The following is a 262,172-nucleotide window of genomic DNA, read 5'->3' as shown; positions in this document are numbered from 1 at the left end:
TGCTAATAAGAGCAGCGTGAGTTCACACTGAGCCTGCACCCGCCGGAGAAAGTGCACCTCAGCCTGCATTCGGCTCGCTGGCCGGTGCAGTAGCTGAACAAGCATACCAAGGCAAGGCAATCGGCTAAGTGTACATCTAACAACGTAGTACTCACTGCAGAGACTTTTTGGGAGACAGTGCCAAACATCTGGTAAAGTGACCAAGCACCTTTAACCATCAATGGTCATCTATATCTGTGAGTAAAAGTTCCATCTGCTCACCACTTACCCTGCTTGGGAAGATTTACAAAAATTGATTACCCCAAATTGTGCCTTGGGAAACTATTCCCCATCGTGTGACTGCTACATCTGTCCAATTTGTCCAATTATAGGACTTGGTAACTATATGTTACATATTTTATTTCTATGCTAATGCATTGACATGACTTTTTAATGTAATATGGTGGTATTGCATGCATGCAATTTATTGTTTTATGTTATTTATTATTTGTTTATTAAATTACTAAATTGTTTATTAGTATACAGGAGGCGCCCACTGGTTCTTTTTTTCTTGTATCTCACACCAGCACCTGACTACTCCTCATGCCAGCAGCCCGTCTGTTCCTCCTGCTTCCCCAGTTGCTGCCTCTTATGGAGTGTGTCATTCCTTCTCACAATGGTGCAGAGACAGGGAAGCCGGCATGTGGGAGTAAGAGTTGGTGCTGCACTGGTTGTGAGAGGGAACTGCAATGCATATTGCAGGCCCAAGTATCTTGGACTCCTCCAATGATGCCAACTCTTCACAATGGTGAGTTGCTGAAATTCTTATGTCTAGCCCGTTCTGCCCTGCACTCCCCCAGGTACAGGGGATGTGAATAACAGTCACCACTGTGTGATGTAGCTTTGATAAGGAACACTATTGTGGGATATAATGTGAATTTATTTAAGTAATTTGATTGAGGATACTATTGTGTGGCAATACCTCTGCCCAGCAAGAACACACTGTTTTTGGACCAGCGTGTCTTAGGCATGCTCTGTACCCTGTTTAAAATATGGGGGTGCAGAAGACAAAGTAACCAAAATGAGGATTGCTATGGGTCAGGAGTGATGAGTGTTGCTGGCTGCTGCTGTCATCTGTGCTGCTGGGTGATGAGCGTTGTGCGAGATTCAGAGGCAGAACTATCATCAGTGCTGGGGGGCACCAGAAAAAATCTTGCCTAGGGCATCAAATTGGTTAGGGCCGGCTCTGCATATATGTATGATACACACGTATATGTATTTATGATACACACATATGTACAGGGGCGTAACTATAGCACTGCAGCCCCCGTGGTCGCAGGGGGGGGGCGCTGTGCATGTGGTTGCGCTGGGGGGCTGCGGTGCTATAGTAATGCCCCCGCCCCCATCCCCCGCAGGCTTACCTGTCTGCGCGTCCCGGCTCCCCTCCTGGCTTCAATCAATTCTATGGAGACGGACCACGATAAAATGGCCACCCCATAAAGCAGACAGTTCTCTGAAACTGTCTGCGGTATGGGGGCGGCCATTTGATCGTGGTCCGTCTGCATAGAATTATTAATTGAAGCCAGGAGGGGAGCTGGGACGCGCAGACAGGTAAGCCTGTGGGGGATGGGGGGGAGGCGCCCCCCCATTAACGGCGGGGAAGCGCCCCAAACCAAGCTACGCCACTGCATATGTATGATACATGTAATGGATGTATGTATGTATGTATGATACACACTTATATGTATGATACATGTGATGTATGTGTGATACACACATATATGTATGTATGATACACATATGTATGTATGATACACATATATGTATGTATGATACACATATATGTATGATCATAGTTGCCGACCCTCCCGCATTTAGCGGGAGAGTCCCGCTTTTTATGTCTTCCTCCCGGTCTCCCGAGAATAGCCTGGATCCTCCCGGTTTTTCAGACTGGAAGGAGAAAATCTGTGAGTGCGCATGCGCTAGTTACGAGTGCCGGGTCTCATGACATCGCTGGTATCATATTAAATACCGGCCGATGCAGGGTTCTGTGGGACATATAGTTACATGGTTGCAGTGCGCAGCACAGCACACGGAGCGCCCTCGGGAGTGGGACTCAGAGCAGCCTCAGGAGCAGCAGAGGGCAGTGCCGCAATGTAAATGGTTGTGAGTAAGCGGCTGACTGCTTCTATACCTCTGCTCCCCGCTGTTTTTATGTTTTGTTTAAGGGTTTCTCAGGCTCCGAATTCCCCCTACAGCAGGCATGCCCAAAGTCAGGCCCGGGGGCCAATTGCGGCCCGTGCTGTCATTTCAAGTGGCCAGCAGCCTCCAGCTGGAAGCAGGCAGAGCATCAGATGTGGGAAGCACAGCACAGGACACTAAAGGTGGGGCCCCGGCGAGCGCGCCTTTACCTTGCTGTCTGCTGCAGTGAGGAGGTTCCGGCCGCCACAGTCAGATGTGTTTGGCGTCCTACCCTTGCTGCTGCAATCGTATATCACCCTACTCCACAATCACAGTGAGAGCAGTGTTTGGGGAGGGGGGCAGCAAGGGGGAAGCTTGCTCCCGTAACATTCAGAGTGCCTCTCCTTCCTCTGGCTTACACAAGGGGCTGGGAAACATACATAGAAGGAGGGTCAGGCTGGGGGACATACAGTGAATGGGGGCAGAGTGGGGTACATAGTGAATGGGGGTCATACAGTGAATGAGAGTCCTACAGTGAAGGAGGGTTAGGCTTAGGGACATACAATGAATGGAGGCACTGATGAACATTAAGAGAAGGGGGGCAGGCTGTGGGACAGAGTGAATGGGTGCAGAGTGGGTAACATACAGTGAAGGAGGGGCATGCTGGGGGACATACAGTGAATGGGGGCAGGCTGGGGGACAGAATGAATGGGTTCAGAGTGGGAAACATACAGTGAATGGGGGACATACAGTTAAGGAGGGGCAGGCTGGGGGACTTAAAGTGAGTGGGGGACCATTCTGATGTGATTAATGATTCAAAGAATTTCAGGCTGAATGGTCGGCCCCCCACATTTTCACCTCACCAAATCTGGCCCCCATCGCAAAAAGTTTGGACACCCCTGCCCTACAGGAATCCATTAAAATGGTGACTCTCCCCCATCTTTATACAAATTATATGATGCAGTAGGGACGGGGAGAGGAACTTTATTGAAGCTGTGGGCGTAGGGAGAGTGCAGGAGGAGAGGATCAATTCTATTTATAAATCTGCAGCAGTGTGGAGAGAGAGAGGAAGGATTTTAAGTGTAGTGGCTACTAGGTCCCCAAATGTAATTTGAGTATCCCCGCCCATGTTCCCGCCCCTTTAACATACCAGGCTCTGGCCCCACCCCCTATTTCCTGTAGCTGGCTGCCCTCTCCCGGAAAGGGTAGCTGAGAAGTCGGCAACCCTGTGTATGATACACATGATGTATGTTTGTATGATACACACATATATGTATGATACACATGTATATGTATGTATGATACACGTGATGTATGTATAATACACATGATGTATTTGTGATACACACATATATGTATGTATAATGCACGTGGTATGATGCACATGCTGTATGTATGAAACACACATGTATGTATGTATGATACACACATATATGTATGTATGATACACACATATATGTATGTATGTATGATACACATATATATGTATGTAATGATACACACATATGTATGATACATGTGATGTATGTATGTATGTATGTATGTATGATACACCCATATATGTATGTATGATACACACGTATATGTATGAATCACATGATGTATGTATGATACACACATATATGTATGTATGTATGATACACATGATCTATTTTTGATACACATATATGTATGATGCACACGTATATGTATTTATGATACACACATATGTATGATACATGTGATGTATTTGTGATACACACATATATGTATGTATGATACACACGTGTGTGTATATATATATATATATATATATATATATATATATATATATATATTAGATACAGGGTACCCCAACCGCGCCTTTATCGGTTAAGGCAGCAACTCTGAGGGGTCCCCTGTTAGACAGGACCCAGGGAAATAGAGATGCAAAAGTAGAGGTTCAGAGTGTGCCTAAGCAGCCACAGTGTAATCAATAAATACAACTTTAAAATTCAATGAATAAATTTTTTTTTAATAGAAGTGTCTTCTGCACTGATGTAGATAGTCCAACGCGTTTCGTCAATATCTTGACTTCCTCAGGGGCGTTTATAGCAGTAAAGTACAGAGCATTTTCATACATTAACGATTCAATATAATGGTAAACATCATTGAACAGGTATTGCAGTAATGTCCCAAGTTGAAAATGTTTAGAGAAATAATATCTCAAACAGGCACCAGGAATAACTTAAATAGGCACCAGGGATAACTCCAGCTTGGTTAGGTGCTAAACAGGATGTAGATTCCAGGATGCCAGAGTGCAGAATGATCATCCAATCCCCGCAGGCTCTTCGCCACCTTCAACTCCTTGCCCTCCCCCCCTCCTCCAGCTCTTCCGTCCTCCATCGTAGCCGCTGATTTTGCTACCTACTTTTCAACCAAAATCTCCTCTCTCAGGACTGCCATCACTGCTGCCATGACCTCACCCTCTCCTTCCTCCCCTCCTACATCTCCACTCCCCTCCTTCCAACCCCTGTCCTCATTTTACCCCACCACTGCTGCTGAAGTCCACTCTATCCCTTAATCCGCTTCTCCCTCCACCTGCCCGCTCGATCCTATCCCCTCCAATATTATCCGTCGTCTCAGTCCGTCAGTCTGCTCTCACCTGGCTCACCTCTTTAATCTTTCCCTATCATCTGGGATCTTCCCTTCCTCTTGTCACGCTCTTGTCTCCCCAATTCTCAAAAAAACAAATCTGGACCCCAACTCTCCATCCAACTACAGGCCCATCTCCCTCCTCCCTTTTGCCTCCAAGCTCCTAGAACGTCTGACCTATAATCGTCTCCTAAGCCACCTTACTACTAACTCCATTCTAGACCCCCTCCAATCCGGGTTCCACCCTTTACATTCCACTGAAACTGCCCTGACCAAGGTCACTAACGATTTACTATCGGCTAAATCCAAAGGCCTCTTCTCTATCCTCATCCAGCTTGATCTGTCGGCTGCCTTTGACACTGTTGACCACCCTCTCCTGCTCAACACCCTCCGCTCCTTTGGCATCACTGGCACGGTCTTCTCCTGGTTCACCTCATACCTCTCCAATCGCTCCTTCTCCGTCTCCTTTCCGAGCTCCTCCTCTCCTACTACCCCGCAGCCAGTCGGTGTTCCCCAAGGGTCAGTCCTTGGCCCTCTCCTCTTCTCCCTCTACACCACCTCTCTGGGCACCCTCATCAGCTCCTATGGTTTTCATTACCACCTTTATGCTGATGATACCCTAATCTATCTCTCCTCCCCCGACCTATCCCCATGTCTCCTGTCCAAGGTCTCCGAATGCCTCACGGCCATCTCAGCCTGGATGACCCAACGCTTCCTGAAACTAAACATGGCTAAAACTGAACTTCTAATCTTCCATCCCCCGAACATCCCCTCTTCTCCCACTATCTCCATCAGCATTGGTGAAACCGAGATCACCTCCACCGACCAAACGCGCTGCCTCGGTGTCATCATTGACTCCTCCCTCTCTTTCACCCCCCCACATTCGTGCTCTCTCACAGTCTTGCCGCTTTCACCTACGCAACATCTCATGCATCAGACCATTCCTCTCCACTGACGCGACCAAAATTCTCATTCACTCTCTTGTCATCTCCCGCCTTGACTACTGCAACATCCTTCTCTCTGGGCTACCTCTCACCCGCCTCGCACCTCTCCAAACCATTCTTAACGCTGCTGCTAGGCTCATCTTCCTCTCCCGCCGCTCTACCTCCGCCTCCCCCCTCTGTCTATCTCTTCACTGGCTCCCCATTCCTTTCCGAGTTCTCTTTAAACTCCTCACCACCACCTACAAGGCTCTCTCCTCCTCCACCGCTCCTTACCTCTCTTCACTGATCTCTATCCACACTCCCTCCCGTCCTCTTCACTCCATCGCTGACCTCTCACCTAATAACCTAATTTGATTGAGGATACTATTGTGTGGCAATACCTCTGCCCAGCAAGAACACACTGTTTTTGGACCAGCGTGTCTTAGGCATGCTCTGTACCCTGTTTAAAATATCGGGGTGCAGAAGACAAAGTAACCAAAATGAGGATTGCTATGGGTCAGGAGTGATGAGTGTTGCTGGCTGCTGCTGTCATCTGTGCTGCTGGGTGATGAGCGTTGTGCGAGATTCAGAGGCAGAACTATCATCAGTGCTGGGGGGCACCAGAAAAAATCTTGCCTAGGGCATCAAATTGGTTAGGGCCGGCTCTGCATATATGTATGATACACACGTATATGTATTTATGATACACACATATGTACAGGGGCGTAACTATAGCACTGCAGCCCCCGTGGTCGCAGGGGGGGGGGCGCTGTACATGTCTGGGCGCTGGGGGGCTGCGGTGCTATAGTAATGCCCCCGCCCCCATCCCCCGCAGGCTTACCTGTCTGCGCGTCCCGGCTCCCCTCCTGGCTTCAATCAATTCTATGGAGACGGACCACGATAAAATGGCCACCCCATAAAGCAGACAGTTCTCTGAAACTGTCTGCGATATGGGGGCGGCCATTTGATCGTGGTCCGTCTGCATAGAATTATTAATTGAAGCCAGGAGGGGAGCTGGGACGCGCAGACAGGTAAGCCTGTGGGGGATGGGGGGGAGGCGCCCCCCCATTAACGGCGGGGGAGCGCCCCAAACCAAGCTACGCCACTGCATATGTATGATACATGTAATGGATGTATGTATGTATGATACACACTTATATGTATGATACATGTGATGTATGTGTGATACACACATATATGTATGTATGATACACATATGTATGTATGATACACATATATGTATGTATGATACACATATATGTATGATCATAGTTGCCGACCCTCCCGCATTTAGCGGGAGAGTCCCGCTTTTTATGTCTTCCTCCCGGTCTCCCGAGAATAGCCTGGATCCTCCCGGTTTTTCAGACTGGAAGCAGTGGCGTAAGTTCGTTCCAGTTGCCCGGAGGCAATATATATATTGGTGCCCCCCCACACACACACACCACACACACATACAACCCTATATAACCCTATATAAAATATATATTTCTGTATATATAGATATATAGATATATAGATACAAGGTAGATAGATAGATAGATAGATAGATAGATAGATAGATAGATAGATAGATAGAAATATAGATAGAGAACACATATATATTTCAGAACTCAGCCATAGAAGCAATATATTGTTGGCTTTTAAATAACTGATTTAAACTTCCAGTAGGTGGAGAGGAGCCCCCTTGGGAGCAGGAGCCCGGCGGCAAACGACTCCATTGCCTCCCAGAGTTCTGCCTCTGACTGGAAGGAGAAAATCTGTGAGTGCGCATGCGCTAGTTACGAGTGCCGGGTCTCATGACATCGCTGGTATCATATTAAATACCGGCCGATGCAGGGTTCTGTGGGACATATAGTTACATGGTTGCAGTGCGCAGCACAGCACACGGAGCGCCCTCGGGAGTGGGACTCAGAGCAGCCTCAGGAGCAGCAGAGGGCAGTGCCGCAATGTAAATGGTTGTGAGTAAGCGGCTGACTGCTTCTATACCTCTGCTCCCCGCTGTTTTTATGTTTTGTTTAAGGGTTTCTCAGGCTCCGAATTCCCCCTACAGCAGGCATGCCCAAAGTCAGGCCCGGGGGCCAATTGCGGCCCGTGCTGTCATTTCAAGTGGCCAGCAGCCTCCAGCTGGAAGCAGGCAGAGCATCAGATGTGGGAAGCACGGCACAGGACACTAAAGGTGGGGCCCCGGCGAGCGCGCCTTTACCTTGCTGTCTGCTGCAGTGAGGAGGTTCCGGCCGCCACAGTCAGATGTGTTTGGCGTCCTACCCCTGCTGCTGCAATCGTATATCACCCTACTCCACAATCACAGTGACAGCAGTGTTTGGGGAGGGGGGCAGCAAGGGGGAAGCTTGCTCCCGTAACATTCAGAGTGCCTCTCCTTCCTCTGGCTTACACAAGGGGCTGGGAAACATACAGAGAAGGAGGGTCAGGCTGGGGGACATACAGTGAATGGGGGCAGAGTGGGGTACATAGTGAATGGGGGTCATACAGTGAATGAGAGTCATACAGTGAAGGATGGTTAGGCTTAGGGACATACAATGAATGGAGGCACTGATGAACATTAAGAGAAGGGGGGCAGGCTGTGGGACAGAGTGAATGGGTGCAGAGTGGGGAACATACAGTGAAGGAGGGGCATGCTGGGGGACATACAGTGAATGGGGGCAGGCTGGGGGACAGAATGAATGGGTTCAGAGTGGGAAACATACAGTGAATGGGGGACATACAGTTAAGGAGGGGCAGGCTGGGGGACTTAAAGTGAGTGGGGGACCATTCTGATGTGATTAATGATTCAAAGAATTTCAGGCTGAATGGTCGGCCCCCCACATTTTCACCTCACCAAATCTGGCCCCCATCGCAAAAAGTTTGGACACCCCTGCCCCACAGGAATCCATTAAAATGGTGACTCTCCCCCATCTTTATACAAATTATATGATGCAGTAGGGACGGGGAGAGGAACTTTATTGAAGCTGTGGGCGTAGGGAGAGTGCAGGAGGAGAGGATCAATTCTATTTATAAATCTGCAGCAGTGTGGAGAGAGAGAGGAAGGATTTTAAGTGTAGTGGCTACTAGGTCCCCAAATGTAATTTGAGTATCCCCGCCCATGTTCCCGCCCCTTTAACATACCAGGCTCTGGCCCCACCCCCTATTTCCTGTAGCTGGCTGCCCTCTCCCGGAAAGGGTAGCTGAGAAGTCGGCAACCCTGTGTATGATACACATGATGTATGTTTGTATGATACACACCTATATGTATGATACACATGTATATGTATGTATGATACACGTGATGTATGTATAATACACATGATGTATTTGTGATACACACATATATGTATGTATAATGCACGTGGTATGATGCACATGCTGTATGTATGATACACACATGTATGTATGTATGATACACACATATATGTATGTATGATACACATATATATGTATGTATGTATGATACACATATATATGTATGTAATGATACACACATATGTATGATACATGTGATGTATGTATGTATGTATGATACACCCATATATGTATGTATGATACACACGTATATGTATGAATCACATGATGTATGTATGATACACACATATATGTATGTATGTATGTATGATACACATGATCTATTTTTGATACACATATATGTATGATGCACACGTATATGTATTTATGATACACACATATGTATGATACATGTGATGTATTTGTGATACACACATATATGTATGTATGATACACATGTGTGTATATATATATATATATATATATATTAGATACAGGGTACCCCAACCGCGCCTTTATCGGTTAAGGCAGCAACTCTGAGGGGTCCCCTGTTAGACAGGACCCAGGGAAATAGAGATGCAAAAGTAGAGGTTCAGAGTGTGCCTAAGCAGCCACAGTGTAATCAATAAATACAACTTTAAAATTCAATGAATAAAATTTTTTTTAATAGAAGTGTCTTCTGCACTGATGTAGATAGCCCAACGCGTTTCGTCAATATCTTGACTTCCTCAGGGGCGTTTATAGCAGTAAAGTACAGAGCATTTTCATACATTGACGATTCAATATAATGGTAAACATCATTGAACAGGTATTGCAGTAATGTCCCAAGTTGAAAATGTTTAGAGAAATAATATCTCAAACAGGCACCAGGAATAACTTAAATAGGCACCAGGGATAACTCCAGCTTGGTTAGGTGCTAAACAGGATGTAGATTCCAGGATGCCAGAGTGCAGAATGATCATCCAATCCCCGCAGGCTCTTCGCCACCTTCAACTCCTTGCCCTCCCCCCCTCCTCCAGCTCTTCCGTCCTCCATCGTAGCCGCTGATTTTGCTACCTACTTTTCAACCAAAATCTCCTCTCTCAGGACTGCCATCACTGCTGTCATGACCTCACCCTCTCCTTCCTCCCCTCCTACATCTCCACTCCCCTCCTTCCAACCCCTGTCCTCATTTTACCCCACCACTGCTGCTGAAGTCCACTCTATCCTTCAATCCGCTTCTCCCTCCACCTGCCCGCTCGATCCTATCCCCTCCAATATTATCCGTCGTCTCAGTCCGTCAGTCTGCTCTCACCTGGCTCACCTCTTTAATCTTTCCCTATCATCTGGGATCTTCCTTTCCTCCTTCAAACACGCTCTTGTCTCCCCAATTCTCAAAAAAACAAATCTGGACCCCAACTCTCCATCCAACTACAGGCCCATCTCCCTCCTCCCTTTTGCCTCCAAGCTCCTAGAACGTCTGACCTATAATCGTCTCCTAAGCCACCTTACTACTAACTCCATTCTAGACCCCCTCCAATCCGCGTTCCACCCTTTACATTCCACTGAAACTCCCTGACCAAAGTCACTAACGATTTACTATCGGCTAAATCCAAAGGCCTCTTCTCTATCCTCATCCAGCTTGATCTGTCGGCTGCCTTTGACACTGTTGACCACCCTCTCCTGCTCAACACCCTCCGCTCCTTTGGCATCACTGGCACGGTCTTCTCCTGGTTCACCTCATACCTCTCCAATCGCTCCTTCTCCGCCTCCTTTCCGAGCTCCTCCTCTCCTACTACCCCGCAGCCAGTCGGTGTTCCCCAAGGGTCAGTCCTTGGCCCTCTCCTCTTCTCCCTCTACACCACCTCTCTGGGCACCCTCATCAGCTCCTATGGTTTTCATTACCACCTTTATGCTGATGATACCCTAATCTATCTCTCCTCCCCCGACCTATCCCCATCTCTCCTGTCCAAGGTCTCCGAATGCCTCACGGCCATCTCAGCCTGGATGACCCAACGCTTCCTGAAACTAAACATGGCTAAAACTGAACTTCTAATCTTCCATCCCCCGAACATCCCCTCTTCTCCCACTATCTCCATCAGCATTGGTGAAACCGAGATCACCTCCACCGACCAAACGCGCTGCCTCGGTGTCATCATTGACTCCTCCCTCTCTTTCACCCCCCCACATTCGTGCTCTCTCACAGTCTTGCCGCTTTCACCTACGCAACATCTCATGCATCAGACCATTCCTCTCCACTGACGCGACCAAAATTCTTATTCACTCTCTTGTCATCTCCCTCCTTGACTACTGCAACATCCTTCTCTCTGGGCTACCTCTCACCCGCCTCGCACCTCTCCAAACCATTCTTAACGCTGCTGCTAGGCTCATCTTCCTCTCCCGCCGCTCTACCTCCGCCTCCCCCCTCTGTCTATCTCTTCAATGGCTCCCCATTCCTTTCCGAGTTCTCTTTAAACTCCTCACCACCACCTACAAGGCTCTCTCCTCCTCCACCGCTCCTTACCTCTCTTCACTGATCTCTATCCACACTCCCTCCCGTCCTCTTCACTCCATCGCTGACCTCTCACCTAATAACCTTCTCCCACTCCCGTGTCCAAGACTTCTCTCGCGCTGCCCCCTTGCACTGGAACAACCTCCCGCCACCCATCAGGCTTTCTGATTCCCTTACCTCCTTCAAGCGCTCCCTCAAAACCCACTTTTTTCGACTAGCCTATCCCTCCTCCGAACCTCTTTTGATCCTCCTATCCTGCCTCCGTTCCCCTCCGTTTCTACTTATCCTGTTGTTTTTCGTTCGTCCACCCACCTATTTTTAGTATGTTAACTCTTATGAGTAGGGTCCTCCTGCCTCACGTACTCACCCTACCTTTTTACCTCACCTGTCCTGTTCTTCCCTTCCTCTACTTCATCTTCAGTCTCCTCGACAATTTTGACACCTACTTCTGAACTGATGCTGATTTTATTTCTACCAGCTATACCCCTATTTATACTGTATTTTTCAACACACCCTGTACGTTACCTTGTCATTTGTTTTTTGTTTGCTATGTACGGCGCTGCGGACACTTTGCGGCGCCTTATAAATAAACGTACTACTACTACTATCAGTCATTTAATGCATCCCAACAAGAGAATATGCAATATACAGTATATAAAATGCATTTAATTGTAGGCAGGTATACAATATATATACATATGGATATACATACAGAGAGATAACAAGGCTGGGCACATACACAGGCAGTTCCATCCAGGTTTAGCTATATACACGCAATGCCAAACTGGACCGATCTGGGCTGAATTAATTGGAATTAATTGGATCCAATCATCGTACCAACGTGCTTTTCACCAATCCTGAGTGACATCTGATCAGATATTGATTTAGATTGGGCAGTCCTCTTGGGGTGATTTCTGGTTTACCGGGGATGTCCAGATTAGCTCTTGTAGCTTAATGACCTCTCCTTATTCTCATTGTACTCTGATATCTTCTGATCATTAGCAATTATTCGTGTACATGCTACAAGGGGGATGAGGCTCATTACGTTGTGCTAGAACTAATTAATTTACTTGAAGTCCACTAGAATTTGCAAAGCGTCTTTCAACAGTCCTAAAGTAAAGTAGAGTAGTCCACACGGCCAGCACCGCTAAACGAGCCGGTGTCATACCGGCCAAAGGCTGAACTCTCTCCATGGTCTGTCAGAGAAATTGGTCCTATACGATGGCATGGTACAAGGCCAGGGTTGCAGAGGAAGGACACATCTAACACATGACAGGACTGTATGGCTCTCTGAGGTCACATGGCATTTACAATATGTACAATGTTGGTTCTATCCGGCAGTTATACTCCATAGGTCCCTTTCCAACTGTCTATATAACAATCATCCGTCTGTTAGCTTCTATATCTGTCCTTGCGGCTTTGATTATTCCGGAGGAACTACCTCCATCAGCATCTGTACATACATGGTAATTGGCTCTGAAATGAAAAAAAAAAATCACATTAGTTTTGGAACAGTGGATGGAGTAACGTAGGCTGTGACCAGATAGTGTTGTCTATATGTAACTACGGAATATTTCCGGATCACCAGCAAACGGGTCAGAATACCAACATCGGCATCCCACTAGAGGGAATCCCAACAGGGGTCAGGTACATTGGCGGAACAGTGGCACTGCAGCCCAAGCAGTGGTTTAGGGGAGCCGGTGTTTTGGTGGTGCATGGTTTCTGAAGATTGCAATGGGTCTGGCCATATACGAAAATGTCCCTCCAAAAATGTCCGCTGCCTTGGAGGAGTCAGATGCTAGAGGTCATACTACCCAGAAGTTATGGATTTCGAGTAGCAGGAACCTTGTGTACTGTCTCCATTATTTGAAATCCATTTACCAAGACCGGAGTGACGCTGATCCAAGATTTGTATGATAGCACGCTTTTGCGTGTTAAATTTAGAAGGCACCCGGCAATTCATCATTTGGACTTTCAGAGTGCCATATATATATATATATATATATATATATATATATATATATATATATAGCCCCTGGCAATAAGCATGTAACCACCTGGCAACAAGAAAAAAAACCCTGACGGTGAGCCTGTAACCCCCTGGCAGTGAGCCTGTAACCCATGGCAATACGCATAAAACCCCTGGTAACAAGCATAAAACAACTGGCAACGAGCATAAAACCCCAGGGAGCAAGCATGAAACCCCTGGCAGCAAGCATGTAACCCATGGCAGCAAGCATGTAACCCCTGACAATGAGCATGTAACCCCTGGCAAAGAGCATACATCCCTAGCAATGAGCATGTACTGCTGGCAGCAAGCATGAAACCCCTGGCAGCAAGAATGAAATCCCTGGCAATGAGCATGAAACCCCTGACAGCAAGCATGAAACCCCTGGCAATGAGCATGTAACCCCTGGCAATGAACATGTAACCCCTGGCAACGAGTATGTAACCCCTGGCAACAAGCATGCATCCCTAGCAATGAGCATGTAACCCCTGGCAACGAGCATGTAACCCCTGGCAATGAGCATGCATCCCTAACAATGAGCATTTAAGGAGGGCACAATATTTCTAGTTATTCCACTGGTCCAGTAAGTATACTTACCTAGTTCCACCTGCCCCCTCCTAACCCTCCCCGCTAGTGCCTAACCCCCGTACCCCTAACTTCTGCTTCTAGGTGCCATCCCCCCCCCCCCCCTGCAGCCTTTCCCCCTAACCTGCTCTTCTAAGTGGCTCCCTCCGCGCGCAGCCTAACCCTAGCCCCCCCCCCCCCCAGTGTCTAACCATAAATCCTGCCCCTAAATGCCTTCCCTCCCCCCCCCCCCCTCAGCCTAACCCTAACCTTTATTTATTTATTTTAAACCAAAGTTTTTGTTTGGAAAGTTATTTTTTTAAACTCCATTTTTAGTTTTTTGAAAAGTGATCAGTCAGGTATTTTTGCGCTGCAATTGTGAATCTTATTAAATCTGCTTACACAGCAAATAATCGCTGTTGTAATAACAGCTCTGCTGCTCGCCAGGCGTCCTGGATTGTTCAACATGTAATTATACAGCTATTATCATCTCAGAGACATTTTCCCATTCTTTGATTTTTACAGAATACTTGCCATAGTTGTCCAACTATATATAACAACCTGGTATAACTACTCTATCACAAACCATTGGCTATTAAAGTGTTGCACCCAGGGCCGGCGCTACCACTACACAGCTTTAGGCAGCTGCCTAGGGCGCCGGCCACTGGAAGGCACCTCTTCAGCCCAACAATTCGATATAATGGGTCCTGGCAGGGGAGACACTTGTGCAGCGGGTTGTATCCACCGTCACCATGGAGAGCATCACCGGAACCAGGTGGCGTCTGCTGCACTGCTTCTGGGGCCAGCCTGTCAGCAGCTGCTTGGGGCTGAGGGTGGCCGGGCGCAGCAAATGGTTGGGCCGAAGGATATCGGCAGCCAGGGGAGTCCTCCTGCCTTCTACCGCTGCGTGGAAGACCTGACCGAGGAAGGGGAAGAAGCAGAGGAGGAGGCCAGGGACGGGAGATCAATGGTGACCTGGGCTACCTGCCCCAACCCGCCCTTAAACTGCCCAATGGCATAGAGATTCCGGCCTGCGCCTGTCACCTGTAGTGCTGCTCTGCTGTGCATAGGCTGGAACCCCCGGACACATCCCCGGCCGCCACTCCCTTGGACAGCTCGTGCAGCTCCGATTCCTCCCCGGCGGGCATCCTGGATGTTACCAGTTGCCGCAACACGTTCGAGATGAGCCGGCAGAGCATGGGGGGGTGGGGGGTGAAGTGGCGCACAGAAGTTTTGCCTAGGGTGCCAGAAACCCTTGCACCGGCCCTGGTTGCACCCCTATTTTCTGATAATCGGACCTGCTGCAACCAGAATCATTGGACACGTGAGTAACGGGACCCAGGAACCCGGGAAATCAGCACGTGTACTTACTTGTTATCTTCTGCGCCCATTTGACTTTAAAGTGCACGAAGGGAAAGTAAAACAGTAGCCCGCTGAAGATGAAGATCACGCAGTAGAGGTACGCCCACTCTGGCTCATCGATGATCGGCGTTACCACCAGGTAGATGGAGACCAGCACCATCAGAATAGGAATGACAATGGGAATCTGCAAAGAGAAAACCGATACAGTCTTACACGCCCCATTACCTATGTCAGCTCGTCTTGTAGCGCCCTGGTCTCTACTAGCTATGCTGCCATCAACAGGTAGATTCCCATGTGTGAGGAGATATGGAAAACATGCACTGCTGGGTATACCCAGGACTAGGCTTGGAAAACACTGACTTGGCTCTCATTTTCTTATCATCAGCAAACTATATGTTGGCATTAACAGGATCTGGGGTGACATCGGACACTCTACGCGGGTAATAAGGGAAGTTCATATCTTGGAACTAGTTAAGGCAGGTGCAAATGCATTACCGTTCTCTCAACCAGGCCCCAAATTATGTTAATAAAGACAATTTGCAAATAGATAAGGTGGGAAGGGGACGTAGCCTCCTGTGTCTTACATGACATTTAAAGAGCAATAAGGAGAATATACTTCACTGTAATGGGACTTGCAAATGCTACTGTATGAAGCGTGTCTCATTAGCGTGTAATAAGGTTCTCTTTGGCATTATTACATCTCAATACCCAGCTCGTCCCCTTAATCGTGAATCTCTATACCACCAATTAGGCCGCATAGACGTCCATAGCTTCCAGCCTGCACCGGGACAAAGAACCTGGCATTGGAAATGTACCTTGATCGGCCTCTTCATATCTTTCTTGGTAAATCTCATCACCACAAGCCCAGCGATGGTTAGTCCGTAAAAGATCCACACGGCAAAGCTGAAGTAGTTGATGAGGGTGTTAATATCAGCAGGGATAATGTAGATCATTCCGATTATACCCTGAGGAGAGGAGGGAAGAGGAGCCCGGATTACACTGAGGCCTAATTATCCTGTGTATGCTTCTCCGCATTGCTGGCTGATTACCTCTCATTATCTAGTAACCGCTTATTTGTTGTGGTGATTTAAAATAGGCTTTGTTATTTTGCAAGTACACTCATTACTAGCAGTAGTGTCACCTCCTGGTCCTTGGCACTGGTGCTGGGGTATTAGAATGTGGGAATGCAGACACACAGGTGAGCTCAGGGTCGTAACTCCAAGAGGCAATGGACACTCCTGCCTCCAGGCTCCAAGCCCTAAATAGGCACCTGTTGGTTCACAGTGAGATCCAAGTGTGACTGCTGCTCCTCCAATGGAGCTTTGTGGTGCACCCACTACTTCTGCAGAGTTAATAAGCTCTGTCCCTGGAGCCCTGCTATCACCTGCAATAGAGGAAAGGACGGCTCCTGCCTGGTACCGCTCAGCCTGCACTGCTGCACGCAACCTACCGCTGCTGCTGCAATTTGAGTTATATTAGTAGAGTATCGTGGCGCGTACTGATAGGATCTGCCTGGTTTATACCTATAGGGTTTCCCAAGGTTACCCTAGAGTAGACTGTAATATGGAATTGTGGGTGGTATAAACACTTTGGCGCTCCCTTTATGTTTGAACTGATGTGAGGAATAAAAACAAAACAAAAATAAAAATAAAACAAAACAAAAGCAAAAATAAAAAAATATATAAAATAAAAAAATAAAATAAAAATAAATAATAAAAAATGAAAATAAAAATGGAACTCTCCTTGTTGTCTTTTCTGTTGTCCCTTTATTCTCCTTTTATGTTTCCTTGGCTTGATATTTCTCAGGAGTTGGAAGAGAGAAACTCCTTCAGGGAGTCCAGCTGCTGCTGGACTGTGAGATGTGAGCCAACAGTGAAAGGCTGATTCATGCGGCAGACTGTTGAATCTTGTCAGTCTGACCCACCAGCCATTGTCACACAATTTTTTTTAACAGGAGGAGGGCACCAAATATCAACTCTCCCGTGGTCAACTTACCCATCTGGGTCAGCGCCCACCGCCTTGTCCTTGGCGGCGGACCCAAGGGATCAAGCTGTGGGTATGCAGACACACTGGTGAGTGCTCAGCTCCTGGTCCTTTGCACTGGGGCTGGGGGACACAGAACATTGCATACAGAGCAGAGGGATCCAAAGTGCATTCTCTGATCATTTTAGGACCCCTGCTTTGTTTATTTATTTATTATTTATTAACAGTTTCTTATATAGCACATACATATTCCTCAGCGCTTTACAGAGTATAATTGTACATTCACATCAGTCCCTGCCCCAGTGGAGCTTACAATCTATATTCCCTACCACATGTACACATGCACACAGACATTCTAGGGTTAATTTTTGTTGGAAGCCAATTGACCTACCAGTATATGTTTGGATTGTGGGAGGAAACCAGAGTACCTGGAGTAAACCCACGCAACCACAGGGAGAATATACAAACTCCGCATGGTGGGAATCGAACCCATGACCTCAGTGCTGTGAGGCAGTAATGCTAACCATTACACCAACTGTGATGCTTTGTTTAGTATGGACCACCTCTTAGAGAGAGCTGTATCAGACCTAAAGAAAATAAGTGTCGGGGTGTTGACAATAGTAACAAATAAGCCTCTATACTGTATATAGAATACATACTATACAAGGACATTTGTCTCCAGCTGACCCAGACCCTGCTCTTCTGTGGTGGGAGTTAGCACCACCAATTATTTGACTAACGCCTAATTTTCTATATTGTATTATATTGTACTGTTAGGTTACTCTGCATGTCCAATACCTGTGATATTATGTATTACCAGTAACTTACATAGGACACAATGGCTGGCAGTGGAGTCAGACGCTTCACACTGATATAAGACAAAAACTTCAACATGTGACCTTCGCGCCCGGCCACGTACGTCAGCCTGTAGGGAGAGAGAACCCAACATTTCATTCAGTGTTCCAACACTTTTCATTACAAGCAACTGTTTACTTTGCATTTTCTCTTATTATTAGTATAAATGATTTCCACCCTCCCCTATATTTTATACATGTGTGTACACTTGTAGGAAGGGATTCATGAAGCCTGGACTAGCATCTTAGGAATGTTTGGAACCCATATGGGTTGAAACCATTTGCCAAAGGCTGGAGATTTTCGATACCATGATCCTACTAAGAATATCTTGGCCGACCAGTTACTAAGAGGACTAGGGGTCCTTTACTCCCTTGTATCTCAATGGTTTTACTATAACTCAAGAGAAAGACTTGTAATATCCTGTCTTGATTGGCTACAGACAGTGTATTGTTAGACTAAGGTACGGTACAATCAGAGGCACAGTGGGCTGTAATGTCACAGACATACCTGCCCGCTGTAAAACAACTCCCATTTGCAGATCCAATGGTAGAAAATGCCACAAACAATGGGACCAACCAGGACGCCGGGTAAAGGACTCGGTCTCCAAAGGTCTGAAAGAAACCAGATAAATGACTTTATAGAAACACATCTCACACTAACACCAGATTGAGGTGTGAGTGCGGTTGCTCCTCACCTTCCTCTGGCCACAGCTCCCTAAACTAGCCACATATCAACATACAATACTATTACATCCACATTAAATATAATCATTGTAACTTGGGGCTTCAATGGGAATTATACCTACCACAGCAACAGCCGGGGACTGCAGGAGCTCTGTAGGAGTCATCACCGTGAAATAAGCAATATTCACAAGAAGATAACAGACCATGACCAATGGGATCCCAAACATGATGGATAAAGGAAGATTTCTTTGGGAGGAAAAATAAAATTTAGTGCTCATATCAGGGGTGTAACTCTGAGAGGCAATGGAGTCATATGCCGTCGGGCTCCTGCTCCCAAGGGGGCACCTCTCCTCCCCTGCTGAGTCGGGGGTGTGGATGGACCCACCCCCCCATAGCAGGACCATAGACATACCACTCTCTTTATTCTAAACACGTTTTGCAAGTGTCACACCCAGTATTAGAACCTATGACCTGTTCCACTAGAGGCAGACACCTTACTTCTATCTATATGAAGTTACTGTACTACATAGCTCTGCCTAATAGTAATCATTTTAACTTAACAATTATACATAGTCAGAATATGCAAATTTACAGTGCAGGAGTAAATAGCTCTATCAGTAAGGTGTCTGCCTCCAGTGAGACAGGTCACAGGTTCTAATTATGTGTATGTGTGGGGGCACCACTATTTATCTCATTGTTGCCTACCTGAGCCTCTCCTTCAGTGAGAAAATGCTCTGCTCCTGGACTTCCCTGGTAATGTATGATTGCCATCACCTGTGGTAACCAGAGGCGTAGGGAGGGCGGAGCCACCGGAGCTCATGCTCTGGGCGCCGATTGGTCGAATGGCGCCGCCGGCCCGCTCCCCCTCCGCAAATGATACCTGGCACCTGCAGTTCAAGTATAATGACGGGAAGCATGCGCCGGCGGCTGCTCTGCTGCCCTACCCGGCGTGAGTCTGTGCAGAGAGTCACCCACCTGCACCCTGTCACACCTGAGCAGCGGACAGCGCGGCACTTACAGCCAGGACCGTGGAGGAGTTTTGGACAGGGAGACACCCACCGGTCCGCTCTCCCCATGCAGCACGAGGAACGATCACACTGCAAGTATGAAACGGCAACCAGCAGGGAAGGAGGACCCGGGCCACCTAGAGGAGCTGGACGGGTGAGTGGAACAGGGGAGCAGAGGAAGTCTGGGGCGAGAGAGGTCGGAGTAGGGTGGAAGTGTCAGGGATCAGAAATACTATGGCCGCAGCAGCATTGATGGGACTCCATCGCACAGTGTTAGAGGCCCCATCCACTGAATGCAACCTGCAGTGGACAGGTCCCACTCAGCACTGGTGTCCTGTCTGTGCTGCTGCTGTCCTGGTATTGCCGCCCGTGCCCCCCTGTTATCCCATTATTGAAGGTGGATTTTTATTTTATACAGCTAATTAATGTTGTTAAAAAATAAACATAGTAATAAACTTGGGGTTTGAGGGATTCGTGTGCTGTATATATCTTTATTCTTTATCTGTATATATATTTATTACAGCTGTCAGCATCTTATGTCAGCATCTTATGTCAATCTTACGCAGCAGATTCCGTCAGTGTCTTATATAGCGCAACAGATTCCGTTATAGTGTCTTATATAGCGCAGCAGATTCCGTTACAGCGTCTTATATAGCGCAGCAGATTCCGTTACAGCGTCTTATATAGCGCAGCAGTTTCCTTTACAGTGTCTTATATAGCGCAGCAGATTCCGTTACAGTGTCTTATATAGCGCAGCAGATTCCGTTACAGTGTCTTATATAGCGCAGCAGATTCCGTTACAGCGTCTTATATAGCGCAGCAGATTCCGTTACAGTGTCTTATATAGCGCCAGTGGCGGATTCAGGGGGGGGCACCCGGGCACGTGCCCCCCCTGTCATTTATTTTGTAGCTGAGGACCAGGGCTTTCCAACGAGCCCAGCCCCGTGTGTTTAGCCCCTCGGGAACCGGAGATATCGCCTGGCAAACCTGTAATGTTTTTTCCCCCATAGGATAATATGGGACCCGTCAATTCCGACCCCTACCCGGTTCCGACGGCTGCCAGTTCCCGCCCTGGCATCACAAAAGCTTGTGGTTGATTTAATTCAATTCCAAATCGCTGGGCCTTCAATAGGATACCAGGCTGGTCCAAATCAGTCAATCGGTTCCAGAGATATTGCGTGTAAACCGATTTTTTTATTTTTTAAATGTAATTTCATGGCTGTTCATGTTCTTTGAGGGCAGATTACTCTGGAACCAAACGTTCCAGTTTCACTGGACCAAAATCATTCAAAGCCCACTCAAAAGTTTTTCAATATAATACTTGTCTCATGTAAATGGGTCAGTTGGTTCCGAAGATATAGCCGGTTAAATGAGATAACTGGTTAAAGGGGGAGGGGTGGTTTTCTCTCCCCCTCACACCAGAAAATGCAGGGACTAGGCTGGTGTAAAAGGTGCCAACCTGGGAATGCATTTTCTGGTGTGAAAGGGGTATTATTTCAAATAGCCGGGACCTGCAGTGCTCTGAATACAGCCAGGCTCTGCCACTGTCAGTGGCTATCACTTCTGCCTGGCGGCGGCTGTCCCCCATTTACCACGAGCATGTATTCCCCCTTGGCAATGAGCATGGAACCTATGACAATGAGCATGGAACCCTTGGCAATGAGCATGTAGAGAAGCAGCACTTATGTAGCATAATTTTTAATAGGCATTATGGTGTTTGGCATAACACATAATGGCATGTAACTTAACGTGTAATGGACATTGTGGTGTAAATGTTTAATGCAAGCCTTTGGTGGACAATGTCCCTGTTTATGAAGTGTATTGTGAATTTTGGCTTAATCTGTGTGGCATTATGTGAATTCTGGCTCAATCCATGTGGCATTATGTGAATTTTGTCTCAATCCGTGTGGCATTATGTCAATGTTGGCTCAATCCATGTGGCATTATGGGAATTTTGGCTCAATCCGTGTGGCATTATGTGAATTTTTCCCAATCCGTGTGGCATTATGTGCATTTTGGCTCAATCCGTGTGGCATTATGTGAATTTTGGCTCAATCCATGTGGCATTATGTGAATTTTGGCTCAATCCGTATGGCATTTTATGCATTTGGCTCAATCCGTGTGGCATTATGTGAATTTTGACACAATCCATTTGGCATTATGTGAATTTTGGCTCAATCCGTGTGTGTTATTATGTAAATTTTTGCTCAATCCATGTGGCATTATGTGAATTTTGAGACAATCCATGTTGTATTATTTGAATTTTGGCTCAATCCATGTGGCATTATGTCAATTTTGTCTCATTCCATTTGGCATCATGTGTAAGGGGCAAGTATAATGGGGTCTAGTATTTTGTTGCATAATGTGTAGAAGTTGTATATGGTGTTGTACACTACACTCCAGGACACGCCCCCTGTTGAGTGGCCACACACCCTTTTCCGGAGCGCGCCTTTGGCGTGTGCACAACTACATCCTTCACTTTTGTCGCCATGGTGGTCCTGCGTACTTTAAATGCCAGGGCCTATTTTTAATTCCATTCCCACCCTCTCCTGCCGCTCTCTTAGCATGTACACTGGCACCACTAACATCGCCCCTCCCCCACCCAAACCCTTTTTTATCATGGTGCCCCCCCTGTCATTTTATCCTGGATCCGCCCCTGTATAGCGCAGCAGATTCCGTTACAGTGTCTTATATAGCGCAGCAGATTCTGTTACAGCGTCTTATATAGCGCAGCAGATTCCGTTACAGCGTCTTATATAGCGCAGCAGATTCCGTTACAGCGTCTTATATAGCGCAGCAGATTCCTTTACAGCGTCTTATATAGCGCAGCAGATTCCGTCAGTGTCTTATATAGTGCAGCAGATTCCGTTACAGGTTGTTATATAGTGCCTACGGGGGGTACCTGCGGCGCTGTGTGATCTGGCGGCGGGGTCCCTGCAGTGATGCGTGCTATCCGGCAGCCAGGCGGTGGCGCAGGAAGCACTGCTGATGGGTTTGAAAACTCGCCGCACGCTGATTGGCTGAATCTCAGCCAATCAGCATGCGGAATGTTTTCAAACCCAGCAGCGCTTCTAGCGTCGCCGCCTGGCTGCCGGATAGCACGCATCACTGCAGGGACCCCGCCGCCAGATCACACAGCGCCGCAGGTACCTGGCACGGACACCCCTGCAGCCTCCATGCGAGAGGCGAGGGGCGAAGTGCCGCCCTCCAGTGGCTGGCGCCCTAGGCAAATGCCTAGATTTGCCTAGTGGTGGCGCTGGCCCTGCCTAGCTCCCCACAGGAGATAGCAATCATACATTACCAGGGAAGTTCAGGAGTAGAGCATTTTCTCCCTGAAGGAGAGGGTCAGGGAGGCAACCATGATTTATCTTGCCTCCAGGCAACTAGGACAAATTTACGCCTCTGGTTCATATGTGATTGTGTAATACCGGAGATGGTCACTAGGCGGCAGCAATCTCACACCACTTCTTTAATCTACATTTTTCTCTTAACCCTTAATTTGATGCTGCCTCTCACATCTCAACAGTCAGATGAAGGGAACAGGAGCAAGAAACTTTTTTTTAATCTATTTTTTATCTTGCTCTATAAACATTAACCTTTTGGTTAATGTTACATTTTTTCCTAGAAGACTATATGACTGGGGATCAGCTGTTTCTGTTATTGCAATAAAACAATGAAAAAGGGAGATAAATAGTGTTCAGATGAGATTATTTTCTAGATAAAGGACTCCTCATATGGGACATAAGTAGGGTTCTGTCAAGTAATGTTTGTGGTAAAGTCTCTGGAAGCAAGGCTGGTTCTGGTTAATACATCTACAGTGTCGGATTGTCAATAGGTCTACCCCAAAAAGTTGACATGCAATAGGGTCAAAATGTCGACAGGGTCAACAACGTTCCCGAAGAATAGCAAGCAAAGCAAGAGTTGTCAACAGTGACAACCAAAATATGTGAAAGCCTCAAGTCAACCTTTCCATGTGTCCACCTTGTTCATGTCAACATTTTGACCCTGTGAACCTTTTCCATGTTGACCCTGTCAACCTTTTGACCTTGTCGACCTCCTGCATGTTGACTGTCTATGTAATAATCCACACACCAGCAAGGCTAAGGGACACTGGGCCGTGGGATTGTAGGTTGAGGCAGGAGTTTAACAGTACCTGCAAAACATAAGCTCCTCCCCCTGTGCCCCCGTGATGTCAGTCTTTTTTAGGAGCCTTGTGGCATTGGGCACATTTTGGGACCTTAGTTGTACTGTAGCTTAGCTTTCATGATTTTGTTGCTGGTGAATCCCACTTTGGGCGTACAGTTCTTCGGCAGCCAGGGACGGATTATAATGGAGGCACAAGGGGTCAGTGCCCCTGGGCCCCCCTCTAGCTAGGGGCCCCCTGTGTTGGCATGTATTTTTCCCCCCCAAAAAAAATATTTTTATTTTTTTTAGCTAAAGGTTTTGTGCATGGGTGGGGTAGTGCTGCAGCTTCACCTATCTGCCAATGTGACAATGATTAATGGTGCTGAGCATCAGGCGCCAAAGCACACTGATTGCACAAGTGTGCTATGCATTACTGGGAGTTGACTAAGTCCCATGGGGATGCGGTCATTTGGTCTACTGCATTATGGTCGACAGTCATTAGGTCGAATCCATTAGGTCGACATGCTAAAAGGTCGACATGACTCTAGGTCGACATGGGAAAAGGTCGACATGATTCTAGTTCGAAAGGTCATTAGTTCGACAGGTCATTAGTTCGACAAGGTCATTAGTTCGACATTGTCTATGTCGACATTCACAAGGTCGACATGGAGTTTTTCACTGTTTTTTGAGCCAACATGTGCCGACAGGCGGTATTTCATGCCCTACCATCCACTAGGGCGTGGTGGGAGAATAAAATAGTGTGCCGAGCATAGCGAGGCACCGTGCCCGACGCATCGCGAGCGCAGCGAGCGATGCGAGGGGATGCAGTGCACTTTAAACTGTGTCCATGTCGACTGTGTTGACATTCAGGTAAAAAAACAGTGAAAAAACCCATGTCGACCTTGTGAATGTCGACATAGACAATGTCGAACTAATGACCTTGTCGAACTAATGACCTGTCGAACTAATGACCTTTCGACCTAGAATCATGTCGACCTTTTCCCATGTCGACCTAGAGTCATGTCGACCTTTTAGCATGTCGACCTAATGGATTCGACCTAATGACTTTCGACCATAATGCAATAGACCAAATGATCCCAACCTGTCCCATGACACTTTGCACCAGAGGGCAGAGGCTGAGAGGTTTGTGCTGAGCTCTGATTGGTGGAGCTCATTACATGCTTCTCAGGCCCATGGAGAACAGCAGCAGCAGCTTAGTCATGGGAGGGTTTTTAATCAGAGGCAGCACTAGGACTGTGAGGTCTCCTACAGAGTAAGGTGCAGAGGGACAAACACAGGCTTTTCATGTGGTAAGTATGTATGTGTACTGTATGTGTGTGTGTGTGTGTGTGTGTGTGTGTGTGTGTGTAATATCCCCTGCAGTTACCCATTGACCAAGTTTATTCTGCCTTTACTCTGTGTTTTGACAGTGTAATATTCTCCCATGCAGTTTGCGGCCAGTAATGACAAGTGCAAGGGGGCCCCCCTGTCTAAAGTACCCCGGGCCCCCCGAAGGTTTAATCTGGCACTGCAAGAGCGTTTCCCTTCCCTAGGCGGAGGCCGACATACGTCCATGGTACAGTGTCCCGCCAGCCTTGCGGTCCGTGAACAAAGGATCTTTGGTCACTTTAGCTGGGTTCACACTAGGGGTTGTCTGTACCCAGCGAGGGTATCATTCCACGATGCCGGCAGTTACAGAGCGGCATTTGGCCGCATGGCCCTAGCTAGCAATGGCATCCATCGGCCCTGCTGACAACGTGTGGGAGGCGCAGCACATATCGGCAGCAGCATAGCGGGAATGTCTGGATCAGACCTCATATCTTCTAGTGTGTATCCAGCTTTACCGTTGAATACTTTCCTCGTAAGCAGACTGGGGGACACTGGGTTCCCTCCCCCACGCTCAGTCGTGCAGGCATTTGTTGGAATTGGAATCCAGGGAATATATAATAATGGTTAGGTCTAAATTGTAGTGGGCTAAAGGACCTCAGGGAGGAGAGGGGGGCGGAGAGATGAGGAGCAAGGTCGGAAGAAGCTCAGGGGCTCACTTCGGGCACGGTGGCTCACTTCGCTCGCCACCTGGTTACTAAAGGCAACCAGTGGTGGCGTGGATAGTGAAGGAGCAAGCCCCACGGCCTTGCTCCTCCCCCTGGGCGTGGAAGGTCCTTTAGCCCACTACAATTTAGCGAAATATAGCATTGATTGCCTTGCTAGAAGGCTGCATATTCGTGGAGGCGTGCTCTAGTGAGAAGGGGTGTGTCTTCACATGAAAAGGGGGTGGGGTACTTGTGAGTTATCCGGGCGTCCGATTTTTTGATTGTATGCCTTAAGTTAAGGCATACAATCAGATGCGATGCGATGCGATATCGCATCGCATCGCATGCGACCATCGGATGCGATGACCCGATTTTTCCATAGGAATCAATGTTAAAATGATTCCTATGGAAAAAGGGGTCCTTTTCATACCCCTACTATCCAAGTGGGCATGGAGTTGGATATAAACCTGTGGCGAGCGTAGCGAGCCACCGAGCCCGAAGCGTGGCGAGCGAAGCGAGCCCCGCGAGGGGACGGTATTCTGTGTCCCCTCGCGGGGCTCGCTACGCTCGCCACGCTTCGGGCTCGGTGGCTCGCTACGCTCGCCACAGGTTTATATCCAACTCCATGCCCACTTGGATAGTAGGGGTATGAAAAGGACCCTTTTTCCCATTGAATTCCATGTTAAAATGGACTCAGTCCATTTTAACATTGATTCCTATGGAAAAATCGGGTCATCGCATCGCATCGCATCGCATCCGATGGTCGCATGCGATGCGATGCGATGTCCCGATCCGACCCGATTTAAAAATCGGACGCCCGGATAACTCACAAGTACCGGGGGTGGCCTTGATGCCTTCTAGATTAAATGGTCAATGTGAATGAGCCCTCCTAGGACAAAGGGTTGTACATACTGGCATTTCTGTACAGACCTCCGTTGTCACTTTCCAAACACCATGGTGACGGGAGTGCGCGCTCACGCATTTCTCCAAAATCAATATGTAAATATCTGCTGTAATAAATCACATCACGCCAATGTCCTACCTGTATGGATTCTTCAGCTCCTCCGTAATATAATTGAGCTGGTTCCTAGAAGGAGGGAAATAATTCAGGTGTCAGATTAATCCCAGTGAGACCGTATTACAGAATCTGTATACAGAGCGAGCGGCCGAAGGCAGAGGGATAATTACATTCACACGGAATAAAGAACGTTCTAAGAAAGCTGCACATGCAGAGACCATGTTGTACTGCGCTGCAGCCACGGGGGGAAACAAACAGCGTAATGACACAGGAAGCTTCTGGGAGGGTAGTAAGGAGTATATTTACCACAGCTTATAACAATGAAAAGAGGTGATGTTGCCCATAGCAACCAATCAGATTCTGTCTATCATTTTCTAGGATGCAATAGAGCTGCCCCTCTGCCATCTCCTTCTGGATGTCTGACCTCTTCCCCTCTGTTCTCTCCCCCTCTGCCCTCTCCCGGGTATCCAGCTGCCTCTCTTCCATCTCCTTCTGGAGGTCTTACCTCTCCCCCTCTGTTCTCTTCCCCTTTGCCCTCTCCCGGGTATCCAGCTGCCCCTCTGCCATCTCCTTCTGGATGTCTGACCTCTCCCCCTTTGTTCTCTCCCGGGTATCCAGCTGCCTCTCTTCCATCTCCTTCTGGAGGTCTTACCTCTCCCCCTCTGTTCTCTTCCCCTTTGCCCTCTCCCGGGTATCCAGCTGCCCCTCTGCCATCTCCTTCTGGATGTCTGACCTCTCCCCCTTTGTTCTCTCCCGGGTATCCAGCTGCCTCTCTTCCATCTCCTTCTGGAGGTCTTACCTCTCCCCCTCTGTTCTCTTCCCCTTTGCCCTCTCCCGGGTATCCAGCTGCCCCTCTGCCATCTCCTTCTGGATGTCTGACCTCTCCCCCTTTGTTCTCTCCCGGGTATCCAGCTGCCTCTCTTCCATCTCCTTCTGGATGTCTGACCTCTCCCCCTCTGTTCTCTTCCCCTCTGCCCTCTCCCGGGTATCCAGCTGCCCCTCTGCCATCTCCTTCTGGATGTCTGACCTCTCCCCCTCTGCCCTCTCCCGGGTATCCAGCTGCCCCTCTGCCATCTCCTTCTGGATGTCTGACCTCTCCCCCTTTGTTCTCTCCCGGGTATCCAGCTGCCTCTCTTCCATCTCCTTCTGGATGTCTAACCTCTCCCCCTCTGTTCTCTCCCCCTCTACCCTCTCCCAGGTATCCAGCTGCCCCTCTGCCATCTCCTTCTGGATGTCTGACCTCTCCCCCTCTGCCCTCTCTCGGGTATCCAGCTGCCCCTCTGCCATCTCCTTCTGAAGATGTCTGACCGCTCCCCAGTATCCAGCTGCCCCTCTGCCATCTCCTCCTGGATATCTGACCTCTCCCCCTCTGTGCTCTCCTCTCCTGACCTCTCCCCCGTGTCCTCTCCCAAGAATTCAGCTGCCCCTCTGCCATCTCCTCCTGGATATCTGACCTCTCCCCCTCTGTGCTGTGCTCTCCTCTCCTGACCTCTCCCCCGTGTCCTCTCCCAAGAATTCAGCTGCCCCTCTGCCATCTCCTCCTGGAAGGGCTGGCCTCTGCCCCTCTCCCCAGTATCCAGCTGCCCCTCTGCCATCTCCTCCTGGATGTCTGACCTCTCCTGAGTATACAGCGGCCCCTCTGCCATCTCCTCCTGGAAGTCTGACCTCTCCCCCTCTGTGCTCTCCTTTCTTGACCTCCCCCCCCTCCATCCTTCCTCTCCCAAGAATTCAGCTGCCCCTCTGCCATCTCCTCCTGGAAGTCTGGCCTCTGCCCCTCTCCCCAGTATCCAGCTGCCCCTCTGCCATCTCCTCCTGGATGTCTGACCTCTCCTGAGTATACAGCGGCCCCTCTGCCATCTCCTCCTGGAAGTCTGACCTCTCCCCCTCTGTGCTCTCCTTTCCTGACCTCCCCCCCTCCATCCTTCCTCTCCCCAGAATCCAGCTGCCTCTCTGCCATCTCCTCCTGGATGCCTGAACTCTCCCTCCCTCTGACCTCTCCCTCTCTCCTCTCCTTACCCCTCCCCCCCCCCATTACCCGTCCTCTCCCGGGTATCCAGCTGCCTCTCTGCCATCTCCTCCTGAATGTCTGAGCGATCTCTGAAGCACAACATGGACAAAGCCAAACTCATAATTTCCTCCATCCATTGCCCCCCCCCCCCCTCCCCCGATATCTCCATCCTCGTCCATAACACCATAATTTCCCCCATTCCCCAACTCCACTGCCTGGGTATCACTCTGGACCCCCACCTCTTCTACGTCCAATCCCTGGCTCAATCCTGTGGGTTCCAACTACGTAACATTGCTAAAATCAGGCTGTTTAACTCCACTGTTCCCTACATCTCTAGCCTCATCTCCCTTCTACATTGTCAAAATCACTTAGAATGTTTCCCTGTATCGCCCCGGGCCGTGTGTACACAGCGGGCGATAGCAATGCGTGGCCCTGCAGTGTCGCCATCCCCTGGCCAAATAGACACTGCAGTTAAGGATATTTTGACTAGGCGCCATAGGTGCCGATTCTGTGGGTCCGAGTCCTGCTGCTGGGCCGCCATATTAACTTGCTAATTTGCGGCTGCAGTACCCGCATCGCCGGACCTGCCACCTGGCAATAGTATGCCAGGATGGCGGGAAGAGTGTATTCCGTCCGTGGAGTAATATGCGGACGTGGTCCGGCCAGCATGTGCATGCTCTGGGCACGCTGTGCGGCTGAGTAGCATTTATGTACCTGCACTGAGGGGGGGGGGGGGGGGGGGGGGCATTTATGTATTTGGCACTGTGGGAGCATTTATGTATTTGGCATTGTGGGGGCATTTATGTATTTGGCCGTAATATGTAAAAAGGGGGACTCTGCTGCCGCAATTTGAATATTGGAGACAACTGTGCTGTGTAATATAAATTGGTATTATTTTAAGGCCATGCCCCTTTCCCATGAAGCCACTCCCCTATATTTTTGGCTTAAGCACCCAACAGCAAAAAAATAAATCGGCACCTATGCTAGGCGCTGCCGTAATTTGGACGTACACGGGGGTTGATGCTGGGGATGGCCATCAGCTTATCTCCGGCAGCAACATCGCGATCTTGACTAAGCAAAATCGCTTAGTCAAAATTGCCCAGCGACCAGCCTGTGTGTACACCCCTTAAGACGTGTGCTGCTAATTGTTACCTGAGCTCTGTTGTAGTTTCTCAGTTTCTGTAATGTTTTGTCCTGTGCACCCTGTATTGTTCTAATGTGTGCCCTATGTACGGCGCTGCCAATCACTTGTGGCACCTTATAAATAAAATGTAATAATAATAGTAATCAGCACCCTCCAGTATAACAGCATTACTGTGTTGGGATGCATCAGTTCTGGGTTGTCAGCCATTGTGTTCTGTATGTGTAATGTATAATTGGTTAGTACTGAGGTCTCTGCAGTGTGTAATAAACGTTATGGGTGATAGAATGAATGCAGCACAAATGTACAGTGATAGGGTCAGCGTTCTTACCATCCGTCATATGCCCAGAGACCATTGTATAGCGCCAAACTTATGCCCCCGGCTGTGATTTGAGAGCGTTCAAAACTGTTTGAAAAGTTTCCTGTGTTTCCTGAAGAAAAGACAGAATTACAGACATCAGTACATAGGCCCTTATTCTAGTTCACTCTTTCGGATGCGCGTTCGTTCGGAAATAACCGAACGCAACGCACATCGAACCGTCAAAGAACACACGCCTACATGACGCCCGCATCCGTTCGGACGGACTTTCAACGAAGAGGGAGTGTCTTCGGACTGCATCCACAGGTCCGTGTGTGGTCGGAACTCAAAGAATCTGCACGGTCCTACTGTGTCCGAACGGACAGGAAGCTGACCGTACGCACCGAGTTGGCGTTTTTGCGCAAACCTCACAAATCTATTCGGAAATCATGCTTCACCCACATTACATTACACACTTATCCAATTAGGCTACCTCGTAACATATATATTAATTTTAATTGTAATCAATTACTTCCTAATTGTTACTTAAACATATTACTTCCAATTGAGATTAACCCTTACATCATGTTAAGTTGTATTATTTCATTGTTGCACCTTTACCTGTCTTAATGGTTCCAATTGAACCTGTGGAAAGTGTTTAATGAATCACTAATGACCAGAGGACTGGATTGTATTGTGCTCAGCTGCGAGTATTTAAGGTGCAGGCGTACTAATTGGGCGATCCGAATACCTAGCACATGAACCGTTGCCTTCCGAGAAGTGAAAACTGCTTGTTGTCACCGAAGATTTCTGCCGTGTTGGTTCGCTTGCGCTCAGTGTCCGGTCCGAATGCACGCCTACCCCTGTTCGTGCACTCCCACGTCTACGCCCACATTAACGCCCAGTTTCGCCCACTTTGAAACCGCGCCCTTATACACGCCCACATGACGCCCATATTACGTCCATATTTCCCGAGAGTGTTCGGTGGACATTATTAGACTGTATTGTTGAGAACAAGTGCAGAGACACAGCGTTGCACATGCGCATTGCGTTGCTTACGCATGCGCAGTTAGCTAAAAGTCGCCGTCCGAAAGAATTCGGAAAGGACCGCCTCAACCAGACTAAGGCCCATAGAGACCTAAAGATCCGGTTATGGTATAAAACATAGACCGACTCATGATAGACAGTCACATGGTCGACAGGGTCTATAGGTCAACAGGTAAAAGGTCGACATGGTCAAAAGGTCGACAGACAAAAGGTCGACATGGGAAAAGGTCGACCTGGGAAAAGGTCCACATGGGTTCTTAATTTTTTTTAGGGTGCCTATGTTGACATAGGTCGATATGGACACTGTCTAAAGTGTACCACGTCCCCTCACTGCGCTCGCCATGCTTTGGGCTCGGTGGCAGGGCATGAAATACAGCCTGTCGGCACATGTCGGCTGAATATTTTGTAAAAAATTGCATTTCTACCTTTTTCATGTAGACCTTTTGACCATGTTGACCTTTAGACCCTGTTGACCTATTGTGTGTCGAAATTTAAACACTGTCGACCTTTTGACTGTCCACCTTTTGACCCTGTTGACCATTAGTGGTCGACCATATGACTGTCTATCATGAGTCAGTCTATGATCAATCCGGATACCAAAGACCCATACCCCTCCCTTACATGGCACATGGTGACCTCTGGCACATACCTTGTATCAGCAGGACGATTCCGCTGACGATGATGACCACAATGATGATCATCTTGGCCACAGTGAAGAAATTCTGCACGTAACTGGCCAGTCTCACACTCATGCTGTTGACGATGGTGATGGTCACTGCAGGGTGAAGCACAAAATTCAGTGTAGATATCGGTCTAACCAGGGGTACAGGAGAATTATGGGTCCGAGTTATTGCTGCACGCTACACCAATGTTTTACTGCCACTCTGGGCATGCACTATGGTACCATGGCGATGCCACTTTCCATGACGATTGGTTTGCAAAGTGAATGACAGGGACAGTTTGTTACAGGAAGTGGGGCACGGGCCTATCTCAGGCTGCAACTCATATGCAGATAACATGGCAGCAGCCATTTTGTATGATGTTGCTCAGTGTCAATGTTGCTTAGCTGCGATGGCTCCAGCGGGCGTCCCAATGGGCTCTGGTGACCATATCAGCATTGAACATCCTCAATAATTGCATCTGCGGCAACATTAGCGTACAACCATGAATCAGACCAAGTGTCTAAACCAGTGGTAGCCAACCCTAGCCCTCGAGAGCTACCAACAGTTCACATTTTCCAGACAACCTAGCTGCTGCCCAGCTGCACTCATTAATCACTGACACATTTTAAAAGATACACAGAGGGAGCTAATTAGCTCACTTGTGATTCTACCCCAGCTCTAAACTATTGCTAATTGTTTCATTAATGAGCGCTGACCTAGAGTCATTTACCATCCCGATATTAACGAATACCAATAAAGTCACCGATGTTTTCTTGGTTTTAATAAGGCGACAGAAGGGAACAAATAGCAAAAATAAACAGAATCAGTGTGAAAGTGTCCTCGCACATGGGTGGAGAAGCCATATGCATGGGACTGTATTACAATGAAAATTATGCCATAAAATGCCACCCCTCACCCCCCAAAACTCTGGTAAAAGATGCTATACGTACAGATGGCAGCAGCTGCCAGGCATTTGATGACCACGGCTGGTGGCTCGCAGCCGGGGTAAAATGGCGCAGATGCATACTCAGCAAAGCTGAGGCATATGATTGCAAACGACGAGGGTTTCATCACGATGACGCTAGCCCAGGAAAAGAGGAATGCTGGGATTGGACCAAAGGCCTCCATAAGGTAGGGATATTCTCCTCCAGACTTTGTTATCATTGTGCCGAGTTCCGCAAAGCACAGGGCACCTGGGAATACACAACACTAACGTGACATAGTGCTTCACAATGCATTCATATATAGTCCTCACCCTCCCCTACAGAGCCACCACCTTCTACCTCCTACATCTCTCCGAAGTCCCCTCCACACAACCTCTGGCCCTTTATGTCCTGTCCATCAGTCTCGCCCTACATCCAAAAACGCTCCCTTAAAAATCCTTATTTATCCTAGCCTATCAGATGTGTCTGGTCCGGCCTTCCCCACTAAATCCTCACCTCTTTGTATCACATCTATACCCCCAGCTACTTCCCCTTTCTTTATCGACTATCAATGCAGGACCCTGTTAGTCTATATAGCATCTATTCATTGCAGAGAGGGCTGGGTGCATGGCCAGCAACATCAACGGAAATTGGGTTTGTGGCCTCATGGAAGTGTCGCGGACATAGGTCAAGCCCCCTGACCTGAGGCCACACCCAGTAATTTCCGGTGTGTGGCTGTGGTACATGCTTGTGTCCCTCCTTCCCAATGTTGGAAGGTATGTGAACTACTTTGTGCTGATGGGGACCCTGCACCTCCCAATATATGCCTGTCAGTCTGTGACTTCCTGCTGCCTCCATTCCCCTCCTCACATCATGTCACTGTGACTGTCCTTGTCACATGCAGCCCTGTCCTCACTGACACATCATTCATCTCCTGATATACTCTGTGCTGCTGGGGACTCTGCTCCTCCTACTATATAACGCTCAGTCTGTGGCTCTGTGCTGCCTCTATTTCCTCCTCACATCATGTCACTGCCCCTGTCACATGCAGCCCTGTCCTCACACCAGTTATCTCCTGATATACTCTGTGCTGTTGGGGACCCTGCCCCTCCAACTAAATGGGGGAAGTTTAATAGGATGCGAGAATAAGAAAGTGAGAGATTTGGTAAGAAATCTCCAGGTTTTTTAAAAGTGGCAATAATTTACACTGTAAAACCAGTGTGATTTTGAAGTGTAAATGATCGGCACTTAAAAAAAAAACCTGGTGATTTTTTACCAAATCTCTCACTTTCTGAATATCTCGCCCTATGGGGGAGATTTTCTAAGCTAAAAATGTGGTAAAAACCCCGTTATCGGGGTTTTTACCGCATTTTGGGATGCTGTAAGCATCCCCCGCCGGGTTAACGCGGCGGGGGGCATCGCCAGAAAAATCTGGCGATGCCCCATAGAAGCCAAAGAGCTGCTACCGCAACCCTCTGCCGCCCCGCGCCAAACCCCCGCTGCCCCGCATCGCCCCCTCACCTGTGTCCAGGCAGCACAGAGCTGTGCTGCCCAGACCTGTGACCTCCTCCCTGCACTGATCCTCTTCCGGGTGCAGGGAGGAGGAGAGCCCGGCGCAGCAGCAGCAGCGCCGGGTGTGGGAGGGAGGGGGGAGCCGCCAGGACCTGCTGGGACCCGGCGGCTCTCACCGCAAAGGACAGCTCTTAACGCAGGAGCTGTCCTTTGCTATAATTATCGCATATGTTACAACATATGCGATAATTATAAATGCGATGGGCGGCGAAGGGGGGCGGAGATTCTTAGAGAATCTCCCCCTATGTCATTTCACCATATAACTCTTAAGGTCCATACACACACTGGGCGACTATGCCCAGCATGTATGGACAGTGATGACCGCTGTCATCACTGGGGGGAAAGCCGCTCAGTGCATACACACTGAGTGGCTTTCCCCCTGCCTGGCGCCGACAGGGGGGACAGCCATCCACAAAGCCGCTCATCTGCTGGTAATACCAGCAGATGAGCGGCCTTCCCGGCGATGATGTGAGAGCGCATATAACCGCTCATCGCCGGACCGTACACACTGGTCGACTTTGAGCTGAAAGCTACTCAAAGTGGGCCTTTAGTCTGTAGCTTCTTACTGCCTCCATTCCATTGCATACTGCCTATCCTGCCCCCATCTCGGCGTGGTAGACCCAATATGAGGGTATTGGTACATTTGTACCACTACAATGTGTACAGTGCTTTACTTTCTTCTAATTTACCTAAAATACTAATGATCCCACACACTGTCCAGATGATTAGACATGGTCCCACGTCTCCCGTGTTCCTTAGGACTGATTTCGGAGATATAAAAATCCCGGATCCAATAATAGTTCCAACAATAAGGCTGATCCCACTGAACAGGCCGATCTGTGGATGAAGAAGAGGAAGTAATACAACAGGTTCTACATCTATAATAAATCTACACGTTTCACAGAGGCAGCACCTGGTCATAGCGAGCGGAACCATGTACCACAGTGAGCGGAACCATGTACCACACATCACTATGGCAGCTTCCGTTACCACAGGAGACTGCACTGCCTCATCTGCTTTTCACAGTCACAGTGTCCTTATATCATCAGGAGGAGTTGTTTAATTCAGTGGTGTAGGTTCAGAATATAAAGCTGTGGGTAACTTGGCATCCAATGTACACATCAATGTTGTCAAACCTCAGGGCAGCAACAATGTCTCTCCCTAATACTTCACAAACATGACTGAAAAGCACAGACCAGGATCACAAAGCTACTTGTTTGGACAGAAGTTCCTGATGCTATGTTCAATCTAAAATATGAATTTTCTATCTTAAACTGTACACATTATATCCCTTTCACACAAGAGAATTCAGGGACTTACACGGGAATACGGTCTCTGGATCATGCAGTAACATTCCCGGGTTGCCTATTAGTCACAGGGTGGCTTTCCCCAGCGGCAGGAGGGGCGGGAGACCACAGTAGATGCGTGATGTTACTGCAGGCAGCAGCTCAGTCCTACAGACTGTAGGCCCGGCAATGCGCTCTCCACCAACAGCTACAGGTCGGACCCCCCTGACCGGAACCAGTCTCCCACAGGCCTGACCTCCTGAACTGGCACCCGCATTACCTCCATACGGACGGGATCCCCCAGGTCTGGCATCCTGGCTGCGACCGTCTCCCAGACTCCACAGACCGACTCCGGTAAGTAGAAGCAAGGTCAGTAGCTTTCACACCAGCCAGTAACCCGTTAAGGTCCCGGGAACAACCCTGATAGACAGCAGGGTTGAAAGATTTCGGCCAGGAGCCTTTCACACCAGCACTAGTGCCGGGTTGTTCCCGGGTCCAACCAGGGTATTTTGGCTGGTTTGAAAGGGGTATTAGACTCCTCATTAACATAGAATTTTACGGCAGATAAGAACCACTTGGCCCATCTAGTCTGCCCCTTTTTTTAAACATGTTACCTCAAACCATATTTGATCCTTATTTTTTTGTAAGGATATCAATATGCTTATCCCAAGCATGTTTAACCCCTTCCCGACATTTGACGTATATATACGTCATGGCCGGGATGTACTTCCCGACACATGACGTATATATACGTCATGGCTTTAAACTGTCCCCGCGTCTATAGACGCGGTGACAGTTTGGAAATGTCTGCTGTCCCTGACAGCAGACATCCCCCCTCGCTGCCCAGGGGGGGCAGGGATGCCCCCCCCGGTCGGCGATCGCTGTGATTGGCTGTTCAAATGTGAACAGTCAATCACAGCGTTTCCTGTGTTACCGGCGGCTAAGCCGCTCGGTAACACAGTGATCGGTGGTGATCGGTGGTGATCGGTGCTGTTAAGTACAGCACCGATCACCACCGATCGCCAACCCCCCCTCCCTCCCACCCGGCAGCTCACCCGGGAGCTCACCCGGCAGTCCCTGCAGTCCCTCCTTCCGGCAGCCGCAGCGCACGCAGCGCTCCCCCCCTCCCACCCCCCCGCCAGCCGCAGCACAAATAAAATAAATAAAATAACATGTAATGTACTGAATTATATATATATATATATATATATATATATATATATATATGTGTGTATATATGTATATATATATATATATATATATATATAGAGGTGAAGGAAGAATGGGCGGCACTCACGGATTTGAGATCAAAAAACAACTTTAGTGCAGGTGTCACAAATACCGACGTTTCGAGGCTACTTTGCCTCTTTTTCAACCTTGAAAAAGAGGCAAAGTAGCCTCGAAACGTCGGTATTTGTGACACCTGCACTAAAGTTGTTTTTTGATCTCAAATCCGTGAGTGCCGCCCATTCTTCCTTCACCTCAATACCTAACCCTCATAGGGAAGGCAACACGGTCCTTCGCAGCAGCAATCCAGAGTGCCGACCGACCTCCGTTTGTATATATATATATATATATATATAGACAGATAGATAGAAAGATATTCCCGACATATGACGTATATATATGTCATGGTCGGGAGGTACTTCCCGACTGAAGACATATATAAACGTCATGGTTTTAAACTGTCAACGCGTCTATAGACGCGGTGACAGTTTGGAGATGTCTGCTGTCCCTGACAGCAGACATCCCCCCTCGCGGCGATCGCTGCGATTGGCTGTTCATATGTGAACAGCCAATTGCAGCGTTTTCTGTGTTACCGACGGCTAAGCCGCTCGGTAACACAGTGATCGGTGGTGATCGGTGCTGTTAAGTACAGCACCGATCACCACCGATCGCCAGCCCCCTCCTCCCACCCGGCAGCCCCCCCTCCCTCCCACCCACCCGGCTGCCGCAGCGTCAGCACCCCTCCCACCCCCCCACCAGCCGCAGCGCCAGCCCCCCTCCCAAAGCTGGTGAGCAAAATGGGGTCACATGTGGGGGGGTTCCACTGTATTGGTGCTTCGGGGGTCTTGCTAATGCGACATAGCACCCACCATTCATTCCACCACCAAATATCACTCCTTCCCTTCTGAGTCCTGCCATGCACCCAAATGGTATTTTTTGGTCACATATGAGGCATTGCCGTACTCGGGAGAAATTGGGGCACAGATTTTGGGGTGCTTTGTCTCCTTCATTCCTTGTGAAAATGAAACATTTTGAGCCAGAACTGCATTTTTGTGTAAAAAATTACATTTTTTTACACAAAAATGCAGATCTGGCTCAAAATTTTTCATTTTCACAAGGAATGAAGGAGACAAAGCACCCCAAAATCTGTGCCCCAATTTCTCCCGAGTATGGCAATGCCTCACATGTGACCAAAAAATACCAGTTGGGTGCATGGCAGGACTCAGAAGGGAAGGAGTGATATTTGGATTTTGCAGCACAGATTCTGGTTGAATGACCCCTGAAGCACCCATACAGTGGAACCCCCCCACAAGTGACCCCATTTTGCAAACTACACCCTTTAGGGAATTCATCTAGGGGTATAGTGTACATTTCAAACCCCCAGGGGTTTCACCAATTTTGATACAACTGAGCTGTGAAAATGAAAAATTAAATTTTTTCATTTTCACAGCCCAGTTGTATCAAAATTGGTGAAACCCCTGGGGGTTTGAAATGTACACTATACCCCTAGATGAATTCCCTGAAGGGTGTAGTTTGCAAAATGGGGTCACTTGTGGGGGAGGTTCCTAACTTTTAGCATCTTATGGTGCCTAGAAACCTACATGGTGCCTAAAAAATATTCTCATAAAAAGGAGGCTCCAAAATCAAGTAGGTGCTCCTTCTATTATGAAGCCTGTGGTTTGGTCAACGTGCACACTAGGGCCACATATAGGATATTTATGAAAACAAAAGAATTGGGGGAATCAATTTTTAGTCACATTTCTCTAGTAAAATCTACTGTGTTCCTTAGAAAAATGTATTAAAATTGAAAATCTGCAAAAAAAATGAAGTTTTGAAATTTCACCTACACTTTGTTTTAATTCCTGTGAAACACCTAAAGGGTAAACAAACTTCCAAAATGCTGTTTTGAATACTGTGAGGGGTGCAGTTTTTGAAATGGCATAATTTATGGGGGTGTCTCACATACAAGTCCCTCAAAGTCACATCAGAACTGAACTGGTCCCTAAAAAAATCAGTGTTTGAAATTTTCTTGAAAATTTGAGAATTTGCTATTCATATTTTAAGCCTCCTAGTGTCCAAAAAAATGAAAATGAGGTTGAAATAATGATGGCAACATAAAGTATACATATGGTCTATGTTAGTTATTAACTATTTTGAGTGGTAAGATTATTTGTCTCACAAGCAGAAAATTTAACTTTTTGCAAATTGCTAAATTTTCCATTTTTTTACGACATTTTGGTATTTTTCACAAAAAAACACAGACTGTATCGACGAAAATTTACCACTAACTTGAAGTACAATCTCAAAATCACTGGGATAAGTAAAAGCAAAAAAAAGTTATCCCCACTTAAGTGATACATGTCAGATTTGAAAAAAAAGGGCTCTGTCAGGAAGGCAAAAACTGGCTGTGTCAGGAAGGGGTTAAAATGTACTACTGTATTTGCGTCTACCACCTCATTGGCTGATTGACAGTCCCAGCTCTGTTTCCCACTTGTGCTGGAACTGTCAATCAGCCAATGAGGAGACTCTAGGGTGCCGTAGATTCCGTTAGCACAGAGCCGGCCCTAGGCATAGGCAAACTAGGCAAATGCCTAGGGCGTTTGGAATGCCTAGGGGCACCAGCAGCTTCTGCTGATTAAAATGATATGCAGCATGCCTATATTCTGTGTGTGAGTGGGGCTGTATCTGCATATGAAATAGTGTATTCATGGAATTCACTGTAACATAGCATTCCGTATGCAGATACAGCCACAGTCGCACATAGAATATAGCCATGCCACATATCATTTTAATCATCGGAAGCTCCTTGTGTGTCCTGGTCACATAACAATGCAAATAAGATGAATTTTCAGCAAAAAAGACACCCGTTAGCAGAACTGGCCAGGAGCTGCAGTGCCTATGCAGTGCAGAGCTCCAAGATGTATGAGGAAACATCTGTATCCAAGCAGAGGTCACAGTGTTAGCGGCTGTGCGACTGCTGTCTGCGGGTGGGTTGGTTGCGCAATAGTGTTCGGCATATGTGTAAGGGGCATTCAGTGTGTCATGTAAAAATGCATTAATAATGTGCAACATATGTGTAACAGGCATTATGTGTGTCATGTGTATAAGGGCATTAATAATGTGCAACATATGTGTAAAGGGCATTATGTGTGTCATTATGTGTATGAAGGGCATTAATAAAGGTTGACATAATGTGTAAGGGGCATTATGTTTATAAGGACATTAATAATTTGTGTCATGTGTAAGGGGCATTACTGTGTGGTATTATCAGGGGTGCCGAGAGAAAGGGGTAGGGGGTACAAACTACCCAGGCCAAAGTCTGATGGTAGGGCCCAGTGGGGGCCCCCGGCCCCCTCCCCTTAAGTGACAGCAGCAGCTGCGGCTCTTCTCCTCTGCCCAGCACACACTGCTTTGTGCTGGGTTGCAGTGTGGCCATGGAGGGGCTTAAAATACAATATTTTCTCAGGCATTTTTTCTAAGGGTATAATGTGAATAATGTGAGGAATAATGTACATAAGGTAAAGTGGTACTACAGTGTGATGTAAATAAGGGACACCATCGCATGATATAATGTGAATAAAGTTGCACTACTGTGTGGCATAATTTGAATTGGGGGTACAATTGTGTGGCCATGCCCCTTCCCAGCAAGAACACACCCCTGTTTGGGCTGCGCACCGAATGTGTGCACTGTTTCTATTTAAAATATTGCGGGTAGGAGCACCAAAATGATGACTGCTATGATGATGGTGATGGGAAAGGGGAGTGGGGTCAGAGGCCAAACTAGTGGCGGTGCTAAGGGGCAACAGCCAAAATCTTGCCTAGGGCATCATTTAGGCTAGGGCCGGCTGTGCGTTAGCAGGACGCAGCAAGACTTTGTACCTCACAATAAATAAGAGAATTTCACCTCATTTACACTTACTGGCTAATTACAGGATCCTTTTATGGGCCCTCACCAGCAATTTCTGTAACACGTTAAAACACAATAAAATATGAACCGCATCACTGCAGGGAATGATTTACCCTGAATACGTATAGGAGATAAATGCAGATTGAAGATTCGTTGACCTTGAAACCTGACGTTCAAAGGGGCAGATTCAGGTCTGTAAGTGAAGCAAAGAAAAAAGTAACTGGGTAACACCGCAGAGGTAACACCATGCTGCGCTTCAGGTGGGGCAGATGTCACATGAGCAGAGAGAACCAGGTAACACCATGCTGCGCTGCAGGTGGGGCAGATGTAACATGGGCAGAGAGACCCAGGAAACACCATGCTGCGCTGCAGGTGGGGCAGATGTAACATGGCCAGAGAGACAGAAGTACGCCATGCTGCGCTGCAGGTGGGGCAGATGTAACATGGGCAGAGAGACAGAAGTAACGCCATGCTGTGCTGCAGGTGGAGCAGATGTAACATGGGCAGAGAGACCCAGGTAATACCATGCTGTTCTGCAGGTGGGGCAGGTGTAACATGGGCAGTGCTGCGCTGCAGGTGGGGCACCTGTAACATGGGCAGAGAGACAGAGCTAACGCTATGCTGCGCTGCAGGTGGCGCAGATGTTACATTGGAAGGGAGACAGAGCTAACACCATGCTGTACGGCAGAGAGAGTAAGATTTGGGTGGGGTGTGTTCAAGCGGTGTTTGAGGGATACGTCACAGATTCCTCCCAGCATGCCTTGCGACCAGCGCTGTCACTTTGCACATCTGCAGAGGGACTCCTGGGTCTCAGTCACACAAGTCCAGCACCGGAGCCACTTTGCAAAGGACGGCTGTACATGGAACCTCTCAGGCCAGGAATAGACATATTGCGTTTTGCACCATTTATCGTTCCAATACGGCAAATCATGTCGATATTGGCCTATGATTATAACACAGGGTCTCCTACGTCGGCAGATCACCAACGTGACGTTTGCGCAGTTGGTGGTAACTGTAACATTGAGGCTACAGATAAGAGGTAATATTGGGAGTACATGTAATTGCTGCTGGCCCCATCAGCTGGGAGCTTGCATTCACTGATAACAAAGTAAATATAAAACACTGACAGGCTGCCATTGTAAATAGTTTAGCGATGTTATCTTCCACTAATCTGTATTTAACAACATATCTCCAGGTCATTTTCAGATAGACATTAACAGCAGAGTGTATTCATTAACCCACGGGCATCACTGTGGACTGCATGGACTGCAGCATAACACGGGAAATGGGGGGGGGGGGGGGGTTACTGAGGCCTTACACCTCAGCCAGCTCATGGGGGGGGGGGGGGGGGGGGATGGCAGGAGCGAGGAACTATTCCCACAACAATACATAGTTGCCGAGTTTATTTTGCTTTTCAGGAGGGAAAACCTTGAGGGAAATGTGATAGGATGACCAGTGAGAAGCGTTGCGGCCCACGGTAATTAGGGGGAATCCACATAATGTCATCCACTAACGCTATTCTACTGCGGGAAGATAGGGAGACGTTATAGTGGCATGGTGCAAGAAGAGTGCGTTAGTGATGTAGCTCTACATAGAATATAGCTGTACTGTGTCCTGTGATCCATGCAGTATATATCTGTTTTGAGTACTGTGCAGCCAAGCAGTATATATTGTAGGAGCCAAGCAAGATGATGGGGTGGTGTGGCGCAACCCTCTTAAAGAATGTTTTGGGACAAATAATTCTTACTTTAAAAGAATTTTTATTTTTAAGCAAAAAAGACATTGGTAGGGCAGAGGAATCAGTAATAGCAGCAGCAACGCGTTTCGGAGGACTTTCTGTCTCCTTTGTCAAGTTGAGTATAGTTCATGCGCATTGGTCTCCCTTTTATACCCATTTCCTGGGTTCCTAACCAATTGGTTAGGAAGGCACATGCACTATACTCAGCTTGACAAAGGAGGCAGAAGGTCCTCCGAAATGCATTGCTGCTGCTGCTATTACTGATGCCTCTGCACTACTGAACTTTTGAGCACCTTGGCACTTCATCACTTTATTGGATGCACTTTATCGTGGATGCACTGGGCACTTTATCCTTTGGGGGACACTACAGCACAAAGCTCACTGCGGTGGTGCCACAGTCTTTACTCCCTAAAAGCATAGCCCACCGCGGTGGACATAGATGGTGAGATAACCTATTTGTTTTTCATTTGCTGTTCCCCAATTGAAGTGTACAAAGGAGTGCATTCCACTCATGTAAATCATTATTCATTTGTTCAATGTTATTGTCTGATTGTCTTTTTTGCTTAAAAATAAAAATTCTTTTAAAGTAAGAATTATTTGTCCCAAAACATCCTTTAAGAGGGTTGCGCCACACCACCCCATCATCTTGCTTGGCTATTTGTTCTATTGGGGATGGTGTACCCCATTCCTTTGGTGTGGTGGGCAGCACCCTGTTAATTTATTGCGCTCACACCTACACAGACCTTGTGATTATCGAAAGTATATATTGTAGTGAAACAGGGTTAGTATCACCAGAGAGTGGTATTTTCCTCTGGTCACAACTGCCCTTTAAAGGGTTAAGGGTCCAGCCTCAGAGGGAGTGTTTTGCAGCCAGGTAACAGAACCTGGTTCACTGCAAAGCCAGTAATGAGTCTCTGAGGTGTGCTCGAGGGAAGATGGGTGGGCTCTCAAGCATACGGTTCCGGTCCAGGTTTTCAAACCTGCACAGCCACAGGTGGGAACTTTTCTAACTGAATTCGAAGGGATAAAAATCTTACTGTGTTTGCTGTTCTTTGCGCTGATGCCTGGTAGGGCCAGTTAGTAGGCCTAAATTAGTGGCGTAGCTACCTAAGTGGCAGACCCTGCGGTGGCTTGGGGGAGCGGTGCCAGTTGGGACTGTGGTGGGCGCCGCTGGCTGAACTGAAGGACGACTGAGGCAGCAGTGTGCACTGAGCTGGTCCTGCTCTGTGCATATCTAATGAGCATGGACCCAGCGCAGTGTATATTTAATGAGCAGGTCCCTGCCCCGTGCATGTGCTCGCCTCACCCCTTCTTGGGGGGGGGGGGGGGCACCGGAATTTTTTGGCAGGGGGGAGGAAAATTTCTAGCTACGCCACTGGCCTAAATATTATAGTGCCAGGGACTTGGAATGCCAGTGCCCGGAGGCAGTGAGGAGTGCTGCATGGACAAACATCTTTCTTTGTCTATATGAAGCTTAGTTTGCTGTATTTCATTAACTACATAATGGAACATACACACAATAACATACTGTGCATACATACAGTGAGGTAGCCGGCACTCCACGGCTCAGTGTAGAAGTAGCAGCACCAGGTGCCTTCCCTTGGCAGACCAAAGTCCCCAAAATATATTGTAGTGGTAAGGCGGCACTCCGGCGACTTTAAAATAAAGGGGACGCCTTACCACTATATATATATATATATATATATATATATATATATATATATATATATATATATATATATATAGAATGAAAAATCAGCGGCACTCGGAGACTGAAGAATCAGGTGAATGAATCTGGAATATTTATTCCATGTGCAGTAGAAAACGTTTCGGAGCTCGCGGGCTCCGTCGTCAGTTCAAAGTAAGCACTTATGCTTACTTTGAACTGACGACGGAGCCCGCGAGCTCCGAAACGTTTTCTACTGCACATGGAATAAATATTCCAGATTCATTCACCTGATTCTTCAGTCTCCGAGTGCCGCTGATTTTTTCATTCTATACATACCCTGAGGACCCTTCCCCTCTGGCTAAGAGGGCACCGGAGCAAGTACCCACGGGCATCTACCTCTAAGACCTGAGTGCCGGCCTCTCTTTGGACTATATATATATATATATATATATATATATATACATATATACAATATACATATTATACACATAATAGTACTGTGTTCTATATTAATGCTGGAATATGAATCCTATTTCTGAACCATAATGTTTCCACCTCAGGAGCCAGAATGAGATTATTATTACTGACTGAGTCATCAGATGAGAAGATCTTTGGGCTGATTGGAGCCGGGCTATATTTACACCCAGAGCAGTGATCAATAGGGAGCTGTCTACAGACTGAGTTATTGGTCTATTCCTGGGCTGGCTGCATCCTCGCTGCTGTGATATGATCTCGCCCTGTATGTGGCTTTATGGTGCTCACGCTGCGTAAATCATTGTAGTCCAGTTCATGTAGTAAGTACTGTGATACACTGTGATACCAGAGAGGACAAACATGAAACAAACGGCCTCTTACAGAGCACCGGTCACAGAGGCCTTCAATTCACTAGGAACCAATGACATCACAGAGGCATGAGACACCACGTGCCTCCTGGAGAGGTATCAGCCCCAATTTGTGATTTGTGTTCTGAGCTGTGACGGTGGGACAAATGTGCCAAGCTTAATAAAGCAGAGCATAATAGACATCCAGCTTATAACTGCCATTTGTCAAACTCAGTCTGTAACATGGCAGTTAGGAGTGGATTGGCTGGTTGTTTATCACTTGATACATCTGGCCCTATGCGTGGAGGACAGAAGACAGAAGCCTTGCACTTGTCAGGCAGATCATCAAACCATGTTCCTTCTCTCTGACAGACAGGTCTGTCATACCGTATCTGAGAACCCTCTGTACAAAATATAAGGGAAGTAATTGGTAATATCAGAGAGACCCAACCAGTGACCATTTCCTCCACAGACACTGGGCCTCATGTACAGTTGTATAGAAGGTTATTTATTTTGAAAATGTGTTGAGTTTGTATGTTCCCCCCATGTTTGGGTGGGTTTCCTTCTGGTGCTCCAATTACCTCAAAAACATACTGGCAGATTAATTCTACTCGGACTAAAAACACAGGTGTGTGTGTGATAGAACTATAGATTGCAAGCAGGGCCGGTGTAAGGCTTTGTGGTCCTCCCAGCCCCCCCGGAGGCCCTCTGCACCCTCCCCTTTGCCACCCAGAGTACAAGGAGGAGGGGGCAGCAATGTAGGGAAGTATGTCTCAAGGCAAAGTATGGAGGTAAGGTCTTAGTTCCACAGTCGCCACCTGCATTAAGTACAAAGAGGATCCTCAAAAAGGACATCCTTGATGTTTTTGATTCGCAGACTTGGTGGCGCCCCCCCAGATCCAGTCGACCTAGGCAGATGCCTAAAGCTGCCTAATGGTAGAGCCGGCCCAGATTACAAGTTCCACTGGGGCAGGGACTGGTGTTCAATCAGTCTAATCGCAGCAGTATACAGCGCAGGGCTGGCACAGGATGAAACCTGTTGTGGTGCCTTGTACCACCTACCCCATTCCATAATAGCAAACCAATGGCAAGGCATGATGTGACGTGTAGTTTCACAACAGCTGGAGAGCCACAGGTTGGCTAGGCCTGACCTACCCGAACTCCTACTCCACATGTGTGTAGGATGGATAGGGGCTGCGCAGCCGCACAGATACGGCCAACTTGGAGTACTGGGTAGGGATGGCCATCAGTGCAGTCATGGATGGTTGAAGCATGGATGGCGATACTGCAAACAGCCATTGCTGGTAGTAAAATATGTGATGGAAGACCATTGATAGTTTTAACTATCGATGGTCATCCCTCTTCTTTGACTGACTGACCGACCTGTGGGCCAATTAGAATGTGGGTTTTTGGGGTGGAGCTATGCTCCATGCCCCCGTACCTTTAAAAAAAAAATCATCGGTTCTGCTGTGCCATCGATGGAGGGAAACCATCTGGTTCTTCCCCATTGATGGCAAAAGTATTTGACATCGTCCATAAAACCATCGATGATTTTGAATCATTGATGGTTGATGGCCATCGCTATTATGGGCAGGCAACGTGGATGCTCTCAGGCGCGATGCGAGTTGCAATGTTAAACAGTATAAATTGTTATCTTTAAATATAATTTATCACATTTTAGACACAGTGCTCCAAATTGTGACCAAACCCCTTCTTTAGATGGGTTGGGTACAAAATTCTAGCAGTTGGAATCCCAACAGCCGGAAGGACGACAGTAGATTCCCGATGGATCCCAGTAAGTAATTTAACCCTTACCTTATCGGGACAAACCCAAGTGTCTCAGGTAATAGTCTTGTATACACACTCACGCAATATGCAGCAACACACATCACAAGCCGGACTACTTGCCTGTTTCTTGAGCTGCATGGCAACGGACACCTTGCTGTGGACCGACTGTGTGTCGGCAGTATCGCGTACTCCATCATCCTGATTGTCTTTCCGCTTTCTCAGGCTCCCTTCATCCATTCTGCAGCCTGCGGCATAATAAGGTGTGTCACATATTACACAAATCATTTATTAGGAACAGGAAACTTATTCCACAATAATCCCCCCCCCCCCCCCATAAAATACCAATGGGACTTTCCATTACCGTAATTAGGCAACTGTCCAAAAACTCGGGTGATATTACTTTGCGATTGGTTGGCATTGGTACCGTTATTTTTGTACTATTATATTTTATGGCCTTACATCTAGAATAAATATTACAACATGTGTACTTTGCTGTGAGTCATACGCTGGCCTATTTTCTACGCGTTTCCTGGGTCAGACCATGAGATCACAGAGTATGAATGCCCTAGTGACCAGCCAGTGACATCACTGAGGTGTAAGTCTTACAAATGGCCACCATGTATGAGAGTACAACCAATACGTGCTATGTCATCGATTGGTACGTTTCAGGGGCGGATTGGCCCGGTTTCCGGTGGGCCGGTCCAGATTTGCCCACCTTCCCCCCTGGCTGGGCCGCGGACCACAGAGGTTAGCGGCTGCAGCGTCCAACTCATGGCTGCCCAAAGCAAATATGGCCGCGGCCGGCCGCAGCTTTAACCGCTGGGAAGCTGGCCGCGGGTCGCTCTTGGGTGAAGTCACCACATCACCCGGGACTGGTCGGCTTCAGCGTGGCAGTGGGCGGAAGCGGCTTGAAGCAGCCCGCCACCCCCAGCCTGCTTCAAGATTTTTCCCGGGCTGGATTTACTTACCAATCCTCCCCTGGTACGTATCCTGTATATACTTTATTTACTTGCAGCAAAGGCGGAAAACTAAGGAGCCTGTTTCTGAATGTTACATGTTATCGCAGATTTCTGTACGTCAAGGGGTTACCAGTCAATACCAATGGGTTATTACAACACCTGCTTGGTTGCACTCATACCATTACCAGGGTCTAACGCCGCCCCTATGGCGCTGCCCTATTTACATTCTTTTCGGCCTAAAGCAGATTACATAGTGGATCTGTTTGACCTCACAAGCAATAAGCAACATTTTGAATCAGTTAACTGTTTGTTCCCCAATCACCACAATAAATGTTTTCCAGGTAAACGCAGGGATCCACCCAAACGGCGGAAACATCATAAAATGATTGATCCATTTTCTTCATGAGTTGATCTATCAGGTCAGGATACATCATACCTAAAAATGCAGCCCAACCTCCAAAAATGCAGTTTTGGAGGTTTAGCTACATAACGCATATGCACCAAGCCCCTGAATGCAATACATTACTGAGATTGGATGCAGTGGGCAATGTCATCTTTAGATGGCATTACCCTATAGCATACTTGCCTACTTTTGAAAACTAGTTTCAGGGAGATTATAGTTGGAAATAGAATTTTGCACAGCGCCCCATTGAGGGGGTGTGTCATGCTCCACTCAAAGGGCGTGTCTAGTTCCATATATGGAGAGATTGTGAAAAGACATTGTGAATGTGGCACCTAGAAGCGTGGGTGTGTTCTGCTACATCTGAGAGGAATCTTTTATAATGACTTATATCCAAATGTAGATGAGGCCAAAGCAGTTAGACTAGACTCACTAAAGTGCTGGGAAATAGTGCTGATGAATCAATGTAAATGTATCTAGATCTCATTCCTTTCTTCCCCCAAAATGTAACAGTGTAATGTGGGCTAGGTGACATGAGGGAGATTGCTAGACTTATGAGGGAGATAGGGAGATTGCTGCTGGTTCAGGGAGTCTCCTGCAGATTGCAGGAGAGTAGGCAGCTATGCTCGATAGAAGCCCATGGATTCTCTTCATCTTCCCTCCATGAGATGGTTTCATTTGGACTCCTCCCAGCACCACCTGCAGTGTGACCTGGATGGACCCAGACGGACTCCGAGTCTTAATCCTGTAAGTCCCCAAACTGCAAAGGACAGCTTTAAAAAAAAGGCAGTATGCATGCGATGATTGGCACATCACATTGCAATGCACCATGCTACCCACCACTGATCATAAATGAAATGATAAAGTAATAATAATAATAATAATAATAATAAAGAAAGGCTAATGAGATTTGCACATTTGGCAGCTATAATCAAGTGTATAACTAAAGGAGATTCGGCCACTGGGTCTACAAGCATTAGGTCGACACCACTACGTCGACATGCATGAAGGTTGACATGCAGGAAGGTCGACATGACTGAAGGATGAAAGGGCCATTATCTCAACACAAGCACTAGGTCAACATGGGGAAGGTCGACAGTCAAAAGGTCGACATGGGGTTTTTCCACTTTTTTTGAGCTGACATGTGCCGACAGGTGGTATTTCATGCCCTACCATCCACTAGGGTGTGGTGGGAGAATAAAATAGTGTGCAGAGTGTAGAGAGCCATGCAAGGGTTAATTCTGGCTTTATTACCAACAACCGGCATGTTCGGCGGGTCCCGGGGATGTCACGGAACGATACTGTGTATGGGGATTTATTCTTCTAGATCTCTGCTGCATGTGACTCTGTGACCATCTCTGCTCATACACACACTACAATGTCTCCAATGCACAGCCCCAACTTGGTTCTCATCCTATCGATCTAACCGCTGAGTGTCCGCTTCTCTGATTGCACCTCCTCTTCTCTACCTATCTGTTGGAGCACCTCATTGTTGCCTTCTCCGATGAGTCACATTTCTGCTTCATCGAGCAAATGGACATTAGTGGATCAGGTGAGAAACATTAGAGGACAAACACCCTGCAAGCATTATTGGAAGAATACAAGCTGGTGGCGGCAGCGTTATGGTCTGGGGAATGTTTGCGCTGCCCTCTCTGGGCCCACTCCCCCATGTGGAAGGCACACCTGACTCATGTGGTTATGAATCCATCCTTGCAGACCATGTATCATCCATAAATGCTAATTGTCTACTGTTGAGCGGATGGGATCGACCAGCAGGAGAATGCGACCTGTCACAGGGCTAGAAATGTCCGACACTGGTTGGATGAGCATGACCAAGACTTGCGAGTGCTTCCCTGGCCCTGGACTTGATAATTGAGCATCTGTGGGAAGGTCGACACGCAGGAAGGTAGATATGGGTTAGGATGACAGGGTCATTAGGTCGGCACAAGCATTAGGTCAATCAACATGGGGAAGGTCAACATGAGGCTTTTTACTTTTTTTGGAACCCACAAGTGCCGACAGGCAGTAAACGCCCTACCATCTACTAGGGCGTGATGGGAGAATAAATGAGTGTGCCGAGTGCAGCGAGCCATGCGAGGGGGTGCGGTGCTAGGTTTCAGTGTCGGGACAAAAAAACTTGAAAAACCCCATGTCGACCTTTTGACTGTCGACCTTCCAGGTCAACATAATGCTTGTGTCGACCTAATGACCCTGTTGACATAACCCATGTTGACCTTCCTGCATGTCGATCTTCAGTCATGTCAACCTAGTGGTGTTGACCTAGTTGCTGTCTATCCAATGATCCATATCCTGACTGAGTGACTGCCAGCCGGTCCAGCTGCTGTCTCTGCTGCAAAGGCCGGGTACTCTGGCTATTAGCTGCTGGTCATAATAATGTGACCCTCCCCTGCACAATAAGACTGGCCTCTAGTCTCCAAACACAAATAGATTGCTATGTTACAAAACCTTCATATACCTTTCCTGTCCAATCCCATCCCCCACTGTACATTTCTCACATATCCTCACTTACCATCCTCCTGACCAACATACTGTGTAGCTGGGTCACAGTATCATCCAGCCACCAAGAGCCTCTGCAATTGGATGACCATCATGCAATAGATATCACCTATCCTTGTGTATCAGTGCCTACAGACGGAGCCACTGCCATCCTTGGCCGGCGCTCGCCAGATCCCTTTCACTGGCGAGCGCCGGCCATAGAGACTGGGACGCGCGTGCGTCTCACACGCGTCCAAGTATCACGGCGGCTGAGCAGCGTCTCCCTGCCCGTCTCCGCTTCAGGGAGACGCTGCCCAGTTCGGGGGGGGGGGGGGTGTCGGGTCGGGCGGCGAGGGGGACCGGCGGCTAGGGCGGGGGAAGCAGCGGGTACCCCCGCCAAGCTCCGTTGCCACGGTGAGCAGCTATGCAACTTAACAATGTAAAAATGCATTTATTAGGTTTGCATTTACAACTGGACTATGGGAAAGGGTTATATGACAGTGTTATTACGAAATAGTCACAAGGGTCTATGTACTAAGCCGTGGAGAAATATAGTACCAGACAATCAACTCCTAACTGCCATATTACAGGCTGTGTTTTAAAAATGACAGAAGCTGATCGGCAGGTAATTTATCAATCTTCTTGTTATCACTCTTCAAGACTTAGTACATCTGCTGCACTTGAGAATCTAATTTAAGGGATGTACACACAGGTAGACTTTGGCTAATGGACAATTTTGTCTAAGCAATTTTGAGAGAGGTTTTGGCTAGATGCAGTGGAGATTTGGACTAAGCAATTTTGTCTAAAGGCTCCCATACATGCTGCGACGAGATGCGATCCGCAGGCAGTACAAAAAGTACGGTGCAGCACATACTTTTTGTATTGTGTGATACGATGACCGCGGGAGCGCGCAGGGCGCGCTGCTACCGCATCGTGTATCGGGGCCTTCAGTAGTGATAGTCTATCATCTAGTCAAAATTGCCTTGCCTGCACAGTCAATCTATGCTAAGCAATCTATTCTAGACAATATTGACTAAGTAGGAGAAAAACAAGGAGATTTTGACTAACCTTGTAGGAGATTTTGACTATCTAGTCAAAATCTCCTGCCAAAATCTCACCGTGTGTACAGCTCTTTAAAAATAAACATGATATAAATGCGTACAATATATTTCAGTTGTGAATTATGGTGAGTGACAATACAGATTAAGATCGAGTACATTTATGGTAACGGGAACCGCAGCTGCCAGCGGGAGCTTCCAGTTTTGGGCAGCGTGAGGTGGAAATACACCAGGACCTATTAGACCTGGCACATGAAGGGGTACATTTACTAAGATGGAAGTTCTATTGAAGATGGGATGTGGATCATAGCAACCAATCAGATTATATCTATTATCTTCTAGAATATGCTTAAACAATAAGTAGTATTTGATTGGTTGCCCATAGCAACATCAGTAGCGCACGCAGGGGGGGTTTCTGAGTACCCAGAAACCCCCCAGGAGTCTAAGGACCCTATGCTTAAAGCTGAGGGTCCCCTCTTTCCATGGGTACAAGAATTTTAAAAATTGGCCCTTGGGAACCGGAGATATCTGACTTCAAAGCAGTGGTCCCCATCCAAGCCTGTTAATTGCTCTTCCCAGTCAGATATTTCAGGTTCTGTCTGTCTTAGAGTTTTTCTGAGGGTATATTTCAAAAGCTGGGCCTCTCCCCCTTTAACATACACTAATAGCTTGTCTCTACTGTTCCCAGAACCAGAGATATCAGCCTTCCAGCAGCTGGTTACTGCTCCAGCTCCACACACCTGATATGTAGTTTTATATACTCGTTGGTAGATTGCTCTGCCTCCTGAACTCTGATCCCCTCGTCCCCAGTACCATTTGGTAGGTGGGATTATCTAGTTTTTAATTCCATTAAAATCTAAGAAATCTATTTCTGGGAACTGGAGATATCTGCAGTCAAGCAAGCTGTCCTCCCACCAGAGAATTATGAATAATAAGCCCACTCCACTATGCACCCCTCCTCTGCATATTAAACATCCTCTACCACCCTGGAAGTTATGTATCAGGACCCCTTCATTCAGCCCAATGCCCCCTTCTCCCACCATCTGTGCAGTAATAGGGTAATTAGTGGAAATTACTGATCCAGGCCCTACATGCTGAGCGGTTGATATAATACCCCCTACCACCCGCGGGACATCAAAGCTTCCCCCACCCCTACCGCTGGAGGATCGGTAGATGCCCCAATACATTGCTATGCCCAGGGGTCTACACTGCTGTTGACGCCCCTGTATGTATATGTATATATATATATATATGTATGTATATATATATTTTTTCATTATTATTATTATTATTTATATACATTTGGTCTATTTATAATACTTTAACTGACCCGGCATATACTGGGTCACCTGTGTCCATCTCCGTGCTTTGCTCCGCCCCTCTGGAAACCCCCTTCTGAAAATCCTGCGTTTGCCACTGAACATCCCATCTTCAATAGATCTCCCATCTTAGTAAATTTACCCCGAAGACCTACATTATAAACAGGGTAACCTACCTCTCCTTGACTCATTCAAGACATGGTAGGGAGCATCTGTCAGCGATTTGCCCAGCTCTTGCCCCAGTTACCCAGTCTGTCGGATGTTACACAGGTTTGGCACCTATGGTATTTGCCTGTGCTATGGCACGCTGCTGTGTACCACACTTATCCCCAGATACACAGATGCGTGTACAGACAGTGCTGTGTACAATTTCTGGTGCCTTTCAAATTAACAATGAACACAAACAAATGGAACTAGTACCAGCCCAAGCGCCCAGACATCTACCTGCCTCCTGTACGTACAGCCAACACTTACCGGTGCTGGATAAAGAAATACACCAAAGGGTCTTCTCTCTTATATCCTGATCCACGTGATTCAGAACAATTGTGATAATGAATATTAAGTTGAGGAAGTTGTTGGCATTATGTAAATGATTTGGGAGTAGCGACAATTGCACAACTCCAAATTAAATGCAATTATTATGGGCTGAGATTGTGGGTGCACTGCAAGCAATAATTCCTGGACAGAAAGAAATCAGGCGAATGAAGATTTACCTGTGAGAGGTCCTGTTGTGGTCCCAGTTGTGGATGACAGGCGATCTCTGGTCTCTGCAGGGTGTATCTGGGAGTTTTATGCAGTGCAGGTACAGTACATGTGAAAGTCCCTGGAGGATGGAACAGTGCAGAGGTCACTAATTATTTCTTAGGAGAAAGCAGGGCTATAAATGCTTCTTGCACAACACCCGGAGTATGTCTAACAGCTCCTCGCACTGTGTACAATGCACAAGGGTTGCAACACTAGTGTCCCTGTGACACACACAATGGCCGACCAGACAAAGTGGTCTTGTTCTCACACACCTACACAAAAACACTCAGGGATCTGCGTGTGCCTGCTGGGTTTATCTTGTGCAAAAGATACAAGATGCACATTATAAGGTGTGGAATATACAGGCTAGTATCCTTCATAAAGATCATTACCGCACACAAGATATTTCCAGCCACATAAGGGCAGAGAAAACAAACTGTTGTATAAGACGGGAGACTCGGAAAGCAGCATCTTCTCTGTACCTACAGTCATACGACGAGTGGGAGCTGCCAGCTCTGTCTAGAGGGGGGACTATTTAAGAGTTCACAGTGTCTAGGTCAACACCAAATAGTCAACATTGGCAAAAGATTGACAGAAGCAAAACATTTGACATTAAAATGGTCAACACATGAACATGTCGACATGGGTTTTTCACGTTTTTGGTGTCGATGTCGATACTTGAGCACGAGGACTCACAATAAGTCCTACCTGTCAGCAGTTGCTGCTTTCCCCAACTAGCAGACACTGCTGTGGGCTGTAGTGGGTGCAGGGGGGCAGTCTGACTTCTGCCTGTGCGGCGGTTAGCAATCACACTGATCATGCATGATGTCAACCCCTCGTACTGCGCTCAGCAACACTTTGCAGCACTGAAAAGGCCTCTTATGCCACAGATTTGTATAAGGGGGTGGGGCCATGCCTACTGCAAATAGGCCACACCCCCTGAGAAGTACCTTGGCCCGCTATGCCCCTGCATAGAGGCACAGGGGTATATTTTCAAAGATGTGGGTTTTTAGAAGTGATGTTGTCCATAGCAACCAATCAGATTCTACTTATTTATCTAGCACCTTCGAGAACAGGGGTGGGCAAACTACGGCCCGTGACCCGATCCAGACTGGGCCGCTGCCCTCCACCTGTGCTCAAGCCTCACCTGCCTCTCCTGATGGTGCCTGCTTGGAAGCCCAGAGAGAGACGCCACTGTGTAGACTCGAGTGTGTACTGTACGTAGTGCAAGTATAGTCGTGACGTGCGGAGGGCAGGCGGCTTTGGCTAGGGGCTCCTGTGTGTGTGCGCACGCGCGGCACAGTCCTGCGGAGCTGCCACCCATGATCAGCCTGTGCATAGCAGGCGCATGCGCAAAAGTCTCTCACGGACAATGGCAGGCTGGCAGTGCCACTGTCCATTGTCCCAGGGACAGCGCAGCACTGTAGAAGCGAAGCGATAGTCCGGACTCCAGCTGGTCATGCCTTGGTCTCCCCTCCTACTCTGTTCTGGGGCTCAACGTCACTTTCCAGTGACCAGCCCCAGCGCATCCTTTAATAGCGCCTGTGCACTGCACTGTATTTGGCTGTGTGGAGAGACCGGCACGATGATGTGATCGGGAGACCCAGTGCATGTGCAGTTTCCGGCACTGGTGTGTGATGTGGAGACCAGGCGCTGCGGTGAGGACTCGGGAGTCCCAGTACTTATGCAGCTTCCAGCGTAGCGGAGATTAAGTGGTGTGCTGTGGAGCGCCTACGGAGCGGAGACCCGGCAGGGTGAAGACTCATTGGAGAGGACACACACCGTGGTGCCAGAGGTAGCGTCATCTGTCCTGGGAGGGTACACAGCGGCACCTTTACTGGGTATGGGGGGGGGGTGTAATTAAAAGGTACACAGAGGCACCTGTAAGTAATGGGGGTAAAGTAGCAGGTACACAGCACCATCTATATGCTCTCTCTCCTGTGCTCTCTCCCTCTCTTTCTTCCCTGCTCTCTTTCCTCCTGCACATCTTACTATCAGCCCAATCTCTCACTCCCACACACTGCTCCTGAGGAAGGTGCCATTTGGGTGCCGAAACGCGTTGAGCTATTTCTTCATCTCAGTTCTGGACCAGCACTTCACCAACAGTACAGGACCCTGCCGTCTCCACTTTTGCCAGCGAAGTGCCATTCGCACACTGTGGACCATCGCAGACGGACTGCACATTGACTGACCAAGGTAACCTATTCCTAAAGCTGGGTAATATTCCGGAACTTTCTTTTATCCTACACTCCAAGTTTTTGTGATGAACTTTACTTACCAATAAGTGATTGGAGACTCTAAAGGCCTCTTTGGAGATCAGATTCTTTGCGGAGAAATTCTCCTCTGTCCTCAAATATGCAGGATTAAATGGTTGCAACCTTGACCTATTTTATTGATTTTATGTGGCATCCCAGAACTTGGGAGTGCCCCTTTTGAACCCAGCCAGGGGTTTGCCTTACGAACATTGGTGGGCAGTGGTGCCCTTAACTAAAATGGCGGACGGCCATCCTAACATGGGGTTGCCAAGCAACCAAACCGCCCGGAGCCGCAGATGTCAGGGACCAGGAGGGACTGACCCTGGAACCCTGCTGGGATTGGCAGTGGGAGAGCGGGAACGGAGAGGGGTGGAGGGTGCCTCTGGCGCGAAAGCAGAGAGGAAGACGCCCCGTGTGAGCAGAGTGGAGAGCGGACAGCAGAGCGTGAGGCAGAGTCGTCCCTACCCGGAGCGCAGGGAAGCTGAAGCAGGACGGCTGGCCGGCAACACAGGGAGGAGAGAGAAGAGGACGCGTCGGGACGGAGTGCGAGGCTGCTCGGCGGTGATTGACAGCGGCAACGAGAGCCGGCGGCTGTGGAGAGAAGAGACGCGCTCCCCCCCCCGGCGGTGACTGACAGCGGGGACCAGCAGCGCCGCAGAGACCCGGCAGCACAGCGACAGCCGCAGCCCAGCGCGACCACCTGCCCCTGCCCTGGACGGAGGGCTAGAGAAGGGGAGGCAGCTCACCCAGCTTAAAGGGGGAGCCACAGGCGGTGACTCCCTGAAGACTCCTAAGCGTGACTGGCAGGAGCCGGCAACTGGTTGCTGCCCACAGGTACTCTGCACCCCTGTGCCTCACCCCTCAGTGATATTTACACCCTTGGCCTGCGCCCACTCAGAGAGCCACTAAAAACTTCCCCTGCCTACCCTGGGAATCACCCCCACTGCGCCCACAGGGGGTACCACCAACCTCTATCCCAGCCAGGGCCCGTTTCACGCCCAGCGCACTGACACCTACCCTCTGGGTCAGCTCAGCCACTGATTGCCTTACAGCCCCTAGGCTAGTTCCACCTCCTGAGGAACTTTGTCTGGAGTGACTTTACCGTCCTGGCCTTGAGTCAGAAACTACCCCTACCCTTGTGCCTCAGGAATACCACTCCCTCGTTAGTTGTTCAAGGAACACGGTGCACCTAGGCCAGAACAGGTACCTAATAGTTATAGAACTGCGCAGTTCAGGGACTTACAGGACTTATTGTGTACCCGGACATTTATTGTTATTTGTATTAAGTGTAAATTGATGCCTATTTCTGTTGTTCACTCAGAGAATCATTTGCTAACCTTTTGATGTTTTGAACCTTTGGTATCATCGAACTGTGGATCGATTGTGTGGTGGTACCGTAGCTCGGATATATCGTGCGAATTGCGGCCTACGGGTGTTACCGGTGGCCCCATCGCGCACGATATCTTTTGCTGCGAGATGTCCTTTCATATTCTTGCGGCTTCATGTTAAGTTAATGTCAACACTGTGTTTAGCACTCTCCTCGGGGTGCTGTGCGGGGTGCGGCCTACCAGTCCCACGGTGACCTCGCCGCGCACGGTATTTCTGGGACAGGACATTTTCTCTTATTTTTGTAGTCTCTGCCAAAAAGTGATTGTCCAGATTGTATACCTATTATTGATTACCAGTTTACTGTTATTACATTGATTGAGAAATTTCGGTTATAGCGGTGATCTTCGACTTTTGACTCAGCTTAATAAAATATTCTGTTCACCGCCCTAACGAGTGCTGGCCGATTTGTGGGGTTGTCTTGAGGTATTGTTTTCCCCGGGGAACTTTGTCCCTCCACCCTCCGAACTGCAGGCGAGTGAAGCCGGCAAGATCCAGCAGAGCAGTGCCAGAAGAGGAGTCCGGAGTCTCAGGTACCAGCCACCTACACCTACACGTGATTAGGATTTATCACATTTATTTATTCTGTTTTTTTATATATATTTTTTTGGTACTTGTTTCCTAGCACGGCACCCAATTTTTTCATCTTATTGCATCTTATGCCATCGCATCGCATGCCATATAGCCGCATAGCCGTGGCAAGCGCAGCGAGCCCCGCGAGGGGACGCGTATTACTTTACATGTATTTCGCGTCCGCTCACCACACTATATAACATCAACTCCACGCCGACATGGATAGTGGGGGTATGAAAAGGTCGGAGGACGCATACCGCCGCCGCTCGCCACGCTTTGGGTTGGCGTTGATAGTGGGGGGCATTTAACATTGTAAGGACCCATCTGGGTGGTTGTACAATAAAAAATCTTATACCATCACATTGTATGCCATTGTATGGCATACAATTTTTTATTGTACAACATCGCGCAGCATCGCATCGCATACCATATTTATGGTATACAATGCGATGGGTGCCGTGCTAGGAAACAAGTATTTTATTTATTAACAGTTTCTTATATAGCGCATACAGATTCCGCAGCGCTTTACAGAGTATAGTTGCTCATTCACATCAGTCCCTGCCCCAGTGGAGCTTACAATCTATATTCCCTACCACATGTACACACACACGCAGACATTTTTTTTATATCTTGTTTGTATTTGTATACACAATAACTTTTTCAATTTTACAATCGTGATTCTCTCAGTGAAGCCCAGCGTTGCTCAAAACCCATCCAATCTCTCACTCCACCTGTCTCTTTGCCCCTAGTCTTTCTCCTCTCTTCTCCCCACTTCTTTTGCCACGCTTTCTCCCTCACTCTTTCCTCCATATCACTCTCTGACAGTCTTTCTCCCCAACTCTACTCGGCACGGTTTCTCTCCCGACACCATTTGTCTCTTACACTCTCAATCTTTTTCTTTTGGCACCTACCCCCATGGGCATTGTAGCGACAATGGGTGGCCCCGTCCAAGATTTTGCTTGTTATGCCTCTGGAACCGGCTAAAATGGCCTTTCAAAAATGTCCGCTACCTTATTGAAGACAGATGATAGAGGTGCTAGTAAAACCTCTACCACCTGTCAGGGAAGCACAGCGTGTACATCGCTACCTAGAAGTGCCTGACGAGCATGAAACCCCTGCCAACGAGCGTGATAATTAATGTTTGGGCAGGGGGCAGACATTTTTGTACCTACACCACTGTGCATTGGCAAACACAGGCACTAGCCTCGTCAATCCCAGAAAACAGGGCCGACGTCAATGTTCCCTCTAATTTTACAAAGGCTGTGTGCGGCAAAAAATTTTGGCTGTGCAATTTTGGAAGGAAATTAAAAATTTTGTGCGTCACTTATATAACTGGAAAATGACGTTCAGCATTTGTGTTAACTTTACTTTAATTATATTAAACATTTAAACATTCAGTAGTTAATGGGTGAAACACACATTAATTGAGTCTAGAACTGCAACAAGGGACCACTGCTGCTTTGTGCGCTCTATTGTAATGTCTGTGCGCACGCTCGTCGAGTTGTGTGCGCGCGCATGTGCGCACAGCTTAGAGGGAACACTGGCCGACGTCCCTATTTTCTGGAAACACAGGCAACCATGCTGTGGCTTGGGGAACATGACAGCGATCTCGGCGGAGGACACCTGTATATATGCGCACTGAGGAATTTGCACAGATCTCCATACGTAAACCATACGGCCGGATCTACCTGCTCACTTCAATGTACTGACTCTAGTCACACCTTAAAGACTAACCTAGGTGTAGATCCATTATAGCACCGGCCATGACCCCTGACCTGCCGACACGCTACGCTGACCGGCTTCACGGTTCCCAGGTGCCAGCTTTCTGTTCTGCAATCAGGGAATAAAGGTCACATTTGTGCTTAAAATATAATTTGTATTCCATGTGCTAAACTGCCAGGGAAGAATGCTGTGAGTGTGCAACAAATGTGGCATCTGGGAAAAGGACACGGTGTACTTTGTACTCACAAGCGTGCACACACATAGCACCAATGTGATAAATCTAGTGTGATACAGAGCGACACTAGGGGCTGGCCAATGGGATGGATGCTTCGGGGACAAGAGATATTGGGGGGGAACAGCTCAATGAATGAATTTACTCTTATCCTGCAGGGTCCTGGGTGTCCCAATATCCTTATACTATATTGTCAGCCAATTACAAGAGTGTGGTACAGGTCATTTACCGAGCCGCAAAAACGCGAAATAATGCTGCAAGATATACTGTGAGAAAGTGTGAACCCGCTGCGAGCAAACAGGACAGGAATTGCAGGATTGCCTATTAGCAATGTTAGGAACGGACTGAAATGGGGTGGACTGTCAATGCTGAATGTGACCTAGGCCCTTGATGGCTAACCTTGACACTCCAGCTGTTGTTGAACTACACATCCCAGCATGCTCTGCTTCAGATTTAACATGTCTAAATTAAGGGGCATACACACGTAGAGATCTGTGCTTAGCAATTTTGCTGGTGTCAAGATCTCCCATGGAGAGCATACACACACACGCAGAGATTTGTGCTAAGCAATTTTGCTTAAGCAAAAAAAAAAGTCCGGGTAGTGGTTCAGAATGAGAGATTGCTATCAGTATCTCTCATCTGTACACACAGAGAGATTTGCAGTCATTTGCTAAGCAATATACTAGATTTTTGACTGCATGCACTGACTTAGTAAGAGATAATAATCTCTAGGAGCATACACACAGAGATCTGTGCATACTTTCTAAGCAATCTAGTCAGATTGCTTAGAAAATAGCACAAATTTGCTCCATGTGTATGCCCCTTAAGTCAGTGCATGCAGTCAAAATCTAGTCAAATTACTTACAAGTGAGTGCAAATCTCTCTGTGTACAGAATGAGAGATTCTGATCGCAATCTCTCATTCTGAACTTCCTGGCCCTTTTCTTGCTTAAGCAAAATTGCTTAGCACAAATCTTTGCATGTGTATGTGCTCCCCATGGGAGATCTGTACACCAGGAAATCGCCTACCCTAAAAGTGGGCTATCTGCTGGTTTTACCAGCATGTCTGGCGATGATGGCTCATATTTGAGCCATCATCGCCAGGTGTGTACGGCAGCCGGGCTGAAGAATCAGAGACTTTCAGCTCGACTGACCGCCTCCTCCCTCCCCCTGCTCCCTCCCCCTTCTCCCCGGCGCTGGAGCATACTCACCACCTCGGTGACTCTGCCGCTCCCTCCCCCTGCTCCACGCGCGTAGTCACACCGCTGCGCCACTCTGCTTCATACATACTGGTCCCTGCCCATAGCACAGCCTGTCATACGCCCTGCCCCCTGCCGCCGTGCTCCACACACTGCCACCAATGAATTTGTTTTTATCCAGTAATATATACATAGCTGGCACATGCCAGCAATGTATATATTACTGCCACCATTGCCACCAATGAATTTGTTTTTTATCCAGTAATATATACATTGCTGCCACATGCCAGCAATGTATATATTACTGCCACCAGTGCCACCAATGAGTTACAGTAGTTATTAGCCAGTAATTTATTCATAGCTGGCACATGCCAGCAGTGTATATATTACTGGCACCACTGCCACCAATGAATTCGTTTTTATCCAGTAATACTGTATATACATAGCTGGCATATGCCAGCTATGTATATATTACTGCCACCACTGCTCACCAGTGATGATTTATTAGCCAGTAATATATACGTTGCTGGCACAGGCCAGCAACGTATATATTACTGGCATTACTGCCTACCATGGGTTAAATTGAGCCGGCACGGGGCATAACTGCGTTCCGTCAGTTAATTGTGGAGGCGGAACCTCCGCTCACCTTGCCCTGCTGTCTGTCCCTGCCTGCATCGTTAAAGGAGACAGCCGGCAGAGCAGTGTTAAACCCGGCTGTCTCAGCCGCAAAGCAGATGGTTGGGCCTGCTCTATTTCAAATGGCACGCCGGCTTGGAATTTGCGAGCCACCGTTGCCTGATTGGCTGCGAGTCTCGGACAGATGGACCTGCTCTGAGACAGTCGGATTTCCCCACCGTTCTGCTCGGCGGTCTACTTTAGTGATGCAGGCAGGGACAGACAGCAGGGCACGGTGAGCGTAGGGAGGCAGAACCGCACAGTGCAGTGCACATAGCATGTTACCCCTGGCACAGTGCATGAAAACCCTAGCAATGAGCACTGTAGGTAAACGGCAATTATGTGGCATTATATATAATGGGCATTACGGTGTGTTGCATATGTGTAATGGGCATTACGGTGTGCATAGTCCCCTGACCCACAAAGCCATGCCTTAAATTTTTTGCAGGCCAGCAATGTATATGTTATCCCCCCCCCCCCCCCCCCGAATGTATATTTTGTTATGGCGTAAAATATACATTGCTGTCGCAAGTGAATGGATTTCTCCCTACATGCACAGCTGCAAATGAAACGTTTGCAGTGCACATGGGTGGGATTTTCCCCGGTCAGGGCGGCATGGGGTGGAGTTTACCTGATTGCTGGGCTCCACATATACGCAGCCCAGCAATCCGTTCTGAATCAGGCACCAAGAACAGAAATGCACTGAATAAAATGGCCGCTGCTCCCACCCTTGGAATACAAACCCAGCCTATTATGTAAATCGCCTTTTATATGAAAGATTTTCAGCAAAGTCTTTCGTCTCCTGAAAATCTCTTACTCTTTGGGGAAAATAACTCAGTGTGTACGCACTACTTTGGGGAAAGATAAATCTATCAAAGATTTTGGCAAAGTCTTTTGAAATGAAAGTCTACAAGTGTGTATGGGCCTTAAGGGTCAGTTATGTGGTAAAGGGCAGAATTTGCTTCTGTTTGTACATATTTTATGATTGGCAGCCACCAGCACTGGTTTGGCCCATAAATAATTAACCATAAATAAATTGAATTGGTCCTGGACCACCAACCCAGGGCACCCCTGTAAGTGTCCCGAGGCACCCCAGGGAGCCACGGCACACAGTTTGGGAACCACTGAGTTACAAGAAAAGAGTTAAGACCCCCACTAGTCCGATTTGACCCAATTACGACGGATCGGGACAAGAAATCAGATGCATCCAGGTCCAACCCTCGACTCATAGGATAGGATACATTGCAGTAGTGTATGGACAGAATACACATACAGGTAAGCAAAGGGTAAGAAAACATATAGGTAACTTACAGCCGGAACGTGCAGGCAGGCCTGTCCACAGGGTAACGGGGATAAATGTACAGTATGTAAAGACTACAGGTGAAAGCCTGTGTTATACACCTTCAGGTTTCATCCTAGAACAATGGGTCATCGCCCTTTACCTCCCCCCAGGGTCTCCCACCCAGGTGATGGGCGGATTCCAGTGGTGTAACCTGATACCTCCCAGGACAGGCTCTACTGATTTATGGGTGGTTTCACACTGTCCGGCTCCTGCCGGACGGTGAAATCCTGCATGGCTTAAAAGCCGTGCCGTCCCTGCAGTGTGTAATGGACTGCTATGTGTCCATTCACACAGGACGGCCACGGCACGGCTACCGGGTAGCAGCCGGATCTTTCCACTGCAGTGTCCGGCTGCCGTGCCGTGGCCGTCCCGTCCTCACAGGTCAGTGTGTGCTGAGGGCGATGGGGGCCTTTCACACACACCGGTCATTTGGTGTCCGGTTTTAGCTCTCCACCGCCCCCAAACTGACGTCACTTCAGTTTTTACCCTCAAATTTACATAGCACCGGCTCACTGAGCCGGTGCATGTGAAAGAGACAACTGTCAGGCAAAAAGCCGGACAAAATGTGTCCGGCTTTTTGCCTTCCGGACAAAACCGGAGTGTGTGAAACCAGCCTATAAGTCCCCTTCACATATTGGGGCATAACTTTCTTGCTTCTGTTGTGAGTGGCAGAATTCACTGAAGAGACAAACTACCATTGTCCAGCAGACTGGGTGATCTGGTTAGTACGGTGACAGTCTGATGTTAATCTGATTGCCAGCTCCTGGCTCATCCTATATCCCAATTACCAATTCTTAAAATTAAACTATGTCCATAAATGAATTGAACAAACAATCCAGGAGACAGTGACTTACAGGTAAATACAATAGAGCAGCGGTTCTCAAACTATGCGTCCTGACCCCAAAGTGGGTCCCGACCTTCTCAGCATGGGGTCGCGACTCCATGTTGCTGACCATCAGGCTGATGACTTTTCTAATCTCAGTCAATGATTCAAGGATTCTGAAAGATCTGTTGAATTGTCTGTTACTTCAGACTCCTCCCATCACTCTGTGCCTCCACAATGCTGCCATGTATGTGATGTCTGCTGACTACACATGTGATGTGATGACCTTCTGCAGTAACTTGCTGGGGTCCTGTCATTATTTTTATTGTCTGATGGGGTCCCAGAGCAAAATAGTTTGAGGACCCCTGCAATAGAGGACAGGTACAGGACACATCCATAGCTGCATCAGCAGAGGACACTGACATAAGTATCAGGGGGCAGAGAACAAGGGATCCGCAGTGCCCCATTACAGATTATATAACACCCAGGAGACAGTGACTTACAGCTGAATACAATTGAGGACAAGTACAGGGCACATAACCATAGGGAGGGAGGGGGAGCCGCCGGACCCTCTGCACATCGCCGGCTAACCGCAAAGACAGCTCTTAACGCATCTGCAGATGTATGGCCAGCTCTCAGATGCCCCATGTTCATGCAGCTGATGTGATACTGGGTCCATGGATGCTGTTTCAGCCTCGGGATCCCTAGCAAGGTTTACACGGTACAGCAACTCCGCAGCCCCCCACCCCAGCACATTAGAGTGTAGTGTATCCCAGTCACAGAGACTCATCACAACAGTGCCATGCTGCACTGCATCCTCTTCCAGCATAAATTCTTTCCTTTGTGCATTTGTCACTCCGTATCTCTTCAGATGCCATTAAGCAAGCAATTATCTGCTATATAACCTACTCTACCTCCAGTATATTGCAGCTATTACCAGCCACTGGATAAGCTTTATGTTTATTACTATATAGCAGTGCTAATGACTAATGTGTACATGTGGAGGAACATGGGGACTATGTAAAAACCGGACCGGACTAGACTCCGGACAGGACATCAAAATCTGCAGTCCGGAGCTTATAGGGTCCGGTCCGGGGGGCGTCCTGTTGGGGGGTGTCTTGTCCAGCGGGGTCCCTGTGATAGCTATCATTAGGGACATGGGGAAGGGGAGATTACAGCCTCCCCCTGTGGTCCGGACCGTCCGGTTTTTGTTACATGCCCGGACCATAAAGGGAGACTTTATTCCACCCCTCCTCCTCTACCTGGTGACAGGTGTCACAGGCAGCCCCCCAGGACAGGACACCCCCGGACAGGACACCTCCCGGACCGGACGCTACAAGCTCCAAAATGCAGAGTTTGATGTCTGGTCCGGCGGTCCGGGGGTTTTGTCCTGGTCCGGTTTTTACCCATACCCAGGAACATGCAGCCGTCCCGGCATTCAGTATGTAGGACTTTGGCAGCTGCAGTTACTGGATTATGTATAAACCGGCTGAACACAAGTAATGCTCATAATTATCTCACCGGAGTATGTAAGTAGTCCCCACGGAATAGGTGGGAGTGGGGGGTTTGTTTAGGACTCTCTCACACTTTTGACGTGGTCAAAAGATCGACATGATAAAGGTTGACACAGCATATGGTCAACATGAGTATAAGGGACCCTGGACTCCGCTCTTGAAATTGCCTGCTTAGTAATTGGGTCTGGCCTAAAAAGGGGGACTCATCAGTACCTCACTCCCGTCAGTGCCTCGCTTCTCCTCAATTGCAGCCTTGGCAAACTTTTCTCCTCCCTTACAGCCTTACCTTAGGTCGACAATGACAGAAGGTTGACACAAGCTTACGGTCGACATAGACATGGTCAAAACTTAATAGGTCGACATGAGTTTTTCGCGGGTTTATGTCCGGATGCCGGATTTGGCCGCTGATTGTTACTCACCCGGCCGGCGTGGGGACGGGATGAGTGCAGTGGTGGAAGGTGGCACGATTGCACAGGAGGCAGCGCGAGCTGGGACAGGGCTGGGTGAGCTGCTCTCACTTAGCCCGGCGGCGGGACAGGTGTGTGTAAGGCGGGTACGGGAGGCAGCAGATAGGATGATGGCACCGTGTAAGCTACTGCTGCTCACCCGGCGCCTTCTTCCCTTCCTCAATCCGACATCTTTTCATGTTGGATTGAGATTGCCAGAAACATGGCGTTTCCGTCAAAAGCAGGTGGATTCTGTCAATCCACCTGGTTTTTGGCATGTTGAAACATTCCGACATACCGAAAAAACCAGCCAGCACTGAATAGGTCGGAACCCCTTCAGTATAGCTCTACTTACAAAGCTTAAAAGGAAATTGAAAAGGACAGGAGCAACAAAAGGGGTGAAGCGGAGTATCGGTCAGCATTACCCTAAATGTCTGCACAGTAATGACATCACCAACAGGGAACGCTATGCTTACAGACGCAGGAACAGCACTGACTGCAATCTGCTTTGCCTGGTGCGAGGGGGTCTGTTTATGCGCAGTTAGCACTAACTGCCGGTACTGCGGTCTGTAGCCCCCCCCCAAACGGGTTCTGCAAACATTATATGATAAATGGGTCCCTTGGTGAATTGAGAAACGGTCATTGGGTCACCAGCATGTTGGTCGACAGTCATTAGAGCGACATGCATCTAGGTCGACATGGGGGTAGGTCGACGGTCAAAGGTCGACATGGGGTTTTTCTTTTTTGGGGGGGCCGACACCTGGTATTTCATGCCCTACTATCCACTAGAGCATGGAGGGAGAATTAAATAGTGTGCTGAGCGCAGCGAGCCAAGTGTGGGGACGCGGTGCTCCGTCTGTGTCGACCTGACCCCATTTCGACCTTATGCTTGTGTCAACCTTATGACCCTGTTGACCTAACCCATGTTGACCTTCGTGCATGTCGACCTAATGACTTTTGACCAACATGCTGGTGACTGAATGATCCATACCCCAGAGAATTGGGCATTACTTTTTGGAGAATTTGTTGGTAATCTATGGCTCCCCCTAGTGATGGAAGTGAGGATATGCATCTGCTGGGAGCCTCCTTTAAAGCTCAGATTTGTATGAACAGGACAATACAATAATCCTTCCTCTAATCCCAAACCAATTTGAACCACAGCACCCCTAGGTCAAAAGTTTCTTGTGAATAAATGTACAAAAAATATTAAATGAAGTAAATTGTATTGATGTGTTAGTGTCAGTTAGTGTTAGTGATGTGTTAGTGTCAGTTAGTATCAGCTATGTAGCGAGGAACCAGATTTGCTTTTATTTGCCCACATATTTCATGATTGGCGGCCACCAACTCTGGCTTTGCCTAATGCTTTGTCCATAACTATTATGAATTTGTTCTAGACCACAAATCCAAGGCACACCTGTAAGTGTGCCGATGCACCCCTGTATGTGTCCTGAGGCACCCCTGTATGTGTCCTGAGGCACCCCTGTATGTGTCCTGAGGCACACCCCAGGGAAAGGTCTAACAAGATTGACTATGTCTGTATAACATAACTTCATAGATGATATGTGCTGCTGAATGCGGGGGAGAGACCGGCTGCACCTACCACCGGTACGGGGGACGTTCCATATCATGCAGTTCCCTCATTCCCAGCGGACACAGACCAGTTACATACATGATGACTGTGGACAGGTTATCCATGGTCTCTGGATTCAGTGCGATCAATACAAGTTCTGATTATTATTGGTATAAAGGACAGAAATCAGACTTACCGAGCACAGGACACAGGAATTCCGATGGAGACAGATGGAGGAGGATTATGTGATGCGCAATCCAGGTATCAGGACAAAGACGCTCTGTTACAGGACAGCTCAGATTTCACATCAGCTGTACGGGCTGCAGGTGTACTCTGTGCAAGTTACATTGGCTGTTCTGGCCACCAGTGTACTGTGCCATTCACATGGGCTGTACTAGCCACCAGTGTACTCTGTGCGATACATATCAGGTGTACGGGCTGCAGGTGTACTCTGCGCCATTCACATCGGCTGTACTGGCTGCCGCTGTACTCTGTCATACACATCAGGTGTACGGGCTGCAGGTGTACTCTGCGCCATTCACATCGGCTGTACTGGCTGCCGCTGTACTCTGTCATACACATCAGGTGTACTGGCTGCGGGTGTTCTCTGCGCCATTCTCATGGGGTGTACTGGCTGCGGGTGTTCTCTGTGCCATCCTCATGGGGTGTACTGGCTGCAGGTGTACTCTGTGCCATCCTCATGGGGTGTACTCTGTGCCATTCTCATGGGGTGTACTGGCTGCGGGTGTACTCTGTGCCATTCTCATGGGGTGTACTGGCTGCGGGTGTACTCTGCGCCATTCTCATGGGGTGTACTGGCTTCGGGTTTACTCTGCGCCATTCTCATGGGGTGTACTGGCTACAGGTGCACTCTGTGCCATACACATCAGGTGTACTGGCTGCTGGTGTACTCTGTGCCATTATTATGAGGTTTACTGGCTGTAGGTGTACTCTGTGCTATTCTCATGGGGTGTACTGGCTGCAGGTGTACTCTGTGCTATTCTCATGGGGTGTACTGGCTGCAGGTGTACTCTGTGCCATTATTATGGGGTGTACTGGCTGTAGGTGTACTCTGTGCTATTCTCATGGGGTGCACTGGCTGCTGGTGTACTCTGTGCCATTCTCATGGGGTGTTACTGGCTGTAGGTGTACTCTGTGCCATTCTCATGGGGTGTACTGGCTGCGGGTGTACTCTGTGCCATTCTCATGGGGTGTACTGGCATCACTCCAGTGTGCCAGCTCTGACCTTCAATATCATTTGTAGATCTCATTTTCTCCAGACGCCTATTACTGACCATGCTGTAACCCTGGATATTAGTCATACACACATTCGGGTCGATTCAGAGCAGTACGTTTGGGGCTGAATTAGTCTCCGTCCCCGATATTCACACTTGCGGAGGGAGAGTTGGTCAAAAACATATACAAGTGCAACATGTTGATTTTAATTAAAAGTAATTTAAAACTGCTCCATTAGATTTGCATTGTTTTATGTGTGTCAGAAATGATCTGCAGCAATAGAATTAGCATTCATAGGGTTTCTGGAATCAACAGTCATCCCAAATCACGGACACAATACTAGATCACATCATTATTGCACGGACCGATCATCCATCTTTGTATATTTTAGATGAAAAAATTGGACTTTAGCATAAAAAATACATATACAGGTATTTCATTAACATAAGAAAATATAGCCTATTATATAACGTCCATAAAATTATATCATTGCTCTGCAGGTTATACTGTATGAGCCACTAGGTGCCCAGCCGCTAAGTATAAATATATTACCAGTATATAGTATATTTGTTTCCCTTTTCTTGATAATTATTACTGCATGGGATGTGCTATTGCAATACGGTTCTGCTGGCTCAATAGAAGCGTCGTACCCTTGTAAGTAACACAGCCACTGCCCAAGCCTTATATAAGTGAGGAGCTACATAAATCTGTCTTGTGTCTACTTGAATTGAGAATAGACTGATAATCTGCAGCCTTCTGGATGGAAATCCTACAGACGTTCCGAGCTCGTCACCATCTCATTGGCTGACGAAATCATGAGGTGGTCAGCGGTTTCGCAGACAACTGCGCCATTGTTTCACCTAAAATAAACACCAATAGTAATCCTGTAATGGCTAGGGAGGAGAGAGATCCCGTCTCATGTAACACAGGTCATTTTAAAAACCTGGTCCATGAGTAGATAGGGTAGAATCTAATTATTTTATACTCCCAGCAATAAGCAACAGGGAGGTTAATGAGAACATCAAGGTCAGTGTATTATTATTGATTGGTAATTAATTCTGCTTAAATATAGTATACCTTGGAATATAAATGACAGACGGAGATGGCCGGTCACATACAGTGATTTCCGGTGGCGGAATGAGGGGCTGCGCCAGACCTGACAATAAGGCTATGAGTGCTGTGGTAAGCCCGGAAACTGGTCTTCCCTATGTATTTTATCAGAGACATTACACACTCTCTATCAGGCGCCCGGCCTCGCCGGCTCGTCTCTGCGTGGCGAGGAATTCACATTGCAGTAACTGAAATCGCACAGGATGACAGAATCGCCGCGCTGTAAGGAAGAGTCGCCGTCGTCTGGCCTCCTCTGCTTCAAAGCGCTATGTAGAAGAGCCTTCAGCTGCTTGTTCTCATTGGACACCGATTCCCACATGACTTCAAGGTCTCCTTCCACTTGCCTGAAAGAAGAATTTCAGAGAATTGATTCAGAAAGCAAAAAGGGCTGAAATTACAACCAGGCCTCTTCCGCCTTATCCCTATTTATAGCTCTTTACAAGAGGCCTCATGAGATTTAGGAGAATCGTTTTGTCCAATGCTGACAGACAGGGCCGGTGCTAGGGTGTCCGGCGCCCTCCTGCAAACCATAAATTTTGCGCCCTTTCACATTGCCATTGCAACAAGCTGCAGCCCGATTGTGGGAGCGTATGCAACATGCAATCCTATGGAGGATCTCGGGTACATGTATGCATACACCATCTCAGTGCTGTGTCCGCAAAATGTTGCTGGCACTAAAGGTGCCCATACGCGCTGCGAGAATCACATACGTTATGGGCTAGATCGCATCGCACGACATGCATGCAATGTGTGCGCAATGCGATCCGAAAGCAGTACTCGTGACTGAGGGGGAAAGAAGGAGATGGAAGAAGAGGGGAGGAGATAGAGGGGGCGGAGTGTTGAGTACTGGCAGTGGCACTGGCACAGCACACTGAGAAGAGGGAAGGAAGGGGAGGCGGCGCTGCTGCCTGTTCGTCATTTGATTGACAGTTGACTGGCGCAGGGAGCAATGGGTAGGGGGTGGATCCGGACATGACATGTCATCCAGGCATTCACAGACATCGCTACATTCCTCAGCGCAAGTGTCCGTGAGGAAGAGGAGGCAGGTCACAGGAGGAGGACAGTGTGTGCGCGGTGCAGGGAGCTGCTCAGCCTCTCCATACTGCCGCCCGCTGTCAGACATGCACTGCGGGCGGCATGCAGGCTGTGTGCACTCGCGGTGCAGGGAGCAAATCTTTATACTGCCGCCCGCCCGTGGGCGGCGTGCAGGAGGCAGTGACAGTGAGGGCTGAGGCAGCTTTAGCAGAGCAGGGAGGGAGACAGCGCCTTTCCAGCATGGCGCCTCCCTGCTTTGCAGGAGCTGCTGAGTGGGTAGCGCCGGCCCTGCTGACAGATAAGAGGTCTGTATATGGGTCTGCGTGTATAAGGGTTGTCTGTCAGGTACACGCGGTATTGTGTAAGGGTACGTACCAATCGGATATTATAACTAAAGAATGCTGCCTCCATCTAGCAAAGCGTGCAGGAGAATCAGAACATATACCAATGTATGGAAATATCTCTGTATAAGAAATATTATGTACAGTATACACCGTATATCTAAATGACACGGTGTCCTAGTCATGAAGGAACTGAATAATAGATGACACTCAGGGACTTGAATGATAAAATGACAAAAAGAGACTTCATATTCAATAATAAATCACAAATGCACGTTTCACCGACATTTCAGTGGGACTTTCCTCATGGTGCAGTCCCACTGAAATGCTGGTGAAACGTGCATAGTCTGTCTCCTCAATGTGTGCGCAGTGCAATCCTGTGTGCGCCCACCCCAGCGGCTCCCACTGCGAGGAAGATTGGACAGACTTGGGACAGGAGAACCGGCTGTCATGGTAAATTTGGGATGGGGTGATGAGGAGCGGGACAGAGCTGAAGAGATGCAATGGAGCTTGTAGGGGGCAGGGCCGGTCAGAGATAATGGGCCCCACTCCCGTCACCTGACCAACAACACTGAATAACTGTAGAAGTAAAAGAGGAAAGACACATTGTGGGGGTGAATCTGGTTGGTTTGCAAAAGCAGACTCCTTTAATGGACAAAACCATGCTGCACTGCAGGTGGGGCAGATGTAACATGTATAGAGAGAGAGTTAGATTTGGGTGAGTTATTTTGTTTATGTGCAGGGTAAATACAGGCTGCTTTATTATTACACTGCAATTTAGATTTCAGTTTGAACACCCCCCACCCACATCTAACTCTCTCTATACATGTTACATCGGCCCCACCTGCAGTGCACATGGTTTTGTCCATTAAAGACGTTTGTTTTTGCAAACAAACTAGAATGAGGCCCAGCGTGCCGTCAGCTGGAAGTGTAAATACATGCAGGGATGGGAGATGGGTGACTATATAGCAGCTGACAGAACGTCATGTCTCTGACGCTTAATCTGCAGGATACTAAACAAGGACAGTTATTATATCATTACTTTGTAACTGTATCATGAAGCAGTAACTTCCACCCTCCTACACACAAAGCAATTTCTAAATAAACAGATTCCCATGGCGATGGGGGAAACTGTGTCATCCCCACCACCATTCAACCCCTCTGACCTCCACCCCAAGCTCCTGTCTTTGGCCCTCTCACTCCTTCCTGTATAAATCACAGGGCTAGTCTGCGTCACTGGCCTGCAATACCACTTATCACTTTCTCACTCACTTTAGTGACTGTTATGTCGGCGGCACATGCACACTTATTACTATGTACCAACGCATCAACCGGCCGCATCTTCCAGCGTAACCCTTGTGCACATAGGAAATAATGTCAGCACTCCACTCAGGGTAACCACTGGTGAGGGACACTCAGCTTATAACACGACTTAACCCATGTCAACCTACAGTCATGTCGACCTAATGACCCATACCCGCAGTGACACAATAATCCCAGATACCAAGACTCGCATTCAGCATTGAAACAAGAGTAGTACTGTGCAGTGACACAATAATCCCAGATACCAAGATTCGCATTCATCATAGAAACAAGATAATACTGGGCAGTAACACAATAATCCCAGATCCCAAGATTCGCATTCAGCATAGAAACAAGAGAAGTAGTACTGGGCAGTGACACAATAATCCCAGATCCCAAGACTCACATTCAGCATAGAAACAAAAGAAGTAGTACTGGGCAGTGACAAAATAATCCCAGATCCCAAGACTCACATCCAGCATAGAAACAAGAGAAGTGGTACTGTGCAGTGACACAATAATCCCAGATCCCAAGACTCACATTCAGCATAGAAACAAGAGAAGTGGTACTGTGCAGTGACACAATAATCCCAGATACCAAGACTCACATTCAGCATAGAAACAATAGAAGTGGTACTGTGCAGTGACACAATAATCCTAGATACCAAGACTCACATTCAGCATAGAAACAAGAGAAGTAGTACTGTGCAGTGACACAATAATCCCAGATACCAAGACTCACATTCATCATAGAAACAAGATAATTAATACTGGGCAGTGACACAATAATCCCAGATCCCAAGACTTGCATTCAGCATAGAAACAAGAGTAGTACTGGGCAGTGACACAATAATCCCAGATCCTAAAACTCACATTCAGTATAGAAACAAGATAGGTGGTACTGTGCAGTGACACAATAATCCCAGATGCCAAGACTTGCATTCATCATAGAAACAAAATAAGTAGTACTGGGCAGTGACACAATAATCCCAGATCCCAAGACTCACATTCAGCATAGAAACAAGAGAAGTGGTACTGTGCAGTGACACAATAATCACAGGAACCAAGACTCGCATTCAGCATAGAAACAAGAGAAGTAGTACTGTGCAGTGACACAATTATCCCAGATCCCAAGACTCACATTCAGTATAGAAACAATAGAAGTGGTACTGTGCAGTGACACAATAATCAAAGATACCAAGACTCGCATTCAGCATAGAAACAAGAGAAGTAGTACTGTGCAGTGACACAATAATCCCAGATACCAAGACTAGCTTTCATCATAGAAACAAGATAATTACTACTGGGCAGTGACACAATAATCCCAGATCCCAAGACTCACATTCAGCATAGAAACAAGAGTAGTAGTACTGGGCAGTGACACAATAATCCCAGATCCCAAGACTCACATTTAGCATAGAAACAAGAGTAGTAGTACTGGGCAGTGACAAAATAATCCCAGATCCCAAGACTCACAATCAGCATAGAAACAAGAGTAGTGGTACTGTGCAGTGACACAATTATCGCAGATACCAAGAGTCACATTCAGTATAGAAACAATAGAATTACTGTCCAGTGACACAATAATCCCAGATACCAAGACTTGCATTCATCATAGAAACAAAATAAGTAATACTGGGCAGTGACACAATAATCCCAGATCCCAAGACTCACATTCAGCACAGAAACAAGAGAAGTAGTACTGTGCAGTGACACAATAATCCCAGATCCCAAAACTCGCATTCAGCATAGAAACAAGAGAAGTAGTACTGGGCAGTGACAAAATAATCCCAGGTACCAAGACTCACATTCAGCATAGAAACAAGAGAAGTAGTACTGTGCAGTGACACAATAATCCCAGATACCAAGACTCGCATTCATCATAGAAACAAGATGATTAATACTGGGCAGTGACACAATAATCCCAGATCCCAAAACTTGCATTCATCATAGAAACAAGAGAAGTAGTACTGGGCAGTGACACAATAATGCCAGGACTCACATTCAGCATAGAAACAAGAGAAGTAGTACTGGGCAGTGACAAAATAATCCCAGATCCCAAGACTCACATTCATCATAGAAACAAGAGAAGTAGTACTGGGCAGTGACAAAATAATCCCAGATCCCAAGACTCACATTCAGCATAGAAACAAGAGAAGTGGTACTGTGCAGTGACACAATTATCCCAGATACCAAGAGTCACATTCAGTATAGAAACAATAGAAGTGGTACTGTGCAGTGACACAATAATCCCAGATACCAAGACTTGCATTCATCATAGAAACAAAATAAGTAATACTGGGCAGTGACACAATAATCCCAGATCCCAAGACTCACATTCAGCACAGAAACAAGAGAAGTGGTACTGTGCAGTGACACAATAATCACAGGTACCAAGACTCGCATTCAGCATAGAAACAATAGAAGTGGTACTGTGCAGTGATACAATAATCCTAGATACCAAGACTCACATTCAGCATAGAAACAAGAGTAGTACTGGGCAGTGACACAATAATCCCAGGTACCAAGACTCACATTCAGCATAGAAACAAGAGAAGTAGTACTGTGCAGTGACACAATAATCACAGGTACCAAGACTTACATTCAGCATAAAAACAATAGAAGTAGTACTGTGCAGTGACACAATAATCCCAGATACCAAGACTCACATTCAGCATAGAAACAAGAGAAGTGGTACTGTGCAGTGACACAATAATCACAGGTACCAAGACTCGCATTCAGCATAGAAACAAGAGAAGTAGTACTGGGCAGTGACACAATAATCACAGGTACCAAGACTTGCATTCAGCATAGAAACAAGAGAAGTAGTACTGTGCAGTGACACAATAATCACAGGTACCAAGACATGCGTTCAGCATAGAAACAAGAGAAGTAGTACTGTGCAGTGACACAATTATCCTAGATACCAGTACACCTTTCACACAGAAAATGAGAATCCCAGGTGAAGCAGTTCCACCCGGGAATTTCATGAAATACACAGGTCCTTTTTCTGTGTGAAAGGGTCGATCCGGATCTTAAACTCTGTGTCTCCAACCCTGTAAAAGACCAGGGTCGGAGACCTGGTGCTCAAGATCCGGATCGACCCACAGAAGAAAACATTGTGCAATAGAGCAAATATCAGGTTTCTTAAATATAAGACCCGGAGATTTGCTCTCCTGTGTGAAGAGGGGTCTGACAGCAATTGCCAAATAACCTGGCGTTTCAAAAGCCAGGTAATTGCCGCTAAATAACGGATTATTCGGGCGCTGCTGTCTGCACATGTGCTGGGTGCGTGCGTCCACGGCGAACAGATCGTTAGCTGGTTGCACGCACCTAGCATTGTGGGCGGTGGACTGGGTACTCACCCATGGGAATGCCCAGCGTTTCATGGCCCTTCCCATGAACACGCTGGGCGTTCCCATGGTAATCGCCCGTTGACGTGGGCACCGGGGGCAAGCAGCTGCCCGCCCACTTCCTCCCAAAATGTGCACACATATATAAGTGACCCGAGAGTCACTTATATGCGTGCACGCACCCCATCTTTCGATGGTTGGCAGCCATCGAAAGTTGTGGGAGTTTCCCCTCGGCCTGGGAATGGATGTTTATGTAAAACATCCATTTGCAGGCCATGCGAACATGCACTGTGTGTGAATGGGGGGCAGGCGGACTGTCATTCGCAGGGTGGGTTCTGGTGGACTTGCAAGGGTGCGAATTTGCCTCCGAGTGAGTAGACCAGAATACCCCCCTGAGTGTACGCACTGAACGATACCAGTAAACAATATCGTTCAGTGATGTCGCTGGGACCAGATAACATGTGCAGTAACACGATAAGCAATAAGCCCAGATGCCAAGCTATAAATGTAAAGCTTCTAAAAATGGCTACTTAGGCATTTGGAAGTTGTGCATTAGCTTCATTGGCCCAATAGTTACATGTCATTTTTCGAGTAAAAAAAAATGTCCTCAGATTATCTCAAAACCTATTTGTTAGATTACGCACCCCAAATGTAATGAGAGCATTTATTTCAGCTAAATATAGACATTTGTAGCTGGTTGGAGAATCCCCAGGTGCACGCATGTGCGGAATCTTCAGGAGTCACGGACTTGCACCTAATTAGAGTGACCCCGTAGTGTCCTCTGTGCGCACTGTCAGCTTGTCTGATCCCCCATCTCTCCACCTGCTCTTCATATGCCTGCCCATCGTGACTCCACCTACCATCTGCTCTCTTTGCCTCACTGATTCCACCTGCCATATATCTATATATTAATAGTGACATATTTCCATGATGCTGGTGCTTGAGCAAGGCACATATACCAAATGAAGGGTATTGGTCTGTAGATTTGCAGACAAATATTGGTGCTGCAATTGGTCGGTTTGTTACAGAGCATTTGCCTGCCATTTTCAATGCATCACCATTGTGCTCTGGAGAATGCGACAATTCGTAAAATCTCCCTGGGTGACCTGGAACATGTAACCTGACGGGTGGTCTGGAAACTGTGACGGTTATTTGCAGCGACCCAGCAAACCTGTTGGTTGACCTGGAACAAGGGAGCTGCTGGGTGGTCTGGGAACCGTGACAGTTATTTGCATCAACAAAGCAAACTTTTGGTCGGGGTGAAACGGGGCACAACAGCTAGTGGAGTCTGATTCTGAGCCAAAATGACAACGCATTTAACAATTTTTGTCAAACTTCACACACGCCAAACCATGCATACCCTCCTTACCTGTCACAGGGCATCCAGTTCACAGAATCAGGAGGACTGCTTATTGTGCGGTTCCCCCCACTACCCTCCCATCCTACAGATATACTGCTGGTCTAGCTGCTAATGCATCCCGATTGCTTAATGTTTGCAATAAGGACACAGAGACCCCACGGTCTAGGACTTCCTGCAGCCGCCTCTTCTTGCTCAAATGCCAACCAACCATGTAGTGAGGGATTGGCATTAGGAATGCTAAACAATAGGGGAGTTCTTGGCCTCTCTGCAGTTGCAGTTTATGGGTGCCATTACCAGATGCATTTGGCTATCTGGAACTGGCGATTAACTTCCGGAAGGTTCAGTAATGTTGACGTTGCTTTGCTTTGATTACAGCTTCAGAGATGGATTGCTCTTATCTGAATTCACAATGCTTTACTTCCTTTATAGAGATAATAGGAAATGATGTACATAAAGCAGCTTCCAGAGAGACAGAAATATCCCCATTGCCAGTCACTGGCAGCTGCCTTTATCTCCAGTAGGAAAAGAACATAGAAACAATTGTTAAGCTATCCAGTTCTGTACACATCATATTTTATTCCTATGAAGACATTGGGTGTAGGGGTGTATGGGATCTGGCCGGGTGGACGGATAACAAACTCCTGTCCTTCAAGTAAGGGAAATTATTCACTTTATCTCTGGCTTTGAGGAGCTGATGGACGACACCTTTGTTATAAGGGACCCAACCCTATTTTCTATTATATTTGTCTAATGCAAATACTTAGGGATGAGTAAATAAACACGGTTTTAAATCTTTACTAAGCTATTATGACTGTGCTAATCATTTATTCTTTAGTACAGTGCCACTGTTTGTCTTCCCCCACCCCACCGTGTACACTTATACTATAGTGGCCGCCCACTACATACACTTACACTGCACTGCCTCCCCCCCACATGTACACTTACACCGCACTGCCTCCCCCCCACATGTACCCTTACACCACACTGCCTCCCCCCCACATGTACACTTACACCAACACTGCCTCCACACCACGTACACTTGCACTACACTGCCCCCCCCACCCCGACACACGTACAATTACAATACACTGCCCCCCCCCACCACGTATACTTGCACCCCAATGGTCCCCCCACTACGTACACTTACACCCCATTGGTCCCCCCACTACGTACACTTGCACTGCACTACCCCCCCACTACGTACACTTGCACTACAGTGCCCCTTACCCACCACAGATACTAAAGTTGGGCACACACCTAAAGATTTATCTGTCCAATCTGTCTAATGGGAACAAAAGTCTGGTAATGTATTGTAGCACCCGTTTGCTTCCAAACCCTGGTGGAAAAGGACCTTTAGTGGAGGATGGGGGGAGGGTTAGGATCAGACTGCGAGCCAGGGCGGTTGGCTTTTGGCTGTGCAGAGGGGCGGGGGGGGGGGGATGTTTAGGGTTATGCTGTGGAGGGTGGGAGATTAGGGTTAGACTGAGGAGGGCAGGCTGCAGGTAGGGTGTTGTGTTCAGGCTAGCGTTAGACTGTGTGTGTGTGTGTGGGGGGGGGGGGGGGTAAGACATAGCATGCAGTTTAGCGGAAGGGATGGTTAGCATCAGGCTACAAAGCAGGGGGAGGGATTAAGGTTAGGCTGTGGTGTGGGGGGAATGTTAGGGTTAGGCTGCATGGGAGGGTTAAGCAGTGGGGTGGTTAGTTAAACTCCTTGGGTGGGGGTTAGAGATAGGCTGTAGGGGGAGGTGGGGGTGTAGCTAGGTTACTGGAGGGGATGGTTATGCTCCAGGAGGGCATGGGTACGGTTAGAATAGGTACCGGGAGCTGTTGTCAATCTGATGATCAGATTAGTGATTGTCGTGATTTTGATACGAACTCGACTGGAACATACAAGGATTGCCGAGTGGGGACTAGCCTCATCAATCGAGCACTTCTCAGAACCCACTCACGGGATGTTCTTTCCTTACAATAAATGACAGGAGCTAAAAAGTCCACAATAAAAACATGGAGGATTTACCACTGCTCCTATCTGCTAACCTCCGCAGACCTCATCTGGGGGCAGAACTTGTACAGTAATGAGAAAAATCAATATTGCGTTTGCTAATTGCAACTCACACACTTCAGCGCACAGCGCCGCGGCCTAGTCTGTAACGCAGACATAAATAAGTGATCTAACCAGGGAGCTCCCGGTGTCCTCAGTAAGCGTCAGGAACCTACTGACACGTCTCCCTGATGAAAGCAGCGACGGAAGAATTCCAAACAACTGTTTATTAATTCCCAGGAGAGACAAATGCAGCGTTCTGTTCCCAGCGCCGCCGTCACCAATGACTTATTACACCAAAGCCAGGGTTATGCCACACAAGGCAGCGAGTCCTGCTGCACACATAAGCAATGCATGAATGCAATCAATCCCCCCCACTACTCGATCTCTAGATCAGACGCCGTCACAACTAACATGCACAGAGTAACATGTACGGCCAGTCACTGAGATGCATGTCCCAGCCAGGGCTCAGCTTCCGCAGCCGCTACTTGATCCTTATCTTTTGGAAGCAGAATTTCTTTTGGGAGGTGGGGGATGAAATCCACCATTTTCTGCATGAATAAGACTCAGAATGTAAGGAGGGAGTGAGCAAATCCCCAGCAGATGGGACTTGGATGAGAAGAATGCCCAAAGCACCGCAGCTGCCCTCCTCCTACCAGTCACATCTAATTGGCTTGCTTTTGTTTTGTCACAGACTTTACCTTTTCTGCTGCAAGACGCCGTCCAGGGTTTCCTGCCTGTCTCGCAGAAGCCAGTGGAGGTGCTTCATTTCACGCTGGTACCGGGCAGCCTTGCCAACAAAGTCTTCCTCCTGCTCCGTCAGCTTGTGAGCGATGCCTTTCACCGCGCTCGCAGCCTTCTGCTTGTACACCTGGAAGCGGTGAGGAGTGACAGTTATATACTGCAGGCGGCAGTTCTCAGGATGATACAGAAGCACAGCACCGTCCAGCTCCTACTGACACCCTAAGACAGGTAAGTCTGCTGTACCCCACCCCCAAACTGTCCCTTTCTGCAACACCCCTTGCTAAATGCTCGCTGCCTGCAATCTATGTACTAAATAGATGCAGGGTCGTTAGCGCAGGCTGCTTTCTTAAAAGACATTTGCATGAATTGTAAAAAATTGAGCATTTACCGATAACCAGTTTAGGCTGAGAGAAGCTCTCTCCTGAGATACGGTACAGAGGCTTTAAGTTTGCGACCTACATATAAAATCCACAGCGATATTTTATTAATGACGGCAAAGCCTGCAGCATTTAACAGTTGGCTCACTAGTGGAGTGCATGCTACAAGTAGGATGTGATGGAACAGGCAGCGCTCAGACTGCAGACAGAGCAGTCCCTGGTGCCAGGGGGATGAGTGGCAAGGTGCATTTTTCAGGTTATAACCACCCTGTCCGACAAAGAGCCCCCCGGAGGCACTTTTGTACTAAAAATAGTTTTACATGTAATACTGACAGTGATCTCTGATTTATAGATCACTAAACATGTAATTAAATCACTAAGCATCAGAACTTGGCACAGGAGTGACATCACCAATGCCCAGCATAAGGCTGACCTACACATGTCATATAATTACGCCAGCAGGGGGTCATGAAAGCGCTTTTAGAGGTCTGACAATAAGAGAAAGCGATACATTATACATATCATTATGTTCTCTTAACCAGTCTGCAATACGCGTGCATTGTTTAATGTTTGCTCCTAGATAAATTTTCTCTATTAATACCAACGTATTGCCTTGCCCCCTTAGTCGTGCATGCCAGTCTGTGCCCCAGCAGGTCCACATTCTCTACCACACAGACACACTGGGCCAGTTCTGTTCTAAAGCCAATTACCTGCAGATATGTAGAACACTGGAGCAAACCACATGAAAATGGGAAGAACATACAAACTCCACACAGATGGTGTGCACTGTTTGGAACTGAACCCACGGTTCCTGCACTGTTCCACAACTTTACGTCTGGGGATCAGAGGCCATAACGGGATGCGTTCAACATTCTGGCAAATAGGATGCCGGCAGTCACAATACAGAGGCCAGCATCGTGAGCACAGACAGGAGACTGGTGTGGAAAGCCGACATTAGTGAGGATGTGTGTGCCCAGGGGGGGGGGGCAACTTAGGGTTAGGCTGCATAATGGGGGAGGTAAGGTGGTGGGGTATGGCGAGGGATAGGCACTATGGGGAAAGGGTTAGGGTGGGGTGGAAGGGTTAGGCCATGGGAAAAAGGAGGGTTAGGCTGCGGAGAGGGAGGGTTAGGTTGCAGGGAGGGTTAGGCTGCTTGGAGGGAGGGTTAGGCTGCAGGGATGGGGAGGGTTAGGCTGCAGGGATGGGGAGGGTTAGATTGCATGGATGGGGAGGGTTAGGCTGCAGGGATGGGGAGGGTTAGGCTGCAGGGATGGGGAGGGTTAGGCTGCAGGGATGGGGAGGGTTAGGCTGCAGGGATGGGGAGGGTTAGGCTGCAGGGATGGGGAGGGTTAGGCTGAAGGGATGGGGAGGGTTAGGCTGAAGGGATGGGGAGGGTTAGGTTGCAGGGATGGGGAGGGTTAGGTTGCAGGGATGGGGAGGGTTAGGCTGCAGGGATGGGGCGGGTTAGGCTGCAGGAATGGGGAGGGATAGGCTGCAGAGGGGAGGGTTAGGCTGCGGAAGGGGAGAATTAGGCTACAGAGGGGGAGAATTAGGCTGCGGGGAGGGTTAGCGTTAGGCTGTGGGGAGGTTTAGGGTTAGTCTATGGGGAGGGAGATTTAAGCTACAGGGTGGGAGGGTTGGGCTGCGGGGAGGGAGGGTTGGGCTGCGGGGAGGGAGGGATAGGGGGGTGCAAGGGGCAGGTAAGTATACTTACTTGACCCCAGTTGGGATTCCCCCAGTTGGCATGACTGTGTCAGTATTACACTGCCAGCATTCCCACCGCCTGTTATCTGTATGAATCCCTTAAATAATAGTACTTCCTCATCTTCGCTCGCCATACTTAAGGTTCGGTGGCATGCTCCGCTCTGCTCACCACAACTTTACTAAAGGTAATAGATGGTGGCGTGGACACAGGAGGGTGGCATGGACAAAGTATCTAAGTTCCGTAGCGTAAGCGGTGGCCGCTAAGATGAGGAAGTAGCAAAAAACTTTATCAAAGTGGAGAGAGATAAAGTACCAAAAACAGACGCTCCTGATTTTATCAAACGCGGGGCCAGATGTACTAAGCCTTAACAGGTGATAAAGTGGAGAGTGATAAAGTACCAGCCAATTCACTAACTGCCATGTTACAGGCTGGGTTTGAGAAATGACAGGAGCTGATTGGTGAGTACTTTATCACTCTCCAATTTATCTCTTGTTAAGGCTTAATACTTCTGTCCCGATGTCTGTAAAAATGACAGTTAGAAGCAGGCAGCTACCAGGCAGGTAGGTAATTTATCTCTCTCCAAGCTGTGATAAATCTCCCCATAATGGTGTGACCATTATACACAGGAGAACCTCCCCGCAGTTATTATTATGAGGAGGATGCTATGATGTCACATAGATGATAACTGCGAGCATTACTCTGTACAGACCTCAGACTGGCTGGATCTGGGGATGACTGCAGCACGGTCCGCATAGGTCACCAGACGCCTAGCCCCGGTGCTACTAATGATCTGCGCTCGCTCTGCCGCGTCCTCACCAGCAGCTTTAATTACCCGACATTGATACTATTTAGCCATAGCCGGCGCTGATAATAGCAGTCTGTCACCAGGCGCAGATGTGCGAGGACAAATGATAACGCTAATCTAGTCTCCTGTGAAGAACATTTGTCAGACAGCTAATGCGCTCTAACACTCTCCCCCTGTATTCATAATGGAGGAATCATGGTCAGATATTCTAATAGCTGAAATTAATATTAATGAGGTCTTTAGAAAGCCGCACCCGTGACGGCTTGTTACACGAGGGCTCCCCTAGGAATCAAATCAGTGATCTGTCAGGTTCCATCCCACGCCGACACCTTTACTGAGATGACTGTTGTGTGTGATAATCACTGGGTAAGAGTGCCGGTGATACAGGGTGTCATTGTGCAATAACTCAGCAGTATACACACACAGGAATACTTATGGAAACGCTTCCAGACTGTACACGCGTTTGTGTAGTGTAAATGGGCCAACTGGAATATCCTGGGCATGGCCGCAGAACAGGCCGCGCTGACCGGAGGGGTTGTAGTATGTGCAGGGCTGGGCAACATTGGCCCTCCAGATGTTAATGAACTACACATCCCAGGATGCTTTGCATTAGTTTTGCTATGTGGCCATGCTGAAACTGATGCAAGGCATGCTGGGATGTGTAGTTCATCAACATCTGGAGGGCCGGTGTTGCCAAGCCCTGTCCTATGTGGTCATTGGGTCGACAGTCAAGCAAAAGGTTAACATAAAAAAGGTTGCCATGTGGGGGCGCTGTGCACTTATACGGTGTCCATGCTGACCTTATTCTTGTCAACCTAATGATCCACCTGCCAAGGGGGCTACTTGCTTGATTTGGGAGGAGGGATTATGGGCCAATTCAGACCTGACCGCAGGGCAAATTTGTACTCAAAATGGGTAAAACCATGGGTTAATGGTCGTTAGGTTGGCACTTTTAAGGTCAAAATACATTAGGTCGACCACTGAAGGTCGCCAGGCCTTAGGTCGACACAGACAAAAGGTTGACATGGTCAAAAGGTCAACACAAGCATGAGGCTGACATTGACATGGGTTTTTCACTTTTTTTGTTGAGCCGGCATGTGCGGACAGGCGGTATTTTATGCCCTACCATCCACTAGACCGCGGAGGGAGAATATAATAGTGTGCTGAGCTCAGCAAGGCACCCAGCCTGAAGCATGGTGCGTTGCAGGTGGGGCAGATGTAACATGTGCAGAGAGAGTTAGCTTTGTGTGGGGGTGTTCAAACTGACATCTATATTGCAGTGTAAAAATAAAGCAGCCAGTATTTACCCTGCTTAGAAACAAAATAACTCCCCCAAATCTAACTCTCTCTGCACATGTTACATCTGCTACCCCTGTCTGAATTAGGCCCCATGTGCAGTTTCTGGATGATAAGTCGACAGGGATGCTAATATTGCACTAGCCACCTAGGCTGGGGGTATTACACTATGGCTGGGGGCTGCTGAACACATGCAATGTAGGTGGCTACAGACAAGCTGGATGAGCTGGCCTGCTACAGTATGTACTAAATTACCCTCATATCTACCCCAATAATATCCTACCCTGCTCTGAGCCAGGTCACACATCTGCCAGAGTTGCACTGTCAGGGGCAATAGGATGGACTGGAAAGCTCTAGCACAGGTATATGGGGAAGAGAACACAAGTAATGGCACCTGTACTGCATGCGGACCTCTGTAATAAACTAACCAACACTATTATAGAATCTAGGTAATATCATACAGCAGTCTGTACCGTTAAACCGCCATCACTGTGATTTAGACGGTATATTAAGCAAACCGACAACACAAATGTGCAGACTCGTAGACATGTTGCTCTACCACAGTCTGCTGCATCCCTGCTGCTATAATAATAATTATTATAAGGATGTTCTATAAAAGAAACATATCAAGCAGTGGTACCCATACCCGTAACCCATAGCAACGAATCAGCTTCTAGTTATAATTTCACACAATTAACTTGACACAGGTTTCCTCGCAGCTGATTGGTTTCCTTCCCTGCTTGATACATTAATCCCATAGATTTAATCAGAAAAGGCAGCAACATGCCTCCATTTTGGGAAACTGAAGCCAACATTGACCCCCTCCCTGCACCCAAAAGGCTGCAGACTGTGGCCTACTGACAGCTAATAGGAGATGACGTTTCAGCCGGTCTGGTACACAAGCAGCGGCAGATGCTGCTGACCATTACAGCCACAGTATATTCCTAGTAATCTGTAAATACAGCCATTAATGAGCATTCTATAGATTGTGGTGTGCACCCAGCTGGCCTGCCGCACCCCACCCCATCGCCTGCAGGGCGGCTTCCATGAATTATTCAGAATGTAAAAATCACACAGCAAGACGCAGGACGTGATTGCAGGCAGCGGGATCATTACTGTGACAGTCCTGCGGATTCCTAGTGACAGGCCGCGAGTGCCCTTCTGCCACTGTGTCCGCCCAAGGGGCGCAGGCTTTTGCAGAATGTTTGAGTTTGTTGGCACAGATAAAAAATAAGAATTGAAGACACTGCTGAACCCATTACAGCTTTATTGGCACAGGGAAAACAGCAGCTAATGTGCAATTTACATGGAAGGAGGAAAAACAGCTAATTACATTTACCAGTAATTCCCTTTCCTTGCAGTAATTGAGCAGCCATTATTATGGGGGGAGTAGAGTCACTTCCAGGTTACATAGGGACAGGCTTCACTTCACTGACATTATGTCGACAAGCAATTGACAACGCCATGAAGTCGACAAGCAAAATGTCAATAGACTTGTGGATATGATAAAAATGTTGACATGATCATGTCGACATTTAACCATAAACACAAAAATGTACTGTCTATAGACAACGGATGTCACACACACCCTCCCCTAAAACACTTGGGCACGCCTGTGTTTTCCCCCACGCTCCCATGAAACGGGCAGTTACCACCAACAGACGCCGGCATTTAGCCAGTCACCAAGCAAAGGAAGAAAAAGTAGCAGGATTTCATCGCTGGACGGATGTATTGCAGCCCAGACACAGTGTATCGGTAATTGACCACTGTATAAAAAACTCAATGGCAAAACTTCAGCTTGCTGCTCCCACCAGTACCGCACACCAATGCCGACTTTCCAGAGCCTCAGGTGAACGTGTGGAGTTCAGCACCTGTCACTTGCATTATGTTCAACAAGGATGACGCACCAGCCAATCAACTTGGTCATATTTGAAAAATTGCTGATTGGCTGGTGCGTTAATACCTTCTACTTTATATCAATCTGCCTCAATGTAATCCTTACTTTTGTGATAGACTCAGGGGCACCCCAGATTCTGTAGCCACTAGCAGGCCCTAAACCACTACTGTGATTTATTGCCTTTGCACTAGAGTTATCAATTCAGGCTTAGGCCCATCGAGAGGCGAACGTTATGTGTGCACAGAGCATAGAAACTATTGGCTAATAAGGTGACATAACTGGTAATTAGTAGGTAAGGTGCTTTAGGCCAGAAAACTGCTCACCACGTCACCACAGCTCAGTGATTTCGTAGGCTGGATACTGCATTAATCACCCACACTGACTACCGCTGCTGTAGCACATGGTAAATCCGATTGGTGTAACACCCATTTTATTTTCCAGCTGCCCGCCGAATGGAAAAGATGAGCGCAGGGGAACCAGCGCCGACGGACGAGCTGGAGTGTAAGATATGTTACCAGAAGTACAACAGTCACAGCCGCAAGCCTAAGATCCTAGACTGCCTTCACCGCGTCTGTGAGAAATGTCTATCCAAGATCCTCACTATAGCAGGTGGGCCTTCGTGCATCAGCTGCCCCTTCTGTCGCAATGAGACTGAACTACAGGAGGATGAGGTATCGGGGCTCCCGGATGACACCAACATCTTGTCCAAGCTGGCAGAGAGGGCGCTTTGCAATTCGGACAGCAACGAAGTGGTCTTAACACCCAAAACTCTGTCCTCTCCTAGCCCCTCTCACGGATCTTCCAACTGCCTTGTGATCACAATAATGGAAGTACAAAGGGACTCCACTAGGACTACAAGTCAGAATACCATCTCTGACTACTACACGGAGCACAGCTTGGACTCGGCTTCTGTAAGCTCACATGGCCAAACGGACTACGACCTTTTCTCCAAGCTCTGCAACCACGTCCCGCGGATACTCGTCTGGCTCCTAGGCTTTTTTTACTTTGGATCTTTGCCCCTTGGGATTTATCTGCTTGTGATACAGAAAGTGACGCTTGGGATCGTGTGCGTCAGCCTTGTCCCGTCCAGTCTGACGGTCTGTTTGGTCTATGGCTTCTGCCAGTGCTTGTGCCAAGGTATCTGCGACTGCTCTGCCAGAAGTTGACAAATGTTGCAAGAAAATAATTTGAAAAAGGCCCTGAAAGTACTTGAAAACCAAAATCTCTGGGGAAAGGTAGCCAGCCGGGATATTAATGGGAGCGCTTTTGTTACTCACCAACCTATTAGATGTATATATAATGTATAATGAAGTCTACAAGAACTTAAAATCAAGTTACATCACAGTAAACGTTTGTCTTCTTGTCATGTGGAGATTGTTTGTTTCCAGACAGTCGAGAGTTTGTAAGTGATTCCGTAGGGGGGAAAGTACTCTCCATTTAAGAACTACTTGAGCAGTACTTTCATCAATGTTTCACAATAACCTCATTTCAACATCTGATACTCCGGAACAGAGGGGCCACAGAAGTCATACCAGGGTAGAATACTAATGTCACATGACTGCACAGGTATAGGTGCTCACCAGGGCAGTCAGTATGAGGGCACCAGGAGCTCCTCCCTCCTGTAGTACATTCATGTGATTGTTAATGCTGAATTAGGCCCATCGAGAAGCGATCACAAGGGGAGGGGGTGCTGTCCACAGGGGGGAAGAGGGGGTGCTGTCCACAGGGGCGAGGGAGTGCTGTCCACAGGGGGGAAGAGGGGGTGCTGTCCACAGGGGGGAAGAGGGGGTGCTGTCCACAGGGGGGAAGAGGGGGTGCTGTCCACAGGGGGGAAGAGGGGGTGCTGTCCACAGGGGGGGAAGAGGGGGTGCTGTCCACAGGGGGGGAAGAGGGGGTGCTGTCCACAGGGGGGAAGAGGGGGTGCTGTCCACAGGGGGGAAGAGGGAGTGCTGTCGACAGGGGGGAAGAGGGAGTGCTGTCCACAGGGGGGAAGAGGGAGTGCTGTCCACAGGGGGGAAGAGGGGGTGCTGTCCACAGGGGGGAAGAGGGGGTGCTGTCCACAGGGGGGAAGAGGGGGTGCTGTCCACAGGGGGGAAGAGGGGGTGCTGTCCACAGGGGGGAAGAGGGGGTGCTGTCCACAGGGGGGAAGAGGGGGTGCTGTCCACAGGGGGGAAGAGGGGGTGCTGTACACAGGGGGGAAGAGGGGGTGCTGTCCACAGGGGGGAAGAGGGGGTGCTGTCCACAGGGGGGAAGAGGGGGTGCTGTCCACAGGGGGGAAGAGGGGGTGCTGTCCACAGGGGGGAAGAGGGGGTGCTGTCCACAGGGGGGAAGAGGGGGTGCTGTCCACAGGGGCGAGGGGGTGCTGTCCACAGGGGCGAGGGGGTGCTGTCCACAGGGAAGAGGGAGTGCTGTCCACAGGGAAGAGGGGGAGCTGTCCACAGGGAAGAGGGGGAGCTGTCCACAGGGAAGAGGGGGAGCTGTCCACAGGGAAGAGGGGGAGCTGTCCACAGGGGCGAGGGAGTGCTGTCCACAGGGAAGAGGGTGCTGTTCCTCAGGGGGGGGGGGGGAGGGTGCTGTCCAAAGGGTCAAGGGTGCTGAAATTACTGAGTTAGCAGCAGAAAGCACTGGCCGTAGGTGCTGAAAGTGTCACGTTGTAGAACTGCGCCAATTCCTCAGTAGTTTCCAAAGTTGCTCGGCATTACCATCTAAATCCATCATCTGAATCGTCAATAGAGAACATCTCTGAATGCTGCTCCAAAGAATTAGCTTATGTTTATAAAATTATAAAATATCCATTTCCCTTTGATCCAGTCTAGACTAAAAAGAGCCTGTAATGAGTTTCCATTTTCATCGTCCCGCTCTGCCATTATCATCTTTTGTTGCAATTTTCATAATATTGGGACATTTCCTTTGCAGTCTAATCTTGAACCGTTACAATGTTTCCATTTACCGCTGATAGACATTGTAAGTTGAGCTGGGTACATAATGTAATGAGGTTAGGAACGTGCATTCCCTGACACTGAGGAGGACAGCTACATTAATAATACTGAAGCGTGTGTCTATAGGTGACGGAGGGTTAGAGAAGTGTGTTCTAGTCAGCCCCGTAGGTGACATAACACTGAGCTGCAGGCTTACTGGCAGGAAAGAAATAACAGGGACGCAGACACCTCAATAATGAATGTCAGTAAGTGTGGCCGTTCTGCAGAAGACAGGCACCAGCAGGGGCTGGCTGGCAACTTTTAGCCTAGGGGGCAAGTCCAGAGCACTGGCCCATACCCCCCATCTCTCTGAAAGACTGAATGTTTGGCGTGTGGCCTATCATAAGGGGACGTGCCCTGTACCTTGATTGTATTGTGTACCTGCAGATTGCACATTGTGATGCTAATTACACATTATGCCCCACACCGTAATGCCCATTACGCCCCATACCATGATGCCCATTACACCGCACAATGTGATGTCCACAGTGCCATATTTGCCCCCACAGTGCCAGATATTCCGCCACAGTGCCAAATACACATATGCCCCCACAGTGCCAGATATGCCCCCACAGTGCCAGAGACACATATGCCCCCACAGTGCCAGATATTCCCCCCACAGTGCCAGATACACATATGCCCCCACAGTGCCAGATATGCCCCCACAGTGACAAATACACATATGCCCCCCACAGTGCCAGATATTCCCCCACAGTGACAAATACACATATGCCCCCCACAGTGCCAGATATTCCCCCACAGTGCCAGAGACACATATGCCCCCACAGTGCCAAATACACATATGCCCCCACAGTGCCAGAAATGCCCCCACAGTGCCAGAAACGCATATGCCCCACAGTGCCAGAATTTCCCACCAGCAACTCACCATTGTTCCTATCTCCATCTGCTGCTGCTGCTGGGCGGGGGGGGGTCCGACAGCCCTCCTGCTCCTCTAGGCCGCTTAGCCAGTCACTGGCTGCGGGCCGCGCTGGATCACCGTCCACCTCCTCCAGGAAGCCCTCCTGTGCTGGCCATGGCTTCCAGAACACGGCCGCGGCTACAGGAAAATGGCCGCCGGCCTCCTGCACTGAGGACATAGTGCAGGAGGCCGGCGGCCATTTTCCTGTAGCCGCGGCCGTGTTCTGGAAGCCGCGGCCAGCGCAGAAGGGCTGCCTGGAGGAGGTGGGTGGTGATCCAGCGCGGCCCGCAGCCAGTGACTGGCTAAGCGGCCCGGGGGGCACATGGCACCCTACCCCCGGCCCAGCCCGCCCCTGGGCACCAGTGTTAGGGAGTAGGGGATATGGTCACTAGGTCAACATGCATTGCGTCGACCACTGAAGGCCGACAGGGCTTAGGCCGACACCTGAAATAGGTCGACATGGCTAAGGTCAACATGGTTGGATGGTCGACACAAGCATTAGGTCGATAATGGGAAGTTCGACAGTCAAAAGGTTGACATGAGGGTTTTTTTAGCCAACATGTGCCGACAGGTGGTATTTCATACCCTACCATCCACTACAGCATGGTGTCGACTATGTTGACACTCGGGACAAAGAAAAAGTGAAAAACTCATGTCGACCTAATGCTTTTGCCAACCTTTCAACCCTCTTGACCTTAGCCATGTTAACCTATTTTATGTGTCAACCTAAGCCATGTCTACATTCGGTGGTCGGCACGTTGACCTAATATGGGTGGACTCAATGACCCATACCCGGGAGTAGGAGCGCCAGGAATGTTGCTGGATCAGAGGACCCAGAAGATATGGCTGTACCCCCAGGTAGTCAGGATGTGGTCCTCTGCTGTCCTGTAGCTGGGAACGGCCTTGGCTGTGGCTCTCTCCTGGCTCAGCATCTGCTACAGCAATGGTCTAATCTATGCTGTAACATGATAATATGGTATATCTGATGATCACACCATCCATACTGAGGGATCGCTTCTATAAACATGTACAGATGGACTAAGCACATGATTCCTCCAGACTTAGGTATACAGTAGGGGGAGAGGATTAGGGGGCAGACAGAGACCCTTTTTTAGATTCTCTGGAAGAAATTGACTGAGATGTGAGCTCTATTTCAGAAGGGATGTTGCTATGGGCAACTAATCAGATACTATCTTCGAGAAGGTGATAAATAAATAAGAAGTAGGTTCTGATTGGTTGCCTAGCAACATCTTGAGTGACATAGAACTCCCGTCTTAGTAAATTTCCCCCTCTGTATCGAGATGCTGCGGTCGGCCTTTTGACCTCTGGGATATCGTACTGTATCTATCCCCAATCAGAATATACCACTTCAGTAACATATGTACATTTCATTATGGTATTACGTTGGTCTCTGCTGCAACGGATATATAATCCATTTAGCCTGTTATGTGCCCGCTACAAAGTAGCATTTTATTTCCTCTATAGTATACCTTGGAACATCAAACAACAGATAGAAGCCGTACGATCACCCTGGGCGACATGACTTAAAGCCCATACACACAGTGCGATTTTAGCGCTAAGCGACCATATCCCCGTGTGTACAGGATGAAGGTCATCGGGAGCGCACTCCGGCGACCAGCCCTGGGATGGTCGCATGCTCCTGTGATCAGGACTTCCCCTGGCAGTCAGGCATTTCTCTGCCTCTTCCACCGACTGTCTCATTTTCAACAGCAACCATCTCTGGTCACTGATGAAAACGAGACACTGAGCAATATATTGCACCGTGTGTACGGAGCTTTAGTGCACTGATATATGTCATTCTGAGATTGCAGCCTCTGGTTATTACACAGATGTCACTGCTGCAGTCATATAAAACAGCCCATCTAGTCGCACTTACTATGCAATCTTAATTGCATGCTCTCCTGGTTAAATAATGTAACATTTACATTTTATATACAGACACAGCTACAAATCATACACAAAATACACATTCCGCATAGTCAGCACATGAGGGGAGAGGGCCCTGCTCGTAAGAGCTTACAATAGCCCTGTCTTACACCATTTACATGATTACAGATGAAATAGCTGCGCTCCTGCAATAAGGCCCCATGCAGCCAAAAACTCTTTAAAAGACTACATGTCCCAGCAGCCCTTACTGTCTGGAACAGACTAAACTAAACAATGCCTGCAGCTGCTCAGGACGGGAGGAGTTCGGCTGGTAAATGGCATTAGGGATGGCCATCAGTGTAGTCACCATCGATGCAGTATACGATTCTGCTATCAATGGTAATCTATTCTCTCTCACTGACCCATATGCCAATCAGAATGTGGGGGTGGGGCTTCTGGGCTGTCGGGGGTGGAGCTATGCTTTGTGGCCCGGCACCTTGAAAAATAATTAAAAAAAATAAACATTGTTTCTATTGTGCCATCGATGTAGGGAAACCACCTGGTTCTCACCATCGATGGCAAAAGTTATTAGACATCGCCCATAAACCATCGATGATTTCAAATCATCAATGGTCGATGGCCACCCCTAAATGGCATGCTGCATGCAAGGAGAAGGACCCAGCAAGCAGATGGGCGATCATGCCTATTTGCCAGTCCCGGGTCTTGTGGCAGTCCTGTGCATAGTGGTGCAAAGATGCCAAATTTTCAGGGGAAAAAATAAAGGATGCTTGCCGCTGGCGGCTCTCCTGCGCCCTGTGTGCCGTGACTCATTACGCAGAGAGGCTACATGAAGAAGGACGCATCTGTAGGGGATTGTCCTCTTTATATGCATCAGTAGGTTGATGCATCTTACTTTGTAAAGTCCTCTGTAGAGGGCAAAGCGATCACATCCAAGACAAGCGTCTGCGGCCTGCTGCAATGTTTCTACTCTACATGACTCATCGTCCGAGTCCCCTGGCATGCACAGCTCCTGGGTCGCAGCCACTTTGGAAGCTGAGCCAGAAAATGTGCTCTAAAGGGTTTTAGACATGTGTCCATTTTCCTTTTCAGGGTACCGAGGAATCGGTAAGTATGTTCAGCCCATTATAGCGCTGGAGCAGTTCTGTGTGCAGAGCTTAGTTTGGACTGAGATGCAAATCATTAGGATTGACAAGCATAAAGGTGGACACATGAAGGTGGTCGACATGGGAAAAGGTCAACCAGAATTTTTAAGGTTTTTGGGTGTCTGTGTCGACATAGACGTATTATAGGCTCCCTGACACAGCCTATTAGTGTCTGAATTGTCAAAAGAACCTGACAGTTTTCACGTATGAGATATAGTAACTGTGAGGCCACGATTCACAACACAAACATCTCTGTAGGAGTTCACCCAAAGATCTGTGCAATCTGTCTCCCATTAGTCCAGCACCGATCAGAGTCTGGTTGGGTGAGTCACTGTACAATGCCTCCCATTAGTCCAGCACCGATCAGAGTCAGGTTGGATGAGTCACTGTACAATGTGTTCCGTTAGTCCAGCACCGATCAGAGTAGGGTTGGGTGAGCCACTGTACAAAGCGTCTCATTAGTCCAGCCCCAGTCAGAGTAGGGTTGGGTGAGTCACTATACAATGTGTTCCGTTAGTCCAGCACCAATCAGAGTCCGGTTGGGTGAGTCACTATACAATGTGTCCACAACCGATCAGAGTCCGGTTGGGTGAGTCATTGTACAATTTGTCCAGCACCGATCAGAGTCGGGTTGGGTGAGTCACTGTACAATGTGTCCTATTAATCCAGCACCGATCAAAGTCCGGTTGGATGAGTCACTGTACAATGTCTCCCATTAATCCAGCACTGATCAGAGTCAGGTTGGGTGAGTCACTGTACAATGTGTTCCGTTAGTCCAGCACCGATCAGAGTAGGGTTGGGTGAGCCACTGTACAAAGTGTCCCATTAGTCCAGCCCCGGTCAGAGTAGGGTTTGGTGAGTCAATATACAATGTGTTCCGTTAGTCCAGCACCGATCAGAGTAGGGTTGGGTGAGCCACTGTACAAAGCGTCTCATTAGTCCAGCCCCAGTCAGAGTAGGGTTGGGTGAATCACTATACAATGTGTTCCGTTAGTCCAGCACCAATCAGAGTCCGGTTGGGTGAGTCACTATACAATTTGTCCAGCACCGATCAGAGTCCGGTTGGGTGAGTCACTGTACAATGTGTCCTGTTAGCCCATCACTGATCAGAGTCCAGTTGGGTGAGTCACTGTACAATGTGTCCAGCACCGATCAGAGTCCAGTTGGGCGAGTCACTGTTGGGTGAGTCACTGTACAATGTGTCCAGCACCGATCAGAGTCTGGGTGAGTGAGTCACTGTACAATGTGTCCCATTAGTCCAGCACCAATCAGAGTCCGGTTGGGTGAGTCACTGTACAATGTATCTCATTAGTCCAGCATCGGTCAGAGTCAGGTTGGGTAAGTCACTGTACAATTTGGAACTCTCCGAGCGGCAGTCACTGCGTGGGTGCTGCACTATGGGAGTGTGACGCAATCCAGCTATTTTCCTCTCTCTTCATTAATGTCACTATCAGCTTATTATTCTGGGAGGACGCGATGCGGCAGAACAGGCTGTTTTGCTGGAAGCAACATGAGTAAGTGGATTATAGAAATACTCAGCAGCCTACACGGATTCAACGTTTTTGTTTTGGTTGCGCATTTTTCAGTCTAATGGGTTATTTAAAGTGAAAAACCAGATCCCAATAGACCAGTGGTAGCCAACCCTAGCCCTCGAGAGCTACCAACAGTTCACATTTTCCAGACAACCTAGCTGCTGCACAGCTGCACTCATTAATCACTGACACATTTTAAAAGATACACAGATGGAGCTAATTAGCTCACTTGTGATTCTGTGAGGAGACCTGCAAAACATGCACTGTTGGTAGCTCTCGAGGACCAGGGTTGGCTACCCCTGCAATAGACTAATTACAGTTCCCTTCTGCACCGTTAGTAGATAATATTTATTTATTACCAGTTATTTATATAGCGAACACTTATTCCGCAGCGCTGTACAGAGAATATATGAACATTCAGTCCCTGCCCCAGTGGAGCTTACAATCTATATTCCCTACCACATGTACACGCACACACAGACATTCTAGGGTTAACTGGGTTGGGGGAATTAGCCGGTACTTATGTAATATCTGGGCTCCCGTTTTTCTTATGAGACCGCGTCCGCTCGCCACGCTTCGGGCACGGTGGCTCGCTGCGCTCGCCACACTATATAAAATCAACTCCATGCGTAGTTGGATAGTAGGGGTATGAAAAAATGGGGTGCATTTAACATGGGAGCCCAGATAATACATAAGTACCAATTAGCCTACCAGTATATTTTTGGATTGTGGTAGGAAACCAGAGTACCCAGAGGAAACCCACGCAAGTACGGGGAGAATATACAAACTCCACACAGTTAGAGCCATGGTGGGAATCAAACCCATGACTTCAGTGCTGTGAGGCAGTGATGCTAACCATTATACCATCCGTGCTGCCCTATTATTATTTATAGACAGTTATAGCACCACTGCCACCTGCAGGCTACCTAAGGCCTTATAACCAAGGTCACGTCTTTTACAAATGTTACCATTAAGAAACAATGCAACGCTGCAGCACTGGGCGGAAATGGAGTAACTGGAATAGATGGTTTACACCTTCAGCCCCATTTACATGTAGAACACACAAAATCAGTTTTAGATCAAAGATATAGGGTGAGATTTAATAGGATGAGAGATTCAGAAAGTGAGAGATTTGGGAAGAAATCTCCAGTTTTTTTAAAGCGGCAATCATTTACACTGCAAAACCAGTTTGATTTTGCAGTGTAAATGACTGCCGCTTTAAAAAAACTGGAGATTTCTTCCCAAATCTCTCACTTTCTGAATCTCTCATCCTATTAAATCTCACCCATAGACTACACTCTGAATGAAAGGAATATGATTCTGTATAGTAATTAGCTTACCAACAATGTTATGTTTTATGCCGTATCACCCCATTAACACGGATAGTAAGCATTATTCATTATACAGTATAGAGTAGTTTCTGGTATATTCTGATCATCTTGTCAACCCAATATTATTATATTATAATTACATACAACAATACAGGATACACAGAACTAAACATAACAGTAACAGAGACATTACAACAGAGCGCAGGTAACAATTAGCAGCATGTGATCAGCCAGAGCCAATGAGCTGGAAGCAGCCAGGCCTCCCACGGCATGATATCGGATAAGATGGTTAGCCTGCTCCTTCCAGTACACAGGGTGTTCCCGATATCACTATTACCCAGAAGACAGCATGAAAATGTAAAGCTATAAGAGAAAATTATGTAAAAAACAAAACAGGGGTTCACGGAGACTGGGCTGGCCACCACTCTGACCATTTTCCAGGTGCACAGGTGTAGTCATTACGGTGACTTTATAAAAGATGTTCTGCACTCATTCCGAACTGACGCATTCCACCGATCTACAGGTGGTCTAGAAAACAACGAGACCATTAATAATTTCCCAGGCATTTCCAATGCTTCAATCCCAAATAGACGTGTCTAAGAATGGCAGAAAGCGGTGGCACATTATCCTAAATATGGAGAAAGAAGAACTCCATATTCCATATAAAAACCATAATCGGACGTATGACCACCAATTAACCTCCAGTACCTGCTTGTTACACAAAAGGATTAAACTCTCGTTACCTTCACCGTCTCTTCCAGTCTTCCCAAACGCACACTTCCCTCCACCATCTTAGCCAAGGCTCCATGCCGTTCTGCTTCCAGTCCTTTGGCCTGAAAGGGAAAAATATCCAGCTCAAACTAGAACCGTATACACGCCTTTGATAAAGCCACCTGGAGTGGCGAAACGCGTCAGGTAGCTGTTTGGATAACCCCATTTACTGACCCATACCGGATAGAAGTCTGAACCAACCTCTGGGTCCCTTCCAATAAATTTGAAGGACCTTTTGCAATGCATTACATCCATTGCAGTTGTCATCTGCTAAACCATCTTTGCATCCACGGACCCGTGGACTGAACTCACTTACCCCCTCACAGCCATCGGTGATTTGTGCCATCTTGGACCGAGTAAGGACTGTTGGAGGACTTCTGTACCCTCTAAAAGGGTGGTAATTATCTTTTCCAATACTTTATCCCAGAGGTATATTAGGAACAGACTCTCCGGTGCCCAATACACTATCTTGGGGTGTTCATGTATGTTTAATCAAATTCTTTTATGATATATGTAATTTTTAACCTATAATTAATTGTTAATAAATCTATTTATTTAAGATCATCCAATCTGTAATCATTTTTCATTTTACTTTCAAAGCTGTGCGCTGCTACACTTGTTTACTTGCATTTCTTTTTCTACGGGACTAACTATCCCTACCACCAAGCAGCTGCAGGAAATTGCACTCTAGGTGAGCGCCCCCCAGCTCTGTCCCCCAGGGCCAGTTCTAAATAAATTTTTCTCTACACGCCGTATATACGCTGCTACAGAAAATGGTTTCATTATTATCTACAATGATATGATAGGATAGAATAATACCACATAAACATTCAATGCTTTAATAAGGACCTTATTCTGCTCCGTTCGCTTCGGCCCCTTCGTTCGCACGGGGGCTTCAGCCTTGCGAATCAACCAGAATAACCCCCTAAGTCCTTGCTCCAAATCCCCCACACCCTATTGAACCAGGCCGAGTCTTATGTAGACTAATCAAATTAAACTAACTTTATTTCATACAGGAGAGTGTTTGACACCACAAACTTCTTATGCTTCCCATACACTTATGGGATCAGATTCGATGCGACATCGAAGTGCCCACTAGTGCTACTGCATACCGCTACGCTACTTTCAATGGACTCAGCCAGCGCTCCCTCTGGCCCCCTCTTCCCGAACAGACAACGCTGAAAACTTTCTCTCCGACCCTCACCTGTGGATTGCATTCGAGCGATCGCCCGTGGTTAAAAACTACATGCGATCACTCAATTCGATATATATTATGTGACGCACATACTATCTACGGACTAGAGATTTCACTGCGGGCCCGCGTATCTCATCATATGGTCCCTAAAATATGCATACAATCATTTGATTTATCGAACAGTTGTGGTCGAAATCAAACGATTGCATGCAATATCTCACAAGTGTATGGGTAGCATAACATCCACATGATACGAAGGCCAGAGACCATGCTCCAATCACTACATGACACTCATTGGCTTATCCACGAACCACCGCTGGCCGCCTCACATCATAACTGCACCCTTCTGCTCCCACTATAGAACTCTCAGGCTGTGGCTTCCTGCTGCCTCCATTCCCCTCCTCACATTATGTCACTGCCCCTGTCACATGCAGTCCTGTCCTCACTGACACATCCTTCATCTCCTGATATACTGTGTGCTGCTGGGGACCCTGCTCCTCTCACTATAGAACTCTCAGTCTGTGGCTAACTGCTGCCTCCATTTCCCTCCTCACATCATGTCACTGCCCCCTGTCACATGCAGCCCTGCCCTCACTGACACATCCTTCATCTCCTGATATACTGTGTGCTGCTGGGGACCCTGCTCCTCTCACTATATAAATCTCAGCCTGTGGCTTCCTGCTGCCTCCATTCCCCTCCTCACATCATGTCACTGCCCCTGTCACATGCAGCCTGGTTTACTCTGACACATCCTTCGTCTCCTGATATACTTTGTGCTGCTGGGGACCCTGCTCCTCCCACTATATAAATCTCAGTCTGTGGCTTCCTGCTGCCTCCATTCCCCTCCTCACATCATGTCACTGCCCCTGCCACATGCAGCCTGGTCCTCACTGACACATCCTTCGTCTCCTGATATACTTTGTGCTGCTGGGGACCCTGCTCCTCCCACTATATAAACCTCAGTCTATGGCTTCCTGCTACCTCCATTCCCCTCCTCAAATCATGTCACTGCCCCATCACATGCAGCCCTGTGCTTACTGACACATCACTCATCTCCTGATATACTTTGTGCTGGGAACCCTGCTCCTCCCATTATATAACCCTCAGTCTGTGGCTTCCTGCTGCCCCATTCCAATCCTCATATCATGTATCTGCCCCTTTTACATGCAGCCCTGTCCTCACTGACACATCACTTATTTCCTGATATATTCTGTGCTGCTGGGGACCCTGCTCCTCACACTATATAACTCTCAGGGCAGTATTCAATGAGAAAAATTCTCCGTGCATGGCGAGAGATTTTTTCTCTCGCCATGCACTCGCCCTGTTCCGGAGGGCTCGCTGCCACTCCTGCTCCCACTTTTCAATGTGGTTAAGACTCGCCGCCACTACCGGCGAGTCTTAACCCCTGCAGCGGACGAGCGTCCGCGGCAGGGAGCTGGCAGGGAGCCGGGGGACGGTGGCAGCCAGTGAGATTAAAGTCTCCCTGGCTGCCCCAGAACATATGTGGAGGGGAGGAGGGCTCCCCGGGACCCAGGCAGCAAAAGCTGCCCCCCCCCCCCCCCTATAGCCAGCGGGGGACCTGGAAAGTTCACATTCCAGTTCTCCATGAAAAGATGGAGAATTGCTACACGGAGAGACACGGCGAAAATCACTTAAAAAGACGGCGAAAATATCACATTGAATAAGATGGTTCACTTTTGGAGAGCAAAATGCTCTTTCCAACGCGAAAATAGCACAAACTCGCCATAAAACACGGCAAATTTTTCTCATTGAATACTGCCCTCAGTCTGTGGTTTCCTGCATCCTACAAGACCAGAGAACTCCTCTCCTCACCCAATCCGTGCTTTCATCCCTGCACAGTTCAAAACTGGGTATACACAGAGGAATTATGATAGGAGACCTAGCGAGACTTTCCATTATATAATTTGTTTCAGGAAAGTATCCATAATTATTTCCCCCCGGTTACTTAGAAAGAATTAGAACATTTCTTATATTGCTATGATCAGAGAAGCTGCCATAATGAGCATCAGCAGGATATCCAGTGAAGGACGTCTGACGCATAACCCATAGATCTCAGTGGTTATAAGAGTCAGAAGTGCTTTGATGTTCCAGCATCAATGCCACGGATAGAAAAGTCAGACAAAGTAAATAATTAACTAATATTTCAATGAGGAACATCTTTGTCGGGAAGCTAATGACACCGATAGAACATTTTATAAAAAGGTTACAAAGTATCTGTATTCATCAGGTTTGCTCAGTGCGCGCTTGGCCAAAGTCATGGGCAACCTGATTGAACAAGGTCTCGAGAAGAGCGGCTGGTTCTATGGTCCAAAGGTGATCACTCGTACAGGATAAAGAATGGATCTACGAGAACAGCCAATGACCATACAGAGGATTCTGATTCAATCAATAGGACTGCAGTTGTGTTAGGGACAACCCTGGGTCAATTCTCTGATATTGTGGCAGTGGGTGTGTGGCGGGCTTTACAGCATCATTGCCAATCAGTGTATCACCCATCTGGTCACAACCCATTTGTATACTATTGGACCCTCCCACCTAGTAGTTTTAAGACTTACCTGGCCCCTAACTTTCTTTGCACTGTTTTACATTGCACACACTCACTGGCCCTACCTCTTTTGAGATACGCTCTATAACCTCTTCCGCCCCATTCATCTTCTGTCCCACTCAACAGCACGTCTGGTTTCTCCCATCACTTTTTAGATAACTTTTACGCCTAACTTCTCTCATCTCCTTCCAACTTTACTCTCTTATGCTGGGTGACTTCAGTATCCTGCTGAGCAATCCCATAGATGTCGCTTCTCCTAAACTGCTCTCCCCCCACCTTTCAACGGTTCATCCCTTCCTCTTACAATGTACGCTCTTACAGACAGGGCCCTCCTCCCCATGTTCTTCCACAGTCCATGTTACCTAGTGTTCTGCACCCTTGTCTCCGTCTGCTTGTCCATACATTGGGATCACCAAGTGTAGAATGGATACCCACCCGGGACTCCTATTTACTGTACTATGGACTTAATTCTAGTGTAGGTCATTGCGTACTGTACCAAGGCTCTGATACCCTGTTACTATGAAATGTTTTCTAGATTTACCATGTATGCCTCTGTGTACACTATGTTGGAGTCTTAAAATGTTCTAAGAATACATTTACTCCCCGAAAACAAATACAGCGATTCACCGAACCTGTCAAGTGCTGACGATTTCATTAGGTCAGCCCAAATAATTTGTGTTCTGCGCTTTTCTTTATATTGCAGCAGCCTGAGAACATCGCAGACGGATAGCAGAGAAGATGAGAGACGGGGAAACAGGAAAATTACAGTCATCAAGAAAGGACAGAATTAGGGCGGCAATTACTGTTTTACGGACAAAGGAGAGGGGCGTCCTTGTAACGTCTCAGAGAAAAATGGGAATCATTTTGTGAATGTGAACGGTGATAACACCCAGGCGATACACCCGGGAGAGCGGAACAGAATGGAGATGGTGTCAATGAACGGTTAATGGAACTACAGGGTACGGGGGACAGATTTAGACACCGATTGATTTTATTCATGCTGAGCGGTGTGTGTGTGTGCGTGTGTGTGTGCGTGTGCGTGTTTGTTCTAAAAGGATTTAGAAAAGCAAATCCAGAAACAATGTACAAAAGGAACCGGACAAGGGATTTCCAGGCCTTAACAGCTACAACCAGAAGGAAACGGCGGCTAGGTTGACACTATGAAGGTTGACATACATGAAGTTGACCACCAAATGTCGACAGGGCTTAGGTCGGCACATCAAATAGGTTGACATGCCTAAGGCCGACAGGGTCGGAATGCCGACAAAAGCATTAGGTTCACAGTCAAAAGTTTAATCGTTTTTTCGAGCCGACATGTGCCGACATGTGCCGACAGGCAGTATTTCATTACCTACCATCCACTGGGGTGTAGAGGGAGAATATAAAAGTGTGCCGAGTGCAGTGAGCCATGCAAGGGGACGAAATACCGCCACTCTGTCCAGGTCGATTTACGTCGAAATTTGTGACAACAAAATCCTCTGAAAAACTCATGTCGACCTTTTGACTGTCAAACTTTCCATAGTCGACCTAATGCTTGTGTCGACCTTTTGACCTTAGCTACAGCAAACTATTTCATGTGTCGAACTCAGCCTCGTCGACCTTCATAGTGTTGACACTATGACCCATACTCAGTAGTGATTAAGGACATAGACTTGGAGAAGATGAAGAGAGATGGTGTGACATGCCGCTCATAGGCCCCAGGTAATGAGTATGATGTGTTTCTCTTTAGCTTTATCCATTAGAGATCCTGAAGGTAACAGCTACAAACTCTCCAGAGGAACATTCAGCAGCGTCTTATGCACAGGACAAATGAATGAGATCAGCAGCGATTCCCGCAGCAGCACATATCGATATCACTGTCTTATACGCCGACAGCAGAAATATTCTGAGGGATGGAAACAAGGACTCCCCACCTCTGTATTGGAGAAACAAGCACTTCTTTGTTCTCTTTGGGTCAGCCCGTGAGTGAGGCACTACGTCCATACAAAGTCCTGCCGGTCTCACAAGCAGTTCATTCTGGGCACATACGCAGGGGAACCATCAGGCACACGTATGGCAGTGCTGCGTAGTGTTGGCCATCCACTATGGATGATTCAAAATCAATAATCTATGACCAATGTTGAATACTTTTGCCATCGATGGGGGAGAACCAGATGGTTTCCCACCATCAATCATGCACAAGCAACAAATATACATATACTGTATAGATTATTTTTTACAAATTGCTGGGACATGGCACTCAGCTCCGCCCCCAACACTCCCATGAAGTGCTGCCCCCATGCTCTCATTGGTCCACAGCCTTCTGAATAATAAAGCAGGGGTTACCATTGTTGGGTGAAACCGTTGATGGTTCTATTGCAGATGATTTCACACCATCGATGTTACCTATGAAACGAACACCCAGATTATGTCATTTTATGTGAGAAATAAAACATAAAAGGAAATGTGCAATGGGGAAGGATAAGAACAGGTTGGAACCTAAGAATCCTGGATTTAATTATTGATGGTATATATATTTACACTCAGTGATTTATTTCACAGTACAGATTACAGATGGCCATTACTGTACAATAGGAAATACTTATGAGCGCTGGATTGGCCGCCGCCGCTTGTTAAGATTTCCCCCGGGAGAATGTTTTAGCTTCTAGGTAACCTTAAAATAGCTATGAAGCGGAGACATCAGAACACATCAGAATAGATTGCTGCTGCTCAGGGCAGGGAGTAACACCACAACACACTGGTTCTGTTCTGCAATGTATCAAGGACACGGCCTGTAACAGCCACGTCTTCCGGGTCCACAAAGAAACCGAATTGGGGTGCTATCACACACACACACACACACACACAACTGACCATAGTAAATAGACATTTGGCCACATTCCCAAAATCTGGGAGTGAATTGCAAAGTCCTAGCTATTCATCTGCAAATCCATACGCGATTCACTCACCATGGAATGAATTTCCCAGTCTTAGCAAATATAAATAACTCTGAACCTTCCACCTGATTGAGTGCTGCGCTGATGTCACAGATCCTCCCTGGATACTCCTGGGCCCACCTGTATTTCTCCTGACACTTGGGCCGGTCACCTCCCCAAACGCCGGCTTCCTGTCAGTCAACTTGCGAGGGGATTGCGATTCGATCTATACGCTATTTGGGCTCGCGCAGGACGATCCATACACATGCACAGTCTTTTGATAAATCTATAGGATTGCGAATTTGCACAACAGCGATCAACTCTGAATTGAGCCCATACTTACTGAATTGAGCCCACTCCTGAATTGAGCCTATTCCTTGTAGACAATTCAGCTTAGTAATACGTAGGCTGTGGTATATTAATACCAATGTGTAGTCTAGTATCAGTAAGCTCTTTGGTGCATGTACATACCTGCACCACTTATCTGCAGATAATTGTATTAGCACCATTGGAAATGATACGGCACAACGCCAGTACTGGCTGCAGAGAGGAGGCTGAACGCCTGTCACTCACCATGTGAATGAGTTGGTCCCGTTCCCCCGCAATGCTCTCCGAGAGGGTTATCAGATTGGCCAGGTACTGGTGAGCCGACACCTCCTTCTCCATTGCATCCTCCAAGTGCTGCTTGAGCTGGCCGATCCTCCTCTGCAACTTCCTGGAACACAAAAGCACAGCCATTAAGTCTGTGGCAGCAATACTCAGTAATGCCAGCTTTGGGATGCATGCCATGCTCACGCTATTGCATTATTCATTTGTCAGACTCTTAATTACATATTGCAATTGATGCTGAAAGAAAGTTGCATATAAAATGCTGAGTGTGCACATTATTAGATTTGAAATTGTAATATGGACTATGAAGGTGCATTAAAGGATAGCTGTGGAATACCCTAAGTCAGGGGTGGCCAAATCGGTCCTCGAGATCTACCCACAATCCATGTTTTCCAGGACACCCATGGATCTGTAGAAGTGTCGGTTAGGAATGAATGCACCACATGTTTAAAAATGTGACAGTTTGTAATGACTGCACCTGTGCACCAGCTAGGTGGTCTTGGAAATGTGACAGTTAGTAATGACTGCACCTGTGCACTAGCTGGTGGTCTTGGAAATGTGACAGTTAGTAATGACTATACCTGTGCACCAGCTTGTGGGCTGGGAAATGTGAGTTAGCAATGACTGCACCTGTGCACCAGCTAGGTGGTCTTGGACACGTGACAGTTAGTGATGACTGCACCTGTGCACCAGCTAGGTAGTCTGGTAATGGGACAGTTAGTAATGACTGCACCTGTGCACCAGCTAGGTGGTCTGGGAAATGTGACAGTAATTACTTCACCTGTGCACCAGCTGGTGGTCTGGGAAATGTGACAGTTAGTAATAATGACTGCACCTGTGCACCAGCTAGGTGTTCTGGGAACGTGGACTGTTGGTAGATCTCGGGGACCAGTTTGGCCAGCCCAGCAATTAAGAACATCAGGGAGGTCATAGGTAAACAATGCAGATTAGACTATAGGAGGACTATAGGGGAAAAAAAGTACAGTAATTTCAGTGCAGTTGATCTTCCAAATATACAGTTTTTCTCCTGTGGAACAATTCTTAGAATCGTGCAACATAATGCTCTTTTATCTATAATATAATGTCTACGGTGTCTGTCAAGTACAGGCGTGCGGGACATCATACATGTGCATGCACCCTGCTGCCAGCTACACACTGGTGACCTGCCATCTGCCAGTAATGAGAAGGGACTCACTTGAGGATGCGGCAGAGAAACAGGAGTCGTGCAGAAAGTTTTCTAATGTTTCAGCGATTAGTGAGTGGTGCTCTCAAAGAGGTTCAGCGCTATAACCAAAAAGGTAAGACACACAGATGACCAAGGAAGAACACAGAGGGGGGAATTTACTAAGAATACGATTTTTCATATTCGTATTCTTAATACGAATGAATACGAATGCATACGACTGTTTTAGCAGTATGCAAAGTATTGGCAGTCTGCACAGATCAATCAGATCAGTGCAGGCTTCAGTGTGTAAAAAATAGAGAAAAATAAATAAATAAATAAAACAGCCCCCCCCCCCCCCCCCTACGGTCGTAACCAGAACCAGGCTCAGAGAGCCGGGGCTGGTTTTAAAAAATCAGGGAAAAAATTAGATTGGGCTGATTTTTTAAAACCAGCTCCAGGGCCGGGTCTGGTTCCCAAAATACGGGGGACAAAATTAATACGGGTCTCCTGTAATTTAAGAACCATCCCCAGGCCAAACCAGCCAGCAGGGTAAAGCCACAGCCGGGGGAGACTTTTTATACAAGTCCCCCCCGGCCAAAGCATTCATCCTACCGACCAGTCAGCCTGGGCAGGGGTCCTGGGGGAGTGGGGACCACCCCAACGAAGGGGTCCCCTCCCTCCAGAACTTACCTGCCCAGGCTGAAGCCTGGTGCTGTCCCCGGTACCCCTGGGCTGTGGGTACCGGGCTGATTAAAGGTGTAAAAAATAGAATTATAAACTATTGTCTAATACTGTGGAACTATGAGTCCCAGCAAGCCTCCCCGGCATGCTGGGACTTGGAGAACCACAAGTCCAAGCATGAGGGGCATTAAAGGGCCCGCTGGAACTTGTAGTTCCACAGTAATAGAAATAGTTAAAAAAGCACACATGAAAAATAAAACTTTAATACATCCAAAGCCCACACATTTTGATACTTACCTTTCTTGAGCCCCAGGTAGGCCCCGTTTCCTGATTTTTTAAAACCAGCCCCAGCTCTTTGAGCCTGGTGCTGGATACGGACGTGGGGGGGACCCCACACTGTTTTTATTATTTATTTATTTATTTTTTAACCCTTTTTTTTTTTTTTTTACACTGAAGCCTGCACGGATCTGACTGATCCGTGCAGGCTTCTGCCAAACACGCCAGGAAAATGAAGTCTATTTTTCTGGCGTATTTGGCCGGCAATTACCAGCAGTTTGTCGATAATTAGCGGGCGTATTTTAATACGACCGCTTAGTAAATTAGAAATCACCTTTCTTTTGAATGGTGATTCCTATTCGTATTTCCGAATGGCGTATACATTCGTATTTGTAAACACAAATACGAATATGCCATAAATACGAATAATGGTTATTTTAGCGGATGATAATAAAAGTACATTTTTACTTAACGCACATATCCATTATTTTTCAAGTGTGCGCCAAAAACACTCTGTGTGCTTCCTTGGTCATCTTTGTGACTCACCTTTTTAGAATCACCTCCAATCAGTCTCCTGGCAACCAGGCAGTTGTGCAGACTAGGTCTCATAGCACTGGATTTATTCCTGAGCCATAATGGCTAAGCTAGAGTTCAAGTCCCGGCTACTGCTTTTTACAGCTCTTATAGGGGAATCTCCCAGGTCACTCTATTGTGGATTATAACTAATCTGTAGACACACACGGGAGAGAAATACACAGTGCAGGCCACAATGGAACCAAAATATTAATTAACCAGTAATCACATTGATATGTATATCAAGGTTTGTGCACAGTATTACATGATCTTCCCTGGGAATAACTTATTTCACACTCATGTTTTGTTGCTAATGGCTACTGCACATGTTTTACTTGCAACTTCTTCTTACTTTATTGTTACTTTGTTTTCTGGGACAACACCAACCTGTTTGATTTTTTGACTTTCTCCACCTCGGCCTCCAGGACCTTGTTGTCCTCTGAAAAATCGTTCCTCTGAAAGAGTAGAGCTTTCTTCTCTGCCTGCAGAGCGGAGATCTTGGCCATCAGATCCCGGACTTCGCGCTCGCTATCGTCCTGCTGGCGCTGAAGCCGGCTGTAGGAAATAAGCACAGTAAACACAAATGTGTTCTATAACAGAAACGCTCAGTACCCTGCGAGCAGTTCAGTCCTGTGCTATGTTTGCTTGATGGGAAGAGAGAGAGAGAGAGAGAGAGAGAGAGAGAAAGAGAGAGAAAGAGAGAGAGGCAGACATATTACTCCGCTATGGTACTGCAGTGACAGGCGGCTCTCTGCGCCAGCTATCGGGACTGCCGACGGGCAGTAACATTCTGTTGGCCTCAGATTGACATTATTATTGGAGAGATTAAATCTGGCCATGCGTCTTACATAGGAGTACAGGCCGGGTAACTCGAAATGGAGCACGGCAGAGATTGCTGCCTACCTCTAGGCTATTAATTCCAGAGAGGCTATGAAACAGATAACTGCTCAGTGGTAATGTAGCAAGTCAGCCCTTATACAGCTCATATATTGATAAGGAGCAATGGTTGCCTAGCAACTAAAAACATCAATGAGACACAAATCCAGTTGCAAAGCTGTCTGTGGACACATTTATGATCGGTCAGCGGTCCCAGTCAGCACTTTTGTATATGTATGCGCCCTCTGCACTGACAGTCCTTTTCCCCCGGTTGCCTGCATTCTTGCTGTATGGCCGCTGGCGCTACAGGTGGGCAAGTCATTTATACATTAGCTCCCTGAGTTATGAAAGCCGCTCTGAGAGGAAAAGAGCACTGAGCGATGCCATTCATCACTGCTGCCACCCCAGAAAAGAACATCAGAACTGTAATAAAACATAGAGGTCTCCCATTCAGGGAGGATACAATACAGGATTCACATTTACACAGGAATCAGAGCACGAAGCCATGTAAATCATCACACTAATCACCTGTCAGAAGAGATGAGGACAGATGTGCGTACAAGTGATAGAAGTGAGTTTGTTTTATAAAAGAGACACCAGAAGGACACACGGTGGCTGGAGGTGGGGGCCTGTGGCAAGAAGGACACACGATGGCTGGGGGGGGGGTGTCTCCGTCAGAAGAACACACAGTAGCTGGGGAGGCAGCATCAGGAGGGCACAAAGTAGCTGGGGCGGGGGCATCTGTGTCAGATGGGCACAAAGTGGCTGGGGGAGCATGCGTCAGATGGACAGAGTGGCTGGGGGGGCTGCGTCAGGAGAACATACAGTGGCTGGGGGGGGGGGGCTGCGTATCAGGAGAACACACAGTGGCTGGGGGGGGTTGCATCAGAGGGACACATAGTGGCTGGGGGGGGCTGAGTCAGAAGGGCACACAGCGGCTGGGGGGGCTGAGTCAGAAGGCACACAGTGGCTGGGGGCTGAGTCAGATGGGCACACAGTGGCTGGGGGCTGAGTCAGAAGGGCACACAGTGGCTGGGGGGGCTGAGTCAGAAGGACACACAGCGGCTGGGGGGGGGCTGCGTCAGAAGGACACACAGTGGGGCTGGGTGGAGGGGCTGTGTTAGGAGGACACACAGTGGCTGGACGTGGGCTACATCAGAAGGACACACAGTGGCTGGGGGGGCTGAGTCAGAAGGACACACAGTGGCTGGGGGGGCTGAGTCAGAAGGACACACAGTGGCTGGGGGGGCTGAGTCAGAAGGACACACAGTGGCTGGGGGGCTGAGTCAGAAGGACACACAGCGGCTGGGGGGCTGAGTCAGAAGGACACACAGCGGCTGGGGGGGGGCTGTGTTAGGAGGGCACACAGTGGGGCTGGATGGAGAGACTGTGTTAGGAGAACACACAGTGGTTGGGGGTGGGATGCGTCAGAAGGACACATAGGGGGAAAATTACCGTATATACTCGAGTATAAGTCGACCCAATCCTAATTTTACAACGAAAAACTGGGAAAATTTATTGACTCAAGTGGGACTCTCACTCAAGTATAAGCCAAGGGGGGGCTTTTTCAGCATAAAAAAATGTTCTGAAAAAGTAGGCTTATACTCGAGTATATCTGGTAACTAAGATGTGTATTCTACTTCACATGTGATGCTGCTATGGGCAACCAATCAGAATCTACTTCTTATTTATTTAGCACCCTCTAGGAACAGGGATGGGGAACCTTTAGCCCCCCAGCTGTTGTTGAACTACACATCCCAGCATGCCCTGCTACAGTTTTTCTATTTGTCCATACTAAAACTGTTGCAGAGCATGCTGGGATGTGTAGTTTGACAACAGCTGGAGGGCCAAAGGTTCCCCACTAGAAGATAGTAGACAGGATCTGATTGGTCGCCCATAGTAACATCCCCTCTGAAGCAGAATTCACATCTTAGTAAATGTACCCCACAGTGTCAGATTATTAGGGACATCAGCTATATGTCTCAGATGTTAAAGCAAAGCCGACCTGCTGGTGACACGCTCCAACATATTCGCCGGCACCAGTCCCATCCCATCCCCCCATCCCCAACCTGTAACTCCAAGCCAAGTAGCAGAGCTATGTCGCACAAGTATGAAGTAGATGATGTTGCTATTGGTTACTACACAGGGTGAGGTGCTGTACCTTTTTAAGTCGTTGACCACGGCAACGTGTTCCTCAGCAGCGACGCTGCCTTCCATGTTCGCTTTCAGCTGGTTGTACTTGGAGCGTAAAACTTCCTGCTGTTCCTGAGATCCTAACAGCGCTTCCTCCTGGCTCCGCTTTGTAGCTTCTAAACTCATTAGCTGCTTTGTTAATTGGGAGACTGCGAGCAAGAAAAACGTTTATGTTAATCTGCGGCAAGTGCGGCGTTCTACGCAACAAGGTCACTGAGCTGTGAAATCTCCCTTATGTATTCCTAATGAGCAACCCGTTCCTGCAATGCCAATGATCCCATCCCTGAGATGGGTGCCATAATAAGCACTAGGTAGAGAATGATACGGCTGTTATAGTAACCTGGACACACATCCCTACGAGCTGTGCGTTCGCTTACACCATCATCATCATCACACAGCCTGACATCGCTATTCTGCTGGTCAGTAAATGAAATAGAAAGTCTTAAAAGGAAACGTGTTGCAACTAGGATGCACCAGGAGACTGCATGGATTAATTTAATGCGCTGCACTTGTACATCTCTGAGCGAGTCTGAATCTGCATACAAAGTGCTACAGTGCAGCAGCCGCACACAGCTCTGCAAGTGATGCATATCAAATAAAGCAGCGTAGTCTCCTAGTGAGTCCAAGTCACAGCGCTTTGCGACTAAGATGCATTTCTGGGTGGCAAAGATGTTGGACGCTAGCAGAGTTGCACGGGATCTGGCGGCTCACTCACGCCAGGTGTCTCTTGCCCTGTGGTTAGGTGTATCAAGTCCTATCCATACCTTATGGGGGCAGGACAATTAAATGTGAAGCCACCATGGGATTGTTACCGGTACTGAACATAGATTATTATCATCTATATATTAATAGCAGAAGGACAACCTTTATAAGTGACATATCTCTATGTTGTCGTTGCCTGAGCAGGGCACATCATATATCAAATACAGCTATTAGTCTGTATATGCGCAAATTTTTCCAGATCCTACTCCGCCCTGAAAACGTCTGGCCGGTTGAAACTGGGCACATCAGCTAGCTATTAATAATATCATCTGCAAAACTGAGAAAAGTGGGTAAAAGTACATAGCGCGTGGTAACCTGTTAATCGAGCGCAGAGATGTGTCTGTCTAGCTTATGCTGCGCTCCGAAATTCTGAAGCCTTCTGGCCTTGGGGAAAAACTAATGATGCCATAACATAACCCCTAATACCCCTTTTACACCAGAGTTTGGACCCGGGATATTGCCGCTCCAGTCCGGGGCAGGGCATGGTGTAAATGGGCTTAAAAAAAAATAACACGGGTACTGTTCCCCGGGAATCTGACCCGGCAAATGTTCAGGGTCGGATACGGGGCTTATCCGGGGCTCAGGGTAGTGTAAATGGCCATTATCCGGGTTATTTGGTGGGTAGAGGGTGCGAAGAGCTGATTGGAGCTTCTGCGGCTCTGGCAGATGATGTCATCTGCTGGAGACCCGCACAGGGCGCATGTAGCAGCGCAGCAGCAGCGTTACCATGCTCTCTCCTTCGGCACAAATATTGGAGTCGAGATCTAGACCTCTCAGCCAAGAATTGTGCTCTCCTACTCCAAGTGTGAAGCAAGTAGCACAGGGTGAGAAGCTGCTTCAAACTCTCAATTGCTGAAAAGTACAGCACAAACTGCAACACAGCTACTCCGTCTGCCATCTTTGCTGCAATGCTGGGAGCAGAACCCACCCCCTCCCTTTTCCCTTTCTTGTGACCTCATCTCAAACAGCCCAAAGGTCCATTTTTAATGACACCAGCAAGGAAAGACAGGGCTGATCCGTTTTCAGTGTGAAAGGGCCTTACCCGGGAATAACCCGGATTGAAGTGCAGTGTAAATGGGGTCTGAGGCAGGGCATGCCCTGGCAATTTCCCGTGTTCGATTTCCCGGGTCCTATCCGGTATTCTGGTGTAAAAGTGGTATAAGGTGCCAGTCTTGCCCACTGCTGCGGTGTATAATTACACACAAGGCCAGATGTCTCCTTACTGTATTATTACCACACTCTAGCAGCATGCACAAACAGACACGAGGCAGGCATAGAGAGTATAACAAAGAAAAAAGGGTAGGCCACCAAGGTGACCTTAGAGAGCGCCTGGGAGGAGTGTGTTAAGCCGAAGCAGCGGTTTCTGAATTGGGATGTCAGTCCCAAACAATAAACAACAGAAAAAAGAAAAGGGTGAAACCGCGCTTATCTAAAGACATGCAACAGGTGTTGGTAAAAGTAAGCAAGTATTTAATAAAAATAAATGTAATAAAATTGAAGCATCATGTATCATGTATCCTTCAATTTTATTACATTTATTTTTATTAAATACTTGCTTACTTTTACCAACACCTGTTGCATGTCTTTAGATAAGCGCGGTTTCACCCTTTTCTTTTTTTCTGTTGTTTATTGTTTGGGACTGACATCCCAATTCAGAAACCGCTGCTTCGGCTTAACACACTCCTCCCAGGCGCTCTCTAAGGTCACCTTGGTGGCCTACCCTTTTTTCTTTGTTATATTCTCTATGCCTGCCTCGTGTCTGTTTGTGCATGCTGTTAGAGTGTGGTAATAATACAGTAAGGAGACATCTGGCCTTGTGTGTAGTGGGCAAGACTGGCACCTTAGATAAGCGAGGTTTCACCCTTTTCTTTTTTCTATAGAGAGTATAACGCATGCGGTCATTATTCTCACCCTCCTGGATGTGATCTCCGTGAGTCTCCCGGCTCTTCCCACTGAGCACCTCTAGCCGCTGGCTCAGGACACTGTTTTCCTCTATGAGGAGCTTGTTTTGAGCTTGCAGCAGCTCCCTGCATGAGGAGGCACAATAATAATGGGGGATTTATCCCAGCACTATTAGGGAAACACAGAAAGGTGATTTACATATTCCTAACCTACTGACGGCTGCAGAGTGTAATCAAAGTTCAATATTTCCAATAACAATAAGTGTCCAGACAGGATATATGGGAGGGGCATCATCACAGGGTCCTCCCACTCTGCAGCCATCCAGAGCTCGGAAGACCCCGGAGAGTCTCCAGTTGTAGATATATAATGTACTGCATATATTATTTATTAATCCATAAAAAATCATTAATCCATTATTGGCTGCACCAGGGTGGTTGCAAAGTAACCTAATCAGGCCTGGATGCCCACCCCATAAGTCTTTACAGACCATAACACTGTGCATTGAGCATCTAGAAATCTTCACATAATACAAGATTCATACACCCCCCCCCCACACACACACACACACACACGAGCACACCTCCATTTGGCCTGTAGCCCAAATAAATAACATGGTCCAACATTCAAACCTGGTACCGGCCATCCAAAAGACACCTCCCACTTTCTCTGGCAATTCTTGTCAAACTAGGTGATTCATCGTGCCCTCCGGGCGCTCTTCACACCATCGTAAGGGGCTACGCCCGCACACACCCCCCCCCCCCCCCCCGGAGCATCGGGTCTGGCCACAACACACCCCCCCCCTCCGAAGCAGCGGGTCTGCCCCCCCCCCCCCCAGAGCAGCGGGTATGCCCTCCCTCCCCCAGAGCGGCGGGTCTGCACGCACCGCCTCGCTGGAGCAGCGGTTATGCCTGCAACTCCCCGAAGCAGCGGGTATACCTGCACCCCCCTCTCTGCTGGATCAGCGGCGTCAGCAGACCCTCCGCTGCTTGACGGGGCATACCCATTACTGCAGCGGGTGGGTTGCAGGCAGACCCGCTGCTCTGGGGGTAGGGTGCGGGCAGACCCGCTGATGCAGAACCCGAACGCAAGGGGGGGGGACCCGCTGCTCACCTGTTGGCTGTGGTGTATAATGGTGGATGGTGGGTGGTGCTGTAGCCCTGGCTGGGCGGGGGAGGTGTTTTCCAAGGGGGTGGGGATGTGTATAACACTGGTCTATCCCTAGGGGGGGCGGGTTTGTGTATAACGCTGGGCGGGGGGGGGGGGGGGTGTCCTAAGGCAGAAACTATGTGTGTATAACGCTGTCAATCACTCTTGTAACCCCGCCCAGCGTTATACACACAGGGGATGAGTGACAGATCTGGCTAAATAATATATAAGAGCTGGAGAATGGAAAGGAACCCTCAACAGATGCAATTAAATGCCCAGAACACCCCAGAATATTTACCATTCTTTATTAGTTACAGGTCTGTCCTGAGCCAAAAGTTGGTGCAAGTTCTCATTTTCTTCTATGATCTCATTAACGCGGACTTTGAAATTCTTTATTTCCTCCTATATTTATAGAAACAACAAGTAATAAAAATTAAAAAGTAACAAACAAAGAAAAGATGTAATCACTGCCAACAGGATAATAGAAATGAAAGAATATACAACGTAAAACTCTGTCCTGGCCTCCAAGTAAAATACACCATATAATCGGCACAAAATGTTCTGAAATTCCGCTTCTGCATACTGTGAAATGTACATAGGCCTCTATATTGTGCATTTACATCTAAGGCTTCCAGATTTATTAGAATGCCCTTTAAAACAGATTCAGGTGAGAAGAACTAACAGAGTAACGTCACGCTAGCAATTTTACAGCTGCAATTTTCTGTGGCAGAAAACCACTTAACTCCATGAATTTCTGCTGCGGAGAATCATTACTCTTAATATTGTAGGTTTTCTCTGCAATTTTGTGGTTTGGAACCAAGATGGAATGGCAGGTTCATTTTCCAGCTTAATAGCGGTAAGTCTGTTGTTTGTATCATCGCATTCACAGAGCCGCATGTTTTATCGGTATATAAAATGTTACACACAACAGCCAGGGGACCCCATGCGTTCCAGCCCTGGTGCGGCATCCTCCAATGACATCTAATGGACAATCTACGGGGATGCGTTAAATGTGATTTTTTGAATGATCATTGCTGAAAACTCGCCACTTGGAGTTGCCCGATTAATTCAGACAACCTCCCCATGCCAAAACTCAAAATCAATGCGCTATTATTACGTGTTATAAAGGAACGCGATTACATAAATGAATATCAGTCAGGGAAAACATTTCTAAAATAAACTACAAACAAACAGAAAAACTAAGGCGGGGAGACGGATATTGCCAACTTGCTGACTACAGGAGAACAGACAACGAGTTGGGCACTCTGGGTGCAGGATGTAAGGAATCAGGTGTTTGTAGCACGGCAAGATTTTGCCAGCCACAGCAGAACTAGAAATTCTTAGGTGAAGCACATTTTACGACTGGTCCAAATAAATCAAATGTATTGGGTTGATCCTAAAACCTATGTAGATATTTTAATAATATATACATACAAAACACATAAAAAATGATGGAAGTGATAGGAGACGCTACTAATGCTGCTTTCACATCGCAAGATGAAGGTTCGCACTGGGACTATGAAGCGGGTCAGTCCCGGAGCGAACCTTCATTTTGGGATGTGCACATCCCCACAGCAATCCGGGAATAATGCCGGTTCGCTGACGTCATCCACGGAGTGGCATGCGCCCCAGTCACCATTTATGGAGTGGCAAACGTCCCTGTCACTGGAGTGGCATACACCCCCTTCACCACACAAGGAGTGGTATGCACCCCTGTCACCATCACGGAGTGGCATACGCACCAAATGTAGAAGCGCCGCACTACATCTCATCTAATAGATACAGACTACTTATTTATTTAGTATTGTCTAGGAGATACTAGATATAACCTGATTGGTTGTTATGGGCAACATCCCATCTTCAATACATCTCCCATCTTAGTAAATTCACCCCATAATGTGCTATTTCCAACAACAATTTGTGTAATAAAATCAGTGGTGAATAATACTGTCTCTCTGTGGTTATTTCCTCAATTGGAGCATCTCCATGCTGGGTGATTGCTTGGGGGCTACAGTGTCAGAATATGTCAAATAAAACGTGTACATTTACTTTTTAAAATAGGTCTACACACATCTCAAAGGGTTCCTTGGTCTATGAGGAGACATGGCCATTACCCATGATTCTCTTGTCTACACACATCCCAAAGGGTTCCTTGGTCTATGAGGAGACATGGCCATTACCCATGATTCTCTTGTCTACACACATCTCAGATGGTTCCTTGGTCTATGAGGAGACATGGCCATTACCCATGATTCTCCTGTCTACACACATCTCAGATGGTTCCTTAGTCTATGAGGAGACATGGCCATTACCCGATTATTGTACTATCTTTTTTTTTTTTATTCAATATTTTTTATCGATTTTTTGCATAAGAAGACATAAAAGAAAAACAAAAAACAAAACACCAAGTATACAGCACACCACAAGGTACTAAATCATATCATGATAGGTAAAATTGGTATATACAGTATCAGGAGTGTTAGCACAGTTGCAAAGCGGAATAAAAGAAAGTGTATGAAGGAGATACATCATAGATATAAGGATGAGAGGATTCATAAAATAACAGTATAGCCTCACAGGTTCCCGTAGACGCCATACGGGCACCAAGAGACCCACACATCTGAATAAATGGATCAAACACAGGACAAATTCCACCGTACCCAACTAAAGCCTTGGTAACTAAATAGGTGCCCAGAATAAAATAAAATATATATCAAACTCAACACAAAAGAGAAATCCCAAAGCAACCCTCCCTATATAATCTATCCCCAACTGAGGAATACTTGGATCCCTAAACTTACTATATACCTTCCCCACTACCTAACTAACCTAACCACTCCCATCCCTCCCCCCCCTCCTCCTAGTGTGAGGCAAAAAAACGAATGACCCTGTGTCAGGATACGCCTAGCTCTCCCACAAAATACTAATTAAAGCAGCCCCCCCCCCCTCCATAGAAGGGTCAGAATAGACAAGCAGGATGTCTCAAAGACAAGCAGGATAAATGACAACACTAGACAGGTAGTAGAAATTGGAAACACAAGCAGGATATATGGTTACATATCAGCTAACGGGCAATTATTCATCAACATAAACATTGACATGCAGGTAAATAAAAATAATACACTTGGTGGGAAATGGCAGCATCATGAGTACAGAGTTGAAAAGTGTCAGTCCGGCCAGCTCTCGACATCCCAACCTAAGATGGAGAAAGTACCAAATTTGCTCCAGGGCCCCCCAGAACCAGAATAAGAAGTGTACCATACCGTAGGCATAAATATCAAGTCCTAACATCCAAAGGCATCCAGCAAGAGCACAGGAGAAGTCTTTGAGGAGTCCGCGGCATCTTCACAGTAGCTAGATACAGTATGCAGTGACTAGAATCTGCACTGTTAGGCAGTAGCGTGTCCAGGATAGAATCAGCTACAGTTATAGGCCCAGATGTATCAAGCTTCAAAAAGTGATAAAATGGTGAGTAATAAACAGCCAGCCAATCAGCTTATACCTGACATGTTACAGGCTGGGTTTGAAAAATAACAGGAAGGAGCTGATTGGCTGGTTGTTTATCACTCTCCATTTTATCACTTTTGAAGCTTGATATATCTGGCCGATTGTGAGAATGGAAGGCTCACAAGATATAGGTATATCTATTTTAAACTCCGCCGCAGGGGTGTAAGAGGAGGAAGAGTTATCCACTGTATGTTCACCAAATATTTTGAGCAACCTGTGAGTAGAGGCATGTCTATCCTCAAGAAGATGGTGTATATAGTGAGGCATGATGTATGTGAATGATACATAGGAGATTTCCCGCACAATAACGAGGCCAAGCAACCCTTTCAGGAATTACCCACAGGAAGTTGACGGTGGCTAGCACACCGCCCAGCATAGTAGGATATCCAATAAGTGTGAAGTTGCAGGCCATAGGGTAACGGAGTACCTCATTCCACGAAGGTCCAAGATGGCAGCGGTCACACCCCAGACACGGAGACGCAGCAGGCAGGCACCGGAGCATCAACCAGGGTAAACCACCTCTAGACACCAAGGTGCTTGCCCCGGGTCACCTAACAAAGACAGGACTCGTCTATCACAGCAGCCGACAGGAGCCCCACGTTGGAGGACCCCGCCGCCAGGATCACCCTGCAGCAGCGAGAGCACACAGTGAGCACAGTCAGGACAGAGAGTCGACCGTGCAGGAGAGAATCCCACCGCTGTGTTCAAGAAGGAGAGGGGTACTGCCGTATAAAAAGGACAGTTATGCAGGATTTTGTGTGGGAGAGCAGGCAGCCACGTCTTCCTCCTAGCTACTCCAGGCCACGCCCCTGATTATTCTCCTATCTACACACACCTCTTTATGCCCTGGTTGACAGTCAAATTAGACGTTGGTAAAGGCCTTGAACAAATTCAACAAGGCGTAGGACGTGTGTAGCGCAGCCGTAATTCTCTGCTGAATCAAGCGGGGTGTCGCCGATGATCTAAGGGATTATAGGGGCTTCTTAAAGACTTAAAGTATATACTCGCGCGCAGGTTAGACGCACCTGTCACTTAAGCGGGGGGCAGGGGTAGGACATTGGTAGGCTGGGAGGCATTACAGAACCATCGGGACAGAAGTATTCTGGAATGCCGTGAGCTCTGGAGTACCAGCATTTCTACTGCATTCAGCGCTTTGACCATGAGAGAAATGATAGCTTATGTCTTCTATGTGCTATATAAAAACACATGGGATTTTGGCTTCTGCAGACTGTGCTTGGGTGGATCAGTCAGGTCATCCCAAGGGGGGTGATACAAACACGGTCGCTATGGTCCGGACTCGCCACCGAAGGTCGGGGTTTGCTCATGCGTAAGATGAGAGAAGGCCCTGCTCGTGAGCGCTTACATTTTAAAAGATAGTGACACAGTCAGGCATGAGTGACACAGATGGGGGAAGACAGTGGCCCTTATTCAGACCTGATCGCAGTACAAATTTGTTCCCAACACGGGCAAAACCATGTGCACGGCAGGTGGGGCAGATGTAACATGTATAGTTAGCAATCTAACAATATTGCATAGAGGGGAGTCAGTATAACCAATCAGCCTTCGGCAGCTTTCTATCCTATGGCTTACAGGTAACTCCACTATTGAGCCCTTCTGTGTAGGCCACACACACAGTAACCTATCACTGTTACCATAACAACACAGGCGTTCCGCCAATGCGCATTTCACTTTAATGGCTTTATCAAGGTCGCACATGACCAGTAGCGGTGCCCGAACTGCCCTTCTGAGAGCACAGAGGCTGAAGCAGCACTGACAGACCCCTACCCAAACTTTAGTATGGTACTTGGCAAGGCCTGATCCCCTTCACAACATTAAGACATGTTACATTGGTATAAAAAAAACTGCCCCAATCTGTATAGCTCCACCCAGTTTGGTAATAATTTTGACCCTTTCATGGTTGTAAATTAAGGCAGGTAGGAGATATGCTATTCTGCCCTTGCTTATACATACACACAGTCTAATACTTTATTTTATACATATATTTGCCTGTATGGCTGCTGCTAATACCTGTGTGATGACATCACAATGGCCCTGTGATGACATCACAGTGGTTTTATGATGTCACAATGCCTGGTGAGCCAGGACGGAACACTAGGAGTCATTCTGTTGCCTGGTCCCGACTTGTGCAGTCAGAGCTTTTGAATGTGGCTGAGTTTTCAGCATTTTCAATTCTTATATTGATTTTGGAGAGGAGCAAGGAGAGAGAGAAGGAAGGAGGAGACAAACGGGAGCAGCCGTGCGCTGCGTCCCGTTCTATAGTGGCAAGGTAAGTAAGTGTGCTCTTATTTCTATTCGTACTTTGATGTTTGAGCAATTAGGGTTCTTCATGGATTTCTTAAGGGGCGAGGCTCACCTGAAAGTGAGGTAAACTCCAGCCCACCAAAGGCACGCCCACCCCGCCACCCAAATACCCACACTATGCTGGGACGTGTACGCCCGCACACTGGAAAGATCGTTCGATGGTTACTCACCATTGACTGATTTTTCCTCTGTTCACTGTGAAAAGTCAGGATTTACTTTTCAGATGAACGCTTTCATTTGGGGGCAGGCGCTGACATCAAGTGACCTCATACGCCCGTCCCGAACACTCAGGGTCATGACTGCGTGTGGTGGTCTCTACCCAGCATTTCTAATGGTCGCACTACAAATGGGAAACCAATTCAGTAGCACCTTTTGGGCGCCATCTACTGTGCCGGCACTGAAAACAACTAGATTCCGTCCATTATGACTAGAAGGAATATTTGTATATAGCTTATTTGTTATTTACTATTTTTATTTAATCTTTAATTAAGGTGATGCAGAGTGTGTCCAAACTACCACTAGAGAGGAAAATGGCCCAATTAACATCAATGGGCCAAGCCAAGCAAGAGCCCCGGGAGAGGCAGACGCCCCCGGCACCGCGGGTAAGACAGGCTCCACCGCCTCCCCGCGAGAGAAAGGCCCCACCACCTCCCCGCGAGAGAAAGGACACGCCGACTCCTCGCGAAAGACAGGCCCCACCGGCCCCGCGGGAGAGACAGGCCCCACCGGCACCGCGGGAGAGACAGGCCCCACCGCCTCCCCGCGCGAGAAAAACTCCCTCACCATTGAGGAATTCGCCGCCGTCAACATCCACGGAAAGGCAAGAGCCCCCGTTACCAACCACGGAAAGGCAAGAACCACCGTTACCAACCACAGAGTGGTGGTCACCCCCGTTATCAACCACGGAGCGGGAAGAGATCCCATTTTTAACCATGGAATGGCAAGAGTCCACGTTACCAACCACGGAGTGGCAAGAGCACCTGTTACCAACTAACGAGTGGTGGTCACCCCCGTTATTAACCACGGAGCGGGAAGAGATCCCATTTTCAACCATGGAATGGGAAGAGTCCACGTTACCAACCACAGAGTGGCAAGTGGACGAGTTACCAACAACCGAGTGGCAAGAGGACGTGTTATCAACCACGGATCGGTATTCACCCCCGTCAACATCTACCGAGTGGGAAGAGTCCCATTCAACGTCCACGGAGTGGCAAGAGTCCCCGTCAACATCCACGGAGTGGTATATGCCCCCCGTCACCACCCACAGAGTGGTATACACCCCCGTCACCACCCACGGAGTGGCATGCGCCCCAGTCACCATCCACGGAGTTGCATGCACTCCCGTCACCATTTACGGAGTGGCAAGCGTCCCTGTCACTGGAGTGGCATACACCCCCTTCACCACCCAAGGAGTGGTATGCACCCCTGTCACCATCACGGAGTGGCATACGCACCAAATGTAGAGGCGTCGCACTACATCTCATCTAATAGATACAGACTACTTATTTATTTAGTATTGTCTAGGAGATACTAGATATAACCTGATTGGTTGTTATGGGCAACATCCCATCTTCAATACATCTCCCATCTTAGTAAATTCACCCCATAATGTGTTATTTCCAACAACAATTTGTGTAATAAAATGAGTGGTGAATAATACTGTCTCTCTGTGGTTATTTCCTCAATTGGAGCATCTCCATGCTGGGTGATTGCTTGGGGGCTACAGTGTCAGAATATGTCAAATAAAACGTGTACATTTACTTTTTAAAATAGGTCTACACACATCTCAAAGGGTTCCTTGGTCTATGAGGAGACATGGCCATTACCTATGATTCTCCTGTCTACACACATCTCAGATGGTTCCTTAGTCTATGAGGAGACATGGCCATTACCCGATTATTGTACTATCTTTTTTTTTTTTTATTCAATATTTTTTATTGATTTTTTGCATAAGAAGACATAAAAGAAAAACAAAAAACAAAACACCAAGTATACAACATACCACAAGGTACTAAATCATATCATGATAGGCAAAATTGGTATAGATCAGGAGTGTTAGCACAGTTGCAAAGCGGAAGAAAAGAAAGTGTATGAAGGAGATACATCATAGATATAAGGATGAGAGGATTCATAAAATAACAGTATAGCCTCACAGGTTCCCGTAGACGCCATACGGGCACCAAGAGACACACACATCTGAATAAATGGATCAAACACAGGACAAATTCCGCCGTACCCAACTAAAGCCTTGGTAACTAAATAGGTGCCCAGAATAAAATAAAATATGGTACTTGTTTCCTAGCACGGCCACACCGATTTACATGGGGGTGGTCGTGTCGGAAAAATCGGGTCGATCGCATCGCATGCGATTTGGTCGCATGCGATGCGATCGACGCGACCGACCGATTTTGGACCCGATTTTTTTTTTCAATGAAATGTAAATCGGGTGGATTGGATTCAATGTAAAATATTCCCAACCCCCCCAAATGTCACGGCGTACACCCCACCCCACGATAGAGCGCAGCGAGCCCGCGAGGGGCGGCGGTGCGCGTCCTCCGACCTTTTCATTCCCCTACTATCCACGTCGGCGTGGAGTTGAGAATAGAATAGTGTGGCGAGCGCAGCGAGCCACCGAGCCCGAAGCATGGCGTGCGCAGCGAGCCCCGTGAGGGGACGCGTATACCTGTGAAGTTATACGCGTGCGCTCGCCACGCTTCGGGCTCGGTGGCTCGCTGCGCTCGCCACACTATTCTATTCTCAACTCCACGCCGACGTGGATAGTAGGGGAATGAAAAGGTCGGAGGACGCGCACCGCCGCCCCTCGCGGGCTCGCTGCGCTCGCCACGCTTCGGGTTGGCGTCTATCGTGGGGTGACGACGGGGACATCTATAATGTGAAATGGGTCATATTGGCCCATTTCACATTTTTTCAGGATTTCAATGTTAAAAAATCTTTTAACATTGAAGCCTATGGAAAAATCGGGGGCATCGCGTCGGGACCTATGTTAATGGTCCCGACCGACGCGATGCCCCCGATATTTTACCTTTCCCGACACGATTTCAATGTTAAAATATTTTTAAACATTGAAGCCTATGGGGAAATCGCGGGCATCGCGTCGGTCGCGTCAGGACCATTGTTAACGGTCCCGACCGACGCGATGCCCCCGATATTTTGTCCTAGCCGGCCAAATGGACCTGATTTCAAAGGAAATCGGGTCCATCGTATGGATCGTGTACCTTAACTTAAAGGTACACGATCCATACGATTGTGGCCGTGCTAGGAAACAAGTACATAAAATATATATCAAACTCAACACAAAAGAGAAATCCCAAAGCAACCCTCCCTGTATAATCGATCCCCAACTCAGGCATACTTGGATCCCTAAACTAACTATATACCTTCCCCACTACCTAACTAACCTAACCACTCCCATCCCCCCCCCCCCACAGCGGGGAGTCGGCGCGTCATTGGGGGAGGAGGCAGCGCTTAGAGCTGGCGCTGCACCAAGAGCTGCCTCCTCCATAGAGTGAACAGGAAATGGGTCACTCGACCCGTTTAGACAGTTCACATCGCCAAGCAACACGGCAACGAACCGGTAAGAACTCTGCATTCTTACCGGTTTAAATTGCCGTGTTGCTACCCATTTTTGGGACACGGTAACCCCTTTCACATCGCACTAATTACCAGGTCAAAAACGGCTTGTACCCGGTAATTAGTTGCGATGCGAAAGACACATACCTATTCAATCTTCATCAATCTGCAAGTCTTTTTGACATGCAGATTCCACTTTGTAAGAAAAGTTGAATCTGCATTGTCAAAAACGGAAGCTAAATCGATAAAATATAAGTGGGTCGGCAAGTTATCTCTCGATCCAAGTGCTTTCTGACCCTCTGAATATTTCGGACAGTCGGAGATCAAATAGCTTTTGTCTAATTAAATACCCCCCTTACAGGAATTCCTTTTAGACTTCCTAATGATCTTACTAGTAGATCAGACTTTAAAATGAAAATGAATATGTATTCGTAATCCTGGTCAACCTGTTCGTTTTGATAATACGTTAACATGAAAAAAGGAAAGTTGAGTTGTATATATTTATGTTGGCAACAAAATACACAGAAGGAGATACTTTTCTTACATGGGTCTACGGAAGATATTCAATCCAGGATTCCGGGCCATTTTCCGACACTAACTCGACAGTCGGAATTCAAGTTCCAACTGTCGGGGGTCGGAAAGTCCTTGCATTGTCAAAAACAGCCATGGATTGTCAAAAACTATCTGTGAATTCAACAATCCGCAGCCGTTTCCGACAAAAGAGATCAGACTATAAAAAAGTCAGATCTGACACCCTTGACTGCGGTCGTTAACGTCAGCATTGAATAGGGGAGTGGCGATATTTCCAGTTGGGAAATATCAGCACAGATTGAATAACCCCCTATCTCACCTTCTGCCGAACTATGTTCATTATCGCTTGCCTATCATCTGTACACAATGGGCAGTATAACAGGAATGTGGCCTATGTACCCTACTGCATGTATCTGACCATCGGTTATTGCTATTCAATTTACAGCAAAGTCTTGTTTGTCCACCGAGCGGTTTTGTGTCAGAGGGACAGTTTCCGGCACACCAAGCTGAGCCAGGATGAGATGGATTGTGGAGGAAAAAACCCCCAGAAAGATAAACCAAAGTTAAAGTTGCAGGGGTGTACATATTAATCAATAAACTTGTAACTAGCCCTCCAAAATGACAGATCATCATAACCGTAATGTCCATTTCGGTGGCTGTCCGCGGCCGAACGGCACAACACATGAATTTCTCAGTTAGTCGTCAATAAGTGGCGCACAATGCTTGAATTCCCCCATAGAGGTGAGGAGCAGAATTAGCATTTTCATTGATATCCAGACGATAGGTCGAGACACGCTGGGTCGACAGTGACAAAATGTCAACACAAGCAAAAGGTTGACAAGGCAATGGTCGACACATCGAAAACGAGATTTATGTCTTACCTGGTAAATCTTTTTCTTCGAGGACGTCAGGGGCCACAGGCTTTACAATGGATAGTGGAGTGGAAGAAGAGAGGGTTTCAGAAGAGAGGGTGGCCTGCCACTAACCAAACTATTCGCTCGGTCATCAGGCAGGCATACTTGGGCACCTCCCTCCCGGGATACGGGCACATTCCCCTAGGTCTGTGGGGGCGTCTTGGGCTGTTAGGGGCGGTGCAACAGCTGAGCAAATTTGCAAGGCGGCGACTTGGTCGTCTGCCAATAATTCTTGCACTTTTATGCTTTTGATATGTTTGCCTCCCAGGACTCGGCCTTCGGCCAGAGTGTGTTGGCTGTGGCACAGGACGTCCTATTGTAAAGCCTGTGGCCCCTAACATCTCCTGGAGGACGTCAGGGGCCACAGGGATCCCTCCCTGCCGCGCCTGCTTTACTTTTATTACAGTTAAGTTATGATTGGGTTATATTGTTCCTCTGTTGAGGGTACTAACATGTTCAGAATGTGTTCTGTGTGGTGTTTCTCTTCCTTCTCTCGTCTCCTGCCTTGGCTTGTTAAAAAAATTGAGTTCCTAGGCCTGGACGCGGGGTAGAGGAGGTGAGGAGCCTGACTGCCTGGGAGGCAGTTGAAGTTTAACCTCTAGAGTGCTGGTGGTCTCTCCCACTCCACTACCCATTGTAAAGCCTGTGGCCCCTGACGTCTCCCGAAGTATAAATTCGTTTTTCATTACTTTTAATTTACTTTTTTATGGTTTACAATCCACTACAATTGGGAATGGTAAAGGGTCTGGAGCACATTGAGGTACCTGCGCAGAGCATGCGAGGGGACGCGCTACACTGATTGGGGGGGGGTCTATGTCGACAGGTGTCAACATTGACACAAAAAAACCGTGAAAAACTCATATCAACTTTTTCATGTGTGGACCTTTTCTCTGTCGACCTTGTGCTTGTGGGCCTTTTGGTGTTGATGTAGACCATGTCGGCTCTCTGGACCACACCCCCTCTCATTACACAGTATATGAACGTTACGCTTACAGGTCTTACTGCCGACCGCATGTAACACCTTGCGCCTCACCTCGACTCGTGCCTCACCTCAAATGTCAGAATCAGATGGTCCTTCTCCTTCATGCGGTCTTCATATGCGATCAGCAATGGCGATAGGTATTTCATATCCAGCTGCACAGAAAAAAAAATCATTCAAACGTGTACTTTAAGCAAATATATGGCATAAAATCAGCAAAACTAGAACAGAATCATAGATTTTGGAATTTTTTCAATGTGAGAAATTAGATGAAAATCAGCTGTTCACATCTGCGGCCATATCGTCCTCTATCTCGTTGATGAAAGGCGGACAGAGGTTACGGGTCCTGGACATGTACAGCGCGATTGTGGTCAAGAATATGAATGGTTGCTAGTGGTAATGGGAATGTGACTCGTACAAGGGATAAACGTTTTGTAGATGAAACAGACAAATGCAGGACTCCGGTTTCGTGTCTTTTATAGGAAATAACATTGTGCGAGGTGCTAGGGCCCTGTCTGCTTAATCCTGGTTCTATCTGCCTCTTCCATCCTGACATGTATAGCCAGCCCTGGCAAATACTGTCCCGTTCAGCAGATTCTACCCAGCAGAGCCAAACCTGCTGCACTGATTCTGTCCCAGAGAGCCAAACCTGCTGCACTAATCCTGTCCTCCAGAGCCAAACCTGCTGCACTCATCCTGTTCTGCAGAGCCAAACCTGCCGCTGTTCCCGCCTCACAGAGCCAAACCTGCTGCATTGATCCTGTCCCGCACAGCCAAACCTGCCACTGTTCCCACCTCACAGAGCCAAACATGACGCACTGATCCTGTCTCGCAGAGCCAAACCTGTAGCTGTTCCCGCCTTGCATAGCCAAACATGATGCACTGATCCTTTCCTGCAGAGCCAAGCCTGCTGCACTGATCCCGCCTCCCAGAGCCAAACATGATGCACTGATCCTTTTCCGCAGAGCCAAACATGACGCACTGATCCTGTCCTGCAGATCCAAACCTGCTGCTGATCCCGCCTCGCAGAGCCAAACATGACGCACTGATCCTGCCTCGCAGAGTAAACCTGCTGCTGATTCTGCCTCACAGAGCCAAACATGACGCACTGATCCCGTCTCGCAGAGCCACATCTGCTGCACTGATTCTGTCCTGCAGAACCAACCCTGCTGCACTGATCCTTTCCCGCAGAGCCAAACCTGCTGCACGGATCCTGTCCCGCAGAGCCAAACCTGCTGCACTGATCCTGTCCCGCAGAGCCAAACCTGCTGCACTGATCCTGTCCCGCAGAGACAAACCTGTTCCCGCCTCGCAGAGCCAAACCTGGTGCACTGATCCTGTCCCACAGAGCCAAACCTGCCGCTGTTCCCACCTCGCAGAGCCAAACCTGCTGCACTGATCCTGTCCCGCAGAGCCAAACCTGTAGTTGTTCCCGACTTGCATAGCCAAACATGGCGCACTGATCCTGCCTCGCAGAGCCAAACATGACGCACTGATCCTTTCCCGCAAAGCCAAACATGACACACTGATCCGGTCCTGCAGAGCCAAACCTGCTGCTGATCCAGCCTTGCAGAGCCAAACCTGCTGCTGATCCCGCCTCGCAGAGCCAAACCTGCTGCACTGATCCTGTCCCGCAGAGCCAAACCTGCTGCACTGATCCTGTCCCGCAGAGACAAACCTGTTCCCGCCTCGCAGAGCCAAACCTGCTGCTGTTCCCACCTTGCAGAACCAAGCCTGCGCAAAGTGGATAAACTCAACTCCAAAAAACAAAAGTTAAAAAGAAAAACAAAACCAATAGGCTGTGCCATTCACCAAATCTACAGATATTGCTGTAACTGTGTCTTACACCTCTGCTACGGAGATGCTAAAGCCCATTTCACCTAAACATGTCATTCACATAAAAGGGCCACTAACCCAACATTCCATGCATCTGGCTATGGAAATATTTATTCCTAAGCAAGAAAGCACAGATGGACTCTGTGACTGTGCCCCAATACCAGAGTCCTCAGTATCCCTCTGGGCTTTCTTGTTTATGTAGAACTGTGTTCCGACTCTCGGGTGCACCACCAATGCTAGTGATTCTCTCTAAGCATACAGATCGATTTACCTATGTCGGGTTCTTTTTGATTTTGATTAAAAATGTAATTTCAATTCGGATTTAAATTTCAGAGCAAAATTTCTGATTAAATTCATGATACGCAATTATTCTAACAAACTCTGGGGGCGCTGTTGCTGAATCAGAAAGGCCACAATACTATGGTAATATGTAATCATGAATAATAGAGAATTTACGAGGGGGCGCGGTACACTTGGACGACGTCCATGTCAACTCTTGTCGACATTTTGTCAAACTAATGTTTGCGTCGACCTTCCAATCCTGTGTTGACCTTAGCCATGTCAACCTTCTGTGGTTGACCTAATATGGGTCAACCCAATGACCCATACCCTCATGGAGATAAGTCTTGGTTGTCCAATACACTGGGACTCGGAATATGTGTTTTACTGCTCTGAATGAGACAACATTTAAAATGACAGATAATTCAAATGATGCGCAAGTCGTTTGTTCACCGAAAGATGGCGCTAGAAATGTTCAACAGGTTTATACATTGTAATGTCCAATAACCCGCACATAAATGGTTAATATGCGTGCTCAATATTGGTTTTATTTAGCAAATGACTAGAACATCAGCAGAATTATCTGTAGTTTACCATTTCCCAGAGCAGTAGAACGCACTCCAGAGCCCTCTGAAGTGGGGCATTAATTTTCCGCTAACCCTGTATAGATCTCTAAAAAATATCTTTATTATTATTGTTACATAACCCATGTTCATATATATAACGGATATCTATCGATTGTAAGCTTGCGAGCAGGGCCCTCCTACCTTTTGACTGTCTGTAAATACCCTGTTTGTTGTATCATTGTCTCCTTTGTAAAGCGCAACGGAATATGCTGCGCTATATAAGAAACTGTTAATAAATAAATAAATATCACTGAGTAATACAGGCAGGACATTATAACAAATAGAGGATATATACTGTATATCTACACTGCATATAGATAATAGGAACACAGCCCTGCTGGGAGAAATCAGGTATTTCATGCTAATAGTCAATGCTCCTCTATGTAGTAAGAACATCGGCCCAGTGACTGGTGGGTGACCACTTAATTTCTATATATGGAAAACATTCCATGTAGAAGAGGACATAAAATGCAGAACATACTGGCAGACACTTGTAACTTACCAGCCAGGGTGGAGGGGGTCCCCGGGAAGGTAACCCGCCGATCTTCACACTCTGGGGCAAACACAGAGAAACAGAACACAATAAAACAAGGATATGTACAGAGAATGTACAGTACATCATGCCGCTGCTGTAGGACACATTAGAGGGTTATTTATCAGCAGAAGCAAGCAACACACATGAAACACTGGGTAAAGCGGATTGTATTAGGCCTTAAAAAGAGATGTTACTTGTGTATTATCACGCCGCCCATCGCATCGCAGACCATAAGGCATGCGATGCGATGTCGCGCGATGTTTCCCAATGTCATACGATGCGATTATAAATTGTATAAGCACCCTAATGGGTGCTTACAATGTTAAATGCACCCCCACTATGAACGTGAACCCGAAGCGTGGCGAGCAAAGCGAGCCCGCGAGGGGCGGCGGTACGTGTCCTCCGACTTTTTCATACCCCCACTATCCACGTCGGCGTGGAGTTGATTTTATATAGTGTGGCGAGCGCAGCGAGCCCCGCGAGGGGACGCGCATTACTTCACAGGTATATGCGTTCCCCTCGCGGGGCTCGCCATGCTTCGGGCTCGCCACACTATATAAAGTCGACTCCTATAAAGTCAAAGTGCAGTGAGTCTGGGGTGAGATTAGGCCGATGTGGTTGCAGATATGCATAGGCCATTGCAGCGACAACTCAATCTCTTTGTCCCTAACTGAACTGACAGTTATTTATCAAGGCAACCAATCATGTTTATGATAATCTATATATTAATAGCAGGAGGACTTGTTTCTATAATGGTAATATTGACAAAAATATTGGTGTTGTAAGTGGTTCCATTGTTTCGGAGTTACGTGGCAAAAAGCAAATCGGACATTTACTATGCATCACCATTGTTTTCTGGAAAATATGACAGGTGGTGAACTCTGTCTGTGCACCTGCTGGGTACCCGGGAACATGTGATCTGCTGGGTGGTCTGGAAACTGTGACAATTATTTGCAGCATCCCACTAAACAGGGATTTTTTTTTTATTCGACTCCTAAATGAGTAAAAAGGGGTAAAAGGCTGAAAACGGGCACATCAGCTAATTAGATTAATTTATGACATTCTGAAACATTCAGATGGGGAAAAAAAATATGACATTGTTCTTGTGGAGAATGACCAACTCTAACAGAAAAACACACATCTGATATTACAAACGAGACCAATTAGACTAATGGGCAGGTTCCTCGGTAATTACACAACCTGTGGCTTCATACATCAGGGAGAACAAAGATGAGAGACAAGAGCGAAACGTGTTACAGAACATTAACAGACTGGAGGCACATTGCCAGATAACTTCAAAGGCGGCAGTCACACACATGAAGAGCATCTGTAAGATCCCAATGAGGACTCTGATATAAACATTAGTGCATCAGCCACTTACACGTCTCATGCTGCAGGATGAGTGCTGGATTTCCAATATGCTCCCATTATCCCCACTGCTCATTTACACACTGGAGATAGAGCAGAACTTAGCCATGTACCTAGCAATACTCAGGGGTAAATTTACTAAACTGGGAGTTCTATTACACATGTGATGTTGCTATGGGCAACCAATCAGATGCTATCTATTATCTTCTAGAAGGTGGTAAATAAATAAGTAGATTCTGATTGGTTGCCCACAGCAACATCCCATGTGATATAGAACTTCCCTCTTACCCCTTTCACAGCGCAAAAATAACCCGGGTCGACACGATTTTGAAAATGCCTTTTTGTATTTCCCGGGTCCAGCAACCCGGCATTCTGACCTAGGTTTAAAGGGTTATAGGGTTAATCCCTCTTCTAGCACAGAGTGGTCTGTATTCCAGCACATCTAAACAGACCACACTGTGCTAGAAGCATTACAGCAAAGAGCGACAGCCCCTGGCAGGGAAGGGGAACTGCATGAGTGTTGGAAGATGTGGGATGCTAGAATGATCACTACTTCAGACACAAACTGCTATTACCCAGCACAGACACAAAGGAACCAATTGTACAGTCACTCATTGCCGAGATATATTGGGGGAAATTCACTAAGATGAGAGTTCTGTTGAAGATGGGATGTTGTCCATAGCAACCAATCAAATTCTACTTATTTATTTAGCACCTTCTAGAAGATAACAAATAGAATCTGATTGGTTGCTATGGGCAACATCCCATCTTAGTAGGTTTACCCCCATTGACTTTTTTTTTCATTGCACGCAAATCTCCCAGAACACCTATGGTTCTACTTCCAGCAATGACTAATATGGGTTCCCACAAATATTAACATAAAAATACAACTTCTAATCCTGTTGCAGTCTCGATTCCTGACTTGTTCTATTAGTGAGAAGGAAAATGGACTCTGAACCCCTCCGATTCTGCAGCAGCATCCCACGGGGAGCCGGCTGTGGGATCTGCTGTCAGAGAGAATTAGAAGGTGGCGTGGTGACTGAACTGCAGAACCCTGCTGTAAACAGCTCACAGAAAGCAAAGTCTCACGGTTCAGCAAGCTTTAATGTTCTGCAGAAGACGGGAAGAGAGCTGCAGTACAAGAATGCTCCGCTGCCGAGCGACTTAAAGAAGAACTGCAGCCAAATAGGTTTATTTATTTATAAAAAATCCCCTAGTGCCACTCTAAAAACACGCAGGAGCGGCTTATCAAAATGCAGATGTTCGCCGCGCAATCTGCGTTCTTCATATACGTGTGATGCTCACGGTGGAGCAGATTTATCAACGAGCGATATTCTTATTATGACTCGTTATGAATGATAACTGTTGTTCCAGCCAATCAGCTTCTAATTGGCATTCGTCAAACACAACAGGAGCTGATTGGCTGAAGTATCATTATCACTGTAACGAGTGATAACATAAATATCACTTGTTGATAAATCTACCCCAGTGTGTTGTCTAGGATGCTGGTCTCTAAAGAGTCTGCCAAGGCTACCAGCCACCCATAATAACACACACACAACACACACACACACACACACTGAATATCTAATTGGTCATTCTGATCACCATATAGCAGATTTATTCCCCAGTGACTAGTGGCAGTGACATCTGATATATGTATCCTTCCTCCGCGAACATGTCGGCGCCAGGATATTATGTAACATTTCTCTGATAGAGACCTAAGCCTCAGGAGCTGGTACATTTACTAACCCCCCCCCCTCCCTCCCCCCTTCACCACCTAACTTTCTACGGACTAAAAGAAAGTGGGTATAAACCAACTAACTTTCTCCTTTGCAAATAGTGGAAGCAGCCATTTTGCAGATACACTTTCTAAATACTCATCATGGCTAATCAGAATTATAACACATTTTGAACCAGAATAAGAGACTAAGGGGCCAGATGCACTAAGTTTCAAAAGTGATAAAATGGAGAGCGATAAACAGGCAACCAATCAGCTCCTACCTGTAAAGTCACAGACTGTGTTTGAAAAATGTCAGGCAGGAGCTGATTGGTTGGTTGTTTATCACTCTCCATTTTATCACTTTTGAAGCTTAGTGCATCTGGCCCCATAGCTGAGAGGTTATAGTATGATGCTCCAAGGCAGTCACACCACAAACCTGCAACATCTATACTTTTATTCAGCACTTAGCATTCATAGGGGGGGAATTCAACTGTTTAATCACCCTCTGATCTCCCGTCTAAAGTGACAGGAAATTGCAGGGCGTTATTCAATTGATGCTGCTGATCTTGCTCATTATGGTCAAGGTTAGCCGTGTAAAGTCACTAAACCAACTACAGCGAAGCGAAAACTCCACTGAGCGCTGAAATGAATCACTTGTTGTTTATTTCCGCTCGCCACCTCCATGGGATGTGATTTGGAATCATGCCTGAACGGAACAACACTTGAAATGCTCTGTTGGGCCCTCATGTTCTGGCAGCCAGTGTTCTAACAATTGAATTTCCCCCATTGTGCCTTTTCCAGTATGCACAGTAGTCTGCAAATGTCAAGAGACCAATTCTAATTAAAAACACCCATGGGCAGGTATAGGGGGGATGCCTTTGGGTGGTTGACTTGTGCTGGGTTGGGGGGGGGGGCCGTGCCCTGGATTTAAACCTTAGTGTTAGGGATAAGTTTACCTAGTTGCGGTTTGTGGGTCAAAATGACACTAAGCAAGCACCTCAAGTTACTTATATAGCATCATTTGTATAATTACTCTGATTAGCTGTGTTTAGTACTTAAAGTTTATACCTTCATCATCACCTCATCAATAGAGGTCACCGACAAAATGGCTGCCTCAAGTCTCTGTTAGGTCATGGATCACTGGCAATTTGATAGGCTGCCTTCACTAAAATATTGGTTGGGATCACACATTTGCTGCCGACGCTGTGTCGGCTAACGACGTGCTTTATCCACAACAAAATGATGGTATTTTGTTCCCCAGCTACCTATAATTGTATTATTATGTCCCAGTTCTTGACTAGATATTGTGTTTATAAAAACTCCTAAAATGAATCTGTAAGTGCGAGTGTGTGGTTCAGCCACGCTCGCGCCTCCTTGTTCCTGTAAGGTGTAAATGACATGACGTTCACAGCAGAGAAAATATTCTGCATTATTTATCACTATAAACCACTGCACCAGCTGCCTGGCAAGTGCGAACATCCAGTCACTCCGCAATCAATAGTCCGCAGTGTGGGGGGGGGGGGGGACCAAACACTCGGCTGATCTGAGGAACATGCAAGAAATGAAATGTCATCAAAGAGCAGATAACATGGAATAGGGTGGAGAACCTGGTGGTTTTGCTGTCTATGTGGATGTCCCAGTTATAGCCAGGTGGCCCTGAAGCAAATACCCCACCTATATCCTTGGCTTGAACAGGATATTGTACTTACCAGACACATCCAGACGTGTGACCCTAACAGAATACATAAGCTAAATGATTTGATGTGGCGAAAACAGACAGTACCTCCTCCTTGGACAAAGGCCGATACTTGGTCTGGTAGCGGCTCAGCTCCACGTTCAGCCGGTGGATTGTCATATTTAAAGCATCGTTATCGTCCACCAGTTCTTGTGCCTGCTCCCTCAGGGAGAACAGTTCCGCTGCCTGCACTGAGAGCCAGGAACAACAGTTCATCAGAGGTTTCCATAACATATTATATACAGTTTCACTACGCACCATTCCATATAACATTCTGTGCTCCCTGACATCGACTGACCCTCTAGCCTCCTACCACCCATAGCCCCATGTTTTCCCGGGTAATGTATACTCAGGGCGATGTGACAGCTGAGACAGTTGTACGTGGTTTTCAGCAGATGTACTGGAACCACAGGCTGTGTGAAAGTCTCATCCCATGGCAGGATGTAAGGATGTGAGCACCCACCACTGCTGCAGTATATAGAGGGATGTATATGTCACCGGCTCTCATATACAGGTCTCTCATTGTGTGACGTTTCCTGTTGTACTGGCTGCCCGCTACTATGACATTGTATATTGGATGTGTGTTTCACATTTTCCAAGTACAGCACCATGGACATAGAGGCATAATATAAATAATAATTCAAATGATAATTACAATATTTAAGGCCAGGTTCCGCAAGACCTAGGGGTCGATCCTTTTAACCCGGATGTGCGCGGATGATTCACCGAGTGCGAAGCATCACGACACGGGGCGCACTTTACGGCAGGCCGAATTCGCTGAAAAATGCTTGCACTTCCATTGCAAGCAAATTTCAGCCAATTCGGCCCTGCGAAGGCTGCCAGTTAGGGTTAATTCGGCAAAATGGCAACTCGCACCCTTCGGGGTTAATAGGATCGACCCCCTAGTGTGATACTGTGATACTGTTCTGGGGAGAGGGGGGGACGACGACGGACACACAGGAAGCAGCTGCATCACAGAAAGAAGGGAGTCAGCAGGTTACTGGAGGTCTGTCCCCTTACACTGCACCCATACAACCTACAACTGGGCATTCTGATGCCAACAACAGCCCAATCTACAGTCATCCCAACATGCCAGCGTGCCAGTTACCTTCTCCTTGTGATGTCCGGCAGATCTCTTCCAGACCCTTCTTTTCATTTTTCAAGTTCTTTATCGTCACCCTCATGGCCTTCATCCTCTCCCTTATGGCCTCCACCTGACCACTCAGCTCCTGATTTTGTTTGCCTAGTTGCAGATTCGCCGCCCTCAGATGTTGGTCCTCATCCCGCTTGGTTACGGATGGGCTTGGCATCACAGTCTCGGGTGCACCTGTTATAATATATAGCTCAGGTGTCAGTGATCGCTGTACAGAGCTAACTCCGTAATAATCCTTCCATGGGATCACATACTCCCAATGCAGCGGCCTTACTGTGTACACTAAAGGTGCCCACACACTAGAATCTGCGATCGTAAGATGTGCGCATAAATTAGCCTTGAAATCTTTTTTCCCGTCCTGGACAAAAGATTTCAGGCAAGCGCACATCTTTACCAAAGATTTTTCTTAAGATCCCCTGTGCATTCCTATGGATCTTTTGTTAAATCTTCTGATCTTTTGTGCAGCACGTAAGATCAGAAGATTCAGCTAAAGATCCACGGGAGCGCACATCGGACCAAAATCGGCCGATTTTCGACCGATTATCGGTAAACATCGGCCGATTTATCGGAAATTGGCCAATCGGCCCAAAAATCGTTCGAGTGTGTGGGCACCTTAATGTAGGGTACACACCACAACGACCCGCTCACGATGCACATTGTGAGCGGGTCGTCACTGTTTCTTCAGACCCGCTCACGATGATGCGGGGGGCCACGTCCCGCTCACGATGTGCACCGTGAGCGGATCCGATCCAATATGGCGACCCGCACCCGGCAGTATGGTCGTTATTCAGATCCTACCTGCAGCAGGTAGGATCTGAATAACGACCGACCGACCCGCGGGACCGCGCATTGGATCGGTATCGGTCCACACCAGGACAGAAAAGGGCCCAATCACCACACAATCTACATCCAATTGGTCGGAATTGGATCTAGATTGAGGGGATCGGGCACTAGTCGTCCTGGTGTGTACCAGGCATTAGACTGCAGGTGGGACGCCGCTGCCATGACTAATAGGCATGATACAAAAACTACTCATAGGAGACTATGCAAGGCGTAGGCAGAACAGTGCTGCAACATTCTCCAGACTACCGAAACGGTGTGACAACCGGATAGGCTTAGGAAACTTTTCATTCCTCACCGTTTAATGGCCTTTGAGGCGTATTAGAATTTATTGGGCAAGTAACCTAATCAAGGAACAAATGCAATATCAAGAAGCACCATGTAGTAACAAACGAAATCCCCAGAAATTTTTAAAACCAGCACCAGGCTCAAGGGCCGGTCCTGGTTCCCAAAATACAGGGGACAAAACGAGTAGGGGCCCCCTGTATTTTGAAAACCAGCACCAGGCCCAACAATCAGCAGGGTAATGCCAAAGCAGGGGGGGGGGGAGGCTATTTTACAAGTCCCCCCAGTCTAAGCATTTACCCCCTGACTGGTCAGCCTGGGCGGGGATACTGGGGAAGTGGGGACCCCCCCCCCCCCCAATAAAGGGGTCCCCACCTCCAGAATTTACCTTCCCAGGCTGAAGCCTGGGGCTGTCCCTGGTTCCACTGGGCTGATGGTGTTGTAAAAAAATAGAATAAACTATTGTGTTCCAGGACCTGCTGGAACTTGTAGTTCCACAACAGTACAAATAGTAAAATAAACACACACTGACACAATGAAAGTAAAGATTTTATTACATACAGAGTCCATACATACAGATACTTACCTACCTTGACACATCGGTAGGTATCCATCTGTCCACTGGTCCATACTCACCAGGGTCCTCTTGCGTGGATCATGTCTTCTTCATTCCATGTAGGCATCCCAGGTACTTGGCAAAATAAAAAACCGACAGGTCGCGCTCTCTTTATGAATTGAGTAGAGCCGCAGAAAGCTTTGTTTACTTTTGGCCGCCCTGTGGCCAATCAGGAGGCTCTAGGCGGCCAATAACGTTTAGTAAATTTCCCCCTCCCCCTTGTCACCACCTGGTTGTTATACCTATTAAAGCGGAGGCCTCTAAGAAAAACGGTGCATTAAATATTATGGTTCCCAGACAGCAAGAACTGATACACACCCCGGTAACGGGAGATAGTGCTGCTCTAACCGTAGCAAGAAGCGAGTAGCCAGAATTATCTGCAGAATCTACATTACCTGATGTGACCAATTCTGCCACCTGCTTCCGGACGCTCTCTGGGCCAGGAATCGGAGACTCTGTCCCTCCATCAGCGCTGGATTCTGAGGACACAGACACATAACTGTCACTACATTAAATGATCCAATCCCAGCACACCAAGTGGTTATATAATGGGACAATAAGTCCTCATTAACGTGCAGCCGTTAGTGTAAGGAAATGCAACACTGCAAATATTATCACAGAAAGGTCCATCGGCAAATAAGCTGCAATATACAGATATATATATATATATATATATATATATATATATATATATATATATGACAATGATGCAGCACTCCAGTCTTGTGAAACAGTGGTTTTAATAGAATTAGCTTTCAGCTGAGAGCTAATTCTATTAAAACCACTGTTTCACAATGCTGGAATGCTGCATCATTGTCTCCTATATACGCTGTTCCAGTAGTGGATGCGGGCACCCGCCGAGAAATTTTATATATATATATCAGTCTAGGCAGGCACACCCAAAGTAGCAAACTATGAGCACAATAATCCGGTGCCCTCCAGAGTGGGGATCCACTGGCGTGGTCCGCAGCATGTAGTGGCAATGGGGGGATGGCGGCACTCGGCAATGAAGAAATAAATTCACCCGCACACAGGCAATGAGAGCCAACGTTTCAAAGCCTAGTCTGCTTTTTTATCAAGGCAAATACAGAGAACCCATACAGAATACAGATTCTCTGTATTTGCCTTGATAAAAAAGCCGAGGAGGCTTTGAAACGTTGGCTCTAACTGCATATGCATATATATATATATATATATATATATATATATATATATATATATATATATATATATATATATATATATATATATATATATATATATATATATATATATATAATTTTTTATTTTTTTCAAGTAAAGCATTTCCATTGACGGGGCGTCTCCATATAGGATTCTGGGTCCCAAAGTGAGTGCCCTCGGTTTCTCCTTGATTTGCGCTTTGTGTAGGATGCAAAGGACTCCTGTAACTGCTGCACCTAGACTATGGCTGCATCCAATTAATGTGGCGGGTGCTCTTTAATCCCATAATCAAACATATGATGCTGTAGAACCACATTATTTGTACAACAATCTGTCTAACAAATCATCAATGACAGACAGAACCCTGAGACATAAGTAACAAGTGTAACTTGCTATGACGCCTCCCTGTAATCTTCTGATGAATTGGTCTCGGAAAAACACATAAATCCCCTTTCCTGGCAGATTTATAGAAGCAGGACCCTGCGCCGACTGTTTGGTACTAAAAACAAACATTACTCTGCGTTCTCTTATCCAATCACAGTGCTCTGCTAATGCGTATATCAGGAGCGTGGTCACTGAGTAACACTCTGCTGTATGTAACGCAGGTGTCATCCGTCTCTGGAGGGGAATAATTACTAAATAATAATGAGGGGCTGCTGGTAATGGGACTTACAGCTAGCAACAGAACCATAGTGCAAAAAGAAGTGGGACCAGCTTATATACACTGAGGAGCATAAATATACAACTATATATCCATACAGTATATATTGAGTATCACAAAATATCTTTATACACAAAGTATAGGGACTGATAATATCCTCATCTTTCTTATACGATCATAAATCACAAATCTTCCTGGTCCAAACACTAAATTCCTGATTCTCCCAATTTGTCCCTGCACCAGGAAGTACTGGGAGTACACAATATGGCGGCTTCCACATGTGCAGACACATATATGGTACACTTCAACCCTTGTGCTGATTTTTGGCACTTTTTGGGCTGCTCAGTGCATTAAAGCCTATATTTATTTATGCCATACCCTCGCCAATCATACCTTATTTTAGTCATTTCCTGAAAATTGCATTAGTTTGCTTATTTCTCCTCAGAAATCAAAATGCACCCTACCAGATATGACCAAAACACCCTGTCCTTCCTAGATATCACCGATAAATGTATAGATATGGGGTTCTAACATCCTGATGAAGCCTTCTATGCATTACTTAACGCAATCTACGGCGCGTAGGGCAGTGGTTCCTAAACTGTGGGCCTTGGGCTGGTGGTCCAGGACCAAATAAAATTATTAATGGTTAATTATGAGAAAAACCAGTGCTGGTGGCTGCCAATCATAAAATGTGTACAAACAGAAGCAAATCATGTCCTTTACCACATAACTGACCCTAAGAATCGCATATAAACCCAATCGAATTCATTTTTTGGGGCCTAGGGGTGCCATGAAAAAATTCTGATACTCCAGGGTGCCGTGAATCAAAAAAGATTGGGAATCCCTGGTGTAGGGAGTTGTCACCAGCAAGTAACTAATAAGGTCCAAATCTGGCCGATGGCTATGCCAACCTAATAAAAGATTGGTATGTGCATGTATGCGATGTGTCATTCCAGACGTCACAACCAGGCGGTCATTTAAGTGTGCTCGCCCAGTTGAGAGGTCTTTCCCAAGAGTGTAGGCGGATGACAAACCAACAGTAGACACACAGACAGATGTGCCAACATATCAGCAACAGCTGTGCTGCAGGGCCAACGTCGTCCACAGACATATCACTGGTATGCCACCGCAGATGCATTACTGATATATCGCCCAGTCAATGGAACATGCGGGCCATCACTCTCTGGTGATCATACAATAATAACAGGTCATATCGGGACAGATTCAGTAAAACAAAAAAGGAAGTAATTTTGTGTCTGGAACAAACCATTTTGCTATACAGGGGGATCAAATTAATTTATATTGTTTCTGTTCAAGTTAAATACTGGCTGCTTTTGCATGTACACCACAGAGGTAAGACAGCTTTATTTTTACACTGCAATATAGACTTCAGTTTGAGCATACCCCACCCAAATCTAACTCTCTGTGGACATGTTACTGTACATCTGCCCCCCCTGTAGTGCAGCATGGTTTTGCCCATTTTCTTGCTTTGCTAACAAAGCTGGAGCAGGCCCATTATTTGAATAAAGGGGGAGATATCCCTGGACTTCACGATTTCTGAACTGCATGGGGTGTTCACTGCTGGTCACCCGAGAAGAACTTCTTAGGGTCACATCAATTGCAACAATGCTTATATCACAGGTTCTCAAACTCGGTCCTCAGGACCCCCACACAGTGCATGTTTTGCATGTCTCCACACAGAATCACAAGTGAAATAATTAGCTCCACCTGTGGTCTTTAAAAATGTGTCAATGAGGAATGAGTGCACCTGTCAGGTGACCTGGGAAATGTGAACTGTGTGGGGTCTTGAGGACCGAGTTTGAGAACCCCTGGCTTAAATCTATGGTTGCCAGTATAGGGTCAGAGACTTAAGCTGTGTACACATGGTGCAATATCGCTGGCAATATGGTCGCTGAGCGACCATATTGCCAGTGATTTGTATGTGCTGCAGCAATAAATCGCCAGGTGCACGCTCCCGTGTTCAGTCCCGTAGTACTTCTTTCACGCCAGCCTAACTTCCCTGTTGGGCCCGGGAACAACCCTCGACTAGCGCTGGTGTGTAAGATTCCCGGGCCAAAATCCCGGGAACATTTCCCGGGATTTCAACCCTGGAGCAGGGTTGTTCCCCGAGTTAGACCCGGGGGCGTGGTATATGGTCCCGACAGTCATTAGCCCGACTGGCCGGACTCAGACAGCGGGGCAAGCGCAACAAAGCCCCTTGCGGGCTCGCTGCGCTCGTCATGCTGCGATCGCCACCTTATATATTCTCCCTCTATGGGGGTCGTGGACCCCCACGAGGGAGAATAGCCGGTGGCCGTCGGGACCCTGAGTGTCGGGGAACTGTCCGGCACCCGACCCGGGGACCTGGCTGGTGTGAAAGGGATAGATTGCCGGTCCCTGGTGTGCTGTCAGGCTGGGGATCCACACCAGGTAGCAGGCGCAGATGACAGGACAGGTGGCGTACAAGTGAGTACTTGCCACCATCAAGCCGCCTGAGGGCCTCCGTCCGCCCCCTTCACACACCAGAAAATGCAGGGACTTTTCTTGTGTGAAAGTGGCCAACCCGGGAATGGCCCGGCATGATCCCTGGGCCATATTCCCGGGTGGGTCCCTGCATTTTCTGGTGTGAAAGGGGTATAATGGTTGCTGGTCGCAGGAGCTTGCCATCAACGGCTCCCCCGGCAGAGTCTCCTTGTCATCAGCGACCATATTGCACTGTGTGTACACAGCTTGAGAAGTGCCCTATCCTGTATTTTTTTTATTATTATTATTTTTATTAATTCTAAAACACAGTAAAATTAAATAAAAGTGACAGCAATAAAAGGTAAAAAAATATACAGCCAAGGCAACAAAATAGGCAGACACTATTTCTATAGTAGTGTACCTTCTGTGTGAGGGTGGTCGGTCACTGCTGGGTGACTGTCGTCTTCAGGGGACGATGTACCATTGCCATCAACTTCATCCATTCCTCTAGAAGCTCTGCTCTTCTGCCAGGACATAAGACCAAAACGTACAGTTACTGTAGTAATATATGGTATATGCAGATACCCGTCACAAGGTCCAGCATTAGATTTTTGGGTACTTGTGTATTATCACGGCGCCCATCGCATCGCATACCACTAATTAAGGTATGCGATGGCATGCGATAGACCCGATTTCAGCCTTTTCCTGGGCTGAGAATACAATTTTAAAATCGGGTCACATCGCATGTCATTACAATGACATGCGATGCGATGCAACGCAATTTCCCATTGAGTCCCATGTCAAATGGCACCCCCAGACCCGTTTTTTTAATTGTATACCCACCCTGATGGGTAATAAATATGTAAAATGCCCCCACATTGTTAATGGCCCCCCACTATCAACGGCAACCCGAAGCGTGGAGAGCGCAGCGAGCCCGCGAGTGGCGGTGGTACGCGTCCTCCGACCTTTTCATACCCCCACTATCCACGTCGGCATGGAATTTTATAAAAAGTGTGGCGAGCGCAGCGAGCCACCGAGCCCGAAGCGTGGCGAGCCTCGCAAGGGGAGGCGCATTACTTCACAGGTATACAGGTCCCCTCGCCACGCTTCGGGCTCGCCACACTTTATAAAATCATCTCCACGCCGACGTGGATAGTGGGAGTATGAAAAGGTCGGAGAACGCATACCGCCGCCCCTCGCGGGCTCGCTGTGCTCGCCACGCTTCGGGTTGGCGTTCATAGTGGGGTGGCGTTAACAATGGGGGGGCATTTCACATACTCATTAACCCATGAGGGTGGGTATACAATTAAAAATCAGGTCTGGGGGGGGCATTTAACATGGCTATAATGCATCTGGGTGCCTGTACAATTAGAAATCAGGTAAAATTGCGTCGAATCGCATCGCATGCGATCATATCGTATGCGATCATATCGTATGCGATCATATCGCATGCGATACGATGCGATTTTTCATCGTACAATGCCCTGCGATGGAAATCGGGGGCGCCATGATAATACACAATTACCGATTTTTGTTTGTCAATGTCCTTCTGCCGTATGTACTAAGCAAAAATCCTAAGCACACAGCAATCAGGGCTCTTCCCGTCCCAAAGTTTCCCCACATTTCCCGGCAGAAATTGTGTATTATTATTACTGAAAATAGAAATATAGCATTTATATTTATTTACTAGTTACGGGCCGTCATAATGACAACATAACAATAATATCAGTGCACTCCCGAATTTCTCGGTCTGGTCGCAAAACGGCGAGAAGCCTTTTATTATATAGGATTTTTTTTTTTATATACTACGGGGGGGTATTCAATGTGCTGCCGCTATTTCCGATGGGGGAAATAGTGGCGGCTCCCTATTCAATGCTGTCTTTAGCAACAGCATTGAAGCGGGATCACGGCAGAACTGGCCTGACTTTAGAAGCTGTCGGGCCCGTTCTGCCGATAACGGCCGTGGATTGTTGGGATACCGGCCAAAGAACGACAATCCATGGCTGTTTTCGCGGCCACGCCCCCTTTGCGCCGATCGGCAGGCGGGACATTGAACCCCGCCTGTCGTTCAGCTGTCGGGCTGACCGCAAATGGGCCAGGATCACGGCTGTCGGCAGGGTTGATTGATTTCCCCCTAAATTCAGAATATACATTGTAAGCTCCACTGGGGCAGGGACTAATGTGAGTGTTAAAATATTCTCTGTACAGCGCTGCAGAACATGTGTGCTCTATATACATACCTGGTAATATATAAAGTACAATATTTAGAAACACAGCTCTATCTGCTGGTAAAACTCTGAATTACACCTTCCTCATAATGACTTCATAACAATGCAAAGAGGAGACTGCAGGCTTATGCGAAGTGTGTGTTTATGTAGCACTAGTACTCATGTAAAGATAAACATTCCCATATAGTGACAGGAAAAATGAACCTGACCCCATAAAGGGGCATATGTACTAACGATTGGATCTTAGACCCTGACAATAATAATTCATACACAGCTATAATGTATTACATAATACCAGCACGCATCATCACACACATGTAGGGAGACATAACTTCAATGTGTAACAGTAAAGGGATTGGTTTACAACTGCGGCTACCTCAGTCCTGCAGGGACTACTCATGCAGGACTGGGATCCTATGGGATATTTCACACTGTCCGGCTCCTGCCGGACGGCGAAATCCCGCACTGCTTAAAAGCCGTGCCGTCCCTGCAGTGTGTAATGGACTGCTGTGTGTCCATTCACACAGGACGGTCACGGCACGGCTGCTGGGTAGCAGCCGGATCTTACCACTGCAGTGTCCGGCTGCCATGCCGTGGCCGTCCCATCCTCACAGGTCAGTGTGTGCTGAGGGCGATGGGGGCCTTTCACACACACACACCGGTCATTTGGTGTCCGGTTTTAGCTCTCCACAACCACCAAACTGACGTCACTTCAGTTTCTAACCTCAAATTTAGGCCGGTTTCACACACTCGGGCTCCTGCCGGACGGTGAAATCCTGCACGGCCAGGGAGCCGTGCCGCACACAGTAGTTTATCATGGAGGGGATGGCCACAGCCCGGCAGCCGTCCCTTCCAGTGGCGGGATCCGGCTGCAGCCGTGCGGCCGGGATGGCCATGTCCAGTGTGAATGGACACAATAGTGTCCATTCACAACTAATGTGTGCGGCACGGCTCCCTGGCCGCGCGGGATTTCACCGTCCCGCAGGAGCCGGAGTGTGTGAAGCCAGCCTTAGGGTGGTTTCACACTGTCCGGCTCCTGCCGGACGGTGAAATCCCGCATGGCTTAAAAGCCGTGCCGTCCCTGCAGTGTGTAATGGACAGCTATGTGTCCATTCACACAGGACGGCCATGGCATGGCTACCGGGTAGCAGCCGGATCTTTCCACTGCAGTGTCCGGCTGCCGTGCCGTGGCCGTCCCGTCCTCACAGGTCAGTGTGTGCTGAGGGCGATGGGGGCCTTTCACACACACCGGTCATTTGGTGTCCGGTTTTAGCTCTCCACCGCCCCCAAACTGACGTCACTTCAGTTTTTACCCTCAAATTTACATAGCACCGGCTCACTGAGCCGGTGCATGTGAAAGAGACAACTGTCAGGCAAAAAGCCGGACAAAGTGTGTCCGGCTATTTGCCTTCCGGACAAAACCGGAGTGTGTGAAACTAGCCTATGGATCCCCATTCCGGTACTATTTGTGCAAGGTAGCCTATAAGTGTTAGCTATTGGGGTTAAGATCTGCAGGGCTTTGCATTCCAGTGTTTGGTAACTTATTCCAGAGCCGATCACTATAGCGGGTGAATTTGCAAGGTGATCGATTATCGAATAACTGCGCATGCTTGCGGGTTGTAGTGACAACAATCAGCTTGACTGACAGGAAATAACTGTTTCTGGGTGGTAACCGGCTGTTATTCGCGAGTGTCAGCAGAAACACAGGCGTGCCCAGGCATTTTCAGGGAGGGTGTGTGATGTCAGTGCTGGCATCGCTCAGCTTCGGTCGCAGAGTTGTGGAAGGGTCAGAGTTGCTCACACTGGGAAAATCATTAGATGGGGAGCAAATTGGCGGGTTTTTTTGCAAGTCATTCACAGACTTGCACAGGGAGGGACTTTGCTCTGTCTGGGCGTTGGCTATCTGATCGTAGGGCTCTACAAATTCATACAGCAGTGATCAGGTCTGAATCAGGCCCCTAGCCAGGAAAGCAGCCCCCTATAGGTTTGGCAGTAGAAAATGGCTATAACTCTGAATCCTGCTGCGGCCCCCATAGATACATATGAGGGCATAATAATTATGTGCGGGCATTCACCAAAAATGTGTAACAGATGCACCTGTTACATCTGAGCCACCTGCAGTGTAGCTTGATTTTATCTATTTGCAAAAAAAAAAAAAAAAAAGCATCTTTGCGATCAGGTCTGAATAACCCCCAATGTTTTCTGCATATAAATGCCAGAACTATTGGAAATACACAAGACAGACAGCCTGTGACCACAGAAACATCACACACACAGTTATTTGAACACCTTCCATACACACATATAATGAATCACCTACTGTCGCTTTCTAGCATGTGTGTAACACAATGACATGTCCTAGGAGAAGACACTGCAATTCAAAACAATGCAAATCTCCGATCTCTAGCCCACTCATCCGCTCCTCATCCTCACTTCATGTAATACTCAAGGATACGCTTTGTGTAACTGAAAGTAGAGCTCACATTTTAAATGATTGCTCCCCCGTCTCTTTTCTTACCTGTCCCTGACATAGAGTATTGCTTTTATACATTACTTTTGTATTATCGTATTCATTGTTTAATCGTAGCCCGATGAGAGCTTGGTATACTGTTTCCAGCTATTGATAGCATTTGAGCGAAACACAAGAAAAAAAGTAATCAGGGCAGGTCGAGAACACTCTGTAATAGCCCTTTGTGTGCCAACATCTCTGTGAGAGCTGTGCAAAAGATCCACAAAAATGCCAGCGTCGCTCACATTCGTTATATAAATTCAAATATAAAAAGTTGTGAAAAAAAAAAAAAAAAGATTAGATTTCCTATATAAAGATAAACATTACAGGTCATTATGATGAATACAAAGGTTTGCTTAGAAATGTTCACGCCAATTTTGACAAAGGGTTAAATACTCTTTCCAGATTGAACATGATCGCAGCGCAACTATGGGCCCGATTCAGGCCCCTTCACCGATGTTTGGGAAAGATAAACATTTACCTGTGAGAATAGGAAGAGTAGAGAAGGAATAAGTGAAGGATAGTGGGGGTGGGGATGGGGAAGACCTGCAATCAAGAGCGGAATGTCTGCCGATTGAGCCCCTTGCCTGCCTGTTAAGATCTAGGCTATATAGTCAGGACCCGACAAGAGAGAACAGATATAATCTCGTCTCACTTTATGCAAACGACTTGTTGGTCGGATTGGCGGATCCAGAGCAAGATCTCCCAGTAGTAGTGGCACAACTCAACTTATTTGGGAAATTCTCAGGATTAACAGTAAACTGGGATAAATCCCACTTACTAACACTGGGAAAAGATTCACAGGAGGTAGGGCAGAGATATGATCCACTAGTAAAAACACAGGGGTTTAAATACCTGGGGGTAGTGGTCACGGGGAAAACAGAAGGATACCTTAGGGATAATATCTACCCTGCTATCCAGGAGGTAAGATCTACTCCCTAAAATATTGTATCTTCTACAGCACTCCCCTATCTATATAAAAGATGAGTACTTTAGAAATCTTAACAGCACACTATCCGCTTTCATATGGGGCAATAAACGACCCAGGGTTAAGCTGGCCACCCTCTGGAGAAGTCGAGAGAAGGGGGGACTGGCACTGCCTAACTTCAAAAGGTATTATATGGCGGCTCAATTAGTGCATCTTAGCTCCTGGATACAGGAAGATGAATACACACCAGATCTATATAGAATTTTAAAGTGTATAGACCCATATATAACTCCTCTCCAGACATTGCTTCTGGGCAATGTTCGGAAAAAATACCCGGGAATTATTATCCAGGCTATCAAAATATGGAATATGGTTGAAAAAATGGGTAATTATGAAGGGGTGGATCCAGACATATCGGGGGAAATTTACCAATATGAAAAACCTAGTTTTTCGTATTGGTATTTCCCCTACGGCTGCATACGACTGTTTGAGTCGTATGCAAAGTCGTGTTCCGGAGGGGAAATTACAAAGCAGTCATATACGACTGCTTTGTAACCCTCCGATGGTGTAACAATTCGTATTAGCTGGCCATATATACGGCCGCTAATACGAATTTTTCTAGCAGTCTGCACGGATCAGTCAGATCCGTGCAGGCTGCAATGTGTAAAAAAAATAGAAAAATAAATAAATTAAAATAAAAATCGGCGTGGGGTCCCCCCCACAGCTGTAACCAGCACCAGGCTGAAGGAGCCGGGGCCGGTAATTAAAAATCAGGGAACCCGACAAATAGGGGTTCCCCGATTTTTAACAACCAGCCCCAGGCTCCAGGTCCGGGGCTGGTTCCCAAAATACGGGGGACAAAATGACTAGGGGTCCCCCATATTTCAAGAACCAGTCCCAGGCACAACCAGCCAGCAGGGTAATGTCACAGCCGGGGGACACTTATGATATAAGGTCCCGCGGCCAAAACATTAACCCTACCGACCAGTCAGCCTGGCCAGGGGCCCTGGGGGAGTGGGGACCCCCCCAATGAAGGGGTCCCCCCCCTCCAGGACTTACCTGACCAGGCTGAAGCCTGGTACTGTCCCTGATGCCCCTGGGCGGTGGGCATCGGGCTGATTATGGTGTAAAAAAAAAAGATTAAACTATTGTTTTTTACTGTGGCACTACAAGTGCCAGCAAGCCTCCCCAGCAAGCTGGGACTTGGAGAACCACAAGTCCCAGCCTGCTGGGCATTAAAGGGCCCGCTGGCACTTGTAGTTCCACAGTTAAAAAAATAGTACACAAAACACACTGACACACTTTTAAAATAAAACTTTAATACATACAAAGCCCACACATACTAATACTTACCTATCTTCTTTCCATAGGTAGCCCTGGTCCTGTGTCGTCTTCTGGTCCTGTGTCGGCGGTCTTCTGGATCCATGTCGACGTCCTTCTTCAAGTCGACGTCGCTGTCGGCGATGGCGTCCGGATTCGACGAAATCCATGGAGGAAGCTGTGGAAGGAAACCATACTCACCTGTCCCAGCGCGACGTAGTCCAGGTAAGGGTCTTGGCAAAAAAACAAACCGAACACCCCGAAACCAGACCGGACTGAGGGAGCCGCACGGTGTTTGTTTACATCGTGTGGCTCCGCCTCCCGAATGCCGCTATTGGCCTCCTTGCGGCTCCTGATTGGCCGCTAGGCTGCAAGGCGGCCAATAGCAGCATTCGGGAGGCGGAGCCGCACAATGTTAACAAACACCGTGCGGCTCCCTCAGTCCGGTCTGGTTTCGGGGTGTTCGGTTTGTTTTTTTGCCAAGACACTTACCTGGACTACGTCGCGCTGGGACAGGTGAGTATGGTTTCCTTTCACAGCTTCCTCCATGGATTTCGTTGGATCCGGACGCCATCGCCGACAGCGACGTCGACTTGAAGAAGGACGTCGACATGGATCCAGAAGACCGCCGACACAGGACCAGAAGATGACACAGGACCAGGGCTACCTACGGAAAGAAGATAGGTAAGTATTAGTATGTGTGGGCTTTGTATGTATTAAAGTTTTATTTTAAAAGTGTGTCAGTGTGTTTTGTGTACTATTTTTTTAACTGTGGAACTACAAGTGCCAGCGGGCCCTTTAATGCCCAGCAGGCTGGGACTTGTGGTTCTCCAAGTCCCAGCTTGCTGGCACTTGTAGTGCCACAGTAAAAAACAATATTTTAATCTTTTTTTTTACACCATAATCAGCCCGATGCCCACCGCCCAGGGGCATCGGGGATAGTACCAGGCTTCAGCCTGGTCAGGTAAGTCCTGGAGGGGGGCGACCCCTTCATTGGGGGGGTCCCCACTCCCCCAGGGCCCCTGGCCAGGCTGACTGGTCGGTAGGGTTAATGTTTTGGCCGCGGGACCTTATATCATAAGTGTCCCCCGGCTGTGACATTACCCTGCTGACTGGTTGTGCCTGGGACTGGTTCTTGAAATACGGGGGACCCCTAGTCATTTTGTCCCCCGTATTTTGGGAACCAGCCCCGGACCTGGAGCCTGGGGCTGGTTGTTAAAAATCGGGGAACCCCTATTTGTCGGGTTCTTTGATTTTTAATTACCGGCCCCGGCTCCTTCAGCCTGGTGCTGGTTACAGCTGTGGGGGGGACCCCACGCCGTTTTTTTATTTATTTATTTAATTTTTCTATTTTTTTTACACTGAAGCCTGCACGGATCTGACTGATCCGCGCAGGCTAAAACGCAAATAGAACAGGAAAATGGTGTTCTATTTTTCTGTCGTATTTGCGTGGGTGTTTTACACCACTTAGCAGCCGTATTATCAGTACGGCTGCTTAGTACATCAGGAACCACCATTCTTTTGAATGGTGATTTCTGTCGTATTCTATCGATGGTGTAGGACATTCGTATTTGTAAATACAAATACGAATGTTCCATCTTTAGGAATACGAATTGTTGTATTTTTGGGATTGTAAATCCCGAAAATACAAATTCGTAAAAAAAAGGTGTATTTCTCCCTACGAATACACCTTTTTTCTACGAATCCATTTTGGTAAATGTCCCCCATCGTTTCTCCTGTTGCCAACAGCCAAGGAGGTTTACAAACAGCAAGGTGGAAAACTATGGTCCCAATATGGGATCACTACCCTGGGCCAACTCTTTCAAAATATCAATATGAAGTCTTATGATCAACTACGGTGCGAGTACTCGCTCCCATTACACGGTGGGACAGGGGGAGGGTCAAATGGTTACAGGATACCCCGGTCAAATTGTTTTTGAAAAACTTCACCCCGAAAAAACGGATATCAAAAATTATTAAGTTCCTGCTCACAATTGAACAGGAAGAGGGGATACCTCAGCTAAGGCAGAAATGGGCCAGGGACCTCCCGTCTTTGACGGATAGACAGTGGCAGGAAGCGTTGGCTGCTCCAAAATGGGCAACAAGGTCGATCCGCATTCAACAGGGCTGAAAGACTTCCAGAGGGATGGGATTATTGCCCTGGCAGCATTAGCTATGTCTTATTAACAAGGTTTTGTGTTACCCAATGGTAATTTTCGAGTAGTTTATCAACCAGAAGGCTTGATCAGAAGGAACTGGGACACTACAAATGGATTGGCTCTGAAACGGGTAGGACACTGCTTTTAACCCGATTTAGATTACAGGTATTTTTAAAACGGTAAATTGTCTCTGGACCTTTCACATTACAGCTAGAAACGTTTTAAAACCATTTAAAATCTGCATTTTACCGTGTTTTAGCTGTAATGTGAAAGGGGTATTAATATCTCTTGTGAGGTATCCATAACGTCGGGCCCAGAAGGGTTTCAGTAGGGGACAATCCCACCATACATGAAGCATAGAGCCTGTGGCTCTTCCGCATCTCCAGCATGAGGATGGTATAAAGGGTGACATTATGTGAAGCACAGAAGGGCACATGTACCATCTTGTTAACACTTTATATTGTGTCTCCCTTAGCTTCGAATCTATTAACTTTGTGGAAGGTTATTTATAATATTATTATTATTTAAAAAAATGCAACAAACGAGTCTGCTTCCGTTTTCCCTGATTCACGGGATTTCCAACTGTCGGATAGATTAAATGGGTCAAAAAGTGCAGATATTTCTGCCTGTTGGAAATATCCACACACATTGAATACGACCCTAAATCTGTTTATAACAATACACATAAGTTCTCATACATTTTTTCCCAAACAGCCCCACATAGGACACAAGTTAGCGTAACAATCTTCTAGCATCAAGGTTTTGTGGGTTTTTTTGCAGAAAATTGAGGTGTTGCAACCTGATGTGGCCAGGACACACGAGGAGACTGCGCTGTATATGACACCTGTATACTGTGTGTGGCTGAGTCTCTGATCTGTACACGAAGTGCTACGACTGAGCATCTGTGACTTTTTACCAACAGAAGTTCCGTTCTGCTCTGTATACAGACTAGGGGGTAGATGTATGAAGCGGTGATAAGAGAGGAGAAGTGATAAAAGGCCCGGTACTTTATCAACGGCCAATCAGCTCCTGGCTGTTAAGTAAAAGGCTGGGTTTAAAAAGGGACAGTTAGGAGCTGATTGGCCGGTGATAAAGTACCAGGCACGTTATCACTTCTCCTCCCTTATCACTGCTTCATACATCCACCCCTCAGGCACACAAAGTATACAAGCGGCATATCACACTACTTAGCACAGTCTCCTGCGTCCTACGCACATTGCACGCACAGCACCTGGATGCTCGCTCACACCACACTTCCCTTGCTGCATGGCGTATTGGAGCTGGACGTATAAGGACACATTTGTAGGTATGTATAACATGCACTATACACAAAACACACAGTATTGTGCAGAACATGGGGGGTAATCAGAACTGAACGCAAGGCTGCAAATTCCCAGGCCGGGCGATAATTAATAGACTGCGCATGTGTACGGCCCATAGTACGCATGCGCGAGGCCATTCGGCTATAAATTCCTGATAATTTTTTATTGCTGGCCACGTGCAAGGTGACTGACAGGAAGTAGCCGGCGTTTGGAGGGTGGTAACTGGACATTTACTGGGAGCGTCAGGGAAAATGTAGGCGTGCCCAGGTGTTTAAACGGAAGCCATGTGACTGATTCTATAGCAGCCGCCGAGTAAGTGGTGGGCTCCGCACAGACTGAACACACTGGAAAAGTCATTCGATGGTGATCGGCTTGAGAATGGATTTGGAACTCATAGCATGGCTCCAAAATTTGTGTAGGCTTATCTCAGGCTTGCACAGGGAGGGATTTCACTCTGGCTGGGCGGCGTCTACCTGACCGCAGGGCTCTGCAAAGTAGCAGTCGTGGGATCTGGTCTGAATAACCCCCATAGTTTCTACATGCTAAAACAGAGCCCCGCGGGGAAATGTAATAGGGTCTGAGGTCACCAGCCGATCGTAGGACTTTTTGTTTTCATTAATGAACAGAGCATAGTTTTGCAGCGCAGCGAGATCGGCCGAAACACCCCATCTTCAGTTCATTAGAACCCTATTATATTTTCCTGAAGATCGGAAGAGCTCTAGACTCACCATCCTCCCTCTATGTGGAACAGCATAAATTGGTTCGTTTGATGACCGTTCCGTATTCCGCTCAGACAGTAGTTTTGTGTGTTCTCTCTCAATGTCCGACATCTGCTCCTCTGTGTCCTCGTCCTCAAACTCGAAAGACATGACAGGGGAGCTCACGTTCCTCCGAGTCGCATAGGCTTTCCAGTTCGCTCTGAAATCAGACGCAGCCGTTACCTTCCACATGACATGACACGGCCAGCCAAGCTGTTCCACAACATGTTCTGTACTATATCATCTACAAGACCCCGAGTACATCAGTCAATTCTTCGACATGGTCAATATGAACAAGACAGGCATGTAGACCAGCTGTTTTGAAACTACCAGTCCCATCATGCTTTGTCACAGTTTTGCTATTAGGGAATGTTAAAACTATGGAAAGGCATTCTGGGTTGTGTAGTTGCACAACAGCTGGAGGGCCGCAGTAGACATGCCTGATGTAGACCCTACTTACTCCAATCCTAGATCTCTGGCGGTAGCATAGGGCTCAATGGCTTCTTCCACACGTGTGCTATCATTTTCAGAATAGGATCTTTGGCGAGGCTGAGGCATAGCAACTGTCCGTCCCGTCAGAGAGGTCATCAAAATGGCAGCAGCAAGAGCGGATCTAGAGAGGATTGTAATACAAAGTTTTACACTCCTACCAGGACAATACACACACAAACACACATCGTATCGAATGGGGGGGGGGGGTTAAACGGTTTTGCATGCTGGCAGCCACTAGATGGCACTTCACAGAGAAGTACAAGTGTTGTTCCATTCAGGGTGTGCAAAGCTGCAGGCACCGACATTACGGTTATGTTATCCCATCATTCTGTACATCTGGTAAACGGTCATTGGGTCGACACATATCAGTTCAATAGAGATTTCAAGTTTTTTGAGCCGACATGTCTCGACAGGCGGTATTTTATGCCCTACTATCCACTAGGGTGTGGAGGGAAAATAGAATAGTCTCGAGGCACCATGGCCGAAGCTTGGAGAGTACAGTAAGCCATGCGAGGGGACGCAGTACCCTGATACAATAGCCATGTTGACATTCAGGACAAAAAAAATAATATGAGAAACCCATGTTGACCTTTTTGACTGTCGACCTAGCCATTGTCAACCTATTTCATGTGTTGATCTTCAGTGGTCGACCTAATATTGGTAGACCCAATGCCCCATACCCAGTATATCTATATTTTGCTGTGAGTTGCTCCTCCTACAGCTCATCGGAGAACGTATAGAACATATAGTCAGATAGTACTGCTGCTGGTATGTATTGTGGAAGAAACAGACTGCAAGAGCACATACATAAGCCTACACACATAGCGGGGTGTAGATATGACGGGGGGGTCAGTCCAAGAAGAAAGCTTCAGTATAATTATCTGCAAAACACATTTATTGTAAATAAAAGCGCACCTACCTGGGTCTCTCTGGAGAAGGATTGGGGCTACGTGGGGGAGGGGTGCGAGGAACAGCAGACCGGGGAGCTACGGTAGCGGCAGGGATGAGGCCATGAGCTATGTGTTTCTAAACAAGTAACAAAACAAGCACCGAATTGCAACATTAAACATTACGGTCTATTAATTCATCACATCATTAATTACAGAACTTTTATGTCTATAGCACACAAAGGAATAGTAGTCAAGATCGTGGTTAGGTCAGGACAGTGTACAGTACAATATACTAAAACTATACAAGATGTCGGGCACAGGGAGTAGTGATCACATGAGAGAATGAGGACATGTGACATGTCGGGGTACAGGGAGAAGTGATCATATGAGAGAACGAGGACATGTGACATGTCGGGCACAGGGAGAAGTGATCACATGAGAGAACGAGGACATGTGACATGTCGGGGTACAGGGAGAAGTGATCACATGAGAGAACGAGGACATGTGACATGTCGGGCACAGGGAGAAGTGATCACATGAGAGAACGAGGACATGTGACATGTCGGGGTACAGGGGGGAAGTGATCGCATGACAGAACGAGGACATGTGACAAGTCGGGGGCACAGGGAGTAGTGATCGCATGAGAGAACGAGGACATGTGACATGTCAGGGCACAGGGGGGAAGTGATCACATGAGAGAACGAGGACATGTGACATGTTGGGGCACAGGGGGGAAGTGATCGCATGAGAGAACGAGGACATGTGACATGTCGGGGCACAGGGAGAAGTGATCATATGAGAGAATGAGGACATGTCGGGGCACAGGGGGGGAAGTGATCACATGAGAGAACGAGGACATGTGACATGTCGGGGCACAGGGAGAAGCGATCACATGATAGAACGAGGACACGTGACATGTCGGGGCACAGGGAGAAGTGATCACATGAGAGAACGAGGACATGTGACATGTCAGGGCACAGGGAGAAGGAATCACATGATAGAACGAGGACACATGACATGTCAGAAAACAGGGAGAATACAGGGCATTATGAAATAGTGTATATCAGAGGTTCCCAAACTCCTCCACTACAGTCCAGATTTTAAGGACATCCATGCTTAAGCACAAGTGACTTCATTAGGACCTCTGTCACCTTATTTAACCATCATAGATAACCTTAAATCCTGGACTGTAATGATGGAGTTTGGGTACCTTTAGCATTTATAACCAGTATAAGAGGAGTACAGAATGATTATAGGCAGTTTGTGAGTTACGTGCTCCCAATGACATCCACTGTACTCACATACTGGTTGGCGTCTCTCCTCCAAAATGGGAAGGACATGTTGCCTCCTCTCTCTGGGAACCACTCAGCTCCTCTGTTACCTTTTCAGCGTTGCCAAATCTATAATATAATAGCAGCAACTATGAATGATAAACCAAGTCTAAAACCCCTTAGACCCATATCCTCAAAGCAAGCCCAACCCAGCCCATTCCATTCCCCAGGCGGACCCAAACCAAGCCCAGCCAATTCCCCAGGCAGAGCCAAAGTGAGGCCAGCCCATTCCGCAGGCAGAGCCAAAGCAAGGCCAGCCCATTCCCCAGGCAGAACCTTAGCAAGGCCAGCCATTCCCCAGGCAGAGCCAAAGCAAGGCCAGCCCATTCCCCAGGCAGAGCCAAAGCAAGGCCAGCCCATTCCCCAGGCAGAGCCAAAGCAAGGCCAGCCCATTCTCCAGGCAGACCCAAAGCAAGGCCAGCCCATTCCCCAGGCAGACCCAGAGCCAAAGCAAGGCCAGCCCATTGCCAGAGACAGGGCCAAAGCAATGCCAGCCCATTCCCCAGGCGGACCTAAAGCAAGGCCAGCCCATTCCCCAGGCGGACCCAAAGCAAGGCCAGCCCATTCCCCAGGCGGACCCAAAGCAAGGCCAGCCCATTCCCCAGGCGGACCCAAAGCAAGGCCAGCCCATTCCCCAGGCGGACCTAAAGCAAGACCAGCCCATTCCCCAGGCGGACCCAAAGCAAGGCCAGCCCATTCCCCAGGCACAGCCAAAGCATTGCCAGGCCATTCCACAGGCAAAGCCAAAGCAAGGCCAGCCCATTCCCTAGGCAGAGCCAAAGGAAGGTCAGCCCATTTTCCAGGCAGAGCCAAAGAAAGCCCAGACCATTCCCCAGGCAGAGCCAAAGCAAGCCCAGACCATTCCCCAGGCGGAGAATGTTAAGGCCCACATACACTACATACTTGAACTTCCCAACATGACCCTCTCCAGGAGGGACACATTGCTCTGCTCCTGCACTTCCCTCTTGATGTATGATTACCATCACCTGTGTTGAAACACCTTTCTCATCAATTAACCTGTTGAACACAGGTGTTGGCAATCATACATTAAAGGGGAACGTACAGGAACAGAGCATTGTGTCCCTCTTGTAGAGGGTGATGTTGGGAGGTATGCACTATGCGGCGTCTCCCCTCTGAGAAGTTGCATCCAACCCATCCCTCCTCCAGCCGCCGGGTATTTCTGTACCCTAACCCCACCATACAGATTTATTGATTGTATGCCATAGTTGCCTACCTGACCCTCTCCCTAGTCTCCGCTCTCACCCGCTGCGCCAACCGACCACAGCAGCCTTTCTTTCTACCACCAACGGACCCTTCTTCCGGGATTATCACATGACCAGAACCGCAGCCTCCCACTGGCCATCGCCCCGGCTCGCTTGACTTTTCGTTGTCCCGGCAACGTGGAGCGTGGCTTGCAGCAGCAGCGTAATACAGAGTAATTATAAAATACAGAGTACAGTACTCCAAATGTCACAAACAGCAGAGTAATACAGAGTAATTATACAATACAGAGTAACCATACAGTACTCCAAATGTAGCAGCACTGAAAACTAGAAGAATTGAATTATACAGAATGGTGGACTATGTTATCCTAAAAATGGTTTACATGCATAAAACTTAATAGGGGTAGTGGCTCTTCCTAAAGGTGGCATGCAGGTTAAGCAGCATGTGACATTTTTTTTGCAGATGGACAAAACCATGCTGCACTGCAGGTGGGGCAGATGTAACACGTGTAGAGAGTTAGATTTGGGTGAGTTATTTTGTTTCTGTGCAGGGTAAATACTGGCTACTTTATTCTTACACTGCAATTAGGTTTCAGTTTGAACACACCCCACCCAATTCTAAAGGCTCCCTCCCATTAGTGGGAGGTATTGCATACGCTACCTTGCATGCAATACCCCCACCAACTCATGATATATCATCCGCGGTACTTTTTCATACAATTATGTATCGTATATGATCCCAGCAAAGGCTATGGGCTGCGATAAATATTCATGGCAGCCTGCCTGATCTGCTTTGCGAGGCGCCCGGACCGGGAGCACGCCTTGCATCACATTTGCCGGAAAAGCACCTGCGACATGACACTTTTCATGCAATCCATCGCAACAATGTGTCGGATTCACATGAAAAGTGCCCATAATGCATTAGTGCATGGGGTCTTAAATCTCTTTGCGCCTGTTACACCTGCCCCACCTGTAGTGTAGCATTGTTTTCTCCATCTGCAAAAATTGCAGCCTTGCTAACCGATCTGAATTAGACCCTTTATTCCACCAGCATGTATAACATAGAAACCACTTGGTAAAGCTAGTCTGAACTTTTTTTATCTTTTATGTAAAATCACAAACTTTTTTGATCCTTAAGGTCCATACACATTGGGTGATTATGCATTGTATGTATGTATGATTGCTATCATCACTGGGGGGGAAAGACGCTCAGTGCATACACACTGAGCCGCTGTCCCCCTGCCCGGCGCCTTCAACGGGGGTAGGACAGCTTTGCATAGAGCAGCGCTATGTAAAGCCGTCCTCAAAGCCGCTCATCTGCTGGTAATACCAGCAGATGAGCGGCTTTCCCAGAGATGATACGGAAGCGCGCAGCAGCATTCACCGCTCATCACCGGGGCATACACACTGGGCGGCTTTGAGCTGAAAGCTGCTAAATCTTGCTGTTTTCAGTGGCTTTCGGCTCAAAGTCGCCCAGTGTGTATGGGCCATTAATTTTTGTTAAGGATATCCTTGTGTCTATCCCATGCATATAAAATGCTCTACACAGTTTAAGGGGCCCATTTATCAAACCATATTTGCGGGGTTTAGCTGCAAATATTAAGTATCTCCTAAATGTATCAAAGGAGGACCGCAGCAGGGATCTCTGATCCCTGCTGCGATCCCCCCTGTACCGCCGCCGGCCGCATCCCCCAGAGGTTTCTATGGGGGATGCGAAGCTGCCCGATGTATTAACATCGGGCAGCCCGGCTTCGCATCCCTGGGCTATCGCCATTCTGATATGGCGATAGCCCATTGCAGCCTATGGCTGCGGGATCGCACTGCCGAGCGGGGCAGTGTGGTCGGCAGGGGTCAGCGCATAACGCAGACCCCCCCGGCTTCCGGCTCTGGGTATCGCAGGGACAGGCTCCTTTCGGAGCCCTGTCCCTGCGTCCCCATAATGATACATCCCGGCGGTATTAAAAGCAACCGCAATGCGATGCCCGGCGATGTCACCACGCCGGCATCGCACATGAATGATAAATGGCCACTACCATTTCTGCCAAGTCATTTTCCCTCAGATTTCCCCTGAACCTACCTCCTTCCAGTGTCAGTGCATGTTCTGTGTTCTAAATCTTTTCGTCCTATGAAAAATATTTCCCTCATAGACCTTGGACCTTTGAAAGTATCTATCATTTCACCCCTTTCCTTTCTCTCTTGTAGACCATGCACCATTTTATTTGTCGCTCAGGACCTGGCGCCTGTAGAATGCAGTGACAGGCACCGGGTCCATTGCATGCGTAGTATTGGCAAAGGTACTGCGCATGCACACACACCCTGCTTTTATGGGTTGCATGGCTGCAGCCCAAAGAAGCCAGCTAGGGCTGCACGGCAAGGCAGACAGCCGCTTCCTACAAGAAGCCAGCTCCCTACCTATCACAGCCCGGAATGGCAGTCTTGGAGGGAGCACTTCCTAATGGGACTGCCTGCTGACTGGCAGGTCAAACTTCCTATAGGACAGTGATGGCTAACCTTGACACTCCAGCTGTTGTTGAACTACACATCCCAGCATGCCCTGCATCAGTTTTAGCATGGCCAAATAGTAAAACTGTAGCAGGGCATGCTGGGATGTGTAGTTCAACAACAGCTGGAGTGTCAAGGTTAGCCATCACTGCTATAGGAAGTCACTGCCAGTCACAGTGAAGCCAGTGCAGTCTCACAGACTGATTCTGGCTTCACTAGGGCTGAGCACAGTGGCAGATTTTACCTGGGGGCTGCATTCCTGCAGCCCATAGGTAAAAACCGCCACTGTATGTATATAATATATGGTATACAATTTAAAGTGATTGGTATTTGACTGCAAGTTAATTAAAAAAAAATGTCAGTTTGATATTGCCAGGACTCAAAGACACCAACTGGCAGCCAATTGATGAAATTCATTGGGTTTCTGAGACAGTGGCAGATAGGACCAGCTGTTCCTGACCCTGGCGTGCAGCTCTACACAGCATCACATGGTCACATTGCACAGCATCCCCGCACCCATCTGCAACGCTGCATCATGCTGCTCCACGCAGCACCCCCGCACCGCCCACCAGTAGCGCACGCAGGGGGGGTTTCTGAGTACCCAGAACCCCCCCCCATGAGTCTAAGGGCCCTAGGCTGAAAGCTGAGGATCCCCTCTTTCCATGGGTACAAGAATTTTAAAAATCGTCCCTTGGGAACTGGAGATATCTGACTTCAAAGCAGTGGTCCCCATCCAAGCCTGTTAATTGCTTTCCCAGTCAGATATTTCAGGTTCTTTGTGACTAAAGGCCCCCATACACTAGCCGATTTTGGTCAGATTTCAGCCAGATCAGTCGGATCTGGCCGAAATCGGACCAAAATCGGCTAGTTTTGATGTCCCCTCAGATCCGATGCGCGGTCCCGTGCGCATCGGATCTGCGTCGGGTGGTCGGACCTGCTGCACGTCCGACCACCCGACTTGGGACCTAGTGGGGCGGTGGAGGGAGCAGGGGGGGCTGGGGACGCTGCGGGGGACACGTCTGTGTCCCCCGCTGCTGGGGACAGCGTCTGTGCGGCGAGAAGGTAGAGGGAGCAGGGGGGGCTGGAGACGCTGCGGGGGACACAGGCTGCATAGAGCCGGGCAGGGGGAGCCGGCCGGGAGCTGTCAGTAATGAATAAAAAAAAAGCCCATACAATGAATGGGCGGCCTGTGATTGGCTGAGCGCTCTCTCAGCCAGTCAGCAATTGGCTGAGAGAGCGCTCAGCAGCCAATCACAGGCTGCCCATTCATTGTATGGGCTTTTTTTTTTATTCATTACTGACAGCTCCCGGCCGGCTCCCCCTGCCCGGCTCTATGCAGCCTGTGTCCCCCGCAGCGTCTCCAGCCCCCCCTGCTCCCTCTACCTTCTCGCCGCACAGACGCTGCCCCCCCTGCTCCCCGGGTTTTTTACATGTGATAAATCGAGACGATTTATCACATGTACAAAATGGCACATCAAGTGCCAATCTAATCAAGCTCCCCCGGGGAGCAGCCGGGGAAGCTCAGGGGGAAGTCGGGGGCGACTTGTCCTAAGGACAAGTCGCCCTAGTGTATGGGGGCCTTTAGAGTTTTTCTGAGGATATATTCCAAAAGCTGGGACTCTCCCCCTTTGATGGACACTAGTAGCTTGTCTCTACTGTTCCCAGAACCAGAGATATCAGCCTTCCAGCAGCTGGTTACTGCTCCAGCTCCACACACCTGGTATGTAGTTTTATATACTCGTTGGAAAATTGCTCTGCCTCCAGAACTCTGATCCCCTAGTCCCCAATACCATTTGGTAGGTGGGATTCTCTAGTTTTTAACTCCATTAAAATCTAAGAAATATATATCTGGGAACTGGAGATATCTGCAGTCAAGCAAGCTGTCCTCCCACCAGAAAATTATGAATAATAAGCCCACTCCACTATACACCCCTCCTCTGCATATTAAACATCCTCTACCACCCTGGAAGTTATGCATCAGTGCCCCTTCATTCAGCCCAATGCCCCCTTCTCCCACCCATCTCCCACCATCTGTGCAATAAAGGGGTAATTAGTGGAAATTACTGATCCAGGCCCTACATGCTGGGCAGTTGATATAATACCCCCTACCACACGCGGGACATCAAAGCTTCCCCCACCCCTACCACTGGTGGATCGATAGGGGCCCCAATACATTTCTATGCCCAGGGCTCTACACTGCTGTTGACGCCCCTGTATGTATGTGTATATATATATATATATATATATATATATATTTTTTTTTTTTGTTATTATTATTATTTATATACATTTGGTCTATCTATAATACTTTAACTGACCCGGCATATACTGGGTCACCTAAGTGGCCATCTCCGTGCTTTGCTCCGCCCCTCTGGAAACCCCCTTCTGAAAATCCTGCGTTTGCCCCTGCCGCCCACCCATGTAAGTAAATGTGCGGGGCAGACTGTTTGGGTGGGCAGGGTTTTTTTTTCATTATGGAGGCCAATCCCAGGATTGAGCATTTTTCAATCCTGATTCTCGGGATTGTAAAAAATGTCCTGGGATTGGCCTCCCTTATGGCTTCAACTGTGCTGTCTCAAGGCACCACAATGTAACATGTCAGCACTTTATATTTTATCTAGGTAACGTTTTCACACCTTTTCACCCCTGTAACATTCCTTATATATATAGTAGCTACTCTCACTAATCGAACACTTTAACATTGGGTATGGGTCGGCACATTAAAAATTTCAACATGCCTAAGGTCATCAGGGTCAAAAGGTCGACAAGCATTAGGTCGGCATTGAGAAGGTCGATAGTCAATGCCGACACAGTACACTGAAAAAGTGCACCGCGTGGTAGGATGGTAGGGTATGAAATACCATCTGTCGGCATGTCAGCTAGAACAAAAAAACCCTGAAAAACCCATGTTGACCTTTTGACTTTCGACCTTCCCAATGTCGACCTAATGCTCATGTCAACTTTTTGACCCTGTCGACCTTAGGCCTGTAAACCTTTTTCATGTGTCCACTTAAGACTGTCAACCTTAAGTGGTTAACCCAGTGTATACAGCAGGGATGGGGAACCTTCGGCCCTCCAGCTGTTGAACTACACATTCCAACATGCCCTGCAATAGTTTTAGCGTGGTCAAATAGCAAAAATGTAGCAGGGCATGCTGGGATGTGTAGTTCAAAAACAGCTCTGCTATACAGTAACACTTTATTTGCTATCACTCACCAGTAGTGCCTTGGGGTGGTTTGTTACGCACACACTGCATCTAGTTTTGATGCTTACCCCTTCGGAGTCCCACAATGAACACAGCAGCGCTACCGGAACCGTCGGGAAAAAAATGGTTGCGGTGCGCAGTACAGTCTGAACCCTCTAGAGCTCAGACTCTGCTGCACTGTGCACTAGTGCATCCGGGAGAGAAGGGGGGGGGGGGGATGGAAGAGGCTGCACACGAGCCTCCACCTGTCTTAAAGTGCATAGGACTCACCCTATGATGAGCTTACCTGGATGTAGGGGGTAAGCTTATAATTTTGGCCAAGAATAAACGGCACTTGTTTCCTAGCAGGGCGCCCACTAAGCTATTTGCTTAGTGGGTTATTCTGCATAGGGAAATCACATCGCACAGCATGGCTTTTTGTGACATGAGATGCGTGCGATGCGATCTCAATAGTTAATTTAGTTAATTTATTCACTGCACCCTGAGTGAAATCGCACATCGCATCGCATTGCCCTTTTTTGTGGTGTGAGATGTGATCTCAGTAGTTCATATGGTAAAACACCACCACTGTCCACGTCACCCCGAAGCATGGCAAGTGGCGTCGGAACGCGTCCTCCGACCTTTTCGTACCCCCACTATCCACGTCGGCGTGGAGTTGATCTTATATAGTGTGGCTAGCCACCGAGCCCAAAGCGTTGTGAGCGTACGCGGATTACTTTACATGTATTCCGCGTCCGCTCGCCATGCTTCGGGCTCGCCACACTATATAAAATCAACTCCTCGCCGACGTGGATAGTGGGGGGTAGAAAAAGGTCGGAGGAGAGTGGTGATGTTTTAGGGCGACGGCGATACACGTGACAAGCCAGTCTAGTGTATAGAGCCTTGATGGATAACCTTGAAACTCCAGCTGTTGTTGAACTACACATCCCAGCATGCTCTGCATCAGATTTAGCATGACCAAAATAGCAAAACTGAAGCAGAGCATGCTGGTATGTGTAGTTTAAAAACATCTGCAGTGTCAAGGTTAGCCATCAAGGGTATAGGGCCTTTACCTATAAACCCCAAATGAAACCAGCACACATTACATTATTTGGTAACAATTGTTCATTTATTAGATTTTGACATGTCATTGACATTGTGCAAACATTGCTCCAATAAGTGGATAACAACCTTATGTACTAAGTGTTCTTCTGAACCGTAAGGTGTAACCGAGTAGGCACTGGGGGTGTCCTTTCACTGTGGCCAACTTCATTTTTTGTGGCACGTCTCTTAGATTGGTGAGCAGGAATAGTTCCCTGCTGGATTACTATACATTTTATTCTTAAATACACTTTAAATATATACAAATGTATGTAAATCAGTAATAAAACAAACATGCAAATAATCTGTATTTTAACAAACAGTTACTAATGGTTCCGATATCCCTTACACTAGAGGAGTCTGTCATTTCTCTAATAACATTTACAAAATAATTATACCCTTCTAGTTTGCTGTGGCATCTTGTGTGCCTGTATAGTTTATTATATTATATACATACACCAGGAAGTGGAGTGAAGATGATGGCACGTAATTAATTTTAGGAGGGAGAGTCTAGAACTTGCAGCCACGATTGGACTGCTGCTTCCAGTGCAGACTAGTATTAAAGGCTCTCACCACTAGATGGCTCCTCGACGTCAGCAAATCAAAATTGTTTTGCCATTTGGGTGCGATCACAGCCCCAGCTGCCAACCCATTAGCATTTCCCTCAAATCCCGCCTACAAGCCGTACCTATAATATCCCCACCTGCAGGCTGTACCCTCAAGCAAGCCATATCCCAGTCTGCAGGCCGTCCCTACAAAATCCCAATTTACAGGCCATAATCCCTGTCTGCAGGCTGTACCCTCTGAATCACAACCCGTAGGCTATCTTCTGGAAATTCCCACCTGCTAGCTGTACCCAGTGGCGAATTCAGGGGGAGGGGCACACCGAGGCAGATGCCCCCCTGTCATTTAGACATTTTCTTTTCAATCACAATTAACGTGGGAGCCAGGGGCTGCTGCCTCTTGCAGGAGCTGGGGACGCCTGTACCCCAAAAATATCCACCTGCATTCTGCCCCTTCTATATCCCTGCCTATAAGTGGTCCATACCAAATTCACAACCACTCTAAATGTTCTGCCATCCTTGCCCACAGACTGTTCTCTCCGCTCCACAGGCCACCACACAAATCACCAAATTGTTACCTGTCAGCAAATGCAGGTAAGTGAACCTTTACATAAACATGAACTAGAGAAAATCCCAAAGACAAACAAACATACAGAACCAATGTTTCCAGAAGCAGGTAGCCTATCTCAGCTCCCCTGTTAAGCAAAAACACTACATACTTAGGCGTGCGCACATTGAGTGTTAAGGGTGCACAGGCACCCCCTAATGCTGTGCCCCCATCCCCACACTTATTGCTGCTAGTAATAGCAGCAATACCTTTTACCAAAGACTTTTGCTTTTTAGACCTGTATTCCATTCAAATAAGCGCCCATCAATCAATTATGTGTATGTGTTTTGCATTATTATTTGTATTACACCATTGTCATATAACTACATATCTGTGTCATCCAGATATGATTTGGACTTTATTTGCACATACTGTTACACAGAGTAATTAGAAGATTAAAACTGAAATAGGCAGGATATAATGGTGTGGCTGAGAGACGTTTTATACTGTAGTGCAGGCATGTCCAACGTTGGCCCTCCAGATGTTGTGAAACTACACATCCCAGCATGCTTTGCCACTGTTTTGCTATTAGAGAATGCTAAAACTATTGCAAAGCATGCTGGGATGTGTAGTTTCAAAACATCTGGAGGGCCAACGTTGGACATGCCTGCTGTAGTGAGTGCACGCCTGATTGGCGGTGTTAGACAGACCCAATGGCGGTGTTAGACATGCCCAATAGGTGGTGCTAGGCGTGCCGCTTTGACAGTGCACCCCCTAATAAAATGTGCTGCGCACGCCTATGACTACATATAACAACATATAAAAGCAAAAACACTACATATAACAACATATAAATACAAGTGACATTATTAAAAATAAGTCCAGCATTACACAAAATAGTGGTCAATGTCGCAGACATCTGAAATCTTCTCAATGACTATGGGCGAGGTCACATGGTCACATGGTCTGACGCCACCCATACACCGGCGCGGTAACTGTAGCAGTGACAGAATAATCTATAGCAGCATATGGTAGAATGTGAGAGTAGTCTGTCTATTCCTCCTTCCCTTCTTTTCATATCGAACCTAAAGTCTTCAGCCCACCTGTAAAATATGGGCCGAACGCCTGAGTACATTAGCAAGTCTAAAAATCATTATCCTAAAAAAATATGGATTATTCCTACTGTTTAGATATTATAAAAACGGAGAACGGACTATTGTTTGGATGCAAACATTGTATTTAGCGATCATTTCTGAAATGCAGTACCTCCCCAATGCCTGCAGGTGGCAATGTGTTCTTACTGTAAGAAGCTTTATTGATGCAACAGGAATGTATTGTGATCCTGCAACTATAGGGTGTATATTTACACACAGTGGTTATGATTGTCTTCCCTTTCTCTCGGACCCTGAGCTAAATTCTACATTGAAGCCCAATCCACTTCCTACGTTAGCATCCGACCGTTACATTTGACAAGTTAAGTACCATAGTAAAACGCCAGTGTAACTGAGTCCTTATACAACAGCGATCATTACACTACAATGAATAATTGATGAAAGTTAATCAGCCGTAGTTTCATTTCAGTAGTGTAAGGGAACAGTCAATAGATTCCAAAAACATGTCCCCAGTTTATGACAATTTTCCAGGTCAGGGAAAATAATCCTGATTAAGGAAAATAAATGTTTATAAAGGGACAACAGTCACAGCTGTGGTGGGCTCAGAGGATCGTCACAGTAGTCTCTAACACTTTCATAGTCTTTCCATGGAGTGGGACATCCAACCCCTGCGCTCAGTACATGGCGCTGTCACATTCCCTGGATTCGTACGGTGAGAGGAACAGTCTGCTGGACTGCGGCTTTGGAGCGCTGGCAGAGGGGAGACAGAGGGTGCTTGCAGCTTTTTGGGGGTTTCTGAATCCCCAGCTGAGGAACGATAACTTCTTAGATGCCTTTTGGGTTTTGGGGTTCTTGTCTTCGTCCATGGTTAGACAGACCAGAGAGTACGTCTTCTGCATCCCAGCTGAGTATGTGGCGCTTTTATTATGCTATTTGGAGACATAAAAGAGAAACATTGTATTATCAGATGGACACAGACATGGAAAGTATTGTGCAGAAGGTCTATTAGGGATCTGGTTGAAACCCCTTACACACTGCATGTAAATACCGGGTCTCAAGCAGGTTTGCGGTTGGAGAACAGGACACAAAAAAGCTATGAGACAGGCTGCTGGTGTCACCACGGTTAGGCTGAGAGGAGCGCAATAGATACAGCAGACAGGAAGCAGCATCCCTGGCATGGCTACAGGCAGGTGGCAATACCTACACGCTGCCCTGCTCACTATAGATCCCTGATGCACTTATCCCGCTCCGTGCATATGTAATGAGCGGGTCCTGCTCAATAAATATGCACTGTGCTGGGTCCCCGCTAATTAAATATGGATGGAGCGGGACCAATAGTGCTCATTGCTGCCTGGGTACCGTTTCAGACCCGTTCAGACTGCAAAAAAAAAAACAGGTCTGAAACGGGTAGGACCCTGCTTTTTTACCGTTTTAAAATACCGGGTTTTTTTAAACGGTGAATTCACTCTGGACCATTCAGACCGCACATATTACCGTTTTGAAACTGTAAAAAAAACGGCAAAATACCGGGTAATAAGTGAGGTCCGAAAGGGGCATAAATTGGGTCGGTTTTGTGTATTTCTGTGCCGATACCATATGGTGCGCACAGCTATATTTACACCGGTTTACTGGACTTGTTGAAGCTGAAGTTCTGATGTCTGCAGAGAAGAGATCTCACTAGGGGCGAGTTGTACTATGCCATGAAAAGTGATAAAATGGAGAGAGTGATAAACTTCCAACCAATCAGCTCCTACCTGTAATTTTTCAAACTCAGCCTGTGACATGGCAATTAGGTGCTGATTGGCTGGTTGTTTATCACTTTACATTTTATCACTTTTCAAGCTTAGTACATCTGGCCCTAGATGAGACGTAACTGCTGTGCATGACTCTTGTACGCACAGCGCAATCTGCAAACACAGCAGTCGCTCAGTCTATAGATTAAGCTACACAAAAGACAAAAATCATGCTTGTCCCCTATTCTATGCTCAGGTTCCAAAGAGTAAATATATTCTCCATAATTTCCGACTACCCGGACCGCTGCATGTATAATCTGGAGACTACATTGTAGAGCTGTGAGGCTTAAATTCAATAAACAGGATGAGTTGTGGGAAAGAGTAACCCAGTATGGGATCAATGGCCCTGAATGATAAGACCTGCAAACTGATTTGCCATTTATTTTAGAGAAGCAAAGTAATTGCAGGCAGCATGTGAAATATGCGGCATCCTTATTGTTTCCATAATGTACATAAATATATAGAAAAATATAGAGCTGCGCACCCGACTTATGTGAAAATATAACAATTTATTACAATTGCATACATATAATACAAAATTAGGAATAAAAAGAATTAATAATAAAAATTATATAGTAAAAACACACACAAAATATGAAAAATTGGGGGAAGATGGATTATATAACCGGTTATATTCACTGTAATCCAGTCCTGGTATTATTAGGTAAAGTCAGGTTAGTACTGTTAAAAATTGCAGTGTTAGTGACAGTCACTATGCATTCCTGGGTTTTGCATAATAATGTTAGATTTTTGTTAGACTGCAGTATACTAGTAATTAGATGGAGTTTTACTCGCTTGATATGTCTGGCCAGACAGTATGGGTACCTTACAGGCGACCTGGTGCTGCTTTCTCCTGTTCTCCCAGTTGATGGCGCTGATTAGCCAGAGTTACAACTTTATCCGGAGTAAGATTAATTTCAGGTAAGCTGGTCACAATATATTCAATGGTATCCCGTCTCTTAAGTGTATTGCCAGTATCCTTGTACTAGAGTACAAGGATACTGGCAATACACTTAAGAGACGGGATACCATTGAATATATTGTGACCAGCTTACCTGAAATTAATCTTACTCCGGATAAAGTTGTAACTCTGGCTAATCAGCGCCATCAACTGGGAGAACAGGAGAAAGCAGCACCAGGTCGCCTGTAAGGTACCCATACTGTCTGGCCAGACATATCAAGCGAGTAAAACTCCATCTAATTACTAGTATACTGCAGTCTAACAAAAATCTAACATTATTATGCAAAACCCAGGAATGCATAGTGACTGTCACTAACACTGCAATTTTTAACAGTACTAACCTGACTTTACCTAATAATACCAGGACTGGATTACAGTGAATATAACCGGTTATATAATCCATCTTCCCCCAATTTTTCATATTTTGTGTGTGTTTTTACTATATAATTTTTATTATTAATTCTTTTTATTCCTAATTTTGTATTATATGTATGCAATTGTAATAAATTGTTATATTTTCACATAAGTCGGGTGCGCAGCTCTATATTTTTCTATGTTTTCTTCTTTTCTTTTGGGACTATGAGCAATCCCAAATAGAGCAGCAGTACCCAACTGTGAGATAATTCTGGCCGACTTAGAATACTAATAATAAAAATAACATCTATCGATATATGGTCAATTTGGTGGTGCGCAGGACTTTTTTTCTCTGTACATAAATATATGTTTGAAATGACGATGAGTTCAAAATGTCCTCCGCAGTGAGCCCTGTCTCTGGCCCCACTTTCAACACTTAATATAGATAAGTACACAAAATTCGATATTGAAATAACAATGATGTGGTCAAATTACTCTGCACACACTTCGGTGGGACTTTTTGAAGTCCTTGTACAAAACACACAAATCCCGGTGGTGATAGATGAGATACCAGAGGACTTTTCCTACAATATCCCCGTTGCATGAGAGCAGCTGGATCTATATGTAGATTGGACATTGGATAGCACTGTGTAACCAAAGCCTTACCCATGTACCTACCATACTCGATGTCTGATCCTGGATGCTGATCACTTTGATTTCTTTGTCTTGTTCTTCAATTCCCTTCAGTAGGTCCATGATCTCGTTTATGGAGGACCACTTACAGTCCTTGCCTTCCACAGACACAATATAATCTCCTTCTTTCACGCCGGCTGTCTGTAACATAAAGAGAGTTAGGGATACTGGATGTAAGGACTGGGCCATACACAGGGACTAATGTGTAAGTCGCGGTCTCGGTAACCGTACACCACACAGGCCTATGTTGTACAACTGCTCCCTACATCCTGATATTACCTGGACAAAGACCTATCGGTATATTAGGACAATAAATAATAATAGTCATTTCTCTACATCAGTGGTAGCCAACTCCAGTCCTCGAGAGCTACCAACAGTTCACATTTTCCAGACCACCCAGCAGGTACACAGGTGCACTCATTACTCACTGGTACATTTTAAAAGATCCACTGTTGGTAGCTCTTGAGGGCTGTAGTTGGCTACCCCTGCTCTACATCCTGCTGAATAATATGGTCCCAGACATGTTCCTCCTTAGGTGTATATAGTGCTAAAACCCCTGTAATTAGAATGATCTATCTCCTGTTGTCTTTGGGCAGAATTTAAATGTTACCCATATCATGTGACCCGCCGGTTGTATGGGCTACTGTACTGTATCTCACCCCACAGATGTACAACGCTTTGTATTAAGTTTTGATAAGAACAATAAAACTGAAATAATTCATCTGAAAATAAATGAACTTACTGACGCGGGGCACAGAGGATCCAGCGAGGTGATTTGTACAGGACAGTCACCTTTTAAGATGAACCCCAAATCCCCATCGTCAAGAGTAAGCCGTACCCTCCTTGGGGCGGTCCACCTCTGCTTTGCTGAGAATATCGACATTGGACCCTAAAGAATCAGAGACACAATATATTGTATCAATCAACTTGTTAGGTCTCTGAAACATTATCGTAAACTCTCCAACAGCGCATTACTATACATTAACCTGGTGAGAACACACTAGGAGAAGTAAAAACTACCAACGCTACCTTATATTGGTCAGGACAATGCTGCTAACTTGTACAACCATGAAGCAAGCGGCTCTGGCAATATGGTGACACCACTCACATAGACCAATGGCACAGATCCGGGTACACCGGATAGATCAAACCAATAAACACAGTCATTGGGCTGCTACAGGATCCTCAAGGCCCATTAAATGCCAATCCAATCTGATCTAAGAGATCTCTTAGATCTGACAGATGATTTTGGATCCAATTTTCTGGTGAATTTGTTGTCCCACTTGGCCAATAATATTGTACAGCATGTAAGGAACTTAGCCACCTCATCTGGTTACGGCAAGATCCCATGTGTAATATCGCTTGCACCACTGTATTGCCTCTGTGTTACACACTACAAGCTGGCTCTATAGCGCATAGTCAATACCGCAGCTAATTATCTTCTCAGACCTACTCAGGTCTGTTATCACTGTGCATCAAGTAGCCTCAGATACTACCAGGAAAGATCAATGTTACTATGCACCCACTCTCCGGTGTTGTATTATCCTGCAGAGCCCATGGCAAATTAATTAGCATTTTTCTTTGCTAGATTGGCCCCTCCCTTACATGTACTTGTTGTATGCAAATACAATCAGAAATGTGTATATTACTGGGAACTAGAGCATTACTATAGGGCATATAATGAACTGAAACCAGGGCACTGCTACAGGACATTAAATAAAATATGGTACTATTATGGGGCATTCAAAAAAACTAGGGCACTACTATGGTGCATAAAAAAAAAACAGTGATCTACTGAGGAACATTAAATAAACTAAAGCAATACTACTGGACATTAATAAACTAGGGCACTAGTACACAGCATTAAATACAATATGGTACTACTATGGGGCATTAAATAAAACTAGTAAGATTTATCTTCAGATCTGGCTGGTTGGAACAAAAACATGGTTATGGATGAGTGACAGTTTGTCAGTTTTGCAGTATTTCCAAGCAAATGGTCAACGGTCATTTGCTCTCATCCATAACCATGTTTTTGTTCCAACCAGACAGATCTGAAGATAAATCTGCATGTGTATGGCCACCTTTAGGCATTACATTAATTAAATAAAATTAATTCTGATAACGAGGATGTGAAAAAATCAGATAGTCCAGTGCAAGATCAGACCATAATGGGTGACAGTTTGGGTTCCGTTGGGGGTGTTGACCGGTGGTGACCCCACTGTGTTCAATGCATGTTCATTAGACTGAGAGTCAGTCGGCAGGCGCTAAGGGCTGTGCTAATTGGGAACAGGACAGGACAGTTTGTGTTGTTCACGATCTTTATCTGCAGTATTGGTATACATAGAAGACAGTCACACAGTCTGTTCATATCGCTGTTCTACGAACCAGGCGTTGGAAGAAGTCAATCACTTTCACTCTGGAGAGTGGGGGCGGGATCATTTCTGCCTTGTAATCCGTCTTACCTGCAGGAGGGGACACGGAAGACAATTCTGTAAATGTATTTCAAATATCGGTTTGCAATGAAACTAGATTAATAATAAATAAATAAATTACTAAATTATTTTGACAATCTTAAAATACATAGAAAAGGACAGGAACCAAGCGCTGATCTTGTTCTCATTCAATGGGAGTATGTTCAGGTATAGCCTCTTCTTGAACCGCCCACAGAATCTGTTTTTTCTAACTGGAGCGACCTAATGGACCACACTGACCTTAGTGATGGTCCCTATGTGCATATAGCATTTTCTTTACTCTCTTGTTCAAAGGTCATCAATCGCTCCAACGGCCAAAGGTTAGTGTACTGACCTGGGTACTGGTCCCTATGTTCACGTAATGGTTTCTTTCGGAGCCCAGGTTCCCCCGGATCAGAATGCCAATAACGATAGTGGTTTTCTCCAGAAGTTTTATTTCCACAAATATAAAAAATGTCCAAACAGGATAAAATAGTAAAAGAACAGGAGCCTTCACCAGGTGGAACCAACAGAAAACATTATTATCCCCCTCACCCGGGATGAGTATGGGATGAAATGTCTGCTAAGATGGAAAAAGCACCAGTTGGTCCTCCCTGGTTCTGGCCTCCTGATTACACCAACGCGTTTCTGACAGCAGGGTCCTTCCTCAAGGTGTCTGCGCCCTGAGGAAGGACCCTGCTGTCAGAAACGCGTTGGTGTAATCAGGAGGCCAGAACCAGGGAGGACCAACTGGTGCTTTTTCCATCTTAGCAGACATTTCATCCCATACTCATCCCGGGTGAGGGTGATAATAATGTTTTCTGTTGGTTCCACCTGGTGAAGGCTCCTGTTCTTTTACTATTTTATCCTGTTTGGACATTTTTTATATTTGTGGAAATAAAACTTCTGGAGAAAACCACTATCGTTATTGGCATTCTGATCCGGGGGAACCTGGGCTCCGAAAGAAACCATTACGTGAACATAGGGACCAGTACCCAGGTCAGTACACTAACCTTTGGCCGTTGGAGCGATTGATGACCTTTGAACAAGAGAGTAAAGAAAATGCTATATGCACATAGGGACCATCACTAAGGTCAGTGTGGTCCATTAGGTCGCTCCAGTTAGAAAAAACTGATTCTGTGGGCGGTTCAGGAAGAGGCTATACCTGAACATACTCCCATTTAATGAGAACAAGATCAGCGCTTGGTTCCTGTCCTTTTCTTTGTATATTTGTACTTTGTTGTTGAGGAGTGGTGCTCCTGTGACAGTAACCGAGCAGCAGATCTAGAGGCGCGGTGGAGTTGGGAATCTTTGTCATTTTAGTAATCTTAAAATACATGTTTATCATTTCAGATTTGAACTTTTACTGTGTCAGTATATAAGTAATTGTCAGCAATCAACATAGCACTACAGAAGATTAAGTGGCTGAATCTGGGGTGGGAGCAAAGCACAAAAGGTCCAGGTAACTTCACACCTGGGGAACAACATGCTGCGCTGCAGATGGGGGAGATGAAAGAGGCGCAGAGAGGTGTGGATCTGGGGGTGGCATGTCCTAGCTCAGTGATGGCTAACCTTGACACTCCAGCTGTTGTTGAACTACACATCCCAGCATGCCCTGCACCAGTTTTAGCATGGCCAAATAGTAAAACTGAAGCAGGGCATGCTGGGATGTGTAGTTCAATAACAGCTGGTGTGTCAAGGTTAGCCATCACTGTCCTAGGTCAATTCTAAATTGTGGTCTAATGCTGAGTACACACTGCAGAAATTCCCCTGGCTGCCGATGTAGTTAACTATATCGGCGGTACCGCGGGAGTACAATATAAATTGCTTAGAGTTGAGGAAGCAAAGAGATAAATCAGATTGACGACAGGGCTCCTGCACCGCGGATAGGGGCGGTACATATGCATGCTGAGATGGGATATATATATAAATGCCAGCGATTAAAAGACCAACACCAGCTTCCCGATGCATCCCTCCCTGCAGCCACACACTCGATCCTTTTAAGGATTAACAGACTGTCCTTACTGATAATTTCGGGGGCCACCAGTAGACTGAGGAAGTCGTCTCCTTTCTGGTGCTGAGAGTATTTCAGCAGCGCCCTCTTGTGGAAAGCAGACAATATGTCCTGCAGCACGTCGATCTGCTTCAGTTTGCTGCACAGACTGGATAACCTCAGGGATTCTTCGTGACATGCAATCGCTTTGGATAAATGAGCCTTTCCTATACACAGGTCATAAACAAAGATGTGACAAGACTGTATACACAACACAATTGTTTTTTCCAACTCAAAAGTTTTAATGAAAGCTACGTGAGGATTAGCAAACAGGCATTCATTGGTTGACCAGTTTACAGTGATTTTTCAATTGTTCTAGAACAAACAGGAATGTGAACTATGCTCCGAGTGATAGGGTGCGGTGTGGCGCATAAGCACGGTGTTATATCAGGAGGTATGGCAACATAAGAGCTTAGGGAACACGGAGATTACTCTATCAACCGAAGCAGCGACTGGATATTACTTAGTACACTGCAACATTCGCTTCTCAGCTGGATAGGGCAGAATGTCATCTACTTCTGTGCTGGTGGATTTATTAGAGTGACGTTTCATCTGTAAGCCCTTTCATCGCTCAGATCCCACCACCACCACCAACAGGCACTAACACCCCACCCAAGTTAGGAAGGTGGGAGGTGGAACGTATGAAGGGTGCATTCTGATGAGTCTTTGGCAGTATGGGTCATTGGGTCGACCTTTAGTGGTCTTTGGTGTGTCGACCCAATGATGTATACCATCTCTGTACTCCCTCCAGGTTAGGTCTGATATTCTAGCAGTTTAAGAGCGGGATGCACTATCCTCCGCAACCAGTTACCACCCCCCTCCGCCGGCTATCGCAGCGATACTAATCGCATATACTCTAACCCAGTCATGTCCAAACTATGGCCCTCCAGCTGTTGGGAAACTACAAGTCCCATCATGCCTTGCCACAGTTTTGCTATTAGGGAATGTTAAAACTATGGCAAGGCATGCTGGGATGTGTAGTTTCACAACAGCTGGAGGGCCATAGTTTGGACATGCCTGCTCGAACATATGCGATTAGTATGACAACGGGCAGCTTAAGAGTTGCCCTCTGCGAAGCAGCCGGCGGAGGGTGATCGGCTCCCCCCTCTTCCTACCCAGCTGCTGGCTACTGCTGCTACAGGACGGGCTCCGGTGCGGAGGACCCACCGTCCTAACCCTTCCGGGGGTTGAGGAAAAAGGGTCTCTCTAAGCTCCGGCGAAGAGGACCCACCAATCCCTTTTTTCCCCTTCTTTGGCATTATGGCTGAGAGGGGTTAGGGGAGTAACGGGGCCCTTCTCCTTTGAGAGCGGGTCCACTGAAACGCATGACCCCCTATGCACGATTTAGGTCACTGCACTGGTGGTAGGAGCACACATTGGGTTCCCTGAGTTTCTTCAAACTCCGCCTCCTCCTCCCTACACCCGGAAGGGGGTGTGCAGTCCTAGGGAGGAAGAGGTCACTGGTCCGTGCAGCAAAGCCTTGTGCTGCCTAGGGATGACCATCATTGTCATCGATGGCAATATTGCAACTGGCCATCGATAGTGCCAAACTATGCAATGGATGATCATCAATATTTTTACCTATCGATGGTCATCCATTTGGTTTGACTTATTGGCCTGTGGTCCAATCATAAAACATGGGGGCAGGGCTTCATGCACGTCGGGGGCGGGGCTATTCGCCGTGTCCTGGCACTTTGAAAGAAAAAAATACGCAAACCATTGGTTTTTCCTTGCTATTGCTTTGCCATCTAGTTCTCCTCCATCGATGGCAAAAATATTCAACATTGGCCATAAACCATAAATGATTTTTAATCATCGATGGCTTCCCTAGTGCTGCCCGGACACAGGAGAGGGGAAGGTCGTCGGGGGTCCGTGCAGGGCGGCGGAGGTCCATATAGGGTAGTGGGGGCCACGGTAAGAAGCCCATCAAAACTGGCGATACCCCCCCTCAGCGAAAACCCGGAATAAAGGGGTTTTTACCACATTTTTCCTTTAGTGCATCCCGCCCTAAATCCCTCACACTACAATAGCAGGCGCTGAAAATGTCCTCTTTATCAGAGTATGCTATGCTGTGTTTACCTAGCTGTGTCCGCTGCAATAATTCCTTTAGTATCTTCATAGCGGTCAGTCCATCGGGGATGTGGTCATATAGCTGAGACAAAGCCTTCTCCTGCTTATCTTCATCATCACGCAGGGTCACTGCGAAGAAAAGTCCCAACACCGGTGTTAGTATATACTTATCTTAAATACATTTCTGTATTTGATACCATTTGCTGTCTTTATCAGCTACACTGTACATTATATTGTGATCTTCAACAAAAAAAATGAAACTTGTAATTCATACTGGCCGTTCTTACCGATTAACGGGATGCAATATTTATCGATTGCTTTGTTATTTTTTATTTCATTTTAGTTATTATCTAAGAATGTATCCAAGTCTGTTTTTATAAAATATATAGATCTGCATAATACTTAAAGTAATAGATTGCTTTAGTGTGGTTTAGTTATACTATTGATTATATTCTTAGACTTCTAGTTATTATTTATTACCAGTTATTTATATAGCGCCCACATATTCCGCAGCGCTGTACAGAGTATAGTTTAACACTCACATCAGTCCTTGCCCCAGTGGAGCTTACAATCTATATTCCCTACCACATGTACACGCACACACATTCATTCTAGGGTACATTTTGTTGGGAGCGAGTTCACCTACCAGTATATTTTTGGGTTGTGAGAGAGAAACGGAGCACACGGAGAAAAATCACGCAAGCCAGAGGAGAACATACAAACTCTGCACAGTTAGGGCCATGGTGAATGGAACCCATGACCAGTGCTGTAAGGGAGTAACACTAACCACTACACCCTCCGTGCTGCCCAACCACAACCAGAGATGAACAGGTTTCTAGAAGTTTGGAAAAGTCAATGACCTATTACAGTGACCACCAGTCATTTGTAACCCAGTGTGAGAGGAGGAGTCAGGTTGTGAGAGGAGGAGTCAGGTTGTTAGAGGAGGAGTCAGGTTGTTAGAGGAGGAGTCAGGTATGTACTTACACTGGTGATCGAGGAGTATGATTGCCACAAAGTAGTGAGCCAGGGCTTTGTAATGTTCGGATTTTACTTGTACCATAACAGTCCATGAATATGGGATATTCTCTTTGATGGGGGGTTGGTTCATAGCATTGAAGACCTGTAAGTAAACCTCACTGACCTGTAAGTAAAAACAAGTAAAGGCATCACTATCAACATGTAATCTAAATACAGAAATAATACAACAAAGCCGGAAATTGGGTCAAAGCTTTAAATCCTCACAGACCAAGTCACATTGATTTTAAATCGATCACAAAAAAAAAAGAACCATCATTTATTCCCTCACTGCCGCCATTCTATAGAACCTATGCAGTTATTGGGAGCAACAGGTAAATATTGGTGCAACAGACATAAACTAGGAATCAGACGGAGCTATTTGGGAGAGGGGCATGGAACCCTGATCAATCACTGCTAAAGCAGCACAATCCTTATCTTCAGCTGCAAAGACATGAATCACTAGAGAAAGCAAATAGAAGATTACTTCTACGTGTGCACAAACAGGAATCTGGTGTCGGTTGCCGGGATACCTGAAAACATTGCGTCAGCTCTAACCTTACAGTGCCAGAAAATCTCTACCCAGACAACAAATACCTTTGCTGCCTCCTGCGCCACCTTCACCAAGGTGCAGAATTCATTCTGGACTCCTGACAGGATCAGTTTCTCAAAGTAACACTCGTGGGCTTCTGCCATCAGCATTTTAATGAGAGCTCCAAGCATGGCTGGGCTCATGTCGTAGCTTGGGGTGTGGGTGAATGTTTCCTTCAGATAGCTGAGAACACCTGGAAGAAGGAGGGATAGCGTTTACAGCCCGAGAAAAAGCCAAACTACAATGTACATTAAATAACATGAATACCATGATATCAGGTAGCTGGAATGATATAAGAGGGTGGTGGGATTATATAGGAGGGAGCTGGAATGAGATAAGAGGGTGGTGGAATGATTTAAGAGGGAGATGGGATCATCTAAGCGGGAGATGGGCTGATCTAAGAGGAAGATGGGATGATCTAAGAGGAGGAGGAATGATCTAAGAGGGAGAGGAATGATCTAAGAGGGAGAGGAATGATCTAAGAGGGAGAGGAATGATCTAAGAGGGAGAGGAATGATCTAAGAGGGAGAGAAATGATCTAAGAGGGAGAGAAATGATCTAAGAGGGAGATGGAATGATCTAAGAGGAAGATGGGATGATCTAAGAGGAAGATGGGATGATCTAAGAGGAAGATGGGATGATCTAAGAGGAAGATGGGATGATCTAAGAGGAAGATGGGATGATCTAAGAGGAAGATGGGATGATCTCAGAGGGAGAGGAATGATCTAAGAGGGAGAGGAATGATCTAAGAGGGAGAGGAATGATCTAAGAGGGAGAGAAATGATCTAAGAGGGAGATGGAATGATCTTAGGAGGGAGATGGGATGATATAACAGGAAGATGGAATATTCTAAGAGGAAGATGGGATGATCTAAGAGGAAGATGGAATGATCTAATAGGAAGATGGAATGATATAACAGGAAGATTGAATGATCTAAAAGGAAGATGGGATGATATAACAGGAAGATTGAATGATCTAAAAGGAAGATGGGATGATATAACAGGAAGATTGAATGATCTTAGAGGGAGATGGGATGATCTTAGAGGGAGGCGGGATGATAGAAGAGGGAGAGGGAATGATAGAAGAGGGAGATGGGATCATATAAGGGGAGAGGGAATGATAGAAGAGGGAGATGGGATGATAGAAGTGGAGAAGGTAGTTCGTTAGCTGCTGACCACACATGAAAATCTTTGTGTTGCCATTAGCAACTAGCCATTTTCTTTCTGTAATTTCTTTGATGCAGTTTAGGAAACGAAAACCATCATTTGGTTGCTGTAAGCAAACACCACAGTTTTCCTGTGCACTAGTTTTCCCAATTTATGGGATTAATCAGCTGTTATTAGAGTGTGCCCCCACTTCCCATAGTAAATACTCCCTGTGACACTGCGGTTGTCCCTGTCTGTGACTGCACAGAACACTGTACTTTACACCATAGAAACCAAACCTCATATATTCTCTGAGTCCGCATACTCTAATAACAGGGCCAGTTATCTCATGTACTCTGTGTAAACACCAGTGTGTAGTTCCAGGAGATTACTGTAACCGCTCAGACAAGATGCATGAAATCTGCAAGTGACAGACCATTCAGCCCTGACTCTGGGCCTGCCAGGAGAGGGGCAGATGTATTAAGCCTTAACAAGAGATAAATGCAAGGGTGATAGAGAGATAAACGTCCAGCCAATCACCTCCTAACTGCCATGTTACAGGCTGTGTGAATAAAGTCAGTAAGGAGCTGATTGGCTGGACGTTTATCTCTCTTTGGTGTAGATTTATTAAGCTTGGTGAAGTGATATAGTGTCTGGTTTTTATCACCGGCCAATCAGCTACTACCTGTCATTTTTCAAACCAAGCCTGTAACTTTACAGTTAGAAGCTGATTGGCCGGTGATAAAAATCAGACACTTTATCACTTCACCGAGTTTAATAAATCTACCCCTTTATCACCCATGCATTTATCTCTTGTTAAGGCTTAATGCATCTGCCCCATAGATTGAGAGTTGCGGAGGCGCGCTGCAAGAGTTGCGCGGACGCGGTCCAAGAATTGCGGGGGCGCACTGCAAGAGCTGCTGGGGGCGCGCTGCAAGAGCTGCTGGGGGCGCGCTGCAAGAGCTGCTGGGGGCGCGCTGCAAGAGCTGCTGGGGGCGCGCTGCAAGAGCTGCTGGGGGCGCGCTGCAAGAGCTGCTGGGGGCGCGCTGCAAGAGTTGCTGGGGGCGCGCTGCAAGAGTTGCTGGGGGCGCGCTGCAAGAGTTGCCGCAGCGCGCTGAAAGAATGATTTACCTCATTTGGACGATCCTGTACACACTAGAACAACCTTCATGCCGTTCCCAAAAACAGAATAGTATGAAGATGGTTCTAGTGTGCACAGAAGGTGACGTCAAATTGATCTAACATAACGTTTTGTCGTCCGGAATGCAGTACAGTGCACGACCCGATATCGCTGGGTTTGATGTGCAGCACAACAATCCTGACATCATTGCGATGTTGGTAATATGTCGGTCCGACCAGCTCGACTGGACAGTATATCCCTCAGTGTACACCCAGCATAAGTGAGGCTCAGTGTACCCTTCAGTTTAGTAGAGCTGGAAGCAGGAGGGCAGACTGAAGGTGTAAAGGTCAGACACACAATCATTAACCAGCAGGACAGAAGCAAACACAGAGCTGCAGAGCTGATAAGAATGGATTGTCTGTGTTCTGGTGATTAGCATGGAGCTGTATTGTGCTACTAATATCTGCATTCCCTATTACTTCTGCATTAGCTCCATCTAAGCCAGGTAAACACCTGCATCCACCTGCCCTGCAACGCTACAATATCTCACAGAGAAACAAGTATAAACCAGCCTGCAATGTCTTCTTCCCCTACGGGAAAGTGCGGGACGGGCTGTGACAGGTCATTACCACGCATCACTCACTTATTAGTTACATAACGTGCTGATCATCTCAGACAATGCATGGATAGAAGACAGTGATTTGCTTTTGTGGCGTATTACTTCTCTGAGGTACAATAATCCCCCTACGCAGATCATGTGCTCTCGTTCCACACGCTAACAATGGACATACTGCTGTACGAGGGGGTCATATTACCTATGCAGACTGACCTGACCAATACACTGCTTGTTTATCACCCAGTCCTGTATTTTACTGGGTATGTTGGCTCTATATAAATAAATAAGGGGGGCCTAGAACAAAACCCGGTACTTCCTCATCTTTGTGGCCACCGCTTACACTACAGAACTTACGCAAGCAAAATTGTTCAATCGCTACGCTGCGGGCTCGGTGGCTTGCTGTACTCCGCTCACCACAATTTTACTACAGGTAATAGATGGTGGCGTGGACACAGAAGGGTGACATCGTCACAAGAGGGTGTTGTGAAAGTACCTTTAGTTGTTCGCCAAAAATCCTTACATAGGGCTAACGTAACTGACATAGCGGTGGCCGCATGAGGAAGTACCCAAAACCCAAAGCTGGCTGAGAATAAATCTACATTGCTATGTAACATAAACCCCCTATTTAATGTAATGGCTGCTGTGCAATCACTAACAGTGAACATTTAAAAGTTGAACTTTCGTCAAAGGAAATCCCCCATTGGTTAAAATAGGTCACTGCGCATGTTTGTGTTTTAATATACTGTTATTAAATAAGAGATTAAGGGGCAGATTTATTAAACTCGGTGAAGTGATAAACTGTCTGGTTTTTATCACCGGCCAATCAGCTCCTACCTGTGAAGTTACAGGCTTGGTTTGAAAAATGACAGGTAGGAACTGATTGGCCGGTGATAAAAACCAGACAGTTTATCAATTCACCGAGCTTAATAAATCTACCCCTTATTCATATCGCCCCGACGGAACAGGCTGTCCTTACTAGGCGGATCTCACACGGGTATTTCAGTCACTCTGTATAGAGGATGGATTCAATCTGGAGAATAATCTAGAGAACAGGACATTAATCATTAACTTAAATCAGAAAACCCAAACAGCAATGTGATAGGGTTTCCTGACCACAGCGTGCTGCAGGGGAAGGGCAGTTATTCATTTGCTCAGTAGAATCTGTAATGCTGCTTTGCTGGAGGAACAAAATCACACCGGTGTCCCTGATCCTTAAATATTTGTTCTACAGAGAGCATGGGGTACATGTAGCAGCCTGCAAATGCCAGGCATTGGCGGCTTACCGGCGACTCTAACCGATGTTTTAAACTATCGATATATACTGCTGCATTCCAGGCAAGTCTCTGTTCTGGGAGTTGATGTTTTTTATGCTCCGCCCCTGCGGAGGAAGCTTACAAATGCTGATATTCTATTAGCCCCCCAACATTTTTGGGAGTGACAAAAAAAAATGGGCTGATATCATGATTATAGCCCAATGTTGAGTATCAGGCTACCCAGTTACAGACAAAATCCTCATAATTTTTTTTGTACATAGGTAACCAAGCACCAAACCCAACTGTGAAAGGTAGTTGCACATTTATGCCATCCCCTTACAATGCGGTCACATTACATCTAAACGCCAGCCGCCATTACCTGCAGCTTTCTGAAACATGGTTACGGCCTCCTCCAGACCACTTTTTGTCTGTCGGTTGCAGCGAGTCCCAATCTGCGTGTACAGGGCACTGATGTTAAATAAAATGCTGGCCTTCTCCAGGGAGATGTTGGGCTGGCTGACAGGAACACCAGTAAAGGAGTCGTACCTAAAATAAAAGAAGATCATTGCTTAATGTGACACTAGGCTGCATCAAACTGCAAAAGAAAAAGCAACATACTCAAGCCATGAGAAATGGCGGACATTTTGCGCTTTGAACCAATAACCATGACCACCAATATCAGCCCACTTGGAACCAGTACATGGACCGCAAACCACAGTGAGATCATGGATTCCAGTAACTGAATAAGGGGCAGTGTCACAAACATTCAGTTCCATGGTACACAGAGGCTGCAATGCCTCATGCCTCAGTAAGGTCCTAGGGACTTATAGGCTGCACTTTCGCAACCATTGCTTCATCCATAATTGCTGCCTCTACTGTAGCTCAGATATACTAAATTGTGAGGGGACAAAATGGCTGCACTCCGCTGTATGCAGGTAACAGGTCATGTATTTTCCATAAGTAATACAATAAGACATAATCACCCCACCCAATCCATTCATCTCAAAATGTATCCTGGCGTGTTGTCCTACCTAGAGCTTACAAAAGTATCTTTACCTCAGGATATACCATTAATCCTTTTCATTTGATTGCTCAACAGAACCATTGAAATGGATGAGTGGAGACGAAATGCCTTACAGCAAAAGAAAAGCCACTGGATGATACGAATAAGTAGCAATGGATGTGTATTCGTCAACTGAATAATATGCATGAAATAAACTCAGTGTGTATACTGCAGTATATGTCCACCATGCTGTCTAGCACTCCTCTGCGGAAGCCCGCCATGTTGGAGGGCAGAGCTTCACTAACAGGGCAGACACAGAGTGACTGACCACTAGACAGACTTGTTCTGTGTGAATTGGTGGGATCCATACACAGGGGCAGGGTCAGGGATATCACAGCAAATCAGATAACTGCATTCTCAGTTTGTATGACCGGCATCATTTGCAATCGGGAGACTGCAGGCAACACTTACCATGTGAACAGGATGCCCATGTGTCTGCTAGATGGGAAGAAGCGGTTCTCCACAAACCCGAGTTGTTGGAAATAACTCACCAGCAACTCAATCCCATCTTCATCTCTACTGGGGGTACGGCAGGCCTGCAGGCAGAGACACCACAAGGATTAGCACTTCCAAACTCATTGGAACATTGAACAATGGCTAAAAGAAATGGCGCTGCGCAGACCTGGCGAGCAGTGTATCCTGAAGTGTACAATTCCCCAGATGGATAAGAGCTCTGTGTTCCCTTTAGCTCTGAATTATATATTACAGTTAATGTGACCAAGAATTTCAGTTGTTCTCAGTGGTTACATTCTAGAAAAAAAAAGATTTACATTCAAAGTGTATATTTTAATTATTGTACTAGTGTTCAGTGCTATTAATCAGAACGTTAGAAAACACTGTACAGCTAAAGAGTTGTGGGGGAGATGTACCAAGCCTTGGAAAAGTGATAAAGTGTCAGCCAATCAGCTCCTAACTGCCATGATGCAGGTTGTGTTTGGAAAAAGGTCAGGAGCTGATTTGTTGATACTTTGGGCCAAATGAACTAGGATGCGAGAATCAGAAACAGAGATTTTGGGAGCAAAGGGGCCTTGGGGGTAAGTGGGGGGGGGGGGGGTGGCTGACTGCTGCCCAACACTGATCTAATGGTGCCCATACACTTATGCGATGGGATTTGATGCAAAACTGAAGTACGGTGTCCATCGAATCCGATCACATTTTTGGGTGCAAAAGTCAGCACCCGATGTCGCATGTCATCTTCCGATGGCACATCGGGTGCTGGAAGAGGACGGGCAGGGGGCGGCAAGTAGTGTATGCTAGCAGTAGCGTTTGCGGGCGGCGGGAGTCAGCGGTGGCGGAAGATTTGCTTAAAACACTGGGCTGCCCTGTGATTGGCCGAGCTCTCTTAACCAATCACAGGGCAGCCCAGTATTTTAAACAATTCTCCCGCCACCACTGACTCCCGCCGCTCGCAAGCGCTACTGCTAGCGCTACACTACTCCGCCGCCCCCTGATACGAGACGCAGGTAAGCCGCCAGCGGTCCCTAGGGCCCCCTCTCCCCAAACCCCACACCGCTGAATGCGTCCCCTCCGCCCCCCACCCCCGGATTGCATTCGAGCGATCGCATGTGGTTAAAAACCACATGCGACTGTTCCTACAATTTGAAAGAGATTATGTGCAGCACAAAATATCTATCAACGCGACATTCGACGGCATGCCTGTGCTTCGCGTCGAAAAGTCCCTTAAAAAGGCATACAATCATGCGATTTATCGGCCAGAATTTTGACTTCCTGCCAGATTTTCTAACTGCTACTGTTACTGTACAGCTAAGAAATTCCATCTGTCACCTTACAAATACTACAAGAAGAAGAAAGAGAATATTTCTGAGCTGCAGCCTGTATATTAGAGGCCAGTGGTCCTGCCTAAGCTTTTCCCATTTATAAAACGAAAGTTTACAAAACCAGAGTTTCTACTGGAGACGTCTTTATCCAGCGGAAATACCTGTATCTGAGACTAATAAACATAGGGTGTAGTTCTATGGGAGGTCATTAACTAACCCCTTAGCTGCCTGATATGAATTAGGCTTCTGTATATTAATGCTGCCCTTTCTCTTATCCAATCACGGCACCCAAAGATGCAACTCCCACCAATTTGTAGTACCACTGTTTCTCCTACGTCACCACTGACTGCAGCATTTTCCACAGCTCACCCCTTGCGGTGTACTGGGCGATGGGCCAGCAGGCTGAAGGAGAGGCCGGCCAGCCTGCAGGTTATGCATTGTTCAGGGAATTTACACAACCCACACAACCGGCCTGGCCACTACCTGCAGCACAGAATCCCTGCGGTCCGGCTCATGGAAAGGATTTGCAAAGTTTAGTGGTGCATGCAAGATATATTTATAGTTTAGTGTTCACTGCTGGAAGAAAGCAATGTACAGAAGTGTGTGTGTGTGTGTGTGTGTGTGTGTGTGTGTGTGTGTGTGTGTGTGTGTGTGTGTGTGTGTCTTCGTAACAGAGACTAAAAGGTGAGTACACACCAAAATGGTATATTTAACACTATGCACGATAACAAACATAGTAAATAGTATTTCCGTGCATATCTTTTAATGCGTACGCAGTATATCATTATGATGCACGCTCTCGCTGGTTGTTAGCGGCGTCCTCCGTCATCTGTACATGCAGGACGACACAAACCAAATCCCATCATTGCCCTCCCCATTATAACTACCTGTCTGAGGTCCATCAGATCGGCCAGCTCGTTCTCATAATCCGCTCCGTCCTCGCTGTAATGTTCCAGTATAAAGTCCTGTAAAGGCAACAGAGAATAGATCAGATATACAAATAAAAGATGATTATGACATGTTGGGATACTTTCTTTTAACATGTATAAAAAAACCACAATCTGATTGGCCGCCAGACGGCACAATGTATCCTCCAGACGCTGGTGTACAAGCTTGTCATAAGGTTCTACTTGACGCTTTGCAGGGTAATTAATGTATCAGAAATATGTTACATTAAATAGCAGGTATGCTGATTTATATTTTGGGTACTTGTGGAGTATCACGGCTCCCATCGTATGGCATCGTATGCCATATGTAGTGACATACGATGGCATACGATGCAATGCTATTTTTACCGATTTTTCAGCATTTTTGGTCAAAAATCGTATGCGATCGCATCGGATGCCATGCGATGCGATGGCATACGTTTTTGATCTTAAATGCATCCAAATGCATAAAAATTAGTGTGAAACATGTTAATTGGCCCCCAACTGTCATTTTCACTGTTTACCACCCCCAATATCAACGCCAACCCGAAGCGTGGCGAGCGCAGCGAGCCCGCGAGGGGCGGCGGTACGCGTCCTACGACCTTTTCATACCCCCACGGTTGCGTGGAATTGAGAATAGAAAGTGTGGCTAGCGCAGCGAGCCCCGCGTGGGGACGCGGATACCTGTGAAGCCAGCGAGGGGACGCGTATAGCTGTGAAGGTATCCGCGTCCGCTCGCCACGCTTCGGGCTCGCCACACTTTCTATTCTCAACTCCACACCGACGTGGATAGTGGGGGTATGAAAAGGTCGTAGGACGCGTACCGCCGCCGCTCGCCACGCTTCGGGTTGGCGTTGATAGTGGGGGTGGTACACTATGAAAAATGGCATTTGGGGCATTTCACATATTTACTACACATTTCAATGCATTTTGATGCATTTCAGTGCAAAATCGGGTGCGATCGCATCGCATGCGATTTGATCGTATGCGATGTGATGCAATTTTTTATCATACGATCAGCATACGATCAAGGTCGTGGGAGCTGTGATACTCCACAAGTACCATATTTTGTAACTGCGCTGTTTGAGGAAAGGATTAAGCCACATCAAATTTTTAACAATTTATTGGTTCAATAAACAAAATAAAACTACGGTATTATAAACATACTTCATGTATACATAAAATAGCACTAAATGCCACTAAGTGGCAAGCAGTTGGTGCAAATTGCATGAAATCTCCACTTTGATTGTGGGCAATTATTCAGATGTGGCACCCCACTGATCCTTTTATTAAGTGGATCCTGTTGTTATTGGGCTCCACGGATGGTAGTGGTGGGGGTAGAGAGAAACAGTCAATGTCACTCACAGCGTTTCGCTGGGGGGCTCCCAGCTTTTTCAAACGCGTTAGGCTTCTGCACACCCATTTCCTTTTCCATTATGGACTGTGGATTACAAATTGGGTAACCATACCCTAAAGTTGGGACTCTAAAGTGGACAACACTTTCCATTGGGGACATCCAAAGGAGACCAGAGGACAGCATAACCACCTCAAGGGGCCACCTCAACTACAGCTTGGAGGAGCGGGAGTTTTCCCAGATGTGTGAGTGACATTGACTGTTTCTCTCTACCCCCACCACTACCGTCCGTGGAGCCCAATAACAACAGGATCCACTTAATAAAAGGATCAGTGGGGTGCCACATCTGAATAATTGCCCACAATCAAAGTGGAGATTTCATGCAATTTGCACCAATTGCTTGCCATTTAGTGGCATTTAGTGCTATTTTATGTATACATGAAGTATGTTTATAATAGTTTTATTTTGTTTATTGAACCAATAAATTGTTAAAAATTTGATGTGTTTAAATCCTTTCCTCAAACAGCGCAGTTACAAAACTTTTTTCTTTTTGTATGCATCAGGGGCTGACTATCCCTAATTAGAACTGCAGCTTGATTTGAATAAAGGATCCTGTGCAGCGCCTGGTAATTACCCTAGTGGTAATATACAACATATTTTTTTCCTATGCTGATTTATATGTACATTCCGCACTTACAAATAAGACTTTCTTAATCTTTTATATTAAAAAATGAAATAAAATGATTTTCTATCACGACATAGTAACTGTTCCAGATAACTAAGGCTGGGCACACACCAGACACACAGAACGGCCTATTCAGGTTACACACTTACCCAAGGGCGGATCCAGGATAAAATGACAGGGGGGGCACCATGATAAAAGACGGTTTAGGTGGGGGAGGGCCAGTGTTAGTGGTGCCAGTGTACATGCTAAGAGAGCGGCAGAGAGAGGGTGGCAATAGGATTAAAAATAGGCCCTGGCATTTAAAGTGCACAGGCCCACCATGGCAACAAAAGTGAAGGATGTAGTTGTGCGCGCGCCGAAGGCGCGCTCTGGAAAAGGGGGTGTGGCCACTCAACAGGGGGCATGTCCTTGAGTGTAGTGTACAACACCATATGCAACTTCTACACATTATGCAACAAAATACTAGACCCCATTATACTTGCCCCTTACACATGATGCCAAATGGAATGAGCCAAAATTCAAACAATGCCAAATGGATTGTGTCAAAATTCACATAATGCCACACGGATTGAGCCAAAATTTACATAATAACACACGGATTGAGCCAAAATTCACATAATGCCAAATGGATTGAGCCAAAATTCACATAATGCCAAATGGATTGAGCCAAAATTCACATAATGCCACATGGATTGAGCCAAAATTCACATAATGCCACATGGATTGAGCCAAAATTCACATAATGCCACATGGATTGAGCCAAAATTCACATGATGCCACAAGGATTGAAACAAAATTCACATAATGCCACATGGATTGAGCCAGAATTCACATAATGCCACACAGATGAAGTCAAAATTCACAATACGCTTCATAAACAGGGACATTGTCCACCAAAGGCGCGCATTAAACATTTACACCATAATGTCCATTGCACGTTAAGTTACACGGCATGATGCCTATTATGTATTATGCCAAACACCATAATGCCTATTAAAAATTATGCTACATACAGTAAGTGCTGCTTATCTACATGCTCATTGCCAAGGGTTCCATGCTCATTGCCAGAGGTTCCATGCTCGTTGCCATGTGGGATTACATGCTCATTGCCAACGGGGAATACATGCTCGTGGTAAATGGGGGACAGCCGCCACCAGGCAGAAGTGATAGCCACTGACAGTGGCAGAGCCTGGCTGTATTCCGAGCACTGCAGGTCCCAGCTATTTGAAATAATACCCATTTCACACCAGAAAATGCGTTCCCAGGTTGGCCCCTTTTACACCAGCCTAGTCCCTGCATTTTCTGGTGTGAGGGGGAGAGAAAACCACCCCTCCCCCCTTTAACCAGTTATCTCATTTAACCGGCTATATCTTCGGAACGAACTGACCCATTTACATGAGACAAGTATCATATTGAAGAACTTTTGAATGGGCTTTGAATGATTTTGGTCCAGTGAAACTGGAACGTTTGGTTCCAGAGTAATCTGCCCTCAAAGAACATGAACAGCCATGAAATTACATTTCAATAATAAAAAAAATCGATTTACATGCTATATCTCTGAAACCGATTGACCGAAATGGACCATCCTGGTATCATATTGAAGGCCCAGCGATTTGGAAGTGAATGACTTCAACCACAAGCTCCTGTGATGCCAGGGGAGGAACTGGCAGCCGTCGGAACCGGGTGGGGGTCGGAATTGAGGGGTCCCATATTATCCTATGGGGAAAAAATGTTACAGCTTTGCCAGGCGATATCTCCGGTTCCCGGGGGGCTAGTGACATGGGGCTGGGCTCGTTGGAAAGCTCTGGTCCTCATCTACAAAATGAATGACAGGGGGGGCACGTGCCCAGGTGCCCCCCCCCTGAATCCGCCACTGCACTTACCGAATGGCCGCTCGTTGAGTCAATCAGGACACCCAGCTGGGCGGGCATTTGAATTTAGCTGCCCGGCTATGAAGACAGTCCCTGCAGGGGGCCTGATTCAGACATGATCAAACGACGGATGATTATCAATACACTGCGCTTGCGTACAGTTCGCATAACGCATACGCGAGGACGTGTTGCAATGAAATCCTGCTACAATTTCTATTCTTACGCTATTCGCAAGGCGATTGAGAAGGAAGTAGGCGTCTGGTGGGTGAAAACTCAAGCAGGGCGTTGTCTTACGGGCCCCATACATCAGCAATTAATTGTGACAATCCTCCGTTCTGGAGACGATTGTCACAATTAATCTTTAATGTGTGGGCTCCCCCTGTTGGCGGTCCCAATCAAAAATGAATAGGGATCGCCAATCGATTGCTGAATCAGATTTTTAAACATATTTAAAAATCTGGTTTTATTGTATGTATGGGCATTTTAACAGGAAAAATCTGCCGATCACTGAAACAAATCTGTAATGTGTGGGCAAGTCAAATAGATTGAAGAAACCATTTATCTGGACAAAAAAAATCACTGGATCTGAGAAACAATTAATTGTGATTGCTGATGTATGGGGGCCATTAGCAGACAAATCGAGGGTTCCGACTTCAGCCCGCCTCGAGATACTGTGTATCGGGAATTGGCTTGATCAGCAGATATATCGCCCAGTGAGTACCCAGTTTTACACGTTCTGGCTGCCTGACAAGTTCTATGGTAACGATAGCTGCGATACATACTTGGTGACACGAATTACATGCGCCGTCTGGTCACAAACAGACCATTCGACTTGCAGGCATCGGCGAGATAACACGGAGTCTGGATAATGTTTTAAAGCGGCAATCATTTACAAAGGCAAAACCACCTTATCACATACTTATTTTGCAGAGACAAAGTTCTATACGAGGCCAGGTTACAGCTTAGAGGGAATAGAGGCAATGATACAAATGTCACAGAGGTGTCCTTACATTACACATAAAGTCAGATAAATGTGATTTCTAGCATCTCCATGCATTCAGGCACCGCCGGGATATAGAGTGCTGCATTAGTCAGAGCTAGAGCTTTCTGTCCTGCGTGAATAATTCCAGCTGATAATGGGAGGGAAGATTATAGGCGAGGTCCGCTGAGGATTCGTTCTGACGCGGCTGCTGTGACTCAGATCATGATAACACCACAATCCGTGATACCCTGGTGTCTCGTGAGCTTATTCACTGAATGAGGGAACATGAAGGCTTCTAAATATAGACCGCTCGTTCTTCTAAATATAGATCCACTGATGTAGTAACGCTCAGACCAATGTGTAACCCCAGCGTGTACCACACTTCCAAATAGAACATTGGTTCTTTATCACATAACAGTATAGAGCCCCCGGATTTACTAAGCGGTGGGTTTGTAACCTGCCACATAACTGCCGAAGGACCACCATCAAGCCAGCCCCCAAAAAATGAGGTGCCCGACCCATTTTTTGGGGAGGATCCTACTTTGGATGCGTTCGGCATCCAGGTGGATAGGATACCGGCAATCACAATATCGATGCCGGCATCCCAACTACCACCAGGAGACCCAGGATGCAGACCCAGGATGCAGAGAGCAATAGCGAGGATTAGGCTGTGGGGGGGGGGGGGGGGGGTAGGATTACCGGATGACCAATGGAGAGTGATAAACAGGCAGCCAATCAGCTCCTACCTGCCATGTAACAGGCTGTGTTTAAAAAATGTCAGGCAGGAGCTAATTGGTTGGTGGTTTATCACTCTCCATTTTATCACTTTTGAAGCTTAGTGCATCTGGCCCACTATCTATTATCGTAGAAGGTGCTAAATTAATAAAAAGTAGATTCTGATTGGTTGCCCATAGCAACATCCCATTCACGTTAGTGAATTTCCCCCTGTGAGTCTCCCTGCTATAGTACATACCACCAACCTGAGCTGATTCTGCCTAGTAATGGTTATTGTCCTGAGGTGTTTTATCATTAACATAAGGCTGCACATAACTGTGAATCAACTCCATTTCCCCTATAATGATCCTCCTCTGATTGGATCTCTCCAATGTCAGTATGGATGGATGATGTCATTGGAAGATAACTGCATGAAGACCAATCAGAGCCATGGATGGCCAAACGGTACTGTGGTTGTGTACATATTTATTTCTTTATTTACAGTGTCTTATATAGCGAAGCAGATTCTGTTGCCGCAAGAGTAGACAGTGATAAAACAAACTGGGTAACAACAGACAGACTTGGAGGTAGGAGAGCCCTGCTGTAAGCTTACATATCAAACATCTCAGATTCTATCAATGTATGAAAGCCTGCACATAGGCATTTTTAACAATGACAAAACATCTTGTTATTTAGAACATTTTTCCACATTTGTGTTTGAAATACATTTTTCAGCGTGTAACTGGGAAAGTGATACCCGGCGGAAACTGAGAGCCGGCTCCTGGGGCCTCACTATCTCCTGTAATTCGAACACATCAGACACAGACAGCACACAGGACATTTCCTACACCGTGGCCGGTACAATGGGAATATTCTCTGTTACCTTGAATGCAGTGGTGAAGTCAACATCCTTTGTCTCTTTGAGGCCCAGGGGAATGAGCGGGATGCTGTAGCTCTGCCTAAAATACATAATGCATTGGAGTCCGTCAAGGAGGGCACATGGTACGGCACTAACAGGCAGTCCCTGAATGAGTGCAATGCAGTCCTGTGTGTGCAAAGCATTATGGGTAGCAATAGAGGCCTGAACAGGAGAAGAGTGTCATAATGGGTTATGGCATATTAGGTCTACAGTAATATGGTGGACCACTAATGGTCGACAGGGTCAAAAGGTCGACAGTGAAAAAAGGTCAACTTAAGGTTTTTTATGTTTTTTTTGGTTGTCTATGTCGACATAAGTGTCTATGTCGACATAAGTGTACCGTGTCCCCTCGCATGACTCGCTACACTCGCCATGTTTCGGGTCGTAGTGGATGGTAGGGTATGAAATACCGCCTGTCAGCACGTCAGCTTAAAATTTTGTTAAAAAATGCATGTTGACCCTTTTCATTTCGACCTTTTCAATGTTGACATTTTGACCGTATCGACCTTTGGACCCTGTCGACATTTTGACTCTCGACCTTTGGACTATCGACCTAGAGTCAATCTATCATGAGTCTGGATACCTTATAATGTTATCCAGAATACATATGCATGACTGGTGGTTGGGATGCCAGAGGACAGGAGACCGATGCTGAGGATCCTGCCAAATGCCCTGTAAGTACCCCGACCCTCTCATCCTACTCCCTTAACCCTCCCTGAATGCAACCTAACCCTCCCCACCGCCGCAGCCTAAACCTATCCTTCCCCCTTAGTGCCTAACCCTCGCTCACCCCAGCTTAACCCCCCCTTAGTGCCTAAACCTAACCCTCCCCACCCCCACAGCCTAAACCTACCCCTCCCCCTTAGTGCCTAACCCTAATCCCCCTTGTTAGTGCCTAACCCTCGCTTACCCCAGCTTAAACCCCCCCCCCCTTACCCCTTAGTGCCTAAACCTAACACTCTCTCCCCCCCCCCCCCCCCCCAACCCGATCTTCCACACTTCCGTAGTGCCTAAACCTAACCCCCATTCTGGCGGACTGCACCGCCATTATGCCTAGGCTAACACATTGCACAGGGCTTCCACATCTCAAGCTGCTGTGGAACTACATCTCCAAGGATGCCCAGGCAGTCATATTAATAGTAAGAAGCGGTTGTGGCAGCATTATCAACAATAATGTTATCTAAGGCAAAGTGCAGAGACGGCACACTGTGACAGAGATGGCACACTGTGACAGAGACGGCTGTCGGGTGTCCTGAGACTGCAGAGTACGGCATTGCCTAATGGGTTTACATATTTCCAGCAGGAGTAATAGAGGGAGTGTTCAGCAATAGGAGATTACGGGAGCGAGCGGTTCTAGTAAGAGCAGGTCAGGTGTTATCAGTCAGCTATTACCTCAGCGATACGCTACACACCCAGTAATCAGGATCCAGGTCTGCATTCTGTACATATTACTAACACACTCACAGGCACAGAACCTTCCAAACAGCAGCAATCCCTTTCCTGCTATATACCTGCCACAAATAAATCACACAGTCATATACACCGTGACACGGTAACACTGGCTATAACCCAACGAGAACCACAATAACTAGCATAGAACAAATCTGGAACATGTAATAATGGAAGGAATGCAAAGTAACACGTTATCAGTGATTGGTCATTTTGGTGGTTAAATGAAGGATGGGCAGAGGGGTAAGAATGAGGGGGGGGGGGGGCACCATACACAAGAACAGAATAATAATGAAACAATACTGGGGTTCCCAAATTTGACAGAATGATTCACATGTTGTTTTTAACAAAACAGATCATGTACAATATATATCAGGTGTTTCCCCTCTACTGAGCACAGTCTGTAAAGTGGGGTACACTACATTAAGTGGGGGACTACATACAGGAGGGCACTACATAAAGTGGGGGATTACATAAAGTGTGAGAACTACATAAAGTGGAGGCAGTACATAAAGAGGGGCACTACATAAAGGAAGGCACTACATAAAGAAGGGCACTTGATAAAAAGGTGGTACTCCATAAAGAGGGGCACTACATAAAGGAAGGCATTACATAAAGAGGGGGCACTAGATAAAAGGAGGTACTACATAAAGGAAGGCACTACATAAAGAAGGGCACTAGATAAAAAGGAGGTACTACATAAAGAGGGGCACTACATAAAGGAAGGCACTACATAAAGTGGGGCACTACATAAAGAGGGGGCACTACATAAAGTGGAGCACCACATAAAGATGGAGCACTACATAAAGAGGGAGCACTACATAAAGAGGGAGCACTACATAAAGAGGGCGCACTACATAAAGAGGGAGCACTACATAAAGAGGGAGCACTACATAAAGGATGATAGTACATAAAATGGGCGACTACATAAAGAGGGGTCAGCCAATATGTGGGCGTAAACAAAACATTCCACAGTATGCAACATGTAGACCATAAAGTATGACCTTTAATGTGAGCAAGTGTGACACAATTGAGGTGTGAGGTACAAAGAGCTTCGTGCCACAGTGTGGTCACTACTTCCTATTCTTGTGGATGTTGGCTCACCCCGTAGTATAAAAGCACATATGGCCCAGTAAATGTGTAGTCATCTGAGCGATTATGCAGCACCATTCCCTCAAAGATTGATCAAACCCATCGTTCAGGCGGCTGCTTTGCCATGTTATGGGAATGGCCAGCTTTAGAACCTTGGGGGGGAGGGGAGGCTATCGCAAGGTGCCACTTTGATATGTCTTGCAGCTCACGTATCCATCTGGCACCATTCCATGTGGATATGTATTATAGGAGAAGCTTAATGATTTATTAGAGATAAATTTGCCCAGTAAGTGCCCTCGGCCTTATCAGCGCAGACATTCCGATGCTCCTGAGAGGTATGGCGCTAGGAGGGCCACAGAGGACAGATATCAGGACTACTACCAGCAGGGAAAGATTTGCTTTAGTAAACAAAGGTAGGGTTGGAATGAGGCAGCGTCCATCCTTTTCGTGGAATCCTTGCTGCCCCATTCCTCCTTATCTCTGTAACAAGGTTCAGGCTGTGCAGATAGGCACACTGACAGGGCTTACTCTGTGTGCTGGTACACCTCCACCGACATGTGCAGCGATTCCAGCTCCTCCTTCAGCACCTGCAGGTTGGAGTTCACGTAACTCAGTTCCAGCAGAACCTGCTCTCGCACCTTGTTGTTCGTGGTAACTCTGCAGAGAGAGAGGAAATAATCAGTACGTAGGTCCGGGGTCCCCACACGCAGTCTCCAATCTGTGACATCCCCTGTATATGTACCCTGTATTATTACAGCTGAGAACGGTAAGGCTGACAAAAAGATCAAATAAGTGGGATAAGGGATACATACAAAATCCCAGCGGTGAGGATGCCGGCTGTCAAAAGACCAAACCGCCACCCCGATAAGGAGAATCCCGTCAGGCGCTCTGTACCCTCCAAACCCTAGCTCTCCCTGTTAACAACCAAACACTAACACCCCCCCCCCGGTCATTTTTTTTGCACTAAGGACTTCTTATTTCTGTGGACAGATGGAACAGAAGGATACTTGTGAGTGCACGCAGAGATCAGTGTGTGGTGGCTACGATGGAATGAGGGGGGGGGGGGGGGCTGCAGTACCATGTCAACCATTTTACCATGTCGACCGTTCACCCACATTGGTCATATGGTGTCAACCTATGATCCGGATCCCCCTATATGGTGCTACAGTTATACACAGTTGCACCTACTTAATGAACTCTTATGACCCACATACCTCAAATTTAGACCAAACAGAAGGCGGCTACAACTAAATCAGTCAACATAACTGATAAAAGCCGCCTCTCTCTTTCCATTTAGCCTGCTCCAGCCAATCAGGAGAGACTTCTGGTGAAAAAACACCCCTATAGTAACCATGTTATTTATACTGTCCCACAATTAGCCATATTAACTCGGAACATTAGAGAGGGAAGTGTTAACGAGGGAGCACAGAAGTGCTGCATGCGGGGGGGCAGCAGCCGCCCCCCTCCCTCTGCTGTGACCTGAATAACTCTCACTTCTGTGCCTGCAGCATGTTCCTGTACCCTGAGAGCTGGATGTACTCAGCTTCACAAAGTGATGAAGCGGAGAGAGATAAAGTACCAGCTCCTAACTGCCGTGTTACAAGCTGTGGGGTCTATTTACTAACATTGCAGAGATATAATGTAGTGGGGAGGATGCTTTAACATCCGCCGCGCCACATCCCCGGTATTTGCCGCACTAGCATATGCGATTATTAACAGAAAGGACAGCTGTACCGATAAGAGCTGTCATTTGCGAAGCGGCTCCGGACTCCCTCGGTGGATGCGCACAGTGACAGCGCTGTCCGCGGAGCATGCGGAGAGGGATCTGTGACTGATCCCTCAACCACCGCGGCAGAGAGAAGCCCATAGGCTTCTATAGATTAATGCCAACTTTATCTGGCATTACTCTATATTGCAAAACCCAGCGAGCGGGTTTTAGTGAATGTGGACCTGTGGTAAAAACCCAGATAAACAGGGTTTTTACCACATTCTCCCTTTAGTTCACCTCCCCTAGAGAGAGATAAAGTATCAACCAACCAGCTTGTGACTGTCATGTCACAGACTGTTTGAAAAATGGCAGTTATGAGCTGGTAGGTTGGTACTTTCTCTCTCTCCACTTTATTATTTTTGAATCTTAGTACACACATGGCCCTGAGACCTCGGAACACCAACGCCTTAAGGCACTTTTACACGCATGTGTGTCTGTGTGTGTGTGTATATAGCCCACACATACATTACACAGGTTCCCTGTCTAGCTGTCTGCACGTCTGCATTTCACCTGCTGATTATCAGCCACAGAACCTGTGTAATCCATGGGTCCCTGATGAAGGGGATGTTATAGCAACCCACGGCATGTTTATTTGGTACACGTGTCTGTAGATTTGGTGCCATAAGGCGCAGGCTGCACCCCCAGCAGACAATAAGAGGTGACGGGGTACATGGAGCTCCCTGGCGCGGTGCACAGTGCAGCCCAGACTGGGGAGGGAGAGCCATGGTAACCTGCGCATGAACTGTTGTCACAATCACAGCACTGTCTCCAACGTTCATTAGTCTCCTGCATCTGTTGGGAATCAGCTCTGGGAATCTCAGATCACCGGAGCCCACAGAACAAAGGCCTCATTTTCTAGCTGGGCGCAGAGAGAGGGGATGAATGGATGGGAACATACCGCAGGAGATTCTCAGCCCCGGCTCTCATCCGCATGGCTTTCAGGATCTGATTGTTCAATCCCGCCCTCTGATTCTGCAGTTTGCTGCGACCGGTCTGTGCGATGGATTTACCCTGTAGTCAATACAGAAAAACTTTTATTTTTTTGCAGTTATTTTATATAGCGCACACATATTCCGCAGCGCTGTACAGATATTATCTGACCATTCACATCAGTCTCTGCCCCAGTGGAGCTTACAATCTATATTCCCTACCACATGTACACACAGACATTCTAGGGTTAGTTTGTTGAGCTGGTATAAGTGACAGGATGAGATGACAGGAAGCTTTCTGGCTGTTACTGTGCCAGTGTACGGGATGGCAGCTCCCACAACTTCTAGCGAGTCAGTTTGCCACCAGGTGGGATATGATTTGATCACTATGGGCGCTGTACCATTGGCACCTATGACATATACTCACCAGTTATATATACCACAGGCAGCGTCGGACTGGCCCTCAGAGGTACAGGCTATCAGCTCACCATAACCAATGCTTTTAGTGACAGTGTCTAAAAAGAAGTTTAATTGAATTCAAGCCTTCATTTGTAACCAAATCAACCTAAAATATGAATTTACTGGGCCTACCTTCAGCTTTGCGCCCTGGGTGGCTGCCCCTCTAGCACAGCCCTAGACGCAAGGCCATGATGGCGCTGTATATTGCACTTATGTAAGGAAGTTGTGCATTAACGACGTGACTCATGTCGTCTCAGCCTAGAAAGGCGAACAGGACAGTAACCCCGGTTATGGGTTTTGAGAGTTGGATGCGGAGTTGGCAGAAAAATAAAATGTAATAAAATAAAACATCATACATGTAATTCCCATGTGCCCTGGGTATCTGGGCCTATAGACATCGCCTTGCGTTGCCCTAGTTACCTCGTTTACAGATCATCCGTGTCCTTGGTGAAAAGTGTCCTCTGAGGTGATATTTGTCACCGAGGGAAATGATGTCCCCACATAAAGGGGTGACCGTGTGGGGCGAGACACAGCCCATTGTCCCCTGATGGCCATGCCAGGCGGGGAACATCCTGCATTCAGCTTTTATTGCAGTGAGCAGTAAACACGGCTGTAAAAGGGGATTTATCTGAGAAGAGTCAGACGTCCCGACAAGACTGCGTCGTATTTAACGTGGTCTGAAAATGAGCAGGTACTTGAGAACGAACAGAGACAACAATGGTGGAGTTGAAATCTAGTATCCTTATAAACCCTTTGATGGCGGTTGTCAGACTGGAGATTGAGTAGAAGCACTGACAACTTTCAGTAAATGTACGGACATTGGACTGATTCAGATTTGTAAGCATAGCAAGAAAGCACACGACTGGGCAAAACCATGCTGCGTTGCAGGTGGGGCAGATGCAACATGTGCAGAGAGAGTTCGATTTGGGTGGTGTGTGGTCCAACTGAAATAAATTGCAGCATAATAATACATGGGCTACATGCAAAAGCATACAGTATTTACCATGCACATTTTTTTATTTGCAGAATAGCCTCGCTCATGCATGCTACGATCCGTACGCATGCGCAGTCATCTGATAATAGTCCGCTGTGCAAAATTGCAACCCGGTGATGAGGTCTGAATAACCCCCTACACTGTAATCAAGTGGCAGTGAAATTCAGATGGAGTGGAATTGCCAATATAAACAGTATACACAATAACAAGAAGGCATGTCCAAACTATGGCCCTCCAGCTGTTGTGAAACTACAAGTTCCATCATGCCTTGCCACAGTTTTGCTATTAGGGAATGCTAAAACTATGGCTAAAACTATGGGATGTGTAGTTTCACAACAGCTGGAGGGCCACAGTTTGGATATGCCTGCTATAGAGCACGGTCAGCAATAGCCGAGGCCTCCATAGTACATAGCAGGGGCTGTGGATGTGAGACGCTGGGTGTGGGAGTGCAGAATACACAAAGTCCTGGTTTGTGTGTCAGCAATATGAGCATTACTCACTGCCAGGGCTTGCCATGTATGGTACATGGATGCCCTCTTTCAGCTGGCACAGATCACAGTGGGCAGCGATAAAACCTTTAATGAGTATCTCAGCCAGAGACAACAGATCTGTTCTGTGTCAGCTTCTGTACCAATGGAGGAAACACCAACCACTCGCTCTGCCCACAACTATATGTGGAATAATTATATACGTATGTGGAATAATTATATGTTTTTCTATCTCTAAGCTGGAAATTATATGCATACATGACAAGTAAATAAATCTACCAGTTACTCCAAATCGCTGTACGATGGTTTGGGTTTTAGCAGAGACACGCTGCACCCAAGATTCCCTTACAGACTTATCGCACCAAGGAAGGGGATTCAAAGATGGCCGCTGTGGTGCCTGCTCTAGCGCTGCTCATTGGTATAGTGGTGGGAGCAATAATATGCAAATGCTAGTTTTAGCCTCTTCCTTGTGCCAAAGTTTTTAGCTGGAGAATGAGCCCTGAGATGCCCATTTTATATGCCCTTGTACGCTAAAGACCACCATTGGTGCACCATCTCATCCGCCATGGATACTTGCACCATCCATGACTCTCCCACATGCATCCCTGGGCCTTTGGGCCACCTCCCTGGACCGCGCAGCTCATGACCTCTCTGATTCAGATACCAGCGTTTACATGCGCAGTGGCACCTATGTGCTTACACTTAGGTTTACGCATGCGCTATAGTGTGCACAGAACAAGCAATCGCTCAACTGCGCCAACATCAGCACAGCGGGCAGTTAGGGTGCACCCTGAATCAGGCCCTAAGGGGTTTTAGTAGGACAATTAGCTGCCCAGAAGCTGATCCTGGTTCCCCTGCAGAGTAACTCATTGGATGACAGATGTCAGTTCTGTGCTTGATGCAGCTCCTCTAATACTTGTGCTACCGCCACCACTAAGTATGCCAATGTATGGCGACACTTTCAGTTAGATGGTGGTGCTGCTGGGCTGGTAACCCCATCACCCCTAGTAATTATAAGATGTTTGCTCATATGCACAGTTATCGCCCTCAGGAGCTAGGATTACAAGTACAATTGTCACCAGTTTCCCTCTCTCCCCCTCATTCTCTATCCTCTCACACTCTCTCCATCCTTTTGCACTCTCTCCATCCTCTCACACTCTCTCCATCCTCTCGCACTCTCTCCATCCTCTCACACAATCTATCCTCTTGATTTCTCTCTCTCCCTCTTTTCTGCTCTCTCTATCCTCTCTCTCTCCCTTTCTCTCATTGTCTCCATCTGCTCTCCCTTTCTCCCCATCTCTCTCTCTCTCTCTAAGTGGCACAAGCAGTTTCACAAAGCCTCCAGTGTAATCAGCGTTTCGGGTAATGGCGTCCTGAGTGTGACACATCTGACATCACGCACCTGGTTAATAGAGAATAGATCTTTTCCTGGGGCAATGTTCCGGAGATGTCATGTATTTTAGTTCCTGCATATTTAATACCATTTCAGGTTTCCGTTTGGAGGAAAGAGGAGGGGTGTGGGGGAGTCGTACTTATGGGTGTAACATTAAACACAGACTACCGTTATTTAGCATAAATACCTGTTACCCGTTTCATTCTGGTATGATCAGAGAATGTTCAAGCATCTTGTCTGACTGATGATATGGGTATATATAGATAGATAGATAGAGAGAGATAGAGAGAGAGAGAGACCGGCACTTAACTCCTTACATCAAGTATAATGGCCCTGTGCCTTCAGTAAGAGCCCCGACTGCGTGGTGGGGGGTTGATGCATATACCAATGACGCGCGGCACTCGGGACTTGTAAAATTAATAGACCAATAGCCAATATGGTGGTTGTCGTTTCAAAGCTGTTTATGTCAGCAGAAGCTGAAACGTCAACCACCATATTGGCTATTGGTCTATTCATTTTACTTCAAGTCCCGAGTGCCGTGGCGTCATTGGTAATATACGGTATATCAATTGTGACAAACAAGCAGCGGCACTCAATAGGTTTTTTCAAAAACGTGTATTTAAAACTATAATATATATATATATATATATATATATATAGAGAGAGAAATTGTATGTATGAGCAGCGCTATGAAACAATAAAGTCCACAATTGGTCCAGCAGAGTAGAATAACCTTGTACCAAGGTATCTTTCAAAGTCACCAGAGTCTGTTGTTAAAAGACTGCAGCTCCCTTTAGGCACAGAGACAGCATCCAGGGTCAGGATGAATTGGACATCTAAAATACACAGAGGAGAAAAAGGGGCGCTCTATGGTGCATGTAAACGATATTTTATTTTGAGGAAAGCACTCAAATATCAGATAAAAGCTAGTGCTCGTACCAAGATAAAAACGGCTGTGGGCTGGTTACCACAAGATACAATCATAAATACCCGGGGCACACCGCTCCTGGAGTGAAGTCCGCTTGCACAGGGATGAGGAGAACCGAGGGCGCTGGATTGCACCGCCGGGAAACCAAACCAGGGCTTGGGAAGATGCACGCCAGTCGGGGCAGCCGGGATCAGCAAGACGCCCTCTGACGAAGTCTCTGACGAAACGCGTTAGGGCGTGGCCTGTGATACCCGCGTCTTGCTGATCCCGGCTGCCCCGACTGGCGTGCATCTTCCCAAGCCCTGGTTTGGTTTCCCGGCGGTGCAATCCAGCGCCCTCGGTTCTCCTCATCCCTGTGCAAGCGGACTTCACTCCAGGAGCGGTGTGCCCCGGGTATTTATGATTGTATCTTGTGGTAACCAGCCCACAGCCGTTTTTATCTTGGTACGAGCACTAGCTTTTATCTGATATTTGAGTGCTTTCCTCAAAATAAAATATCGTTTACATGCACCATAGAGCGCCCCTTTTTCTCCTCTGTGTATTTTAGATATATATATATATATATATATATATATATATATATATAGGTTTTCAAGGTGCGCTAAAGACCTTATATGATTGGATTGAACTGTACAATTCAAATGGCAGTAAAAAAACAATTTATTAAAAAGTTGCTCACAGGAGCGTAGCAGTATATAAGCAAGGTCCAATTACAGTTGCTGTGAACTGATGGTATAACAACAAATTGTACAATTAAACAGTAGACGGATGTCCATAAACGCCAGTTAAGCCCAACGCGTTTCGTTGTACACACGACTTCCTCAGGGGCATGGTACAATACAATGGTCAAACAAAAAATGGTCGAACGCTAGGAAACTCCTAGGAGGCACAATATTTTGGCTGTAGAGACTCGATGGGTTTACAGAAATGGACGTGGTGTCCACCAGCCGTAGTACATATGAGTATGGAAATAGATTTCTTGATGTGCAAAAGGTATTTAGTCTTCCAGTCAATGTAGAGTGTACTGCTAGGCTCCACACAAGTGAATCTATCTATCTATCTATCTATCTATATATATATATATATATATATATATATTGTGAGCTTCTGAGTATCATTGTCGCCATATTGGTAAATCTCTTGTTTGTTAGATCTGGACTAGAGATGGGTCGTGCACGAACGAACCGGATCTTTTGAACGGATCCCATTCAAGAACGAATGAGCCGCCGATCCCAAAAAGGTGATCTGTTTCAGTTTACAATGCATTTTCCTGATCTCAGTGCTGTCACCTGTGGCAGCTGAGATGTACTACCTCTGTAGACTGAGTACAGTGCTGTGACTAGTGATAGAAAGATTAGCTGCTGCTGCCAGGGATGGCCATCGGTGCAGACACCATCAATGGTTGCCATCGATGGTGGTTCTGCACCCAGCCATCGATCAGTGTTTTTACTCGGTCATGTATATTCCGCCCCCCCCTTTTTTTCTTAAGTGAGCCGAGGACCCGTCTAAAAGATCCGCATTTGCTTCACCGAGAGATCCGGCAGGTCCCGGCTCAGCTTAATGATCCGTCTTGCCAATCTCTAATCTGGACACATCTTGCAGTAGCTCGGGTAATGCTGCGACTGGTGTACTGGGAAGCCACGTGACTGGTGTACTGGGACAGTGTACTGGGATTACAGGGCATAAAGCAGGGTTGCCGACTTATAATTCTCCTCTCTGGGAGAAGCCCGGAGAGGAGAGTTCCAGCAGCCGCTCAGGGGGTGGGGCTTAAGTGTGACGTCACTAAGCCCCGCCCATGATGGCAAACTGCCGAATTCACGGATCTCCGTGGAGGGGGCGGGGCTAAAATTATGAGATTGTGTCATTTTAGCTCCTCTCCCTACTCTGAGACCCGAGGATTGCGGCATTTTAATGCCTCGATCCGGGGCACAGGGGGGTCCCCCCTGAATCCGGGAGGGTTGCCCACCCTTCCAGGGGGCCGGGAGGGGGTCCCGATTTTCGGGAGACTCCCGGCCATTCCGGGAGAGTCGGCACTCCTGGCATAAAGTGGTCATGCAGAGGTGGGGGAGCTCATTTCTCTATGCCACCTAATTAAACCCCCTCCCCTACTCCCATTAGACAGAGACAGGGCCAGGGCCAGAGGTAGGCTTTTTGGCATCCCCCTGCAAACTAGAATGGTTTTCTGTGAGAATTACTGTTCAGGGCCAATGTGGAGGTTAAAATGTTCCACCTCACCATTAGAGGTGGTGGAACTCAGTTCCACCCCGTTCCCCCTCACTTTAACCCCTGACTGGTGTACTGAGACAGTGTACTGGGAAGCCACATGACCGATGTACTGGGAAGCCACAGAGCTGGATAACCCCCATGTGAATCCTGTAATTACGTCCAGTCTGAGGACGGCTGCTCTCTAATGACATGTTCCAAACCTTGTATTTTCTCTTGGTGACGTCCCCGTGATGCGATGTAACCGTGGAAGTTTGTACGTTAACTGTTCTTATTCTTATTCAGAAACAATCTATCCTGGGGTTTAATGGCAGACGCACGCTCTCTGGGCCAGATGTACCAAGCTTCAAAATGTCCTAACTGCCATGTTACAGACCGTGTTGAAAAATGACAGTTGTGGGCTGACTGGGTGAAGGGGGGCAGGATAAAAGGGGTTTACTGGGGCATTTACTAATAGTAGATGGCTTTCAACTAAATGCTTTTTCAATTATTTTCCCAGTTCCACACCGTGGGGCTGGGTTAGGGTCAGATATAACTGTTGCCCAGCGCAATTCTTGCACCCAATGCCACATGCAGGGCAAATACTGTGACTGTATTTGCTGCCCTGATGTGACGGACTTACCACTAACTGTAATGAGCCCCTAAGTCCCTCGCTGTGAGGGATGAGACATCAGAAGCGTTAGGTGTGACAGGGGCTGGTTACAGCGCTATGACAGGGACCTGTAACTGTAGCTGGAACCGCCCTATAATAACCAGGCCTTGTGTGACAAAGTCTCACATGGTTCCCAGATTAGTGCAACAGCTATGGAGCAATAATGCGGAGGTGAGGAAATCTCACCTTCCTTATATACCGGACTCTATAGAGGCAACTGGAGATGATGCCAAGCTGAGTATAAGCTTGTACGTGCGTCTGCAGAGGCTGGAAGAGATGGCGGCATCATATCATAATGTTATACTAAGAATGTTGTCCACCTTCCAATAACTTTAGCTTATTTGCACATGTACTACTGCAGCTATTACTGAACACACCACTTCATCTATAATTATGCATTTAGGTGTCTGTTATATAATATGATACGACACAGAGCTGCTCCTTGGAGACATTTTGCCGACACAAAGCGTTGTCCCAACTCTGACTGGGTGATAAACACTTTGCTGATTTACACAGAAGGGATCCAGACTGAAAACATAATCCATTTAGTGTACAGACCAATAAAGTGGCGAAGGTAGTGGGGCCCTGGGGCTGCCATCTTTATGAGGTTCCAGCTCCTCAGGTAACTCCGGGTCAAAGTTCACCGTCTTACCGATATCGCTGTACATTCCACACAATTACAGACTCACCGATAGTCACGTCCGGAACACTTCCCATTGTCACCTGCTCATTACTCAATGCATATAGATGCACTATACAATAAAAATTGGGGGTTAAGGTACAAATAATTTGGGGGGGGGGGGGGGGGTACTGTTAGGGAAGACCTTTTAAAGTAGGATTGTACTCTCCCAAACCAAAAAGTAAAAATACATATACAAATGAGTACATCGCCCTTGCCTGTAAGATAAATCTACAACAGACTTCCACAGACATACTGTATAATATAAATTCCTTGGCACAAATTACTGTAAAAGGTTTATAGACTGAAGTAACCTGACGGATGTCTGCAGTGATTAGAACATGAGACGAACCATAAATATAGGGAAATAGGTACATGCCGTCCCCAGCTGTATACATGCAAATATAAGAGTACAGGTAAATAATACATGACAGAGGTGATGCGCCCCTTCATTTGCAAAGAGATTTGAATTTTGCACCAGCCGTGAGTTGGCCGCCGCTGGGTTTTGTCCTAAATGGGGTAAATCTTGCCCCTTGGAGTAGCGCTGCAGCAGTGGGGCGCATATCTAGGCGCAGTATACCTAATGCCAGATAAATCATCACTTGCTAAATTGCACAAGTAAAAAATACCAGTCCAATCAGGGCCGTCGTGAGCTCCGGGCCGGAGTCTTTGTAGTTTCAGAAACAGGTAATCAGTGAAATCATTTCAGAAATGGATATAATCATTTATGTATTGCCAGGCGCTGTGGAACCCTTGTGGCGCCATATAAATAAACAATAATAATAATAAGCCCCTGTACCCGTGTGTGGAATAGAAAACAAGAGCGCTGGACTTTATATGTTCTGATCTTTGCCCGTTGTGTTCGCCCGGGCACATGTCTAGTTTATGGAGGGTATGTGTGGTCAGGGTCTAAGTGTTGTACTGCACGTCTGTGGCGTATTGTCAATAAGATGCTCAGTAGAACACACCCGGGCAATATATGGTTTCCATCTGTTGCTGAGCACCAAATGCCAGCATGTCATACCAGCCAATGGGATCAGTGCCACAACAGCTGGTGACACAGGGTCTGCCCACCTTGGCTCTGGACGCTTGGCAGCGCTTTGAGGCAACAAGAGCTCTTCACCCATCAAGCATGGGTGGATAATTAACAGGGAGGGGGTTTCTTTCAATCACAGTCGGCAACTGAAAAGCTTGGCAGATATTTGTACTTGGTAACCGGTCCAGAACAGCTCTGCTTCCTGTCTGGGAAAGGCTTGTGAAGGTCGGGATCAGTAACCAAGCCGCACTGGGTGCTCACATTACAGGAGTGCCCTCTGGGGCTCAAAGGAAAAGCAACCACTTAAGTGCCTCTCAATCAGTCGCGCTTAGCACTCCAAAAAAGCAAAGCAAAAAAATCCATAGTAATTGTAAAAATATATGAAGGAATGATGGCATTTAAAAATAAGAGGGATCACGCAACTGTCCAACTTTACACCATATCGGCGGCCATTTTTATTGTACATCCATCTGAACTCACACTCAGTAAATGTACCCCATAGACTGCGATTAGTGTTGGGTTTAGGCCCCCCATACACTACGGGAGAAGTCGCATTGAATCCCCCGCCCAGGCAGCAGGATCACATGCGGTACTTCTGCATGTGATCACCTTTTCCCGCCGCTGGGGAGGGGGTCCGACAAGCATGTATGATCTCCGGTATGATGCATGCAGGACCGCGCATCGGATGTCACACACATGCTATTTGGGATGATTTCACCCGATCCGCCAGAATCTTGGCCAAAACGCATAGTGTACGGGGGCCATTAGGCTGAGGTTAGTGTTGGCATTAGGTTTTGTGTTAGGCTGCAAATAACAATGGAAAAATGTACCGTCGACATGCCAATTGTCTACATTCTTGCAATATCGACATTTGTGTGTGCAGAGATTTCATCTGACAATACGCCGGCCTCGCTGACCTTCAGATTATGTTGATATTCTGGTGCTGACATTGTGAATGTTACATTTGTATACCACATTGTGTGGGACTACAACTCCCAGCATCTGGTGAGATCGGCAGACAGGTGCTGTCGGGGGATGTTTGATGCCGAGTAACAGGCATACTGTAAGTGAGCCATTGGCTAATTAGATGATACCGCAGAGTGTAAACTAGGTGGATCATTGCTAGATAAAATGGCAGTTCCTCCCACGCTAATCTCCCCGCTCGTAAATCCTCATTATAAACAAGTTTTATACACATGAAAAGAGCTATTTTTATACAACACTCACCTCTCAATTAACTCTTTCCTTAACTGAAAGACACATAAGGATAAAGCTTCCGTACAAACGGTGTAGTGGTTAGCATTGCTGCCTCTCAGCACTGAGGTCATGGGCCGAACTGTGCGGAGTTTGTGTGGGTTTCTGTTTGTTGTTAATTTGACACTAAATCCATCTGGTACCACGGATCCTCAGATCCTGCTCACCTATATTATAACCCACTAGTTAAAAAAGCCTGACAAAATGATGTTTTCTGCACTGTAAATTTACTTTGAGCTGTGACAGTTTTAACTTTCACTTTGAGCTGTGACATCTTTTAGCCCACAAACTCTCTACCATACCCTTCAGTCCCTATCTGCTCCTAACTCCAATCTGTCTTCACAGCCTCCACTCTCCATATCCAGCAAGTTTGAAACAGACCAGTGTCCCTGCAAAAATGGCTTTCACTTTCTGTTATGACATTTTTTTCCAATTATTATTGCGACTTGGCGCTGTATTGCAGCGGACGTGGCTTGTAAAACTGATTTTATCAGCTGAAAACTTCAAAGGAACAGTGCCCCCTATGGCCAAGATATATAGCCCTTATGCGGGTACACACCAGAACGACCCTCTCACGATACACATCGTGAGCGGGTTGTCAGTGTCTCGTCCGACCCGCTCACGATCATGCGGAGCACACGACCCGCTCACGATGTGTACCATCAGCGGGTTCCAATCCGATGTCGACCCGCACCAGGGTGTATGCCCGTTTCCAGATCCTACCTGCTGCAGGTAGGATCTGAATAACGACGACCGACCCGTGGGGCCACGCATCCGAAAAGGGCCCAATCACCACACAATCTACATCCAATTGGTCAGAATTGGATCTAGATTGATGGGTTCAGACCCTCGTCATCCTGGTGTGTACCCAGCATCAGAAGCAGCATAAATCTCTGTTATGTATGTAGTGTGAAAGGGTGACTAACCCATGGAAGTCATCACCAAGAAATGTTTTCTTCAATGAGATGTCTGATCTCTAGAAGTGTTCCAATTATACTAGTAGCATTACACTACCCCCACCCCTGGCACACGTCTTGTATCACCCATGTTATCTGACGTGTAACCCGTCATTAAGGCCCAGCCTGTGGGGGCTGCTCATTCTGCAGTAGTCACAGAGGCAAGTGCTCGTGAATGTGTCAGTATGACATAAACTAGCAGCGAGAACAATGCATCTGAGTGGGGTCAGCCGGCATCACACCTGGTACCTGGCTGTCAGCTTGGGATTATTACAGAGACCCCAGACACTTTCTGTATTTACAGGAAGGAATGTCTATAGCACATGACCTGTTTCAGGTGTATACGTGCTCTCGGTTCCACAGATCTGTAAGCAGCACAGCCAACTCTAGAACTCAGACATGCAATGTTCTGCAGCGAGCATGGGGTGGCCCCATTCCCCCCCAGTTCCTGGGCCCCTGACTAATTGCTGCAGATTCTTTGAGCCACGGGATTTATCAGGGTCACCGCAAATTTGACATTATTTCTGCAGATTCCAGGGTAATTTAATTATCAAGGGCATGTTGTTCCTGTAGATCCAGTAATGAGCACGTATACAATCCTAGGGGAACCTTAACTGCTTGTGTGGCAACGGTGCTGCGAGATCAGCAGTGTGGAGTAGTGTCCGTATTATACAGACTGTGGGGCTTATTCTGGTTCACTCCTTCTGGCAAATTCCTTCTCAAATGGCCAAATCCATGTGCACTGCAGGTGGGGCAGATGTTACTTGTGCAGAGAGTTAGATTTGGGTGGGGTTTTACTTCAAAGTAAGATCTATATTGCAGTGTAAAAATAAAGCAGTCAGTATTTTTCCTGCACAGAAACAAAATAACTCCCCCATATCTAACTCTCTCTGCACATGTTACATCTGCCCCCCTGCAGTGCACATGGTTTTGTCCATTTAAGAAGGAATTTGCCAGAAGGAGTGAACCAGAATAACCCCCTGTATAAATAAAGCCCAGTCACTGTATAATACAAGATCCAATACAGAAAGACATCTGGTGACGCAGACAGGTATCTCCCATGTCGGGACAGGACATTAATGCACACTAACCCTATATATGTTTTAGTATTCTTCCATAAGGTCCCTAATAAAGTCATGGTGACATTTATATGACAATTTTTAATATTCTGGCTGTGTGTGAGTGTGTGTAATAAGTGTGAGCAAAGGTAAAAGTAACACAGAAAAGACGTTTGACCCACGGCCATTGTTATGGGTGTGAGTACATATGGGTGTGGGTTCACGGTTCAGAACCCATGCGTCCTCCTTAGGCCTTCCCTTCCTAGAAGCTGATAATACACCTGAAGGCCAATTCAGACCTGTTCATAACGGGCCAAATTCGTCCCTGCGAGCAAAAGGCTTGGATGAGTTTAACATGCACCTAACCATTCGCTCCATAGTAGTGTAATGGGGGTGGGGGATGGCGGCAATGCGTCTTAACAAGAATCACCCCCATATTCCGCAGAACTGTACAGAGAATATTTAAATACTCACATCAGTCCCTGCCTAAGTGGAGTTTACACTCTATATTCCCTACCACATGTACACGCACACACATTCATTCTAGGTTTACTTTTTGTTAGGAGCAAATTAATCTACCAGTATATGTTTGGAATGTGGGAGGAAACCGGAGTACCCGGAGGAAACCCACAGAAGCATGGGGAGAATATACAAACTCCACACAGTTATGGCCATATCCAAATGGACATAGAGGGAGAATATAATAGTGTGCTGAGCGACGTGATACACTTATAGGTAAGTCGACATAGACACCAAAAATGTATAAAAATTCATGTCGACCTTTTCCATGTCAACAAAACTTCTTGTGTCTACCTTTTGACCCTGTCAACTTAAGCCATGTCAACCTTTTTATGTGTCAACATATGGCCTGTTGACCAATAGAAGTCATCCTTAATATAAATGGCCCTATGAACCATACCCACCTTCTAACTGGCAGCATTGAATGAACTGAAGTAAATGATTATTTTATGCTATGTGGCTCCTAATTCCTATTGCAGGAATCAGGGCTGACGTAGAAACAACAAGGGTGTGGAGTGGATGCTCAACCAAGCAAAGACAAAATATACGAGTAGTATTAAGTGAAGCTAACAAATTACCCCTTCACTATTCACAGCAGGCAGGGTATACTCACACATATTCACTAATGGATGAAGAAAATAACAACAAAGACTGTTCGGAGCTCAGAGGGAAGAATTAAAGCCTCTCTGCTCACTAGATCAGTTGCCATGTAAATGTGGGAAATAAGCCACAAGTATTTAATGATACAGATGGCCTCTTACGGAGCCCAAACAAAAAACACCAAAAAGAAAGGAAAGCGGCAATAAGATTATCTTTCCACTTTCCATTGTTATCCTGGCCCTGCCAGGGAAGAGGATAACGTTAGAGGTGCTTTGTACAGAGAATGTAGACTCCACATTTAAAGGACACAGCAGGGTGTTCCCTGGGTCTAAACTGTATTTAAATGTCCCAGATAAAGTTCCTTAAAGTTCCTTTGTTCAGTATTAAGTAAGGATCTGAGTGTTTGCTCCTATCACCTGAGGAGTATCAGGTAAACCAAAGGGGATTACAGCAATTTCCTTATGGTGTGAGCACAGCAAAACCAATTAAGACCACTTTCCAAAAACAATTGGTGACCAGTAATATAACATCATTATCTTGTTAGCTGCGAGACCTCTGTTTGTGGAACAATGAACTATAGTCTGGTGATTATACAATGCCTCGTCGTATAGGTGCCAGCGCTGTGGGAGCTATATGTAGGAATGTACTGATCAGTTATTTCGGAGGGGGTGATAACATGAGCACCCCCCCAAAACATGTATGACTGTCACGGTATTATGCCCTGTGAAGCAGCCTGAGGTGCTGTGAACTAAACACAATACAATGTGCGCTGTTATACTGTATATACCACCTTAAGTGCACACCCTGGGATATTTAACATCACTCTCATTTTAGGCGAAACAGACTTTATTCACATATAGGGCCTGATTCTGTTCAGGCGACTGATGTTTACTTCCTGCGCATGCGCATAATCTAGGGTTACCACCTAGTCCCTTTAATTCCGGACACATGTTAATTACACAGGTTCTGTGGCAGTTTAAAATCAGGTGAAGTGGAGTCTTGAAGTCAGCCAGCCACAGAACCTGTGTAATTAATATGTGTCCGGAATTAAAGGGACTAGGTGGTATCCCTAGCATAATCGCTTATGTGCATGTCCTCACCTCAGACACCCTCGGAGACTTGCATAGTCTTGGTGGCGCTCCCAGCAGGGGGGCGGGTAGGGGGCGTTTGTGTGTCCTGGGTGTACCCCGAAAAATGCTGGGTGCGCCCAGAAAACCGCTGGGCATCCCCATGCAAGCAGGGACAGCTACCAGCCTTCCATGGGCGGGCAGCTGATGTCACCGGATGTCGGCTGCCCGCCCTGTTCACGGAGCAGGGCGCCGCTAATCTAAGGCACTGGGGAGCGCTCCAGAAATCATTCGATGGTTGGCGACCATCGAATGATTTCGGGCATCATTGCAAGGCTACGAATAGATGTATATGTAAATCATCCATTGGCAGCGCTGCAGGGTAAGTCGGTGAATAGTGGGGGGTGGGCGTTCGGCCGCGGGTGGCGCTACAAGGCTCACAAAGCATTGAACTAACACTGCTTTGCGAGACAACCAGAATGAGGGCCATAATGCAATAGTTAAATATTTAGGAAGGATGCAGAAAAAAAAAAAACATTTTGTCCATAGGCCTTGCAGCAATTAACCCCTTACATTCAGCACTGCTGGCGGAGTGGGTTAAGCCTCGCTTCCAGCTGTAATGGAGAAGTCTGCACAGGAGTAACTACAGTAATGTGAACAAGGACTGGTTATTCCAGAAATGTAACCCTGACACAAAGGAGAAAGATCTAAGATAACAGCAAAAATTCTTCTTTTGATTTCTGCGCTCAGCGTGGGGGGCAGACCTGTGATCTTACCATAGCCTTTCCTTCCATGTGCTCTTAATATGTGTAGTGGGGCTCATCCACATGAAGGACTGAAGTCAGTCCGAGTGCCAACAGTGGCAGACTTGTGAGGAGCGATGGTGCCTTCTGAGGGGGGTGAAAAAGCTTATGTGAACCCCGCAGCCATTTTGTGCGTACCGGGCTAGAACTTGTCGGCGGAATGTTTCATACGTTCTAAACTTAACCTGCATTTAATGAGGGCAAGGAAAACATTTCCGATGAGCAGCTTCACAGCACTTTGGAGATGCGCACTGTGTTGTCTAGGGTAATAGAATATTGGGGGCAGAGAGAAAGATATAAAGTGGAGAGTGGTGAAGTATCATACAAGCAGCTCTGAACTGTCATTTTTCACAACCAGCCTGTAACACGGCAGTTTGTAACTGATTGGCCGGCATTTTATCTCTCTTCACTTTAAAGCTGGGTACCTCTGATATCATTGAATGATACAGGGCATACACACTGACCGATATCATTAACGATATTATTTAGTGATGTCACAGTCATTAGGTCGACATGCATTTAGGTCGACATGTGTCTAGGTCGACATGCATCTAGGTTTACAGGGTCGTTATGTCGACATGGGTTAGGTTGACAGTCAAAAGGTCGACATGGGATTTTTCCCATTTTTTTTTGGAGCCGAAATATGCCGCCAAGCAGTATTTCATGCCCTACCATCCACTAGGGCGTGGTGGGAGAATAAAATAGTGTGCCCGAAGCATGGCGAGCGAAGCGGTGCTATGTTTCAGTGTCCATGTCGACTGTGTCAACATTTGGGGGGAAATGTAAAAAAAAAAAAAAAACCATGTCGACCTTTTGACTGTCGACCTACCCCCATGTCGACCCAATGACTGTCGACCATCATGCTGGTGACCTAATGATCCATACCCCTCTGGACTATTATTTCTTGACTCCTGCACTGATTCAGAGACAGCAGAATGTATTGTCCTGCCGGCAGCCCGTCACTGTCCAGCTCTGACCCTTGTTATGAAGTGGTTCTCGGGCCATCGAAGGCCATATATCTGCAATATATAAAGATGTCGCGTTCTCTCACCATTACCAGTGTCACCCACCCAGCCCATTATGTGAAGAGCTTCAGAACTAAATGACCCGGAATGGAAAACTAACACTAATTGTGTTCATTGAAAGTTCTACTATTGTCATGTGAATAGAAGGGAGAAGTGGGTGGGGGGGGGGGGGGGGGTGGTCTATTCACAACCCCTCAATGGGGCAGATTTATTAAGCCCGGTGAAATGATAAATTGTCCAGTGATAACGCAGCAGCCAATCAGCTCCTACCTATCAAGTTACTGGTTGGGTTTGAAAAAAAATGACAGGAGTTGATTGGCTGTTGCATTATCACCGGGCTTAGTAAATTTGCCCCTCAATGAGAGAGTATGACAGTGCAGACTGTCAGATGTATATATAGTAGGAAGTTATTATAGATCACCTGGGTGGACTTATCAGGGCTAGGCAAGACAGCTGCTGTGGAACTGCAAGTCACAGCATTCCCTGACAGCACGAGGGACTTGTGGTTCCAGAACAGCTGGAGATTCGCAGGTTCCCCGCTGGAATAAAATATTGTAAATAATAGTTATAACTCCACCAGCTGTTGGAGCCACGGTTACCCACCACCAGTTACTAACAGCAACACTGGCTCTACCTGTCCTTACCAACACCTCTGGCCTTCCTGTTATTATTACTGACAGATTGCAGTAAAAGCATTTCCTGCACAATATACAGTGAGTTCCAGGTGTATGACACATGACATAAGTGACCACTCATACAGGGAGCAGCTCACACCCCTCTATAATAAACTTTCCAAGTGATCAATACAATTAGTTCCACCCTATGACATATCCAAGGGCAGCGCCAAACCCAAACAACAGCGACAAGAGCCGGGCATAGAAGTCACCCTGATACTGGTGATAGGAGCCTGAGTCACCACACAAAGGGGTGCCCACACTGTGCCAGGCAATAGACGCAGCCACAGACCGCCAGGGAGAACGTCTGTGCCATGTACACATACATTATCAATATCATTATTACAGGACAACAGGCTTAGTGATCACATAAGCACCTTTCATAACCACAGAATGCTGGGACTTGTAGTTCCACAACAGCTGGAGAGCCACAAGTGTGTCCCAGGCAGTGCTGTTACCCAGCCTCACCTGTATACGCCATGCAGAGCAGGTGACTGCCAGTCCCCCAGGAGCACTGGAACAGCGAAGGTTGTCTTACCTTTCGGAAGTAGCTCTGATCTGGCAGCATATTCCCCTTCAGGCTCCCTGGTAGTAGAGTGTCAGTCATGTCTGGGGTAGGGGGGTGCAGGGGTCCCTCCTGCTGTGTATGGGGGGGCTGTACTGTATACTCTGGGATACAGACTCTGTGGCTCAGGTGTCTGAACTGACTGCAGTCTTCTCTTTACTGCTCAGCAGCAGCCAGAGTCTGGGACTGTCTCACTGCCTGGGGCGGGGCTAAGCATAACCCCGCCCATCGGTGACATGTCAGACACACCCCTGGCTCTGTACTTTGCCCCAGCTGTCTGATAACAATGTGTCATGTTCTGCATGTACATACATTATTACACAGAGGCGCTCAGCCCTTCAGTCCTGATGCTACTGTGTGTACTATAGACAGACATTGCTGTGGATTGGTGTGAATGTGATTAATAAGGACTATTGTAGATTGTAAGCTCCATGGGGCAGCCCCTGGGTAGCAGTGCTGATCATGTAGTGCAGATTGGGCTGCTTACACGGGATATGGTCATATTGTCTACAGCATTCAGGTCTACAAGCATTAGGTCTACACCACTAGGTCGACCTGCATTTAGGTAGACATGCAGTTAGGTTGACATGACTGAAGGTCGACATGACTTATGTCGTCAGGGTCATTAGGTCGACGGGGTCATTAGGTCGACTTTTATGAGGTCGACAGGGTCATTAGGTCGACATGGGGAAGGTCGACAGGCAAAATGTTGACATGGGGTAATTTGACTGTTTTATGAGTCGACATGTGCCGAGCGTCGACCTAATGACTCTGTCGACCTTATACCTGTCGACCTAATGACCCTGTCGACCTAACACCTGTCAACCTAACACATGTCGACCTAATGACCCTGTCGACCTAATGACCCTGTCGACCTAACCCATGTCGACCTTCAGTCGGGTCAACCTAAATGCAAGTAGACCTAATGGTGTAGACCTAATGCTTGTAGACCTAAATGCAGTCTGACAAATGATCCCATTCCGCTTACACATATAAACATACATGTGATCATGTGCTGGATGGTCCCCCCTCTGTACATAGGTCATAGGTCAGTATAGTAGTTCACACTAGGGATGCCCATCGACCATCGATGATTCATACTCATTGATGTTTTATGAACGATGTATAATACTTTTGCCATTGACACATGAAATAGGTGGATGTGGCTATGATGGCAGGGTCGGAAGGTCGTCACAGGTATTAGGTCGACAATGGGAAGGTCGACAGTCAAAAGGTTGACATGAGTTTTTCACATTTTTTCATGGGTCCACCTAAACCATGTCCACCTCTAGTGGTCGTCCCAATGAATGTCGACTTAATATGCGTCGACCTAATGACTGTATAGCATACCTCCCAACTGTCACGATTACAGCGGGACAGTCCCGATTTTCGGGTCCTGTCCCGCTGTCCCACCCGCGGCAGGCATTGTCCTGCTGCGGGGGGTGGCAGTTGGGAGACCCCCCAATCTAATAGAATAGATGCTGTGCGCATGCGCACAGCGTCTATTCTCGTATGAAAATGAGGTTGCGACTAATTAGCATAAGCCACGCCCTTATTTGCATACGTCCGCCCCCTTTTCGGGCGCTCCCTTTTTCCTCAACACAGAAGTTGGGAGGTATGGTATACCTATCTTTCTATGTTGAAAACAGAAGTAAAGCATTCATGCAAAAAGTAACACAGACATAGTCACACAATGCTGGAACTAAATAAACACAGATTACATTACATACAATGCTTCCTAGATTCTGTGACAAATATACATCTGTTTACTTTACAATGAACAAATATGATGCAGAAATATGTACACAATCCAAGTATTACAACAACAACAACATGAAATGAACAATAAACAATAAAGATCTATTGAAATAAATATTTACTGATTATAGGGAAGGGAGATGGAGTGACATGGATTGTGGAATCAGTACTGTTCATCAGAACCTCAATGCAGGGGGTGACGGACGGGGTCCCGACAGGCATTTATCTGACGTCGGGATCCCGACTGTCAAAACACCAACAGCCAGGTTCCCGACGGCCGTCGGCTATTTTCCCTCGTGGGGGTCCATGACCCCCATAGAGGGAGAATAGAATAGGTGTCTCGCGTAGCGAGCCACCGTGCCCACAAGGGGCTTTGTTGCGCTCACCATGCTGTCTGGGTCTGGCCAGTAGGGATCGTGACGTCGGGCTAATGACTGTCGGGATCCCGACTGTTGGACCCCTGTACCACACCCAATGCAGGGAGTGATAACATGATCCCTGAGCCTCCGCAGATAGGAGATGGACAAAGTATCAGTACAACACTCAGGAATATAGGGTTGGATCGCAACAGGACAAATTTGTCCCTGTTCCAATTGGGGGGGGGGGGCCGCATGTGCATATTTCCACATGTGCAGACGATGGGAGCAAATGGCTTTGGTGAAATTCACACTCCCAGAGCCATTCGCTCCAAAGGGGGATGGTGAGGCCGAATATTAGGCCAGAGCAGGGAAACGCCCAGCCTTTTATGGGCATCCGCATTAATCGGGGGGCGCTGATGTCACATAACATCAGCGCCCACCCCCTCTTCGCCGGTTGGCGGAGGAAATACAAGACTAAAGGTGGCCATACACATGCAGATTTATCTTCAGATCTGTCTGGTTGGAACAAAAACATGGTTATGGATGAGAGCAAATGACAGTTGAAGATTTGCTTGGAAATGCTGGAAAACTGTCACTCATCCATAACCATGTTTTTGTTCCAACCAGACAGATCTGAAGATAAATCTTACTAGTGTATGGGCACCTTAAGACTAAGTTTAGACTAAGTTTAGACTAAGGGTCCATACACACTTGGCGATTCTCGACCATTTTAGCGATTTTCCTGAGGGTGGACGACTTTGCATAGCAGGACGCTATGGAGAGCCGTCCACCCCATCAATCATCTGCTGGTAATACTCTCGCTGCCAGCATGCGATTACACACACACATGGGCATATACATACACACACACCTAGAAAGGAATGCCACTCTCGCTGCCAGCATGTGATTATGCACACTCTCACTCACGGGCGCACACACACACACACACATACACACACACACACACATACACATACATACATACATACAGCTATTGAGAGAGGAATGCCACTCTCGCTGCCAGCATGTGATTATGCACACTCTCACTCACGGGCACACACACACACACATACATACATACATACAGCTATTGAGAGAGGAATGCCACTCTCGCTGCCAGCATGTGATTATGCACACTCTCACTCACGGGCACACACACACATACATACATACATACATACAGCTATTGAGAGAGGAATGCCACTCTCGCTGCCAGCATGTGATTATGCACACTCTCACTCACGGGCACACACACACACACACACACCCACACACACATACATACAGCTATTGAGAGAGGAATGCCACTCTCACTGCCAGCATGTGATTATGCACACTCTCACTCACGGGCACACACACACACACACACATACATACATACAGCTATTGAGAGAGGAATGCCACTCTCCCTGCCAGCAAGTGATTACACAGCAGGAGTGGTGACCACTTCTCACACACAGCAGGAGTTATGACCACTTCTCACACTGGCAATAAAGGCGGCTCCTGGCTGTGACATCACTGAGCCCGAGCAATTCCCTAAGCACAGCTCACCCACAGCTCTGGCATCACACACCTGGAGCACAGCTCACCCACAGCTCTGGCATCACACACCTGGAGCACAGCTCACACACAGCTCTGACATCACACACCTGGAGCACAGCTCACACACAGCTCTGACGTCACACACCTGGAGCACGGCTCACACACAGCTCTGACGTCACACACCTTCGAACGCGGCGGCCACAGGTGAAGCCTAGCACACACAGCTCTGACATCATACACCTGGAGCTCGGCTCACACACAGTTCTGACGTCGTACACCTGAAGTACAGCTCACACACAGCTCTGACGTCACACGCCTAGACCTTGGCTCACACACAGCTCTGACGTCACACACCTTGAGCACAGTTCTTGGCTCACACACAGCTCTGACGTCACACACCTGGAGCACGGCTCACACACAGCTCTGACGTCACACACCTGGAGCACAGCTCTGATGTCACACACTTGGAGCACAGCTCACACACAGCTCTGACGGCACACACTGAAGTACAGCTCACACACAGCTCTGACGTCACACACCAAGACCTTGGCTCACACAAAGCTCTGACATCATACACCTGGAGCTCGGCTCACACACAGTTCTGACGTCGTACACCTGAAGTACAGCTCACACACAGCTCTGACGTCACACACCTGGAGCACAGCTCTGATGTCACACACTTGGAGCACAGCTCACACACAGCTCTGACGGCACACACCTGAAGTACAGCTCACACACAGCTCTGACGTCACACACCAAGACCTTGGCTCACACACAGCTCTGACATCATACACCTGGATCTCGGCTCACACACAGTTCTGACGTCGTACACCTGAAGTACAGCTCACACACAGCTCTGACGTCACACGCCTAGACCTTGGCTCACACACAGCTCTGACGTCGTACACCTGAAGCACGGCACACACACACAGCTCTGACGTCACACACTTGGAGTACAGCTCACACACAGCTCTGGCGTCACACACCTGGAGCACAGCTCACACACAGCTCTGACGTCACACACCTTGAGCACAGCTATGGCGTCACACACCTGGAGCACGGCTCACACACAGCTCTGACGTCACACACCTGGAGCACAGCTCACACACAGCTCTGACGTCACACACCTGGAGCTCGGCTCACACACAGCTCTGACGTCACACACCTGGAGCACGGCTCACACACAGCTCTGACGTCACACACTTGGAGTACAGCTCACACACAGCTCTGGCGTCACACACCTTGAGCTCGGCTCACACACAGCTCTGATGTCACACACCTGGAGTACAGCTCACACACAGCTCTGACGTCACACACCTGGGGCTTGGCTCCCACACAGCTCTGACGTCTTACACCTGGAGCACAGCTCACACACAGCTCTGACATCACACACCAGGGGTGAAATGTAATAGGATGAGAGATTCAGAAAGTGAGAGATTTGGTAAGAAATCTCCAGTTTTTTTAAAGTGGCAATCATTTACACAGCAAAACCAGTGTGATTTTGCTGTGTCAATGGTTGCCACTTTAAAAAAACTGGAGATTTCTTACCAAATCTCTCACTTTCTGAATCTCTCATCCTATTACATTTCACCCTTGGAGTACAGCTCATGCAAAGCTCTGTCCTCACACACCAGTGTGACAGCGCTCCCAGTGGACAAATCTATGCTGACAAGATATAATAATGCATTATATTGGCAAGTGATGACTGCTGCACAGAGCATCTTTGTGACAATGTAACTGTGATGTCTGTGTTTTCTTGGCATGAAAAGCATTACTAACAATATGTCTAGCTTCAGGGTGTAGCATAATAATAACATGAGATTATTGACATGCTTGTAATGTCGACATTCAGCATGTCAATCAACCGGTTGGATATGTCAATATTGACCAAGTTGCCAAAATGGGGCTGTACCTGGTACAGTGGGTTGGGCCGCTCTAATGGTGTTTTCTGAGCCTGAGTCTACCGCCTAATCAGACCCTTTATCTTTTCTCAAGGCTAAATACATCTCACCCAAAATGTAGCAATTAAATTAAATTTTAAGTATTTAGGGAGACATTGGAACATATAGTGAAAGTGTTGTACACGCCCACAAAAACACTGCACTGGCCACACCCATACATCACCCACACCTAGGCGTGTACCAACCTTCCAAATGTTCCAATTACAGCAGATACACACCCACAGTTGGGAGAAATAAGTGATCACTCAATGGATGCCATGTGCATGAGAGTCGGGCAGAGGCGCTTTAAGAGAGGAGGAGGCCCCGTGTGCAGCCTCCTCCTCCTCTCCCCGCAGCACTGCCCTAGTGCACAGCGGAGTAGAGTTTGAGCTCTAGAAGCCACAGACTCTACTGCGCATGCCCAGCACTATGAAAAAGTTTTTTCTGCCATTCCGGCAGAGCCGCTGCCTTCATCACGGGACTCCGAAGGGGCAATGTGTGCAGTGTGGGCCCCCCTGGGACTCAGGAGCCATGTGCACCATGCACATTGCACCCATTATAAATATGCCACTGGGTCTGGGGTATGCCGAGCTGCTCTGGCAACAGGGCACAATGTTTTGTCATAGAGATGTGGGTGCTATGTTCTGGCATAGAGAAGGGGGCACTATGTTCGGGTGGAGGGAAGGGGGCACTATGTACTGGTGCAGGGAAGGATGCTCTATGTTGTGGCATAGAGATGGGACCGTGATATGTTCCAGAGAAGGGGGCGCTATGTTATGGCCCCAGAACAAATAGCCCCCCTCTCTATGCCAGAACATAGCATCCCTTCTCTGAACCCGAACATAGCGCCCCCTTCCTTGCAGGGAAGGGGGCGCTATGTTCTGCGGCAGCTGAGCGAACACATCCAGGCATGGGTGTGGTAATATGAAGCTCATGGACATTAGGAGTAAATCTATGGGTAATTACACAGCTATGTCACTCCAGGGAGCAGTAAGTGACTTATGTATTTATGGGTGACATCAGAGTGTGACAAGTGAAAGTTCCTTTCCGAACATATTACTATTATTACACTGAACGTCATCCAGCGACTGAGGGCATCCATCCGTATTGGGAGATCGTTTTATATACAGCCTTGTCCTGGGATAAATAGAACAAGGCCCTGCCCCGCGCTCCCACTGTCCAGGCGGAGCAATAATTGTCCTGTCATCTGTACAACCAAATGGTTTTGCTCCATAGATAGTACAGCATAGACAAATAGTCCCCCCCCCCAGGTTCTGATTGACTCACATGCCAGTCAGTCAACAAAAAGGGATGACCATTGATAGGCAAATCGAGGGTTATACACCAAATAGTATGCCACCATCGATGACCATTTGCACTATAAACATCAAAGGCAACCATCAATGATGATCACACCGATGGCCATACCTAGTTTATGGGATGGATACCATGTTCCCAGAGACCAGCATGTGTACAGGAGACACTGGCACAGCCTACGGTGTAACTGTGATGGTAGAAGCGAGGACCAGCATGGAGAATGCAGGCCCTTCCTATATTACTAATGGGGGGTAGTTGGTAACAGGTTATCAAAGGTGTCACACCTTGATAAAGCTAGGCTACTGGCGAAACGTGTTGACCCAAAGGGCAAACCACATCCAGTCTCATCCACCTTGAAATGACCCCATACATTTGGGTCCAGACTAGCCTCATCAGTCGCCCCACTCACTGAGTCTCTTGACCAGTGGGCACCAATTGGTTCGAGTCATCAGGGCAGCTACACGCCCCAACCCGGACGGAGGTTTCATACAAGCTTTAGAGTATTACTCCACCTAAAGAAACCTACCGCGGGCCCCCACTTTTGGATGTTTTGGATACAAATAATACCGATATCAACTGCTGTACTATACTTAGCCGATTCGGCTTCATTTTAATAAAGAGGCATTATAGGTACGGACCAAGTGATCAGTGGATTCTCAAAAATACGGTACAGTATTGACTGGACTTACCCATTATTCCCTCTGCCATAGTGCTAATATATTTTTAATTATAGTATGTCATGCTGAAATGTTATATATATTTTAATAAATGTCATTTTATTCCCAAATGCCCCCCCCCCCTTCTTTAAAATCCCAATTAAGGAATTGATTTCTTCAATATTTTATATTGTTTAGCGCAGTGTACCCCCTTGTTTTTCCTTCCTATATTACATTGCCCCTGATAGGCTGCATTCTGTATACATTTTTGTTTGTAAAATGTGTTATTCGTTTCTGTGTAGGAGACAGCTACAGGAACGCCAAATCTATTTTCAATGCCATTGTGATGTTCTAGCCCCCAACCTTTTTGATGATGTCATAAAAAAAAAAATTAAGAAACATTATAAATCTTTAGCAAAAAAAAAAATAGAATAATAAAAATGGGGATAATTGGAGACCGGGTTGAATTACAGCTCATTTGCTTGTTTGCAATGGAAATGTAAATCTCTCAATTCCAATACAATGTTTTCTGACTTTTTTTACCCAACATTTCCCAAGTTAATTTGACACTTCTATCCTTGTGCCCTGAGGCACTGGCCTGGAATCACTGCTGGAATTATTAGGCAAGGCATGCTGGGACTTGTAGTATACTGGTTGCCCCCTTCTGCCTTAATCAAGCCATTTTTTTTAACAATAGAGAGAATAGTAATTGAGGTCTGTTTCCTTGGATACTGTGAGCATTATGACCCAGTGAAGTGGTCTTCGCCAGCCCCCTGCCTGTGTATAATGTATATTCAGCCTTGCTGAGCATCGCTCCTGTCATCCCTGCTAATTACCCCTATTCATGGCAGACACTTGCATCGTGCAACACCCCACCCCCTCATAACACATAATTATGCCGTGAGGAGACCCAGAGGCAATCAGGAGACAGGGTCAAGATGTGTACAATGAGTGTTCGGAACGTCTGGCTGCTATAAATACTGTGTACGCAGTAATAGGACATTACTTTCTTACCGCTGGCCTGTAAATCTCGCTGGGTGGCTAGGCCCGCTCCGCTTTTATTACCCAGCGCTGACGTCTGTTCTCTATTGTCCAGAATTCCCTATTGCCTTCCTGGTTCTGAAAATGGACACGCACATCTTTTCTTCATGTCTCCTAAAGGATGATGACATCAATGCGGAATTTGTGGCCGCAAGTAACAGTCTGATTGTATTTAACACTAGTATTCGTAATCAGATTGTAAAAAAGAAAGAGAACAGGACGAGCAATAGGAGAAGGTTTGCTCTGCGCTAAGATTGCAGGAATCGCTGTGATCGCAGCTATTAGGGTCAATCCGAGCCTGCGAAGCCAGACTGCGTAGGCAGGTGCACCGCCATCATCTTTCCATTATCATCGTCAGGACCAATCTCCAAAAATGCAGCATCACCGACTTCTGCATCCAATGCTGATTAAAGTGCCTAGGCCGGGATGTTATAACATCCGCCGCCCCTTCCTTCCACACATTGCCGGCTGCCGCATCCATAACATATGCGATTCGTAATGCAAAGGACAGCTCTAGCAATAAGAGCTGTCTATTGCGATGCGGCCGCAGGAAATGCTGTATAGATGTGCCTAGAAATCTTACCTGTCACTGGATAAGGGTAAAACCCGGACCCGGACAAGACCCCGGAATGGTGTCCTCTCTGCAGGGCAGCCGATAGGGGGGTGCTGGTGTCCCAGGCCCTGGCCTCTGAAAGGGCCCGGCAAGATAATTTTGCCCAAACACCCCCCCCCCCCCCCCCCCGACTGCGCCTGTCAGCACTGAGCCTGTCAATGCTCTACAAGGGAGTTAGGTACAGAGGGACAGGCAGAGGCTTTCTATGTGGTATTTTAGTTATTTATTTTATACCCCTTTCACATCGCACTTTTAAAACGGTATATTGCCGTTTTTTTCCCTTTTTAAAACGTTTAAGGGTGCACTGTGAATGCACCACAGGCAATTTACCGTTTTAAGTTAACTGGCATTTTGAACCGTGTAAAAAGCAGAGTCCTACACGGTTCCTTGCCGTTTTTTGTGCAATGTGAATGTGTACAGTTTGCCTGAAACGGTATTTCAGGCAAACAACACAAGCACAAGCACAATCCCACTGCTATACAATAGGTGCGCGCCAGTGGTGTCCAGGTGTGCACCACTGGCGCAGCACCTCTACGGGACACCCCCGTGACCACCTTCTGTCCCCCCAGTCATTGTCCCCCCCCCCCTGTACCTGTGCTCCGGCGATCGGTACGCCGGAGCTTCTCTGACCCGCCCGCCAGCCAGCCCAGCCCGTCCGACAGCCTGTCACTCATTTTACAGTGACGTCGGCGGCAGGCTCGGGTATGGTCGGCCAGGCTCGGGGGGACTCGGAGTCCTTCCGAGCAGCGAACATCCCCCAGCCTGCCGCCGACGTCACTGCTAAATATGACAGGCGCCGCGGCTTAGGCAGGGGGGACTCGGGGAGAGAGGCAGCAAGGAAGCTCCGGCGTACTAACGCCGGAGCGGAGGCGAGGGGGGCGGGCTGCTTCTGGCTTTCTGTGGTGGGTTTTGCTGGGGCAGGATAAACCTGCCCTGGTAGGTTTGTCCTGCCCCAGTAAAACCCACCACTCAAGGGGTTAAAGGACGCCTGTACCCCAAATTCTTAGCACAGGCAAAAGGCACACATAGCACTTGAAACGTGTTCTGGATGAAACGTTTCAAGTGCTATGTGAATGACACGTAACCGGTATTTAAAACGGTAATCTGGGTCACTGTTAAGGCTCTGACCCGTTTTAATTACCGTTTTAAAATACCGGTTTTTAAACCGTGTCTGCGATGTGAAAGGGGTATTAGTTATTTATATATATTTATATCAACCTGCAGTTGACCATTGACCAAGTTTATACTGCAGTTACACTGAGTTTTGACAGTGTAATATTCTACCATGCATTTTGCGGCCAGTAATGCCAAGTAGGAGGGGGCCCCCTTCTAAAGTGCCCCGGGCCCCCGAAGGCTTAATCCGGCTCTGTCGACACCACAAGGTTGACATGACTGAAGGTCAACATGTGGTTAGGTCGACAGGGTCATTAGGTTGAAATTGGGTTTTTCACTTTTTTTTGAGTGTTGACCTAGTGACTGTCGACTTATTGATTGTCTGTCCAATTATCCCATTCCCTTAGCGAATTACCCAACAAACACGTTCCAAAATGCATGTAAGGAATGTTACATTTCATGAGGATACATCTAATATTGTTAAATAGGCCCATTTGTATCTTTGAAGTCCATAGGAATAATTAATCATGGGGTGCACAGTGGTTTCATTATTTTGTTATTAATGCTGTGCACATTGGGCCTTGCGTTAGCACCTGTAGGACCCATGTTGAGGGGACAGTGGTATGGTTGTGTTGTTATAAACAAGGGTATGTCATCCCCCCTTTACTTATTTAAGGAGGGAGGAGCCAAGGGTCTGCATGTTACCTGGTTTTGGTAACCTCTGTGCATGTGATGCCGCAATGTTGGATCCCAGCTTGTGACATCAGTCACAGTGTTGGGATCACACAGCTAAATGCAGAATAGAGAGCGGACAGGAACTCAGTGCTGCTTGGATGTAGCATGGAATTGCTGTCCATCTATGAGTCAAGCCCAGTATATGGCTTGCTGCTGTGCATGCGCAATGTGGAAATAGCCATGATGCATAGCGGCCCAACTGGGGCCCACCGGAGAAGTTTTCCAAAATCCCTCTCCATTGGGGTACCTTTATAAATGGAGGCTTACGGGAACAGCAGTTTCTGCATTTGTAAGAAAAGAATAGAATAATGAATAGGCCCGTCTATAAGATAGATACAGTATGACGCAGTGTGGAGACGAGAGTGCAGAACACGGCAGAACCACTTGCATACAGTGCTAGATTTATAATGGGTGCAGAGCAAACCAAGGTGGCCCGTGCTCTTCGCTTCAGCCCCCATTGCGCTAATTTCCCTGGCGTCAGCCCATGTCGCACAATATTATTCTGGCGATTTGTTCTGAATAACTCCAGCACAGTATGAGGCTCTTTATCATATAATTCTGTAAATGTAGTAATAGCTCTTGCAGTGATGAATGTGTTCTGCCTACAGAAATCCCCTCTCTAGGTGACAGTAGCAGCACCCACACACGTCTTATTTCCATACATGACGACACCTCTCCTATAACAGATGTTCTGCCACAAACACCTCTTCATTGACACGACCTTCCGTATTAAATATGTATGAGGCTCAATTGTCCCTTTGTGTGTTACAACTTGAATCCATTACAAGGACACACATGGGAGAGAGTTAAATAAGCACAAACAGTCCGAGGTGCTGAGGATCATATACAGACAAAGACGACACAAGCTAAACGCCAATGTTTTATTCACAAGGACGGGCTGGTTCCCAGCAGACGCGATTGGTTCTAGTTATACACTTACATGGAAAGGAGAGGTTATTTGAGCCGCCCAATTACATGTGTACAGGAGGATACACTGCAGTGGCCGGCCAGGGGGGAGAGGAGCACAATTTACAGAATAAAAAGCTGCACCGTTTTCTAAGTCGCATAATTGCGCTCAGTGGGCCTGATTCCAAGCTGATCGCTGTTGTGCAAATTTGCAATCTGTTCAATTATCGATTGACTGTGCATGCATACAGATAGTAGCGGGCATCCTTGGCCTAAATAGCAACAGAAATAGGCCTCTCAGTAGCTGTAATAGACCCCTAAGCCTCTCAGTAGCTGTAATAGACCCCTAGGCCTCTCAGTAGCTGTAATAGACCCCTAGGCCTCTCATTAGCTGTAATAGACCCCTAGGCCTCTCAGTAGCTGTAATAGACCCCTAGGCCTCTCAGTAGCTGTAATAGACCCCTAGGCCTCTCAGTAGCTGTATTAGACCCCTAGGCCTCTCAGTAGCTGTAATAGACCCCTAGGCCTCTCAGTAGCTGTAATAGACCCCTAGGCCTCTCAGTAGCTGTAATAGACCCCTAGGCCTCTCAGTAGCTGTAATAGACCCCTAGGCCTCTCAGTAGCTGTAATAGACCCCTAGGCCTCTCAGTAGCTGTAATAGACCCCTAGGCCTCTCAGTAGCTGTAATAGACCCCTAGGCCTCTCAGTAGCTGTAATAGACCCCTAGGCCTCTCAGTAGCTGTAATAGACCCCTAGGCCTCTCAGTAGCTGTAATAGACCCCCTAGGCCTCTCAGTAGCTGTAATAGACCCCCTAGGCCTCTCAGTAGCTGTAATAGACCCCTAGGCCTCTCAGTAGCTGTAATAGACCCCTAGGCCTCCCAGTAGCTGTAATAGACCCCTAGGCCTCCCAGTAGCTGTAATAGACCCCTAGGCCTCCCAGTAGCTGTAATAGACCCCTAGGCCTCTCAGTAGCTGTAATAAACCCCTAGGCCTCTCAGTAGCTGTAATAGACCCCTAGGCCTCTCAGTAGCTGTAATAGACCCCTAGGCCTCTCAGTAGCTGTAATAGACCCCTAGGCCTCTCAGTAGCTGTAATAGACCCCTAGGCCTCTCAGTAGCTGTAATAGACCCCTAGGCCTCTCAGTTGCTGTAATAGACCCCTAGGCCTCTCAGTAGCTCTATGCCAGCTACTACTACCATATCTGGGACTACCAGCAGTTCTATTCTAGGTGGAAGTGTGGAAGCCACTTTCTGGAACTCATCACATTAAAGGTCTGTTATCCTGTATGACCACTGAACTGGGATTAGTGACCTGAACCTGCTCCAACATAATCTGGATTCTAATGATCTGACTTGTGTCCATCATCACGTCACTCAAATAATGCATTAGAAAAGCACGAAGGCAGCTGGTGCCCCCGTCCCATCTCTGACACTGAGTTTTGTTACCCACTGAGATCTATTCCCATGTTAGCGCAGTACACAGGGAGCGATTGGTCGCTGAGCATGTTTATGCAGGGGCATGTTTATTAAGCTCAGTGAAGTGATCAAGTGCCTGTTTTTATCACTGGCCAATCAGCTTGTAACTGTGAAGTCACAGGCTTGGTTTGAAAAATGACAGGTAGGAGCTGATACGGCCGCTAATACAAATGTTTCTGGCAGTCTGCACGGATCTGACTGATCCGTGCAGGCTGCAAGGTGTAAAAAAAAAAACAGAAAAAAAAAACAAGTGTGGGGTCCCCCCCACAGCTGTAACCAGCTCCAGGCTGAAGGGGCCGGTAATTAAAAATCAGGGAACCCGACAAATAGGGGTTCCCCGATTTTTAACAACCAGCCCCAGGCTCCAGGTCCGGGGCTGGTTCCCAAAATTCGGGGGACAAAATGACTAGGGGGTCCCCCGTATTTTAAGGACCAGCCCCAGGCCAAACCAGCCAGCAGGGTAATGTCACAGCCGGGGGACACTTATGATATAAGGTCCCGCGGCCAAAACATTAACCCCCTGACCGGTCAGCCTGGCCAGGGGCCCTGGGGGAGTGGGGACCCCCCCAATGAAGGGGTCCCCCCCCCTCCAGGACTTACCTGACCAGGCTGAAGCCTGGTGCTGTCCCCGGTGACCCTGGGCTGTGGTCACCGGGCTGATGGCAGTGTAAAAAAAAGAATAAACTATTGTTTAATACTGGTGAACTATGAGTCCCAGCAAGCCTCCCCTGCAAGCTGGGACTTGGAGAACCACAAGTCCCAGCCTGCGGGGCATTAAAGGGCCCGCTGGATCTTGTAGTTCCACAGTATTAAAAATAGTAAAATAAAACACACTGACACACACTTAAAATAAAACTTTAATACATCCAAAGCCCACACATACTAATACTTACCTATCTTCATCCCGTAGGTAGCCCTGGTCCTGATGTCCTGGTCTTGTGGTCCTGTGTCGTCTTCTGGCTCCATGTCGACCGTCGCTGTCCATGTCGTCGTCGCTGTCAGTGTCCGGGTCCGATGAAATCCATGGAGGAAGCTGTGGAAGGAAACTATACTCACCTGTCCCAGGGCGACGTAGTCCAGGGAAGGGGTCTTTGCAAAGAAGCAAACCGAGAACGCGAACCAGACGAACAGCTGAGCCGCACGGTACTCTGTGTACATCGTGCGGCTCCACCGCCAAATGCTGCTATTGGCTGCCTCAGCCCGGTGACCACAGCCCAGGGTCACCGGGGACAGCACCAGGCTTCAGCCTGGTCAGGTAAGTCCTGGAGGGGGGGGGACCCCTTCATTGGGGGGGTCCCCACTCTGCCAGGGCCCCTGGCCAGGCTGACCGGTCAGGGGGTTAATGTTTTGGTCGCGGGACCTTATATAATAAGTGTCCCCCGGCTGTGACATTACCCTGCTGGCTGGTTTGGCCTGGGGCTGGTTCTTAAAATACGGGGGACCCCTAGTCATTTTGTCCCCTGTATTTTGGGAACCAGCCCTGGACCTGGAGCCTGGGGCTGGTTGTTAAAAACCGGGGAACCCTTATTTGTCGGGTTCCCTGATTTTTAATTACCGGCCCTGGCTCCTTCAGCCTGGTGCTGGTTACAGCTGTGGGGGGGACCCTACGCCGTTTTTTTTTTCTAAAGCCAAATACGACAGGACAATCAAGGTGTATTTTCCTGTCGTATTTTGGTGGCTGTTTTACACCAAGTAGCAGCCGTATTATCAGTACGGCTGCTTAGTAAATCAGGAACCACCATTCTTTTGAATGGTGATTTCTGTCGTATTCTATCGATGGTGTAGACATTCGTATTTGTAAATACAAATACGAATGTCCCATCATTAGGAATACGAATTGTTGTATTTTCGGGATTGTAAATCCCGAAAATACAAATGTGTAAAAAATAGGTGTATTTCTGCCTACGAATACACCTATTTTTTACGAATCCATTTTGGTAAATTTCACCCTTTATCACTTAATAAACTACCCCTGAGTGACCAAATTGCTGTGTCTCGTTTTCATCAGTGACCAGTGCTGGCACTGCTGCAAAGTTGGACGCCATGAAAATATGTAAATGTCACGCATGCGTGATTTGTACGCACACTTGTGGCTTCGCCTATACAAGCTGTTCTTTTAGAGTCTGTATGTGGTAATTCACCAAAACTGAAACATTGGAGCCATAGGGGTCAATTTACTAAAATGGGAGTTCTATTTCAGATAGGATGTTGTTATGGGCAACCAACCAGACTCTGCGTCTTATTTATCACCTTATAGAAGATAATAGATAGGAACTGATTGATTGCCCATACCAACATCCCATCTCAAATAGAACTCCCCATAGTGTCTGTGTACAAGTCACAATCACAGTGCATGACATGCCCCTGGAATGTTTGCGACAATTCTGCATATCAGCAGCCACTCCCCCGTTACCTCGGAATGCGGTCATTTGGTCTACAGCATGATGGTCGACAATCATTAGGTCGACATGTGAAAAGGTCGACATGGGTCTAGGTCAGTGGTCAGGGAACTCGGTCCTCATTACCCCACGCAGTGCATGTTTTGCAGGTCTCCTCACAGAATCACAAGTGGAATAATTAACTCCACCTGCGGAGCTTATAATATGTGTCCGTGAGTAATTAGTACACCTGTGCACCTGCTGGGTTACCAGCAAAACATGCACTGTGTAGGGTAATGAGGACCGAGTTCCCTGACCACTGGTCTAGGTTGACATGGGGAAAGGTCGACAGGGTTTTAGGTCAACAGGTCATTAGTTCGACATGGGTCTAGGTCAACATGGGAAAAGGCCAACATGGTTCTAGGTCGAAAGGTCACTAGTTCGACAGGTCATTAGTTCGACATGTCATTAGTTCGACATTGTCTAGCTCGACAGTCAAAAGGTTGACATGGGGTTTTTCACTGTTTTTATGAGCCGACATGTGCCGACAGGTGGTATTTCATGCCCTACCATCCACTAGGGCATGGTGGGAGAATAAAATAGTGTGGCGAGCGCAGCGAAACACCGTGCGGTGCACATTAAACTGTGTCCATGTCAACTGTGTTGACATTCGGGTCAAAAAACAGTGAAAAACCCCATGTTGACCTTTCGACTGTCGACCTAGACACTGTCGACCTAGTGACCTTTCGACCTAGAACCATGTTGGCCTTTTCCCATGTTGACCTAGACCCATGTCGACCTAATGGTGTCGACCTAATGACAGGCATGTCCAATGTTGGCCCTCCAGATGTTTTGAAACTACACATCCCAGCATGCTTTGCAATAGTTTTAGCATTCACTAATAGCAAAACTGTGGCAAAGCATGCTGGGATGTGTAGTTTCAAAACATCTGGAGGGCCAACGTTGGACATGCCTGCTGTAGACCAAATGATCCCAACCCAATACCTCCCACAAACGCTCCAACTGTCAGTCACACTGCGGCCAAATCCCCACGACAACCGGTGATTGTAATGTAACTTGGCACATGCTAAGTGCGGCTCATACGCATGCACAGACCAATCGCTCGATAATCGCTCAACTGCAAAAATATTGGTTTTGCGTCCATCTCAGAATGAGACCCTTATGTGTAAATTTACCAAAGCTTCTAAAAACGAAAAGAGGTTTTGTTTCCCAGAGCAACCAATCAGATTCTAGGATGCAAAAGAGAAATGTTAGACAGACTCTGATTGGTTGCTATAGGCAACAGAAGCTTTAGTAAATTAACCCCTTAGAGCACTATCCTGGCTGAGGTCTGAGGCTCTCTATACACAGCAGCAGCCACCGCAGCGTCTATAGTGTGACATTAGAACACTTTCCCTTCCGCGTATCTGTTACCAGTTCTGAGGTGTTTTGTCACTGAATAAATACTGATCCTTTCCTTGTTACAGGATTCTGCAGAAAACAGGTTCCAGCCTTATCACCAAACATGTATCTGCTATAAGTGGGGATTATAGAAGGGTCGCTGCCATCAGCGTTCCGCAGCCGGTCCCGGTCTAAGGGCCTGATTTATGTTTGAGGACACACAAAAAACAAGGATGGTGCCAGTCGCACTGGAGATACTACATTTAATATATGGTTTTTCGGGGGACCCCTTTCAAGAAGTATATTGATTTTATTGGGATTCTTTATTGATAGATTTCTGTAGGGGGTGCTACCATCGGACACGAGGCAAGACAATTTTTAAAGAAAAGGGAAGAGTGTCACTGCGTGGTGCACATGAAAGAGAAATGAAGTAAAAATGAACTTTTATTGAATTCTTAATAAAACGTTGCGAAATATTGACATAAAAATTATACACAAAATGACAAGGACAGTGTGGTTAAAAAGGATACTTGATCCTAGCACTGTGGTTCCCCTCCACACTGCTTCCCCACTGTATATATCAGTTTCTTTGCAGCAAACGTTACACAATGAATACATGCTGCAGCCTTACCAGGTACATTGGTCTGCGTACGCTTCGCAAACACACTTCTTCTGGTCCTGAAGAAGCGTTGGAAATACCATCCGCACGTTGCACCCGACCGGCTCAGAGAATCTTAGCGGTCTGTGCGGGTACGCATCACTTGCCCCCACCAAGGGCGGTGGTGCAGTACGCATTGCCCGATACTGTATATCTAACTACTTATTAACAGCCGCCCGCTACATTGTAGCCATATCATTTATTGCCATACTACCGTGATATACACACTGACAGACTCCACATGGGAGCCAATCTGACTATAACTTGTGAAAGGGTAGGAACAATTAAGGCTGCAGTATATATTCATTGTGTAACGTTTGCTGCAAAGAAACTGATATATACAGTGGGGAAGCAGTGTGGAGGGGAACCACAGTGCTAGGATCAAGTATCCTTTTTAACCACACTGTCCTTGTCATTTTGTGTATAATTTTTATGTCAATATTTCGCAACGTTTTATTAAGAATTCAATAAAAGTTAATTTTTACTTCATTTCTCTTTCATGTGCACCACGCAGTGACACTCTTCCCTTTTCTTTAAAAATTATAAAACCTGATTTATGTTTGTAAGTGGTGCAAAAAAGCAAGATAGTGGGTGATACCATGCTGCACTCCGGGGGGCAGATGTAACATGCGCAGAGAGTTAATTTCACATGGGATGTTGCCATGGGCAACCAATCAGAATCTACTTCTTATTTATTTAGCACCTTCTAGAACCGGGGTGGGCAATAAGCAGCCCTATAGCTGTTGATGAACTACACATCCCAGCATGCATTGCATCAGTTTCAGCATGGCCATATAGCAAAACTAAGGCAATGAAGGATATGGTTTTCAGGGGTAGATTTATTAAGCTTGATGGGGTGATAAAGTGTCTGTTTTTTTTATCACCGGCCAATCAGCTCCTACCTGTCATTTTTCAAACCAAGCCTGTAACTTCACAGTTAAGGGGCCCATACACGGTCCGTTAAACGGATCCGTTTGGGTCTTAATTAGCACGCTTCGCATCGTATCGCATGCCTAGTGCATGCGGTGTGCATGCAATGCGATCCGATGCGAAGTTTAGCTAGTACAAAAAGTATGTGCAGCACATACTTTTTGTACCATACTATGTGATGCGCGGGAGCACGCATCGCATAGTACAAAACGGACGGTCCGGGAACGGACCGTCTATGGGCACCTTTAGGCATACTTGCCTACCTGACCCTCTCCATGCGGGAGAAAATGCTCTGTTTCTGGACTTCCCTGGTAATGTATGATTGCCATCATCTGTGGGGAGCTAGGTAAAGGTGTTTCACCACAGGTGATGGCAATCATACATTACCAGGGAAGTCCAGGAGCAGAGCATTTTCTCCCTCATGAAGAGGGTCAGGTAGGCAAGTACACAGTTTGGAGATGATTGGCCGGTGATAAAAACAAGACACTTTATCACTTCACCAAGCTTAATAAATCTGCCCCTCAGTCTTTTACAGCTGATACAGCAGCGCTTCCTTATTTGACATAAATGAATTGTCTGGAATACTGTATATTTTTGTGTATCTAATAGGAGGTCTACAATTCCCTTCAATTGGGAGCCTCAGCTGTGCCAGATTATTAGTAATTTTACCATCTCATCGCCACCATCAGTCACCAGCACCTCTATGTTTGGCTTTAGTTATTGCTGGCAATGATCTGAAGTCAATTAACTGATTAAGTTAAATATTGCGTCCCCCCAAAAAAAGTGAGGGCTGCCATTTTTAGTGGATATTTTGCACATCACTCACATCAGCATTGGCTCTCACCCACAGGACCCCCATAGAGGCATAAGATCCATGAGATCCATAAGATGAGATCCATAAGATGCGATATTGTACATTCAATTAAAAATCTTTTCAATTGTATAGATTGTATATCTCGTCGATCTCTTCCATGCACAAACACATAAGATGCATGCAATGCTTGCGATCTCGTCCCGACACATACAATCTAGATCGTGGGCACGGTGCTAGGAAATAAGTACCAATGGTTTTTTTTGTTTTTTTTTTATTGCGTAAATTGGGAAAGAGAAGTATTGTATAGATGATCCCAGTGCACCATATCGAAGGTCTTTTCGGCATCAAGAGATAATATAAGAGTTTGACCTGGTGCACTCCGAATCCAAAATAGCAGCTAAAACACGTCTAATAGTGCCAGGGTTTCTGCCCTTTATGAAACCCGTCTGATCCGGGTGAATGAGCGAAGATAACAAGACTTTAAGGGGCTCAGCTAAAACCTAGGTCTGTAGGAACCGGGATCAGACATTAAATTAGATTGCCGTCATTAAATGGGTCAGATCCCCACAGGGGTATGGAAACTATTTTACCTTTCCCCTGGCCGCCGAAACCCTCCCCCCGAAGCCCAGGGCAGGCGACAGGGGGGGTCAAGGGAGACAAGTGTGACGGGCCCCAGCAATCTCAAGGGCCCCAGAGCTTCCATGCCCCATCACGGCCACTGGCCCATCAGTGACCCTCGCGGCCAGGCCCTCTACTGTGCACCATCTGTGTGTGGCTGAGTCTGACTGACACTGTGTGCCACTGCTGTCTACTGTGTGTGCGCCCTGCCGTTCAGTGCTCGGAGTCATCTATGCTGTGTGTGCACATGGCCTGTGGCCGCAGGTGTACAGCCATACCCGCCGCTGGCACTGTAGCCTCAGTCTCTGGCTCCTGTACTTTATAGCACATTCACAGGTCGTCTGTTCCTTGCCTGCTTGTAGTGCTCAGCGTTCTTTTGTGAAAGTGACAGGCCAGCAGAAGGCAGCAGCCAGGAGCCAGGCCAACAGGACTGAGAACGAGAGAAGTCTGCACCTGAAAGCAGGATCTGGAGCAGCGAAAGGTTAAATGAAGCTCATACAGAAGAGGGTTGTGTGGATTTGGGATTAGGTGGGGCTCCAGAAATATAATTGTACAGGGCCCCAAGAATTCTGTTGCCAGCCCTGCCGAAGCCTATCCCAAACTACACATCCCAGGATGCTTTGCATTAGTTTTGCTATGTGGCCATGCTGAAACTGATGCAAGGCATGCTGGGATGTGTAGTTCATCAACATCTGGAGGGCCGGTGTTGCCCAGCCCTGCGCCTAGTCCATAATACCATTTGGTAGGTGGGATTCTCTAGTTTTTAATTCCAAAATCTAAGAAATCTATTTCCGGGAACTGGAGATATCTGCAGTCAAGCAAGCTGTCCTCCCACCAGAAAATTATGAATAATAAGCCCACTCCACTATACACCCCTCCTCTGCGTATTAAACATCCTCTACCACCCTGGAAGTTATGTATCAGGGCCCCTTCATTCAGACCAATGCCCCCTTCTCCCACCCCATCTTCCACCATCTGTGCAGTAAAGGGGTAATTAGTGGAAATTACTGATCCAGGCCCTACATGCTAAGTGGTTGATATAATACCCCCTACCACCAGCGGGACATCAAAGCTTCCGCTCATAGCACCCCCCACCCCTACCACTGGAGGATAGGTAGGGGCCCCAATACATTGCTATGCCCAGGGGTCTACACTGCTGTTATGTGAATATATATATATATATATATATCTCTAAAACAAATAGAGGGGGCGCTTCATAGTGTTATACCGTTTATTTAAAACAGGTGGACAATGCTAACAGCAAATCTCCTATTAGGAAGGTAGAACCCGTACCGAGGTGTTCCTCCGGTGTGGGCTGGCTACCACAAGATATATATCAAATAACCACTGGCACAAACTGCAGGCACTTGTAGCTCACTCACGGAACCTCTCACTGCTCCAGGAGCACGATGTCAATTCCGGAACCCGGCGCCTCAGCGTCTTTGAGCAAAAGCAGCCACAGAGCACGATCTCCAGCGGCACACAATGCGTCACACAGGCCACGCCCCATACTAGTACAGTAAGGTGCAAATAGTGCTGTGCTAGGTGACCAAAAGAGCGCATACAACTTCTTTTGGTCACCTAGCACAGCACTATTTGCACCTTACTGTACTAGTCTTGAAGAAAAGACCTGTCGGTCTTGAAACGTCGACTGAGATGTACACCTTTCACCTGATGAAATAAAACTACCTTCTGTTTTAAGACTGTGGAGTGCCGCTTCTCCTTACCGGATCTGCCAAGGCCAGGAGGTATCGGGTATCTATATACAGGTTGAGTATCCCGTATCCAAAATGCTCGGGACCAGGAGAATTTTGGATAACGGATTATTCCGTATTTCGGAATATTTTAATATTTCAATGATGTATTTTGAAGTATCTTGCATTTATGCTGTATAAACACATAATATACACACAAATATATTTTATTACCACATAAAATACACACAAATATATTTTAATTGTTCAAAAAACAAGGTTTCAAAACGTGAAACAAAATTTGTGTACTATCTCAGCACTGAATTTGAATGCCAAGCAATCATTGTCTTGCACATATATAGTGCCAGTTACATATCATGTCCCCAGTGATGCTGTTACAAATGTCCCCAGTGAGTTTTTAGCAAAAAAAAAAAAAAAAATTTCACTTTCTGGAAAGTCCGTATTTCGGAATAATTTGGATAACGGATATTCGGATACGGGATACTCGACCTGTATATATATTTATTATTATTATTTATATACATTTGGTCTATCTATAATACTTTAACTGACCCGGCATATACTGGGTCACCTAAGTGTCCACCTCTGTGCTTTGCTCCACCCCTCTGGAAACCCCCTTCTGAAAATCCTGCATTTGCTCCTGGGGGTGGTACCCTGCAGCCAGTATCTCTGCAGCGAAGCGGCCCCCCACCTACACTACATGGTCATCACACTGCTGCTGATCTACATTATTTTTCCACTGTTATAAAAAAAAAAATGCAAAAATCATTTAAAGAGCCCCAAATACATTTTGGCCACTAACAGACCTCTATACTGGTAACCAATGTTACCTTTTTGGGGTACAGGCACTGGGTGGGGATTATTGTATAGACAATGTCTAGCCATACTTGCCTACTTTTGAAAAGTCGTTTCAGGGAGATTATAGATCACACTGTAGGGCATCGTGTGGAGTGCCGTTGAGGGGGCGTATCACATTTTACCCAAAGGGCGTGTCTATCTCCACCCATGGGCATGTCTACTGTCACTCAGGGGTGTGCCCTGCAGTGGCAGGTAAAAAGTAAAGTACAAAGTGCAGTACTGGCCACACACACTGATATCTCAGCTACATGGTGACAGACATGGTGCTTGGGCTGGGGGCCACATGCTGTGTCCCTTACCACATTATTACCAGCCTTCCTTTTAAAGCTTGTCCCTGTTCGTTTTTGACTTGTGCATGCACAGTCCGGATTGTGAAAGGAGGCGGCTTAGGGGATTTCTGGAGCTGCGCTTCAATTTGTAGGCCACCGGGGTACTCAGCCACACATCATAGTACATTCTACACAGCACCCCCCTCCCATATTACACCCTGTACACACAGCACATTCTACAAGACACCATAATATATCATATGCAGCTTCAACCCATATTACACCCATTACATATACACAGCACCCCCCTCCCCCATATTACACCCTGTACAGTACACACAGCACATTGCACAAAACAATATAGTATATTACATGCAGCTTCCCCCCCATATTACACATATTTACATATACACAGCACCCCCTCCCCCATATTACACCCTGCACAGTAGACACAGCACATTGTATAAAACACCATAGTATATCACATGCAGCTTCCCCCCATATTACACCCATTTACATGTACACAGCACCCCCCCCCCATATTACACCCTGTGCACAAAGCATAATGTACACAACACCATAATACATTACACACAGCTAGTACATGCAGCACATTGCACACAACATATTAAATTATACATAGCAGCCCCATATTACACCCAGCACACACACATAATACACCAGCCCCCATTTCCTCAGTGTACACAGCACTCACCTGGCTGTGTTGTTGCTCATGTCAGGGACTTGCAGGGAACCAGCCAGCATGTGGTGAGGGAGGGAGGCGGAGAGGCAGGAAGAGCTGGTCTGTGTAACACGGAGCTGAGTGTGGGGGCGGGCCCAGACTCAGGGAAGCCCCGACTGCAGCCGACTGCAGTGCCAGATGACCTGATGCACAGACTTCCGGTCTTTACGCACAGGAGCTGGTCACCGCTACCCATAACACCGCGGTGGCCGGCTGTGACTCCCCCACACAGGCCCCGCCCCCCGCCAGTACGCACGCGCGCATGCGCAGTCCGAATGTCCAGAAAATAATCCCAGAAACCGTGAGGTATAAGGGGCTTTGCGGGGCAGAGGGAGGGTCAAGCAAAAAGCGGGACCCTCCCGCAAGTATGTGTCTAGCTAGTCAACAGGTTGTCCCCAAAAGGTCAACATGGAATAGGTCGACAGGGTCAAAAGGTCGACATGAAAAAAAAAAGGTAGACATGATTTTTGGACCCCCAAGAACACGCTTTGCTCGCTATGCTTCGGTCTCTGGGCTTCGCTACACTCGGCTCGCTATTATATTCTCCTTCTATGTCGACATGAATGGTGAAGTAAGAACAAGCTGGTTAAAAAAATAAAAAAAAATAATGAAAAAGTCATGTTGACCTTGTCTACCTATTTCATGTTAACATTTGAGCCAGTCGACATTTTGGCCCTGTTGAACTATTGCATGTTGACCTTTTGACCTATTGCATGTCGACCTTTTGGGGTAGACCTGACTGTTTATCTAGACACTGTAGATCTATCAACCGTAAACCAACAGACATGCTATCTATGAAATGGGTGTTTCGGGTCAGTAACTTGGCGATGACCATGCGATCGCTCAGAACTCTTCCATCTCACGTGTCGGCCGACTTCTGCGCTCAATCGCAGCGTACAAACAGAGCTTGGATGGCTGTGTCAGCCGCATCTTTTGCAGCCCGCATGGAAGCACTAATGATGAACAGAGCGTGGGACAGACCGCCAAGTGCGGATTCCTGCATTACCATAGTGCACCAATGAGACATCTGCGTCCAGACGGAGAGCCAGGTGCAAATGCTCAGAATCCAGAACCAGAGCATTCATTCTGTATGTCAATTCAGCGTCTACATAATGGGACTGGTCATAAGGAGGACGCACACATTATGTCACACCATTAAAAATAGCAAGTCATTTGTAAGTGCTCAAATTATGCTGTAAGGAGGGAGAACGCCTTAACGGGTATTTAACAGAATTAGATGTGCAGCTTGTGCACTGCGGTGTGGTGCAGCCTCAGATCTGCCAGATATAATACATGGGAGGGAGTGGTGGTGATGTTGTATGTCTGAGCAGACCGTACAGAGGGTGACAGATACAGACCGTAAATCGCCCATATGAAATTCTCTCACCTCACCTACATCAGACCAGGAGGGGCTCAGCTCTGTAGTTTGGGCAAAACATAAACAAAATTTTGACATTTAAAGAGTACTGCCCCCTCCCTCCTCCCACTCTGCTATTGTACAGTGGCTTCTAATGTAATGGTGCCCATACACATGTGAAATGTGGCATGCGATCCATGTAATTTTGTTGAATTGTCTTGACAAATCGCATGGACTGCATGACATTGCCGATGAAATGAGCGGGCCCGCTGGTTGAATCTCGCATCGATAGATATTATGTGCTGCACATAATATCTATCACATTGTATATGTGATCGCATGTGATTTTTAACCACATGCGATCACTCGCTATGCGATCTGCAGCAACGGGTGGCAGTGTAGCGGGCAGCAGGAGGGCTGGCGGTAGAATTTGAAGAGAAAAAATATTTATTATTTAGACTGGGCAGCCCTCTGATTGGCTGAGCTCTCTGGGCCAATCAGAGGGCCACCCACAGGTGGCAGGAGGGCTGGTGGTTGGAGGTAGAATTTGAAATTAATTAATTTGAAATGACTTCCGCGATTAAGTCATGCTCCCAAATTTTACCGGGGCCCAGCATACCTCTCAGCGACCCTGGCCAAAGGTGGATTGGCCATAGGGCTCAGAAGGAAGATTGCCGTTGGGCCACCAGGCATTTCCCCTGTGAACCCTATGGCCAATCCACCCCTGCAACTTTCCCTATTGTGTTTTACTTTGTAGACTAAAAATATGAATAAATACAAATGAAACACATAACTCTGACAGCCACATGAATCTACCGACTATTTCACAATGTCAGGGGTGATGGTTGTAATGAGATTCTAGAGCAATGTCAGTAATTACTGGTGACGAGCCTACCTGAGTCTTCATTATTGACATAACACTGAAGTGGGACAAATCTGGTATGGTACAGATGTGCGCTGATGTATCCAACCCCACCTGGCCGTCCATGCATCACATCACACAGAGAGGTCACAGATTATATTTACAGTATCTAAAACAAAGAAACATTTTGAAATTATGTTACTAAGCCTATGGAATAATAAGTAACATTTAAAATCAATAGACGATTATCCGTGGCTTTGACCGACAAACACCAGGCTTGTTTAGCATTTATTTCTATTGTCATTTTAAAGCCATTGGTCAAGGCCACCAGTGGATATCAGCTTTGACAAAGGGAGCCTTAGAAAATGTAGCAAGGGTCTGATTCAACGTTAGGAGAAAATAACAGAAAAAGGTGCAAATAAGGAGCAATTTTGCACTGTGGTGCAATGCTAATTATTTTTGCATGCGGGGTAAATAGTGTCTGTTTCTGCATGAAGTGAACAAATACTGCGGTGCTTTGTTGTTACACCAGAATACTGAAATACAAAATGCTCCTTCAGAGCCGGCCCTAGGCATAGGCAAACTAAGCATATGCCTAGAGGCACTAGCAGCTTCTGCTGATTTAAATGATATGCATCATGATTATATTCTGTGTGTGAGTGAGGCTGTATCTGCATATGCAATAGTGTATTCATGGAAATCACTGTAACATAGCATTCCGTATGCAGGTACAGCAACAGTCGCACATAGAATATAGCCATGCCACATAACATTTTAATAATCGGAAACTCCTTGTGTGTCCTGGTCACATAACAATGCAAATAAGACGAAATTTCAGCAAAAAAGGCACCCGTTAGCAGAACTGGCCAGGAGCTGCAGTGCCTATGCAGTGCAGAGCTCCAAGATGTATGAGGAAACATCTGTATCCAAGCAGAGGCAGAGGTCACAGTGTTAGCGGCTGTGCGAGTGCTGTCTGCGGGTGGGTTGGTTGTGCAATAGTGTTTGGCATATGTGTAAGGGGCATTATGTGTGTCATGTATAAATGCATTAAATGTGCGACATGTGTAACAGGCATTATGTGTGTCATGTGTATAAGGGCATTAATAATGTGCAAAGGGCATTATGTGTGTCATGTGTATAAGGGTATTAATAATGTGCAACATATCATATGTGTAAGGGGCATAGGGGGAAATTTACTATAGGAAATTTGTAAAAAAATAGTTGTATTTGTATCCAGAAATACACTTATTTTTGACATTTACTATCCCGAAAATACGGCAATTCGTATTCGTATTGATAGCACATCCATACGAATACAAATTGCTGTATTTTCGGGATAGTAAATGTCAAAAATAAGTGTATTTCTGGATACAAATACAACTATTTTTTACAAATTTCGGTACTCTTTACCTAGAAGGGCGCCAGCGATTGAAATCGCGGTCGTCGGGGGTAAAAATCGCGGTCATCGCGGGCATCGCGGGTAAATCGGGATGGCCGCGATGCCCGCGATGACCGCGATCACCGCGATTTTCCCATAGGGAACAATGTTAAAACGGCAGATTGACCGCGATTTTACTGTTAAATGCCTCAATGGACCCGATTTGGGGCCAAATAGGCCAAATTAACCCTTAAATGTCCCCCCAAATTTTTAACGCCACCCCACGATCCACGCCAACCCGAAGCGTGGCGAGCGCAGCGAGCCCGCGAGGGGCGGCGGTACGCGTCCTCCGACCTTTTCATGCCCTACTATCCACTAGGGCGTGGTGTGAGAATATAATAGTGTGGCGAGCGCAGCGAGCCACCGAGCCCGAAGCGTGGCGAGCGCAGCGAGCCCCGCGAGGGGACGCGGATACCTTCACAGTTATGCGCGTCCCCTCGCGGGCTTCACAGGTGTCCGTGGCGAGGCGGACACCTGTGAAGCCCGCGAGGGGACGCGTCTACCTGTGAAGGTATCCGCGTGCGCTCGCCACGCTTCGGGCTCGGTGGCTCGCTGCACTCGCCACACTATTATATTCTCACACCACGCCCTAGTGGATAGTAGGGCATGAAAAGGTCGGAGGACGCGTACCGCTGCGCTCGCCACGCTTCGGGTTGGCGTCGATCGTGGGGTGGCGTTAAAAATTTGGGGGGACATTTAAGGGTTAATGGGCTCTGTGGCCCATTTAACATTGATTCCTATGGCCAAATCGGGTGGATTGAGCCATTTAACAGTAAAATCGGGTCCATCGCGCCTTTTAACATTGATTCCTATGGGAAATCGGGAGCATCGCGTCGCGGGCATCGCGGGTACATTTATGGCCGGCCGATTCCATGTTTAACATTGGTTTCAATGGGAAATCGCGGGCATCGCGTCGGTCGCGTCGCGGCCATACATAAATGTACCCGCGATGCCCGCGACGGGCGCCCTTCTAGGTAAAGAGTACCCAAATTTCCTTTAGTAAATTTCCCCCATTATGTGTGTCATTATGTGTATGAAGGGCATTAATAAAGGTTGGCATAATGTGTAAGGGGCATTATGTTTATAAGGACATTAATAATGTGTGTCATGTGTAAGGGGCATTACTGTGTTGTATTATCAGGGGTGCCGAGAGAAAGGGGTAGGGGGTACAAACTACCCAGGCCAAAGTCTGATGGAAGGGCCCAGTGGGGACCCCGGGCCCCAGGGGCGGATTGGCCCAACGGGAAACCGGGCTATTTCCCGGTGGGCCGGCCCAAAACGCCGTAAAAATGGGCCGGCTGCGCTCCCCTTGGACTTTCTTGGCACTTTTCCCACATCCAAAATGGCCAGGGGAGGGCTGCTGCGCATGCGCGATAGTGCACAGCACTTCCCATGGTACTTCGTGTGCGGCGTCAGCGCGGGCTCCCACTGCTCCTGTTCCCCACCTGGAGGCAGTAGAGCAGGTGAGCCCCCCTGCCCCGCAAAAACAAACACCACCCGCCTCTGGCATTTTGGGCTGGCCCACCGGGAAACCGGGCACTTTCCCGGTGGGCCGGCCCAAAACGCTGTAAAAACGGGCCGGCCACCACGCTCCCCCTGGACTTTCTTGCCACTTTTCCCACATCCAAAATGGCCACGGGAGGGCTACTGTGCATGCGCGATAGCGCACAGCACCTCCCATGGTACTTCGTGTGCGGCATCAGCGTGGGCTCCCACTGCTCCTGTTCCCCACCTGGAGGCAGCAGAGCAGGTGAGCCCCCCGCCCCACATAACAAAAACCGCCCGCCGCCTCGCTCCCCCCGGCATTACAGCAGCGCTACCCCCCCGGGCTGCCTCCACCAGCACCCCCCCCCCGTGTTGCCTCCGCCAGCACCACCCAACCCCCCCCCCCAGCCTCCACCAGAACCCCAATGCCCCCCCCCCGGGCTGCCGGCGCCAGCACACCCCCCCTTAAGGGCTGCTGCACGAGTTCTCCCGGGCTGGGTTGCAGTGTGGCCATGGAGGTGCTTAAAATACAATATTTTCTCATGATTTTTTTCTAATGTGAGGAGTAATGTATATAAGGTAAAGTGGTACTACTGTTTGATGTAACGTGAATAAGGGACACCATCACATGATATAATGTAAATAAAGTTGCACTACTGTGTGGCATAATTTGAATTGGGGGTACTGTTGTATGGCCATGCCCCTTCCCAGCAAGAACACACCCCTGTTTGGACTGCGCACCGAATGTGTGCACTGTTTCTATTTAAAATATTGCGGGTAGTAGGAACACCAAAAGTATGACTGCTATGATGAGGGTTGATGGCGTTGGGAAAGGGGAGCGGGGTCAATGTCGGAACTAGTAGCGGTGCTAAGGGGCACCAGCCAAAATCTTGCCTAGGGCGTCATTTAGGCTAGGGCCGGCTCTGAGTAGAGTCTGCTGCTTCCAGCAACCCTTAGAATCATGAATAACACACACTAGCGCAGTGGTTCCCAAACGGTGCGCCTAGGCTCCCTGGGGTGCCTCGGGTTGGTCGTCCAGGACCAATTCAAATTATTTTGCCAATCATAAAATGTGTAGAATCAGAACCAAATCCTGCCCTTTACCACATGACTGAACCTAAGAAGCACATATAAACACAATCTACTTAATTTGATATATATTTTTTGGGGCCTAGGGGTGCCTTGGAAAAATTCTGATACTCTAGGGTGCCGTGATTAAAAATTGGGAACCCCTGCACTAGCGTAATATGTTCACAAGATCTCCTTGAAGCTATGGGAGAGATTTACTAAGATGTGTAGTCTTCTTCAAATGTGATGTTACTATCGGCAACCAATCAGATCCTATCTACTACCTTCTAGAGGGTACTAAATAAATAAGAAGTAGATTCGGATTGGTTTCCCATAGCAACATCATATGTGAAGTAGAATACACATCTTAGTAAATTTCCCCCTTATGTGCCCGATTCTCTCCATGGCCCTTACTGTGTGCAGTTTGTATATTCTCCCCGTATTTGTGTGAGGTTCCTCAGGGTAACACAGCTTATAAGCAGTGATTGGGCTACTCATGATGCAGCGGATGCAGACAGGTATTTTGTGATAGGCTGCAGTAGTTTTCTATGCAATAAATGTTCATTTCTACAGTATATTCAGTTTATTGTAATCATAAAACACTGTTGTGGTGTCCCCCCAATTTATATTCTAACAAAAATACTGCTGTTCCTGTGAGGAATATGTTTTAGGATCCACACCTACTAACATGTATATATGATCACAGAGATCATCAAAGAAGGAGCAGAGATGGCAGCAGCAATGACAGATAAAATCACTGGGCCCAGCAGCAGCACTGAGATGGCTTCAGTTGATGCCTCAAACCACCCTGTTCTTTTTGTGGTGACTCTTTAGACCTAATATGTCACTTCCCACTGATTTCCCAAATGAGTTACTGTGTAGTAGTAGTGGGAAGATGATGTGGGTTATGGGGCAGAGAGACCAACTGCCATTTCCAACTGCCGCCCGCATGCCACATGCCAGGTATAAAACATCAGTGCACTGGCCTCTCACTGGCATTTCTTGAGCAGAGGCAGAGGTGAGTGCAAGAAAAAAAGACCCCCCTAGAGAGAACCAGTTTTTACAGAGTTTACTCCAGGTAATACTAGTGATCAGTGATCAGCGCACATTAACATCTGTGTTTTTTTTTTCTTTTTTTTGTGCACCTTTGGTGCAATTTACCAACAACGATGAGCCGGAGGGAATTGGCCCAGTTAACTGGAACTGGGCCATATCCGAACACCTCCTGGCTCCGTTCAGGGCGCCGCAGACCATCTGGTGTACCATCTGCAGCAGCCCCAACATCAGGAGGAACACCAGCAGCAGTGCCGTCCTCAGGAGCACCAGCAGTGGCAGGAGCACGAAGACCAGCAGTCATCCTTGCCCGCCTTCCATCCTACAGGAGATGCACCTTTACAGAAGGAGGCGCTGTAGAGTCCTGCCCCATCTGCATCTCCCAGTTTCGGATTGGAGAGGAAGTGGCGGTCACATCCTGCAGGCATGTTTTCCACATCTCATGCCTGACACAGTGGCTGGACATTAACACCATCTGCCCCCTGTGCCGCTCCCGATGCCTGAGCAGACTTTTCCTGCGTTATCTTTAGAGGAAATCCGAGGACGTAAGTACTGTTACAGCTGGTTGTGTCCTTGTTGTCTTGTCTCCCCCTGTCTACCCTACTCGGGGATTAGCTACTTGCTGCTGTTGTCAGCAGAAGTCTAGAGGGATTTTTACCTTTTTACCTGAACTGACGGACTTAATTTGGCTCATTTAAATTTGGCTAATTGGCAACAATTCAAATTCCTCAGTCCCTCAGCAGGGTTTTGGGTTCACCTCTTGCCGAGTTTTACTTGTGTTATCCTTGCTCTCCCCCAACCCCCTTTCCCCTCATGTGTCTTTATATTGCTTCTGATTGGCCCTGAAGCTTGTCTTAATTCGGCTAATTGGCATTCAATTAAACAAATATTTTTTTTTGTTTTGGCAGATCATCCATTTTATTAAGATTTAATTCTTTGGGAGCTATTCATGAAGCAGTGAAAGAGGGGAGAAGTGTGATTGGTTGCCATGGGTAACATCTCCACTGGCCCACCCCTCCACTCTTCTCACTGATTCCCGAATAGGCCCCTTTGCCACCAAAATTTAGCTCAATAAACATATTTGAATATTTGTAATGTGTTTGAAATAAATTCCATCCATATTCTGCCAAATTCATGTCTCCGAGTCTTTATTTATATTCTGGTTCTTATGAGTGTGTGATTATATGGTATATACTGTACATAGGACACCCCTCAGATGGTTGAGGGCTTATGGATCTTCATGCTTTACCACTATACAGTTCTTTAATTGATTTACTAATAAATAAATATATATATATATATATATATATATATATATATACAGGTCGAGTATTATCCCGTATCCAAATATACGTTATCCAAATTATTCCGAAATACGGACATTCCAGAAAGTGAAAAAAAAATTTTTTTTTGCTAAAAACTCACTGGGGACATTTGTAACAGCAGTACTGAGGACATGATATGTAACTGGCACTATATATGTACAAGAAAATGATTGCTTGGCATTCAAATTCAATATCTGAGATAGTACACAAATTTTGTTTCACGTTTTGAAACCTTGTTTTTTGAACAAATAAAATATATTTGTGTGTATTTTATGTGGTAATAAAATATATTTGTGTGTATATTATGTGTTTATACAGCATAAATGCAAGATACTTCAAAATACATCATTGAAATATAAAAATATTCCGAAATACGGAATAATCCGTTATCCAAAATTCTCCTGGTCCCGAGCATTTTGGATACGGGATACTCAACCTGTATATATAAACATACAAATAGGTGACCATTGCTGATGCCAAATTACTCTGAATCTTTTAATATAATTTGTTAATGTTATTTTAGTGTTTAGTGTAAACAGTGATACGTTATTATTGTGTGGTTGGTGCAGGGGACATCAGATCACCAAATTAGCCCAACGCATTTTTTTTTTATAATCACAGAGGACATGAAGCAGCCACATCTTGGTAATTGTTCACCCTGACAAATGCATAACAATGGGTCTGTGGGCTGTGTGTGCACAACTGATACACATCTTCTTGTGGCTACACAGGAGTCACTGGATGGCATGGGGGTATTTGCACATAGGGCCCGATTCAGGCCTGATCACTGGGCAGAGGGTTTTCAGAGTCCAGCGATCAGGTAAACGCCATCCTATGCCGACGCGCACAAGCAAATTCCTGCCCATGTGCACCATGGAATGGTTTTCTCTCTGTGCAGCGCTAAGTAAGCCAGGACTTACTTGGCGCTGCGATGGCCGTGGGGAGAAAGAGGCTGCTCCCAATGGTGGGGGAAAGCCTGTGCCCCAGAAGGGTGTGGTATGCCGTTCCGACAGTAGGGATCCCGACAGTCATTAACCCGACATCAGGATCCCGACTGGCCGGACTCAGACAGCATGGCCAGCGCAACAAAACCCCTTGTGGGCTCGCTGCACTCGCCATGCTGCAGGCACGTTGGCTCTCTACGCTCGCCACCTATTCTATTCTCCCTCTATGGGGGTGTTTTAACAGTCGGGATCCTGACGTCGGGTTAATGACTGTTGGGATCCCGACTGTCGGGACCCCATCCGGCACCCCCCCCCCCCCCCAGAATGGGTTACTGCCCCCAAGCCCTGCATTCTGATCTGATTTGGGCCCATTGACAACACTGATGAAATTGACAACATTTGGAAGGTGACCATAAGAGACTAAGCTGATGTAAGACGGATCCATCATACCAAGTATAGGGCCTGTCCAAATGTGCGCTAATAGAGATGACAAGTGCATGTGTGGGGGCGGCACCAGTGCGTTAATGCTGGTCACTCAATAAAGGGAGAGGACAGCATCTATATTACAGCACACAATACAGCCAAATGTAATAGGGTACAACTTTTTTTAGACAAATTCAGAATTCGCTTATGATTTCTGGCAATTTTTATAATAATGGAAGTATGTGGATTTCTGTTAAAATTATATATATAAAAAAAATAGCCATGGGGTCCTCCCCCCACATTGCATAGTGTGTGAAAATAGAAATGCAATTGTAAAACTTATGACTTATGGCCAATCCGGCCATGTAGTGTCTGCCTGGTGATCTTCATGCTGCCATGATAATGGGCCTATTTTTATGTTGAGGCCTGGAGCTGCAGCTCCATCCACCCCATTGTTAATCTGGGTGTGGTTTAGCACACCGACAGTCAGGATTCCGACAGTCATTAGCCCGATGTCGGAATCCCGACTGCCCGGACTCAGACAGCGAGGGGAGAGTAACGAAGCCCCTTGTGAGCTCACCACCTATTCTATTCTCCCTTTATGGGGTTCGTGGACCCCCACGAGGGAGAATAGCCGGTGGCCACCGGGATCCCGAGTGTCGGGTTTTAACAGTCGGGATTCCAACGTCGGTGTAATGACTGTCGAAATCCCGACTGTCTGTCAGTCATCCAGCACCCGTCAACCTGGCCCTGCATATGTTCCATATAGATTGGAAGCTTTTCTTATACATGTATTTGCAGGATAACTTGTTGTATTTCCTTATGATCTCTCTACAACTCTATTTAATAGACAATCATCTAGTCAGTTATCTATACTTGAGAGCACACGTCAGTTAAGCTTTAGAGTTAAGACGTCTCCCCAAATCAGTTTTTTAAATACTAAATTCCCACTTGCACCAGACCTGCCAAATCCCACAGGGAACGGAGCTTATTTGTAACGCAGAGTGTATAGATACCGCTCTCAGAGAGATTGGCCTGTGATTGGTTCTTGATGCTACACAAGCATTTCCTATAGGACTCCAGGCAATTGGAGATAAATTGGAGTATCTCAGCTTGAATGGCTGATACACTATAATGCCAGGCTATCTTGGTGATCATGCTGAGCTTTAGGTACACTTAGTTATTGTAAATCATAGACCATCTCTGATTAAAAAATTGTGACACATTAGCTCTTTGCATTGCAAAACGAAACTATTTCAAGGGAATAGGTGTTTTATTTGTAAGATGCATGAACAGTTATTTGCAAAGAGCCATTTAAACAGCCAGAATGTGGCCAATTTTGCCAGAGGGAATGATATTTTAGCAATATGAGTAGGCCTTAAATATTATTTTTAAATAAACACGTAACCTTAACAGGATTCCCATTCATATACTGCATTACATTTACACGTGCTTAAAGCACAGCTTGATCATTTACATACTAACTACGGAGACTGTGGAAGAACTGCTTCATACACTGGGTTGTACATTAATATTAATAATAATATTAATAATAATATTATTGTAACATAGTAATCCAAGCAAATCCTTATTCAGTCTTTGTCAGCCATGTGAGGTCTCCTCCAGGGCCAAAACTAAAAACTCCACAACAACTCTGGCAAAGGGGAGAACATACAACCTCCCTACTCACACCCACAAATATACCCATAAATGAGGGCCTTCAAGTCAATTTAATGTTTTAATTTACCCCCTCTGCACCTCTGAAACGACCCAACAACTGCTATCAGTACAGGTTCCATGAGTTTACCCAGAGCCGGCCCTAGGCAGAAGCAAACTAGGCAAATGCTTAGGGCATTTGGAATGCCTATGGGCACCAGCAGCTTCTGCTGATTAAAATGATATGCAGCATGCCTATATTATGTGTGTGAGTGAGGCTGTATCTGCATATGAAATAGTGTATTCATGGAAATCACTGTAACATAGCAATCCGTATGCAGGTACAGCAACAGTCACAGAATATAGCCATGCCACATATCATTTGAATCATCGGAAGCTCCTTGTGTGTCCTGGTCACATCACAGCACTTTCCTTTGTAGAACACCTCAACTCCAACAAGTATAATTTACAGTTCACCCACAATTTACACAGGGAACGGACCACCTTCCTGGATTTGACTCTTGAGGCACAGGGTACCAATATAGTTACCTCCAACTTCATAAAAGAAGTAGGCACAAATGCCTACTTACTTTTTGACAGTGCTCACTATCCCCCATGGAAGAGGGGAATACCTAAGGGCCAACTTTTGCGACTCTATAGGAATTGTACAAACAAAGACAAGTTTGAGAAACAGGCGGAGCATATGATGGCCTCTTTTATACAGAGGGGATATCCGAAAAGATTAGTAATGAGAGCATATGAGGAAGTCATCTCTCTTGATAGAGACACATTACTACAAACAAAAAGAAAAACCAATCATTAGATACTAAAAGCCAACAAATAACATATGTTTCTACATACAATAGTCATTCAGACACAATTAGAAAAATAGTGGGACGGAATTATAAGATATTAAAACAAGACCACTTATTGGTGGATGTAATACCCAACAAACCACTATTTGTTTTTCGAAGGAATAGAACATTGAAAAATTCATTAGCCCCAAGTTTTCTTAAACCCATTGAATCCACACAAAGAGCTGAAGCACCGAACATGTGGCTGGGACCCCAACCAAAAGGTTTCTATAAATGTGGAGCCAATAGATGCCTTACATGTGATTATATTGAAACAAGGGGATGTAGTTCAATAGTGGATAAAGAAGGTAATAGTATAAAAATTGAAAATTTTATTAACTGCAACACTAGCTACACTATGTACATGTTGACCTGTCCGTGTAAATTACACTACATAGGACGCACCACGAGAAAGCTAAAGATCTGCTTTTTAGAGCACCAACGAAATATCGACAAAAAGATCTTGACACATAGCATCTCCAGACATTTTAGCGAGTATCATGAAGGGAATCCGAGCGGCCTAAGATTAATAGGCCTGGAACATATTAAGAGAACACCAAGGGGAGGAGATAGATTTAAAACCTTGTGCAGACAAGAAGTCTACTGGATGTATAGGATGGATTCGATACATCCAGGAGGACTGAACGAAGCGGTGGAACTCAACTCAGTTATTTAGAGAATTTCCTCAACATGCACACTATTATAAACATCTGTCTTTTGGGTCCACCAATTCCACTCAGCCTCCTAGATCATCTTATGTTTTCTTGCAGTAGGTACTTTAATTGTAAATAGAAATCCTAACTCTAGATAGGGGTATGGAAACAGATATTTTTCCACATTAGTGATTCAATTTATATAAGTTTTCCTATCTACTGTATATAATCCTATCCCCTACTAAACTGCTCTCCTCCGAAGACATATACAGGTCCCTTCGAAGTATGAAAAGATAGAGAGACAAGCATATGAAGTAGAATCAAACAACAATCTAATAGTAGATAATAAACAATAATAACAACGTGAATCTGCTGATTACAACATGAACACGCAATGAAAAGAACAAATGTGCTAGATAAATGTAGGAGCCGGACTGGAGGTAAAGCCTGGGGGTAGGCTCCCCTGACAGGGTTTGTAGGGAGCTGACTAGCAGGTTAGTCATAGGAGGGGTGTCTAAGGAGAGGGTCATAAGGGGAGGGGCTTAACGGGGTGTTGGAGGGGTTTATAAGCAGGGTTCAGGCGGGAAATAGGGGTCACTGGGAGATTTTCTCAACAGCTAAGCAGCGTGACATCTCCCATGGCTTCCCCAGGCAACGCTGATGCGGAGGTATCCGCTGCGCTTGCTGCCCTCAGGGAGGCAGCTGGCACCAGAGGGGCTGAGTGGCTGCAGCAGCAGATGTCAGGTCTGCTGGGGGGACTGGGAGCAGCAACGCAGGAGGCTGCTCCAGCGGGTGCACGGCCTCGGAGGTCCAGGCCTCCGGAGCGCTTTAGCCCATCTGTGTCCCCCAGGGTTCAGCGCCGTTCACGGAGCCCCGTTAGGGACCCTCCAGGCCAGGCTGCGGGCCGGGCACCTTCCGCCCGCAGGACCAGGTCTGGGAGGAATCCAACCAGCAGGCGGAACCCTCCGCGCGGGGGGGATCCCCCCCACGTGCAAGAAGATCCGGCGTTGCGTGGTACTGGACCTGGTGCGGTGGGGCATGCGGGGCATGCTGCTGCCCAGCGCGGGGTGAGTCGTGCCAGGGGGGCAGAAGTACAGGCTGAGGACCGCAGGCCTGGTACACGGAGCGAGAGGCGCACAGCTGGCTCCGCCTCCAACGAGGTCACGCCGGCTGGTGCTGTACCTGAGGGTCGGGATGACAGGAGAAGAGAGATGGCGGCGTCAGCAGATGATGGAGAAATACCTGGTCCTTCCTCATTGGCTGGAGTTCGTCAGGACACTGGACCTGCGGCTGCTGGGTTCACAGCCCCCAGGCAGCCTGGTGAGTCTGTCTCTATGTCTGTTAATGCTTTAGCGCAGAGTCAGGGGGGGGGAGGGTTAGCCCTCCAAGGGGAAATGAGTAGAGGTTTTACTGAATTATTGAGTGGTTTTGCAGATTGGTTGGTGGGTTTGCGGCAGGGGGCGGGGCCGTCCCCGGCGGCAGCATGGGTGCCGCAGAATGCGGGCACACCAGCTAGCATTAGTGTGCCAGTCAGTAATAGTGTGCCGGTTAGCAGTGGGGTGCCGGTTAGCAGTGGGGTGCCGGTGAGCAGCGGGGTGCCGGTATCCGGCGGTGAGCAAAGTAGCAGTAGTGCAGGGGCAGAAGGGGGCAGTGTTGGGACGCAGGAGGAGAGTGGGAGGCTCAGTGACACTGCAAAAGGGGAGGTGTATGTATGCTTTGAGGGGCCATTGGGGGCCCACCTGAAGCAGGAGGTGAGGGAGAAGATTTGGAAAGGGGAATACGTTGATATATTTTCATTGCTCCCTTTAGAGCGTTTTAATCTGGATAGGCCCCGTAAGGAGGAGAAGAAGGAGGAGGAGGAACGGCGGCGGTATCGGCTGATACCGCGGTCATTCACGAACTGGCTGCAAGCATTTGCTATTTTAGCTAGTGTGATTGGGGAGAAGGCACCTGACAATTGTTCAGGCTTGTTTTGTTACATGGATGCGATAGGAGAGGCTTACCGTGTGTATGGGGGCTTGGCTTGGCTCAGGTACGATGAGCAGTTTAGGCAGAGGAAGGCTGTTCGCCCTAACATACGTTGGGACCATAAGGATATTGCTTTATGGTTGAAGGTGACGGCTCCCACAAAAAGTGGGCAGCCCTTTCGTGGGGACGGGGGGGGGGGCCGAGGGAGGCCACAAATGGGACGGCCATGCAGAAGGGACTTTGCTTTGCCTTTAATGACGGGTCATGTCGTTTTGGGGCAAAATGCAAATTTAAACATGAATGTTCCTCGTGTGGAGGGACCCATGGTGCAAATAAATGCTTCAGAGGGAAGTCACGGGACGGTAATTCAAAAGGGGGAGACACCGGTTCGGCTGGAAAGGATGCTGGGCTATCTGCGTAGGCATCCTGACCAGCAGACAGCCGTGTTGTTGGAGGAGGGGTTTAGGGAAGGTTTTAAGATACCTTCCGACGTGCAGGTTTCAGGGGGCTTGAGGAGGAATTTGAAGTCTGCAAGGGAGCATCCAGAGGTGGTGCAGGATAAACTGCGTAAGGAGGTGCAGCTGGGTCGTATGGCTGGACCTTTTGGGTTGGCACCATGGCCAGATTTGATAGTCTCTCCATTGGGGGTGGTGCCAAAAAAGGAGGCGAACAAGTTTCGTCTTATACACCATTTATCTTTTCCAAAAGGGGCGTCGGTCAATGATGGCATTGACCCTGACATCTGCTCGGTGGTTTATACATCGTTTGACGCGGCTGTTCAGTGGGTGAAGCGGTTTGGGAAAGGGGCCAGGTTGGCAAAGACTGATATTGAATCGGCATTCCGTTTGCTGCCGGTTCACCCAACCAGTTTGCGTTTGTTGGGTTGTTGTTGGGACGGGGAATTTTTTGTTGATCGTTGTTTACCGATGGGTTGTTCTTTGTCATGTGCTTATTTTGAGGCCTTTAGTTCTTTCTTGGAGTGGGTGGTTAAGGATGTCTCTGGGTGTAGTTCAGTTATTCATTACCTAGATGACTTCTTATGTATTGGTCCTGGGGGGACCGGAGTATGTGACTTATTGTTGAGGACTGTTGAAAGGGTGTCGGCAGACTTTGGGGTCCCGCTTGCTCCAGGTAAGACGGAGGGCCCTGCGACTGTGATCAGTTTTTTGGGTATTGTCATTGATACCGAGAATATGGAGTGCCGCTTGCCCGAGGAGAAATTGCTGGGTTTGAAGGCCGAGGTAGGGAGGGCATTGCTGTTGAAGAAGATTAGATTGCGGGAATTGCAATCCTTGCTGGGCAAATTGAATTTTGCGTGTCGCATTATGCCTATGGGCCGCATTTTCAGCAGGAGGCTGGCAGCAGCGACAGCAGGGGTGGTTCTTCCTCATCATTTTGTCAGATTAGGTAGTGAGTTGAAAGGGGACTTGCGGGTGTGGGCAACTTTTTTGGAAGCTTTTAACGGCAGAGCTTTGTGGATGTCAGACACATGCGTCGCTACTGAGCTAGACCTTTTCACAGACGCGGCCGGGAGTGGTGGGTTCGGGGCATATTGCCAGGGACATTGGTGTGTAGGCCGGTGGCCGGAGTCTTGGGTGCAGAGAGGCATGGTTAAAAACTTGGCATTGTTGGAGTTGTTTCCTATCTTGGTAGCAGTAGTTGTTTGGGGGGAGCTATTCCGCAATAGGAAGATTTGTTTTCACTGCGATAATTTGGGGGTTGTCATGGCTATTAACCAATTGTCGGCATCTTCACCGCCAGTGGTCACTATTTTGCAGCAGTTAGTATTGGAATGTCTGGCTTTGAATTTGTGGGTTGTGGCTAGGCACGTTCCCGGTGTCTCTAACGGTATTGCGGATGCTTTATCTCGTTCACAGTGGGAGCGTTTTCGGGAGTTGGCACCAGAGGCGGACAGGGAGGGGACCGGGTTCCCGAGTCGGCTCTGGGCTCTGCTGGACGGGTAGTCGATCAGCTCATCAGGGAATCCTTGGCCCCGAATACATGGTCGGCATACAATCAGGAATGGCGGAGCTGGTTAAAATGGCGTGAGGTAGTAGGTCTGAAGGAGGATGATGACGAGTTGGCTGTCTTGCTATATATAGGCCATTGTAAGGAGATTGGTTGGTCAGTGGCAAAAATCACGCGCTGCATGGCGGGCTTGGCTTTTGGGTTTCGTGCAGGCGGCAGGCCTGACGTCACTAAGAATTTCCTGATTGCGCAGGCTTTAAAAGGTTGGAGGAGAGGTCATGTCGTACAGGATCAGAGAAGGCCAGTGTCTTTCCAGTTGTTACAGAATATGGGCATGAAGTTAGGGGAGGTCTGTAGTTCCAATTTCGAGGAAAGGTTGTTCGGGGTAGCTTTTTCGCTTGCCTTCTTCGGGGCACTGTGGATTGGGGAGCTCGTGAGTCCAAGCGTGTCCAGGCCGGGAGGTTTGTTAGGAGAGGATGTGGATTTATACTCGGATAGGGTGGAGCTAGTGGTGAGGAGGTCTAAGACGGATCAGTTAGGGAGGGGGAAGAAGGTAGTTCTCTTCTCTGTACCAGGCTCAGATATGTGCCCGGTGGCACGGCTGAGGATATTTAAGGAGGTCAGAGTGGGCAGGGAAAGGGATCCTTTACTGATGCATGCGAATGGATCCTTTTTATCACGGTTTCAGTTCACAAGTGTGTTTAGAGCAGTCCTGCGGACGTTGGGCCTCAAGGGGGAGGAATACGCGGGTCACTCTTTCCGCATTGGGGCCGCAACTGAGGCTGCTAGAATGGGATTTGGGGATGAGTTGATTAAGCGTATTGGGCGGTGGGAATCGTCTCGCTTTCGGTCTTATGTTCGTTTAGGGGATTGTTGAGGTTGACTGTGTTTTTTCTGTTTTAGGGCAGCCTCCGTGCCTGATTTGGATTTTAGGACATTCATATGTCTTTTGGGGAGCTTTACGGGCTGATGTCAGACCGAACGGCCGCCAGCTGGGTTTGGATAGAGAGGAGGCAGTGGTTCGCTGGCTGGGAAAACGCGGTATGGTATGGAGTGGAGTGCTGCAGGAATTTCACCGTTTTGTTCGGCTCGATAGGGTTCCCGACATATTAGTTTTGCATGTGGGCGGGAATGACCTTGGGGGCAGACCATTTAGGGAGTTGATACGGGATATCAAGTTTGATCTCCTACGGTTATGGGCAATGTTTCCGGAATTAATCACGGTTTGGTCAGACATCGTGCCACGGCATTATTGGAGGGATGCGAGGTCGGCTGACAAGCTCAATAAGGCACGGATTAAAGTTAACAGGGCGATTGGGCGTTTTATGGCCAGGAACGGGGCTGTTGTGGTGAGGCACAGGGAACTTGAGTCTGGTGCCGGGGCATTTTGGAGAGGTGACGGTGTGCACCTGAATGCTGTGGGGATAGATGTTTGGTCTTTGGGACTACAGGAGGGAATAGAAACAGCGTTCCGGATGTGGGGGGGGGGGCGCACGGGGTTAAGGGTTTAACCTCGTGCTTAGTGGCGGAGGGGGGTCCTCGAGGTTGGTGGCATTGAGGCTTAATTATGCGGCGGGGAGGGCTCCATGAGGGGGCTGGACTCCCCTGGGTGAGGTTAATTAATGAGCACTGGGTGTGTACAATTGGTGCCCTCGAGCCAATCGCTATCGGCTGGGGGTAAGAGCTCCTGGAAGTGCTTAGAGGTGTGGATATATATTTATTGAGGGCCTCGGGGACCACCTTCCGTGGGAATGTTTTTGGATTATTGTTTAAAAATTGTATTGTTTCAATAAAGATGGCTGCTGTGGCCAATTTTATCCAACAAGAGAGTTATGTCATTTGTGGGGGGGTAATTGGGCACAGCGATTAGACAATACCCTGTCATGTATTTATTGTATGTATACAAAGACACAGAAATGCATCAATACCTGGATATATGTATCTTTGTCTTTTTTCTATATAGAAAAATATGGGTCTAATATGTATGAATTACTGCTGCTAATTATGTGTGTGTGTATGTATATATATATATATATATATATATATATATATATATATATATATATGTCTTTATTGTTATGAGTTATTTTCTAAATTCTGTTCTATTTTCCATTGTCAATATGTTTATATTAAATGTGTAAAGTTCTTAGGACCGCACATGCGCACTACAAGCACTAGGAGAAAATAAGTATAACTCCTTTGAAGGAACCTAAAAGTAGCACTCCCTAAGTGCGGGGATGTCTATTAGAGGAGACACATCATCTCCCTCCCCTCTTTCCGGCAATTTCACGAACGGGTCCAGGATCCAGAAATACGTATACTGGAAGCACTGAATACACCATTTTTAGTAGGGGTATAATCAAGTATATAGATCCGCAATTACGCCACGGAGAGCTATGGAATGCATGTGCGGTCCAAGGACCGGAAACCGAGACCCCGGATATCCGGAAACTGGTCCCGGTGTATATTACCTAAACAGTGAGTTTTTACATGTTTATAACACTCGTTTTGTAAAAATTTGGATAATATTAGAGAAGATTCTGTCTCCTGCTCCTTAGGATAATAAGCGATATGGATTATGGATAATAGATCCTATTTTAGTATTAACATGCAACAGCTGTTAAGGGTTCTACCCTAATGCTAGGGGTATAAAAATCAAACACATGTTACCATGGACATCACCTTGACAAAGCTACAAAGCTACAAAGCTAAACGCGTTGGTGCCTGCCCACTGTACACCCACCCATTTGGATTACAATTTCCATCACAACAGTGCCCGGACCAGCCTTCCTGCTTCCACATAGCCCTACTAGTAACGGGATCAATACAAGCCAGCCTTGACAGGTGGGACCATTCCATCAGGCACCCCTGTGGCTGGAGGACATAGTTTCCTCTTATCAAGTACATCCTCCCTTTTTGGCTAGGAATCGTTGGAGAAAAATATTGGAAGGTACTCTAGGAACGGACATTGGATACAATATCCCTATGGGACAATTGGGTGACTATACAAACTATTGATTCAAGGTATCACTGAATTTTATCAATTATTTTTAATTATGTCTTATTAAATTCCTAGTATATTTTAATTACACCTGTTGCATGTGTTATTAGGATAAGTGCAGTTACTCCTTTCTTGTACTAGTGTCCTGGTCACATAACAATGCAAATAAGATGAATTTTCAGCAAAAAAGGCACCCAACATTAGCAGAACTGGCCAGGAGCTGCATGGCCTATTGAGGCAAGATGTATGAGGAAACATATGTATCCAAGCAGAGGCAGAGGTCACAGTGTTAGCGGTTGTGCGAGTGCTGTCTGCGGGTGGGTTGGTTGTGCAATAGTGTTCGGCATATGTGTAAGGGGCATTATGTGTGTCATGTATCAATGCATTAATAATGTGTGACATATGTGTAACAGGCATTATGTGTGTCATGTGTATAAGGGCATTAATAATGTGCAACATATGTGCAAAGGGCATTATGTGTGTCATGTGTATAAGGGTATTAATAATGTGCAACATATTTGTAAGGGGCATTATGTGTGTCATTATGCGTATGAAGGGCATTAATAAAGGTTGGCATAATGTGTAAGGGGCATTATGTTTATAAGGACATTAATAATGTGTGTCATGTGTAAGGGGCATTACTGTGTTGTATTATCAGAGGTGACGAGAGAAAGGGGTAGGGGGTACAAACTACCCAGGCCAAAGTCTGATGGAAGGGCCCAGTGGGGCCCCCTCCCCTTAAGTGACAGCAGCAGCTGCAGCTCTTCTCCTCTGCCCAGCACACACTGCTTTGTTTGTGCTAGGTGTGCAGTGTGAGCTCCTTCCCAAGTGTAATTCTCTCTGCTACATATCTTAAATCTGCCACACCTGTGGCACAACATTGCTTTACCGAAGTGCAAATTACTCCTCATTATTATTTGCTCCTAACTCTTAGTCAGAGCCACAGCCTAAACATTTCTTTACACATTCTATATTTCCAGGACAGAACTGTCACATAAAACAGCAGCACAACATGCTAACAGATACAGGCAATAAAAATACCATTACAGTCATTATTTGTGGAGTTAAACTGATAGAATTGCACGGGCTGTGTACCTGGGTAATACTTAGTGGCATTTTATTGCTGCCAGGTGTGCGAATGCTAGTCACGTAGGAATGCAGAGTAGCTTTAAAGGACACTACTGCCGAATAGATGTAAACAATGGTATTTATAATGTTTATATATAGTTGTATATTAACATAGCAAATTACATCTCCCAACATGATGTATGGAAAACTTCACTGTACTGATCATAATTGTGCTGGGTACACTCTAATAAGTATATTTACCTTCCCGCTGCCCCCCTAACTCCCCCCCCCCCCCCCCCACCACCACCACCACCACATACATCTCACCTCCATTCACTTACCGCATACTTGCCTACTTTTGAAAACTAGTTTCAGGGAGATTATAGTTGGTAGTAGAATTTTACACAGCACCCATTGAGGGGGCGTGTCATGCTCCACTTGAAGGGCATGTCTAGTTCCATATATGGAGATATTGTGAAAAGAGATTGTGAACGTGGCACCTAGAAGCGTGGGTGTGTTCTGCTACATCTGAGAGGAATCTTTTATAATGACTTATATACAAATGTAGATGAGGCCAAAGCAGTTAGTAAGAGCTACTATACTTGGTAAAGGGCTGGGAAATGGTGCTGATGATACAATGTAAATGTATCTGTCTCTCATTCCAATTTTCCCCAAAAATATAACAGTGTAATGTGGGTTAGGAGAAATGAGGGAGATTGATACGCTAATGAGGGAGAGAGGGAGATTGTTGTTATTTCAGGGAGTCTCCTGCAGAATGCTATGACTTACTGCCTGACTCCTGCTCCGAGTCCCTCATCCCCATCAGGAAGGTCGTGGAGCACAGGCTTCTTCAATGCAGGACGCCAGCGGCCAATTAAATGCAGCACCGGCTGGTGAGCCAATCAGAACCCGAGGGGCGGGGTGTCCTGCGGTGGGCAAAATGAGCTAACCCCTAATCCCATAATGCACAGCCTAACCCTCCATGCTAGTGCCACACTCACAATCTAAACCTAACCCCCCTGCCCTGCAGCCTAACCCCAACCCCCTGGAGCCTAAACCTAACCCTTCCCCCCTTTCCCTGGCCTAACCCGCACACTTACATTCAGAATGCCAGCCAGTGGCATAAGTTCGTCCCAGTTGCCAGGAGGCAAGATGTGTATCGGTCCACACGCCCCCCCCCCCCCCCCTCCTCTCACACACACACACACACAAACAAAACCTTATATAAAATATATGTGTATATATGTCTGTTATGCAGGGCCGGTGCAAGCCCCGTCAGAGCCCCAGGCCAATCCCCCCCCCCCCCAACCACCAGCCCCCCCGACTCCCCTCTGGGGGGGGTGCTGCATGGGGATTGCGGGGGGAGGGGGGGTGGCACGCATGGGGATTCCAATGACTTGCTGGGGGCATGCGGCATATCAGAGAGAGAGAGAGAGAGATAGAACACCTATATTTCAGAATTCAGAAGTTATATCAATGGCTTTCAATCAATGTTTTTAAAATTGCAGGGGAGGAGAGGTGCCCCCTTGGGAGCAGGAGCCCGGCGGCAGATAACTCCATTGCCTCCCAGAGTTCTGCCTCTGATGCCAGCAGTCAGGATTCCCCACCACTGGGATGCTGAGCACATGGTCACGCCCCCTTTCCTATACTTTCGTTGGAGACCCAGAAAACGGTACAAAGCCCTTTTTTGGCTGGTGCAGGTCATAAAAACTAGTACTGTACCAGCCAAAAAGATACAGTTGGAGGGTATGCTTTCTGCTCCAGGACGTGGAACCTTACCCCACCCTAGCAATCCCGCTCAGCTCTGAGGCCCTGATTGCTGAATAACGGTCCATTTGTATTTAATATCAAGGCGAGTGCATTCCACCTCTTCGCGAATTTTGGGGTGCACTCCTGGATTCCCGCTAGAGTAGGCCTGGGCTCCAGGACCCACACATTTCCTCAGTAAATTGGGCGGTTTAGCATCCACAGAGGCCTGATGACCGATGTCGGCTTTCATCTGCATTGGCGCATGTCAACCGAACAAAGAGCCCCCTGGATTACTTTCTGCGTGGCAACGCAAGCTCATGGCGGCATTTTGCCCAACAATTTATATTAAAACCCTTTTTATACAGAGACGTAGGGAGGGCGGAGCCACCGGAGCTCACGCTCCGGGCGCCGATTGGTGGAATGGCGCCGCCGGCCCGCCCCCCCTCCGCAAAGGATACTGCCGGTGCCCGAGGAGTTAATGGAGCCCGCTGCCGCTGACACGGATGTAGCTGTTTTTTTTTTATGTATAGTGCTGCGGCAGCCGGCAGCGAGCTCCCAGCATGAAAACAGAGCTCTGTCCTCCACGTGTCCGTCTGCGGCAGCAGGAGGACGGGAGCTTCGTCCTTCCTCTGCCTAGCAGTAGAAGCTCCGCCCAATCAGCCCGGCAGCTATCATTTCGTCCCCCTTCCGCCCCGCACCTCCGTCCACGGCCCTGCATGTGATCTAGAAACTACCTGCCCTGCCAGCTTTGTCCACGCAGCAGCTAGGCACCCTCTGCCCAGCACCTCAGTTCCACCCTCTGCCGACTCCAGGTAAATCTGTCCCCTCTCTTCTTCCTCTGCCCCAGGCTGTGTGACATGCAGTGTAAGCTGCAGCACTGCCAACTGCCACTGTGTATGGGTGCATGTGTGTAGGTGGCACTATGGGGGCATATGTGTATGTGGCAATACTGAGGGGGCATTATGTATGTAGTACTACAGGGGCATTATGCATTTGGCACTATGGGGGCATTATGCATGTGGCACTATGGGGGCATTATGCGTGTGGCACTATGGGGGGGCATTATGCGTGTGGCACTATGGGGGGGCATTATGCGTGTGGCACTATGGGGGGGCATTATGCGCGTTGGTAGATTGCGTTACAGTGTTTTATATAACGCAGCAGATTCCGTTACAGCGTTTTATA

General features: G+C 47.2%; 4 protein-coding genes across 9 annotated transcripts; 1 reads left to right on the top strand and 3 right to left on the bottom strand.

The window, feature by feature from the left end:
* Nucleotides 1-12,143: 12,143 nt before the first annotated feature.
* On the bottom strand, nt 12,144-66,411 carry SLC7A9 (solute carrier family 7 member 9). Of its 2 annotated transcripts, XM_083165277.1 has the most exons (14): nt 66,304-66,411; nt 54,134-54,243; nt 47,309-47,433; nt 35,442-35,589; nt 33,208-33,450; nt 32,245-32,370; nt 30,582-30,681; nt 27,126-27,170; nt 19,041-19,164; nt 18,743-18,846; nt 18,209-18,305; nt 16,213-16,362; nt 15,407-15,581; nt 12,144-12,939 (listed from the first exon to the last, which is right to left on the bottom strand). In XM_083165277.1, exons 3-14 carry the CDS (start codon nt 47,423-47,425, stop codon nt 12,887-12,889), a joined length of 1,482 nt encoding a protein of 493 aa, XP_083021403.1. In that variant the 5' UTR covers nt 47,426-47,433; nt 54,134-54,243; nt 66,304-66,411; the 3' UTR covers nt 12,144-12,886. The 2 variants fall into 2 exon arrangements, with proteins under 2 accessions (XP_083021403.1, XP_083021402.1); XM_083165276.1 differs by lacking the exon at nt 66,304-66,411 and having other exon boundaries at nt 54,134-54,557.
* A 3,074-nt stretch (nt 66,412-69,485) lies between these two features.
* On the bottom strand, nt 69,486-156,417 carry CEP89 (centrosomal protein 89). 2 transcript variants are annotated; one of them, XM_083165177.1, is made up of 19 exons: nt 156,259-156,417; nt 154,995-155,093; nt 153,723-153,829; nt 152,772-152,924; nt 152,282-152,471; nt 141,509-141,611; nt 137,177-137,260; nt 134,996-135,214; nt 133,936-134,078; nt 129,029-129,079; nt 125,857-125,940; nt 114,240-114,343; nt 112,805-112,920; nt 110,100-110,280; nt 107,450-107,617; nt 104,332-104,473; nt 97,055-97,144; nt 80,379-80,548; nt 69,486-70,590 (listed from the first exon to the last, which is right to left on the bottom strand). In XM_083165177.1, exons 2-19 carry the CDS (start codon nt 155,031-155,033, stop codon nt 70,377-70,379), a joined length of 2,358 nt encoding a protein of 785 aa, XP_083021303.1. In that variant the 5' UTR covers nt 155,034-155,093; nt 156,259-156,417; the 3' UTR covers nt 69,486-70,376. The 2 variants fall into 2 exon arrangements, with proteins under 2 accessions (XP_083021303.1, XP_083021304.1); XM_083165178.1 differs by having other exon boundaries at nt 156,288-156,339.
* On the top strand, nt 79,821-87,867 carry LOC146046014 (E3 ubiquitin-protein ligase RNF182-like). Its single transcript, XM_083165179.1, has 2 exons — nt 79,821-80,649; nt 86,943-87,867. The coding sequence occupies exon 2, from the start codon at nt 86,954-86,956 to the stop codon at nt 87,665-87,667; it is 714 nt and encodes a 237-aa protein (XP_083021305.1). The 5' UTR covers nt 79,821-80,649; nt 86,943-86,953; the 3' UTR covers nt 87,668-87,867.
* A 6,625-nt stretch (nt 156,418-163,042) lies between the features above and the next one.
* RHPN2 (rhophilin Rho GTPase binding protein 2) lies at nt 163,043-240,503 on the bottom strand. Of its 4 annotated transcripts, none has more exons than XM_083164745.1 (15): nt 240,368-240,503; nt 196,873-196,985; nt 194,735-194,863; nt 191,630-191,705; nt 185,102-185,179; nt 182,848-182,972; nt 181,753-181,919; nt 177,245-177,432; nt 176,618-176,774; nt 175,643-175,762; nt 173,536-173,730; nt 171,446-171,522; nt 169,800-169,946; nt 169,043-169,198; nt 163,043-166,185 (listed from the first exon to the last, which is right to left on the bottom strand). In XM_083164745.1, the coding sequence occupies exons 1-15, from the start codon at nt 240,458-240,460 to the stop codon at nt 165,931-165,933; spliced, it is 2,076 nt and encodes a 691-aa protein (XP_083020871.1). In that variant the 5' UTR covers nt 240,461-240,503; the 3' UTR covers nt 163,043-165,930. The 4 variants fall into 4 exon arrangements, with proteins under 4 accessions (XP_083020871.1, XP_083020873.1, XP_083020872.1 ...); XM_083164747.1 differs by lacking the exon at nt 240,368-240,503 and adding an exon at nt 238,089-238,192; XM_083164746.1 differs by lacking the exon at nt 240,368-240,503 and adding an exon at nt 214,250-214,467.
* Between the last annotated feature and the right edge of the window lie 21,669 nt (nt 240,504-262,172).

This window comes from Crinia signifera, chromosome 11 (genome assembly GCF_055691185.1).
Source record: "Crinia signifera chromosome 11, ASM5569118v1, whole genome shotgun sequence".
NCBI classification, from domain to species: domain Eukaryota; kingdom Metazoa; phylum Chordata; class Amphibia; order Anura; family Myobatrachidae; genus Crinia; species Crinia signifera.
The sequence above is the reverse complement of the archived record's forward strand: the minus strand, read 5'-3'. Positions and strand labels throughout refer to the sequence as shown.

Coding starts and splice junctions, on each gene's coding strand:
- SLC7A9 (XM_083165277.1), bottom strand. CDS start 47,425: ATGGATGAAGGGAGCCTGAGAAAGCGGAAAGACAATCAGGATGATGGA. Junction 32,371..33,207: donor CCTGGCAGCTGCTGCCATCT/GTACGTATAGCA, acceptor TTCACCCTGCAG/TGACCATCACCATCGTCAAC. Junction 27,171..30,581: donor CTCTGGGCATATGACGGATG/GTAAGAACGCTG, acceptor CCCTCCTTCTAG/GAACCAGCTCAATTATATTA.
- CEP89 (XM_083165177.1), bottom strand. CDS start 155,033: ATGTCCTTCCCATTTTGGAGGAGAGACGCCAACCAGTAT. Junction 135,215..137,176: donor GGCAGAATTGGTCACATCAG/GTAATGTAGATT, acceptor ATATTATAACAG/GTGCACCCGAGACTGTGATG. Junction 70,591..80,378: donor GGCGTCTTGCAGCAGAAAAG/GTAAAGTCTGTG, acceptor TTCTTCTTTCAG/GCAAGTGGAAGGAGACCTTG.
- LOC146046014 (XM_083165179.1), top strand. CDS start 86,954: ATGGAAAAGATGAGCGCAGGGGAACCAGCGCCGACGGACGAGCTGGAG.
- RHPN2 (XM_083164745.1), bottom strand. CDS start 240,460: ATGGACGGCCAGGTGGGGTTGGATACATCAGCGCACATCTGTACCATA. Junction 194,864..196,872: donor GGGGCTGAGAATCTCCTGCG/GTATGTTCCCAT, acceptor CTCTCTCTGCAG/AGTTACCACGAACAACAAGG. Junction 185,180..191,629: donor ACTTCACCACTGCATTCAAG/GTAACAGAGAAT, acceptor TTGCCTTTACAG/GACTTTATACTGGAACATTA.